The 288,358-nt window shown below is 43.8% G+C and overlaps 1 protein-coding gene across 4 annotated transcripts; it reads right to left on the bottom strand.

Annotated features, from left to right (window-relative positions):
• Positions 1–87,008: 87,008 nt before the first annotated feature.
• On the bottom strand, positions 87,009–280,127 carry adam15 (ADAM metallopeptidase domain 15). 4 transcript variants are annotated; one of them, XM_080427255.1, is made up of 26 exons: positions 279,163–280,127; positions 254,243–254,319; positions 229,827–229,903; positions 228,214–228,292; positions 227,201–227,277; positions 210,141–210,372; positions 208,625–208,690; positions 206,666–206,737; positions 206,285–206,454; positions 205,355–205,439; positions 205,047–205,195; positions 187,800–187,977; positions 186,094–186,186; positions 177,666–177,732; positions 177,455–177,583; positions 161,652–161,760; positions 142,686–142,881; positions 139,304–139,381; positions 138,948–139,059; positions 136,554–136,710; positions 124,379–124,487; positions 120,426–120,491; positions 102,830–102,901; positions 102,045–102,098; positions 92,585–92,757; positions 87,009–88,538 (listed from the first exon to the last, which is right to left on the bottom strand). In XM_080427255.1, the coding sequence occupies exons 1-26, from the start codon at positions 279,380–279,382 to the stop codon at positions 88,472–88,474; spliced, it is 2,964 nt and encodes a 987-aa protein (XP_080283381.1). In that variant the 5' UTR covers positions 279,383–280,127; the 3' UTR covers positions 87,009–88,471. The 4 variants fall into 4 exon arrangements, with proteins under 4 accessions (XP_080283381.1, XP_080283382.1, XP_080283383.1 ...); XM_080427256.1 differs by lacking the exons at positions 102,045–102,098; positions 102,830–102,901; XM_080427257.1 differs by lacking the exons at positions 102,045–102,098; positions 102,830–102,901; positions 120,426–120,491.
• Between the last annotated feature and the right edge of the window lie 8,231 nt (positions 280,128–288,358).

The following is a 288,358-nucleotide window of genomic DNA, read 5'->3' as shown; positions in this document are numbered from 1 at the left end:
ACCTCCCCTACAGGCTGGTATTATAATATGTGACTCTCTACCTCCCCCTACAGGCTGGTATTATAATATGTTACTCTCTACCTCCCCCTACAGGCTGGTATTATAATATGTGACTCTCTACCTCCCCCTACAGGCTGGTATTATAATATGTGACTCTCTACCTCCCCCTACAGGCTGGTATTATAATATGTTACTCTCTACCTCCCCCTACAGGTTGGTATTATAATATGTGACTCTCTACCTCCCCCTACAGGCTGGTATTATAATATGTTACTCTCTACCTCCCCCTACAGGCTGGTATTATAATATGTTACTCTCTACCTCCCTCTACAGGCTGGTATTATAATATCTTACTCTCTACCTCCCCCTACAGACTGGTATTATTCTATGTTACTCTCTACCTCCCCCTACAGGCTGGTATTATAATATGTTACTCTCTACCTCCCTCTACAGGCTGGTATTATAATATCTTACTCTCTACCTCCCCCTACAGACTGGTATTATACTATGTTACTCTCTACCTCCCCCTACAGGCTGGTATAATAATATGTTACTCTCTACCTCCCCCTAGAGGCTGGTATTATAATATGTTACTCTCTACCTCCCCCTAGAGACTGGTATTATACTATGTTACTCTCTACCTCCCCCTACAGGCTGGTATTATAATATGTTACTCTCTACCTCCCCCTACAGGTTGGTATTATAATATGTTACTCTCTACCTCCCCCTACAGGCTGGTATTATAATATGTTACTCTCTACCTCCCCCTATAGGCTGGTATTATAATATGTTACTCTCTACCTCCCCTACAGGCTGGTATTATAATATGTGACTCTCTACCTCCCCCTACAGGCTGGTATTATAATATGTTACTCTCTACCTCCCCCTACAGGCTGGTATTATAATATGTGACTCTCTACCTCCCCCTACAGGCTGGTATTATAATATGTGACTCTCTACCTCCCCCTACAGGCTGGTATTATAATATGTGACTCTCTACCTCCCCCTACAGGCTGGTATTATAATATGTTACTCTCTACCTCCCCCTACAGGCTGGTATTATAATATGTTACTCTCTACCTCCCCCTATAGGCTGGTATTATAATATGTTACTCTCTACCTCCCTCTACAGGCTGGTATTATAATATGTTACTCTCTACCTCCCTCTACAGGCTGGTATTATAATATCTTACTCTCTACCTCCCCCTACAGACTGGTATTATACTATGTTACTCTCTACCTCCCCCTACAGGCTGGTATAATAATATGTTACTCTCTACCTCCCCCTAGAGGCTGGTATTATAATATGTTACTCTCTACCTCCCCCTAGAGACTGGTATTATACTATGTTACTCTCTACCTCCCCCTACAGGCTGGTATTATAATATGTTACTCTCTACCTCCCCCTACAGGTTGGTATTATAATATGTGACTCTCTACCTCCCCCTACAGGCTGGTATTATAATATGTTACTCTCTACCTCCCTCTACAGGTTGGTATTATAATATCTTACTCTCTACCTCCCCCTAGAGACTGGTATTATACTATGTTACTCTCTACCTCCCCCTACAGGCTGGTATTATAATATGTTACTCTCTACCTCCCCCTACAGGCTGGTATTATAATATGTGACTCTCTACCTCCCCCTACAGGCTGGTATTATAATATTTTACTCTCTACCTCCCCCTACAGGCTGGTATTATAATATGTTACTCTATACCTCCCCCTACAGGCTGGTATTATAATATGTTACTCTCTACCTCCCCCTACAGGCTGGTATTATACTATGTTACTCTCTACCTCCCCCTAAAGGCTGGTATTATAATATGTTACTCTCTACCTCCCCCTACAGGATGGTATAATAATATGTTAATCTCTACCAATCGATTGATCAATCGGTCGAACAATTAACCCCGGCCCCTCCCCCAGCCACTATGTGGGCGTGGCATATCACCTTGGGGGTGTGGTTTCGAGCCGGGGGTGTGGCCTATTGGTGAGGGGGGAGTGGTTTGGAGCTGTGGGCTTGGCCTATCACCAAGGGGGTGTGGTTTGGAGCTATGGGCGTGGCCTATCGCCAAGGGGGGTGTGGTTTAAGGCTAGGGGTGTGGCCTATCGCCATGGGGGCGTGGTTTGGTGCTGGGGACGTGGCCTGTCGGCTTGGGGCGAGGGGCTGTGGTTTGAAGCTGGGGGCGTGGCCTATCGCCATCGGGGCGTGGTTTGGAGCGGGGGGCGTGGCCTGTCGGCTTGGGGGCGTGGTTTACAGCAGTGGGACTCAAAAATAGCAGATCTACAAGCTCGTAGATCATAGCTCTACGAGCTTGTAGATCTGATATCGGCTGGGGGTGGGCGTGGCCTATCACCCCGGGGGGTGGGGTCTGAAGCTGTGGGCGGGGCCTATTGGCTTGGGGGCGAAAAAAATAGCAGATCTACAAGCTCGTAGAGCATAGCTCTACGAGCTTGTAGATCTGCTATTTTTGAGTCCCACTGCTGTATACCACGCCCCCAAGCCAACAAGCCACGCCCCCAGCTCCAAACCACATCCCCATGGCGATAGGCCACGCCCCCAGCTTCAAACCACACACCCCTCGCCGATAGAGGACAAGCACACGGCTTAAGACCCCAATCCAAGGGGAAAGGCCACGCCCCCAAGCCGACAGGCCCCGCCCCCCGCTCCAAACCACGCCCCCATGGCGATAGGCCACGCCCCCAGCTTCAAACCACAGCCCCCTCGCCGATAGAGGACAAGCACACAGCTTAAAACCCCAATCCAAGGGGAAAGGCCACGCCCCCGGCTTGAAACCACGCCCCCAAGCCAATAAGCCCCGCCCACAGCTTCAGACCCCACCCCCCAGGGCGATAGGCCACGCCCAACCCCAGCCGATATCAGATCTACAAGCTCGTAGAGCTATGCTCTACGAGCTTGTAGATCTGCTATTTTTGAGTCCCACTGCTGTAAACCACGCCCCCAAGCCGACAGGCCACGCCCCCCGCTCCAAACCATGCCCCCATGGCGATAGGCCACGCCCCCAGCTTCAAACCACACACCCCTCGCCGATAGAGGACAAGCACACGGCTTAAGACCCCAATCCAACGGGAAAGGCCACGCCCCCAGCTTGAAACCACGCCCCCAAGCCAATAGGCCCCGCCCAGAGCTTCAGACCCCATCCCCCGGGGTGATAGGCCACGCCCACCCCCAGCCGATATCAGATCTACAAGCTCGTAGAGCTATGATCTACGAGCTTGTAGATCCGCTATTTTTGAGTCCCACTGCTGTAAACCACGCCCCCAAGCCGATAAGCCACGCCCCCAGCTTCAAACCACGCCTCCAAGCCGACAGGCCCCGCCCACAGCTTCAGACCCCACCCCCCGGGGTGATAGGCCACGCCCAACCCCAGCCGATATCAGATCTACAAGCTCGTAGAGCTATGATCTACGAGCTTGTAGATCTGCTATTTTTGAGTCCCACTGCTGTAAACCACGCCCCCAAGCCGACAGGCCACGCCCCCCGCTCCAAACCACGCCCCGATGGCGATAGGCCACGCCCCCAGCTTCAAACCACAGCCCCTCGCCCCAAGCCGACAGGCCACGCCCCCAGCTCCAAACCACGCCCCCATGTCGATAGGCTACGCCCCTAGCCTTAAACCACACCCCCTTGGCGATAGGCCACGCCCATAGCTCCAAACCACACCCCCTTGGTGATAGGCCAAGCCCATAGCTCCAAACCACTTCCCCCTCACCAATAGGCCACACCCCCGGCTCGAAACCACACCCCCAAGGTGATAGGCCACGCCCACATAGTGGCTGGGGGAGGGGCCGGGGTTAATTGTTCGACCGATTGATCAATCGATTGGTAGAGAGTAACATATTATTATACCAGCCTGTAGGGGGAGGTAGAGAGTAACATATTATAATACCAGCCTGTAGGGGGAGGTAGAGAGTCACATATTATAATACCAACCTGTAGGGGGAGGTAGAGAGTAACATATTATAATACCAGCCTGTAGGGGGAGGTAGAGAGTAACATAGTATAATACCAGTCTCTAGGGGGAGGTAGAGAGTAACATATTATAATACCAGCCTTTAGGGGGAGGTAGAGAGTAACATATTATTATACCAGCCTGTAGGGGGAGGTAGAGAGTAACATATTATAATACCAGCCTGTAGAGGGAGGTAGAGAGTAACATATTATAATACTAGCCTGTAGGGGGAGGTAGAGAGTAACATATTATAATACCAGCCTGTAGGGGGAGGTAGAGAGTCACATATTATAATACCAACCTGTAGGGGGAGGTAGAGAGTAACATATTATAATACCAGCCTGTAGGGGGAGGTAGAGAGTCACATATTATAATACCAGCCTGTAGGGGGAGGTAGAGAGTAACATATTATAATACCAGCCTGTAGGGGGAGGTAGAGAGTAACATATTATAATACCAGCCTGTAGAGGGAGGTAGAGGGTAACATATTATAATACCAGCCTGTAGGGGGAGGTAGAGAGTAACATATTATAATACCAGCCTGTAGGGGGAGGTAGAGAGTAACATATTATAATACCAGCCTGTAGGGGGAGGTAGAGAGTAACATATTATAGTACCAGCCTGTAGGGGGAGGTAGAGAGTCACATATTATAATACCAGCCTGTAGGGGAGGTAGAGAGTAACCTATTATAATACCAGCCTGTAGGGGGAGGTAGAGAGTCACATATTATAATACCAGCCTGTAGGGGAAAATGTCACCAAAGTGCTTATCTCAGCCCAAAAATGCTATTTTGAGCCACGATTTTTTAAAGAAAGTGGGTGTCAGTTTTGTCTGAAGGAAGGCATTAGGGCTCATGTATTTTGTGTTGGGCTCCTAAAACCCACTTTTAGAGACCTCACAAAGTCAGCAGCCACTTAGAATGTACTGGGAACAAGTTACAGGAAAATGTCACCAAAGTGCTTATCTCAGTCTAAAAATGCTATTTTGACCCAAGATTTTTTTAAGAAAGTGGGTGTCAGTTTTGTCTGAAAGAAGGCATTAGGGCTCATGTATTTTGTGTTGGGCTCCTAAAACCCACTTTTAGAGACCTCACAAAGTCAGCAGCCACTTAGAATGTACTGGGAACAAGTTACAGGAAAATGTCACCAAAGTGATTATCTCACTCTGAAAATGCTATTTTGACCCAAGATTTTTTAAAGAAAGTGGGTGTCAGTTTTGTCTGAAGGAAGGCATTAGGGCTCATGTATTTTGTGTTGGGCTCCTAAAACCCACTTTTACAGACCTCACAAAGTCAGCAGCCACTTAAAATGTACTGGGAACAAGTTACAGGAAAATGTCACCAAAGTGCTTATCTCAGCCCAAAAATGCTATTTTGAGCCACGATTTTTTAAGGAAAGTGGTTGTCAGTTTTGTCTGAAGGAAGGCATTAGGGCTCATGTATTTTGTGTTGGGCTCCTAAAACCCACTTTTAGAGACCTCACAAAGTCAGCAGCCACTTAGAATGTACTGGGAACAAGTTACAGGAAAATGTCACCAAAGTGATTATCTCAGTCTGAAAATGCTATTTTGACCCAAGATTTTTTAAAGAAAGTGGGTGTCAGTTTTGTCTGAAGGAAGGCATTAGGGCTCATGTATTTTGTGTTGGGCTCCTAAAACCCACTTTTAGAGACCTCACAAAGTCAGCAGCCACTTAGAATGTACTGGGAACAAGTTACAGGAAAATGTCACCAAAGTGCTTATCTCAGTCTAAAAATGCTATTTTGACCCAAGATTTTTTTAAGAAAGTGGGTGTCAGTTTTGTCTGAAAGAAGGCATTAGGGCTCATGTATTTTGTGTTGGGCTCCTAAAACCCACTTTTAGAGACCTCACAAAGTCAGCAGCCACTTAGAATGTACTGGGAACAAGTTACAGGAAAATGTCACCAAAGTGCTTATCTCAGTCTAAAAATGCTATTTTGACCCAAGATTTTTTTAAGAAAGTGGGCGTCAGTTTTGTCTGAAAGAAGGCATTAGGGCTCATGTATTTTGTGTTGGGCTCCTAAAACCCAATTTTACAGACCTCACAAAGTCAGCAGCCACTTAAAATGTACTGGGAACAAGTTACAGGAAAATGTCACCAAAGTGCTTATCTCAGCCCAAAAATGCTATTTTGAACCACGATTTTTTAAAGAAAGTGGGTGTCAGTTTTGTCTGAAGGAAGGCATTAGGGCTCATGTATTTTGTGTTGGGCTCCTAAAACCCACTTTTAGAGACCTCACAAAGTCAGCAGCCACTTAGAATGTACTGGGAACAAGTTACAGGAAAATGTCACCAAAGTGCTTATCTCAGTCTAAAAATGCTATTTTGACCCAAGATTTTTTTAAGAAAGTGGGTGTCAGTTTTGTCTGAAGGAAGGCATTAGGGCTCATGTATTTTGTGTTGGGCTCCTAAAACCCACTTTTACAGACCTCACAAAGTCAGCAGCCACTTAAAATGTACTGGGAACAAGTTACAGGAAAATGTGACCAAAGTGCTTATCTCAGCCCAAAAATGCCATTTTGAGCCACGATTTTTTAAAGAAAGTGGGTGTCAGTTTTGTATGAAGGAAGGCATTGGGGCTCATGTATTTTGTGTTGGGCTCCTAAAACCCACTTTTAGAGACCTCACAAAGTCAGCAGCCGCAGTTAGAATGTACTGGGAACAAGTTACAGGAAAATGTCAAAATAGCATTTTTAGGCTGAGATAAGCACTTTGGTGACACTTTCCTGTAACTTGTTCCCAGTACATTCTAAGTGGCTGCTGACTTTGTGAGGTCTCTAAAAGTGGGTTTTAGGAGCCCAACACAAAATACATGAGCCCTAATGCCTTCCTTCAGACAAAACTGACACCCACTTTCTTAAAAATACGTATTATAATATGTGACTCTCTACCTCCCCCTACAGGCTGGTATTATAATATGTTACTCTCTACCTCCCCCTACAGGCTGGTATTATAATATGTTACTCTCTACCTCCCCCTACAGGCTGGTATTATAATATGTTACTCTCTACCTCCCCCTACAGGCTGGTATTATAATATGTTACTCTCTACCTCCCCTACAGGCTGGTATTATAATATGTGACTCTCTACCTCCCCCTACAGGCTGGTATTATAATATGTTACTGTTTACCTCCCCCTACAGGCTGGTATTATAATATGTGACTCTCTACCTCCCCCTACAGGCTGGTATTATAATATGTGACTCTCTACCTCCCCCTACAGGCTGGTATTATAATATGTTACTCTCTACCTCCCCCTACAGGTTGGTATTATAATATGTGACTCTCTACCTCCCCCTACAGGCTGGTATTATAATATGTTACTCTCTACCTCCCCCTACAGGCTGGTATTATAATATGTTACTCTCTACCTCCCTCTACAGGCTGGTATTATAATATCTTACTCTCTACCTCCCCCTACAGACTGGTATTATACTATGTTACTCTCTACCTCCCCCTACAGGCTGGTATTATAATATGTTACTCTCTACCTCCCTCTACAGGCTGGTATTATAATATCTTACTCTCTACCTCCCCCTACAGACTGGTATTATACTATGTTACTCTCTACCTCCCCCTACAGGCTGGTATAATAATATGTTACTCTCTACCTCCCCCTAGAGGCTGGTATTATAATATGTTACTCTCTACCTCCCCCTAGAGACTGGTATTATACTATGTTACTCTCTACCTCCCCCTACAGGCTGGTATTATAATATGTTACTCTCTACCTCCCCCTACAGGTTGGTATTATAATATGTTACTCTCTACCTCCCCCTACAGGCTGGTATTATAATATGTTACTCTCTACCTCTCCCTATAGGCTGGTATTATAATATGTTACTCTCTACCTCCCCTACAGGCTGGTATTATAATATGTGACTCTCTACCTCCCCCTACAGGCTGGTATTATAATATGTTACTCTCTACCTCCCCCTACAGGCTGGTATTATAATATGTGACTCTCTACCTCCCCCTACAGGCTGGTATTATAATATGTGACTCTCTACCTCCCCCTACAGGCTGGTATTATAATATGTGACTCTCTACCTCCCCCTACAGGCTGGTATTATAATATGTTACTCTCTACCTCCCCCTACAGGCTGGTATTATAATATGTTACTCTCTACCTCCCCCTATAGGCTGGTATTATAATATGTTACTCTCTACCTCCCTCTACAGGCTGGTATTATAATATGTTACTCTCTACCTCCCTCTACAGGCTGGTATTATAATATCTTACTCTCTACCTCCCCCTACAGACTGGTATTATACTATGTTACTCTCTACCTCCCCCTACAGGCTGGTATAATAATATGTTACTCTCTACCTCCCCCTAGAGGCTGGTATTATAATATGTTACTCTCTACCTCCCCCTAGAGACTGGTATTATACTATGTTACTCTCTACCTCCCCCTACAGGCTGGTATTATAATATGTTACTCTCTACCTCCCCCTACAGGTTGGTATTATAATATGTGACTCTCTACCTCCCCCTACAGGCTGGTATTATAATATGTTACTCTCTACCTCCCTCTACAGGTTGGTATTATAATATCTTACTCTCTACCTCCCCCTAGAGACTGGTATTATACTATGTTACTCTCTACCTCCCCCTACAGGCTGGTATTATAATATGTTACTCTCTACCTCCCCCTACAGGCTGGTATTATAATATGTGACTCTCTACCTCCCCCTACAGGCTGGTATTATAATATTTTACTCTCTACCTCCCCCTACAGGCTGGTATTATAATATGTTACTCTATACCTCCCCCTACAGGCTGGTATTATAATATGTTACTCTCTACCTCCCCCTACAGGCTGGTATTATACTATGTTACTCTCTACCTCCCCCTAAAGGCTGGTATTATAATATGTTACTCTCTACCTCCCCCTACAGGATGGTATAATAATATGTTAATCTCTACCAATCGATTGATCAATCGGTCGAACAATTAACCCCGGCCCCTCCCCCAGCCACTATGTGGGCGTGGCATATCACCTTGGGGGTGTGGTTTCGAGCCGGGGGTGTGGCCTATTGGTGAGGGGGGAGTGGTTTGGAGCTGTGGGCTTGGCCTATCACCAAGGGGGTGTGGTTTGGAGCTATGGGCGTGGCCTATCGCCAAGGGGGGTGTGGTTTAAGGCTAGGGGTGTGGCCTATCGCCATGGGGGCGTGGTTTGGTGCTGGGGACGTGGCCTGTCGGCTTGGGGCGAGGGGCTGTGGTTTGAAGCTGGGGGCGTGGCCTATCGCCATCGGGGCGTGGTTTGGAGCGGGGGGCGTGGCCTGTCGGCTTGGGGGCGTGGTTTACAGCAGTGGGACTCAAAAATAGCAGATCTACAAGCTCGTAGATCATAGCTCTACGAGCTTGTAGATCTGATATCGGCTGGGGGTGGGCGTGGCCTATCACCCCGGGGGGTGGGGTCTGAAGCTGTGGGCGGGGCCTATTGGCTTGGGGGCGAAAAAAATAGCAGATCTACAAGCTCGTAGAGCATAGCTCTACGAGCTTGTAGATCTGCTATTTTTGAGTCCCACTGCTGTATACCACGCCCCCAAGCCAACAAGCCACGCCCCCAGCTCCAAACCACATCCCCATGGCGATAGGCCACGCCCCCAGCTTCAAACCACACACCCCTCGCCGATAGAGGACAAGCACACGGCTTAAGACCCCAATCCAAGGGGAAAGGCCACGCCCCCAAGCCGACAGGCCCCGCCCCCCGCTCCAAACCACGCCCCCATGGCGATAGGCCACGCCCCCAGCTTCAAACCACAGCCCCCTCGCCGATAGAGGACAAGCACACAGCTTAAAACCCCAATCCAAGGGGAAAGGCCACGCCCCCGGCTTGAAACCACGCCCCCAAGCCAATAAGCCCCGCCCACAGCTTCAGACCCCACCCCCCAGGGCGATAGGCCACGCCCAACCCCAGCCGATATCAGATCTACAAGCTCGTAGAGCTATGCTCTACGAGCTTGTAGATCTGCTATTTTTGAGTCCCACTGCTGTAAACCACGCCCCCAAGCCGACAGGCCACGCCCCCCGCTCCAAACCATGCCCCCATGGCGATAGGCCACGCCCCCAGCTTCAAACCACACACCCCTCGCCGATAGAGGACAAGCACACGGCTTAAGACCCCAATCCAACGGGAAAGGCCACGCCCCCAGCTTGAAACCACGCCCCCAAGCCAATAGGCCCCGCCCAGAGCTTCAGACCCCATCCCCCGGGGTGATAGGCCACGCCCACCCCCAGCCGATATCAGATCTACAAGCTCGTAGAGCTATGATCTACGAGCTTGTAGATCCGCTATTTTTGAGTCCCACTGCTGTAAACCACGCCCCCAAGCCGATAAGCCACGCCCCCAGCTTCAAACCACGCCTCCAAGCCGACAGGCCCCGCCCACAGCTTCAGACCCCACCCCCCGGGGTGATAGGCCACGCCCAACCCCAGCCGATATCAGATCTACAAGCTCGTAGAGCTATGATCTACGAGCTTGTAGATCTGCTATTTTTGAGTCCCACTGCTGTAAACCACGCCCCCAAGCCGACAGGCCACGCCCCCCGCTCCAAACCACGCCCCGATGGCGATAGGCCACGCCCCCAGCTTCAAACCACAGCCCCTCGCCCCAAGCCGACAGGCCACGCCCCCAGCTCCAAACCACGCCCCCATGTCGATAGGCTACGCCCCTAGCCTTAAACCACACCCCCTTGGCGATAGGCCACGCCCATAGCTCCAAACCACACCCCCTTGGTGATAGGCCAAGCCCATAGCTCCAAACCACTTCCCCCTCACCAATAGGCCACACCCCCGGCTCGAAACCACACCCCCAAGGTGATAGGCCACGCCCACATAGTGGCTGGGGGAGGGGCCGGGGTTAATTGTTCGACCGATTGATCAATCGATTGGTAGAGAGTAACATATTATTATACCAGCCTGTAGGGGGAGGTAGAGAGTAACATATTATAATACCAGCCTGTAGGGGGAGGTAGAGAGTCACATATTATAATACCAACCTGTAGGGGGAGGTAGAGAGTAACATATTATAATACCAGCCTGTAGGGGGAGGTAGAGAGTAACATAGTATAATACCAGTCTCTAGGGGGAGGTAGAGAGTAACATATTATAATACCAGCCTTTAGGGGGAGGTAGAGAGTAACATATTATTATACCAGCCTGTAGGGGGAGGTAGAGAGTAACATATTATAATACCAGCCTGTAGAGGGAGGTAGAGAGTAACATATTATAATACTAGCCTGTAGGGGGAGGTAGAGAGTAACATATTATAATACCAGCCTGTAGGGGGAGGTAGAGAGTCACATATTATAATACCAACCTGTAGGGGGAGGTAGAGAGTAACATATTATAATACCAGCCTGTAGGGGGAGGTAGAGAGTCACATATTATAATACCAGCCTGTAGGGGGAGGTAGAGAGTAACATATTATAATACCAGCCTGTAGGGGGAGGTAGAGAGTAACATATTATAATACCAGCCTGTAGAGGGAGGTAGAGGGTAACATATTATAATACCAGCCTGTAGGGGGAGGTAGAGAGTAACATATTATAATACCAGCCTGTAGGGGGAGGTAGAGAGTAACATATTATAATACCAGCCTGTAGGGGGAGGTAGAGAGTAACATATTATAGTACCAGCCTGTAGGGGGAGGTAGAGAGTCACATATTATAATACCAGCCTGTAGGGGAGGTAGAGAGTAACCTATTATAATACCAGCCTGTAGGGGGAGGTAGAGAGTCACATATTATAATACCAGCCTGTAGGGGAAAATGTCACCAAAGTGCTTATCTCAGCCCAAAAATGCTATTTTGAGCCACGATTTTTTAAAGAAAGTGGGTGTCAGTTTTGTCTGAAGGAAGGCATTAGGGCTCATGTATTTTGTGTTGGGCTCCTAAAACCCACTTTTAGAGACCTCACAAAGTCAGCAGCCACTTAGAATGTACTGGGAACAAGTTACAGGAAAATGTCACCAAAGTGCTTATCTCAGTCTAAAAATGCTATTTTGACCCAAGATTTTTTTAAGAAAGTGGGTGTCAGTTTTGTCTGAAAGAAGGCATTAGGGCTCATGTATTTTGTGTTGGGCTCCTAAAACCCACTTTTAGAGACCTCACAAAGTCAGCAGCCACTTAGAATGTACTGGGAACAAGTTACAGGAAAATGTCACCAAAGTGATTATCTCACTCTGAAAATGCTATTTTGACCCAAGATTTTTTAAAGAAAGTGGGTGTCAGTTTTGTCTGAAGGAAGGCATTAGGGCTCATGTATTTTGTGTTGGGCTCCTAAAACCCACTTTTACAGACCTCACAAAGTCAGCAGCCACTTAAAATGTACTGGGAACAAGTTACAGGAAAATGTCACCAAAGTGCTTATCTCAGCCCAAAAATGCTATTTTGAGCCACGATTTTTTAAGGAAAGTGGTTGTCAGTTTTGTCTGAAGGAAGGCATTAGGGCTCATGTATTTTGTGTTGGGCTCCTAAAACCCACTTTTAGAGACCTCACAAAGTCAGCAGCCACTTAGAATGTACTGGGAACAAGTTACAGGAAAATGTCACCAAAGTGATTATCTCAGTCTGAAAATGCTATTTTGACCCAAGATTTTTTAAAGAAAGTGGGTGTCAGTTTTGTCTGAAGGAAGGCATTAGGGCTCATGTATTTTGTGTTGGGCTCCTAAAACCCACTTTTAGAGACCTCACAAAGTCAGCAGCCACTTAGAATGTACTGGGAACAAGTTACAGGAAAATGTCACCAAAGTGCTTATCTCAGTCAAAAAATGCTATTTTGACCCAAGATTTTTTAAAGAAAGTGGGTGTCAGTTTTGTCTGAAGGAAGGCATTAGGGCTCATGTATTTTGTGTTGGGCTCCTAAAACCCACTTTTACAGACCTCATAAAGTCAGCAGCCACTTAAAATGTACTGGGAACAAGTTACAGGAAAATGTCACCAAAGTGCTTATCTCAGCCCAAAAATGCTATTTTGAGCCACGATTTTTTAAGGAAAGTGGGTGTCAGTTTTGTCTGAAGGAAGGCATTAGGGCTCATGTATTTTGTGTTGGGCTCCTAAAACCCACTTTTAGAGACCTCACAAAGTCAGCAGCCACTTAGAATGTACTGGGAACAAGTTACAGGAAAATGTCACCAAAGTGATTATCTCAGTCTGAAAATGCTATTTTGACCCAAGATTTTTTAAAGAAAGTGGGTGTCAGTTTTGTCTGAAGGAAGGCATTAGGGCTCATGTATTTTGTGTTGGGCTCCTAAACCCCACTTTTACAGACCTCACAAAGTCAGCAGCCACTTAAAATGTACCGGGAACAAGTTACAGGAAAATGTCACCAAAGTGCTTATCTCAGCCCAAAAATGCTATTTTGAGCCACGATTTTTTAAAGAAAGTGGGTGTCAGTTTTGTCTGAAGGAAGGCATTAGGGCTCATGTATTTTGTGTTGGGCTCCTAAAACCCACTTTTAGAGACCTCACAAAGTCAGCAGCCACTTAGAATGTACTGGGAACAAGTTACAGGAAAATGTCACCAAAGTGCTTATCTCAGTCTAAAAATGCTATTTTGACCCAAGATTTTTTTAAGAAAGTGGGCGTCAGTTTTGTCTGAAAGAAGGCATTAGGGCTCATGTATTTTGTGTTGGGCTCCTAAAACCCAATTTTACAGACCTCACAAAGTCAGCAGCCACTTAAAATGTACTGGGAACAAGTTACAGGAAAATGTCACCAAAGTGCTTATCTCAGCCCAAAAATGCTATTTTGAACCACGATTTTTTAAAGAAAGTGGGTGTCAGTTTTGTCTGAAGGAAGGCATTAGGGCTCATGTATTTTGTGTTGGGCTCCTAAAACCCACTTTTAGAGACCTCACAAAGTCAGCAGCCACTTAGAATGTACTGGGAACAAGTTACAGGAAAATGTCACCAAAGTGCTTATCTCAGTCTAAAAATGCTATTTTGACCCAAGATTTTTTTAAGAAAGTGGGTGTCAGTTTTGTCTGAAGGAAGGCATTAGGGCTCATGTATTTTGTGTTGGGCTCCTAAAACCCACTTTTACAGACCTCACAAAGTCAGCAGCCACTTAAAATGTACTGGGAACAAGTTACAGGAAAATGTGACCAAAGTGCTTATCTCAGCCCAAAAATGCCATTTTGAGCCACGATTTTTTAAAGAAAGTGGGTGTCAGTTTTGTATGAAGGAAGGCATTGGGGCTCATGTATTTTGTGTTGGGCTCCTAAAACCCACTTTTAGAGACCTCACAAAGTCAGCAGCCGCAGTTAGAATGTACTGGGAACAAGTTACAGGAAAATGTCAAAATAGCATTTTTAGGCTGAGATAAGCACTTTGGTGACACTTTCCTGTAACTTGTTCCCAGTACATTCTAAGTGGCTGCTGACTTTGTGAGGTCTCTAAAAGTGGGTTTTAGGAGCCCAACACAAAATACATGAGCCCTAATGCCTTCCTTCAGACAAAACTGACACCCACTTTCTTAAAAATACGTATTATAATATGTGACTCTCTACCTCCCCCTACAGGCTGGTATTATAATATGTTACTCTCTACCTCCCCCTACAGGCTGGTATTATAATATGTTACTCTCTACCTCCCCCTACAGGCTGGTATTATAATATGTTACTCTCTACCTCCCCCTACAGGCTGGTATTATAATATGTTACTCTCTACCTCCCCTACAGGCTGGTATTATAATATGTGACTCTCTACCTCCCCCTACAGGCTGGTATTATAATATGTTACTCTCTACCTCCCCTTACAGGCTGGTATTATAATATGTGACTCTCTACCTCCCCCTACAGGCTGGTATTATAATATGTGACTCTCTACCTCCCCCTACAGGCTGGTATTATAATATGTTACTCTCTACCTCCCCCTACAGGTTGGTATTATAATATGTGACTCTCTACCTCCCCCTACAGGCTGGTATTATAATATGTTACTCTCTACCTCCCCCTACAGGCTGGTATTATAATATGTTACTCTCTACCTCCCTCTACAGGCTGGTATTATAATATCTTACTCTCTACCTTCCCCTACAGACTGGTATTATACTATGTTACTCTCTACCTCCCCCTACAGGCTGGTATTATAATATGTTACTCTCTACCTCCCTCTACAGGCTGGTATTATAATATCTTACTCTCTACCTCCCCCTACAGACTGGTATTATACTATGTTACTCTCTACCTCCCCCTACAGGCTGGTATAATAATATGTTACTCTCTACCTCCCCCTAGAGGCTGGTATTATAATATGTTACTCTCTACCTCCCCCTAGAGACTGGTATTATACTATGTTACTCTCTACCTCCCCCTACAGGCTGGTATTATAATATGTTACTCTCTACCTCCCCCTACAGGTTGGTATTATAATATGTTACTCTCTACCTCCCCCTACAGGCTGGTATTATAATATGTTACTCTCTACCTCCCCCTATAGGCTGGTATTATAATATGTTACTCTCTACCTCCCCTACAGGCTGGTATTATAATATGTGACTCTCTACCTCCCCCTACAGGCTGGTATTATAATATGTTACTCTCTACCTCCCCCTACAGGCTGGTATTATAATATGTGACTCTCTACCTCCCCCTACAGGCTGGTATTATAATATGTGACTCTCTACCTCCCCCTACAGGCTGGTATTATAATATGTGACTCTCTACCTCCCCCTACAGGCTGGTATTATAATATGTTACTCTCTACCTCCCCCTACAGGCTGGTATTATAATATGTTACTCTCTACCTCCCCCTATAGGCTGGTATTATAATATGTTACTCTCTACCTCCCTCTACAGGCTGGTATTATAATATGTTACTCTCTACCTCCCTCTACAGGCTGGTATTATAATATCTTACTCTCTACCTCCCCCTACAGACTGGTATTATACTATGTTACTCTCTACCTCCCCCTACAGGCTGGTATAATAATATGTTACTCTCTACCTCCCCCTAGAGGCTGGTATTATAATATGTTACTCTCTACCTCCCCCTAGAGACTGGTATTATACTATGTTACTCTCTACCTCCCCCTACAGGCTGGTATTATAATATGTTACTCTCTACCTCCCCCTACAGGTTGGTATTATAATATGTGACTCTCTACCTCCCCCTACAGGCTGGTATTATAATATGTTACTCTCTACCTCCCTCTACAGGTTGGTATTATAATATCTTACTCTCTACCTCCCCCTAGAGACTGGTATTATACTATGTTACTCTCTACCTCCCCCTACAGGCTGGTATTATAATATGTTACTCTCTACCTCCCCCTACAGGCTGGTATTATAATATGTGACTCTCTACCTCCCCCTACAGGCTGGTATTATAATATTTTACTCTCTACCTCCCCCTACAGGCTGGTATTATAATATGTTACTCTATACCTCCCCCTACAGGCTGGTATTATAATATGTTACTCTCTACCTCCCCCTACAGGCTGGTATTATAATATGTTACTCTCTACCTCCCCCTAAAGGCTGGTATTATAATATGTTACTCTCTACCTCCCCCTACAGGATGGTATAATAATATGTTAATCTCTACCAATCGATTGATCAATCGGTCGAACAATTAACCCCGGCCCCTCCCCCAGCCACTATGTGGGCGTGGCATATCACCTTGGGGGTGTGGTTTCGAGCCGGGGGTGTGGCCTATTGGTGAGGGGGGAGTGGTTTGGAGCTGTGGGCTTGGCCTATCACCAAGGGGGTGTGGTTTGGAGCTATGGGCGTGGCCTATCGCCAAGGGGGGGTGTGGTTTAAGGCTAGGGGTGTGGCCTATCGCCATGGGGGCGTGGTTTGGTGCTGGGGACGTGGCCTGTCGGCTTGGGGCGAGGGGCTGTGGTTTGAAGCTGGGGGCGTGGCCTATCGCCATCGGGGCGTGGTTTGGAGCGGGGGGCGTGGCCTGTCGGCTTGGGGGCGTGGTTTACAGCAGTGGGACTCAAAAATAGCAGATCTACAAGCTCGTAGATCATAGCTCTACGAGCTTGTAGATCTGATATCGGCTGGGGGTGGGCGTGGCCTATCACCCCGGGGGGTGGGGTCTGAAGCTGTGGGCGGGGCCTATTGGCTTGGGGGCGAAAAAAATAGCAGATCTACAAGCTCGTAGAGCATAGCTCTACGAGCTTGTAGATCTGCTATTTTTGAGTCCCACTGCTGTATACCACGCCCCCAAGCCAACAAGCCACGCCCCCAGCTCCAAACCACATCCCCATGGCGATAGGCCACGCCCCCAGCTTCAAACCACACACCCCTCGCCGATAGAGGACAAGCACACGGCTTAAGACCCCAATCCAAGGGGAAAGGCCACGCCCCCAAGCCGACAGGCCCCGCCCCCCGCTCCAAACCACGCCCCCATGGCGATAGGCCACGCCCCCAGCTTCAAACCACAGCCCCCTCGCCGATAGAGGACAAGCACACAGCTTAAAACCCCAATCCAAGGGGAAAGGCCACGCCCCCGGCTTGAAACCACGCCCCCAAGCCAATAGGCCCCGCCCACAGCTTCAGACCCCACCCCCCGGGGTGATAGGCCACGCCCACCCCCAGCCGATATCAGATCTACAAGCTCGTAGAGCTATGATCTACGAGCTTGTAGATCTGCTATTTTTGAGTCCCACTGCTGTAAACCACGCCCCCAAGCCGATAAGCCACGCCCCCAGCTTCAAACCACGCCTCCAAGCCGACAGGCCCCCGCCCACAGCTTCATACCCCACCCCCCGGGGTGATAGGCCACGCCCAACCCCAGCCGATATCAGATCTACAAGCTCGTAGAGCTATGCTCTACGAGCTTGTAGATCTGCTATTTTTGAGTCCCACTGCTGTATACCACGCCCCCAAGCCAACAAGCCACGCCCCCAGCTCCAAACCACGCCCCCATGGCGATAGGCCACGCCCCCAGCTTCAAACCACACACCCCTCGCCGATAGAGGACAAGCACACGGCTTAAGACCCCAATCCAAGGGGAAAGGCCACGCCCCCGGCTTGAAACCACGCCCCCAAGCCAATAGGCCCCGCCCACAGCTTCAGACCCCACCCCCCGGGGTGATAGGCCACGCCCACCCCCAGCCGATATCAGATCTACAAGCTCGTAGAGCTATGATCTACGAGCTTGTAGATCCGCTATTTTTGAGTCCCACTGCTGTAAACCACGCCCCCAAGCCGATAAGCCACGCCCCCAGCTTCAAACCACGCCTCCAAGCCGACAGGCCCCCGCCCACAGCTTCATACCCCACCCCCCGGGGTGATAGGCCACGCCCACCCCCAGCCGATATCAGATCTACAAGCTCGTAGAGCTATGATCTACGAGCTTGTAGATCCGCTATTTTTGAGTCCCACTGCTGTAAACCACGCCCCCAAGCCGATAAGCCACGCCCCCAGCTTCAAACCACGCCTCCAAGCCGACAGGCCCCGCCCACAGCTTCAGACCCCACCCCCCGGGGTGATAGGCCACGCCCAACCCCAGCCGATATCAGATCTACAAGCTCGTAGAGCTATGATCTACGAGCTTGTAGATCTGCTATTTTTGAGTCCCACTGCTGTAAACCACGCCCCCAAGCCGACAGGCCACGCCCCCCGCTCCAAACCACGCCCCGATGGCGATAGGCCACGCCCCCAGCTTCAAACCACAGCCCCTCGCCCCAAGCCGACAGGCCACGCCCCCAGCTCCAAACCACGCCCCCATGTCGTTAGGCTACGCCCCTAGCCTTAAACCACACCCCCTTGGCGATAGGCCACGCCCATAGCTCCAAACCACACCCCCTTGGTGATAGGCCAAGCCCACAGCTCCAAACCACTTCCCCCTCACCAATAGGCCACACCCCCGGCTCGAAACCACACCCCCAAGGTGATAGGCCACGCCCACATAGTGGCTGGGGGAGGGGCCGGGGTTAATTGTTCGACCGATTGATCAATCGATTGGTAGAGAGTAACATATTATTATACCAGCCTGTAGGGGGAGGTAGAGAGTAACATATTATAATACCAGCCTGTAGGGGGAGGTAGAGAGTCACATATTATAATACCAACCTGTAGGGGGAGGTAGAGAGTAACATATTATAATACCAGCCTGTAGGGGGAGGTAGAGAGTAACATAGTATAATACCAGTCTCTAGGGGGAGGTAGAGAGTAACATATTATAATACCAGCCTCTAGGGGGAGGTAGAGAGTAACATATTATTATACCAGCCTGTAGGGGGAGGTAGAGAGTAACATAGTATAATACCAGTCTGTAGGGGGAGGTAGAGAGTAAGATATTATAATACCAGCCTGTAGAGGGAGGTAGAGAGTAACATATTATAATACCAGCCTGTAGGGGGAGGTAGAGAGTAACATAGTATAATACCAGTCTGTAGGGGGAGGTAGAGAGTAACATATTATAATACCAGCCTGTAGAGGGAGGTAGAGAGTAACATATTATAATACCAGCCTGTAGGGGGAGGTAGAGAGTAACATATTATAATACCAGCCTGTAGGGGGAGGTAGAGAGTCACATATTATAATACCAACCTGTAGGGGGAGGTAGAGAGTAACATATTATAATACCAGCCTGTAGGGGGAGGTAGAGAGTCACATATTATAATACCAGCCTGTAGGGGGAGGTAGAAAGTCACATATTATAATACCAGCCTGTAGGGGGAGGTAGAGAGTCACATATTATAATACCAGCCTGTAGGGGGAGGTAGAGAGTAACATATTATAATACCAGCCTGTAGGGGGAGGTAGAGAGTCACATATTATAATACCAGCCTGTAGGGGAGGTAGAGAGTAACAAATTATAATACCAGCCTGTAGGGGGAGGTAGAGAGTAACATATTATAATACCAGCCTGTAGGGGGAGGTAGAGAGTAACATATTATAATACCAGCCTGTAGGGGGAGGTAGAGAGTAACATATTATAATACCAGCCTGTAGAGGGAGGTAGAGAGTAACATATTATAATACCAGCCTGTAGGGGGAGGTAGAGAGTAACATATTATAATACCAGCCTGTAGGGGGAGGTAGAGAGTAACATATTATAATACCAGCCTGTAGGGGGAGGTAGAGAGTCACATATTATAATACCAGCCTGTAGGGGAGGTAGAGAGTAACCTATTATAATACCAGCCTGTAGGGGGAGGTAGAGAGTCACATATTATAATACCAGCCTGTAGGGGAAAATGTCACCAAAGTGCTTATCTCAGCCCAAAAATGCTATTTTGAGCCACGATTTTTTAAGGAAAGTGGGTGTCAGTTTTGTCTGAAGGAAGGCATTAGGGCTCAGGTATTTTGTGTTGGGCTCCTAAAACCCACTTTTAGAGACCTCACAAAGTCAGCAGCCACTTAGAATGTACTGGGAACAAGTTACAGGAAAATGTGACCAAAGTGCTTATCTCAGTCTAAAAATGCTATTTTGACCCAAGATTTTTTAAAGAAAGTGGGTGTCAGTTTTGTCTGAAAGAAGGCATTAGGGCTCATGTATTTTGTGTTGGACTCCTAAAACCCACTTTTACAGACATCACAAAGTCAGCAGCCACTTAAAATGTACTGGGAACAAGTTACAGGAAAATGTCACCAAAGTGCTTATCTCAGCCCAAAAATGCTATTTTGAGCCACGATTTTTTAAAGAAAGTGGGTGTCAGTTTTGTCTGAAGGAAGGCATTAGGGCTCATGTATTTTGTGTTGGGCTCCTAAAACCCACTTTTAGAGACCTCACAAAGTCAGCTGCCACTTAGAATGTACTGGGAACAAGTTACAGGAAAATGTCACCAAAGTGCTTATCTCAGTCTAAAAATGCTATTTTGACCCAAGATTTTTTTAAGAAAGTGGGTGTCAGTTTTGTCTGAAAGAAGGCATTAGGGCTCATGTATTTTGTGTTGGGCTCCTAAAACCCACTTTTAGAGACCTCACAAAGTCAGCAGCCACTTAGAATGTACTGGGAACAAGTTACAGGAAAATGTCACCAAAGTGATTATCTCAGTCTAAAAATGCTATTTTGACCCAAGATTTTTTAAAGAAAGTGGGTGTCAGTTTTGTCTGAAGGAAGGCATTAGGGCTCATGTATTTTGTGTTGGGCTCCTAAAACCCTCTTTTACAGACCTCACAAAGTCAGCAGCCACTTAAAATGTACTGGGAACAAGTTACAGGAAAATGTCACCAAAGTGCTTATCTCAGTCTAAAAATGCTATTTTGACCCAAGATTTTTTTAAGAAAGTGGGCGTCAGTTTTGTCTGAAAGAAGGCATTAGGGCTCATGTATTTTGTGTTGGGCTCCTAAAACCCAATTTTACAGACCTCACAAAGTCAGCAGCCACTTAAAATGTACTGGGAACAAGTTACAGGAAAATGTCACCAAAGTGCTTATCTCAGCCCAAAAATGCTATTTTGAACCACGATTTTTTAAAGAAAGTGGGTGTCAGTTTTGTCTGAAGGAAGGCATTAGGGCTCATGTATTTTGTGTTGGGCTCCTAAAACCCACTTTTAGAGACCTCACAAAGTCAGCAGCCACTTAGAATGTACTGGGAACAAGTTACAGGAAAATGTCACCAAAGTGCTTATCTCAGTCTAAAAATGCTATTTTGACCCAAGATTTTTTAAAGAAAGTGGGTGTCAGTTTTGTCTGAAAGAAGGCATTAGGGCTCATGTATTTTGTGTTGGACTCCTAAAACCCACTTTTACAGACATCACAAAGTCAGCAGCCACTTAAAATGTACTGGGAACAAGTTACAGGAAAATGTCACCAAAGTGCTTATCTCAGCCCAAAAATGCTATTTTGAGCCACGATTTTTTAAAGAAAGTGGGTGTCAGTTTTGTCTGAAGGAAGGCATTAGGGCTCATGTATTTTGTGTTGGGCTCCTAAAACCCACTTTTAGAGACCTCACAAAGTCAGCTGCCACTTAGAATGTACTGGGAACAAGTTACAGGAAAATGTCACCAAAGTGCTTATCTCAGTCTAAAAATGCTATTTTGACCCAAGATTTTTTTAAGAAAGTGGGTGTCAGTTTTGTCTGAAAGAAGGCATTAGGGCTCATGTATTTTGTGTTGGGCTCCTAAAACCCACTTTTAGAGACCTCACAAAGTCAGCAGCCACTTAGAATGTACTGGGAACAAGTTACAGGAAAATGTCACCAAAGTGCTTATCTCAGTCTAAAAATGCTATTTTGACCCAAGATTTTTTAAAGAAAGTGGGTGTCAGTTTTGTCTGAAAGAAGGCATTAGGGCTCATGTATTTTGTGTTGGACTCCTAAAACCCACTTTTACAGACATCACAAAGTCAGCAGCCACTTAAAATGTACTGGGAACAAGTTACAGGAAAATGTCACCAAAGTGCTTATCTCAGCCCAAAAATGCTATTTTGAGCCACGATTTTTTAAAGAAAGTGGGTGTCAGTTTTGTCTGAAGGAAGGCATTAGGGCTCATGTATTTTGTGTTGGGCTCCTAAAACCCACTTTTAGAGACCTCACAAAGTCAGCTGCCACTTAGAATGTACTGGGAACAAGTTACAGGAAAATGTCACCAAAGTGCTTATCTCAGTCTAAAAATGCTATTTTGACCCAAGATTTTTTTAAGAAAGTGGGTGTCAGTTTTGTCTGAAAGAAGGCATTAGGGCTCATGTATTTTGTGTTGGGCTCCTAAAACCCACTTTTAGAGACCTCACAAAGTCAGCAGCCACTTAGAATGTACTGGGAACAAGTTACAGGAAAATGTCACCAAAGTGATTATCTCAGTCTAAAAATGCTATTTTGACCCAAGATTTTTTAAAGAAAGTGGGTGTCAGTTTTGTCTGAAGGAAGGCATTAGGGCTCATGTATTTTGTGTTGGGCTCCTAAAACCCTCTTTTACAGACCTCACAAAGTCAGCAGCCACTTAAAATGTACTGGGAACAAGTTACAGGAAAATGTCACCAAAGTGCTTATCTCAGTCTAAAAATGGCATATCACCTTGGGGGTGTGGTTTCGAGCCGGGGGTGTGGCCTATTGGTGAGGGGGGAGTGGTTTGGAGCTGTGGGCTTGGCCTATCACCAAGGGGGTGTGGTTTGGAGCTATGGGCGTGGCCTATCGCCAAGGGGGGGTGTGGTTTAAGGCTAGGGGTGTGGCCTATCGCCATGGGGGCGTGGTTTGGTGCTGGGGACGTGGCCTGTCGGCTTGGGGCGAGGGGCTGTGGTTTGAAGCTGGGGGCGTGGCCTATCGCCATCGGGGCGTGGTTTGGAGCGGGGGGCGTGGCCTGTCGGCTTGGGGGCGTGGTTTACAGCAGTGGGACTCAAAAATAGCAGATCTACAAGCTCGTAGATCATAGCTCTACGAGCTTGTAGATCTGATATCGGCTGGGGGTGGGCGTGGCCTATCACCCCGGGGGGTGGGGTCTGAAGCTGTGGGCGGGGCCTATTGGCTTGGGGGCGAAAAAAATAGCAGATCTACAAGCTCGTAGAGCATAGCTCTACGAGCTTGTAGATCTGCTATTTTTGAGTCCCACTGCTGTATACCACGCCCCCAAGCCAACAAGCCACGCCCCCAGCTCCAAACCACATCCCCATGGCGATAGGCCACGCCCCCAGCTTCAAACCACACACCCCTCGCCGATAGAGGACAAGCACACGGCTTAAGACCCCAATCCAAGGGGAAAGGCCACGCCCCCAAGCCGACAGGCCCCGCCCCCCGCTCCAAACCATGCCCCCATGGCGATAGGCCACGCCCCCAGCTTCAAACCACACACCCCTCGCCGATAGAGGACAAGCACACGGCTTAAGACCCCAATCCAACGGGAAAGGCCACGCCCCCAGCTTGAAACCACGCCCCCAAGCCAATAGGCCCCGCCCAGAGCTTCAGACCCCATCCCCCGGGGTGATAGGCCACGCCCACCCCCAGCCGATATCAGATCTACAAGCTCGTAGAGCTATGATCTACGAGCTTGTAGATCCGCTATTTTTGAGTCCCACTGCTGTAAACCACGCCCCCAAGCCGATAAGCCACGCCCCCAGCTTCAAACCACGCCTCCAAGCCGACAGGCCCCGCCCACAGCTTCAGACCCCACCCCCCGGGGTGATAGGCCACGCCCAACCCCAGCCGATATCAGATCTACAAGCTCGTAGAGCTATGATCTACGAGCTTGTAGATCTGCTATTTTTGAGTCCCACTGCTGTAAACCACGCCCCCAAGCCGACAGGCCACGCCCCCCGCTCCAAACCACGCCCCGATGGCGATAGGCCACGCCCCCAGCTTCAAACCACAGCCCCTCGCCCCAAGCCGACAGGCCACGCCCCCAGCTCCAAACCACGCCCCCATGTCGATAGGCTACGCCCCTAGCCTTAAACCACACCCCCTTGGCGATAGGCAACGCCCATAGCTCCAAACCACACCCCCTTGGTGATAGGCCAAGCCCACAGCTCCAAACCACTTCCCCCTCACCAATAGGCCACACCCCCGGCTCGAAACCACACCCCCAAGGTGATAGGCCACGCCCACATAGTGGCTGGGGGAGGGGCCGGGGTTAATTGTTCGACCGATTGATCAATCGATTGGTAGAGAGTAACATATTATTATACCAGCCTGTAGGGGGAGGTAGAGAGTAACATATTATAATACCAGCCTGTAGGGGGAGGTAGAGAGTAACATAGTATAATACCAGTCTCTAGGGGGAGGTAGAGAGTAACATATTATAATACCAGCCTCTAGGGGGAGGTAGAGAGTAACATATTATTATACCAGCCTGTAGGGGGAGGTAGAGAGTAACATAGTATAATACCAGTCTGTAGGGGGAGGTAGAGAGTAAGATATTATAATACCAGCCTGTAGAGGGAGGTAGAGAGTAACATATTATAATACCAGCCTGTAGGGGGAGGTAGAGAGTAACATAGTATAATACCAGTCTGTAGGGGGAGGTAGAGAGTAACATATTATAATACCAGCCTGTAGAGGGAGGTAGAGAGTAACATATTATAATACCAGCCTGTAGGGGGAGGTAGAGAGTAACATATTATAATACCAGCCTGTAGGGGGAGGTAGAGAGTCACATATTATAATACCAGCCTGTAGGGGGAGGTAGAGAGTCACATATTATAATACCAGCCTGTAGGGGGAGGTAGAGAGTCACATATTATAATACCAGCCTGTAGGGGGAGGTAGAGAGTAACATATTATAATACCAGCCTGTAGGGGGAGGTAGAGAGTCACATATTATAATACCAGCCTGTAGGGGAGGTAGAGAGTAACATATTATAATACCAGCCTGTAGGGGGAGGTAGAGAGTAACATATTATAATACCAGCCTGTAGGGGGAGGTAGAGAGTAACATATTATAATACCAGCCTGTAGGGGGAGGTAGAGAGTAACATATTATAATACCAGCCTGTAGAGGGAGGTAGAGAGTAACATATTATAATACCAGCCTGTAGGGGGAGGTAGAGAGTAACATATTATAATACCAGCCTGTAGGGGGAGGTAGAGAGTAACATATTATAGTACCAGCCTGTAGGGGGAGGTAGAGAGTCACATATTATAATACCAGCCTGTAGGGGAGGTAGAGAGTAACCTATTATAATACCAGCCTGTAGGGGGAGGTAGAGAGTCACATATTATAATACCAGCCTGTAGGGGAAAATGTCACCAAAGTGCTTATCTCAGCCCAAAAATGCTATTTTGAGCCACGATTTTTTAAAGAAAGTGGGTGTCAGTTTTGTCTGAAGGAAGGCATTAGGGCTCATGTATTTTGTGTTGGGCTCCTAAAACCCACTTTTAGAGACCTCACAAAGTCAGCAGCCACTTAAAATGTACTGGGAACAAGTTACAGGAAAATGTCACCAAAGTGCTTATCTCAGCCCAAAAATGCTATTTTGAACCACGATTTTTTAAAGAAAGTGGGTGTCAGTTTTGTCTGAAGGAAGGCATTAGGGCTCATGTATTTTGTGTTGGGCTCCTAAAACCCACTTTTAGAGACCTCACAAAGTCAGCAGCTACTTAGAATGTACTGGGAACAAGTTACAGGAAAATGTCACCAAAGTGCTTATCTCAGTCTAAAAATGCTATTTTGACCCAAGATTTTTTTAAGAAAGTGGGTGTCAGTTTTGTCTGAAGGAAGGCATTAGGGCTCATGTATTTTGTGTTGGGCTCCTAAAACCCACTTTTACAGACCTCACAAAGTCAGCAGCCACTTAAAATGTACTGGGAACAAGTTACAGGAAAATGTGACCAAAGTGCTTATCTCAGCCCAAAAATGCCATTTTGAGCCACGATTTTTTAAAGAAAGTGGGTGTCAGTTTTGTATGAAGGAAGGCATTGGGGCTCATGTATTTTGTGTTGGGCTCCTAAAACCCACTTTTAGAGACCTCACAAAGTCAGCAGCCACTTAGAATGTACTGGGAACAAGTTACAGGAAAATGTCAAAATAGCATTTTTAGGCTGAGATAAGCACTTTGGTGACACTTTCCTGTAACTTGTTCCCAGTACATTCTAAGTGGCTGCTGACTTTGTGAGGTCTCTAAAAGTGGGTTTTAGGAGCCCAACACAAAATACATGAGCCCTAATGCCTTCCTTCAGACAAAACTGACACCCACTATCTTAAAAATACGTATTATAATATGTGACTCTCTACCTCCCCCTACAGGCTGGTATTATAATATGTTACTCTCTACCTCCCCCTACAGGCTGGTATTATAATATGTGACTCTCTACCTCCCCCTACAGGCTGGTATTATAATATGTTACTCTCTACCTCCCCCTACAGGCTGGTATTATAATATGTTACTCTCTACCTCCCCCTACAGGCTGGTATTATAATATGTTACTCTCTACCTCCCCTACAGGCTGGTATTATAATATGTGACTCTCTACCTCCCCCTACAGGCTGGTATTATACTATGTTACTCTCTACCTCCCCCTAAAGGCTGGTATTATAATATGTTACTCTCTACCTCCCCCTACAGGATGGTATAATAATATGTTAATCTCTACCAATCGATTGATCAATCGGTCGAACAATTAACCCCGGCCCCTCCCCCAGCCACTATGTGGGCGTGGCATATCACCTTGGGGGTGTGGTTTCGAGCCGGGGGTGTGGCCTATTGGTGAGGGGGGAGTGGTTTGGAGCTGTGGGCTTGGCCTATCACCAAGGGGGTGTGGTTTGGAGCTATGGGCGTGGCCTATCGCCAAGGGGGGGTGTGGTTTAAGGCTAGGGGTGTGGCCTATCGCCATGGGGGCGTGGTTTGGTGCTGGGGACGTGGCCTGTCGGCTTGGGGCGAGGGGCTGTGGTTTGAAGCTGGGGGCGTGGCCTATCGCCATCGGGGCGTGGTTTGGAGCGGGGGGCGTGGCCTGTCGGCTTGGGGGCGTGGTTTACAGCAGTGGGACTCAAAAATAGCAGATCTACAAGCTCGTAGATCATAGCTCTACGAGCTTGTAGATCTGATATCGGCTGGGGGTGGGCGTGGCCTATCACCCCGGGGGGTGGGGTCTGAAGCTGTGGGCGGGGCCTATTGGCTTGGGGGCGAAAAAAATAGCAGATCTACAAGCTCGTAGAGCATAGCTCTACGAGCTTGTAGATCTGCTATTTTTGAGTCCCACTGCTGTATACCACGCCCCCAAGCCAACAAGCCACGCCCCCAGCTCCAAACCACATCCCCATGGCGATAGGCCACGCCCCCAGCTTCAAACCACACACCCCTCGCCGATAGAGGACAAGCACACGGCTTAAGACCCCAATCCAAGGGGAAAGGCCACGCCCCCAAGCCGACAGGCCCCGCCCCCCGCTCCAAACCACGCCCCCATGGCGATAGGCCACGCCCCCAGCTTCAAACCACAGCCCCCTCGCCGATAGAGGACAAGCACACAGCTTAAAACCCCAATCCAAGGGGAAAGGCCACGCCCCCGGCTTGAAACCACGCCCCCAAGCCAATAAGCCCCGCCCACAGCTTCAGACCCCACCCCCCAGGGCGATAGGCCACGCCCAACCCCAGCCGATATCAGATCTACAAGCTCGTAGAGCTATGCTCTACGAGCTTGTAGATCTGCTATTTTTGAGTCCCACTGCTGTAAACCACGCCCCCAAGCCGACAGGCCACGCCCCCCGCTCCAAACCATGCCCCCATGGCGATAGGCCACGCCCCCAGCTTCAAACCACACACCCCTCGCCGATAGAGGACAAGCACACGGCTTAAGACCCCAATCCAACGGGAAAGGCCACGCCCCCAGCTTGAAACCACGCCCCCAAGCCAATAGGCCCCGCCCAGAGCTTCAGACCCCATCCCCCGGGGTGATAGGCCACGCCCACCCCCAGCCGATATCAGATCTACAAGCTCGTAGAGCTATGATCTACGAGCTTGTAGATCCGCTATTTTTGAGTCCCACTGCTGTAAACCACGCCCCCAAGCCGATAAGCCACGCCCCCAGCTTCAAACCACGCCTCCAAGCCGACAGGCCCCGCCCACAGCTTCAGACCCCACCCCCCGGGGTGATAGGCCACGCCCAACCCCAGCCGATATCAGATCTACAAGCTCGTAGAGCTATGATCTACGAGCTTGTAGATCTGCTATTTTTGAGTCCCACTGCTGTAAACCACGCCCCCAAGCCGACAGGCCACGCCCCCCGCTCCAAACCACGCCCCGATGGCGATAGGCCACGCCCCCAGCTTCAAACCACAGCCCCTCGCCCCAAGCCGACAGGCCACGCCCCCAGCTCCAAACCACGCCCCCATGTCGATAGGCTACGCCCCTAGCCTTAAACCACACCCCCTTGGCGATAGGCCACGCCCATAGCTCCAAACCACACCCCCTTGGTGATAGGCCAAGCCCATAGCTCCAAACCACTTCCCCCTCACCAATAGGCCACACCCCCGGCTCGAAACCACACCCCCAAGGTGATAGGCCACGCCCACATAGTGGCTGGGGGAGGGGCCGGGGTTAATTGTTCGACCGATTGATCAATCGATTGGTAGAGAGTAACATATTATTATACCAGCCTGTAGGGGGAGGTAGAGAGTAACATATTATAATACCAGCCTGTAGGGGGAGGTAGAGAGTCACATATTATAATACCAACCTGTAGGGGGAGGTAGAGAGTAACATATTATAATACCAGCCTGTAGGGGGAGGTAGAGAGTAACATAGTATAATACCAGTCTCTAGGGGGAGGTAGAGAGTAACATATTATAATACCAGCCTTTAGGGGGAGGTAGAGAGTAACATATTATTATACCAGCCTGTAGGGGGAGGTAGAGAGTAACATATTATAATACCAGCCTGTAGAGGGAGGTACAGAGTAACATATTATAATACTAGCCTGTAGGGGGAGGTAGAGAGTAACGTATTATAATACCAGCCTGTAGGGGGAGGTAGAGAGTCACATATTATAATACCAACCTGTAGGGGGAGGTAGAGAGTAACATATTATAATACCAGCCTGTAGGGGGAGGTAGAGAGTCACATATTATAATACCAGCCTGTAGGGGGAGGTAGAGAGTCACATATTATAATACCAGCCTATAGGGGGAGGTAGAGAGTCACATATTATAATACCAGCCTGTAGGGGGAGGTAGAGAGTAACATATTATAATACCAGCCTGTAGGGGGAGGTAGAGAGTCACATATTATAATACCAGCCTGTAGGGGAGGTAGAGAGTAACATATTATAATACCAGCCTGTAGGGGGAGGTAGAGAGTAACATATTATAATACCAGCCTGTAGGGGGAGGTAGAGAGTAACATATTATAATACCAGCCTGTAGGGGGAGGTAGAGAGTAACATATTATAATACCAGCCTGTAGAGGGAGGTAGAGGGTAACATATTATAATACCAGCCTGTAGGGGGAGGTAGAGAGTAACATATTATAATACCAGCCTGTAGGGGGAGGTAGAGAGTAACATATTATAATACCAGCCTGTAGGGGGAGGTAGAGAGTAACATATTATAGTACCAGCCTGTAGGGGGAGGTAGAGAGTCACATATTATAATACCAGCCTGTAGGGGAGGTAGAGAGTAACCTATTATAATACCAGCCTGTAGGGGGAGGTAGAGAGTCACATATTATAATACCAGCCTGTAGGGGAAAATGTCACCAAAGTGCTTATCTCAGCCCAAAAATGCTATTTTGAGCCACGATTTTTTAAAGAAAGTGGGTGTCAGTTTTGTCTGAAGGAAGGCATTAGGGCTCATGTATTTTGTGTTGGGCTCCTAAAACCCACTTTTAGAGACCTCACAAAGTCAGCAGCCACTTAGAATGTACTGGGAACAAGTTACAGGAAAATGTCACCAAAGTGCTTATCTCAGTCTAAAAATGCTATTTTGACCCAAGATTTTTTTAAGAAAGTGGGTGTCAGTTTTGTCTGAAAGAAGGCATTAGGGCTCATGTATTTTGTGTTGGGCTCCTAAAACCCACTTTTAGAAACCTCACAAAGTCAGCAGCCACTTAGAATGTACTGGGAACAAGTTACAGGAAAATGTCACCAAAGTGATTATCTCACTCTGAAAATGCTATTTTGACCCAAGATTTTTTAAAGAAAGTGGGTGTCAGTTTTGTCTGAAGGAAGGCATTAGGGCTCATGTATTTTGTGTTGGGCTCCTAAAACCCACTTTTACAGACCTCACAAAGTCAGCAGCCACTTAAAATGTACTGGGAACAAGTTACAGGAAAATGTCACCAAAGTGATTATCTCAGTCTAAAAATGCTATTTTGACCCAAGATTTTTTAAAGAAAGTGGGTGTCAGTTTTGTCTGAAGGAAGGCATTAGGGCTCATGTATTTTGTGTTGGGCTCCTAAAACCCTCTTTTACAGACCTCACAAAGTCAGCAGCCACTTAAAATGTACTGGGAACAAGTTACAGGAAAATGTCACCAAAGTGCTTATCTCAGTCTAAAAATGGCATATCACCTTGGGGGTGTGGTTTCGAGCCGGGGGTGTGGCCTATTGGTGAGGGGGGAGTGGTTTGGAGCTGTGGGCTTGGCCTATCACCAAGGGGGTGTGGTTTGGAGCTATGGGCGTGGCCTATCGCCAAGGGGGGGTGTGGTTTAAGGCTAGGGGTGTGGCCTATCGCCATGGGGGCGTGGTTTGGTGCTGGGGACGTGGCCTGTCGGCTTGGGGCGAGGGGCTGTGGTTTGAAGCTGGGGGCGTGGCCTATCGCCATCGGGGCGTGGTTTGGAGCGGGGGGCGTGGCCTGTCGGCTTGGGGGCGTGGTTTACAGCAGTGGGACTCAAAAATAGCAGATCTACAAGCTCGTAGATCATAGCTCTACGAGCTTGTAGATCTGATATCGGCTGGGGGTGGGCGTGGCCTATCACCCCGGGGGGTGGGGTCTGAAGCTGTGGGCGGGGCCTATTGGCTTGGGGGCGAAAAAAATAGCAGATCTACAAGCTCGTAGAGCATAGCTCTACGAGCTTGTAGATCTGCTATTTTTGAGTCCCACTGCTGTATACCACGCCCCCAAGCCAACAAGCCACGCCCCCAGCTCCAAACCACATCCCCATGGCGATAGGCCACGCCCCCAGCTTCAAACCACACACCCCTCGCCGATAGAGGACAAGCACACGGCTTAAGACCCCAATCCAAGGGGAAAGGCCACGCCCCCAAGCCGACAGGCCCCGCCCCCCGCTCCAAACCATGCCCCCATGGCGATAGGCCACGCCCCCAGCTTCAAACCACACACCCCTCGCCGATAGAGGACAAGCACACGGCTTAAGACCCCAATCCAACGGGAAAGGCCACGCCCCCAGCTTGAAACCACGCCCCCAAGCCAATAGGCCCCGCCCAGAGCTTCAGACCCCATCCCCCGGGGTGATAGGCCACGCCCACCCCCAGCCGATATCAGATCTACAAGCTCGTAGAGCTATGATCTACGAGCTTGTAGATCCGCTATTTTTGAGTCCCACTGCTGTAAACCACGCCCCCAAGCCGATAAGCCACGCCCCCAGCTTCAAACCACGCCTCCAAGCCGACAGGCCCCGCCCACAGCTTCAGACCCCACCCCCCGGGGTGATAGGCCACGCCCAACCCCAGCCGATATCAGATCTACAAGCTCGTAGAGCTATGATCTACGAGCTTGTAGATCTGCTATTTTTGAGTCCCACTGCTGTAAACCACGCCCCCAAGCCGACAGGCCACGCCCCCCGCTCCAAACCACGCCCCGATGGCGATAGGCCACGCCCCCAGCTTCAAACCACAGCCCCTCGCCCCAAGCCGACAGGCCACGCCCCCAGCTCCAAACCACGCCCCCATGTCGATAGGCTACGCCCCTAGCCTTAAACCACACCCCCTTGGCGATAGGCAACGCCCATAGCTCCAAACCACACCCCCTTGGTGATAGGCCAAGCCCACAGCTCCAAACCACTTCCCCCTCACCAATAGGCCACACCCCCGGCTCGAAACCACACCCCCAAGGTGATAGGCCACGCCCACATAGTGGCTGGGGGAGGGGCCGGGGTTAATTGTTCGACCGATTGATCAATCGATTGGTAGAGAGTAACATATTATTATACCAGCCTGTAGGGGGAGGTAGAGAGTAACATATTATAATACCAGCCTGTAGGGGGAGGTAGAGAGTAACATAGTATAATACCAGTCTCTAGGGGGAGGTAGAGAGTAACATATTATAATACCAGCCTCTAGGGGGAGGTAGAGAGTAACATATTATTATACCAGCCTGTAGGGGGAGGTAGAGAGTAACATAGTATAATACCAGTCTGTAGGGGGAGGTAGAGAGTAAGATATTATAATACCAGCCTGTAGAGGGAGGTAGAGAGTAACATATTATAATACCAGCCTGTAGGGGGAGGTAGAGAGTAACATAGTATAATACCAGTCTGTAGGGGGAGGTAGAGAGTAACATATTATAATACCAGCCTGTAGAGGGAGGTAGAGAGTAACATATTATAATACCAGCCTGTAGGGGGAGGTAGAGAGTAACATATTATAATACCAGCCTGTAGGGGGAGGTAGAGAGTCACATATTATAATACCAGCCTGTAGGGGGAGGTAGAGAGTCACATATTATAATACCAGCCTGTAGGGGGAGGTAGAGAGTCACATATTATAATACCAGCCTGTAGGGGGAGGTAGAGAGTAACATATTATAATACCAGCCTGTAGGGGGAGGTAGAGAGTCACATATTATAATACCAGCCTGTAGGGGAGGTAGAGAGTAACATATTATAATACCAGCCTGTAGGGGGAGGTAGAGAGTAACATATTATAATACCAGCCTGTAGGGGGAGGTAGAGAGTAACATATTATAATACCAGCCTGTAGGGGGAGGTAGAGAGTAACATATTATAATACCAGCCTGTAGAGGGAGGTAGAGAGTAACATATTATAATACCAGCCTGTAGGGGGAGGTAGAGAGTAACATATTATAATACCAGCCTGTAGGGGGAGGTAGAGAGTAACATATTATAGTACCAGCCTGTAGGGGGAGGTAGAGAGTCACATATTATAATACCAGCCTGTAGGGGAGGTAGAGAGTAACCTATTATAATACCAGCCTGTAGGGGGAGGTAGAGAGTCACATATTATAATACCAGCCTGTAGGGGAAAATGTCACCAAAGTGCTTATCTCAGCCCAAAAATGCTATTTTGAGCCACGATTTTTTAAAGAAAGTGGGTGTCAGTTTTGTCTGAAGGAAGGCATTAGGGCTCATGTATTTTGTGTTGGGCTCCTAAAACCCACTTTTAGAGACCTCACAAAGTCAGCAGCCACTTAAAATGTACTGGGAACAAGTTACAGGAAAATGTCACCAAAGTGCTTATCTCAGCCCAAAAATGCTATTTTGAACCACGATTTTTTAAAGAAAGTGGGTGTCAGTTTTGTCTGAAGGAAGGCATTAGGGCTCATGTATTTTGTGTTGGGCTCCTAAAACCCACTTTTAGAGACCTCACAAAGTCAGCAGCTACTTAGAATGTACTGGGAACAAGTTACAGGAAAATGTCACCAAAGTGCTTATCTCAGTCTAAAAATGCTATTTTGACCCAAGATTTTTTTAAGAAAGTGGGTGTCAGTTTTGTCTGAAGGAAGGCATTAGGGCTCATGTATTTTGTGTTGGGCTCCTAAAACCCACTTTTACAGACCTCACAAAGTCAGCAGCCACTTAAAATGTACTGGGAACAAGTTACAGGAAAATGTGACCAAAGTGCTTATCTCAGCCCAAAAATGCCATTTTGAGCCACGATTTTTTAAAGAAAGTGGGTGTCAGTTTTGTATGAAGGAAGGCATTGGGGCTCATGTATTTTGTGTTGGGCTCCTAAAACCCACTTTTAGAGACCTCACAAAGTCAGCAGCCACTTAGAATGTACTGGGAACAAGTTACAGGAAAATGTCAAAATAGCATTTTTAGGCTGAGATAAGCACTTTGGTGACACTTTCCTGTAACTTGTTCCCAGTACATTCTAAGTGGCTGCTGACTTTGTGAGGTCTCTAAAAGTGGGTTTTAGGAGCCCAACACAAAATACATGAGCCCTAATGCCTTCCTTCAGACAAAACTGACACCCACTATCTTAAAAATACGTATTATAATATGTGACTCTCTACCTCCCCCTACAGGCTGGTATTATAATATGTTACTCTCTACCTCCCCCTACAGGCTGGTATTATAATATGTGACTCTCTACCTCCCCCTACAGGCTGGTATTATAATATGTTACTCTCTACCTCCCCCTACAGGCTGGTATTATAATATGTTACTCTCTACCTCCCCCTACAGGCTGGTATTATAATATGTTACTCTCTACCTCCCCTACAGGCTGGTATTATAATATGTGACTCTCTACCTCCCCCTACAGGCTGGTATTATACTATGTTACTCTCTACCTCCCCCTAAAGGCTGGTATTATAATATGTTACTCTCTACCTCCCCCTACAGGATGGTATAATAATATGTTAATCTCTACCAATCGATTGATCAATCGGTCGAACAATTAACCCCGGCCCCTCCCCCAGCCACTATGTGGGCGTGGCATATCACCTTGGGGGTGTGGTTTCGAGCCGGGGGTGTGGCCTATTGGTGAGGGGGGAGTGGTTTGGAGCTGTGGGCTTGGCCTATCACCAAGGGGGTGTGGTTTGGAGCTATGGGCGTGGCCTATCGCCAAGGGGGGGTGTGGTTTAAGGCTAGGGGTGTGGCCTATCGCCATGGGGGCGTGGTTTGGTGCTGGGGACGTGGCCTGTCGGCTTGGGGCGAGGGGCTGTGGTTTGAAGCTGGGGGCGTGGCCTATCGCCATCGGGGCGTGGTTTGGAGCGGGGGGCGTGGCCTGTCGGCTTGGGGGCGTGGTTTACAGCAGTGGGACTCAAAAATAGCAGATCTACAAGCTCGTAGATCATAGCTCTACGAGCTTGTAGATCTGATATCGGCTGGGGGTGGGCGTGGCCTATCACCCCGGGGGGTGGGGTCTGAAGCTGTGGGCGGGGCCTATTGGCTTGGGGGCGAAAAAAATAGCAGATCTACAAGCTCGTAGAGCATAGCTCTACGAGCTTGTAGATCTGCTATTTTTGAGTCCCACTGCTGTATACCACGCCCCCAAGCCAACAAGCCACGCCCCCAGCTCCAAACCACATCCCCATGGCGATAGGCCACGCCCCCAGCTTCAAACCACACACCCCTCGCCGATAGAGGACAAGCACACGGCTTAAGACCCCAATCCAAGGGGAAAGGCCACGCCCCCAAGCCGACAGGCCCCGCCCCCCGCTCCAAACCACGCCCCCATGGCGATAGGCCACGCCCCCAGCTTCAAACCACAGCCCCCTCGCCGATAGAGGACAAGCACACAGCTTAAAACCCCAATCCAAGGGGAAAGGCCACGCCCCCGGCTTGAAACCACGCCCCCAAGCCAATAAGCCCCGCCCACAGCTTCAGACCCCACCCCCCAGGGCGATAGGCCACGCCCAACCCCAGCCGATATCAGATCTACAAGCTCGTAGAGCTATGCTCTACGAGCTTGTAGATCTGCTATTTTTGAGTCCCACTGCTGTAAACCACGCCCCCAAGCCGACAGGCCACGCCCCCCGCTCCAAACCATGCCCCCATGGCGATAGGCCACGCCCCCAGCTTCAAACCACACACCCCTCGCCGATAGAGGACAAGCACACGGCTTAAGACCCCAATCCAACGGGAAAGGCCACGCCCCCAGCTTGAAACCACGCCCCCAAGCCAATAGGCCCCGCCCAGAGCTTCAGACCCCATCCCCCGGGGTGATAGGCCACGCCCACCCCCAGCCGATATCAGATCTACAAGCTCGTAGAGCTATGATCTACGAGCTTGTAGATCCGCTATTTTTGAGTCCCACTGCTGTAAACCACGCCCCCAAGCCGATAAGCCACGCCCCCAGCTTCAAACCACGCCTCCAAGCCGACAGGCCCCGCCCACAGCTTCAGACCCCACCCCCCGGGGTGATAGGCCACGCCCAACCCCAGCCGATATCAGATCTACAAGCTCGTAGAGCTATGATCTACGAGCTTGTAGATCTGCTATTTTTGAGTCCCACTGCTGTAAACCACGCCCCCAAGCCGACAGGCCACGCCCCCCGCTCCAAACCACGCCCCGATGGCGATAGGCCACGCCCCCAGCTTCAAACCACAGCCCCTCGCCCCAAGCCGACAGGCCACGCCCCCAGCTCCAAACCACGCCCCCATGTCGATAGGCTACGCCCCTAGCCTTAAACCACACCCCCTTGGCGATAGGCCACGCCCATAGCTCCAAACCACACCCCCTTGGTGATAGGCCAAGCCCATAGCTCCAAACCACTTCCCCCTCACCAATAGGCCACACCCCCGGCTCGAAACCACACCCCCAAGGTGATAGGCCACGCCCACATAGTGGCTGGGGGAGGGGCCGGGGTTAATTGTTCGACCGATTGATCAATCGATTGGTAGAGAGTAACATATTATTATACCAGCCTGTAGGGGGAGGTAGAGAGTAACATATTATAATACCAGCCTGTAGGGGGAGGTAGAGAGTCACATATTATAATACCAACCTGTAGGGGGAGGTAGAGAGTAACATATTATAATACCAGCCTGTAGGGGGAGGTAGAGAGTAACATAGTATAATACCAGTCTCTAGGGGGAGGTAGAGAGTAACATATTATAATACCAGCCTTTAGGGGGAGGTAGAGAGTAACATATTATTATACCAGCCTGTAGGGGGAGGTAGAGAGTAACATATTATAATACCAGCCTGTAGAGGGAGGTAGAGAGTAACATATTATAATACTAGCCTGTAGGGGGAGGTAGAGAGTAACGTATTATAATACCAGCCTGTAGGGGGAGGTAGAGAGTCACATATTATAATACCAACCTGTAGGGGGAGGTAGAGAGTAACATATTATAATACCAGCCTGTAGGGGGAGGTAGAGAGTCACATATTATAATACCAGCCTGTAGGGGGAGGTAGAGAGTCACATATTATAATACCAGCCTATAGGGGGAGGTAGAGAGTCACATATTATAATACCAGCCTGTAGGGGGAGGTAGAGAGTAACATATTATAATACCAGCCTGTAGGGGGAGGTAGAGAGTCACATATTATAATACCAGCCTGTAGGGGAGGTAGAGAGTAACATATTATAATACCAGCCTGTAGGGGGAGGTAGAGAGTAACATATTATAATACCAGCCTGTAGGGGGAGGTAGAGAGTAACATATTATAATACCAGCCTGTAGGGGGAGGTAGAGAGTAACATATTATAATACCAGCCTGTAGAGGGAGGTAGAGGGTAACATATTATAATACCAGCCTGTAGGGGGAGGTAGAGAGTAACATATTATAATACCAGCCTGTAGGGGGAGGTAGAGAGTAACATATTATAATACCAGCCTGTAGGGGGAGGTAGAGAGTAACATATTATAGTACCAGCCTGTAGGGGGAGGTAGAGAGTCACATATTATAATACCAGCCTGTAGGGGAGGTAGAGAGTAACCTATTATAATACCAGCCTGTAGGGGGAGGTAGAGAGTCACATATTATAATACCAGCCTGTAGGGGAAAATGTCACCAAAGTGCTTATCTCAGCCCAAAAATGCTATTTTGAGCCACGATTTTTTAAAGAAAGTGGGTGTCAGTTTTGTCTGAAGGAAGGCATTAGGGCTCATGTATTTTGTGTTGGGCTCCTAAAACCCACTTTTAGAGACCTCACAAAGTCAGCAGCCACTTAGAATGTACTGGGAACAAGTTACAGGAAAATGTCACCAAAGTGCTTATCTCAGTCTAAAAATGCTATTTTGACCCAAGATTTTTTTAAGAAAGTGGGTGTCAGTTTTGTCTGAAAGAAGGCATTAGGGCTCATGTATTTTGTGTTGGGCTCCTAAAACCCACTTTTAGAAACCTCACAAAGTCAGCAGCCACTTAGAATGTACTGGGAACAAGTTACAGGAAAATGTCACCAAAGTGATTATCTCACTCTGAAAATGCTATTTTGACCCAAGATTTTTTAAAGAAAGTGGGTGTCAGTTTTGTCTGAAGGAAGGCATTAGGGCTCATGTATTTTGTGTTGGGCTCCTAAAACCCACTTTTACAGACCTCACAAAGTCAGCAGCCACTTAAAATGTACTGGGAACAAGTTACAGGAAAATGTCACCAAAGTGCTTATCTCAGCCCAAAAATGCTATTTTGAGCCACGATTTTTTAAGGAAAGTGGGTGTCAGTTTTGTCTGAAGGAAGGCATTATGGCTCATGTATTTTGTGTTGGGCTCCTAAAACCCACTTTTAGAGACCTCACAAAGTCAGCAGCCACTTAGAATGTACTGGGAACAAGTTACAGGAAAATGTCACCAAAGTGATTATCTCAGTCTGAAAATGCTATTTTGACCCAAGATTTTTTAAAGAAAGTGGGTGTCAGTTTTGTCTGAAGGAAGGCATTAGGGCTCATGTATTTTGTGTTGGGCTCCTAAAACCCACTTTTACAGACCTCATAAAGTCAGCAGCCACTTAAAATGTACTGGGAACAAGTTACAGGAAAATGTCACCAAAGTGCTTATCTCAGCCCAAAAATGCTATTTTGAGCCACGATTTTTTAAGGAAAGTGGGTGTCAGTTTTGTCTGAAGGAAGGCATTAGGGCTCATGTATTTTGTGTTGGGCTCCTAAAACCCACTTTTAGAGACCTCACAAAGTCAGCAGCCACTTAGAATGTACTGGGAACAAGTTACAGGAAAATGTCACCAAAGTGATTATCTCAGTCTGAAAATGCTATTTTGACCCAAGATTTTTTAAAGAAAGTGGGTGTCAGTTTTGTCTGAAGGAAGGCATTAGGGCTCATGTATTTTGTGTTGGGCTCCTAAAACCCACTTTTACAGACCTCACAAAGTCAGCAGCCACTTAAAATGTACTGGGAACAAGTTACAGGAAAATGTCACCAAAGTGCTTATCTCAGCCCAAAAATGCTATTTTGAGCCACGATTTTTTAAAGAAAGTGGGTGTCAGTTTTGTCTGAAGGAAGGCATTAGGGCTCATGTATTTTGTGTTGGGCTCCTAAAACCCACTTTTAGAGACCTCACAAAGTCAGCAGCCACTTAGAATGTACTGGGAACAAGTTACAGGAAAATGTCACCAAAGTGCTTATCTCAGTCTAAAAATGCTATTTTGACCCAAGATTTTTTTAAGAAAGTGGGCGTCAGTTTTGTCTGAAAGAAGGCATTAGGGCTCATGTATTTTGTGTTGGGCTCCTAAAACCCAATTTTACAGACCTCACAAAGTCAGCAGCCACTTAAAATGTACTGGGAACAAGTTACAGGAAAATGTCACCAAAGTGCTTATCTCAGCCCAAAAATGCTATTTTGAACCACGATTTTTTAAAGAAAGTGGGTGTCAGTTTTGTCTGAAGGAAGGCATTAGGGCTCATGTATTTTGTGTTGGGCTCCTAAAACCCACTTTTAGAGACCTCACAAAGTCAGCAGCCACTTAGAATGTACTGGGAACAAGTTACAGGAAAATGTCACCAAAGTGCTTATCTCAGTCTAAAAATGCTATTTTGACCCAAGATTTTTTTAAGAAAGTGGGTGTCAGTTTTGTCTGAAGGAAGGCATTAGGGCTCATGTATTTTGTGTTGGGCTCCTAAAACCCACTTTTAGAGACCTCACAAAGTCAGCAGCCACTTAGAATGTACTGGGAACAAGTTACAGGAAAATGTCACCAAAGTGATTATCTCAGTCTGAAAATGCTATTTTGACCCAAGATTTTTTAAAGAAAGTGGGTGTCAGTTTTGTCTGAAGGAAGGCATTAGGGCTCATGTATTTTGTGTTGGGCTCCTAAAACCCACTTTTACAGACCTCACAAAGTCAGCAGCCACTTAAAATGTACTGGGAACAAGTTACAGGAAAATGTCACCAAAGTGCTTATTTCAGCCCAAAAATGCTATTTTGAGCCACGATTTTTTAAAGAAAGTGGGTGTCAGTTTTGTCTGAAGGAAGGCATTAGGGCTCATGTATTTTGTGTTGGGCTCCTAAAACCCACTTTTAGAGACCTCACAAAGTCAGCAGCCACTTAGAATGTACTGGGAACAAGTTACAGGAAAATGTCACCAAAGTGCTTATCTCAGTCTAAAAATGATATTTTGACCCAAGATTTTTTTTAAGAAAGTGGGCGTCAGTTTTGTCTGAAAGAAGGCATTAGGGCTCATGTATTTTGTGTTGGGCTCCTAAAACCCAATTTTACAGACCTCACAAAGTCAGCAGCCACTTAAAATGTACTGGGAACAAGTTACAGGAAAATGTCACCAAAGTGCTTATCTCAGCCCAAAAATGCTATTTTGAGCCACGATTTTTTAAAGAAAGTGGGTGTCAGTTTTGTCTGAAGGAAGGCATTAGGGCTCATGTATTTTGTGTTGGGCTCCTAAAACCCACTTTTAGAGACCTCACAAAGTCAGCAGCCACTTAGAATGTACTGGGAACAAGTTACAGGAAAATGTCACCAAAGTGCTTATCTCAGTCTAAAAATGCTATTTTGACCCAAGATTTTTTTAAGAAAGTGGGTGTCAGTTTTGTCTGAAGGAAGGCATTAGGGCTCATGTATTTTGTGTTGGGCTCCTAAAACCCACTTTTACAGACCTCACAAAGTCAGCAGCCACTTAAAATGTACTGGGAACAAGTTACAGGAAAATGTGACCAAAGTGCTTATCTCAGCCCAAAAATGCCATTTTGAGCCACGATTTTTTAAAGAAAGTGGGTGTCAGTTTTGTATGAAGGAAGGCATTGGGGCTCATGTATTTTGTGTTGGGCTCCTAAAACCCACTTTTAGAGACCTCACAAAGTCAGCAGCCACTTAGAATGTACTGGGAACAAGTTACAGGAAAATGTCAAAATAGCATTTTTAGGCTGAGATAAGCACTTTGGTGACACTTTCCTGTAACTTGTTCCCAGTACATTCTAAGTGGCTGCTGACTTTGTGAGGTCTCTAAAAGTGGGTTTTAGGAGCCCAACACAAAATACATGAGCCCTAATGCCTTCCTTCAGACAAAACTGACACCCACTTTCTTAAAAATACGTATTATAATATGTGACTCTCTACCTCCCCCTACAGGCTGGTATTATAATATGTTACTCTCTACCTCCCCCTACAGGCTGGTATTATAATATGTTACTCTCTACCTCCCCCTACAGGCTGGTATTATAATATGTTACTCTCTACCTCCCCCTACAGGCTGGTATTATAATATGTTACTCTCTACCTCCCCTACAGGCTGGTATTATAATATGTGACTCTCTACCTCCCCCTACAGGCTGGTATTATAATATGTTACTCTCTACCTCCCCCTACAGGCTGGTATTATAATATGTGACTCTCTACCTCCCCCTACAGGCTGGTATTATAATATGTGACTCTCTACCTCCCCCTACAGGCTGGTATTATAATATGTTACTCTCTACCTCCCCCTACAGGTTGGTATTATAATATGTGACTCTCTACCTCCCCCTACAGGCTGGTATTATAATATGTTACTCTCTACCTCCCCCTACAGGCTGGTATTATAATATGTTACTCTCTACCTCCCTCTACAGGCTGGTATTATAATATCTTACTCTCTACCTCCCCCTACAGACTGGTATTATACTATGTTACTCTCTACCTCCCCCTACAGGCTGGTATTATAATATGTTACTCTCTACCTCCCTCTACAGGCTGGTATTATAATATCTTACTCTCTACCTCCCCCTACAGACTGGTATTATACTATGTTACTCTCTACCTCCCCCTACAGGCTGGTATAATAATATGTTACTCTCTACCTCCCCCTAGAGGCTGGTATTATAATATGTTACTCTCTACCTCCCCCTAGAGACTGGTATTATACTATGTTACTCTCTACCTCCCCCTACAGGCTGGTATTATAATATGTTACTCTCTACCTCCCCCTACAGGTTGGTATTATAATATGTTACTCTCTACCTCCCCCTACAGGCTGGTATTATAATATGTTACTCTCTACCTCCCCCTATAGGCTGGTATTATAATATGTTACTCTCTACCTCCCCTACAGGCTGGTATTATAATATGTGACTCTCTACCTCCCCCTACAGGCTGGTATTATAATATGTTACTCTCTACCTCCCCCTACAGGCTGGTATTATAATATGTGACTCTCTACCTCCCCCTACAGGCTGGTATTATAATATGTGACTCTCTACCTCCCCCTACAGGCTGGTATTATAATATGTGACTCTCTACCTCCCCCTACAGGCTGGTATTATAATATGTTACTCTCTACCTCCCCCTACAGGCTGGTATTATAATATGTTACTCTCTACCTCCCCCTATAGGCTGGTATTATAATATGTTACTCTCTACCTCCCTCTACAGGCTGGTATTATAATATGTTACTCTCTACCTCCCTCTACAGGCTGGTATTATAATATCTTACTCTCTACCTCCCCCTACAGACTGGTATTATACTATGTTACTCTCTACCTCCCCCTACAGGCTGGTATAATAATATGTTACTCTCTACCTCCCCCTAGAGGCTGGTATTATAATATGTTACTCTCTACCTCCCCCTAGAGACTGGTATTATACTATGTTACTCTCTACCTCCCCCTACAGGCTGGTATTATAATATGTTACTCTCTACCTCCCCCTACAGGTTGGTATTATAATATGTGACTCTCTACCTCCCCCTACAGGCTGGTATTATAATATGTTACTCTCTACCTCCCTCTACAGGTTGGTATTATAATATCTTACTCTCTACCTCCCCCTAGAGACTGGTATTATACTATGTTACTCTCTACCTCCCCCTACAGGCTGGTATTATAATATGTTACTCTCTACCTCCCCCTACAGGCTGGTATTATAATATGTGACTCTCTACCTCCCCCTACAGGCTGGTATTATAATATTTTACTCTCTACCTCCCCCTACAGGCTGGTATTATAATATGTTACTCTATACCTCCCCCTACAGGCTGGTATTATAATATGTTACTCTCTACCTCCCCCTACAGGCTGGTATTATACTATGTTACTCTCTACCTCCCCCTAAAGGCTGGTATTATAATATGTTACTCTCTACCTCCCCCTACAGGATGGTATAATAATATGTTAATCTCTACCAATCGATTGATCAATCGGTCGAACAATTAACCCCGGCCCCTCCCCCAGCCACTATGTGGGCGTGGCATATCACCTTGGGGGTGTGGTTTCGAGCCGGGGGTGTGGCCTATTGGTGAGGGGGGAGTGGTTTGGAGCTGTGGGCTTGGCCTATCACCAAGGGGGTGTGGTTTGGAGCTATGGGCGTGGCCTATCGCCAAGGGGGGGTGTGGTTTAAGGCTAGGGGTGTGGCCTATCGCCATGGGGGCGTGGTTTGGTGCTGGGGACGTGGCCTGTCGGCTTGGGGCGAGGGGCTGTGGTTTGAAGCTGGGGGCGTGGCCTATCGCCATCGGGGCGTGGTTTGGAGCGGGGGGCGTGGCCTGTCGGCTTGGGGGCGTGGTTTACAGCAGTGGGACTCAAAAATAGCAGATCTACAAGCTCGTAGATCATAGCTCTACGAGCTTGTAGATCTGATATCGGCTGGGGGTGGGCGTGGCCTATCACCCCGGGGGGTGGGGTCTGAAGCTGTGGGCGGGGCCTATTGGCTTGGGGGCGAAAAAAATAGCAGATCTACAAGCTCGTAGAGCATAACTCTACGAGCTTGTAGATCTGCTATTTTTGAGTCCCACTGCTGTATACCACGCCCCCAAGCCAACAAGCCACGCCCCCAGCTCCAAACCACATCCCCATGGCGATAGGCCACGCCCCCAGCTTCAAACCACACACCCCTCGCCGATAGAGGACAAGCACACGGCTTAAGACCCCAATCCAAGGGGAAAGGCCACGCCCCCAAGCCGACAGGCCCCGCCCCCCGCTCCAAACCACGCCCCCATGGCGATAGGCCACGCCCCCAGCTTCAAACCACAGCCCCCTCGCCGATAGAGGACAAGCACACAGCTTAAAACCCCAATCCAAGGGGAAAGGCCACGCCCCCGGCTTGAAACCACGCCCCCAAGCCAATAGGCCCCGCCCACAGCTTCAGACCCCACCCCCCGGGGTGATAGGCCACGCCCACCCCCAGCCGATATCAGATCTACAAGCTCGTAGAGCTATGATCTACGAGCTTGTAGATCTGCTATTTTTGAGTCCCACTGCTGTAAACCACGCCCCCAAGCCGACAGGCCACGCCCCCCGCTCCAAACCACGCCCCGATGGCGATAGGCCACGCCCCCAGCTTCAAACCACAGCCCCTCGCCCCAAGCCGACAGGCCACGTCCCCAGCACCAAACCACGCCCCCATGGCGATAGGCCACGCCCCCAGCTTCAAACCACAGCCCCCTCGCCGATAGAGGACAAGCACACAGCTTAAAACCCCAATCCAAGGGGAAAGGCCACGCCCCCGGCTTGAAACCACGCCCCCAAGCCAATAAGCCCCGCCCACAGCTTCAGACCCCACCCCCCAGGGCGATAGGCCACGCCCACCCCCAGCTGATATCAGATCTACAAGCTCGTAGAGCTATGCTCTACGAGCTTGTAGATCTGCTATTTTTGAGTCCCACTGCTGTAAACCACGCCCCCAAGCCGACAGGCCACGCCCCCCGCTCCAAACCATGCCCCCATGGCGATAGGCCACGCCCCCAGCTTCAAACCACACACCCCTCGCCGATAGAGGACAAGCACACGGCTTAAGACCCCAATCCAACGGGAAAGGCCACGCCTCCAGCTTGAAACCACGCCCCCAAGCCAATAGGCCCCGCCCAGAGCTTCAGACCCCATCCCCCGGGGTGATAGGCCACGCCCACCCCCAGCCGATATCAGATCTACAAGGTCGTAGAGCTATGATCTACGAGCTTGTAGATCCGCTATTTTTGAGTCCCACTGCTGTAAACCACGCCCCAAGCCGATAAGCCACGCCCCCAGCTTCAAACCACGCCTCCAAGCCGACAGGCCCCGCCCACAGCTTCAGACCCCACCCCCCGGGGTGATAGGCCACGCCCAACCCCAGCCGATATCAGATCTACAAGCTCGTAGAGCTATGATCTACGAGCTTGTAGATCTGCTATTTTTGAGTCCCACTGCTGTAAACCACGCCCCCAAGCCGACAGGCCACGCCCCCCGCTCCAAACCACGCCCCGATGGCGATAGGCCACGCCCCCAGCTTCAAACCACAGCCCCTCGCCCCAAGCTGACAGGCCACGCCCCCAGCTCCAAACCACGCCCCCATGGCGATAGGCTACGCCCCTAGCCTTAAACCACACCCCCTTGGCGATAGGCCACGCCCATAGCTCCAAACCACACCCCCTTGGTGATAGGCCAAGCCCACAGCTCCAAACCACTTCCCCCTCACCAATAGGCCACACCCCCGGCTCGAAACCACACCCCCAAGGTGATAGGCCACGCCCACATAGTGGCTGGGGGAGGGGCCGGGGTTAATTGTTCGACCGATTGATCAATCGATTGGTAGAGAGTAACATATTATTATACCAGCCTGTAGGGGGAGGTAGAGAGTAACATATTATAATACCAGCCTGTAGGGGGAGGTAGAGAGTCACATATTATAATACCAACCTGTAGGGGGAGGTAGAGAGTAACATATTATAATACCAGCCTGTAGGGGGAGGTAGAGAGTAACATAGTATAATACCAGTCTCTAGGGGGAGGTAGAGAGTAACATATTATAATACCAGCCTTTAGGGGGAGGTAGAGAGTAACATATTATTATACCAGCCTGTAGGGGGAGGTAGAGAGTAACATAGTATAATACCAGTCTGTAGGGGGAGGTAGAGAGTAAGATATTATAATACCAGCCTGTAGAGGGAGGTAGAGAGTAACATATTATAATACCAGCCTGTAGGGGGAGGTAGAGAGTAACATAGTATAATACCAGTCTGTAGGGGGAGGTAGAGAGTAACATATTATAATACCAGCCTGTAGAGGGAGGTAGAGAGTAACATATTATAATACTAGCCTGTAGGGGGAGGTAGAGAGTAACATATTATAATACCAGCCTGTAGGGGGAGGTAGAGAGTCACATATTATAATACCAACCTGTAGGGGGAGGTAGAGAGTAACATATTATAATACCAGCCTGTAGGGGGAGGTAGAGAGTCACATATTATAATACCAGCCTGTAGGGGGAGGTAGAAAGTCACATATTATAATACCAGCCTATAGGGGGAGGTAGAGAGTCACATATTATAATACCAGCCTGTAGGGGGAGGTAGAGAGTAACATATTATAATACCAGCCTGTAGGGGGAGGTAGAGAGTCACATATTATAATACCAGCCTGTAGGGGAGGTAGAGAGTAACATATTATAATACCAGCCTGTAGGGGGAGGTAGAGAGTAACATATTATAATACCAGCCTGTAGGGGGAGGTAGAGAGTAACATATTATAATACCAGCCTGTAGGAGGAGGTAGAGAGTAACATATTATAATACCAGCCTGTAGAGGGAGGTAGAGAGTAACATATTATAATACCAGCCTGTAGGGGGAGGTAGAGAGTAACATATTATAATACCAGCCTGTAGGGGGAGGTAGAGAGTAACATATTATAGTACCAGCCTTTAGGGGGAGGTAGAGAGTCACATATTATAATACCAGCCTGTAGGGGAGGTAGAGAGTAACCTATTATAATACCAGCCTGTAGGGGGAGGTAGAGAGTCACATATTATAATACCAGCCTGTAGGGGAAAATGTCACCAAAGTGCTTATCTCAGCCCAAAAATGCTATTTTGAGCCACGATTTTTTAAAGAAAGTGGGTGTCAGTTTTGTCTGAAGGAAGGCATTAGGGCTCATGTATTTTGTGTTGGGCTCCTAAAACCCACTTTTAGAGACCTCACAAAGTCAGCAGCCACTTAGAATGTACTGGGAACAAGTTACAGGAAAATGTCACCAAAGTGCTTATCTCAGTCTAAAAATGCTATTTTGACCCAAGATTTTTTTAAGAAAGTGGGTGTCAGTTTTGTCTGAAAGAAGGCATTAGTGCTCATGTATTTTGTGTTGGGCTCCTAAAACCCACTTTTAGAGACCTCACAAAGTCAGCAGCCACTTAGAATGTACTGGGAACAAGTTACAGGAAAATGTCACCAAAGTGATTATCTCAGTCTGAAAATGCTATTTTGACCCAAGATTTTTTAAAGAAAGTGGGTGTCAGTTTTGTCTGAAGGAAGGCATTAGGGCTCATGTATTTTGTGTTGGGCTCCTAAAACCCACTTTTACAGACCTCACAAAGTCAGCAGCCACTTAAAATGTACTGGGAACAAGTTACAGGAAAATGTCACCAAAGTGCTTATCTCAGCCCAAAAATGCTATTTTGAGCCACGATATTTTAAGGAAAGTGGGTGTCAGTTTTGTCTGAAGGAAGGCATTAGGGCTCATGTATTTTGTGTTGGGCTCCTAAAACCCACTTTTAGAGACCTCACAAAGTCAGCAGCCACTTAGAATGTACTGGGAACAAGTTACAGGAAAATGTCACCAAAGTGCTTATCTCAGTCTAAAAATGCTATTTTGACCCAAGATTTTTTAAAGGAAGTGGGTGTCAGTTTTGTCTGAAAGAAGGCATTAGGGCTCATGTATTTTGTGTTGGGCTCATAAAACCCACTTTTACAGACATCACAAAGTCAACAGCCACTTAAAATGTACTGGGAACAAGTTACAGGAAAATGTCACCAAAGTGCTTATCTCAGCCCAAAAATGCTATTTTGAGCCACGATTTTTTAAAGAAAGTGGGTGTCAGTTTTGTCTGAAGGAAGGCATTAGGGCTCATGTATTTTGTGTTGGGCTCCTAAAACCCACTTTTAGAGACCTCACAAAGTCAGCAGCCACTTAGAATGTACTGGGAACAAGTTACAGGAAAATGTCACCAAAGTGCTTATCTCAGTCTAAAAATGCTATTTTGACCCAAGATTTTTTTAAGAAAGTGGGTGTCAGTTTTGTCTGAAAGAAGGCATTAGGGCTCATGTATTTTGTGTTGGGCTCCTAAAACCCACTTTTAGAGACCTCACAAAGTCAGCAGCCACTTAGAATGTACTGGGAACAAGTTACAGGAAAATGTCACCAAAGTGATTATCTCAGTCTAAAAATGCTATTTTGACCCAAGATTTTTTAAAGAAAGTGGGTGTCAGTTTTGTCTGAAGGAAGGCATTAGGGCTCATGTATTTTGTGTTGGGCTCCTAAAACCCACTTTTACAGACCTCACAAAGTCAGCAGCCACTTAAAATGTACTGGGAACAAGTTACAGGAAAATGTCACCAAAGTGCTTATCTCAGCCCAAAAATGCTATTTTGAGCCACGATTTTTTAAAGAAAGTGGGTGTCAGTTTTGTCTGAAGGAAGGCATTAGGGCTCATGTATTTTGTGTTGGGCTCCTAAAACCCACTTTTAGAGACCTCACAAAGTCAGCAGCCACTTAGAATGTACTGGGAACAAGTTACAGGAAAATGTCACCAAAGTGCTTATCTCAGTCTAAAAATGCTATTTTGACCCAAGATTTTTTTAAGAAAGTGGGCGTCAGTTTTGTCTGAAAGAAGGCATTAGGGCTCATGTATTTTGTGTTGGGCTCCTAAAACCCAATTTTACAGACCTCACAAAGTCAGCAGCCACTTAAAATGTACTGGGAACAAGTTACAGGAAAATGTCACCAAAGTGCTTATCTCAGCCCAAAAATGCTATTTTGAACCACGATTTTTTAAAGAAAGTGGGTGTCAGTTTTGTCTGAAGGAAGGCATTAGGGCTCATGTATTTTGTGTTGGGCTCCTAAAACCCACTTTTAGAGACCTCACAAAGTCAGCAGCTACTTAGAATGTACTGGGAACAAGTTACAGGAAAATGTCACCAAAGTGCTTATCTCAGTCTAAAAATGCTATTTTGACCCAAGATTTTTTTAAGAAAGTGGGTGTCAGTTTTGTCTGAAGGAAGGCATTAGGGCTCATGTATTTTGTGTTGGGCTCCTAAAACCCACTTTTACAGACCTCACAAAGTCAGCAGCCACTTAAAATGTACTGGGAACAAGTTACAGGAAAATGTGACCAAAGTGCTTATCTCAGCCCAAAAATGCCATTTTGAGCCACGGTTTTTTAAAGAAAGTGGGTGTCAGTTTTGTATGAAGGAAGGCATTGGGGCTCATGTATTTTGTGTTGGACTCCTAAAACCCACTTTTAGAGACCTCACAAAGTCAGCAGCCACTTAGAATGTACTGGGAACAAGTTACAGGAAAATGTCAAAATAGCATTTTTAGGCTGAGATAAGCACTTTGGTGACACTTTCCTGTAACTTGTTCCCAGTACATTCTAAGTGGCTGCTGACTTTGTGAGGTCTCTAAAAGTGGGTTTTAGGAGCCCAACACAAAATACATGAGCCCTAATGCCTTCCTTCAGACAAAACTGACACCCACTTTCTTAAAAATACGTATTATAATATGTGACTCTCTACCTCCCCCTACAGGCTGGTATTATAATATGTTACTCTCTACCTCCCCCTACAGGCTGGTATTATAATATGTGACTCTCTACCTCCCCCTACAGGCTGGTATTATAATATGTTACTCTCTACCTCCCCCTACAGGCTGGTATTATAATATGTTACTCTCTACCTCCCCCTACAGGTTGGTATTTTAATATGTGACTCTCTACCTCCCCCTACAGGCTGGTATTATAATATGTTACTCTCTACCTCCCCCTACAGGCTGGTATTATAATATGTTACTCTCTACCTCCCCCTACAGGCTGGTATTATAATATTTTACTCTCTACCTCCCCCTACAGGCTGGTATTATAATATGTGACTCTCTACCTTCCCCTACAGGCTGGTATTATAATATGTGACTCTCTACCTCCCCCTACAGGCTGGTATTATAATATGTGACTCTCTACCTCCCCCTACAGGCTGGTATTATAATATGTTACTCTCTACCTCCCCCTACAGGCTGGTATTATAATATGTTACTCTCTACCTCCCCCTATAGGCTGGTATTATAATATGTTACTCTCTACCTCCCTCTACAGGCTGGTATTATAATATATTACTCTCTACCTCCCCCTACAGACTGGTATTATACTATGTTACTCTCTACCTCCCCCTACAGGCTGGTATTATAATATGTTACTCTCTACCTCCCTCTACAGGCTGGTATTATAATATCTTACTCTCTACCTCCCCCTACAGACTGGTATTATACTATGTTACTCTCTACCTCCCCCTACAGGCTGGTATAATAATATGTTACTCTCTACCTCCCCCTATAGGCTGGTATTATAATATGTTACTCTCTACCTCCCTCTACAGGCTGGTATTATAATATGTTACTCTCTACCTCCCCCTACAGACTGGTATTATACTATGTTACTCTCTACCTCCCCCTACAGGCTGGTATTATAATATGTTACTCTCTACCTCCCTCTACAGGCTGGTATTATAATATCTTACTCTCTACCTCCCCAAACAGACTGGTATTATACTATGTTACTCTCGACCTCCCCCTACAGGCTGGTATAATAATATGTTACTCTCTACCTCCCCCTAGAGGCTGGTATTATAATATGTTACTCTCTACCTCCCCCTAGAGACTGGTATTATACTATGTTACTCTCTACCTCCCCCTACAGGCTGGTATTATAATATGTTACTCTCTACCTCCCCCTACAGGTTGGTATTATAATATGTGACTCTCTACCTCCCCCTACAGGCTGGTATTATAATATGTTACTCTCTACCTCCCCCTACAGGCTGGTATTATAATATGTTACTCTCTACCTCCCTCTACAGGCTGGTATTATAATATGTTACTCTCTACCTCCCCCTACAGACTGGTATTATACTATGTTACTCTCTACCTCCCCCTACAGGCTGGTATTATAATATGTTACTCTCTACCTCCCTCTACAGGCTGGTATTATAATATCTTACTCTCTACCTCCCCCTACAGACTGGTATTATACTATGTTACTCTCTACCTCCCCCTACAGGCTGGTATAATAATATGTTACTCTCTACCTCCCCCTAGAGGCTGGTATTATAATTTGTTACACTCTACCTCCCCCTAGAGACTGGTATTATACTATGTTACTCTCTACCTCCCCCTACAGGCTGGTATTATAATATGTTACTCTCTACCTCCCCCTACAGGCTGGTATTATAATATGTGACTCTCTACCTCCCCCTACAGGCTGGTATTATAATATGTTACTCTCTACCTCCCCCTACAGGCTGGTATTATAATATGTTACTCTATACCTCCCCCTACAGGCTGGTATTATAATATGTTACTCTCTACCTCCCCCTACAGGCTGGTATTATACTATGTTACTCTCTACCTCCCCCTAAAGGCTGGTATTATAATATGTTACTCTCTACCTCCCCCTACAGGATGGTATAATAATATGTTAATCTCTACCAATCGATTGATCAATCGGTCGAACAATTAACCCCGGCCCCTCCCCCAGCCACTATGTGGGCATGGAATATCACCTTGGGGGTGTGGTTTCGAGCCGGGGGTGTGGCCTATTGGTGAGGGGGGAGTGGTTTGGAGCTGTGGGCTTGGCCTATCACCAAGGGTGTGTGGTTTGGAGCTATGGGCGTGGCCTATCGCCAAGGGGGGGTGTGGTTTAAGGCTAGGGGTGTGGCCTATCGCCATGGGGGCGTGGTTTGGTGCTGGGGACGTGGCCTGTCGGCTTGGGGCGAGGGGCTGTGGTTTGAAGCTGGGGGCGTGGCCTATCGCCATCGGGGCGTGGTTTGGAGCGGGGGGCGTGGCCTGTCGGCTTGGGGGCGTGGTTTACAGCAGTGGGACTCAAAAATAGCAGATCTACAAGCTCGTAGATCATAGCTCTAAGAGCTTGTAGATCTGATATCGGCTGGGGGTGGGCGTGGCCTATCACCCCGGGGGGTGGGGTCTGAAGCTGTGGGCGGGGCCTATTGGCTTGGGGTCGAAAAAAATAGCAGATCTACAAGCTCGTAGAGCATAGCTCTACGAGCTTGTAGATCTGCTATTTTTGAGTCCCACTGCTGTATACCACGCCCCCAAGCCAACAAGCCACGCCCCCAGCTCCAAACCACATCCCCATGGCGATAGGCCACGCCCCCAGCTTCAAACCACACACCCCTCGCCGATAGAGGACAAGCACACGGCTTAAGACCCCAATCCAAGGGGAAAGGCCACGCCCCCAAGCCGATAGGCCCCGCCCCCCGCTCCAAACCACACCCCCAAGGTGATAGGCCACGCCCCCAGCTTCAAACCACAGCCCCCTCGCCGATAGAGGACAAGCACACAGCTTAAAACCCCAATCCAAGGGGAAAGGCCACGCCCCCGGCTTGAAACCACGCCCCCAAGCCAATAGGCCCCGCCCACAGCTTCAGACCCCACCCCCCGGGGTGATAGGCCACGCCCACCCCCAGCCGATATCAGATCTACAAGCTCGTAGAGCTATGATCTACGAGCTTGTAGATCTGCTATTTTTGAGTCCCACTGCTGTAAACCACGCCCCCAAGCCGATAAGCCACGCCCCCAGCTTCAAACCACGCCTCCAAGCCGACAGGCCCCCGCCCACAGCTTCATACCCCACCCCCCGGGGTGATAGGCCACGCCCAACCCCAGCCGATATCAGATCTACAAGCTCGTAGAGCTAAACTCTACGAGCTTGTAGATCTGCTATTCTTGAGTCCCACTGCTGTATACCACGCCCCCAAGCCAACAAGCCACGCCCCCAGCTCCAAACCACGCCCCCATGGCGATAGGCCACGCCCCCAGCTTCAAACCACACACCCCTCGCCGATAGAGGACAAGCACACGGCTTAAGACCCCAATCCAAGGGGAAAGGCCACGCCCCCAAGCCGACAGGCCCCACCCCCCGCTCCAAACCACGCCCCCATGGCGATAGGCCACGCCCCCAGCTTCAAACCACAGCCCCCTCGCCGATAGAGGACAAGCACACATCTTAAAACCCCAATCCAAGGGGAAAGGCCACGCCCCCGGCTTGAAACCACGCCCCCAAGCCAATAAGCCCCGCCCACAGCTTCAGACCCCACCCCCCAGGGCGATAGGCCACGCCCAACCCCAGCCGATATCAGATCTACAAGCTCGTAGAGCTATGCTCTACGAGCTTGTAGATCTGCTATTTTTGAGTCCCACTGCTGTAAACCACGCCCCCAAGCCGACAGGCCACGCCCCCCGCTCCAAACCATGCCCCCATGGCGATAGGCCACGCCCCCAGCTTCAAACCACACACCCAAGCACACGGCTTTAAACCACAATCCAAGGTGATAGGCCACGCCCCCAAGCCGACAGGCCACGCCCACAGCTCCAAACCACCCCCCCCCCCCCCCCCCCCCGGGTGATAGGACACGCCCACAGCTCCAAACCACTCCCTCCTCACCGATAGGCCACGCCCCCGGCTTCAAACCACACCCCCCGAAGCGATAGGCCACGCCCACAGAGCGGGTAGGGGAGGGCCCGGGGGGCGGGGTTAAGTGTTCGACCGATCAAACCGATCAATTGATCGATCGATCGATCAGTGCAGCCTCTATGGCTTGGATTGTGGAAAAATCTCTCCAAATGACTATGTCCAGAAGTCAAAATCTGTGAAAATGACTATGTCCAGAAGTCAAAACGGCGAAAGATGGGGTTTTGCCCGGCTCTCCACGCGGCCCCGGGGAGCCTCCGGCCCCCACCGGGGTGCCCAGCCAGAGCCCAGCTAAGTCCTCTACCTGGCTCTCCATCCGAACCCGGGGACCCACTCTTAAGCACCCCCCCCGGAGTCTGGACCCACAGCCGCGGGCGCTAGTTGCCCGGGGACAGGGGAGTATAAGCCAATTTCGGCCCGGGGACAGGGGGGTACAAATCCATTTATATCCCTGAATTCTTCTAAGTCGAAACTGCAGAAGATGCAGTTTTGCGGGGCCCCCCACGCCAAACCGAGGCCCCTTAAGAGGACAGCACTCTGCCAGGTGTAACCAAAGTCATGCCTGGTTCCGTGTTCCGCAGCCCACCTGAGCTTTCTACGCTGTGGCGCCCCCTGGTGCTTCTCCAAAGTGTCCGATATTTCACTTTTTTTTTTTTTAAGGATGCTTTCCTTAGGGAAAAAAAAAAGTTATCATTGTCCTTTTGGCATCAGTGTCCTTTTGGCATCAGTGTCCTTTTGGCACTTATAGGTTCCAAACATAACCCCAGTTATCATTGGCCTTTTGGCATTAGTGTCCTTTTGGCATCAGTGTCCTTTTGGCATCAATGTCCTTTTGGCATCAGTGTCCTTTTAGCATCAGTGTCCTTTTGGCACTTATCATTGTCCTTTTGGCATTAGTGTCCTTTTAGCATCAGTGTCCTTTTGGCACTTATCATTGTCCTTTTGGCATTAGTGTCCTTTTGGCATCAGTGTCCTTTTGGCATCAATGTCCTTTTGGCATCAGTGTCCTTTTAGCATCAGTGTCCTTTTGGCACTTATCATTGTCCTTTTGGCATTAGTGTCCTTTTAGCATCAGTGTCCTTTTGGCACTTATCATTGTCCTTTTGGCATTAGTGTCCTTTTGGCATCAGTGTCCTTTTGGCATCAATGTCCTTTTGGCATCAGTGTCCTTTTAGCAGTGTCCTTTTGGCACTTATCATTGTCCTTTTGGCATTAGTGTCCTTTTAGCATCAGTGTCCTTTTGGCACTTATCATTGTCCTTTTGGCATTAGTGTCCTTTTAGCATCAGTGTCCTTTTGGCACTTATCATTGTCCTTTTGGCATTAGTGTCCTTTTAGCATGAGTGTCCTTTTGGCACTTATCATTGTCCTTTTGGCATTAGTGTCCTTTTGGCATCAGTGTCCTTTTGGCATCAATGTCCTTTTGGCATCAGTGTCCTTTTAGCATCAGTGTCCTTTTGGCACTTATCATTGTCCTTTTGGCATTAGTGTCCTTTTAGCATCAGTGTCCTTTTGGCACTTATCATTGTCCTTTTGGCATTAGTGTCCTTTTGGCATCAGTGTCCTTTTGGCATCAATGTCCTTTTGGCATCAGTGTCCTTTTAGCAGTGTCCTTTTGGCACTTATCATTGTCCTTTTGGCATTAGTGTCCTTTTAGCATCAGTGTCCTTTTGGCACTTATCATTGTCCTTTTGGCATTAGTGTCCTTTTAGCATCAGTGTCCTTTTGGCACTTATCATTGTCCTTTTGGCATTAGTGTCCTTTTAGCATCAGTGTCCTTTTGGCACTTATCATTGTCCTTTTGGCATTAGTGTCCTTTTGGCATCAGTGTCCTTTTGGCACTTATCATTGTCCTTTTGGCATTAGTGTCCTTTTAGCATCAGTGTCCTTTTGGCACTTATCATTGTCCTTTTTGCATTAGTGTCCTTTTGGCATCAGTGTCCTTTTGGCATCAATGTCCTTTTGGCATCAGTGTCCTTTTAGCATCAGTGTCCTTTTGGCACTTATCATTGTCCTTTTGGCATTAGTGTCCTTTTAGCATCAGTGTCCTTTTGGCACTTATCATTGTCCTTTTGGCATTAGTGTCCTTTTAGCATCAGTGTCCTTTTGGCACTTATCATTGTCCTTTTGGCATTAGTGTCCTTTTAGCATCAGTGTCCTTTTGGCACTTATCATTGTCCTTTTGGCATTAGTGTCCTTTTAGCATCAGTGTCCTTTTGGCACTTATCATTGTCCTTTTGGCATTAGTGTCCTTTTAGCATCAGTGTCCTTTTGGCACTTATCATTGTCCTTTTGGCATTAGTGTCCTTTTGGCATCAGTGTCCTTTTGGCATCAATGTCCTTTTGGCATCAGTGTCCTTTTAGCATCAGTGTCCTTTTGGCACTTATCATTGTCCTTTTGGCATTAGTGTCCTTTTAGCATCAGTGTCCTTTTGGCACTTATCATTGTCCTTTTGGCATTAGTGTCCTTTTGGCATCAGTGTCCTTTTGGCATCAATGTCCTTTTGGCATCAGTGTCCTTTTAGCATCAGTGTCCTTTTGGCACTTATCATTGTCCTTTTGGCATCAGTGTCCTTTTAGCATCAGTGTCCTTTTGGCACTTATCATTGTCCTTTTGGCATTAGTGTCCTTTTGGCATCAGTGTCCTTTTGGCACTTATAGGTTACAAACATAACCCCAGTTATCATTGGCCTTTTGGCATTAGTGTCCTTTTGGCATCAGTGTCCTTTTGGCATCAATGTCCTTTTGGCATCAGTGTCCTTTTGGCATCAGTGTCCTTTTGGCATCAGTGTCCTTTTGGCATCATTGTCCTTTTGGCACCAGTGTCCTTTTGGCACTGGCCTTTTGGCACTACAAAACTCGCTGCTGCCCCCCAAAGGGATGTGACTGCAGGTACCTTTTGCCAAATGGACACAACTTACTAGCCAAAAAGACTGTCTTTTTGGCAAAAAATGCCAAAAAGACAGTCTTTTTGGCACTTGCCTAATACCCAAAAGGACAAAAAGTCAGAATTATCTCCAACGCGGCGGTCTGCGTTGACTTTTTGTCTTTTTGGCATTGGGCTTATTAGCCAAAAGGACACAAAATTCCTGCCAAACGGACACCTTTCCCTTACGTGTTGTTTTAGCTACTTTACAGAAGCCGACATAGCATGATTTGGCGTGGCCTATTTGCCTGATCTTCTCTGTATCGCTCCAATTTCCGCTCATTCCTATGGTGGGTCCCAATCTTCTCTGTATCGTTCCAATTTGTGTCCTATTTGTCCTATTTGCCTGATCTTCTCTGTATCGCTCCAATTTCCGCTCATTCCTATGGTGGGTCCCAATCTTCTCTGTATCGTTCCAATTTGTGTCCTATTTGTCCTATTTGCCTGATCTTCTCTGTATCGCTCCAATTTCCGCTCGCGCAAGGATGACACGCAAATTCGTGAAGCGTTCCTCATTTTTAACTATTTTGAGGAAATAGAGAAAAAAAAAATATTTTAGATTCTTTAAAATTATTTTTCGACATTTTTTAATGCTTCAAAGTCCCCCCAAGTGGCCCCCGAGGTGATAGGCCACGCCCACAGCTCCAAACCACGCCCCCATGGTGATAGGCCACGCCCCCAGCTTCAAACCACACCCCCCTCGCCGATAGAGGACAAGCACACGGCTTTAAACCACAATCCAAGGTGATAGGCCACGCCCCCAGGCCGATAAGCCCCGCCCACAACTCCACAACACGCCCCCATGGTGATAGGCCACGCCCCCAGCTTCAAACCACACCCCGCTCGCCGAGAGAGGACAAGCACACGGCTTTAAACCACAATCCAAGGTGATAGGCCACGCCCCCAGGCCGATAAGCCACGCCCACAGCTCCAAAACACGCCCCATGGTGATAGGCCACGCCCCCAGCTTCAAACCACACCCCCCTCGCCGAGAGAGGACAAGCACACGGCTTAAAACCACAATCCAAGGTGATAGGCCACGCCCCCAGGCTGATAAGCCACGCCCACGGCTCCAAAACACGCCCCCATGGTGATAGGCCACGCCCCCAGCTTCAAACCACACCCCCCTCGCCGAGAGAGGACAAGCACACGGCTTAAAACCCCAATCCAAGGTGATAGGCCACGCCCCCAGGCCGATAAGCCACGCCCACGGCTCCACAACACGCCCCCATGGTGATAGGCCACGCCCCCAGCTTCAAACCACACCCCCCTCGCCGAGAGAGGACAAGCACACGGCTTAAAACCCCAGTCCAAGGTGATAGGCCACGCCCCCAGGCCGATAAGCCACGCCCACAGCTGCAAAACACGCCCCCATGGCGATAGGCCACGCCCCCAGCTTCAAACCACACCCCCCTCGCCGATAGAGGACAAGCACACGGCTTTAAACCACAATCCAAGGTGATAGGCCACGCCCCCAAGCCGACAGGCCACGCCCACAGCTCCAAACCACCCCCCCCCCCCCGGGTGATAGGACACGCCCACAGCTCCAAACCACTCCCTCCTCACCGATAGGCCACGCCCCCGGCTTCAAACCACAACCCCCGAAGCGATAGGCCACGCCCACAGAGCGGGTAGGGGAGGGCCCGGGGGGCGGGGTTAAGTGTTCGACCGATCAAACCGATCAATCGATCGATCGATCGATCAGTGCAGCCTCTATGGCTTGGATTGTGGAAAAATCTCTCCAAATGACTATGTCCAGAAGTCAAAATCTGTGAAAATGACTATGTCCAGAAGTCAAAACGGCGAAAGATGGGGTTTTGCCCGGCTCTCCACGCGGCCCCGGGGAGCCTCCGGCCCCCACCGGGGTGCCCAGCCAGAGCCCAGCTAAGTCCTCTACCTGGCTCTCCATCCGAACCCGGGGACCCACTCTTAAGCACCCCCCCCGGAGTCTGGACCCACAGCCGCGGGCGCTAGTTGCCCGGGGACAGGGGAGTATAAGCCAATTTCGGCCCGGGGACAGGGGGGTACAAATCCATTTATATCCCTGAATTCTTCTAAGTCGAAACTGCAGAAGATGCAGTTTTGCGGGGCCCCCCACGCCAAACCGAGGCCCCTTAAGAGGACAGCACTCTGCCAGGTGTAACCAAAGTCATGCCTGGTTCCGTGTTCCGCAGCCCACCTGAGCTTTCTACGCTGTAGCGCCCCCTGGTGCTTCTCCAAAGTGTCCGATATTTCACTTTTTTTTTTTTTTTTTTTTTTAAGGATGCTTTCCTTAGGGAAAAAAAAAAAGTTATCATTGTCCTTTTGGCATCAGTGTCCTTTTGGCATCAGTGTCCTTTTGGCACTTATAGGTTAAAAACATAACCCCAGTTATCATTGGCCTTTTGGCATTAGTGTCCTTTTGGCATCAGTGTCCTTTTGGCATCAATGTCCTTTTGGCATCAGTGTCCTTTTAGCATCAGTGTCCTTTTGGCACTTATCATTGTCCTTTTGGCATTAGTGTCCTTTTAGCATCAGTGTCCTTTTGGCACTTATCATTGTCCTTTTGGCATTAGTGTCCTTTTGGCATCAGTGTCCTTTTGGCATCAATGTCCTTTTGGCATCAGTGTCCTTTTAGCATCAGTGTCCTTTTGGCACTTATCATTGTCCTTTTGGCATTAGTGTCCTTTTAGCATCAGTGTCCTTTTGGCACTTATCATTGTCCTTTTGGCATTAGTGTCCTTTTGGCATCAGTGTCCTTTTGGCATCAATGTCCTTTTGGCATCAGTGTCCTTTTAGCATCAGTGTCCTTTTGGCACTTATCATTGTCCTTTTGGCATTAGTGTCCTTTTAGCATCAGTGTCCTTTTGGCACTTATCATTGTCCTTTTGGCATTAGTGTCCTTTTAGCATCAGTGTCCTTTTGGCACTTATCATTGTCCTTTTGGCATTAGTGTCCTTTTAGCATCAGTGTCCTTTTGGCACTTATCATTGTCCTTTTGGCATTAGTGTCCTTTTAGCATCAGTGTCCTTTTGGCACTTATCATTGTCCTTTTGGCATTAGTGTCCTTTTAGCATCAGTGTCCTTTTGGCACTTATCATTGTCCTTTTGGCATTAGTGTCCTTTTAGCATCAGTGTCCTTTTGGCACTTATCATTGTCCTTTTGGCATTAGTGTCCTTTTAGCATCAGTGTCCTTTTGGCACTTATCATTGTCCTTTTGGCATTAGTGTCCTTTTAGCATCAGTGTCCTTTTGGCACTTATCATTGTCCTTTTGGCATTAGTGTCCTTTTAGCATCAGTGTCCTTTTGGCACTTATCATTGTCCTTTTGGCATTAGTGTCCTTTTAGCATCAGTGTCCTTTTGGCACTTATCATTGTCCTTTTGGCATTAGTGTCCTTTTGGCATCAGTGTCCTTTTGGCACTTATCATTGTCCTTTTGGCATTAGTGTCCTTTTGGCATCAGTGTCCTTTTGGCACTTATCATTGTCCTTTTGGCATTAGTGTCCTTTTGGCATCAGTGTCCTTTTGGCATCAATGTCCTTTTGGCATCAGTGTCCTTTTAGCATCAGTGTCCTTTTGGCACTTATCATTGTCCTTTTGGCATTAGTGTCCTTTTGGCATCAGTGTCCTTTTGGCATCAATGTCCTTTTGGCATCAGTGTCCTTTTAGCATCAGTGTCCTTTTGGCACTTATCATTGTCCTTTTGGCATTAGTGTCCTTTTAGCATCAGTGTCCTTTTGGCACTTATCATTGTCCTTTTGGCATTAGTGTCCTTTTAGCATCAGTGTCCTTTTGGCACTTATCATTGTCCTTTTGGCATTAGTGTCCTTTTAGCATCAGTGTCCTTTTGGCACTTATCATTGTCCTTTTGGCATTAGTGTCCTTTTGGCATCAGTGTCCTTTTGGCATCAATGTCCTTTTGGCATCAGTGTCCTTTTAGCATCAGTGTCCTTTTGGCACTTATCATTGTCCTTTTGGCATTAGTATCCTTTTAGCATCAGTGTCCTTTTGGCATCAATGTCCTTTTGGCATCAGTGTCCTTTTAGCATCAGTGTCCTTTTGGCACTTATCATTGTCCTTTTGGCATTAGTGTCCTTTTAGCATCAGTGTCCTTTTGGCACTTATCATTGTCCTTTTGGCATTAGTTTCCTTTTAGCATCAGTGTCCTTTTGGCACTTATCATTGTCCTTTTGGCATTAGTGTCCTTTTAGCATCAGTGTCCTTTTGGCACTTATCATTGTCCTTTTGGCATTAGTGTCCTTTTAGCATCAGTGTCCTTTTGGCACTTATCATTGTCCTTTTGGCATTAGTGTCCTTTTAGCATCAGTGTCCTTTTGGCACTTATCATTGTCCTTTTGGCATTAGTGTCCTTTTAGCATCAGTGTCCTTTTGGCACTTATCATTGTCCTTTTGGCATTAGTGTCCTTTTAGCATCAGTGTGCTTTTGGCACTTATCATTGTCCTTTTGGCATTAGTGTCCTTTTAGCATCAGTGTCCTTTTGGCACTTATCATTGTCCTTTTGGCATTAGTGTCCTTTTAGCATCAGTGTCCTTTTGGCACTTATCATTGTCCTTTTGGCATTAGTGTCCTTTTAGCATCAGTGTCCTTTTGGCACTTATCATTGTCCTTTTGGCATTAGTGTCCTTTTGGCATCAGTGTCCTTTTGGCACTTATCATTGTCCTTTTGGCATTAGTGTCCTTTTGGCATCAGTGTCCTTTTGGCATCAATGTCCTTTTGGCATCAGTGTCCTTTTAGCATCAGTGTCCTTTTGGCACTTATCATTGTCCTTTTGGCATCAGTGTCCTTTTAGCATCAGTGTCCTTTTGGCACTTATCATTGTCATTTTGGCATTAGTGTCCTTTTGGCATCAGTGTCCTTTTGGCACTTATAGGTTACAAACATAACCCCAGTTATCATTGGCCTTTTGGCATTAGTGTCCTTTTGGCATCAGTGTCCTTTTGGCATCAATGTCCTTTTGGCATCAGTGTCCTTTTGGCATCAGTGTCCTTTTGGCATCAGTGTCCTTTTGGCATCATTGTCCTTTTGGCACCAGTGTCCTTTTGGCACTGGCCTTTTGGCACTACAAAACTCGCTGCTGTCCCCCAAAGGGATGTGACTGCAGGTACCTTTTGCCAAATGGACACAACTTACTAGCCAAAAAGACTGTCTTTTTGGCAAAAAATGCCAAAAAGACAGTCTTTTTGGCACTTGCCTAATACCCAAAAGGACAAAAAGTCAGAATTATCTCCAACGCGGCGGTCTGCGTTGACTTTTTGTCTTTTTGGCATTGGGCTTATTAGCCAAAAGGACACAAAATTCCTGCCAAACGGACACCTTTCCCTTACGTGTTGTTTTAGCTACTTTACAGAAGCCGACATAGCATGATTTGGCGTGGCCTATTTGCCTGATCTTCTCTGTATCGCTCCAATTTCCGCTCATTCCTATGGTGGGTCCCAATCTTCTCTGTATCGTTCCAATTTGTGTCCTATTTGTCCTATTTGCCTGATCTTCTCTGTATCGCTCCAATTTCCGCTCATTCCTATGGTGGGTCCCAATCTTCTCTGTATCGTTCCAATTTGTGTCCTATTTGTCCTATTTGCCTGATCTTCTCTGTATCGCTCCAATTTCCGCTCGCGCAAGGATGACACGCAAATTCGTGAAGCGTTCCTCATTTTTAACTATTTTGAGGAAATAGAGAAAAAAAAAATATTTTAGATTTTTTAAAATTATTTTTCGACATTTTTTAATGCTTCAAAGTCCCCCCAAGTGGCCCCCGAGGTGATAGGCCACGCCCACAGCTCCAAACCACGTCCCCATGGTGATAGGCCACGCCCCCAGCTTCAAACCACACCCCCCTCGCCGATAGAGGACAAGCACACGGCTTTAAACCACAATCCAAGGTGATAGGCCACGCCCCCAGGCCGATAAGCCCCGCCCACAACTCCACAACACGCCCCCATGGTGATAGGCCACGCCCCCAGCTTCAAACCACACCCCGCTCGCCGAGAGAGGACAAGCACACGGCTTTAAACCACAATCCAAGGTGATATTCCACGCCCCCAAGCCGATAAGCCACGCCCACAGCTCCAAAACACGCCCCATGGTGATAGGCCACGCCCCCAGCTTCAAACCACACCCCCCTCGCCGAGAGAGGACAAGCACACGGCTTAAAACCACAATCCAAGGTGATAGGCCACGCCCCCAGGCTGATAAGCCACGCCCACGGCTCCAAAACACGCCCCCATGGTGATAGGCCACGCCCCCAGCTTCAAACCACACCCCCCTCGCCGAGAGAGGACAAGCACACGGCTTAAAACCCCAATCCAAGGTGATAGGCCACGCCCCCAGGCCGATAAGCCACGCCCACGGCTCCACAACACGCCCCCATGGTGATAGGCCACGCCCCCAGCTTCAAACCACACCCCCCTCGCCGAGAGAGGACAAGCACACGGCTTAAAACCCCAGTCCAAGGTGATAGGCCACGCCCCCAGGCCGATAAGCCACGCCCACAGCTGCAAAACACGCCCCCATGGCGATAGGCCACGCCCCCAGCTTCAAACCACACCCCCCTCGCCGATAGAGGACAAGCACACGGCTTTAAACCACAATCCAAGGTGATAGGCCACGCCCCCAAGCCGACAGGCCACGCCCACAGCTCCAAACCACTCCCTCCTCACCGATAGGCCACGCCCCCGGCTTCAAACCACACCCCCCGAAGCGATAGGCCACGCCCACAGAGCGGGTAGGGGAGGGCCCGGGGGGCGGGGTTAAGTGTTCGACCGATCAAACCGATCGATCGATCAGTGCAGCCTCTATGGCTTGGATTGTGGAAAAATCTCTCCAAATGACTATGTCCAGAAGTCAAAATCTGTGAAAAAGACTATGTCCAGAAGTCAAAACGGCGAAAGATGGGGTTTTGCCCGGCTCTCCACGCGGCCCCGGGGAGCCTCCGGCCCCCACCGGGGTGCCCAGCCAGAGCCCAGCTAAGTCCTCTACCTGGCTCTCCATCCGAACCCGGGGACCCACTCTTAAGCACCCCCCCCGGAGTCTGGACCCACAGCCGCGGGCGCTAGTTGCCCGGGGACAGGGGAGTATAAGCCAATTTCGGCCCGGGGACAGGGGGGTACAAATCCATTTATATCCCTGAATTCTTCTAAGTCGAAACTGCAGAAGATGCAGTTTTGCGGGGCCCCCCACGCCAAACCGAGGCCCCTTAAGAGGACAGCACTCTGCCAGGTGTAACCAAAGTCATGCCTGGTTCCGTGTTCCGCAGCCCACCTGAGCTTTCTACGCTGTAGCGCCCCCTGGTGCTTCTCCAATATTTAACTTTTTTTTTTTTTTTTTTTCAGGGATGCTTTCCTTAGGAAAAAAAAAACAAAAAAAAAACAGGTGAGATCACCAGATGCACTTAAGAGCACTCACTTTGTGAACATTTGAACGAGGCCTACTCCCCCTATTTCTAATGAAATGAATAACTTGACTCACAGAGGGGGGGGATATTGCCATGTTGCCAGAAAGCTAAGAGCGTGCGCCGCTAAATGGTTGATCGGCGTGGCTGGTGCCTTTGCCAGCCACGGCGGTGGGAGGTCAGAATTACTCGGGTCTCTCTTCATGACGAATAAGCCTTTCGCCTTTTACTAAAGACTTCCGTGGAGAGGGACACTCATGAGTTATGCATATTTTTGGCCTTGTCCAAAGGGCAAGCCCTTTGGACAAGGCCAACTCAGCTGTTGAAGGAAATGAGAAGGCGAGCGGTGGTACGTGGGCACGTTTGAGGTCAAGTCAGGCGCGAGCGCATTTGTGTCACTATGTGCTACAACAACACGAGCCTTATCGTCTCGTTGTAGCTACTTTACAGTAGCTGACAAAGTATGATTTGCCGCAGGAAGGCAAGCAGGGAAGATATCAGACCTACGAGCCACGCCCACAGCTTCAAACCACACTTATGTCTATGAAATCGATTCAAGGACCACCCCCCCCGCCCCCAGCCGATAAGCCACGCCCACAGCTTCATGAGTCCAAAAGGAGGGGACTAGTGGGTGTCAGGCCGGGTGAGGATGGAATCAGCGGAGATTGCGATCGTTCAGGCAGTCAGCTAAGGGGTTATCGCTTCTCGGCCTTTTGGCTAAGATCAAGTGTAGTATCTGTTCTTATCAGTTTAATATCTGATATGTCCCCTATATGGGGACTACATATTAAACGGATTTTTGAACTCGGGAGTTGAAACAGGGGCTTGCTCCGTTCACTCCGCGCATTGACCCGGCACTGCAGTGCCGCCGGGAACGGTGCACCTCCTATCGCCTTGTCGAAAGAACACGTGAGTAAATAACCACACTTTGCTCCTGGTATAGAGGTGGGTGACACATTGTTTTTCAAAGTGTTTCCAAAGTACAGGGTTCCACTTGCAAAAAACAATGCATGTACAAGTCAAAACGTAGCCCATTTCCTCCAACCCAACAATCAACAGCTATCATCAACGAGGTTCATAAAATGTGTGTACGTTAACATAGTAGTTTGTGGTTGAGCGTGTGTTGTATGAACCGTCGAGGCGACGTGTACTTGTGTGGGTCCTTGCCTCCACGCCACGCGATGGCGAGGCATACTTACCTGGCAGGGGAGACACCATGATCACGAAGGTGGTTCACCCACGGCGAGGCTCAGCCATTGCACTCCGTGCTTTGCTGACCCGTGCGAATTCCCCAAATGTGGGAATCTCGACTGCATAATTTCTGGTAGTGGGGGACTGCGTTCGCGCTCTCCCCCGATGAAGTGTTGAAAATCAAATACCTGTGAGTGAGTTTTGCACAAGCTGTGGCCTTAACGTGTTGTTGTAGCTACTTTACAGAAGCCGACAAAGCATGATTTGGCGTGGCCTATTTGCCTGATCTTCTCTGTATCGCTCCAATTTCCGCTCACTCCTATGGTGGGTCCCAATCTTCTCTGTATCGTTCCAATTTGTGTCCTATTTGTCCCACTTGCCTGATCTTCTCTGTATCGCTCCAATTTCCGCTCACTCCTATGGTGGGTCCCAATCTTCTCTGTATCGTTCCAATTTGTGTCCTATTTGTCCTACTTGCCTGATCTTCTCTGTATCGCTCCAATTTCCGCTCACTCCAAAGGAAGGTGGCCAATCTTCTCCACGCCGCGTGTGGAATAAACCCCGCGCGCCCGACCGCAGGCCGGGCGGCGCTTTTGGCGCCGCCGGCCCCCGGGGCCCGCACCCGGCGCCGCGGGGCCGGGGGATCACGGGGAGTATTTTTCCCCATTATCCCCGCGGGATAAGCGAACGATACGGCAGGTTGAGGTATTGGAACATTACAGCGGAGGGAGCCCTCCCCTCGCCCGTTCACGGAGGATATGCAAATCCTATGCAAATTAGCCATGCGGTCGGTCTCTCCCCTCACCTCCCCTCCCTTCCCTCCCTCCCTCCACCGACAGCAAGCGCGCACGCACGCACAACGACAAGTGAACGGTGCGGCCGCGGTGCTCGCTCTCCTTTTACGCACGGCGCAGCTGGCACATGCGGCCACTTTGCGTTCTATGTCATCCGATCTGCCACTCTGCCACTTCAAGAATTCATTCCATAAACACTCTTCTCTCCTCTGTTATTTCTCCCCTGCTCCAAAGTCCAATAATGGCTTTGTCAGTCTGTTACTTGTCATGTTCAGAGAGTCCCGTTTTTGACTCTGTGCTTTTCCCTGCTGTGAAAGCCAAATTTGAATGCATGAGACCCTGACGGGTCCATTTGGTTCCACCATTACATTGCCACCTTTCAATTGTCATCGATTTTACATTGCAGTCTATATTTGCCTCTCAGAGATATATTACTGAATATTCTCCAGTATGTAGTGGCATCTCTTCTGCTTATTCTTGGCATTTTCCTTTATTTATTTTATCCATTAACCACATGCTTATCTCTCTCTTCAACCTGTCAATACTCTGCGTCTATGAAACAGAATCGCCGTTATAATTGTAACAATATAAGCCCCTGTTTTAGCTGTACACAAGAAGTTGTGGTTGGGTGCAAACATCGGTCATGTTGTTGGTAAAAGCCAAGTACTTTGACCGGTGCAAACATCGGTCATGTTGTTGGTAAAAGCCAAGGCAAAGTGTCCTTATTGTATCCACACAGCAGGAGGGCTCCTCTGCAGCACGGTGTTATCTCTCCAGCAAGCCTTAAAATCTGTGGCACTCTGAGTGACCTCTAGACCTGTTGCACATATACACAGAGCTAAACACATTTAAAACTTATTTTGTGTAGCGTTTAAAAGCATGTTTTTGTCCAAAACCAAATGTAATGACTACTTTATAGGCTGTATGCTTAATATGTACACAAGGACAAAATGTGAGGTAGCTCTGCTTACACAATGCTGTACCCCCTCAAGCTGTATATGTTTGATCCCTTTTTTCTACTGTTTATTATTGTATTTTGATACTTGCAAACTGGTCAATTTTCTCCATTTGAGTTGGTCTAGGGAGTGTTTTGGGGGGAAAGAGCGTTTGTTTGGTGTTTTGATGGAAGAAAACGGAAGAAATGAAGATTTTATGAGGTAATGGAGGACGATTTGTAGTAAGCATGCACTGTACAGGTAGGGGCAAATGCAAAACACTCCACTCTTGTGGTCACAGATCAGACTGCACTCTGCTCTCTGAATGCTCTCTGAATGTGAATGAATGATTGTTTGTGTACTGGAGGGTGTTAGAGTGAGGCTGTTGTTGTCATTGGATTGTTTCTAATTAGTAGTAGTTAGTACATTAGTGTCCCTTGTTCTCCTCAATGTCTGTCAAGTTGAATGACTTGCTATTTGACTTTTTTTGGCTTACTGCTGTGACCTCCTCCCCTGCTGTGACCCCGCCTTTTCTATTGTGATGGCATGTTAGGCCTTGAGGTCACTTAACTGCTACTGTATTTAATTTTGGCTTCTGGGGGTTATATAAGTTTTGATCTAGGGTAAATGTGACTGTATTTTGGCTTCTGGGGGTTATAAAAGTTTTGATCTAGGGTAAATGTGACTTGCTATTGAATTAACTCTGCCCTGCCTGACATGGTGCATTTTGTGCTTGGTGGCTGTCTGTCAAACTGAATGCCATGCTGCTCTGTGACGTGATCTGCCTTGCCCTGCCTGATGGTTGCAATGTGGTTCTGACAGATGTGATGTCCTGCTGTTGTTGTGATGATGATGCTGCTGCTGCTGCTGCTGCTGCTGACGGATGCTGAGCGGCGGACAATAAGGAAGCTGTCAGGACAACAGTGAGTGTAATACCTCTCTAGAACCCTCCCTTAATACATTTCTTTCACATTGCAAAGCAGACAGGTGACAGTGGCCATATTTTAGAGCTTTCCGCGGAGTTGCACCGCGTGACCAGAGGTCAGATCTGAACGAAAGCTTTGGTTTTGGCCTCCTGAACACCATGTCTAGCAGTTGCATGCATGCACAAACTGAGCCAGCCAGTTCAATGGAATTAAATAGAAAATATAAAATAAAACAACACTTTCACAGACCCCCCCCCCCCCCCTTTAATGGCACTTGTATCTTATCTTGTAAAATCAATGTGAATTTACCTCTGAGATGAATGACACTGGAACCCCTTCATTTAATCAAAGGAGCCAATTAAACACAACATTGTTACCCTCACTGTTACATAAACAACAGGGGTCCATTTGGTTCTAATTAATGAATAAATTATTTAATTAATCAGCCAAAGAGGTCAAATATAGGCTCTCTCCTGTCAGATTGTCAGGTAAGGCAAATGCAAAACACTCCACTGTTGTGTTCACAGATCAGACTGCACTCTGCTCTCTTGAATGAATGTGAATGTGTACTGTACATTGTTGATTGTCGCTTTGATGGCAGTTTATGCATTTAATAGGTTCTCTCTCTGCTCTCTTGAATGTGAACTGTACTGTAGATTGTCGCTTTGATGGCAGTTTATGCATTTCATAGGTTTGTTTACAAAAACGGAGCTAACATGCTAATTGCTATGCCTTGCCTGCAGATCAAAAGCACACAAATCGGTCAAAACTTCACCTAAAGCTCCCAAATAAAAAGCACAAACCTTGTGAAAGCCTTACCTCATGCCAGATGTAAACTTTAATTCATTTGAGGCGCCCTGTGATTTAGTAGGATTAAATTAATTTGTCCTTCTCCTCCTCCTCCTCCTCCTCCTCCTCCTCCTCCACTACTGCAGTGAACTGTCATGGCCGCCGGTGAGCTACTGTTTGGGGTTGAGGGCCAATCAGAGCATGGGGGGGGGGGGGGGGGGGGAGAGAGAGAACTGAAACCGGCCAATGAAATAGGTAGAATTTTTCCCTTTCCCAGTTTCACTCCTTTTAACAGGAGGGGAGGGGGGAGAAAGAGTGGAACACATAGTGGAACAGAGGAGGAAAAGATTGGCCTGCACTGGGCGCAAAGGAGCGCAAAGCCCCCTGCGCGTTCTTTGAGGTTTTGGGCCCCCGCGCCGCATGCCCCCGCAGGGGACCTGCGGCGAAAAATGTTCGACCCGGTCCCCGGCCCAGGATCACCCGGGCTCGGGAAACGCGGCCGGCTCGCCCCGGCGCGGCCCGGTCCGCCCGTGGCGGGCGTCCTCGCGGAACATCGGAACGCCCCGGCGTTGCGTTCCCATTCCGCCGGTGCGTTCCGTTTTCTCGAACACGCCCTCAGCGCCGGGGAGGCGGGCACGGCCCGGACTCATGCAAATTAGCCATGCTGTCGACAACCACGCCTTAGAACCTTTAGGTTCTGCTCTTCTCTCTGATCCATTTTGAAATCACAGATAAATGTCTAAAAAGTACTGGAGCTGACGTTGTCCTGTGTGCTTATCAGAACGAGTGACTGTCTGTCTGTCTGACTGACTGACTGACTGCTTGTGTTCATTTTAAAGACAAGCAGGACCCCCCCCACCCCCAGACAAAGGCCTTGCTCCTCTGTCTGAACCACATTTGCATTTACAATGAAAACATGGTGTTTCGTCAGTGCACTGCGGGACAGTTTCATTTAGTACTTCAAAGTGTAAAGCAGAAATGTGCATTTGTATTGTAACTCAAAGTGACATTAATATAACCTCAGTGACTTTTGAATAGGGTTTGTTTGTGCAGGCTTACTGTCTTGGTGTCATTTTTGTTCTCTGTGCAGGCGAGTAATAGAACTGAATGACCACTGGATGGATTTGCACTGTCACTGTTTAAGTGACTATTTAAAATAAGGTTGTAATCTGAACACAGCGTCTTGACACTCTAGTTTAGTGAAATTGTGAATTGTGAACATACAACAGGACACAGGTGATACAGTCAGCAGGGCATTGCAGGGAATTGCACCCTGTATCCAGCAGAAGCTAGAAGTACTTTACTACCAATGCCGTTTAGCTTTGTAACACCAATATTTCCAGTAATACAGTGGTTCTCAAAGTAGGGACCAGGGACCCACAAGGGTCCTTGAGGAGGTTCCCTGCATAATTTGTTAGTGTAGCATGAAAGTCAGGTGTATAACCATACATTAGCTGTTTGAAAAATAGCAGATCTACAAGCACACAAGATACAAGATAGATAGATAGATGCACGGATAGATGATACATTTAGCAATGACTTGCTAAAAACTGTACTTTTTGCTCACATGACCAAATTGCTATGGCAACAGCTGAAATGTTTTAACTGGTAGAAGGAAAGCACCATATTAGGTTTGGCTAATGAAGTAATCTAACCAGCACCATATGAGGTTTATCTGCTGAAATGATCTAACCCGGAGGGAGGCAATCCCATATTTGGTGTGTTGAATGGAGCCAAAATTGTATAAATACTTCTGTATATCTCTGTTCTGGGGGGGTTTGGTAGAGAAGCTTGTGTGAGGTGTCACTTGTTTGTCCCTTTTACCGGGCGACGGACATAGCCTTGTGCGGAGCTTCTCCCGTATTAGTACCTTTTGATGGCCAGACTGCAACGAGGTTGCGGGGCGCGATAGTGGATTCTGCTGTATTCGACTGGGACCTTGGCATTGCCCATAATCTGGTTGAATAAACAGAGAAGTTTGTCAACTCCTAGCATTACCGATTGCTGGGTCACTTTATCTTAGGTAGCCTTATTGCATGGGAAATGATAGATAATTTCCAGATCTGATTCTGGGGATGTGTTTGTCAATGTAGGTGGCAGGAATTGAGGAATATTATCCAGATTTAACATTCAAACAAGAATTCTTGGCAAGCCCGTATCTTGGCTGAATTAAGTTGAATTTGGGGATATTTTGTGCCAGGCACTTTAGATTGAGGACGCGGAGATGGAGCTTGGGGGTCTGTTGTCTGTCTTATCAGAAAATCTGCCTTTTCATATGATATATTGTTGTATTATTGCTAAGAGCCTGTATTAGCTTGAGTGTTAAATAAAAACCCTTTTCTACGAGAGAAGTCTTAAGAGGATTTTTTCATACGAGCTTTTTGATCTTATCAGCGGACACTTTGGTGAGTGAGAGAATATGCAACAGAGGTTACTATAAATAGAAATAGGCATTTTAGAGTGTGTTTCCTGTGCAGAGTAGTTTATAGTTTCATAGCTACATTTGGTCTGAAAACTTCTCGGCGTGGGGCATGCATCATTCGGGGTGCAACAGCACAACCACACTTATTGGGTTTAAATTCATAGGGTTTATAGGTCTTTGCTGAAACTATCGAGGGTAGTAGAAATTAGGAGTGTTTTGATTTTGTCTATTTTCGTCAGGCCATTACATGGCACCCGAACAGGGACATGAGATAGACTGCTCATGTTAAACTGAACGCTGGACATATATCAATAGACATCAGAGAGACCGCTGATGTTAAAAGTAAATTTTGTCCAAAATATTAGTGTATACTAATACTTGGAGTTAGACATTTGGAGAGACCGCCAAATGCCATAACTATTAAGACTCTAAAGAGTCTAGTTGAACCAGTGATTCCAGTTCAAAATTATTTTCTGTGAGGGGGGGGGGCGGCGCTAGCCATAAAAAATGCGGCTGGACCAAATTACCAGAAACAATGCAGGGACTTGGTTCAAAACTATACACATGAAGCCCTTGGCGGGTTGTTGAATAATGAGGTGTACTGGACAGGAGCCTATCTGCTCACTGACCGATATGGGGCTATTGCCAACCTGGTTGTTCCATTCCGTGAAGGACAATACACTCCAAGCCAGTGTGAGTGGGTGTTGTACGGCACGTACACATCATTGTTCCGGGCTTGTCGAGTGAAAAATACTTCGGAAGGGCGAACGATACCAGTGGTGATGACTCTAGTCGGGTGCGGAACATATGGCTATGACCTCAGCGCCTCTTGTCGTGCTTTGTGTCGTGCTTATGTGGACGCCGGGAGCACATTTGCCGTGACGGTATTAACACCGGACGAGGCAACTTGGATAGGTCTGACTGTTATCCTAAACCATGCCAGGGCTGGCCTCTTAGATATAGTCCCCAGGCCACGATCTGAGGATCCTTGTCAGGTCCGCCCCAATGAGGAACCCACTCGTGCGCATGACCGGCGGGCAAATGACGGCAGTGGCTCTTATGAACAGCTCTTTCGACCTGTCCAGCCTGCCCCATGCTCTGCCCCGGTGGAACGCCGTGACCGCATAGCTAGGATTGAGCAGGAACGGCAGGTCCACCGGATGCACGCTGAGGCACAACGGGTTCACGATGAAAATAGGTCCCACTGTTATGAGCATCTTTTGATTTGGAACTGACACTGAAAAAAGCTCTTAAAACGGCTTTTGCCATTTTTTCATTCCCAGAACTAAAATCTAAGAATGGCTTCAATTTTTCAAATTTCTAGCCTACCCAAAAATCAGGAAAATGCTCAATTTTTCTGATATTGTGCTTAGTATTTTGGCGTCTTTTGATTTGGGACTGACACTGGAAAAAAACTCATATAAACGGCTTTTGCCATTTTTTTATCCCAGAACAAAAATCAAAGAATGGCTTCCATTTTTCCAAATTTCTAGCCTACCCAAAAATCAGGAAAAGGCAAAAATGTTCTGATATTCTGATTAGTATTTTGGCATCTTTTGATTTGGGACTGACAAAGGAAAACATCTTTATTTGTCTTTGTTTTTCAAAATGTCAGTCATCTTTTAATCTACATTTTTCATCAAAACAAAGATGTCACGTGACCACGTGTTACATCACATGGTCTTTGTCCTTCAAAGTAAAAGTTGTAGTCTAACATGTAAGCAATAGGATCTACAGACAGTCATTAACACCACATCTAATGACTGTATGATGTTGTTTTTAATGCCTTTTCTGTCTTTTTTTTTTAGATCAAAGCTACGGCTCACAAAAGTATGTTGCAAGACTACCAAACCTTTCTGGGACATAAAACCGTAAATCCCTTACAACTATATACTTGTGGTGTGGAAGCTCCACCAGCAGGGGTCATTCACTTTCCCCTTGTGCCTCCCAACTACACAGCACCTTAGTAGTTTTACTGAGGTGCTGTCAACCTAACAACCTTTTTGTTCTTCTATACAAATATTTTCTTTCACATCAGGATTTAAAGGACGAGTTCACCCATTTTCAACCTGTCTTCATATAATTGTTCCTCAATAATGCTCATGATAATATGGCACAATTTTTGTCTACTCAATCTGTGTCTCAGATGAGGGCTGTGGACAGTTCAGAAACCTGTCTACCAGTGACATCATCGATGGGGAATCCAAGATAATAGAAACTACAGGCTTTCTATTCCTGTTAGCACGCTATAATGGAAACCATTGTTCTCGCGTTAATAAAAACAAATATACACAATTTTAAATATTGAAGGGGAAAAAATCCTTTCTGTTGAACTGATAATCGGCTGATTCTTTGACCAGATCCGAGAGCCGCTATGAGAAGTAAGTAAAATCGATATGTAAGGCTTAGGCTGTGAAAACCAACTAGGCTGATGAGTTGTCTGATGCTTATCTAAGAGTTAATGTCGCTCGGGCTCACTGATGAACTCCCTCAGCCATGGCAAGTCTGTAATCATCCAGGGGGAGTGGAGGGAACGGTGGAGCATCTTTGTGATGCAGTACTGTATGTGCAGTGCTTTCACTGGGGGCTGTTGGTAGGACAGAACACTTCCAGCCTGGACAAGTCCAAAGCGGGAGTCAACCAACAGTTTATGCAGATATTCCCATGGTGCAGACTAATGGCCTGGACAGGGGGGTCAAAGTTCTTGTATGCCTCTTCAACCTTGAGCACCGAAAGGTCATGGAGAGGTCCAGCAAGAGCCTTGTACAGTAGAGTGTGCTTCTGTAACACAGATGAGTGACACTAGTTGGTATACTCCACATGTTCTATACTTAAGAACTCAACATGTAATAACATTGGGAAATTATAATTTCAATATCACAATAATAATAATTGTTAGTGTTTATCCTATTAGAGTACAGTAGTACTAAAACAGCAGTACATATTTACATACCTAATTCATCCTTCTAAAGTTCTTGTCTTCGATGACTTGGTGATGGTCATTTGCCCGACTGGACCAGGTTTCAGCCCCTATGACTCTCAGGTCATGGACCTGGTGAGACGAAGTAGGAGCCCGGCCAGGAGGCCACCCACAGAGCCTAGTCCCTCCATGTGCCAGAGCCTCCCCGTGTTCAGGCAGAGTAGTTCCGGAGAAGCGGACTGAGTGGCCCTGTCTTTCCCTATAGGACTGACCGTGGGTAGCTACCTGGGATGTAAGTTGGGGCTTGATCAACCCCGGCTGGGTCACCTGGGCGAGGGTGCATGTTGCGAGACCCGAAACACCCTATGACCCCAGGCTACAACACTGATGATACATCCCAGGTGCATCCATGTGATGTATTCTTTATTGTATGCACTTAATTTAGGAGAGAATATCTCAACTGTTCTTGGCTAATATGACCCCAGGGAACAACTTAGGAACTGTGACTAATTCTCTATCCGGAATGAAATACCCGAAAATGACCACGCTCTTTTTTTAAATGACCATAACCGGTGCACTACTTCCAACATGGCTCTATCTGCTAAACCTTTGGAGCTAAAGATTTACTGAGGTGCTCAAAATGTTCAGAATACTTATGATTATGGAAACATAGTAAAGTGCAAACATTTCTAATTTGATATTTGACAGAACAGCTAAAAGAAACATATTACTGTCCAGGGCCATAGGGATATTTTTGCGCAAATCAATCTAAGAGCACCACATTTGTCCCAGATGTAACCCAGGGCATGCTCTAATGATTTAGCAAGGGCGCCCGAGCCAGCAACCTTCAGGGTCATCATAGTGGCCAAATCCAATATGACCGCCACCTGACGAAGTTTTTGGCTATAACGTTTGAACCACATTTTCAGCTATGAATGCAAACTTGGTGTCTAAATCATGTTTTTTGACAATTAGAAACATGTTTGAATGCTTATCTTTATGATTTAATCTATCTAGAGGACACTAATTTGATTATCACAAATATGGCTACTATGTTCTGAAACAACCAATGTATCTTACGATGTAATTTCATTGAAACAAGAATGATTTAACAGTAGAACTAATTCCTATGATGATAGGCCTACAGCTACAGCTAATACAGTATGTTCAACAATGCTCAGCATAAAGTGTAATACTATATAGTATTACTATTCTATACACCATTGACTAGTATGATATCATACAGTACTAGTCACTAGCCACTGTCAGGATTAATCTACTCTGCTGTGGCCACCACGGCTCTTGCCGGCGTACAGTATATCAGTGTTTATCAACCCTGGCAAACGACCCAATTTTGGTCCGCGAGTACTGCTGAGGTGTGCCGCGCCGTTTGAAGAAAGTGTGAACGCAGCCCCTCGAGAACAATAGCGGCGATCGTCCGTCAATCGATACGGCCATCATCCGTTTCACACACAGCCACGCCCGAGTCCATTCAGTGTAGCGACCATCACCCATAGGAATGCAAATATGTTGTCCTACCTGGTACTGTATAGGGGGCACAGGGTACATGCTTTGGCACTCAGTATTATTACTACAAGATGATGAGAGCTCCAGCTATATATATATATATTTATATACACACACACACACACACACACACACACACACACACACACACACACACACACACACACACACACCGTATATCTAGGTGTGCCCTGGGATTTTTTGGCTATGCCAGGTGTGCCTTGGCACCAAAAAGGTTGATAAACACTGCAGTATATAATGATGACCATATACTCCAATCTTTGGACATGGAAAGTTGATCTTTTCAGGCTCCAAAGTAAGGGTGACCAGAGTTTCTTTGAGATACCTGCACTCCTTTTCCCATAGTCAGGGAAGGCTGATGTTGGTCAAATGGTACCCAGGTCCCTTGAGAACTTCCTCCCACCCAAGCTGCACTGATTCAGCATGTCCGAACCTGGGAACCTTACTGGACCTATCTTGCAGATGCCAGTAAAGCTTGCGCCATCCTCCTCCACTGTGGCTGCAAAAGTCATGTAGTGGACACAGCAAATGCTGCAAAACTGGAGTCTGCTGCATCTCGATATATAGCTGTTGTGTGATTAGGACATTAAAAACAATCATCACCCGATGAATCAAAAGGACTGAGCACATGCAACTGTGTGTGTGTGTGTGTGTGTGTGTGTGTGTGTGTGTGTGTGTGTGTGTGTGTGTGTGTGTGTGTGTGTGTGTGTGTGTGTGTGTGTGTGTGTGTGTGTGTGTGTGTGTGTGTGTGTGTGTGTGTGTGTGTGTGCGTGCGTGCGTGCGTGTGTGTGGTGCAGTATGTATCAGTTATCGCAGAGCTGTTCTGTTGTAGTAACACCAAGACACATTCCTAGCAACGATTTGTTGTTTAGCAATTCACTTTTCAGATTCTAATTTGAACATATTGTTCAAATTACACCTTTGACTATTATGATAGTATTCACTTTATGCTGAGCATTGATGTAGATACTGTACTGGTTGTTGCTGTATCCTTTGGATTTTATAGTCATATTATGTTGTTTTGATAAAAATTACATTGTTTTCTCCGGTTTGATCTTAACTCATTCCTACAACTACTGTATACACTCAATCTGGATGAAACTTTATGTTACATAACATGTTTGGTATAGTGGCCATATTTGTAATAAGCAAGTCAGAGTGCTCTAGATGGATTCAATCATAAATATGAGCATTCCGATGTGTTTCTAATGCTCAAAAAGCATATAGTAGACACCAAGTTTGCCAAAAATGTCACTAAGGTAAGTGAAACACATTTGCAAAACTAATATTTATTTGAAATATGCAAAATAGAGGTCCAGCCACACCCAGTCATAAAGATAAGCATTCCAACATGTTTCTAATTGTCAAAAAACATGATTTAGACACCAAGTTTTCTCATTTATAGCTCATCTGGTTCCAAAGCTTCAGCCAAAACCTTTTTCAGGTGGTGGCCATTTTCAATTTGACAACAATGATGACCCAGAACATTGCTGGCTCAGGTACCCTTGCTCAATCATTGGAGCATGCCCTGGGTTACATCAATTTACACTGCATGAAAAGAGGCATTAATGGGCAAATTCTGGCAATTGCAGTTGCTCAGTAAACCCGCAGTTTGCTGGTGTTTTTGTATGTCATTGGAAATTTACAGTTGAAAATGTTTACTGTGAAATTTGTCTATATACATTTGGAAATCAGTGATTTACCGTTCCTCTGCCAGACAAAGACCCAGCAGGAGACTGGCCATTTCCTTTGACATCCAAATTCACTCTTTGTTTAAAGAGGGGGTCTCTCTCTCCCTCTCCCTCTCCCTCTCCCCATTGCCAAAGCAAAAATTGAACAAAACTAAAATATAATTTTCAATATTTTTGTTAAGGGCTTAATTTGTTAATCTTTTTTTTTGTATAATCTAAGTGAATAAGAACATTTCCCATATCTGTTCCCAAGAATACAATAGTAATGTAGATGTCGGGATGAGGGGTGATGAGGACAGGTTAACAGGAAGAGGGTGTTTTATCAAGCAAGAGATTTTCAGGTTTAAAACATTGGTGCAGAGTGTTGACTTTGGGTTCCTTCGCTGTGCTGGGTCCTCTTTTGTTTGGGTTCACTTAGTTTTGTCTTTAATGAACATGAAGATGTGTATTGCTGTTGGAATGTTGCCATATAAAGAGTCTCTCTCTCTCTCTCTCTCTCTCTCTCTCTCTCCCCAAATGAGCTTAATCAGCAATAAAACACAGGTTTGGCAGGTTTACGTTGCAAAAATGGAACAAAACTATATAATTTTTTTTCAATATCTTTGTTAATCTATGTTTTTTAAATAATCTAAATCTAAAAAGTAATTTAACTTGTCTAAATCTTAACTATGGTCTTTTGAAAAAAATCACATTGCAATGCTTTGTATAATGTAGGGCTTAATTTGTTAATCTATGTTTTTTTATGTATACTCTTAATCTAAATCTAAGTATCTTAACTAAAGTTTTTAATTAATTACATTGTAGTAAAAAGTGCAATAGTTGCCTCTGAGATGTTATAAAGTATAACAACATTTCCCATTCCAGACAGCTTTGACCAAAGTTGCTAATTATCATGTGAATGCTGCAGTGTCTCTCTACAGCACAGCCATTCACAACCAATGACTTTCCTTCTCAGTTTGGCCAATCAGGTTATCACATTTTTGAAATCTTAACTGCCATCCACTGCAGCCAGATGAAAATCAGTTGACTTGACTAGCTGACTGACTCAACATACTTGAATTAAAGGTAAGCTTCAAGCCTACATGACGTATTTATAAATTGTTAGTAGGATACATTATATTATATTGCACTAGTATCACAAGAGCATAATATTATATGCCATGGATTACTGTAGCAGGAAACCTGGAACACTTTATGTCGTAATTGTGAAATTTGTTTGTTTTTGCAAACTAACTGAATTTGCATTTATCAATTACATGTCTGCAGAGTTGTCAGATTATTTGTTTTTTGAAAGAAAAAATCCTCTGTTACATGTATTAAGTTTACAGTTTCCCCTTTGTTATCTTTGAGTTAATACATACATTTCCTTTGGGTTTTACTTAGTTTTTAGGCTACTTCAGAACTAAGGACTGAGAATTCCACTGATTCATGCATGCTGTGTGTGTCCACCCAAGGAGAGAAGGCCTTTATGCTTTTATAGTCCCAACTAACTTTGTGAATCATTCTGTTTGCAGGAGACTGTGAGCCGTTTACACAACTCTGAAAACAATGCCCTGAGACTTGATTCACAAGAAAGGTAATGAATTGTTTGTTTGTATCACTGTGTAATTTACCCCAGCTAAATAATAACAATGCATAACATTTATATAGCGCTTTTCTTAGTACCCAAAGTCGCTTTACAACAAAACAAAACAAAACAAACAACTTTATCAGGAGAGAAATTCTTAAAAAGGCTAAAAAGAAAACATTAAGCTAAGACTAAGGGAGATTTGAATTAGGGGGAGGGGGAAGGTGGAGTTTGATATAGGCTTTGAACAGGACGGGGGTGGAGGTGTGAGTTCCAAATGGGGGTGGCTGCAGTCTGCACTCTGCAACTGGCCAGTTAAAATTGCAGTCACATGTAAGTTCTCTTTTAGAGCAGTGTAGATGTGGAATTGTGTTGTTTGTGTAGATAAACAACTAAATAGATCCTAATTGTATTTTCCTTGTATTTTAGCTGCTTGCAGGACTCACTTGAGTCTCTGAAAAGAAGCCATCGCCTGGACCAGCCAGAGAATAATGACCAGAAGAAAAAGATGAATGCCTCAATGAAGAGCCGACAGAGAAGATTGAGGGTAAGTTATATGGAACTGTTTGTAAGATGTTTTTTGTTTTACATTCTGTGTTCCTGTAATAATGGTAATTTAATACATAATTTAATTGCTATTCTATGTTTTACAGTTGATGACCACCAGGACTGCATGTCTGGAGACTGATGGAGAAAGGCCATGCTAAGAAGTTCAGAGGAGGGAGACAAGCCGGAGGTGCCAGAGGACAGAGTGGGCTCATCAGCTGACCAGGGGCCATGGCAGCAGCGAAGCCAGAGGGAAGGCTGGAGGAGCGTGCCGAGATGTGGAGGTCTGTGGTCCACTCCAGACATGGGCAGCCAGAGACCAGCCCATGGAGAAAGAATCCTCTCGTCGGGCAGCCAAAGACCAGCACATGGGGAGAGAGTCCGTGTGTCGAGAGCAGTGTCGAGAAGGAGCTGAGGAGACCAGGGTGGGGAGCCACCACTCCACAGAGCCCAGGCTGCTTTTATCGCCACACAATATGACATTGAACAATGGGTGAGCACATCTGAGCAAATTGCACATAGGCCTACTGGATGTCAGCAGGACAGATGAGTGGGCAGTTTGCCTGGTTCCCCCGCTCACCAGCAGCACGTGCCTAATATTATTTTAATGGACATTGACTCTATGAACTAAAGTGAACGAGAACTACAACCAAGTGTGAAGATGTTTCCCAGAGCCTCTACCAAGCCCATGTTGATTGAGGAGCTTGGAGAGAGGGGGGGGGGGGTGCGAGTGTCCCCATGGTCTTGAGGAGAGGGGTAATATATGTGTATTTATATGCATTCCTCCTCCCATAGCCTGAGAGGGGGAAAGTGTGAGAGTGTCCTGTTCAAGTCCAGAAGATTGAAGAACTTGGAGAGGAGAGGACTGTTGTGACTGAGATTCTCCCATAGCCTGGCCAGCACCATGAGGATTGAAGAGCTTGGAGAGAGGAGAGAGGAAATGTAACAGCTCTCTGTTCTGAGGTCCTCTGTTACTGAGGTTTTGCACAGTTGAATTTTGCACAATGATTTTAAGTATTTATTGAATTATAATCATGAAGGGCAAGTGCAATGTGTAATGGGTATGAGTGTGATAAGAGAGCAATATGTTTGAGTAGTGCAATATAGGGAATGCTGGGTGATTATTGAAAGCTTAACATGTCCCTGTAAGTTGTGCCTGTGGCCAGAGTAATTGGGCTGGACCAAGTTAGAAGGGCAGAGGGTGGTAGGATGAGAGCTGGACACCACCATGTCACCTGTGTGGCGAGCTTCCTGTGTTCATGTATTGTTTGTATTGTCGGTGAACAATCAAAATAAATACACCTTTTTGGTTGTACCCTATCAAGGCCTCTGTACTAACTCCAACCGCAAGTCGGGCATTCTCACAGCGCTGCACTCAGTACCACACTATGAGCTTGTAGATCTGCTATTTTTGAATAGCCAAAGTATACTGTATACTGTTTTTTTATTTATCAATAAACACAATTTACCTGACTGAGATTGTTGCCTATTTGTTTTCAGAATCATGTATGTATATTATGTGTGTGTGTGTGTGTGTGTGTGTGTGTGTGTATATAACTAAATAAATAAATAAATATATATATATATATATATATATATATATATATATATATATATATATATATATATATATATATATATATATAAATAAAATAAGGGGGGGCACCACCCCCCTAGATCCCTAGGATGGGGGTCACCTTGTGAGCCCCCATCCCCCCCCCCCCCCCTCACAATGTGACCCCCAAAATAAGGGAGGGATGATTGCCCACCTAGTATAGGTCACAGCCAATCATAGGTGGCTTATTGCACATGCTCAGTAGCATTACTCTAGATAGGGAGGAGGGGGGAGATCTCCCCCCTCCCAAATTGTGGAAATCCAGGTTAGGGCTGAAGGTGTGATTTTCTGGCAGCAGCCCCAGCAGGGGGTCACGCATACTTAATTTGGTACGATACCAGTCTTTACTGACTCAGGAAACTTTGAGTTTTCCGAGTGGTTTAGCTCATGTAAATACAGGAATTTTCACTGAATTTACATCTAATTTTCATCTGTTTTCATAGCCGGAAACCTTGTTTTTTGCGCAGTGTTAGGTGCTTATAGACTGATTCACACAAAATTATTCCTATAGCCCTGGACTGTAATATGTTGGCAGTTTCTTTTGCATTCTTTAGCTGTTCTGTCATAAAATATCAAATTAGAAATATTACACTTTACTATGTTTCCTAAACATAAGTATTCTGAGCATTTTGAGCGGATAGAGCCATGTTGGAAGTAGTGCACCGGTTATAGTTATGGTTGGCTGACCAGCTGCTGCTGGAAGTGCCAACTGCACCCACTAAAGTTACCAGGGGTGACCGGGCCTTTGCCGTGGCTGCCCCCTCTGGAATGACTTAACTTTACGCATCAAAGCAGCCCAGTCATTAGCTATTTTTAAATCTTTACTAAAGACTATTTTTTTTCTCCTTGGCATTCAGTAACAACTAAAGCAGCCTTACCTTCCTCTATTGGTGCTAATGTTTGTTTGTCTGTGCCTACTCATTGTTTACTATTGTCGGCTTACATTGCATTGTTTGCTTCCTGTTTTTGGGCGGTGAAACCGCCCCTATATGTGAGGTTTGGATATTTGCACCCCCCCAATCCTGCGCTGTGATTGGCCACCAGTGTACCCCCCTAACCCTGCACCGTGATTGGCCAATCACATTCTATTCAGGACTGTGATTGACTAGTGAAACATGACACATGTGCATAGCCCTATAAATAGGACTATGCACTTAAAAAAAGTGAATCACACATTGTGAATCACACAGTGGAAAGAGTGTTTCAATAAATGTATTTATTTTTTTGTACATGATTGGTTGACTCCATTCAGTATTGTGATTAGCTAGCAAGACACCGCCCACTTCACACTGGGTGTGATTTTTTTTATTTTTTTGTTCCCTGGGGTCATATTAGCCAAGAACAGTTGAGATATTCTCTCCTAAATGAAGTGCATACATATCTTAGCCAGGTCCTAGAAAGTGAATGACCCCTGCTGGTGGAGCTTCCACACCACAAGTATATAGTTGTAAGGGATTTACGGTTTTATGTCCCAGAAAGGTTTGGTAGTCTTGCAACATACTTTTGTGAGCCGTAGCTTTGATCTAAAAAAAAAAGACAGAAAAGGCATTAAAAACAACATCATACAGTCATTAGATGTGGTGTTAATGGCCGCGTTTCCCAACGAGATTCGTAGAGATGCTGCGTTGAGATCCTGCGCAGGTTGTACGACGGGTCTAACGTGCGTCCACACAATCTGCGCAGTACCATAGCAGCCACGTAGATTTCAGCTCATGCGCTGCCTACACAGCTTGCGTAAGAGCCTGGGACCCGGCGAAACCAACGCTCTACCCTCATTAGTAGCAGCTGGTTCTGCCCAACGTGCAATCGCTTCACACGTCCACGGCGTTACGTTTCTGCTAAAACTACATTTGGGAGACAGAATGGCGTATCCTACTCTCCTCCTACTTCTGCGAGAGGCGTAGCCCTGCAGTGCTGTCCTACGAAGCAGTTTGTTACTAGCGCCCTGGGGCGGTAGTAACACCGATCGTAGCGAAATAGATCCATGAAAAGACCGACCGACCACACACACACACACACACACACACACACACACACACACACACACACACACATTTAATTTATATATATATATATATATATATATATATATATATATATATATATATGTATATGTATATATATATATATATATATATATATATATATATATATATATATATATATATATATGTATATGTATATACACACACTCACACACACACACACACACACACACAACGCGGGCAGCTGCGCTGCTTCTAGCCCTGATTCAGAGCGTTAGTGGGTACAGCCACACATCCGTAAAGCGTCCGTCAAGTTTCCGTACGGTCGCCGGAAGTCCCATCCACTCCCATGTTAAGTTTAAAACCGGAAGTACCGTTCCGTTTTTTTTTTTAACATGGGAGTGGATGGGACCTCCGGCGTCCGTACGGCAACTTGACGGACGCTTTACGGACATGTGTGGCTGTAGTTCACTAACGCTCTGAACCAGGGCTTCGTCCTCTATATGCATGAACCCGAAGTTTACAAATTGTACTCTCACGGATGATCCGATCGTCTGATAAAAATATTAAGCATATGCCAAGTTAACTAAAGGTATATAAATGATGCTGAGCTAAACATGTTTACTTAATTTCGAAGTTTTATAGTTAAACGTTATGATGAAAGTCCCCAGTTCCTCTCACAAAGTGACAGCTGTTGCGCTCGCCATGTTTATGAATGGTTAAAACATCTTTTGAAACTAGCAGATCTACAAGCTCACAACGCTTCACAAGCTTGTAGATTTGCTATTTTCAAAAGATTTTAATACATATTAATTTTGGGAAATGGGACATTCTGCATTCCTTTTGGTATTTTAAGTATATTTAATTTACTTGCATAATGGGGACACTTTAGTGTTTTATTTAACTTGCAGATGTCAACTCACCACTGTAATTTCATTCATAAATATATTATTCAAAAGTTGTATTTGGAGTGGACTGCTTCAGGACATCTGACAGTTGGCTCTGGTATTTTTATGATCCATTTCACTTTCGCAAAGGGTGTTTAAACTGCAGTGTAGCGTATGACAGCCCTACGTAGTTTACGTCGGCCTTACGTAGACTTCGTCCAGGAGGTCTTTACGTCTATGCTGTCTCGCGAATGTAGTTTTAGCACACACGTAATGAGAACCTGCGACGATGGTGCCTCCTGAAGCCAGTTTAGATACCACGTAGAGCACACACAGCTGCTACTAATGAAGATAGATCGTGGCGGGGTTGCTACTGCGCAGGTGCGTGGAGGCTCTCACGCAGCTTCTAGGCTGCGTCTGAGCTCAAAGTCGTTTGGGAAACCTGGCCATTGACTGTCTGTAGATCCTATTGCTTACATGTTAGACTACAACATTTACTTTGAAGGACAAAGACCATGTGATGTAACACGTGGTCACGTGACATCTTTGTTTTGATGAAAATGTATATTAAAAGATGACTGATATTTTGAAAAAGAAAGACAAATAAAGATGTTTTCCTTTGTCAGTCCCAAATCAAAAGATGCCAAAATACTAATCAGAATATCAGAAAACTTGAGCCTTTTCCTGATTTTTGGGTAGGCTAGAAATTTGGAAAAAATTAAGCCATTCTTTGATTTTTGCTCTGGGATAAAAAAAATGGCAAAAGCCGTTTTTAAGAGCTTTTTTTAGTGTCAGTCCCAAATCAAAAGATGCCAAAATACTAAGCACAATATCAGAAAAATTTAGCATTTTCCTGATTTTTGGGTAGGCTAGAAATTTGGAAAATTTAAGCCATTCTTTGATTTTTGTTCTGGGAATGAAAAAATGGCAAAAGCCGTTTTTAAGAGCTTTTTTCAGTGTCAGTCCAAAATCAAAATATGCCAAAATACTAAGCACAATATCAGAAAAATGGAGCATTTTCCTGATTTTTGGGTGGGCTAGAAAATGGGAAAAATGAAGACATTCTTTGATTTTTATTCTGGGATGAAAAAATTGAAAAAAAAAAAACTATTTTGAACTTTTCTCTGTGTCAGTCCCAAATCAAAAGAAGCCAAAATACTAAGCACAATATCAGAAAAATTGAGCATTTTCCTGATTTTTTTGTGGGCTAGAAAATTGGAAAAACGAAGCAATGTTTTATTTAGGTTCTGAAACGAAAATCAGTAAAATAGACTTTTCAGATGTGAATTTGAATTGAATCTCATATTATACTAAGATACCCCCACACCCCAAAGTGACTATGGGATCTTAGTATAATCTGAGCTTCAATTTGGAAATGACTATTTGAAAAATGGAGCAATGTTTAATTTGGGTTCTGAAAGGAAAATCAGTAAAATAATTGTTTAAAAAGTGAATTGGAATTGAATTTGAAATTATACTAAGATCCCCCGACCTTCATGTATGTACACCAGAGAGGATATAATTCATACTCTAATTTAAGAGAATTAAATAAATAACATTTGTTTTAAAATGTATTGGATACATAATAAAAGTATCGTAACACTAATAAATAATACATTTTGGATGCATCCTGCTCTGTTTACGTGATTAATCACATTTCTGTAGTTAATCGTGCGATTAATCGCATAATAATCACATTTCTTTTATTGGCTCAAACTTGAATGAGGAACTGAAAAGCCGTGCATTGTATTGTAAACAGAGCAGGATGCATCCAAAAATGAATTATTTATTAGTATTACTATACTTTTATTATGTATCCAATACATTATAAAACCAACATTATTTATTTAATTCTCTTAAATTAGAGTATAAATCATATCCTCTCTGGTGAACATACATTATTATTTCCAGTGGTGTAAAGTAACTAAGTACATTTACTCAAGCACTGTACTTAGGTACAATTTTTAGGTATTCTTTTTACTGTCCTGGAGTATTTACAAATTTCACTACTTTTACTTCTACTCCACTACATCTCAGAGGCAAATATTGTACTTTTACTCCACTACAATTATTTGAAAACTTAATTATTGTCTCCGCCAGGCCGAAAGGCATGGCGAGAGAGTATGTTTTGCACCCTGTCCGTCCGTCCGTGAGTCCGTCATTCAGTCTGTGTACAGCTAATCTCCGGCACCGCAGCGAAACTGTGCACACACACTCCCTGGATGCCAATTCAGAACCTCTGCCCCACATTTTTCACATGGGGCTGTTATAGCATCACCAGGAGGCCGCTTTTTGCAAAACAAATTTTTTTACAGTACTCCTACATATTTTATCCGAACATCACGCAAATCGGTACACAGTATCTCTATAGTCATTAAACCAAAAGTCTTTCAGATTTTTCATTTTCCATCCTGATTGGCTAAAAATGGCTTCCAAAGTTTGCAGGATTGGTCCGTTTAGAACACAATGCCTCAAATCATGCACACAGTCTGCAATTTCTGTGAAATGTTGCTCTCACATTCCCATTAGGCCGAGGAAGAAATGGCACTTGAAATGTTCAAATCAGCCTCATGGTGGCACCGCTTCATGTTTTCACCTATAATTGCACCGCTCTGTGTAAAACTTTGTACTATATGTGCACTCCCTAGAGGCCAAGGACAAACCTTTAACCTGCATTTTTCATATCTGCCTTTTATAGCGCCACCAGGAGGCGGACAGGCTCACCTGCTGTGAGTAGCCCCCACCGGGAGGATGTAGTGCCCCCGTCCTACTCCTCCCGTTCAACATTCCCTGCTGACAGGCTGTGAGACACTAAGGCAGTGACTGTACTTCTCTTTCCCAGAAGGTGGCAGCATGCATGTTTTCCTGTTCCGGGTCAGTTTTTTCATTGCTTCATTTGATTGCAACTAAAACACTTGAAGATGTCGTGTGTTTAAACACTTTGAGCTTGCCGATCTGCTTTTTTCAGCGAAAACTTTCCCGACAATAACATAAAGAGACCCAAGAGACTCCAGTCAACCATACAATCACATTAATAAGTTGTTCAGTGAACGTGTTCTCCAACAGTTTCAAGACATTGGTAAGAGGGAAAGTGTAAAAATATGGTCACTTTATTCAGAGTAATAAGACATGCTTTTATTCAGGGTAATAAGGCATGCTTTTACATTCAAGGCAATAAGGCATGTTTTTACATCCAGGGTAATAAGGCATGTTTTTATTTAGGGTAATAAGGCATGTGCTGTGAGCCACCATGTGACACATGTGACATTGGGCTGGAAATGGCTAAAATGAAAGTTGTTCCAATGCAGGTCATCAGTCCTTATGCAATGTCTCTGTCACACAGTAAATGATGTATAAGGTCCTTATGCAATGTCTGTCACAGGGTCAATTATGTATATGGTCAATTATGCAATGTCTGTCAAACAGTAAATTATGTATACAGCCCTTATGCAATATCTGTCACACAATAAATTATGTATATGTTACAGGGAAACTCGCTTCCCCCTTTGTTATCGATTCACTTTGATTGCGACTGGTGACGTTAATCTAACACACACGCACGCATGCACACTAATTAGAGAGTGTCGTGGATAGTAACCCATGAAAAGATCTATTCTCCCCCTATCGGTTTACAACTCGGACGGCGCTGAGTCGACTAGCTGAGTGGGCGCGCCTCCATCATGGACAACAACTATTATCACCGTCTTGCGAGTTAAAAATACAGCGTTACTCTGCTCAGTTTGGCTAACCGCTTCACTATCCAACCTGTCATAGAATATTTCTCTCATATTATCCATCTTATTTTCAGCGCTCCTCCACCTCGCATCAAAGCCCTCCTCGCGCCGAAGCCCCACGCCTAAAAACTAGCATACCTTTCCAATTTCCCAACGAATGCCAAATTCCCTGTAACATATATGTTCCTTATGCAATGTCTGTCACACAGCAAATTATGGATACAGTCCTTATGCAATGTCTGTAACAAAATGCATGATGTATAAGGTCCTTATGCAATGTCTGTCACACAGTAAATTATGTATCAGATCCTTATGCAATGTCTGACTGTCACACAGTAAATTATGTAAAAGGTCCTTATGCAATGTCTGTCACACAGTAGCCAGTGGCCTGGATGACAGTGTCAGAGGTTAAATTTCTACACCGGTCAACGTGTCCATCAAACCGTGTCCGTCCAAACCTGCCATGACCATTAATGTTTGTTTTGCTGCAATGTGATGTTTGACCACAAGAGGTCAGTGCAGTGTAACAGTCAACCTGCAGTGTAGCTGTGTGACCACAAGAGGTCAGCGCAGCAGAACAGTCAACCTGCAGTGTAGCTGTGTGACCACAGGAGTTCAGTGCAATGCAACATTCAACCTACAGTGTAGCTGTGTGACCACAAGAGGTCACTGCAGTGCAACTCTCAACTGTTCCTTTCTTCAATTTCTCTTTAAAAGTTGACCATTTCCTGAAGAGCAGATTAGTCGCTTTTGGTACTTCCTGTACCCAGAATGCCACAGGGTGAAATGTTTAAGTTTAACCTTGAGGGTGAAAGGTCAAAGATGAGGCGAGGTGTTGGGTTTCTTGAGATGGGGGGGTCGTGAGGGAGGAAGAGGAGGACGCCTGGAGGAAACACAATGAAGAAGAGTTTTTAAATGTAATAATTCATTTATTTTTTGGGTTAGGGTTAGTAAAAATAATCAACAATAATGTTTTCTTATATGCAGACCAAGGGGAGTCGTTCCAAACAGTAACGTGTAACTGACCACTAACCTGCTAGGAATCAGGGTTAAGGTTAGGATTATTACATGGGGTTATTAGTCCATGGGCCCAGGTCAGAATTTTCACTAATCAGGGACACTCAAGGTGGCAAATTCTAGTTTGGTATTTTGAAAATGTCTATATCCCTAGATAATATTTCAACATGATAGCCCTTCCCAAGTAGTAGCTTAGTCCTAGTTATCAGCCTTCAAAGACACCAACCATAAATCCAAAGAATGAAAAAATCGCCTAACCTTTTTTGAATAGAACATGTCATACAGAGGGAAAAAAACATTATTCAATCTCTTTCATTAACTTATTTAACCACATGAACCCTAGCATGCCTATTCTGGGGCAAACATTCAGCAAATGGCATGTCTACAAGCTCACAACACTTCACGTTGTGATACGATGTGAACAGCATTTTCACTAATCGGGGTCACTCAAGTGCAACATTTGCAAATTCTAGTTTTGTATTTTGAATAGGTCTATATCCCTAGATGATATTTGATCATGATAGCCTTTCCCAAGTGGTAGCTTAGTCACAGTTATCAGTCTTCAAAGACACCAACCATATATTCAAATAATGAAGAAAGCGTGCCCCTTTTTTTGAACAGAACATGTGATACAGAGAGGGGGAAAAAATAATGTTCTCTCTTTCATTCACTTTAATAATAATACAAAAAATAATAATAATAGTAGCTTGAATTTATATAGCGCCTTTCAAAAACAATGAACAACCAACAGACAAACTAACAAACAAAACAACAAACAACTATATGCCATAAGCCTGAGAGAATAGGTGTCTTTTCAAGACACACAGCCTTAAGAGTCCAGTGTTGCATGAGCATGGAGCAGGAGCTTGACCAATCCCTATTGGAAGAGAGTTCCACAGGGTGGGGGCTGCCAAACTGAAGGCTCTGTCCCCGACAGAGCCTTCAGAACAAGGTTCAGAACATGGGCCTCATGCAGCAACCGTTCTTAAGAGGAAAATTCTTCTTAAACCCACTTAAGAAGTTTTTAAGAAGATTTTGGTATACTCCAATGTTTTCTTAGTTGTGATCTGTTCTTAGGTAAGAACAGAATCTACGCACACTTTCTTAAGAGGACATTTTTTCTTAGACCCACATAAGAAGTTTTTAAGAAGATTTTGGTATACTCCAATGTTTTCTCTGTGATCTGTTCTCAGGTAAGAACATAATCTACACACACTGAATAGCACTCTTAGGGTGGCCTTTGAGTTCTTAAGTGTGACATGTTTGTGCAAAAATAATTAATTCTCGAAGTTTCTTCAATTCTACAGTTGTATAATATAGGATTTATATTACAATAATATTTTTATCATATCTTTAGAGCAAAAAAGGTTCTCAAAAGTGTGGTCTGGGGACCCCCAGGGGTCCTTGAGGGAGTTCCAAGGGGTCCACAGCAAACGAGGCACAGTTTAATCACTTTAACCCTATTTTATACTTTGTTTGAAAATAGCCGATCTACAAGCTCACAACACGTCCCATTACTGGCCATTTTGAGCTTGTAGATCGGTTATTTTCGAAACATTTTGATAAATCTTGAAAACATTCCCTAGCAGAAAATATTTTCAGGTGGGGGTCTGCAGCCAAATGCATGTTAATGTGGGGGTCCTTGACATGAAAATGTTTGAGAACAACTGATTTAGAGTTTTCAACGGGTCTGAAATTACAATCTAACCCAAACGGACCCGGTTGAGTTGAAGCCCAAGCCCATACCCACCCCATAACCCCCCACCCAACCCATCCTCATCGCCCCCCCCCCCCCATATCCCCGACATTCGCCACACTCCCATTTTCCCGTCCCCTTCCTACCTGAAAGCCCCCCTATACCCTCCCGTCACACCCATCCCCATACCCCCCACACAGCCCCCTACACCCCTCCTTGCACCACCATATCACCCACCACACCCCTATTTCCACTCCATTACATACCAAGCAGCTGCTACCTTAAAGACCCTCCATATCCACCCACCAGCTTTCAGTAATAAAATGTTTTATATCCACTACTAACGCTACTCCTGAACATCGAATATGGATAACATGCTAATTTCAGCAAATTTATATTTATGTCTAGTGGTGATATGTTGATTAATGTGAGAGAAATAATAAAATACATTCATTAATTAAATAAAATAATTTGCTGTTCACTTCAGAAGTACCTCCACAGAACTATTGATTTATTCATTTTTATGTTTGGAGTCTGGTGTTCAACTATCCTTTAGTTTAGTTTCTTTACATCATTCTCTCAACTTTATTTCTGTGTGATTTCCTGTGATTTCTGTGAGCAGCAATCACACACAGGTGTGACTGCAGGCAGGGCCATGCAGTTAATATATGGGGATTGGTGGGTATGGTAATTTGGATTAACTATTACAAATATAATTGGAGTATTGTGCGTTGTCACCGACCGATGTTTCCTTTTCGCTTGATATCGTTTGATGGAGAGACAATACAACATGACTGATACACCTAGCTTGACAATTGGGAAGGCTGGGGATCGGGCGCCGAAATCCGTGCACGCGCGCAAAAAAAAACGGTTTCTGGGCGGATTGTGTTAGTTTCTTTTTGTTTTTTGGTTACTTTATTTCGGTTATAGGGTTAGGTAGTGTTTTGGAGGACAGTACTGTTTTCAGCAAAGGCGTCTTTACATAAGAAAGCAGATTAAGGAATTTTTGCATTCGCCATCTTGATTTGAAAGTCTGTTTTAAGGAAGTGGCTTTTTATTTTTAAGGATTTTGTGTTGGGTTTGGAGTGAGAATCAGTACTTTGCTCTCAGTCAGGGCGTCCTGACATAAGAAAGCATGAATAAGGATCCCCATCCCTCACCCACCCTGGACTAGGTTTAAGTCTATAAATGTGTTAGGTTTTGACATTTTTGGGTTTAGGTTTTTGTTCTGTTTAAATTGATATAAAATGAGAATAAAGTTAACCCATTGACTGCCAGAGTTTATTCATAATGGACTCACCCCCTTGCCAGCGATTTGCGTGTTTTTTTGTTTTGTTATTTTGTTATTTAAATGCATTTAAGTTTCTCTGGCCATGGTTTTAAACACATACGAGGATCAACCACCAGAGAGCAGCAAAATGACACCTCGATGACTCGCTGACTCACCCCCCCCCCCCCCCCCCCCCCACAGGCCAAACAGTGTATACGTCATAAACCTGATGTGACGTTTTCGACAATCTCTGATCGGGCTAAAATACAATGTGATACACGACGCCGATGACTGATCGTCACCCAGACTAAAGAAAATAGAAGTGGAGCTGTCCGTTGAAAAAAACTTGTTTTAGCCGCATTAGCGCATTTTTCAAGCTAAAACCGGAAACCGGAAATCGCTGAAATTGCTTCCGGGTGAAGCGGAGGTGACTGGGAAGCGAAACTGATCTCGGAATGTAAATAAAACAGCGTGATAGTCTATTAACCAAATTAAACATCTGCGTCCTAATGTTTAGGTCTTTTAGGTCTTTTATCAATGCTTTAAAACTAAAAACTAAACAACTATGTATAAACTTTAACCACTTAAACCCCAGCATCCATATTGTGGGGAAAGCTTTAACTGAACATAGCAGATCGATAAGCTCAAATCGCGGCGTTGTGTTGTGAGCTTGCCGATCGGCTATTTTCGTCGAACGCTTTCCCCACAATAACAGAAAACAGAAAAGACACTAGTATAGCGACTTGAAGGACTCTGCTCAACCATATGGGGTTTAAGTGGTTATAACTAAAGATAATAAAACTATGTATAAACTTTAACACTATCACTGCTTTCACTGATGGCAGAATGAAGCCTGGACTCAAAGAAAAGAAATGGCTCACACTCATCCCCAACTTCTAACCAATCACACCGTCCAAACTTTTTTCGGACAGTCAGAACATCTAACCTGTTAGGAAGCAGGGCTGGTCCGTTGTCTCCATGCTGCAGGGGAGTACAGGCTGTGGAACAGCCTGGGTACTCGGGGAGAGGAGGGTTAGGGTTAGAAGGGTACTGAGGGAGAGGAGGAGGCTCCATGGGGAACGGCTTCCTTGGTACCAACGGTTTGAGTGGAACTGAATCCTGGATGGAGAGAGAGAGAGAGAGAGAGAGAGAGAGAGAGAGAGAGAGAGAGAGAGAGAGAGAGAGAGAGAGAGAGAGAGAGAGAGAGAGAGAGAGAGAGAGAGAGAGACACAGACAGACAGACAGACAGACAGACAGACAGACAGACAGACAGACAGACAGACAGACAGACAGACAGACAGACAGGGGAATATAATGATTAGGGCTTGAATTGAAATTGAATCAGTATCACTGATTGAGTACAATGGACACAAATTGGAAACAATCCTTTTAGCATGACCTTTGACTGTACTACCTGTGCGGTTCATAATTGTGCTAATACAGTATTCAATCAATCAATCAATATTATATCATATTATTTCATTCTATCCTTTCCTAACTGCTTTTGAGTCACAACCTACCTGTTAGCTAGCACATGATCTTAAAATGAATCATGGTCCCAACTCACCATGAACACCATTAGAAGCATAACAGCAACACTAAACATCCATTAATTGTCTCCGCCAGGCCGAAAGGCATGGCGAGAGTATGTTTTACCCCCTGTCCGTCCGTCCGTGTGTGTGTGTGTGTGTGTGTGTGTGTGTGTGTGTGTCCATTCTATCATTCTGTGTACAGCTAATCTCCGGCAGTGTTGGCTTGATCGCAGCAAAACTGTGCACACACACTCCCTGGATGCCAGAGCAGAACCTCTGCCCCAAATGTTTCACATGGGCCCGTTATAGTGCCACCAGGAGGCCACTTTTTGCAAACACTTTTTTTGACAGTACTACAACAGATCTTATCCAAACATCACGCAAATCAGTACACAGTATCTCTATAGTCATGTGATCAACACGGATCAGTCCGATTTTCCATATTCCATCCTAATTGGCTAAGGTTGGCTTCCAAAGTTTGCAGGATTGGTCAGTTTTGAAAAAGCTTGCGATTTCCTTGAGGTTTCACACGCACATTCCCACTAGGCCGAGAAAGAAATGCCACTTGAACATTTTCAACTATAACTGCACCGATCTGCGTAAAACTTTGCACGCACACTCCCTAGAGGTCAAGGAAAAACATCTGCCCTGCATTTTACACATTTTCCTTTCATAGCGCCACCAGGAGGCCGACTTATGTAAAACAAAAGTTTTGATATTAAGCCTTCAGAATTTATCAAAATTTCACGCAAATCGGTACACATAATTTCTATAGTCATGTGATCAAGATGGATCTATTTAATTTTTTATATTCCATCCTGTTTGGCTAACATTGACATCTAAAGTTCACAGGAGTTGTCCGTTTTCAATAAAATGCCACAAATCATGCAAGCACATTCGCACTACGTTGAAGAACAAATTCCACCCTTTTAACATTGCCCTATTATAGCTTCACCAGGAGGCCGATTTTTTGCAACATTTTTCTTTTTTATATTAGGCTACTCCTACACATTTTGTCCAAACATCATGCAAATCGGTACCCATTATCTCTAAAGTCAAGTGATCAAGATGGTTCCGTCCAACTTTTTCATATTCCATCCTGATTGGCGAATTCCAAACATTGCTGGCCCACAATAACTTACCTGACCTGGCGGAGACCTGTGCTCCGAGGAGCACTTTTTCTAGTTCTTTAATCAGATCGCATAATTTCAGCTGATTTCCATGATGAAGAAATCAAATATCTATTTTTTGTGTGGTGATGGAGGATTTTAATTCACAAACACAAATTAACTGATGCAGATTAAATAAAAACACCAAATGATGAACCTTCAATTTGATTGATCTCCCAAAAATGTATGGATGATCCTTCTTGATCAAGCCATTGATCAGTCTGTGATTCACCAACACGATCCATCAATCACAACTAGAGATGCACGATATAATCGGTAACTTATCGGAATCGGCCGATATCGGCCCAAAAATGCCATATCGGTATCGAACCGATCTCAAAATAAACCCGATTAAATTCACCGATATTGAGAAGCATTAATAAAATGCCCGAGAGCAGTCTGTCTGCCTGTCTCTGTCTCTTTAAGAGAGTCAGCTGTTGCCCCTCCACACGCTCTGCATGCCTCTCAGACAGAGCACTGAGCAGCAGGCTAGGCTAGGCTGCTGCGTGAACAGACAAGTAGTCAAACTAACAGCAAACAAACTCTTCACGTCCATAGTTCATACCCAGAACAGTCAGAGGGTTTCTTGTACATCTTAAATTAGATTAGAGTAGTGATACTGCGGAGGATATATTTTCAACACGAATGTGTACATTGCCTCGTTATTTAACATCGACGTAACAAACACTCGTTACTCGACTCGAGTGCAACCAGCGGCCGCTTTTGAACAAGCAAGCTGCTTGTTTATTTAACCACAGAGAATGAGCACAAATTAGCTCTCAGCTGGTAATGTTTCTGTCTTTGACATCCTGTTGTCCTACAATCTGTAGTGTAGTGTACGAAGCAAGCTGTCCCACTCCTAATCTCACTGCTGATGTTATAGAATGTTAGATAGTGATAAACTAAACAATGATTGTATTTATGGTAAGATTAGTTTGTATATCACACACACACACACACACACACACACACACACACACACACACACACACACACACACACACAGTGGTGGCTCCAGGGAGTTGTGATTGGGAGAGCTAAGGGGGGCTTTATTGTTTAGAGCAGAGGCTAATTAATTTAGGCAACAGACAATATGAACAAGTAAGACGCGCGAACGCTGGAAGCGAACGCAGCTCGAAAATATTGTGTATTTACGGACTTGTAATCCGTGTTATTTCACCGTGATGGGGAGAGAACATTGACATCGTGTGTGTGTGTGTGTGTGTGTGTGTGTGTGTGTGTGTGTGTGTGTGTGTGCGTGCGTTTTGCAGGCTGTTGTGCATTTTAATCAGAGCATTGTCTACATTCCTGCACTCTGGCGCACTCTGGCGGCTGCACACAGGCAGTGCATGCACACAGAGAGACACACACACAGACAGACAGAGACACACACACCCCGAGCACGGTTTCATAGTAAGCTCCACTTGCGCGGAGGCGCGCCTTCCTTCCGCTGCGTTCGCAATAACACTAATAACAAACTAGATTCAATGATCTTAGTTCCATAGGCCACATAACATATGGTTTTGTGTTATACAAAGATTCAAATAATTCTGTGATGGCTTATAGCATACAAAAATGATGTCATAGTTAAGTTTGTTACTTAGAAGAATATACAGTATATAATTAATGTATTTATTCCATAAATATTTTTCATCACAGTAGGGCTAGTGGAGAGGGGGGTTTACCATCAACTTTCACCAGTAAAACAAATTTAAAAAAAAAAACAGCAATGAGCTCAATATAAATATAATATATAATATATCGGTATCGGATCGGTATCGGCCGATATGACCCAGCAAATAATCGGTATCGGTATCGGTTTCAAAAAAACAATATCGTGCATCCCTAATCACAACACAATATTCCAACTGTTCCACCAATCACAACACAATAATACAACTGTTCCACCAATCAAACATACCGTAAACCTGTCACCATTCTATGGTTATTATTCACATGTACACCATTCCCAATGCAAGCCACTTCTTTTGGGGAGTGCTTGTTTCGGTTCACTGAATATGGTATGTGCAAGGTTGTACAGCAATTTGAGATTAGAGAACACTGAGTCAATGAACACTGAGTCAATGGACACTGAGTCAATGAACACACTGGGCCCTATTTTGTGCGTCTTAATTACCAGGTTTTATGCAGTGGTGCCATGGGGGCCACACGGAATAGGACGGCGTGTGGCTGGTAAATATTTTAAGGTACAGCACGGCAAGGAGCGCGCGCTTGCACACTAGGGCTGCAACTAACAATTAATTTCATAATCGATAATCGGTCGATTATCTTAACGATTAATCGATTAATCGGATTATCGCACTTATTTAGCAATTACCTAATAATTTTGATTTTAGGTTGTTTTAGGCATGTTCTATCTAACAATAAAGAGAATACAGATGAATAATTAATTAAAAAGTACATGTTATACAATACATAAAATGCATAAATACTAATCAAAATAAATAAAAACTTTCTCTTTTTCTGACTGCTTGATTTGATTAAAAAAACACATTTTAGGCTAAAGGGTAACAATACTCTTTTAAATTGATACAGGATAGCTGGGAACTAGGGACATCTGGGCACCTTGATGTAACATAGCCTATTTTATTCAAAATATTAAAATAAAGATATTAGAAAAACGGTCTTAAGTAATGTAAAGTATACATGATGTGAACATGCACGGTACATCATTATCAGACTTAATTTTATCCATCAACTTCTTGTTTATTCCCCAAAACTACTGGATATACAGGTTTTGCAGCAATTTGTAGCAATTGTAGAAATATTAGACCTTGATTGTCAAATGTTTAAGGATGTTCTAATCCAGGGGTCTGGGACCCTTAGGGGGTCCTCAGAATAACTAAAGGGGGGCAGTCAAATGTTCGTGATAGGATTTATTTATTTTCTGCATTAACCACTTGAACCCTAGCATTCCTATTCTGAGGAGAACTTTAACCAAATATAGCCAATCTGCAGTGAGCTTGTAGATCAGCTATTTTCGGGAAAGAGGTTTGGTGTGAAAACAGAAAAGACCAAGTACAGAGTGAAAGGTCAGGTTTACTAAGTATTGACAGTTTAAAATACATATTAACATTAATTCAACATCAAAGTGCAACATCTATGAAATCTATGAAAAAGTTTAACCTGCAACACAATTTTATGCAATATGTAGTGGGGGTCCCTGCTTCATCTCTCTCTCAACTAGGGGGTCCTTGGCCTCGAAAACGTTGAAGAGCCCTGTTCTAATCATGTATACTTTAAAAACATTTTCCAAATATTAAACTTTTTTACATTTTGGAACAAAATAGCCAATTTTACATCGAGGTGCCCAGATGTCCCTAGTGCCCACCTTTCCTGTTACCTTGCAGACCCAGACCCTAGAGTAGTTTAATGGGTGTCTATTTACCGACGTCGGCGCGGTGGGGACTGGGGACGGGAGCTTTATGATCCTCAGTGCTCGGATCCGGTGTACAGCCCGCCTACTGTATCCTTTCATCACGTTTCCACTTCCGGCCTGGCGGCTAGCGAGCTAACAAGCTAACGAGGCCACAACGAGGTGATCTATGCATAATGCAACGTGCCTGCTCTTGAAATGCTCCCGCATTACATTGTGGACTTAATCCCATGCCAAGCAAGTGCACAGTAATACTTTTCTATAAGACATTGTGGGTGAAACAATCTCTGTAAATTGCACGGGGCCGCCGCTTATTTTTTAACTCTATGGGCCACCGTCGTTGTTTTCATTTTGCTTCGCGGTCGTTATTGCGCATGCGTCAGAGTGTAAGGGAGTCGAGAAGGTTCATTCCATAGCTTTAGCTACGGCTAGCGCTTTACAAAACAGTATATTAAACTGGAAAAATTTACGGCGATTCGTTGTCGATTAATAATCGATGATCAAATTCGTTGGCAACAAATTTATTAATCGATTTTTAATCGATTAATCGATTCGTTGTTGCAGCCTTATTACACACATAAACCCCCCCCTAGATTCACGAGCCAAGTACCCAAATGGCTACTTTGCATAACAGGTTTACAAGTGAGTGTAAATGGTAAATGGTGCATTTATATAGCGCTTTTATCCAAAGCGCTTTACATAGATTGTGCATTACATTCACCCATTCACACACACATTCATACACCGATGGCGGAGGAAACCATGCAAGGCACCAACCTGCTCATCGGGAGCAATTAGGGGTTCAATGTCGTGCTCAAGGACACTTCGACATTAACTCAAGGGGAGCCCGGGATCGAACTGGGAACCTTTCGGTTTCCAGTTCACTCTACCCGGCCACTCTACCCCTGAGCCACTGCCGCAGGGTGAAATGTCCTCACTCCTGGCATCTATAGGCTACACAGTAAGCAACATAGCATCTTGGCTTCACTAGCCGCTGCTGCCAGTATCCTGTATCTGCACGCAGCAATGCCTCAGCCACCATCGAAGAAGAGAAAGATACTTGTTCAAAGCAAACTTTTAGTTTCTCTCTACGTCGTCCTCAGACGAGCCCTCCATCTGTGTCTCCAGTCATCTCAGTTCTCCATACATCTGGCCAGCTCCTTTGTGCTTTCTGCACCAACATCTTTCCTTAGTACATTCACGTAGGTAGGTGTGGGACGTCCTCTTGATCGATGCCCATGTGTTGGTTCCCACAGTACGAGCTTTTTGACCGGGAATTCTCGGTGTCGGTGGCAGTGGCCGGCTAGTCTCATCCTCCTGACTGCAATCTTTTCTGATAGTGCCCCGTACAGACTCTTGTTGGTAATGTGCTCGTCCTGGTTGATGTTCAGTACCACACATAACATCCTGGTGTAGCACCCGTCCAGGGACTGTAGGGCTTGCTTTAGTGTCCAGCATTCACAGCCGTAGAGGAGAACGGACTCCACGGTCGCGGAGAAGAAATTGTTCGGGGAAAATGTGTCGGGGGAGATTGGATTTCCACACAATGGTCATGCCATTAAGAGCTCTCTAGGCAAGTGCTTTCCTCACCTTAAGGTCCTTTTCTGTGGAGCCGACCCATGCGCCCAGGTATTTAAAGTCACTGACCTCCTTTAGAACAGTGCCTTCTGTTGTTGTTAAGGGCGAATGTTCTTGGGGGATGTTATAGGTCATGACCTCGGTTTTCTTTGCATTTAGCATGAGGCCAACCCTAGCACACTCCAACTCCACTCTGGTCAAGAGCTCCTGTGCCTGCTTTATATGGTCAGATAGCAGGTAGATGTCGCCAGCGTAATCCAGGTCTGTCAGGGTTTCTGCAGGGTGTCTCGTAGACTTTCTGGGCGCGATAGTGAAGCCGAGCTCATGCTCCCTTCCTTTCATAGCTTGTCTCAGAGCATAGTCCAGTACTGTTATAAAAAGGAAGGGGGCTAGGGTGTCACCCTGCAGCACTCTCACTCGATTTGGATGTTGAACTCCTTGCTGTTACCGTCGGGTGTTGTCACTTGGGCTCTCGTTCCCGTGTACATGGTCCCAATGGCTCGGAGTAGGTTGGGAGGAACATCGTAGGCCTTAAATATTTTCAACATCATTCCTCTGTGGATAGTGTCGAAGGCCTTCCTGAAGTCGATGAAGCACAGCACCGCCGCCAGGTTGTTCCTCTTTACCTCCTCAATGATCCTCCGTAACGCAAGGATCTGGGCTAGGGTGGTTCTCCCCTCTCGGAATCCGTTTTGGTTTTCCCTGAGGTGGGGGTCGATAACACTCCGTATCCTGTTCAGTATCATGCAGTTGAACATTTTTGCAATGATACAGGTCAGGCTGATTCCACGGTAATTGTCAGGCTTTGAGAGATCTCCAGATTTTGGTACCGGGACGATGTGTGAGAGAGACCATATTTCTGGCATGATGTTTTCCATCAGAGCTTGGTTGCAGATCTCCAAGATGACATCATCAAGATTGCAGTTCTTGATTACCTCTGGGGGAATGCCGTCAGGTCCAGCACTCTTCCCCTGCCTCAAGGAGGCTTTGACCTTGGCAAATTCCCCTGATGTGAAAGGGCCGTCATCAATGTTGAGATCCCAGGACTGCTGGTATTTCCTTCCCGGCACCTTCCACTATCTGGTGTGTGCCAAGAAGGTTCCTGGAGTGAGTTAACCAGGTGGTCACTCTCTCTTCTGGGCTGTTTCCTGCCACCTGTCCCTCTTTTGGTCTTTTCCTTCCACACGTCTCGTTGATCACCTTCCATGATTCGCTGTACTGGTGTTCTCCCTGAGCAGCTTCCACTCTGCGGACCTTTTGTCGTACTCAGCAAAGAGAAGTCGCTTGGCCTCCTTCAGTGTCTCGCGTTGTTCTGCGGACAGGTCTTGACCAGCTGCATGGCGTGCGTCCTCCACTTTTTGACGTGTTGCTATGACATCCGGGTGTTTTGATCTCGCAGGGCTTCTGGACTTCTGCATCACCGGTACACACCTCGCTCTTGCTGCCTCATTTGCTTCCATGAACTTCTTGTTCTTCAAGCTCTATAATTCATGGCATTCCTTGAATTTGCATTATATTTAGTTTAAAAAGACCAAAAATAAGCAAAAAAACATTTCCTATACAAACATGTTAACTACTTTAAGGTAAAATAAAATGCGTGCGGTGTGCGCGTGCAGTGCGCACGTGTGCGCTTGACGTCATCAAAGTACTATTCGGCCGGAATAAAAATCACCAATACACCCCTGGTGTGGCCAATGCTGTTTGGCCACTCACAATAGCGAAACAGCATTGGCCACACCTCCGGGTCTTAAGTTAAGTCATAAGACCCGTCAATTCATACACACAAAATAGGACCCACTGTCTGAGTCAATGAACACTAAAGCCTAATTCTAATACTCAAATTTCTGCCTCCTCGCTTCCTCCGTCTTCTGTCCTCCAGCATGGCGGTGTCTGAGTCAATGAACACACAGTCTGAGTCAATGAACACTAAGTCAATGAACACTGAGTCAATGAACATTGAGTCAATGAACACACTGTGTGAGTCAATGAACACACTGTGTGAGTCAATGAACACACTGTGTGAGTCAATAAACACTGAGTCAATGAACACTGAGTCAATGAACACAGAGTTAATGAACACTGAGTCAATGAACACACTGTCTGAGTCACTGAACACCGAGTCAATGGACAGTAACTACATACTAGTGATTAATAGGGGGGTTTGTGTAAGCACAGTAACCATCTAGTAACTACATAATGATAAATGCTACAGAATGCTATGTGGTACCTAGGTTTGTAATAGAACATTTACTACCTAGTAACTAGCTACTAGTGATTACTAGGTGCAAACAAAAATTTGTGTTAGCAGGGTAACTGGCGTAGTAACTACATACTAGTAATTGCTAGGTGGGTTTGTGTTAGCACGGTAACTACGTAGGAACTACATACTAGTGATTGCAAGGTGGGTTTGTGCTAGCACGGTAACTACGTAGGAACTACATACTAGTGATTGCTAAGTGGGTTTGTGTTAGCACAGTAACTACAGTACGTAGCAACTACATATTAGTGATTGCTAGGTGGGTTTGTGTTTAGTAACTACGTAGTAACTACATACTAGTGATTGCTAGGTGGGTTTGTGTTAGCACAGTAACTACATAGGAACTACATACTAGTCATTGCTAGGTGGGTTTGTGTTAGCAGAGTAACTATGTAGTTACTACATACTAATGATTGCTAGGTGGGTTTGTGTTAGCACAGTAACTACGCAGTAACTACATTGCTAGGTGGTACCTGGGGGTCGGGGGGGAGAGGCTTGCTAGGTGGAGCTGGTCGGCTCCCTGCTGACTGCAGCCATTAATGAGGGAAAGAGAAAAAAGACAGTAAAGAATCCATCTACAATACTACTGAACTATTATTATTATTATTATTATTATTATTATTATTATTATTATTATTATTATTATTATTAGGACAGTAAGGACAGTAAGTACCACTCTAGTACCCTTGAGTCGTTTTAGAACTCTGGTGACCAAACAGGTCACCACAATGTGTAATTGTTTTTAGAAATTTGTAAAAAAAAATCTATTTGCAACTTTTATATCTCACATGTATGCCTTTTATTTTCCAAATTCCCAGATGTAATGTATTTTTCAACTGTGATGTTGAATTGCACCGTATTGTATTATTCGACGACACTGCAAATGAGTTTAATTACTCAGTGTAATTTCAAGGATAAATACATCTTGAATGAATGAATGAATGACTCATATGGCCAGAATCCATCCGACATTATTTGACGTATATTTGTTGCGTTACGTTATGCTACGTTACGTTACATTGCGTTGGATTGTGTTGCGTAGCATAGCGTTACTTTACATTGCGTTGGGTTGCGTAGCGTTACGTTACATTACATAGCGTAAGGCTATGTTAAATTATATTATATTGTGTTGCATTGCGTTACGCTACGTTACATTACACAGAGTTAAGTTACGATACACTCAAACTTCAAGACACTACAAAACTACCACACACAAGACAGACAACGTCTACGTCTCTATGACAACCAGTGGCTGTACCTGATTGGTGGGGGCATAAGGGTCGGGGGGCAGAGGCTTGGCAGGGGGGGCAGGCCGTTGTTTAATCCTTAACTGGACAGAAGAAGAGACGTTGTTATACTACAATATACTACAATACTATTATACTAGAATACAATAATAGTATTTAACCTTTAAGTGGACAGAAGAACAGTGTCCTGTTCTTCTGTCCACTGCGTCACTTCCAGGTTTATTAAAACTAACAAAATAATAAAAATACTGCAATACTACATTATACTACAATACAATAATAGTAGTATTCACAATAGTATAGAATAATGCAGGGATTCTGCCAGACCATATTAGTCTCTGTGCTGCGCCCACACTTAAATGTCCAGTAGCGAGATTAGACTTCAGAGAGATATAGGCTACGGCTACGCAATGACATAATATAGCGAGTTGTGCGTTCCATCATGACACCACCTCATCACACATCTAGTGCATCCTTACAGGAGAGCTTGCGGTTTGCAATCTTCATCATATCATTATGAAAATGATTTTAACCACGTGGCAAAATGGAATGATATGCTGTAGATAGACGCTACCCTCGCATGCCCTGCATGTGCTAAAGCAGTGGTTCTCAAACTTTTTTGGCCCAGGTACCCCTTGGAGAGAAGAATTTTTCCCAGGTACCCCCTCATCCTCAACGCCGATAAGCATATACTTACAACCACATGTGTACATTTAGATGCCATTGGAACTATTTGTATTAAAAACTTTTCAATCAAAATCATTCAGAGCCATTTCATGGTCATAAACAGAAACCACTACTACAATATGAATCATTTTATATTCAAATTGCTTTTGTGCAAAACCTGACAGCACACTTTTTCCGTATTAAACTGATCTTAATGATTTTCATAAAATGAACAGCTGCAAGACTTCAGAAAACACCCCTATAGTCCTAATAAAAACAAACGTATTGGTCCTTAAATCCTTGGCACAAAATTCTCAACAAAATTAATCTCGACAAATCAGAAGTTATCATAACACTGCTACAGAACAAAGTAAGACCTAATACCTCTGAAAATTGTCAAACAGCATTTCAGTTTGATTCATGTAAATAGCCACTACCTGGCAACACAGTGGTATGTTACTAACTTAAGTTAATATTCAATTTGTACAAAACCGGACAGCACGCTTTTCAACTAACTGATCTTGATGGTTTTCATAAAATTAACAGCAGCAAGACTTCAGAAAATGAACATTCCTATAGTCCTAATAAAAAGGTGCTTACATTTTAAAATAATAAACTTATTGGCCCATTTCTTTCTCTGGTGGAGAGATCAGACCCTCCCCCATCCACCAGACATGCTTTGTTCACATGCACGCGCACATCACGGCTCCCGTGGCTCTGGAGAGATCGTCAATATAAAGGTAAAAAACCCTGGCAGAAGCTACATAAGGAATTAATTAATACCTGGCAGGGAATGTGTTAATAGCCACTAGCAACACAGCGTGGTACGCTATTAACACATTGAGTGCCAAACACGAGATTCTTCGTGATTGCAAATACACCCGTCGAGTGCCATAAACGAGAATATATATATATATATATATATATATATATATATATATATATATATATATATATATATATATATATATATATATATGTATATATTTAAAAAATCACACCCAGTGTGAAGTGGGCGGTGTGGTCATCACAGTGGTCATCATAGTGATGGAAGCTCACTTCAAAAAAGAAATACATTTATTGAAAAGAATCTTTATTGGTCATCATAGTGATGGAAGCTCACTTCCAAAATAAATTGATTTTTGGAAGTCCATAATCTTATTTATAGGTTATTAATGTCATCATGTGTCTTGCTAGCCAATCACAGTGCTGAATAGAGTCAGCCAATAGAGTCAGCCAATCACAGTACAGCTAACTGGGCCAGCTGGGCCAATCACAGTGCAGGAAACTAATACTAACGAGGTGTCTCAACCCCACTTATAGGGCCGGCTACACCGCCCAAAAATTCAGAAGGGGCGCTCTAACGCAACTTAGGAATGATCCTAGGACCCTTTAGAAGGGAATGGACGGATGTGACGTCAGCCCAAAATACGTCACTTCCGTCCGCTCCAATGATAGGATTTGGAGAAAAAGGTCTTTGAATATTTATTGAATATTTTATTAGGAAAAATTTTAAAATAGCACAGTAACATTTAAAATACTTTGTCTAAAAGGTCAGTTCAAAAAAGTCCTTGCGGTCTTGTTTCCAATGATGTCCTTGGTATTCAATTCCTAGTCATACAGTATATAGTGGCACCACAGTTCAAATATCAATACAAAAGATAACACTATGTACAAAAAAAATTAAATAAATGCTATACAAAACAGGAAAATAGTACTACCTCCTTTTTTCAGTGCTGTTTTAAATGAGCCCAGCGAACTGCACTTTTTGAGGGAAGGGGTTAGACTATTCCACCTGGGTGGCAGTGCTGTAGAAGAATAATTTGCCCATGTTTGCTTTATAGGTGGGTGGTACCAGATCGTTGTTAACGTTTTGTGACTGTGGGTGTTCCTAACTTTTTGGAGGTATTTACTCAGATATGAGGGAATAGGGGGCATTTCGGGCAAATTTGCATTTACAATTCCGAAGACCAATCACATTTTTAGTTGTTTAACCCTGTCTTCTACCCTGAGCCAGCCTAGGCTGGCAAAATGGGTGGGAGAAAGGTGGGTCATGGGCCTCAGTCCGAGGAGTAGCCGAATCAGTTTGTTTTGAGAGGTTTGAAGCATAGTCTTCAGAGACACTGAGGTGTTGGAGTACCAAGAGGTGCAAGCATAGTCAAAAAGGGGCTGAATCATGGGTCCCTGAGAGGGTCCTGAGGGCCTGAGGGTTGACAAAAGAGGAAACTCTACCCATAAATCTGGTTCTCTGGTTTACTCTTTTGACCACCTTTGTAGCCATGCTTTCACCTGTCAGGTATTTGTCAAGAATACAGCCCATACAGGTCCATATCTCCATACGTTTTTTTACAGTGGTCAAAACAAGCCATTTTTGACGGGTGATCACTCTGGAATGGCGGATCGCGGTAGAAATATTATTGTTCCAGTCGCCCAGACACCCTTTGTTTACATCTGGGTCCTCGTGGTGGTTTCTGAAGATCGGCGTAAACGGTAAGAAACGATGGTACTGGATGTACCCTGTTTTATAAAACCTCTGGCACTCGATGTGTTAACAGATTTGTACAAAACCCGTCAGCACACTTAACACAGAATTAACAGTAGCAATACTGGCGTAGTCATAATAAACACATTTAAATGCTACATTTAAATCTGACTTTTAAGTAAGTAGTAAGTGCTTCAACTTTTAAATAAACATGTGTGTGTGTGTGTGTGTGTGTGTGAGAGAGAGAGAGAGAGAGAGAGAGAGAGAGAGAGAGAGAGAGAGAGAGAGAGAGAGAGAGAGAGAGAGAGAGAGAGAGAGAGAGAGAGAGAGAGAGAGAATCATTGGCAGCTCTATAGTTATCATAACAGTGTTGTTGGCTTGATCAACTCACCAATAACTTAATGAGGTAAGTGGTGGGAAAAGGTTATTCGCATGGCCTCGGCAGTGAGTTCAGGATACTCATCTGAGAGGGAGGGCCAAAAGTCTCCATGAGACATTTGCTTGAATCATGCCTTCAATGTCCTATGCACTCTCCCTGTTTGCATCCTATCTGACGGGTCGCTCCTACCAGGTGATGCTGAGAGGATCTGTGTCAGAACCACACAGGCTCACTACTGGGGTTCCCCAAGGCTCGGTTCTGGGTCCTCTTCTTTTCTCTCTCTACACTACATCTCTTGGTGCTGTTATCCACTCCCATGACTTTTCCTACCACTGCTATGCCGATGACACCCAGCTGATCCTGTCATTTGGCTACACACTCCGGGTCGGAAATAAAATCTACAATGTCGGGTTTGTCCTCTCTCATGACCTCATGATGTAGCTCAAGCACCAGCTGCAAAACTTTACCACGAGAGAGCCATCTCACTTCAGAGTGAAACAGCAGAGAGTCATGACCAGCACCCATCTCCCTACAAAGCTGTCCAAACAAACAAGTCTGCAGTGCCTGTTGTATGACTAGCGTGTTACTTATAGTTAGTGCAACCTGAATTGAATCATACATTATACAAAGAAAGCTTCGTGTCTTATAGTTTGTTTATTAATGACCACTCCTCTCTCAACCTATCAATCATAACAGCATGTTACATCACATTGTGTTTCCCTACACAATAATAAACTTTATTTGTATAGCACCTTTCATGACATGACATGCAGCTCAAAGTGCTTTACAGAGCAAGAATACAATTACAATTACAAATAATTTAAGAAAAATAATAAAAGCAGAAGCATAAAACACATTAAAATAATAGCAAAGGGCAGTGAATCAGGCAATACAGTGAGGTCATGTACAACAACACAGAGATTTAAAAATCAACCAAAAAATCAGCTAAAAGCAAGAGTGAAGAAGTAGGTCTTGAGCTGTGCTTTAAAGATATCCACAGAGGGTGCCTGTCTTAGGTGTAATGGGAGTTTATTCCACGCTGTCGGTCCGTAGAAGCAGAATGCTGCTTCACCGTGTTTTTTATGTCATTGTAGGCACCTCTAACAGGTCAGCACTTGTGCCAGACCATTTAGAGCTTTATAAACTAGTAAAATAATTTTAAAATCAATCCTAAAAACAACCGGGAGCCAGTGTAGTAAAGCTAGAACTGGAGTAATATGGTCTCTCATCTTAGTTTTAGTTAAAACTCTGGCTGCCGCATTTTGAACGAGTTGTAATCTGTCAGTTGTTTTCTTTGGCAGGCCAGAGTAAAGTGCATTGCAGTAATCAAGCCGAGAGAAAACAAAAGCGTAGATCAACGTTTTTGCATCGTCCAACGACAGATAGGCTCTGATTCGCGCAATATTTCTAAGATGAAAGAAAGCAATCTTGGTAACATGATTAATGTGTGTATTAAAATTCAATTCAGAATCAATAATAACCCCCAGGTTCTTTACTGTAGTATTACTTTCTACAGTCAGGTTACCACGTCTACTTATTATTGATTCTCTCTGCTCAGTAGAACCAATTATGAGAACTTCTGTTTTATCCTCATTTAGCTTAAGAAAGTTCTCGCTCATCCAGCATTATACTGGACAGACAGGTCAACAACGGGTCTAGAGCGCAGGGGTCGTCTGGAGCTACAGAAATATATAGCTGGGTATCATCAGCATAGAAATGGAAATTCACTCCGTGATCGGTGATGAGTTCTCCCAGCGGCAGAACAATAAAGGACCAAGAATTGAGCCCTGTGGAATACCAGAACAGATGTTGTGTTTGTCTGAATCAAAGTCAGCTAGACTGACAAAAAAGCTTCTGCCTGTTAGGTAGGAGTAAAACCAAGACAAGGCCGTGCCTGACAAACCAATCCAGTGCTCCAGGCGTTTTATTAGAATTGTGTGATCGATTGTGTCAAAAGCAGCCGTTAAATCAAGGAGTAGGAGAACGGATACATTTTTGTCGTCAGCGGACACCCTAAGATCATTAATTACTTTTACAAGAGCTGTTTCTGTGCTGTGACCTTTCCTGAAGACAGATTGGAATTTGTTATGAACCTTATTGTTCTGTAAAAACACATCCAATTGATGGAAGATAGTTTTTTCTAAAACCTTGCCCAGAAAAGGAAGATTAGAGATTGGTCTATAATTACCCAGCACAGAGGGATCAAGGTTGTGTTTCTTGAGTAAGGGCCTGACTACAGCCGTTTTCAGTGAGTCTGGAAAGACGCCTGAGAGTAAAGAGCTGTTTACAATTTTTAGGATATCTCCAATCACACTGTCTAAAACCTCTTTGAGAAAAGGGGTGGGGATAGCGTCTAGTGAGCAGGAGGATGATGTCATTTGTGATATGGTTTTGCGGAGTTCCTCTTCATTAATTGCACAGAATGATATTAGGCTTCCCCTGGAGTGGTCTCCATTTTTACACCATTTGCTGCTAGCAGTGCTCTGCCCACCACCCAGACAATGTCAACATGCAGATTAGCATCTCCAGTAATCAGAGTTCTGTCATAGTTAGTGGAACAGATAGATAAGAGTTCTGATATTTCTGTTAGAAATAAGGCTTTGCTGCATTTTGGAGGACGATACATACTAATCATAAGCACAGAGAATTGACTCTCTAATATGGTGGCCTGGTATTCAAAGGATAGAAAACTGCCAAGGGTCAGAAGTTTGAATTTTTAAGTGTCAGAGAAGATATTCACCAGACCACCTCCTCTTTTTCCCTCGCGTCCTGAGTGAATGAAACTGTACTTTGGTGGGCAGGCCGCAGCTAGGAGCACCGCTCCATCAGAACCAAGCCAAGTTTCTGTTAGAAAAATAATATCTAGTTTCTCTTTACAGATGAGATCATTTACAGAGGAAGACTTGTCAGTAAGTGACCTGATGTTAAATAGGGCCAGGTTTAGCTTAAGGCATTCTACTATTGGGCTGTTGCCTCTACAGGGAATGCATGTTACATTTCCAATGTTAGCAGAGTGTTTCAAAACACTCCCTGTCCTGGAAACTCTATTTGAGATAACTCTATTTGAAATAACAGTGGGAATATTGTAAACCTTGCTTGTTACAAGGCTATCTGAAAGAACATTGGGCCAATACATGTTATGGCATATTGGAACCTGCGTACATCACTTTTCTCTAGACATGTCAGCTGGGAGGCCATCAGGGGTTTCTTTCGGTGACGTCGTGGAGGGGGGATGGGTGGTGGGCAGAGCAAGGTTGGTGGTTGTGGGGCCTGGCGTTTGATTTGGGGGGTGAATCTAATCCCTGGCCTTGGCAGAGGTTTGTGGAGGCACACGAAGAGTGTAGAAAACGTTTGACATGAACAATTTCGTGCCCAGTTTGTTCAGCTGAAACCCATCTGAAAAAAGGTGTCTTCTATCCCCCCAAAAAATTAAATTGTCAATAAAGTGTTCAGATTCGTTGGTGCACGTAGTTGAAAGCCACTTGCTCAGTGCAGACAGTCTACTGAAACGTTCATCGCCGCCTTTTGTTGGTGGTAGTGGGCCACTGATGCCAACATCAACATGATCTAGGCAGCTGATTGTGCTGAATAGAGCCCTGAAATGCTGTTTTAGGATTTCTGACTTTTTTCCCTCTATGTCACATTTACCAATGTGCAAAATCAGGGTTTTCACCGTTGGGTGTGCAGCGACAAGATTCAAAATTCTGTCATTCATGTCAGAATGACAGAATTTTTGGGGAAACATAGCACTTTTACCCCTCTCTTTAACATGCTTTTAAAAACGTTCACTGCGGAGTCGCCCACAATCAGAATTTCAGCCCCAGTTGGTCCAGTTTGCTCTCCATGTAGCGTTTTTCCTTCAGAGTTACTCTTGGTTCTTACCCTGCTGGGTGAAGATGAGATGTAGTCACGGTCATCAGATGGACATCTAGGGTTCTGGCGCAGTGGTGTGAATCTGTTTCCCAGCTGCACACTAGATTTTTTGGGAGGTTTGTTCGTAATTCTCCCTTTGGCAGTTGACCACTGTTGAAGGGGGGTAGAATACGCGGCATGTGGGGGTGGTAGCGCAGGCCATCCGGTCAAATCTGTAATCTCAGGGCTCCGAGTTCTGCCAGTTATTCGACCCTTCAAGTCCTTTGGCTTTGCCCCAAGAGTGCTCCAGGAAAAAGCCTTGTCCTGGGGTTTCTCGGAAGCCATGCTAGTGCTAGTCTGGGAGACTTCGACTCAGATCCTGGACAGCAGGGGCGAGAGCTGGCCAGTATGCGAGAGCTGGTGAGCTGGCGAAAACTTCTGGGAACTCAGATTATGCTAGTGCTAGGTGGCTTGGTCACCTTGGCTTGTGTTGGCACGGTCTTGTCCGTTTCTCTGAGTCTGTGGAATTCCATATTGTTGATTCACTTCCACATTCACTCTTAAGCGGTGTAATTCCGTTTCCAGCACTGCAATCTTTTTAAGCAGTTTTTGGTAGTCCGCTGCTGTAATAGTCGGATGCAGTTACCCTCATATCTGTTCCTGGTCATGTGACCTGGATAACCAATACATGACAGTGCCCTTGACTTTATAAAATTAACTGCAGTCACAACTGTGTTCAAAACAGAGTGAAGGTCTGGTTCCATATGTTTGGGTGCGAGCACCTGCCTGTGAAGCATACAGTGTGTAGCAATAACCTTCGGGTTAACAGCCTTTATCCGTGCAATAACACCACTCTTTCACCCCGTCATCGCTGCAGCACCATCCATACAAACGGCAACACAGTTTTCCCAGCTCAGTCCTGCTTCAGTCATGAAAGCATCCAAGAGTTTAAATATTTCTCCAGCCATTGTCCTCCCGGGCACTTACTTACAAAACAGAAAATCTTCCCTTTCCATGGATAACGAACCAAAACAACCAACTCAGCAGCATTGGCAATGTCTTTGATTCATGCAATTGAATTGAAAATTGCTGACAGGAACACAATCTATCCAGTAGCTGTGACTGAATGTCATCCGAGAGCTCTTCAATCCTCCTCTTGACAGTGTCATTTGAGAGAGGTACAGCTTTCACTTTATTAGCAAACTATTTCCCAAACATAACTTCATTAATCATTACTGCTGATGAAAGTATGAGTTCTTCTTCAATAGTATGTGCCTTTTTAGTTTTAGCTATTTGTTGAGCGACCAAATAAGACACCCTTTGTGCTTTCTCAGAAACAGTGGAACTGTTCACCATCCGTGTTTTCTGGCGTGTGTATGACTCGCTCTCTCGACGGAAGAATAATTTTGTTTTGCCAACATGTTCTTTGTGCATGGTTTGCAGATGTCGCTTCAGATTGGCTGGCTGGTTGGCCTCCTTTGCTAGACACAGGAGACACAGGACGCATTTTGGTCTCCCGTCGCTGTTCTCAATAAAACCATATAACTCGATATAACTATCATAATATTTTCTCTTTTTAGCGTGTTTGTCATTGTGCATCACTTGATGATGTGGACGGACACAAATATTTATCCATGCACATCGATTGTTAGTTGGCTAAAAATAGCCTAACCAAGGCAGCAGCAGAAACGGTTCAGGTGTTCTGAATGTTTTTGTTGTTATTTTTTGCTGCGGCGCCTGTGAGTGGTCACGACAGATTGACTGATGTGCCGTCTAGTAATCACATCAGCTATTGGCCCAAAGCAAACATGGGAGAAACATAATGAACACCACAAAAATATGTTTATTGCACAACTTGGCAAAAATTACCCCGTAGATAGACATGATTCTTATGATAAATCATAAAAAAATGTATATATAAAAAAATAATAAAAAAAATAAAAATCTATGAATTATTTTGCAGACCCCCTGGCTATACGTCGCGGACCCCACTTTGAGAACCGTGGTGCTAAAGGCACCCAGTCACTATTGATCGTTCGTGTTTCAAGTGTTTAATAGCTCGTTTCAAGTTCAGCTCATTCAATGAGCTAGTCATCAAATGAGACGAAGGCTAGCCTCGATCTCCAGGCTTTTATTTTTTATTTTTGCTAAAAAATAAAAGCCTGGACCAACCAGTTGATGTTCCGGGCATAGGAAGTGTTTCATTTCCCCAACCAACCAGAGTGCAGTGGGCGTCGCTCCAAATGTTGTGACGTCAGGGCTCTCAATGCTACACATTGGGGAGGAGGAGGGGCGCGGAGCGGGGCGGGGGCTGACGGACAGATCGGTGAGCAACATTCAGGAGCCACCCGCGGACCTGATTCGGCCGAATCCTGTGGAATTACTGACACCCTGCGACCCTTCCGGAGCCCGTTGGACGGGAAAACGGGTCAGAAAGCGTGGGAGAAGAGGAGGCACTCGCCTGAGGAAGATACAGCCCCTTTCCCGCATTCTGCTACCTTCCATCATCCTCCTCTCCGCAGTCCCTCCGGAATAAATCAGATGAATTGCAGGCTCAAGTCCGCTGCAACCACGACTTCAGGAATTCTTGCATTCTAGCCTTCACGGAATCTTGGCTATCCGAACGTGACTTGGCCACCGATCTGAAGATCGATGGCTTTGGGACACCCTTTCGTCTGGACCGAGACGCCTCAGTTACGGGCAAGTCAACTGGTGGGGGGGTATGTTTGTATGTTAATGAGCGTTGGTGCAGTGTTAAATCTGTCATTGTTAGGGAGAGTTTGTGTACCCCTGACGTTGAGTTGCTCTCTGTCTCTCTGCGGCCAGCGTATCTGCCGAGGGAGTTCCCACAGATATTTATTACAGTCATTTATATACATCCAAAAGCTAATGAGGCTAGTGCCTGTGAGCCAATTCTCAGGGTTGTACAGAAACTACAACTAATCTCCCCTGACGCACCAAATCTCATTCTTGGCGACATGAACCATGTGTCCTTGAAAAAGACTCTCAGAGACTTCCATCAATACGTAACATGTCCGACTAGGTCCAATAAAACCTTAGACATGTGTTTTGGTAATGTCAAAGACGAATACAAATCTGTACCCCTCCCGCCCCTGGGGGCCTCCGATCATAACTGTGTGCACCTTTTCCCTGTTTACCGCACTGCTCTAAAACGTGGTAAAGTGCAAAGCATCCGCATTAAGAACTGGAATGATAACAACGCCTGTGAGACCCTGTGGGGCCTCCTTGAGGACACAGACTGGGACATGTTCTCTGAGTCCTCTGCCGACATCAATGAACTGACGGATGTAGTTACTAGCTGGTCTTTGTATTGTGAGAATATTGTTATCCCTCAGAAAACTATCAAAGTGTACCCATCGGTCGTCGCTTATTAAATACCTGCGCTGAACAATTAGGTCCCATTTTTTATTCTATTTTCAAACTATCTCTTAGCCAGCAGAGAGTACCCTCCCTTTGGAAACGGTCCACTGTTGTACCCGTAGCCAAGAGCAGCAATCCTAAAATGCTCAACGATTTCATGAAACAGTTTGAGAGGCTCGTCAAAGTCAGAGCTTGTGGCTAAAACTGAGACCCTTCTTGACCCTTTTCAGTTTACATATAGGGAAGGCGGAGGCGTCCAGGACGCAACTGCCACTCTTCTCAACCTAGTTCTCAAGCATCTTGAGGGCAGTAAAAAGCATGCCAGGTTGCTTTTTATTGATTTCTCCTCTGCATTCAATACGATCCAGCCCCTTGCACTTGAAAATGTCTATAATTTAATATAGTTCAAACATATATTAGATCTCTCTCAAATGCTAGGAAACAGAACTTTTTTGGTGACTCATATTGTTTGTGTAGCCTACTGAGGGCGTGAATTGCCCACTCATCCAACCCAGTCATCTTTTGTTAAGCAATGAGCGATTAATCACTGTGGCTCTAAACAGAAATCTGCATGCAGTTTGTGATCTCCAACAGTGGACATGTTGAGTGGAGGTGTTGTTGGGGGAAGGTGACTTACTTGCTGCCCGAGTGTCCATCCATCTATTGTTAAGCAGAGACGTCGGGTTATTATTAGGGATGTTTGATAGTGTTTTTTTTTGCCGAAATCCGATTTTCCGATATTGTCCAACTCTTAATTTACAATTCCGATATCAACCGATACTGATATATGCAGGCTTTTTTCACCAAAAGTAAACTAATTGTCAGGTAACAACATCACATATCTAATAAAATAAATTAGCCATAATATCAATATAAACTCTAATATAAATATCTAATAAATCTAATATAATACAGTGATGATGTTCCCAGAGAAATTCTATGATCAAACATGACACATTTTAATGTGTCGTGTTTGATAAATTGCAATGTTAAACCAGTGTTGATATCATATGGTTAAATGTATGGTTATATTAATGTACAGTATGTTGATAATGTTTGCATTCGCAAAATAAAACTATATACTAGTTAAGTAGACTCAATAGATATAAATTATCTATTGAGTCTACAACTAATTGTCAGGTAACAACATCACATATCTAATAAAATCAAAACCCTTGAATAAGGCTTTAAGGTAAAATGGTGCACTTTTATCCAAAGCGCTTTACATCAATTGTGCATTACATTCACCCATGGTGGAGGAAACCATGCAAGGCACCAACCTGCTCATCGGGAGCAATTAGGGGTTCAGTGTCTTGCTCAAGGACATTTCGACACTAACTTCGGGGGAGACCGGGATCGAACTGGGAACCTCAAGATTGCCATCCGGCCGCTCTACCGGCCACTCTACCCCTGAGCCACTACCGCCCCTGATGGAAAATGATTAAGGATTACTGTAATTATGGTAAGCTCACATTTCATATCACACACACCATACAGTAAGAACTCCTGTAACTTATATATTAAAAAAAAGGAAAAAAGTTATCAATTATTTTCCAAAAAACGATACCGATATTTTTCGATATTACATTTTTATGCTAATATCGGCCGATAATATAGGGAGGGCGATAATATCGGACAACCCTAATTTAAATATTGAAATAAAGACTAAGAAGTAAAAGAGTGCCCTGTGGACAAGTTGGTTACAGTATGATGATACAGACAGTATGGCAATATTATTGTCTGCTTTTCAAATATTTCCAAGGCAAAAAAGAACCTTAAGTCACTGCTAACTGATATCCCAAATCTCTGATGGTTTTTGTGGATTCAATCTCTCTAAGGGAATTCAAAATGTTATGCTCTCATGTTTACACGTGTTGTCCCTATCTGCTTACATGATTACTCTGAGCTGTAAATTTTACGATATTCCATTTTTATGCTAATATCTGCCGCTAATATCAGGAGGCCGATACTATCTGATATCCCTATATATTATTATTATTACTTTTCGGTCTGTCTTTCAGCAGCAGGGCTCATAGTCAGGTTCACTATGTAAAAAAATATACTTTCGTTCAAAATTTGTGGAGATTAGCAAAACTATAAAAAAAATTAATCTTCAGAACATGGGGAATCCAAAAATCTATGTTTGCATTTGCACAGACACCTGCATGTCCGCCATATTGGACGTTCAAAATGGCCCATAAAATATATAATTTGTGCTACCTTGGCTTCTAGACGACATAGAAAGTTAATTAAATATGCTAATCCTATGTTTTCTGGGTCAAGGAATCCAATAGAGACCTAAAGGATTGTGCACAGGGACTTGCAGCAGCGCCTCCTAGGGGATGGCCATGGAAATGCAGGTTGACTATGTTAGAAAATATACTTTTGTTACAAATTTTTGATTAGCAAAACTATACACTTTTGGAATCTTCAGAGCATGGGGAATCCAAAAATCCTTGTTTGCATTTGCACAGATACTTGCATGGCCGCCATATTGTATGTTCAATAGGGACCACATAAAATATATAGTCTAATTTGTGCTACCTTGGATTCTAGACAACCAACCTTAATTAAATATGTTTTCCAGGTCAAGGAGTCCAATACAGACCTCAATTTAGTTCTCAGGATTATAGAAAAGCAAGAAAACAAATGTAAATGTAAAACATAGTGTTTATAGTTGTGTAGTATCAACACATCATTGACTTTACAGGTTTACAGGTGTAAAGAAATGGGTGAAAAACTCTATGTTTCTGTTGTTTTCAAAGAGAAGAAAAGAAAAGAAGAGGGGGGGTCAGGGAGAGCAAGGAGAACAATCTAACAGTAATAGAAAACATGTCAAGGATATACAAATTTCATAAACCAACAGATACAGTATGTACACAAGGTTAGACATAAGGTGCAAGGTGGTGACACTTTGGTAGGTCTACATTAGCAGCAGGCAACATGAGATTAGACATTAAGGTGCAAAAAGGTGCGTATGAACGATTGAACTATATACATACAATATCTACTAGATCTATCATTCAGGAATATTATTTTATAGCTCGTCATCACTGTCTGGGGTGTCATGTTCAGCATTACAGACAGTCTGCGTCGTTTTCGCAGTCACTTCCACACAAATGAAGTTCTGTGCAAGCCAAGTTGTGTCCCCTGCATGAACTTCTCTGGGTTGTGCAATGGGTTTTGCACTGACATCTGACCACTAACAGAAACTAACAGAGGAAGGCGACCTACAGTAACACAGGAGGTGAATGATGCATTGGCCAACTTTTTATGATGTATTGCCCAAAGGGCATCCATATAACAAGCATTCCTGACCTAAGGTGGCATCTACTTTGCAAACATCTGGCATAAAGCAGCAATTTGCCTCCTACAGTTGGTGCCCTTGAGGTGCACATTGAACGTGTGCATGATCAAAGTAGGGTGTGGTGCCAAGCCACTGTGATGTGGCAGAGTCTTTTTGACCCACTCAAACATGGAGCCATGGTGAGATACTAGCTACCACCATAAAGGTTCCACCTGCACCACAGGCCATTGTAGAGTTGGTTAGATGTCAGTGCGAAACCCATTGTACAACCCAGAGATGTTCATGCAGGAGACACAACTTGGCTTGCACAGAACTTTGTGTGGAAGTGACTGCGAAAATTACGCAGACAGTAATGCTGAAAATGACACTCCGGACAGTGATGAAGAGCCGTAAAAAAATAGTACTCAATGATAGATGATATTGTATATAGTTCAATCTTATAACTCGTCGATACTGTTTTTGCACCTTAATGTCTAATCTCATGTACATACCTGCTGCTAATGTAGACCTACCAAAGTGTCACCACCTTGCACCTTATGTCTAACCTCATGTACATACTGTATCTGTTGGTTTATGCCATTTGTATATCCTTGACATGTTTTCTATTATTTCTGTTAAATTGTTCTCCTCGCTCTCCCCGCCCTCTTCTTTTCTTTTCTTCTCTTTGAAAACAACAGAAACAATGGAGTTTTTCACCCATTTCTTTACACCTGTAAACCTGTGGTGTAATAAAGTCAATGATGTGTTGATACTACACAAATATAAAGACTATTTTCCATTTACATTTGTTTTCTTGCGTTTATTTAATAACTACATTGCGGTCTTTATTGGACTCCTTGACCTGGAAACATATTTAATTAAGGTTGGTTGTCTAGAATCCAAGATAGCACAAATTAGGCTATATATTTTATGTCGTCCATACAGAACAATATGGTGGGCCATGCAGGGATCTGTGCAAATGCAAACAAGGATTTTTGGATTCCTCATGCTCTGAAGATTCCAAAAGTGTATATTTTTGCTAATCTAAACTTTTTAACGAAAATATATTTTTTAACATAGTAAACCTGAATTTCCCTAGCCATCCCCTAGGTGGCGCTACTGCAAGTCCCTGTGCACAATCCTTTAGGTCTCTATTGGATTCCTTGACCCAGAAAATATTGGATTAGCATATTTAATTAACTTTCTATGTTGTTTAGAAGCCAAGATATCACAAATTATATATTTTATGGTGGCCATTTTGAACGTCCAATATGGCGGACATGCAGGTGTCTGTGCAAATGCAAACATAGATTTTTGGATTCCCCATGTTCTGAAAATGAAAATAAAGTATTGTTTTGCTAATCTCCACACATTTTGAACAAGAACACATAGTGAACCTGACTATCAACTGAGCGGGCAGCTGCCCGCATTGCCCAGTGCTGGCTACACTTCTGAGTCTATATTTGTACTTTAGATCGCTTTCGGCTGACCATGCTAGTTTGTTTTCTTTCCCCATCAGTGAAGTGTGATGGTGCGTTCAGGTTGCCTGGTTTAATCATTTCCGCTCGCTAGCTTTCTTTCAAGTTGCGTTCAAGAGTACTGACATCTGACCGTTTATATTCATTTTTTTAATTTAATTTAAACATTTTACCCCACGATTTTTGTAACCCTATTCTTTCTCACAGTGCCAATGCCAATGCAGCCACATTCACTTCCATTCTAATGGGGTTGGAAATATGCCTTTTTCTCTGCTCTCTGTTGCTTTTTGGCGAAAACAACCTACATTCAACCGCCAATAACTATGGAATGGATTATCGTGACGACACGCCACCCTATATATACTGTACATAGCAACAGCCACATATTTAAATTAACCAGACACATTTAGGGCACGTACACGCTATAGGATATTTGGTCCGATTATGCTGTCGGGGACCTTTTTTGGAGCTCACCGACAAAACCGGCGATCTGACGCAGATCGGGCTGTGATCGGCAAGGTTTTGGTCGCTTTGTGTGAAAGGCTTTGCGAGACGATCCAGCCACGATAATTACGCTCGGCGATGGCCTTCCCGACCGTTTCAAATATCTAGCAGGTTTGATATTCAGCTCTGTCGCCGAATGGACATCAGACAGTATCATGCAGTATGAAAGGGTCTGAGATGACTCTGCGAGGAGATGCACGCTACAGCCAATGAGAGCACATTACAGCCACCTGTAGGGGAGGGTCGCTGGATCTGACCACAACAAATAGTCCCTACCGCAATATTACCGTCCAGTCCTGTTTTAAGTTAAACATTATAAAACAAAATGAGAGAGTGAGTGAGCGTGCTTGAGGGGGGGCTGTTTATTTGAGAGGAGTCGCACAGAGAGAGAGAAAGAGAGAGAGACTGAGAGAGCGAGAGCGAGCTCGATGCAAGTGTCTGTGTAGACAGGGTTGCCAGATTTTGCGAGAGAAATAAGCAACCAGGTTTGTGAAAATAAGCCCAACAAAAGCGACGATTGGATACTTGAAAATAGACGATCTACAAGCTCACGTTATAGCTATTTTCAAAGAAGAAATCCACACAGATCTTGAATGGGGGTCTATGGCACAACATATTTTCAGAAGGGGGAGGTCTGCAGACAAATATTAATTTGGGGGTCCTTGCCATGAAAATGTTTGAGAACAACTGGTTCAAACAATATTAGGAAACAAGGCCAAATAAGCAACTACACTTTCAAGCAACTTTACAGAAAAAACAAGCCCAAAGATAAGCGGACATTGCAACACTGCTTCTGTGCACCTGACGAGAGAGAGAGAGAGAGAGAGAGAGAGAGAGAGAGAGAGAGAGAGAGAGAGAGAGAGAGAGAGAGAGCGCATATATCACGGGAGACGTCTCTTAAAATGAATTGGAATAAGAACAAATGTATGTATTGGGTCTGACTCTGGATAGCATCCTAGTGAACTATCCTACAGTGTGTAATCCCTGGTCGGGGATCAATCTACAGTATACGTGAAAACCACAATGATATATGACAGCCGATTTCAAGAAATAAACTCTTGAAATGTGTAATGCTTAACGATCAGATGACTCCCGACCACTTTAAAAGTCCTACAGTGTGTACCTGCCCTTAATCTCATCAACATCATGCATGACTTCAGTGGTACTCAAAATGTGGTCCGGGGACCCCCATGGGGTTCCAGGGGGGTCCCCACCAAAACTTAATATAACCTCAAAATAAGTTTAACCCTTTTGGTTACTTTAAAACAGCAGATCTATATGCTTTGCAACGTGTTGTGAGCTTGTAGCACTGCTGTTTAAAAAACTACGAGAAATGTGGCAAAATGGAAATTGTATCGCTAAATGCTATGACATGACACGCACGCACACAATGTAAACTTATATTGTTGCAGGTACAGTTGTTAGTAAGCTGTAATAAAAATACGGTCACACAATAAAACACACACACACACACACACACACACACACACACACACACACACACACACACACACACACACACACACACACACACACACACACACAGCATGCTCCATGACCTCTTAGTTGTCATGGTTACCTGAGGTTTTTTAAAGTCAGGGTCAGGGGGTAGTGGCTTAGTAGGAGGAGCAGGCCTGCCATGAACCTAATTGGAGGAAAAACAGGAAGCAGAAGCAAGTTGACAGCCAATGAAGACACATGCACAGGATACATGTGATAAACAAGGTGAGTTCAACGCATAGAGTTACATAATAGAGAGGTAACTGCAAAATCCCTTCCCATCCACTTGTATGGATTTGCTCACCCATCGCATACTCCCGTTTTGCCCCTTCTTCCGGGTTTTGGAAAGTTGGACGGGCGGGACCTATCTGGGGCCTCTGTGCGTCGTCTTACGTGCAAAGTAGTGTCACCTCCGTGCTCAACCCTGTGCGCAAGCTCGCGAGTCGAGGCTATTCGTCAAAACTGTTTTCGCTCGTTCGATGTGTCTGGCCCCAGCTATAGTAAGCTGTAGTACCAGAATCGGCCACCATGTCCAAAGCGCTTCACTTCTCCCTCTCGGTTCTGGGGGCTTGGTTCAACGTGTCAATCAAGTGAACTTAAAGGCATAGTATGCAACTTGTTACACACTATGCCTTTGACCAATTGAACCCTCTAGACTTAGTGAACTGGACCTGAGTTGCCTCTGTACTTGGACTGTCCTTTTCCGTCTACACCAAACCGCTTAGCCAAAAACAGCCGATCTACAAGCTCGCAACGTGAAAGTGTTTGCTAATGTTCCACCTAGAATATGGATGCTGGGGTTCAAGTGGTTAATGTTAGTTATTGTTATTGGAATATGAAATAATAACTTAATACTAGTTACTGTTAGAAAAAATAAATAACTTCATTTTTGTTATTAGGAGAAAATATTTATCGTTAGGAATATGTGTGACTTGAGTTGTTTAGCTTGGCACATTTATCTACCATCTAATGTTCAAAGTTTGTCAGTAAAAGAAAGGTAGGCTATATGAACAATATGCATTCATCCTATTATGCCAAGAGGCATAGCTCTGGTGAAGAGGCAGTGACCACATTTGAATGATAAAGCTATGACAGTGGATGAGTCCACTGACTGACACCACTAATAATGCATAATGATCAGTTCAAGGAGGTATTTCAATCTTGAGTACAGGTACATAAGAATAGTAGTAGCCTACTTATTCATGTTGTATTGAATTGTTTACGACGTACAAGATGTGCCTGTACTACTAAGGCAGCAGGCGGTTCCACGCGCCGCACAAGGTGCCCTTTGTTTTCACTTGAGCACCATCAAAATGTCTGTGCACACCCCTGGAGGGCGATGTTGTCGATATATCGGTGGGACCAATACATCAGTTGCGAACATAATGTCACTCTCCTTACATAATGTACATAGAATACAGGTACAGTCTAATTCCAGTCTGTTTCTATAAACTAAGCTGGTAAGTTGTAACATTAAAACAGCATCTCTCTCTCTCTCTCTCTCTCTCTCTCTCTCTCTCTATACACAAAAAAGGTCATGGGGAATTGTTTCCATTGTATTCAATTCATCAACATAGTATAAACATGTACACGATAATACATCAACAAATACAAACACTATATAGGTCTATGTACAAAGGAGCTGGGACATTACATTTACCTCTCCTTGTGGTCTCCCGTTTTGAAAGGATGGTGGATGGTGTCAGGGGCAGGGCATTCCACATTGTGGTGGCAGAGTAGTAGAATGAGTATTGTCCCATGTTTGTTCTAAATTTGGGTGGTACCAGATCATGGTCGCTCCTTCTAGTGTAGTGGCTGTGGATGCCACTCACTTTGGAGAAGTAGTTAGACAGCTATGATGGTATTGAGGGCACTGTCCCTCTGAGTATTGTATGTTAAATACCAATCCCATTGATATTTGCTTAACCCTGTCTTCTACCTGAGCCATCCCAAACTAGCAAAGTGTGTTGGAATTAGGTGAGTCATGGGTTTAAGGCTGAGAAGTAATCGTATCAGTTTGTTTTGGGAGGTCTGAAGCTTAGTTTTTAATGACATATGCTGGAGAACCAAGAGGTGCAAGCATAATCAAAATGGCACTGAATGAGGGCTTCAGCTAGAGTCTTGAGAGCACGTTTATTGACAAAAGAGGAAATCCTGCCCAAAAATGAGGGCAGATGCATTCAGCCTTTCCCTGAATCTCCACGACAAGACTCAAGACTATCAACCAGCTAGACAGAGAGTTTAGCACCCTCTATCTATACTAACCAAATGTTGGCCTTACAACCCAAATACCACTTCATTGTTTCATCTTTAGATCCACACTCCTTAATCACACGGGTTGACATCTCGGTTAAAGAGGTAGTTCACAGAAAAAAGAAAAAACAATCCTATTGATCAGTCACCCCATGGAGATATTTTTTTGTTCAATCAGAAACACTCACGTCAAAGTAGATTTAACCATTTATTGCAGCAAATGGAATACAGTTAAGCTTGGCGTTAAAGCTCCGCTCTTGGGAGATATTCCCTGAATTTTGTGGAAGCAGCTTGCTAAGCATATATTCAGGGAATGCTAAGCAAATCCCCCATAGGGATACAATGTCAACAATAAGCAGTACATTGACATATTAGTTTGAATTAGCAGATATACATGATAATCACAAGTATTTGAGCCTATGCCAGACTCTAATCAAAAGGTGGAGGCTGGGGTGGAGGAGGAGCTAGCAGAATGCATTGGTCAGCAACCAAGAAAGACCTAGTGAATACAAAGCCGTATTTAAAGGAAGCCCTTGCTAATGCGTGAGTTGTGATTGGAGTATGAATGCGTGATGTAATGACCAGCAGCGCTGTGAATGGGGAATAGAAAACTGTTCAACATCAGCTGACTGACAGCTGATTACAGCTTTGGCGTGCAAGACTTCCGTGTCCTGCATGAACTAACGCTATGCTTCATTTTTTGTCGCATTCCTAGGCCAATAATTTGGTGACCAGCGGACCGGTAGGCAGTGGTTCCGGTAGGAGACACAAAGGAGACTCTTAGTGTCTCCTACCGGAACCGCTGTCGGCATCAAATTATTGGCTTAGGAATGCGACAAAAACTAAAAAATATCCATTAATTCAAGTCTCCATGGGGTGACTAATCGATAGAAAAAAAGTCATTTTGGGGGTGAACTATTGAACACCACTGTGGCGGGTCCCAGACTTTCCTTTGAGTAGTATTTTATGATGCCCCTGCCCCTGTTTGAAAGGTGTAGCTGGAATCAAATTCTGAATAAGCATATGTTTCAAAGATGAATTATGTTGATATAATAAGGTATGTCTTAGTACTGTTTTCAATTTAAAATGTAAAAAAAAAAGGATTAGAAAATTATAGCATTTTGTTTTATTTACATTTTCCACAACGTCCCAACATTTTGGGTACAGGACCAAGGGGCCAGCTTGAGAGTTTTACATTGAGTCTAATACGGAAGAGACAGTTCATGTGAATGGCCTGTAGTTTCGCTGTTCGCTGAAACAATATTCTCTCAATGCAAGTGGATGGGTTTTTGATTAACTTTAGACTTGATTTTCTTACCTTAATATTGCATATTGTAAATACTATATGCTTCCAGTCGCTAGTTTAAAGTCTCCTTTCAATCATCATGATATGACGATGATTGACGATAAAGTTGGCTATGCTCTAGGAGGGGCGGGATGATTTGATTGACAAGCTACACAACCAATAGCATGCATTCCCCGCCCCCGCTCTTGATTGACAAGCTACCCAACCAATTGCATTCTTTAGGGATTGATTTCCGGTTCCTATTCCCGGTTGCTTTTTGGCACATATTAAAGATGGCAGATTTCAAATTCCTGAACAACCGGCTTCATTTTCGGTCTGTAGAAACCAGAGGTTTGGCTTAGTCCATTCTTTTTATACAGTCTATGTACAGGACCCACAATCTTGTGTGTGTGTGTGTGTGTGTGTGTGTGTGTGTGTGTGTGTGTGTGTGTGTGTGTGTGTGTGTGTGTGTGTGTGTGTGTGTGTGTGTGTACCTTGTTTACAGTAGTTGTCATGGGGATATCACCCTGTCCATTCCACTGGTAGCGCAGCGGTCGAACCTGATCTCCGTTTCGACTGTCGACTCGCTCCAGCACCGGAGTCCTGGAGAAATATTACAAATACGTATTACAAATACTTGACTACACATGATACTCAATACAAATATTCAGGCGTGGCAATCCCGGGGAGACGAAGGGGACCTGTCACCTGCAAACGTCAGATTGGTCCACCCCATGAGTTATTTGAGTTATTTAGGAGTTATTTTGAATAATAAATGAATAAATAAGAATGAAACAAAACTTATTTAATATGATTTAGAAATAATTCCCACATAAACACGATGCTTTTTGAAGGATTTATTCCCCCCGCGGTTTGGTCCGTTCCCATAACATGATTTGGCAGTGTTGCCAAAGCAGTCTGCTTATATTTGCACATTTGGGCTTGTTTTCATATACCTGGTTGCTCGTTTCTCTCGCAAAATCTGGCAACGCTGCTGGCGATGACATCATGTAGGCTATAACTAGGAACGTGAATGTGTAACTTGAAATGGTAACTGAGATCCTAAAATCTTTATGACAAAAACGTATAAAACAGCACAATCGCTGTAGCGCTGAGCTTGAATTAGGCACACAAACAGGGTTTAGGAAATGTATGCCTGCTGTCTGTGCCAAGGCGCGTATCAAACGGCTGGTCTCTGAAGCAATTCATACACGGTTCATACATTTATAGGTTAAGTCCATGACGCTCACCGCCACAAACAGACCTTCTACACAGGTCAAAACGGCAGATCCGCATACGTCACAGACGATTACTTGGATTAATGAACACTGAGCATTTTTACTCTACTGCCTGTCATCAGCGTTGACAGATTGCGAGAGAAATAAGCAGCCAGGTCTATGAACATTTTACTGCATGCGTTGTGTGTGTGTGAGAGAGAGAGAGATGCCCTGATGTTGAAAGCAAACGAGTTGTTTGTCCGAACAAGTTTATACAATGGACGGAGAGCAATGTTTTTATCTTTTGACTGACACAACATTTAGAGGTTAGGTTTATGGGTTTGGATTGGAGTTATTTCAAACACTCATTTTTATTTGGAACGGCAACGCATTCTCACTCCAAGAAAATGTCGGGCTGGGCCATTGCGCATGATATAAAAGATGGATAGGCTATAACTGGGAACGTGAATGTGTAACTTGGAATGGTAACTGATATCCTATATGTAAAATCGTTATGACAAAAACGTATACACATACATACAATGTGTAACACACATGATTTGCACCAGCAACTAAAGAGTTAATTTAGGATGACTAACAGTGATGTTCATGCGGGGGGGCACTATAGAGTCTTAGATCACTATTCCAGAACAGAGGGGGAGCAGAGCAGAGCAGAGCAGAGCAGAGCACTGCGTTCTGCACAGACAGACACCACATTGATACTGTACTGTAGATGCTGGGATGCTGGGTTACCTTGCAGAGCATTATGCCAATGTGCTGGTAATTGCAAAATGGCACACATGAATATGTAGTTACTAAACACTAATCACAAAAAAACAGTAATGATCAAGAAGAAAATACATGAGAAGATAGAATGTAAAACAAGCAAGATGTAGAATGCAAAATAAATAAGATGCAGAGAGTAAAATAAGAATATGCAGAGTAAGATAAGATGCAGAGTAAAAGAGTTAGATACATAAAGAAGATTAAAAGAGTAAAATAAAAAAAATTATGCAGAAAGTAAAATAAGTAAGTGATGTAGAAATGAAAACAGAAGGTAGACTACAAAATACGGCAGGTTATGCACTGCATAACCAAATTATACACTTTTATGACGTCCCTTTATGTTTTATTTTGTGTCAACTGCTTTAGGCGATCACTTCCTGTTTAAAACCTTTTTGGGCACCCCTTGTAGGATGCGTTCAGATCACCCAAGGGACATTTGTACCACATTTCATGCTTTTATGAGATTCTTTAGGTATCTTGCATCATCTTTCAACACTGTAGGCAGCCATTTTAAATTTAGTCAATAACTCACTTCCTGTTTCCGATTATTTTGGACACCCCTTCTAGGATGTGTTAGGATGACCCATGGGACATATGTGCCAAATTGTATGCTTTTCGGAGATTCTATCCACCTGTTTCCGCGGGTAGTTTCCTGATGTGTGGGAAACATCCTGCGGAGGGACCGGAAGTAGGAAATAACGGCTCAGTGTGTTTACATTTGCCAGCAGAACGTAGCTGTAGCTTCACAGGTCACATAGCAATTCTCCAAGACGTTTGTTATTAAGACTCGGCTTTTCTTAACGTCACAATGAGCTCATGGACAACGTGTGCTGTGCGTGGCTGTCATTACAACTGAACCAAACTAAATGAATGGCTTAAACTAGAGTGCTTCGTGTGGGGCACTCTAGTACACATGCATTAACACATCATGCATGTGTTAATGCATGATGACGTTAAGAAGTGGCCTCGTATCGCTTTGTGGAGTCCATAGTTCTAAGTAGGCTAATGTAAATGTACGCATCCATTATTACGACCTGTCCTAAATGTTTTAGATACCTCCCGACACAGCTGATTCACGTAATCAATACGTCATTTATGAACCTGTTATTATCATTTAAGATAACCATCAGTCCCCGTGTCATATCATCAACAGCAGTAAAAATGCAACACAGATAGGTAGATGAATATAATTAAACGTGCAGGCCCAAGCCAAGTGCTCCAGTATTTTATTTGGGTCGGCGAGGAAACACGCGCTGTTTGTTGACATTCTAAGACCACCTCATGGCTAATTTGCATATGACGTTCATATTATCCCACTGTCAACAAAGGAAAGGACATGTATTGTGTGGTGGCTATTCTCACTTTCATAATATAACTATGACTGTACAAATGAAAGCATGGTTCTATTTGCACACTCACAATTACAACTGGTCTGGATAATGAACACTGAGGATTTTACTGTGAGAGACGCTATGCGCACAAACACGGCTTACACTTACCATAACTAAGTAACTAAGTAATAGTACTCATTATACAAAATGTCCCATTTCACAAGTCTTCAAAATGTTAAAAAGTATTTTGAAAATAGCCGATCTACAAGCTCACAACGAAAGCTTGTAGGTCTGCTATTTTCAAATAGCCGAAGTATGGGGTAAAGTGTTTAATGCATGTTTTGTAATAATGAAAATCTACAAAGTAACTAGTAACTCAAGTTTTCAAATAATTATAGTGGAGTAAAAAGTACAATATTTGCCTCTGAGATGTAGTGGCCTAGACGTACAAGTACTGCAAATTGAAAATAGGAAGCTGCGTCTAACAGCCAGCACAGCAAAACGAGTCCCCAAAAGACAGACCACAGACCCAAAGAAAATTTTAAATGAGTATGTGTACCCAACATTCACTGGCAATGCAGCAACAAAACACGGCAAAGATAATGAGGCCAATGTAATTGCACTTCTGGAGAGCAGAGGGCAAGTTGTGGAGAGGAGAGGCCTGGCTGTGCACCCTGAACATCCTTGGTTGGGAGCTAGCCCAGATGGAATCCTTGATGGAACACAGCTCCTTGAGATCAAGTGCCCCTACAAGAGTTGCACATCTATGTCAGACTTTCTGAGTCGGACAAATAGTGACATTCAATCCTTGGATGATGGACAGTATCTAATGCGCACCAATGGAAAAGATGGGTACTACCTCCAGGTTGGTTAAACAAAATTTTATAATTATATCTCTGCCAAAAGTATATGGCTCTCTTTAAGTAAATGGATCATACACACACACACACACACACACACACACACACACACACACACACACACACACACACACACACACGTAAACCTACAGTACACAAACGCAGTGCGAAATCTTTCATCAATGTATTTGTCCTAGGACACAAATCATCTTTCACGTTAGAATTTGTGCAGCCCTTGTAAATCTGAGAGGAGAGTTAATGTAAAGCAAATAAACACAATGTAGATCACAATCACATCACTGTTAATTGTATTTTATGTATTTCTGTTTTGAGAGACCTGAATAAATGCTTATGTAATTTCTAATGAGATAATCCAGAAACAGTATTGTCTAATTTCCAATGAGATAATCAAGTTGAATTCATTTTTCGAAGTATTTTGTCCATTTTAGGGACAATATTAATGGGCACGGAGTTTTCGGTTATGAATCTGTTTCTACATTTCCCACCATAAGCATCTGAAATGTACATAATGACTCCAGATGGCACAATTACAACTAGATATTTCACAGCATTACAAGCATAGTAGTGACTTTAAGATTAGGTTCTTGAGTCCAGATTTTTTGCTTTCTGCAAAACACTTTCTGTACAGTCAATTACACAAGTATGTCGTATATTATGAGGCATAAACCGCGTTTAGCAGGCTTGTAGTTGTAATGAAATGGAGGAGAAGAAGAGAGAAGAGACGTCAAAGTTTCCCAGTTCCATGTTCATTTATTCAGCATTCATTCAAGTACAGCATCATAGAATCCAGGGCAGAGAGCCCTCTCCTGCAGCCCCTCTGGGCACAAGCATCCCAAACACCCATCTCACACAGTTCTTATAGTAGACCATTTACCAAAGATGCCATTCTAAATAGCCATATAAGGTATGTACTAAAGATAAGAGCAACACAAGCATAGGTACTAGAGATGCGCGGATCGCGGTTTTAGCCGCGGTTGCCGCAGTTAACCGCAGTTTGGGTGGATTTGGGTCAATCAAATATAATTATTAATTCATATTGGATAAACCGCGGGTGAAATAATGCGGGAATTAAATTAATGATATCAATCTATAGGCCTATAATAGCTTTTAAAAAGCACTAAATTTCACCGTGTGTGCGTTTGTAGTATTTTAATATTACGTCATTTTACACCAGGCACAAAATAGCCGCTCACGACATGTTGCTTTGCAGGGCAGCCAGTGTTGCCAGGTTGCGAGAGAAATAAGTAGCCAGGTCTATGAAAACAAGCCCAAAACAAGTGCCAAACAAGCCCAAAAGTCGCAACACAGAGCATTGTTTTTGCTCTGTGTTTTGTTTTCACTTTTTCTTTCTTTTTCTGTAAAGCACTTTGAGCTGCATTTATGTCATGAAAGGTGCTATATAAATAAAGTTTATTATATTAAAAGTCGCTTATAAAAAGCCGACATGGCAACAAAGTGGTTGAAAGCGAAAGTAACTTAATGAAGACGTGCGCTTGTTGTTACCATGGTTGTGGATTGTATACAGTCACTGCATCGCGACAGTGGTGAGTAACACTGTTTATAAGAAAACTAACAATTATTTGGTGCGGTTGGTGCGGATCTATAAATAGGATGATATAAGTACCGCGGGTGGATGGCGGATGGATAATGAACTTGTTAACGCGGATTTGGGTGACAAAAAAACCCATCCGCGCATCTCTAATAGGTACACAATGACCATTCGGCTCAGCTGTTAGATTGACAGCTGTTGCTGCGTTAGAATTAGCACATTCACTGTGTCTGTTCTACAACACATTATTATTACTAGGTTACTTTAGTATCATTTCTTAATATGTTTTGACTTGCACACTGTTCAGATACCACATTATTCCCCCCACGGAAGAATGTAACTTCTTTCGCAACCAGGTATATTGAATAAACAGTTTGCAAGAGAAAACACCAAAAAATAACATTCTCCCACCCCCCAAGACCAATGACTGGAAGTTTAAACAAAAGGACATTTCAGGAAGAATTAACATCAGACATCACATCAGACAGAACAACTTAGATACAGGCATCAAAATTACATAATAGTCATACAGTGATTTACCTTAAATTTCAGAACAAAAATAGACAAACTGTTCCACAAAATCAAGCAAGAATATCAATATTTAGTAACGGATCGACTAATAACTGACGCGTGTGTCATGGATCACATGACTTTCGACTGACACCGAAGGCAAAGACTGGAACTATTTAAAAATAAAACAAGCTTAAAAAATAAAACAACTCAGAAAACCTTATTCAGAGAAAATACATCTCACGTCGCAAAATGCATTTCCCTTCCAATTAGTGCACAGGTCTTGTAGTTGTAATGAAATGGAGGAGAAGAAGAGAGAAGAGACGTCAAAGTTTCCCAGTTCCATGTTCATTTATTCAGCATTCATTCAAGTACAGCATCATAGAATCCAGGGCAGAGAGCCCTCTCCTGCAGCCCCTCTGGGCACAAGCATAAGCATCCCAAACACCCATCTCACACAGTTCTTATAGTAGACCATTTACCAAAGATGCCATTCTAAATAGCCATATAAGGTATGTACTAAAGATAAGAGCAACACAAGCATAGGTACTAGAGATGCGCGGATCGCGGTTTTAGCCGCGGTTGCCGCAGTTAACCGCAGTTTGGGTGGATTTGGGTCAATCAAATATAATTATTAATTCATATTGGATAAACCGCGGGTGAAATAATGCGGGAATTAAATTAATGATATCAATCTATAGGCCTATAATAGCTTTTAAAAAGCACTAAATTTCACCGTGTGTGCGTTTGTAGTATTTTAATATTACGTCATTTTACACCAGGCACAAAATAGCCGCTCACGACATGTTGCTTTGCAGGGCAGCCAGTGTTGCCAGGTTGCGAGAGAAATAAGTAGCCAGGTCTATGAAAACAAGCCCAAAACAAGTGCCAAACAAGCCCAAAAGTCGCAACACAGAGCATTGTTTTTGCTCTGTGTTTTGTTTTCACTTTTTCTTTCTTTTTCTGTAAAGCACTTTGAGCTGCATTTATGTCATGAAAGGTGCTATATAAATAAAGTTTATTATATTAAAAGTCGCTTATAAAAAGCCGACATGGCAACAAAGTGGTTGAAAGCGAAAGTAACTTAATGAAGACGTGCGCTTGTTGTTACCATGGTTGTGGATTGTATACAGTCACTGCATCGCGACAGTGGTGAGTAACACTGTTTATAAGAAAACTAACAATTATTTGGTGCGGTTGGTGCGGATCTATAAATAGGATGATATAAGTACCGCGGGTGGATGGCGGATGGATAATGAACTTGTTAACGCGGATTTGGGTGACAAAAAAACCCATCCGCGCATCTCTAATAGGTACACAATGACCATTCGGCTCAGCTGTTAGATTGACAGCTGTTGCTGCGTTAGAATTAGCACATTCACTGTGTCTGTTCTATAACACATTATTATTACTAGGTTACTTTAGTATCATTTCTTAACACATTGATTGCCAAGATATTAAACATAGTTTTCTATCCCCGTGCCGGCGTATAATTACCTCAATCCGATGATATTTGAAACGCCGTGGAACCGACATTGTGTAAAAAAAACACACGGAAAAAGTTTCCTGTGAGTAGACGGAAGGATCTATGTATCCATGGGAACGACAAGTTTCCAACCGCGATCCGCCATTTTGGAGCTTTGGTCCGCTGAAAACGGGTGGTTTTCAATGGAAAAAAAAGAAACTGAGTTACAGCCGTGAAAATCCCATCATTGGGGCGGATGGAAGTGACGTTTTTTGGAATGATGTCACATCCACATTTTTCTTCTCTGAGAGACGATCGATCATTCCAAAGCTGTGTTAGGTCGCCCCTTGTGGAATTTTCCCCCAAAAATTTAAAAACGATCTAGGCAATCAAGCGATGGATTCTAAAAACGAGTTAACTCGATCTAGGCAATCAATGTGTTAATATGTTTTGACTTGCACACTGTTCAGATACCACAAGTAATGTTTGGAAAATTCTCCAGGAAAACCTGTGGCATAGTATACTTTTATGGTTTCACGAGGCAGCCATGGAATTAGATCCTTAGTGTGCTCAGCAATTACATCTATCCAGAATGACAATGTTTTACTAGCCTGACTATGTGAACTTTTGAAGCGTTTTGCTGAATCAGGTAATTAATTTAATTCATTAATGTCATTAAAATGTTATCTTTGATTGATTGAAATTTGTATTAGGCAAAAGAATGTAAAACAACACAGTTACATTTATAATACTTTTGTCTAAAAGGTCCGACCAAAAAAGTCCTTGCGGACTTGTTTCCGTTGAGGTCCTTGGTCCATCTACAACAAGCATTGTTGATGTGCGGGCAAAGCTTTGTAAGCATGAATTCAAGTAGAGGAATCCCTGTGTAGAGAAGACAGTCTTCATCATCTTTTAGGAGATCCTCTGCAACAGACTGTGAACTCTCAGGGGATGGTTCAGTCAGCTCGCTAGATGTCCTGGTAGGTGGAGCTTTGGCATAGATGTGGTCCTACATTCCTGGGTCTGACCACTGTGTCTGGACATCATGTGAGCTCTTTGCCACGGAATGTGGCTCCTCTGAAGCCTCCAGTGCAACTGGCTGGTCGTCTGCGGGTACAGACATATATAGTGTACAATGAGATGTATTGCAGTAGTTGTTATCGATTGAGACAGATGTAATTGTACATGTTTAACACACCACCATGCTTAAGGCACTGAATTAAACATACGATTATGACACATAGTTTTTTGTTTATTGAAAAAAGAAAAACTTTGTTTATTGCATCTTTTTTGTCTTTAAGGTTGTACCGTCACCTTCCTAAAATAATGGCCTACATCATTCTTTTTGGGAAATGATATTTTTGCCTAAAGAGTTGCTTGGGGCTATTATTTTGGCAAGGTGCGTGGAGAAGAAAAAAGAAACTAGCGCTGTGCGTGGGTGTGAGACGCACACACACACACACACACACACACACACACACACACACACAGCGCGTGTGTGCGACGTTACAAATGACAGATTAGTATATGTGTTTGTGATCATAAATGCGTTGCAACTTTTTGTTTGCGATAGGTTGAATCGCTTGCAACACAATCACAATGAGCCCTGCCGTGGACCAGGCCAGGTCAGATTTGTTTTAATGCCTTGTAGAAATGAATCTTACCCGTTAAATGTCTCTGAACGATACTCTCCTCTGGAGGTCTCTCACCCAACAACAGCGTTGGATATGGGTTGTCCCGTGTAGGTCTCTTGTCCACGAAGTGAAATGAACATACATACACAGCTTTGGGAGTTTTTTTAAAGTTCAAGTTTCTTAGCCAACTTCTTTTCGCATCGGATGCGATGGAATTGAGACGTTAAGCAAGTGAAAAGCAGAGATAAAAGACTTAGGCTACTAACAAACGTTCTTGGAGTCAGAATCGCTATGCGACCTGTGAAGCTACAGCCTACAGCTACGTTCTGCTGGCAAATGTAAACACACTGAGCCGCTTTTTCCTACTTCCGGTCCCTCCGCAGGATGTTTCCCACACCAGATTCTTGCCCCAGTAAATTCCCGCGGAAACAGGTGGATAGGCTTTTTGAGTCAATTGCCAACAATTTTTCAATAACTCACTTCCGGTTGAAGACTTTTTTGGGCACCCCTTCTAGGATGTCTTAGGATAACCCAAGGGACATGTGTGCCAAATGTTATGCTTTTTGGAGATTCTTTAGTTGTCTTTTGAGTCAATCGACAACACTAGGCGCCCATTTTCAATTTGGTCAATAACTCACTTCCTGTTTCAGATTTTTTTGGGCACCCCTTCTAGGATGTCTTAGGATGACCCAAGGGACATGTGTGCCACATTTTATGCTTTTTGGAGATTCTTTTGGTGTCTTTTGAGTCAACGGTCAACAGTTTAGGTGGCCATTTTGGATTTTGTCCATAATTCACTTCCTGTTTAAGATTTGTATGTGCACCCCTTCTAGGATGTTTTAGAATGACCCAAGGGACATCTGTATCAAATTTCATGCTTTTTTTCGCCGCGTAACGATTTTTCACTTAACACTCTCACCGCCAGGCCCGTAGCCTACGGGCCGATAAATCCAACGGTAAAGCGCCGATCCCGTAGCCTACGGGCTGTGGTGCTTTTTCAAAAAACTTTTTTCAATTTTCTAGTACGGCATATTTCATTGTAACACCACCGGAAACGGAATTATTCAGGATCACGTTTTGCCGATCCCGTAGGGCTCCATTCTAAAGCGCACACTGAAACGCCATTTTCTTCGATTGTAGTTTTTCTCCTCGCTGATCACTGTTTAACATAAACCGTTCTAACTACAACATGGCGGCTCCGTTTGACACGTGGTTTGGACTGGTAGACGCAGGGAGATCTCCGCGATGTTTACAAACAGTGCACTGCTCAATCTTAAGGATTTTACCGAGGTCTATGGCGACGTGAAAAAAACAAAGAACAACAATAAAACGTTGGCACTGGTGAGTACATTATGAGATTAACCTCTGGCGGTCAATGTGTTAATGCCCCCTATTATAAGAGGGAGAGAGTGGCCAATGGAATAGCAGGAAAATTATTTCCACACAACAGCTCCACACAACAGCTCTAAGGTGTGGAACAAGCTTCCACCCAATGTTAGAGCGTCTCAAACCCTGCCTGTGTTTAAATCACGTTTGAAAACGCACTTGTTCTCCTTGGCGTTTGAAAATTCAGATTGAGAAGCTGCTGTTTTCCTCCAGGCATTGTGTCAAATGTTGTCCTGTTTTATTGTGTTGTTTTTTGCTCTTATTTATTTTAGTATTTTGTTACTGAGTGTACAGCACTTTAATTTCAACACTGTTGTTAAATGTGCTCTATAAATAAAGTGGATTGGATTGGATTGGAGTGTGTTAAAGACATAGTTCAATGTTGAAAATGAGTGGTATTCCCTTTAAGTGATAAACTGGCAACCAGTGTTGCCAGGTTATGGGCGTTGTGCAACACGCAACCTGGCAGACTTGACAATACTGCAAACTCCGCAGACAGTGACAAGGGGTGGAGGAGCCTGGCAACCCCTAGCGGTAGCGTGGTGGTGCAAAGGCTTCCTTGTAATACCATAGCCAGGCGATAGTGGTATGTAGGCCTACATAATGCATGCATTCAGCTATGGCGGTGGTCAACACCGGTCCGTGACATCGAGCAAAACAACCGACTTAATATTTTGAGGGCAATTAATTGATAAAACAGAAAAAAATATGATTTCCAGGGGTAGAATCGGATTAGCGCCCCTGCAAATATTACAAATACTCTATTTCACATGATACTCAATACTTCATATTATAAATACAGGGGAGAACCTGTGAAGCATCTCCAAGCAGAAGTTATTACCACTGAGTAACAGTAAATTAAAGCTGGTTAATTAATTCACACAGCGGCCATTTTGTTTTTGCGTCATACGTCATGGGGTTCCCCTCTCCTGCCACGGCCTGATAAAGACAATAATAACTACCATACACTACAAGACTTTGAAACCATTTGGAAAATACTTTAAAAGACTAAAGTCTCAGAAGGGGATCTCTGATAATGACATCAAAGAAACGGACCCGCTTCTTTGATGAATTGCAAACAATGTTCCAGACAGTGTGCAGGTCCTTTTCTTTGTCATTATCAGAGATCCCCTTCTGAACGTATGCACGTTTTGTCCTACGCACCTGTCACCAACCTTTGAAGTGTGCATCGGCCTTCTTCTAAAAAGACTAAAGTCTGACATCTTATAACACTAGAAGACTTTGAAAAGGCATCTACAATTTGTCACAGACTACAAGGTTTAACCCTACATACTTTTGCAAGAAATCACATACTGCATGCTAATTAGCACACTATTTTACTATATGTTCCATGCTAATTAGCACGCTATCTTAGAGTACTTGGTTCTACTTCACAGTACTACAGTATTCCACAGTGACCAGTACCTGACAACTCGCTGGAGGGAAACAAACACCAGCCCTCTGTTCTCAAAATGTGACACACTGCATTGTGGGTAAGAAAAAATTTATGTGAATGATCTTTAAGGGGCTGTGTCCACAGAAAACAGTGATTTAGATCATTGGTTCTCAAAGTGGGGTCCAGGGACCCCCAGGGGTCCTTGGGGGAGTTCCAGGGGGTCCCTGGTATATCTGCTATTTTTGAATAGCCAACATATAAATGGATAAAGTTTTTAAGATCGGCTGAAGGGTACTTCGCAACGTTCAGCACAGCGGCTCGCTCGGTGGTGGCTCAAGTCTGCTTCAGACGGCCTTTACCATAGAAATACATGACAGACAGAGAGACAGACACACACACACACAGAAACACACCCACACCCCCACCCACCCACCCCCACCCCCACACACACACACGCACACGCACACGACACGACACGCACACAACACGCACACGCACACACACGCACAGTTACCGGTTGTGTTGGCGTCCTGTCTTATCAAAAGGGGCGGGGTCTCTCAGACACAGCAGACGGTGACGACATCGAGGGAAACGCAGGATGATGAAGAGGAGGATGACTGGCACAATGAAGAGGAAGATCACCAGCAACGCAATGTGTACCGCACCTGATTCTACACACACACACACACACACACACACACACACACACACACACACACACACACACACACACACACAGTCAGTACAAGCCAGTAAAATTTTTTTTTTAATGTTGCTATAAAGGCTGAATGAGATCCAAAGTGTTGTCCGTCTGTCTGTCTGTCTGTCTGTCTGTCTGGACTGAATGTGGAAGTGTCGTGAATATCGGGTCCTGTGCTTATGGAATATGAAGTTAATATGCTATTGATACATTATAAACACAAATTGTTAGAGTGTTCCATGTCAGAATGAGACCAAAACGAGGAGACCAAAAGGCTGTTAGTGGGGGAGAACAGATGTGGTTGTCTGCTACAGTGGAGGTAATTAAGGTAACACTTCTAGCTATCCTGTCTATTGTCTTAGGTGCGAACCTAAAACACCACACCCGGCCGAGTTCTTTGTTCCCACACGGGCGCATTCTAATTATGCGAGAGTGCCTGTTGCCTGTTGTCTCTCTCTCCCCACAGACCTCTGGTAAAGACAGATTGAATTCATATTGTGTTATTACTATTTCACAGTAAAAGCTTATTTTGTAGCAAGTATAAACATTGGTGAAATGTGGTTGGTGGAAGAAACCAGTTCGTTTCATGAAACTTTTCTTCTTGAATCTAAGGAAAATGTCAAGTCCTCTTAAATCATCTCTTTTTGTCTAAATCATTCATACAAGGTTGAATACATATATGTGTGGTCTTATTTCGAAGGTAATAAGATGTTAAACAAAGATTGCATAATATGAGCTCGTGTAAAAGTATAGTTTTATAAATGGGATTAAAGTAAATTGTCATGTGTCAGTGTAAAGGAGGCAGATCCATTGTGAAAGGCTGGCCTAAGAAGTCTATTGTTCTTTAAAAACCTGTTTTGTGAGTGGTCAGAAGAAGGACTGAGAGGAGGTCCTAGGTCAAATGTCTGTTTGCATATAATGGCTTGCATTGGAAGTGAACGGGGCTCTGTGATTCTGAACCCATGCAGATGCCACGTTCAGTAGGATAAAGCAGAATCTATGAACAAAATGCGCTATATGTTGAATTGACTCGAACGTATGGATTGTTAAAAGAACTCTGACAATAAAATGGAATTGTTAAGAAAGGAAAAACTCCGGTTTCTGAGCGCTGACTGTTTATTCCCCGCCTCCGGAAATGGACTTCATTTCCTGCCGGTCCCGTAGGGCCAGATACCGCAGAAGCAAAACTACATATCTCACACCCACACACCTTCTGACCAATCACACTGCCCTAACTTCTGAGCAATCACACTGTCGTAACTTCTGACCAGGGGTGTAATTTCAGAGAAATGTAGGGGGTGGCAGGCTAGGGGGATTTAGAGCACACATGCGCGTGTGTGCACGTCGATTTGGGGGTAGAGTTTGGGGGGAAGATATTCCACAATAACCCATATCATTACTGAAGTAACTGAGTAGAAATGCTCAATACACTCTTCAGATTAATACTCATTATGTGTGCGCCAGTCCATGCTTCAAAGCAGCCATAGTAAATTAATTTAATATCGAGGAAATGGTTATGTTGATTCTACTGTATGCACTGACCGCAAACAAACAATAATGCACAAAGTTAACTTAATGAAATAATTAATTGAAAGACTAAACAACAACACATCAGGCTACTGTTTTCAATATCAACTCATTTATTTATTAATAAAAATGGGGAGGAGAGGGGGCAGGATTAATGGACTGTAACATCAAAGTCCAGGTGCCAATCCCAGCACTTTGTTTAGCCTAATTATTCAGAAAACCCCAGACCACAGAAAATCCACTGAATGTTCAAAGTTCAGTTCTTTTGGATGCAATTGAGGTCATAAAACAAAACAAAAAAATGAAAATGAATGTCATGAAACTTTAAGACAGACCACTCGTTGTGTCTGTGCGATTGGGCTTGGTGAGTGGACATGTGCGCGCACGGCCAGGTTTGGAATCGGCTTGCCCTGATAAGTTGCGCACATTGTCACGCACCTACAAGCTTGCACTCAATTTAGTATAATGAAGCTTTACTGGAGATGCAGCGTAGGCTACGACATGGATTTATACACAGAGGGCAATTAATCTATGTACTTTTAGTATTCTGTGGTGGAGAAAATATGCATACAATTTTGGATACAAACAGTAGGGTGTGGCAACTGCCATTGTATGGCCAACATACACACAGTTTGGATGGTTAGGTGTTAGGGGTCATAGTTTAAAGTTGAAAGGTCATACCTCTGGTTGCTCTAGCAGGTCCACTGTCCACACTGCCTCCATGGCCAGCATACACACAGTCTGGAGGAGCCCAGCCCACATCACAATGACACTGTGTATTACTGTTGCACACCTGTAATATATAGTTATTATTATTATTATTATTATTATTATTATTATTATTATTATTATTATTATTATTAATATTATTATTACACACCTGTAATATATAGTTGTTATTATTATTATTACTGTTTCACACGTAATATAGTTATTATTATTATTATTATTGTTATTATTATTATTATTATTATTATTATTATTATTATTATTATTATTATTATTATTATCATACAGGAGTAGACAGTAGAACTCACTCCATGTCCGTTACACTTGTTGCGACATTCTTCAACACCAAACACAGAAACATCCTGACACATCTGGTTCACACAGGCCTGAAAACGATCATGTATTTATGATTACAAATACATGCTGGTTATGCATATTGATCCAATACAACGTATTAACAAGAGCTTGTGACTAAATAATAACTGCATTGGATCCATTGGAACACCTGTTATTTATTTTGTTCATTTCCTGAAAGTGTAACAGTTTTGGACATACAAGGTTTCCACCTGACAGCAACCATATGTATTATGTATTGAACTAGATGGTTGGAGGCAGGGATGCAATGTGATGCAATGCAACTGTGTCGATTTTATGACTATAATTTGGGAATGTTTTTTCTTTTGCATTTGTTTAGATCAGAGCTTCTTGCTTGTGCTCATTGTAATTGGAGTATTTCTTTTTTCTTTTTTTTACAGATATTTTCATAGAAAGGCCTAACCAGGAACAGGGGTCGCAAATTAGCCTTGGCTAGAAACCCTAAATAAATCCAATCAAATCAAACTGTATTTATAGAGCACGTTTACAACAGCCCAAGCTAACCACGGTGCTGTACATGGTTAAAACAAAAACAATTGGCCTGGGCCGTAGCGTAACCAGGCACCCTAGGCTTCAGTGCCAGCATGACAGCGTGTCGCGGGATCGACTCCCGTTCCCGACGACCTTTGTTGTGTGTCACCCCCCCATCTCTCTCCCCATTTCCAGTCAGCCTACTTTCCCTAATCCTCTCTAAATAAAGGCATAAAAAGCCCCCCCCCAAAATAAAAAACATCAACAGATGATATGCAACACGTAGCAAAATGTACAAACCAATAGTATGTTAAATCAGACACTAAGCACCCCTACAGCCCAAATGGAATGTTCCTCTATTGCATAACATATTTTTTGCATGATTTGACTGAGAGATTGGCAGTCGAATCAGACTGATTCGACTGCCAATCTCAGTCAAATCATGCATTAGTCGACTGCCAGTCGACTACTGGCAATTAGTCGCCAATCAGATTCGACTATACAAATCCCGGGGACAGGCCTAGTTCTAATAAAGTGTCCCATTTGTTTGGTTTGTCCTTTTTAATGTGACTTACCTGCCATCTCAATATACAACCCACAATATACTATAATATACTCCATCAGTGTGTCAAAAGTTCTGAAATCTAAGGTTTAAAGGGGAAATCCACCCATTTTCAATATTTAACTATGTCATTAATATAGCATAAAGGAGTTGTGTGGAAATAAGAATTTTTTTTAAAAAAAAATAACATTGCAAAAAAATTTTACATTGCAAAAAAATTAACATTGCAAATTACACCATGATGAGTCATCACAGTGTAATTTGCAATGTTAATTTTTTTTGCAATGTTAAATTTTTTTGCAATGTTAATTTTTTTTTAATTTTTTTCTTATTTCCACACAACTCCTTTATGCTATATTAATGACATAGTTAAATATTGAAAATGGGTGGATTTCCCCTTTAAGTGGTCGCATGGTATATAAGTCACGGACGCATCTCTTGAGGTTTTCAATACGAAGATATGTTTGTGTCTCTCATGTATCATTTTTATAGGCTATTTATTTTGGACAATGATCCAAACAGCATCTTGCAAGGCTATTTGTACATACTAACCTGGAGTATTCACTAAGTAGTTGAAAATGTCGGGATATGTCACTCCTCCATTTAGTTGAGTTATTTAATATTTCCAGGGGTGCACATAACTGGTGCGCAGGTGTGCATGCGCACGTACGCATGCATGCTGCGCGGCACATCAGACGAAGGGAAGCGCTTTTGCGCACCAACAGCTGGGACCACTGGGACAGGAATTTACTTCCTGAAGCCACACTCACACAATCACGCTAAAGCAGTAGTCGGCCCCATACACAGCGGAATATAGAAGCAGAACACCCCCCAACCAAAAGTTATGTGCACCCCTGGTTATTTCCCCAACTTACATTCAGGCAAGTTAATACAACAACGGTAAACCCACACGTTTTAATTTGTCATGTACCGTCGGAGCTCCGTGGTGGGTAGAACATTTATATAAGCCTATGAGATGTTCAAAATATAGAAATATGAACAAAGTCGGTCGGGATTGGGATGAGAATTCCCCACTTCAGAGTGGACGCTCGGCGCTCGTAAAGACAGTGATGTCACTGAAATGCGACTACTTGTCTGTCTTCCGCCTCTGCTGTTTTAACATTATGGGTAATCCATTCAAGTGGCAAATTAAATGTGAAACACATCAACTACTTACTTTTTACACACTTACACTAAGTACTTAAAGTACTTTTACTCAACTTGTATATCGGTCTTTTTAGTAGTGTGTGTGTGTGTGTGTGTGTGTGTGTGTGTGTGTGTGTGTTTGTCTTTAAGTGCCGCATGTGTTGCACTGTCTCCTGTTTGTGTGGGATGGGGGGAGGGTCTCGTCTATCCACCGGAAAACAAAAATATTTTTACCGCAATCGTCCATTCTGTTGTAATCGGCAGTTGAATATGGCTGTTGAATATGGCTCACCAAAAGAAGAAGAAATCCAAGCTAGATGTGTTTTTCTACATCTCATAACATGGGAGTCGATGGACTAACTGTTTTTGGGATGACGTCGTCTCTGCTTCTATGTTTCTCTCAGAGTCAAGGGATCATTTCTAAAAAAGGATGTATTTAAAGGACGTATATATACGTCCTTGGCAGGCAAGTGTTGGATTTGAAAAGACGTATATATATGTCCTTGGCAGGCAATGTGTTAATTAGTGTAACTGGTTGCATCTTTGTGTTGCAATCAGCTGCAGCTGTTGTTGCCGTGCTCGGACATACGGACAAACACACTCGGTCACTTGATGGAGTGGCTGGCACCACACAAAAACAAATTAGGTCAGCTCAAATGCAATTGAAAGCCAGGGAAAACAGATGTTTTTTTTTTAGTAGGGATTTGAAAACCCCAATCGACTGGGCAGATCTGATGGGGAGGGGTAGACTATTCCAGAGTCTATAGGGGCCGCAGCCGCAAAAGCACGGTCACCCCTGCTCTTCTTATTAGTCTTAGGAACGTCCAGCAACAGCTTGTCAGCAGACCTCAGAGCGCTGGCTGGGATGTAAAGTTGGAAGAGCGCAGAGAGGTATGGCGGAATAAAAAATATATATAACTAGAACCCCTACTATGTATTATAACTAGAAACTCAACAATGTTTTCGGCCCGAACTCGGCCCAAACCCGTCGTTCCGGGTCGGGTATGGTCGGGTTCGGGCAGAATTTGAGAACTCTAGCACCGGTTATATATTTCTATAACTAGATTTTTTTTTATTGTCCCTGTCAAATTAACTTAAATTAGCACTCCACATTTCAGTGTGTGTTTAACTCTGACCTTTCCCGGACCGCAGGCGGTTCCCTGGGCAACGGTTGCTGGGTCGGACACATCGTCCCCCAGGTGGAAATAGATCCCTCTGCAGACCAGATCACTGTGATTGATCCCAAAATGAGCCCTGGTCACCTCTGCATGGGTCCCCAGGAGGGGGCGCTCTGCACCCCCCTGACACTGGATCCTACCGCACATCACATCTCTGTAAAAAATATAAAATAAACATATTTATATTTATAAATGAGCCTTAGAAACAAAGGAAATGCAAATCCCACTATGCATGATGGGATAGATCAGGGCGGGGGGGCAATGCCCCCCCAAAATAACCTGACTACCACCCCCCCTCTCCCCCCCCCCCAAAAAAGTGAAAGTTACATTTATGGTGTGTGTTATGAAATGTGAGCTTACCATAATCAAAGTAATCCTTAATCATATTCCATCATACATCATTGCACAATTCAAATAATTCTCTGCCCTGATTTGCCATGGGCAGTGTTGCCAGATATTGCAAGAGAAAGAAGCCTAGGAAAACTAGCACAAAAGAAGCAAAGTAGGCTGGGAAAAAAACAGGGAAAAAAACTGGATTTTTTCTGAGTTCACGCCCCATCAGTATTTCTTATTGCCCCCCCAATTATAAATGTCTGTATCCGGGCCTAGGATAGATAGCCCAGTATACTATCTCTGAATGAGAGCCAAGTCAAGTGGTGTTTTCTCTACATAGATTTAACCAATATATCATTATTTTGTTATGATTCCCTGCTTTCTTATGAAAAAATGAAAATGAAAAAATGCTATATGACAAATTTGGTCACCTATGATGCTAGGCGCTCATAGTCGGGTGATGTCAGTTTGCTTTCTGCTGCGCTCTGTTCCGCGTCTCCCCTCTATTTCACAACACTGTTCACAATGTGCCTGTGAAACCAGGGGGACTGCCCACCCAACTTCTAGACCAGTGTAGTGAATTCGGCTTATAATAAAGCCTGGTGATCAATAAATGTTTAATGACTGACATTAACATCTGGTCAGAAGATAGACTCAACAAGAGACAGTCACTGGTGGTGCTCACTTGTACAGTGAAATAAGATCTCACCCTTTGTGACCCCAGGGAGCCCTTCACAGCTCTGTGTGCCTAAAACAGCACACACTCCCACGTGCACTAACATGCACATACACACACACACCAGCACATCCGATGGATCCAAGAATGCTCCAGATGCGTCCTTTGTCGGTAAGCGACATCTCAGCTTGATGGATGTCACAAAGAGAGACTCAAGTCTGACTGTTAGTCACAAGATAACCCAAAAACATCATGACTCGAACCACGCAATAACATGAACCTTTGCAAAACTGTCGACCTCGCAATAAAGCGAATTCCCCCATTCCCTGGACAATGAATCAAGGAGTGAAACATCACTCCCCTCTCCCTCTCTGTCTTATCTACCAGGTGGTTTAAACCTGTTATAATTGTGTGGTTGTGTTTTTAGCAAATTGTGTTATAATCAAATAACTATATTTCTATTTGATTGAAGTTTCACTTATTCTACAGTGGTTTATTATGCTGAATGTTTTGACATAAGACTTGGTAAATAAATAATTGTAGAATAATCAAAATGTGGTTATTAAGTGCATTTATAGATATTGAAAGTGTGTGGGCATCTTTAATAATTGATCTAATATAACTCAGGAAAGCTCAGCTTGTTCTTTCTCTCCCACTCTCTTTCTCTCTCATTCTCTGTATCCTTTAAAGGATCCCTTTTGAAACATTTAACACATGACGTAAAGTGTGCAGTGAGGTTAAAAACAGACCTACTGGGAATATGCAAATGAGGTCAGATATACACTCATTGCCCATCCAACTGCTAGTTCAGTTGTCGTTCTTCTACCCCCTGTCTATACTATCCTCCTGTCACACGTTTGAGTGTTTTAAATGTTTTAAGTGTTTTTAATTCATACAAGTATTGAAGTTTAACTTGAATCAAATGATTAGTAACTTTCTCTAACTAATCAACTTTTAACAGGCCAAATAATACCATAATGCTAAAGATCTAATAAGCTGGACTTTTAGTTTCATAAGCATTAATGCCTTATCACAGTAAACTGTGAGCCTCCCTGCAGCCGTTTCAAGTCAAGGCTGTAGGAACCGTTCATCAAAAAGTGACAATCTTCACTCCCGTAAAGATTAGCACACTCCTGGGAAAAAGTCATTCTGAACCAGGAAAACAGTGCATCGAGGATCAAAGTCGGGAGAGAGAGAGAGAGAAAAACAGAAATCTACCATTGGACATCCAGTCCCCACCACTGTCTCTCTTTCTCTCGCAAAGAAGACTGTGGCCTCTATTTCTGTGCCCTGGAAAAGGAGTCAACAGACTTAGCTGAGCCTAGCCCTGGAAGAGGTTCGAAGACCATCAACACCACTACTACTGGCTGATCAGATTGCCCAAACAAAGAGGTCTGTTTCATTGATTATGATGTCATGGCAACAGATGCAATTGCAATAACTTTTGTTTGATCAACTGATGCAAAGAACTTCTGTTTGAATCTATTTTCTTCTATTTCTATCTATTTTCATTCTTTTCACTCTCTCTTTCTCTACCACAAAGAGCTCAGAAAGTTATAAAGTGCCCAATATATTTACTCTCTTTTAAATGATTTAATCAACAATTCCAACAGAATTTACATCTTGTAACACGGCTGTGTTTCAACTGTTGTTTTATTAATTGCCACTATGCTGTGGACTGTGTCATACTGTCTCCACTGTGCAATTGAGTAATAAACTTGTTTGATTAGAAAAAGACTTTCTAATGTCATATTTATACGTTGGTGAATGATATATTGACCCTGCTTCAAAAAGAATTCAAATCCTTCAGAGTATATGAGACTGATCTGTATAATTATTAATTAATGAGGTAAACTGGTGATAAATCGTCATTAAATTCATTTAATGGATATTTATCATAATAACTAAATTTATCATAGTACGTAGTCATTCACACTACACCAGCGGTTCTCAAACTACATATTACATATGTATTTTGTTACAGAGGCTAGAGCATTTGGTTGGCATTAAGGGTGCTGCATTGAACTGGTTTGAGTCCTATCTGTCTGACAGATTTCAATTTGTAAACGTTAACGATACACCCTCATTACGCGAAAAGGTTAAATACGGAGTCCCACAAGGCTCTGTACTTGGACCAATACTATTTACTCTATATATGCTTCCTTTAGGTGAGATAATTAGGAAACACTCTATAAATTTCCACTGTTATGCAGATGATACACAATTATATCTATCGATGAAGCCAGATGAAACAGATCAACTGGCTAAACTTCAAGCATGTCTTATAGACATCAAGAGTTGGATGACCCGTAATTACCTACTCCTCAACTCGGACAAAACTGAAGTTATTGTACTTGGCCCTAAGCACCTCAGAGATAAACTAGCCGATAAGAATTTTAACCTAGATGGTATTACCTTGACCTCCAGGGCCACTGTAAAGAATGTGGGAGTCACGTTTGACCAAGATATGTCCTTTCAGTCCCACATAAAACAAATTTCAAGAAATGCCTTTTTTCACCTGCGTAATATTGCAAAAGTTAGGCACATTCTGTCCCAAAATGATGCAGAAAAACTTGTCCACGCATTTGTTACCTCTAGGCTGGACTATTGCAACGCTTTATTAGCAGGCTGCCCAAGTAAGTCCCTAAAAAGCCTGCAGCTAGTCCAAAATGCCGCTGCGCGCATACTGACAGGAACCAGAAGAAGAGATCATATCACTCCTTCATTGGCCTCGTTGCACTGGCTCCCGGTTAAATACAGAATAGAGTTTAAAGTTCTCCTCCTCACATACAAGGCTCTCAATGGACAGGCACCAGTATATCTCAAAGAACTCATCGAGCCCTATAAACCAGCCAGAACACCATTGCGTCCACAGTATGGAAAAATGCTTACAGCTCCAAGAAACCCCAAAAAGATTAGAACAGGAGGTAGAGCATTTAAGTTTCAGGCACCTCAGCTGTGGAACCTTCTCCCAGTCTCAGTCCGTGAAGCAGACACACTCTGTAAATTTAAGACTAGACTAAAAACCTTTCTCTATGATAAAGCCTATAGCCAAAGTGTATAGACTCAGTCACCCTATAGTCATCCTCTCCCCCCCCCTTTTTCCTCTCTCCTCTCGTCCTCCCTTTGGTTGTGTGGGTTTGTGTCCCATTGGTACAATCGTAATTAACCCTGTACAGATTCACGCTCTAGTAAGGCCTGCCACTAATTCTACAACCGGGGACCCGCTCCCCGGAGTTTCTTTTATTTCCCACGTCGCAGGTCCATGGACCCCCAGCTGCGGCTCAATACTGTGACTGCGGACCGGGCCTCTCCATGGAGCACGACCGTGGATTTCTACTACACTACACTATACCACTACACTATACTGTATATTATCTTAACATTCTTTTATTATACCATTATATACTGCATACACACTATTGCTGTACTATATTATTTTATTATATTATATTATCATATACTATCTTACACTATTATATTTGCTGCTAGTGTTATTGTTACTACTTGCACTGTATCTCTTTCTGTCTCTCCTATGTCTGTCTCTCCCTCTCTCTCTCTCTTCTTTCCCCCGACACGGTCGAGGCAGAAGGCCGCCACCCTAGAGCCTAGGGTCTGCCTGACGTTTCTTCCAGTTAAGAGGGAGTTTTTCGTTGCCACTGTCGCAAAATTGCTTGCTCAGGGTGGGATGTCGGGTCTCTTCTCTACATGTAAAGTGTCTTGAGACAACTTGTTGTGATTTGACACTTTAATAAAATTGAATTGAATTGAATTGAAACTATGGGTCGCGACCCAAAGTGGGGTCGCAGGAAGGTGCTGTTGGGGTCGCGCATTGGCAACCAAAAAAATAAGTTTATTTTTGTATCAAGAAACGGTTAAAAAAAAGAAGAGAAGAAAGTGAGGTCGTCACGACCAACGTGAAGAGGACGGCCACTAGACTCCTCATACACACATACAGCCGCGCCTCCAAAACCGACGAGAACAACCAGCAGGCCAGCAGCACAAGACAACTGTTCATAAACTATTTATTTAGGAATTATGTTCAACATGAGCGGGTGGTACAAATACATGGACCACAGGTCCATTTGGTTCCATCTGTACCCTCACGGAATTAAATTTAGATCGCAACATAATGTTACATTACCGAGAAAGCGGGGACATCATTCTCACAGACAGACAGACAATAAGAGCTTAAAACTCTCAAAAGAGTCAGCTGTGGACAAACCATACCCAGAACAGTCAGAGAGGGTTTCTTGTACATCTTCAATTAGATTAGAGCAGGGATACTGCGGATGATATATTTTCAACACAAATGTGTATATTACCTCGTTATTTAACATCAAAGTAACAACCACTCGTAACTCGAGTGCAAAGGCCGCTTTGAACAAGCAAGCCTGTGTATTTATCCACAGAATGAGCACAAATGAACTCTCAACTGGTAATGTTTCTGTCTTTATTGTCCTGTTGTCCTGGAATGTGTTGAAAAGCAATTGCTGCTGCCTGGGGGGGGGGGAATCTTGAGTATCTTGGGCATGTAGGCCTACTTGCATCAGGGGTGTCTTTGCCAGTGTTATAAAAAAAGGCAAATCTACAAGCTAGTACCTAAATGTTTTACCACTGCGCCAGCCATCCAGCCCCCAGGCTGGTACAGTTATTAGAACGTTTACACTAAAGTTCATATTCATTTAAAAAAAGGAAATGATAAAAATGCTGCTATTAATTCACATTTCGCCATTATAAAAGTGAAGCTGACAAATTATCTTCTATTTTCACTTTGAAACAGGGCTTAAGTTAATGATTGTTAATTCATAAATGCACGTTTTCCCTTTTCACTGCCTTATACTGTACATAACATGAAAAAAATATCCCAAATTGGTCCATTTGGTTCCATTTGTACACTCTCATGGGTCTAATCAAGTACTTAGTTACTACTGGCATAATACTACAGTAACCTTTGGTTATTTTTGTGTTTATTCATATATTTTTAAACAGGACAGTAATGTTACACTGTGCAGAAATCCAAAATAGCCGATCTAGAAGCACACACTAGACACTAGTCTAGACGCCGAGATGGACAGTCGCACGCAAACTAGCTCCCGCACTCACGGCAACATTTTTGCCAGAGTTTCACTGGATTTGCTTCTCATCTTCATCTTTCTGTGGACGACGGATTCATTCCTAGAATCTCCACAGAATCTACACCTGATGGAGACTGAAAAGGGGAATCCACGGGAAATGAAAAATGATAAACACTCTGATTTCTACCTGATCGGCTCTACAGAATCAACAAAACATCTGGGATTCGCGGCTGGAGCTCTCCATACGCTCCTGACCATGAATTCGGCTAGAAAGAACGCGCCCCCGACAGGACGCATGGACCGAAGATATTTAATCATCCTTTTTCTTCTCCTGTCGGGTGATATCCACGTTAATCCAGGCCCAGTTACCACCAGGCAAACTTCTGCCTGTCTGGCGAGGGAGGACAACTTTGCCAACGTTGCTAGCGTTGCTAACGTTGCTACAACAACAAACAACAACAACGCCACGCAAACACCACTAGCTTTCCGTCCCAGCAAGCCAACGCACCCTCGGACTACATCGACACTGCAGCTGTCCTCGACGCACCACGACGTCCGACGGAGAGACGCTGCGCAACCGAAGAAGCCTATCCACGGACACATCTGGCGGTTTCAGGCGGCGCAGGGACCAGGATGTACCTCCGAGAACACAGACGAAGGCCCCCCCCAACCCCCCATCCCCCAAGCTCCACAGCTGGTTGCTTACCTCCAAGAACCAGACTATGCCCCCCCCCCAACCCCCACAGCTGGTTGCTTACGACGGAACTGAGTCTTTGATGGACGCTAACACCTCAACACCCCCCTCCCCCCCGATACTGCTCCCCAACGTGGTCTCTCAGTGGACAAACAGCTCTCCATTGAGCAAATGAACAAATCGTTTGGTGTAGGCTTGCACATGATTCACCTCAATGTGAATTCCCTTGTAGGAGAAAACAAGCTTACACAAATCAAGCAGATGTTTTATGATGGTAAGGTTGACATTTCAACTTTCTCTGAAACTAAACTTGATCATACGATAATGTACTCTGAGATTGAGATTGAAAACTACAAACTTTTCAGAAAAGAAAGAACAGAAACGGGGCTGGTGTATGCATGTATGTACATAATGACAATGTCTGCATCCTTCGCGAAGACCTGAAAGATGCAGATATTGAAGCTGTGTGGGTCGAGATCATTTTTAAACATAATAAACCTGTGCTAGTACCATATACAGACCTCCTAACCAGACTGATTTCTATGATAGACTTGACGAGTGTTTAGCTAAAGTGGACCATTCGGAGACGATACTTCTTGGTGACTTTAACACGGACATGCTCCGTAAGGAAGCGTCAATGTTTAAGTCATTCAGGGGGTTTTGTGATCGGCACTCACTCCACCAGCTGATCACTCAGCCCACAAGGCTGTGTGTTTCCACTCAAACTACCATAGATCTCATTCTAACAACGGACAAGGACAAAATCCTCAATAGTGGTGTTTCTACCTGTGGCATATCTGATCATAACATGATCTTCTGCACCAGAAAGAAATGTAAACCTAAGACCGGTTACCACAAATCAGTCACAATCAGAGACCTCAAAAACTATAAGAGTGAGGACTTAGATCACAGACTAGAGGAACAGGATTGGTCCGACGTTCTAAACAGCACACAGGTAGACGAATCTTGGCTTGGTTTCAAAACCAAATTCATTCAAATTTTGGTCAGTGTGGCTCCCATGAAAATCATCAGGGACAAAACCCGCTCGGTACCATGGATGAATTCGGACATCCTTACTGCCATGAAAGTCAGAAACAAAAAGTGTTCTGAGTTTCATAAAGGCAGGATCAAACTCGCCAAATGCTTTAACAAAGGTCTCGAATCCCACGTAGCTAAACTCAATAAAGAAAAAAACATGCTGTTGTGTCCTACTGTTACTCAGTATTTAATGCATGTAGTTACTTCTTTACACCACTTGGTGTCACTGTAGTTAACCTACCTGTGGATGTTACATGAAGAAGGGTGTGGACAGGAAGTGACATACAATGTGTACCATGCTGTGAAGCTATGCAGAGAACTAACAAAGAATAGTCAATGTGAAATGAATCCATGCTCTCCAGTGTCTTATTCATTGCCATCCACCTCTACAAATTGGCGACGAGGTAACCCACCTGCTATACTTCGACTACAGAGGACCATTTTTTGGAAAAGATGGCTGTAAATGTGCCTTGTCCTGCTCCGTTTTTGCCATGCCCTGGGAAGCCTACAATTCCTTTTAAGTCATGGATGCTAATGTTTGACAACTACCTACTGGTCATAAATGCAACAGGGAATGCATGGCCTGCTGCAAGAAAAAGGGCTGTACTGCTTCACTGCCTTGGAACAGAAGGACAGAGGACATTTCACTCACTACCAAATACAGGTGATACTTATGAAACTGCTGTTACTGCATTAAGAGCACATTTCACCCCAATGACTAATGTGGTAGTGGAACGTCATACATTCAGAAAAAGAGCACAAGGCCCACATGAGACTGTTACCCAATATGTGGCTGCTCTCAGAGAGCTTGCATCATCATGTGACTTTGGTGATAAAACTGATGAGATGCTGCGTGATCAGCTTATCCAATATGTCACAAATGCCCATATTAGGGAGAAACTCCTGCTGGAGCCTAACCTCACTCTGGATAATGCTATCACTCTTGCTACACAGATTGAGTCTGCAGCTGAACAAGCTAAATGCATGGTTGGAGATAAACCTAGCTTTCAAGTACAAGCAGTGCAAAAGAAATCTCATCGACCATGGTCTCAGAATAAACAATCCACACAGAAACCTGCACCTACTGCTGCCACTGGGAATTCCTCCCGTACATGTTTCAGATGTGGATCTGACAGTCACCTAGCGAATGCTCCCTCATGTCCTGCTGCTAAGGCTACTTGCAAATCCTGCCACAAGAAGGGACATTTTGCCAGAGTGTGTCGCTCTGCTCCTACTCATCAAGTGCGAGAAGTGGAGGTCCCTGAAGTGACTGTCCTGTGCATTCAAGAGACTGCCTGTAAATCTGATAAAATAAAATGCAATGTCAAGATCCAGCCTTCAGACTCACCAGCCCATGCCATGGACCTGGTTGTTGACTCTGCGTCTCCAGTGTCCATACTGCCCAGCAGTGTGTTTGAAGAACATTTTGGTGAGTCACACTTAACACCACCTGCTATTCGTTTAACTACATACACCAAGTCACCCATACCTGTGCTGGGATGCCTTTCAGCACTGGTGACTAGAGATGATGTCACTGCTGCAGCAACCTTCTTCGTTGTGGAGAAGGGGACCCCATTGCTGGGCCTGGATTTGATGATTGCACTGAACATTCACATTGTAGGGGGTGCTGTAGTTCCTCCTCCTCTTGCCCCTGCTCCTCATGCCCCTGTGATGCACCTATCTACCTCTCTCCCACTAATTGGCTGTGCTAAGAAATTTGTGCACCAGGTCAAAGTCACTGCTTCTGTTGCCCCGGTTCGACAAAAACTGCGCAGTTTGCCCCTGTCTGTGAGAGATGCAGTCACAGAAGAGGTGAATAGGCTCCTGGCCGCTGATGTGATCGAGAGAATTGATGCTTCCCCCTGAGTGTCTCCTATCGTTGTCACACGAAAGAAGAAAGGAGGCATTCGGATGTGTGTGGATCTCCGAGAGCCAAACAAGGCTGTCATTACAGACTGCTATCCAATCCCACACATAGATGAGCTGCTGTCCACTCTGCGTGGAGCCGCAGTGTTTTCGACCATTGATCTGGCAAGTGCCTACCACCAGGTGCCTCTACATGAGGAAAGTAGGGACCTGACTGCTTTCATTACCCATGAAGGACTCTTCCGCCACTGCCGTGTGCCCTATGGCCTCTCCTCTGCACCATCTGCCTTCCAAAAGATGATGGCTACCATCCTCAAAGGACTGCCAGGTGTGCAGAACTATCTAGATGATATTATTATCTATGGAGCCAACAGCACACTACATGATGCTCGCCTGAAGCAAGTTCTTCATCGCCTGCAAGAAGCAGGTCTACTCCTGAATGAGGAAAAGTGCTGCTTTAATCAGTCAAGTCTACGCTTCCTGGGTCACGTGGTGTCAGCCGAAGGCATCGCGCCTGACAAGGAGCACATTGAAGCTGTTCTGAATGCCCCAGCTCCAACATATGCTGTTGCCCTTCGCTCTTTTCTAGGCCTAGTGTCATGGTATTCAAAGTTCATCCCTAACTATGCAACAGAATCTGAGCCGATGCGGGCATGCATTAGAAAAGATACTGACTTTCACTGGACGAGTGAGGCACAGAAAAGTTTTCAGAAAATTAAACTGCTGCTGGTGAACAGTGCTGCCCTTACACTTTTTGATCCTTCCCTGCATACAGTGGTGTCTACTGACGCCTCAGACTACGGCTTGGGAGCTGTGTTCACCCAGCTTCATCCTGACGGCGTGGAACGTACAGTGGCTTTTGCCTCCCGGACTCTCAACACAGTGGAACGCAAATACTCCACTGTAGAAAAGGAAGCACTGGGATGCGTTTGGGCAGTTGAAAAGTGGCGCACATACTTGTGGGGCCGAAAATTCACATTACGTACTGACCATCAGGCCCTCACTACACTGCTTACTACTAAGGGCATAGGTCGTGCTGGAATGCGTATTGCACGCTGGTCTGCCAGGCTCTTGACCCATGATTATGATGTGATCTTCCGCCCAGGATCGGACAATTACACTGCTGACTGCCTTTCCCGTCTTCCCCTTCCTGGAGCTGCTGACCCTGCCCTGGATGCTGAACCAGAAATGGTTGCATACATCACTGACGCTCTGGCTGCTTTGCCCATTACTGACTTTGAGGCTGCTGCTGCCTCTTGCCCGGAGGTTTCTGCACTCCGTGAACAGATTGATCGTGGCTGGCCACAAAAGGTGAAACTGCTGAGTCCAGATGTTGCCCCATACTTTCCCATACGTCATGAAATGTCAGTGGAAAACTCCCTGGTGCTTCGGGGGACACGTCTGGTGGTGCCAATCGCACTGCGTGCTGCTCTTGTGGCTCTTGCACATGAGACACATCAAGGAGTGGTGCGAACAAAGCAACGCCTGAGAGAGTACTACTGGTGGCCAAAGATGGATGACCTTGTCCACTCTACAATTCAGTCATGTCAGCCATGCCAGTCCAATGACAAGACTGCAATGCCACGTCCTGCTCCTCTACAACCAGTTGCATTCCCAGACAGGCCATGGCAAAAGCTTGCCATGGACATTGTCGGTCCTTTTGAAACCGCTACATGGGACTGTCGATATGCCATCACTCTGATCGACTACTACAGCAAGTGGCCAGAGGTTGCTTTCACTGCTAATATCACTACTAAGGACGTTATATCCTTCCTCTCCTCCATCTTCAGCATACAAGGAAACCCTGAATCCATTGTCACAGATAATGGCAAACAGTTTACTTCAGCTGATTTTGCTGCTTTCCTAGCTGAACGGGACATTGTACATCACAGAGTGTCTGTGTACTACCCTGCTGCAAATGGCGCCATAGAGCGTTTCAATCGTGTCCTGAAACAGAGTGTGCAGATGGCTATCACACAGTCTGTACCATGGAAACCTGCCATTACTGCTTTCCTGATGGCTTACCGTGCCACACCGCATGCAGCTACTGGTGTGTCTCCCTTTCAACTACTGCATGGCCGGAGGATGCGCACAAAGTTGACTGTCCTGCCGCCCTCTCATGCTGACCCTGTCTCAGACAGACAGGTACGAGATAAAGTTACACGCCATCAACACAAGATGAAGTCCTACACTGATGGAAAACGAGGCGCATGCACTCCGTCTTTTCAAGAAGGGGATAGTGTGCGGGTGAAAACACCTCTACATGTGCCCAAAGGTCACCCAAAGTTTGGAGCTCCACTGAGAGTCACAAAGAAGGTAGCCCAAAGCACATACTTGCTGGAGGATGGGCGAAAATGGAACGCCTCTCACCTAGCTCCTGATCGCTGTGCAGCTGCAAAGCCACAGAACATTCCTGTTTCACCTGCCTCTCCATCATCTCCAAAACAATCACGAGTTAGAAAGAAGCCTAACTGGATGCAAGAATATGTGACTGATTAGCTATTTGTCTACCTATAGTAGCTTGTCAACAGATCTATTGGTTTTGTATTTTTGAAGGTGCAATATATGTAGAGTGTTTGAAAAAGAAGAAAAATAATCCTACAGTTGTATCTTATTTCAGATCTGTGAAACACTGTTTATTTTGTGTTCATGTCTCATGTTCTCCATGTTTAAATTAAACCTTATTCACAGTACTGAGTAGAGACAAGGAAAATGTTTGTTATGCCTGAGTACAGGTTTTGATATTCTTTATTTTGCCTCAAAGGAAATATCGTTTTTTTACAAAGAAGGGAAATGTTGTGTCCTACTGTTACTCAGTATTTAATGCATGTAGTTACTTCTTAACACCACTTGGTGTCACTGTAGTTAACCTACCTGTGGATGTTACATGAAGAAGGGTGTGGACAGGAAGTGACATACAATGTGTACCATGCTGTGAAGCTATGCAGAGAACTAACAAAGAATAGTCAATGTGAAATGAATCCATGCTCTCCAGTGTCTTATTCATTGCCATCCACCTCTACACATGCTAAGAAACAAGGTTAATGGCATGCTCCTGTTAGCTGAAAAAAGCTACCTCGATGACAAAATTGAGGAAAATCAAAGCAAACCACGAGAGCTTTGGAAGCTACTCAACAACATACTAGGCTGCAGCAAAAAATTGAAAACCAGGTTTACAAACATAAACCTCAAGGTGAATGACACTCTCACTACAACCAAACGTGAAGTGAGTAAAATCCTCAACATATTCTTCACGACCGTAGCCTCAGATTTGGTTGAAAAACTACCCCCTCACTCTGGGAGCTATGGTGAAGAGTATGTTGACTCATTTTACGAAAAACAGGGTGTACGCAAAGATGATTTTAAACTCTCCCCTGTGTCAACAGAAGAGGTGTTTAAAAAATGTAGTGCACTTCATCAACACAGAGCCACAGGCCTCGACAATATCCCCTCCAAATTTCTAAAAGACTCAGCCGCCTCCATTGCTCCAATCATTACCCACATAATAAACCTCTCCATCATACAGGGACGGGTCCCTAACGATTTCAAAAAAGCAAGGGTGACCCCTCTGTACAAAAAAGGAAACCAATTAGACCCTGGCAACTACCGCCCTATTTCTATTCTTAGCTCCATCTCGAAAGTCATGGAAAAAGTAGTCTATGAACAGGTCGATAAGTATCTTGCCGAGAAAAATCTAATCTACAAATTCCAATCTGGTTTCAGAACAAACCACTACACTGACACATGCCTTCTCTATTTGAACGACTCTATCAAACAAGATGTCGACAAGGGCAAATATTGCGGCATGGACCTCCAGAAGGCCTTTGACACCGTTAATCACCCAATTATGATCAATAAGCTCAAAGCAATAGGTTTTGATGATACATCGGTGAACTGGATGAGATCCTACCTGGAAGGGAGGGAGCAAGTGGTGGAAGTAAACGGCACCCAGTCCCCTCCCCTCCCAGTGATTTGTGGTGTTCCTCAAGGAAATATACTAGGACCTTTACTGTTCCTGATATATGTGAATGATATGTCTTCAGCCTGTGACTGCAAACTGTTCCTGTTCGCAGATGACTCGGCCCCTGCTAGTCTCGGACAGGGACAGGCTGCAGGTTGAGAAAACTCTCAGCTCTGAACTCAACAAGAGCTTGTGGTGTATTCAAGACTGAAGGCTACAACAAATATGAAATATGATATAAGTACATTGTTTTACTAAATATGTGAAGACCGGAAAATTACTGGAGTTGCAATCAGCCTGCTACATCAAGGAGACAGGTTGGGGCACACCGTTATACACCTTTTAGGGTGGGGTAATAAGACAGTCAGAGTATGAACAGATGCCCCCCTGAGGGACCCCTTGAAGCAGGGACCACAGATTGTAGATAGCTGCTTTGGAATTTAAGATAGATAAGGAGTTTTTTATCTGATCCTCATGGTCAGGAGACAGCTGGCTTTGGGGGTGGTGAACCGTCTGACATAAAGCTCACCTGTACCAATAATTAAACCTAATGTGAAAATACAATGATATTCGGATATAAAACCCAAAACCTGTTGAATACACATGAGATACATAGTAGGCTACCAAGGATTTTTACTCTTACTGCTTTAATAAAACCGGACTAAAGATTCGCAGAGCAAAGAATCAATGAGGTTTACATACTAAGATAGTAACCACTGAACTTTCTTTAAGTTTCTTTTCATAGAACTACATGCTAGTATAAATAAGTCACGGTGGATTAATGTTTATTTACGCCGTAGTTCCAAAATGAACCTGTATTTTAAATAAGACTGTATGAGTGTAACTTTGGTTTGCAATGATTTAATGAAATAACTTTTGGTCTTATTTTAATGTGTGTGAAATATTGAATGTGGATAATTGAACAAAGATATGTTTAACTAATGAAATCAAGTAACAAATGTACTGATATGATACCAGCTTAAGGACTAAATACTGTTGCGGTTGCATACTAATTTGTCACACAGCAGCTGCTACAGAAAGACAGAGCTTCTGTGATTGGCCGAGCGTTCTGTCACTGGGAGGCGGGTGTTAAGGCCCGCCCCGGAGACAGTAACATGTGGAGAGTATAAATACATCAACCGTAGATAGAGACAGTGCGCAGTACAACATTGACACCTGTATTTGTTCGCCTCTATGACAATAAATACATTGTTATAAACCCACACTTAAACCGAAGCTTTGTTCATCATTTTAACACTCAGGAGATGATACTTGTTTTTTGTTGGAAAGACTTAGACCATTTACCACAATCTGCATCTGGCTCTACGACAACAAACTTTCATTACACCTGGGTAAAACTGAATCCATCCTCTTTGGGTCCAGTCCTAACCTTAGCATGGCTGAGAGTTTCACGATCAAAGTGGGTGATGATGTTATCACAAGAAAGGAGGAAATTACCTATCTGGGTTCCATCTTGGAGGCAAACCTCTCCGGTAACAACAACGCAGAAAAAGCGATCAAAAATGTCAACAAAAGAACACGCTATTTGTGGAGGATTGATCGTCTAGTCAGTAAGAATACTCTGAAGATTATTGCAGGGGCCCTCATACAAGGTTATTATGATTATGCATGCACTTCATGGTATCACAACACCTCCAAGGCCTTAAAAACAAGGCTCCAAACATCCCAAAACAAACTTGTAAGGCTACTTCTTGGCCTCAATCACAAAACCCATCTAACCCCTGCTCATTTTGCTAGGATTGGATGGCTTAGGGTTGAGGACAGAGGACAGAGTACAGAAACTTGCTATGGGCCTGGTCTTCAATATACACCACAACATTGGGATCCCCCTGTATTTGTCAAAATACTTCCAAAATGTTAACGAAGTCCATGATCATAACACCAGAGGCAGCTCCACTAATCATGTTCAACCCAGATTTGGCTCAACAAAGGGAAGGAACTCGTTCTCATGATATTCATCAAAAATGTGGAATGCCCTACCAAAAGGAGTAAAGGAGTGTAAAACCCTACTCACTTTCAAAACTGCCTTAAAGATACACCTTCAGGAGGCTGCAATTCTAAAATGGCCCCTGTCCAAGTCTTAACCTACCCCAAGTCCTAATCTACCCCCCTACCCCCCCCCCCCCCCCTTTCTCCTTCTTCTCTTGTACATATTTTTCACTCTTCATACCAGTAACCTGTAAACTGATTGTATGACATTCTGTATAGTAGTGTGTATATCTGTCTGTCTCTTATATGTATCATGATTTGTGTGCATGGGGATCTCATCTTAAACAAGCTTAGTGCTTAATGAGACTCCCAGTTTAGTAGACCTTGTATTGTGAATTTGTACTGCCATTCTCATGTCTTACTAAATAAAGTACATCAATCAATCAATCAACAACACGCCGCAGTGCGACACGTTGTGATCTGCTATTTTCCTGAAACATGTTTTGTGTTTGTGTATGTCGGACTTTGGCGTTGATTTTAGTGTCAGTTTTGATGTTATCTTGGAATAGTTTACATCATTTTAATCACAAGGCCCGTACCTTTAAAATGGTATATAGCTTGACTAGGTAAGTGACACACACACTTGTGTACACATGTTTGTTTTTCTGAAAAAATGCAAGAAATGCTAATTGCGCTAAATATTGCTAACATAGGGACGATGGTCTGTACATTTCGGGCCCTATTCCAAGGGAAATTTGAACAAACCACTAATTAGGGATTTCGGACTAGGCAAGAGGCGTTTCCCCGCAAAATTCGGTATTCTGTGGCACCCCTCTCACCCGCCAAACACCTGAGCTACCCCTTACATTATGCATAGGTGTGGTTTGGGCGTTACAATGATAAAACCAATCACCGTGCCAGAAGCCATTGCCTTTAAGAGAAGACTGCGCTAGCCGTCATCCCCGATCCAATATATGCTCTAGCCTATCTACCTGTCTGCACTGTTGCCTGGTCTGATTATTATAAGCCACATTGGGCTTGTTTTCCTTCTTTTTTTTTATTTTATCCAAATAAATTTTTATATTAATTTGTAGCCTATTGTGTTCACAATAAGCTTGTCATATTAGTCAGATCCGGAATAGTATGAAAGCCATTTAAAATATGTATACTATTGGTACACACCGGCTGCTCCCAAATAATTAATTACATCATGTTGCGACAACGCTCCTACGTGGTACACAGACAAACAGTAGCACATGGGTATACTAAATTGGACAGTTTTAGGAAAGGTCTATAGCCTATGTACTCACGTTGGCTGTATTGTTCTATTTCCATCATTCTAATGGATTCCAGGGGTGTGTAAACATCTCTGTAGTAGCTCCATAGTTTCCTCTGAAGTGACGCAGTTAAAGTTAACTTACATCCATATTGTCCCCGTTATCTTTCATCATCCACCTTTGTTCAGTAATCCCGAACAGAGCTAAACTTTAAGTTTACATCAATCAAAGCCTCTCAAACCCAGACACATTGCTGCGATGCGTATGTGCGTCGCCTATCCAAAATAACAGACATCCAAGCTATCAACGGCGCTGCGTCATGTCTGTCGACAGCTTACAGATCTGTTATTTTGGACAGCATGCAATGAGGCGCGCGCGCCACGGAGAAGCCTAACACTAAACCAAAACTATTACATTACGTGGTCAACAACATACTAGACATGTAACTTGCTTGGAGCTTTTAATGCAGTGGTTCTCAACCTGTGGGTCGAGACCACAATGGAGCACCCAACGCCTGGCGAGCTTGTAGATCTGCTATTTTCACAATATTTATCTGTGGAACCGAGTCAAACAAAATGGGGGGGTCCCCAGTTCAAATATGGTTATTTTGGGGGGTCATGAACGTAGCGTTTACACGGGGAATATAATAATAATATAGGCTAATATATATAATATAGGCTATAATATAATATTCACCCGTCCCGCAGCATGGGTTTAATGAGACAGCAGCCAAAATGAAAATCACACTATGATCCGATCAACTTATAAAAAATGTAAGTGCTTAAGATTTTAGCCCAAACCCAACGGGACCCGACCCGGCCCGTCGGCACCGGCGGCACCGGGTCTACGTTTGTTTTACATCCAAATAAATTCACATATTAATTAATTTGTAGCGTAGGCTATTGTGTTCACAATAAGCAACTTGTCATATTAGTCAGATCCCCAAGAGTATATGAAAGCCATTTAAAATAGTTATATATTCTTTCACAGCTGATGCCAAATAATTAATCAACAGGGCAGCGCAACGCAATATAGGTCAAATCACTCAGCTGTCTTGTCATGACGGCAGCAGCAGATCGAGCCCCCTTTAAAGTTTAAACCATAACATGACATCTTCAGACTATATTGAGCTTTCTTCATGTCTTTTTCACCTCAAAGTAAATGTTGGATTATTTCTTCAGATGAGACCACAGGCAGCGGGCCAGGCAGTAGCCTAGAAGGTAACATTGGATGTGATTTCTCCATTGCAAAAATGATTACGGTTATTCTATGAAACATATACCATAATCATTTTTAAAATGGTTATGGGGCAGTGTATATATTTATATAGCCCTATTTGCTCCAAGCTGTTTTTTAAATAAAATATAGACTGTTGGAAGAGTTAACGAATTACCAAGATTTAATGAGAAATAAGGCTTCTTTAGAAAAATTACTGACGGGCTGGGCTGGGTCTAATTTGTCAATTATTAGTCGAGCCGGGCTGAAATATTTAGGGGATATGAGAGCTCTAGTTAGTAGTTTGAAGTGCTCATGTGGCCTTATAGTTGCTTCTTTTTGTTTTCATAGACCTGCGGACTGCGGTTGCTTATTTCTCGCCAAGGCTGGCAACACGGCTCATGGTCCAACGCACAAAGCCATTGTAGTGTCTGTGTGCACTTGACGGGTGATTTTATGAACCAGCGGGTGCTTTTAGAATCCACTATCCCCCCTCCCCAAGCCGTACCCATGTGTGGGTTGAGAATTTCAATGTGGGGGATATAGCAACAACACGCCCACGGGCACACCTCCATGCGCAAATAACGGCGTCGGCATAATGGTGACGGGTAGAGCAGGTGCTAGAATAACCTATTGGGGCGGCGCAGGTCCATTATCCCGATTTAACGGGATTTTTTTGCCACAGAATGGGGCCCTTCATGCCTTATCAAACTAGCAACTTGTAAGTGCATCATTAAGACATCCTAATATACATTTTAGCCCTGTTTTCACAGTGTGTGTGTGTGTGTGTGTGTGTGTGTGTGTGTGTGTGTGTGTGTGTGTGTGTGTGTACATACTGGGTGGAACAGGGGATGTAGCTGCCGTTGGCCAGCTGACCACAGTTCCCGTATTTGTTTCCTTGTTTGTTTACAGAGGAGTAACACAGAGCAGGAGCCTTGGTGGAGTCTGGACGAGAGATATAGATACAGAGAGAGAGAGAGAGAGAGAGAGAGAGAGAGAGAGAGAGAGAGAGAGAGAGAGAGAGAGAGAAAAAAAAAAACAGATAGAACAGAACAATAAACACCCAGCCGGGGCCTTGATGGCGACTAGAGAGAGAACTAGAATTTTCGCAATTCTGGGAAATTGCAAAGTGTGGTGTTTTTAAGAAATAGGCCCCATCTCACTAAATAAATAGGCCCCTCCCACAAATGTAATGGGCCAATCATATTGTCACCTCACTCCTGAGATTACTTGTTTTTCATTTGGAGTGATCCCCCCAAAAATCATGTTTTTGGATCAACAATTACATTTTGCGCATTTGTGGCGCGTCCTATGGATCAAAGTGGAAATGCTTTTGGGAATTTCTTGAGTGAACCACCCTTGACCTGTGATTCAAATTTGAGATTGACCGGACGTTTTGTTCGTGATTTTTGGCATTTTTTGTAAAACAGGCCTCTCCCGCTAACTTTGGAAGCCAATTACGGACAAACGGTAGGTAACCGATTTTTGTGAAATTTGGACAAAATACGTGGGAGGAGAAGCTAAAAGTGTGTTTTGAAGAAAATTCAAAATGGCGGAAAATCTATCCAGATGGAAATGGGCGTAACCTATGTGGGGAGTTGCGTCATGACCCAAGGAATCCAGGGGAAAATACATTTTTATTCTACGACCTACGGTCAAGAGTTATAGGCCAAAAGGTAAAGTGGGCTTTTATAGCTTCAACATGAGGCCGACTGATGTAATTCTTTTTTTTAATAAATTTGCAATAAACTATGAACCTCCCCTCCAAGTCTTGTAACTCTAGCCCTTACGGTTTCTGAGAAAAAAAGAAATACTTGAATGGGAGTGTTTTCATTTTCCCATTGTAGTCGATGGGGACATTTAATGCACTAATAAATCAATATCAATTAAGCTATTGATTGATTGATTGAACATTTTATTAGGCAAAAGAATGTAAAACAACACAGTTACATTTATAATGCTAGTTATAATGCTTTAGTCTAAAAGGTCTGGCCAAAAAAGTCCTTGCGGACTTGTTTCCGTTGGGGTCCTTGAATTAATTTCATAGACATATATAGTAGCAACCAAACTGTTCAAAAATCAACATGAAAATACAGATAATACAGAAAAAATACCACTATGTACAAAACAAAGCATGAAAAAATAAAAAAAAATATATGTACAAAAAAAGAGGGGGGGAAGCATGGAAAAATAAAAATTATATTAAAAAAAAGCATGAGGAAATACAAAATGTGTACAACAAAGTGGAGGGGGGGGGGTCGTCTGTCTACAGGGAAACTGGTACTAGCTCCTCTTTCGGCCTCCAGAAAGATGAGTTTTTAGGGCTGTTTTGAATGAGCCCAGCGAACTGCATTTTTTGAGGGATGGGGTTAGACTATTCCATTCCTTGGTGGCTGTGCTATAGAAGGAGAATTTGCCCATGTTTGTTTTATGGGTGGGTGGTACCAGATTGTTGTTTACGCTCCCTCTAGTTTCATGGCTGTGGGTGTCACTAACTTTTTCGAGGTATTTATACAGATATGCGGGTATAGGGGGCATTTCGGGCAAATCTGCATTTACAATTTTGAAGACCAGACCCATTTTTAGTTGTTTAACCCTGTCTTCCACCCTGAGCCAGCCTAGGCTGGCAAAGTGAGTGGGAGAGAGGTGGGTCATGGGCCCCAGTCCGAGAAGTAGTCGGATCAGTTTGTTTTGGGAGGTTTGAAGCTTAGTCTTCAGTGACACTGAAGTGTTGGAGTACCAAGAGGAGCTAGCATAGTCAAAAAGGGGCTGAATCAGGGCCCCTGAGAGGGTCCTGAGGGCCTGAGGGGTTGACAAAAGAGGAAACTCTGCCCATAAATCTGGTTCTCTGGTTTACTCCTTTGACCACCTTTGTTGCCATGCTTTCACCTGTCAGGTATTTGTCAAGAATACATCCCAAATAGGTAATCTCTTCTTTGCTAGTGATGATTGTGTCATCGACTTTGACCTTGAAGTCATTTACCTTCATTTTACTGAGGGAATGTTTGGTCCCAAATAGGATGGATTCAGTTTTCCCAAGGTGTAGAGACAGTTTGTTATCGATAAGCCAGGTACGGATTTTTGAGAGTTCAGAGCTGAGAGCTTCATCAACTTGCAACTTGTCCTCACCCGAGATCAGGAGTGCCGAGTCATCAGCGAACAGGAACAGTTTGCAGTTACAGGCAGCATTCATGTCGTTAATGTATAGAAGGAACAGTAACGGCCCTAGAATGCTGCCTTGAGGAACCCCGCAGCTCACCGGGAGGGATGAGGACATGGTTCCGTTGATGTCAACCACTTGTTCTCTACCCTCCAAGTAAGATCTCATCCAATTTAGTGATGTGCAATCAAAACCAATCGCCCTCAGCTTATCAAGTAGAATTGCGTGGTTTACAGTGTCAAACGCCTTTTGGAGGTCCAGCATGACCATGCCACAGTATTTGCCCGAGTCTACCTCACGTTTGATGTAGTCGGTCAAATATAGTAGGCATGTGTCAGTGGGATGTTCTGAAGCCCGATTGGAATTCAAACAACAGTTTACGCTCGCTGAGGTAGCTGTTGATTTGTTCTTGGATTGATCGCTCTATAACCTTTGAGATGGAACAAAGGATGGAAACAGGCCTATAGTTGCCAGGATCTAGTTTGCTTCCTTTTTTAAATAGAGGGATTACTCTTGCCAACTTGAATTCTTGTGGGACGTGACACTGACTGATGGATAAGTTTGGAATGTGGGCTACTATGGGAGCAATGGAGACCGCTGCGTCTCTGAGGAATCTGGTGGGGATGTTGTCAAGGCCGGTGGCCTTGTTTGGCTGTAGGGCGAGGAGTTTGTTTTGCACATCATCAGTCAATACAGGTTTGAAAAAGAAGGAATATTTTTTAGCCCCTAGTTTCTCATAGTGAGCTTGAATGTGGTCGGGTCCATACAGACCTGAATGCTGAGGGAGTTTGCTTACCAACTGGGTTGCAACTGTGGTGAAGAAACTGTTAAAACAGTCCGCTACCAATTGCTTGTCGGTAGTGAGCGAGCCACTTGAAATAATGCAAATGTTTGTAGATTTTGTCTGAATTTTTCCGTTGCAGCCTAATTGCTTTAGTGCCTCCCACAGTTTTTGTGGGTGGCTTTTGTTTGCCTCTATGTTCTCATTTAAGAAATTCTTTTTGGCATTTCTGATCAATTCAGTAACTACATTTCGTAGATTTCTGCACTTTTCAAGTAGCTGCTCACTTTTGTTTTTCCTGAACTCGGAGTAGCTTTTGTTCCTGAGTTTGATGGCATTCAAAATGTCACCCTTCATCCAAGGTTCTGTGCTAGCTTTGACCCTCACCACCTTTGTGGGTGCGATGTTATCAAGTACACACAAAAAAGCTTTTTTGAAACAGGACCAGGACTCCTCCACAGAGGTGCAATTTAGGACATGGGACCAGTCCATTTTTTCAAGAGCTGTTGTTAGAAGATCACTTGAGTAGTGTTTCATAGACCTGCAGCTGATTGTCCTGTGACAATAAGCTCCAGGTCCGTGAATCTTCCGAGTGCAGAAAATGATATTGTGATCACTTAAGCTACACTCAATCACCCCACTCTTGGAAATTCTGGATTGGTCCGTTGTCAACACTAGGTCTATGATTGATTGAGAAGCAGTGCCTACCCTTGTAAATGCTTTATCAGCTGGGTAAAGCTGTGCAGGTCACAGAACTTTCTGAGGGACTTAAAGGTAGCTGAGTCTTTCTTCAGAACACAGGTGTTAAAGTCACCAATTAGTACAGAGTTTCCTAAACCCGCCACATGATCCTCAATCAAGTCATAAAAAGCATTTTGATCTGGGGGTCTGTAGATGGCGCCAATTATCAGTGGTTTTGCATGTGGGTATAAAATTTTGACCCAGACCGATTCAGTGGGGTTGTTATCCATATCTGGGATTTACATTACAGTCATTTAGCAGACGCTTTTATCCAAAGCGACTTACAATAAGTGTATTCAACATAGGTAGGGAACGAAAACTACTAATCACCAGAAGTCTTTAGTGCATTTTCTGCAAAAACAAGCAACCAAGAGTATACCTAGCGCTAAGGTAAAAGTGCAATATATCAGCTACCTATTTCCTTAAACAGATGAGACAAAATAGCTAAATCAAATGAGCATGAGCTAAAACAAATAAGTGTATCGACTAAACAAGATCCAATAAACAATCCAATAATCCAATAAACAATACAGCAATAGAAAACAAGCGTTCGTACAACTAGTTAACAACAAGTAGGTCAGGCAGAGAGGAAGGGTAGTGTTTCCTGAAGAGGTGAGTTTTCAGCCTGCGGCGAAATATGGGCAGTGACTCTGCTGTCCTAACATCAGTGGGAAGTTCATTCCACCACTGTGGGGCCAGAACAGAAAAGAGTCGTGACCGTGTGGATCGGCCAGAAGGACCCTTGAGTGACGAGGCAATCAGTCGCCCCGAGGTGGCAGACCGAAGTGGTCGGGCAGGGGTGTAGGCATCGACCATAGCCCGGAGGTAGGAAGGAGCTGTTCCTTTCACTGCCCTATAGGCTAGCACCAGGGTTTTGAACTGGATGCGAGCCGCTACGGGGAGCCAGTGTAGAGAGCGGAGAAGGATGGTTGTGTGGGAGAACTTGGGGCGGTTGAACACCAGGCGAGCCGCAGCTTTCTGAACAAGCTCCAGAGGTTTGATGGCAGATGCCGGAGCACCAGCAAGGAGGGAGTTGCAGTAGTTCAGGCGGGAGATGACGAGAGCCTGGATGAGCACCTGGGCTGCATTCTCCGTGAGGAAGGGGCGAATCCTCCTGATGTTGTAGAGCAGGAATCTGCAGGACCTCGTCACTGATGCGATGTTTGCCGAGAACGTCAGTTGATCGTCCAGGGTCACACCCAGATTCTTCGCAGTCCGAGTTGAGGTCACCACAGCATTATCAATGGTGATGGCCATGTCTCGGTGCGGACAGCCCTTCCCCGGGAGGAACATCAGCTCGGTCTTGTCCAGGTTGAGCTTCAACGGGATCACATCGTAAATAATGTCTGATCTCACATAGATGCAAACCCCACCCCCAGAGAGATTTCTGTCTTTTCTGATGACATTGTAGCCCTTTATTTCAATCTCAAAGTCTTTGATGGAATTATCCAACTTAGTTTCTGAGAATGAAATAATGTCTACCTTGCCACTTCCAAACATGAATCTCAGCTCAGACATTTTTTCAGAGTTTTTAAGACTGTTAACATTCAAGTGAACAATGTGAGTACCTCTAGTTGAAAAGAGGGCATCCATGTCTTCAGTTGAGTAGTAACCATTGTCCCTTACAGGCTCTGGGGGGTCGGTGGGGGGGGTCGGTGGGGGGGGTCGGAGGTGTGGGTGGGGGAGGGGGTAGCTTTGTGATGTCCGCGGGGGGGGGGGGGTGTGGAGGTGATTTGAGGCCGCATATCCTTCCTTAGACCTGCCGTAGGGGAGGGGGGGTGGGGGTGGTGGATGTGGGGGAGGGGTGATGTGGGGAAACCCTTGTGTCGACCTCGGCCAAATTCCCCCAGGCAAAGGACTGTTTGGGAAAATGGGAAACTCTCTGTTTCCACGCCGATCCCACAGGGGAAAACCATTTAGATGTCCAGTGACCGCTTGGAACACAGGGAAAGGAATTCCGTTTCCCAGCATTCCTCTCGGTGGGATACTATGCGGTTGTCCTGGTATCGACTGGTGGTGGTGGTGGAGGAGGAGGAGGGGGGGTGGGGGAGGGGTGAAGCTGTTGTCCCGCGTCGACGCCAAGCGGTGGTGCCAGGAGATGGTAGAAACAGGGGAAAAAACACTGTTTTCTTGTGCTTCTCTCTGAGAGATACCCTGTGGTTGTCTTGGGCCCGTGTGGCGCATGAGGAAATCCTCTTGATGACGTTGCTGTTGGGGAAGCCCTTGTCTCGTCACCGGCCACATTCCATCAGGTGGTGGTCTGCTTGAGAATGCAGGTCTTGGAGCCAGCACGGACATTAACCGGGACAAATAATCCATCCTTGTTTCTCCAGCTCTTTGCTGGGGTTCGTTCTTATCAGGTGAGGTGGGCCGTTGCCAAACAAAGTTATTTGTCTGCATGTTGTTGGCCGGACCTTGTCGGGCGCTTCCGTCGCGTTTGAAATCAGCTGTGATGTTGCTTAGGCCATTGTAGTTGTGATCCTAGCGAGTCTCTGTGCTCTTCACGGTCGGTGGGCCGGGATTAGGATGTACATTTCCCGACAACAATAGACTCAACCAAATAATCTTTCTTACTGTAAGGCCGTCTAGCTGGTTTGGTGTCCTTCCCCGTGTTTGTACCGATTTACTCGCGCCGAACACTTTAAAAAGTAACGTCGCCGCGTCTTGCGGTAAATCTCCGTTTGCACTCGCTCTCCGTTGAAGCTGCACATTGTGGGATTCAATGAAGATTAATCCTTGCAATATAGCAGCGTAGAACAGCACCAGATTGTTGCTGGCAGTGATGATCCTTTTGAGGCGAAGGTGTTGCTTTCGCCGTTGAAGAATAGAGCGCGGGGTAGAATCCAGGAGCGGATAAAAGGTGCGACCGTCCTCGGTGAAAGCCATCTCCCTATACAACGTATCTCTTAGCAAATATGATAGCCATCGATTCCCGATGAAGCCGGTCAATTTGACATAAGGCACGAGTGTGGGGAAAAAAAACTGTGGGAGGAGTAGCGCGCCAAAATAAAGTTTATCTTTAAAGATTAATAAAGTCGGAAGAGCACTATAGTCTCGTTGCCCTGTTAGGGCACAAGTAGCGTTTTCTGTTGTGCAGCTTTTTTTAGACCCAAGTAGTGACGTAGCGTCCGCTATACACTACTCTCTGTAGAAAAGTTGACCGCTAAGGATAGGGCGGGTCACGCCAAACCATGAAGGAAATCAAAACAGACCACATGAAGAGCAGTCCGCGATGCGTTATTATGTCGGCGATACTTTTCAGTTGTGTAGTACTTTTTAGATGGATCATACGGAATCATCATATCAGATCATAACAGAAAGATAACAGAAACAGAAAGATCTATCCACCGTCCCAGCCATGGCTGTTGATAGCAGCCACAGAGAATGGATCACAGACGATTTATTATAACTCTATGATCACAGACGGAGCCAGCTAGTTTTGATAGCCATTAGAAACAGTGTTGCCAAATTGTGCGAAAGAAACAAGCAATCAGGTCTATAAAAAGAAGCCCCAAATAAGCTGATGAAAAGCTTTACATTGTCAACTGTTCCCAAACAGCACACAAGTCAATGCCCTTTTTTGTCAACAGATAACTAATAGATAGCTGCTATTTCACTGTAGGCAGAAAATGAATAACATTATGGGGTGGGGAAAAGAAAAGGCAAACTAAAATAAATACATACAGTAGGCTAAGAGGGAAAAGATCATCTAGAGCAGTGAAAAAGTTGAGAACAACTGATCTAGAGTTAGCCTGGTAAAGCCCCTCCCTCCGGAAAATCTCATTTCCATTTGATTTCAGGAAGGAGTCTGGCATGAAGGCTGTATGGGCGTTTCTAGCGCATTACCAAAAAAACGACCCTATCAGCGTCGTCGCTCATCGTTCTGTGATTGACAGCGAAAGTTGGCCAATCAGTCGAGTGAGCCCGAATGGAGCCGAGTGCAGCCTGAGTGCAGCCGACAAAAGACCATTGTTGCAGCCATTGTTGTTGTGCGTTGTCTTCACTTCTTACTTTCGGTTTTAAAACGCTCTCAAACTTCTTTTATGAGGCACGGAATTTACTTTTAAGATATCGTTTGGATAGAATTTAGTTGTTTAACTTCATATATGTGGTCAATTAATCATGACAGAGCCTATTTAAAAATTTAAAAATCACACCCAGTGTGAAGTGGGCGGTGTGGTCATCACAGTGGTCATCACAGTGATGGAAGCTCACTTTAAAAAAAAGTTTTTTTTTTTAAGTGCATAGTCCTATTTGTAGGTTATCAATTTCATCATTTCATCTCTAGCCAATCAAAGTGCCGAATAGAGTCAGCCAATCACAGTACAGCTAGGGGTGTACTAATGCTAGGGGTGTACTAATTATGAGCCAATCACAGTACAGCGAAGGGTGTTCTAATGAGGTGTCCCAACCCCACTTATAGGGGCGGGTACACCGCCCAAAAATCAGAGAACCGGCAGGAGCGGGCAGTGACACGCATGTATCCGAATAAGGCAACCTATTTTGGGCATGGCCGTCTCAAAAGTCCCGTTGCGTCACATTAGTCTGGAGGTGGTAAAAATGCACTGCTGATTGGCTGAAGGGGAACACTGCTGATTGGCTGCAGGGGTTGTCAGTCAACGGTATTACTCCCGCCCAACTCCAGCCCACAGCCAAAATTGCAGAATGGGCGTTCATGCCAGACTCACTCCTGAAATAAATGACAAATGAGATTTCCGGAGGGAGGGTTTACCAGGCTAATCTAGAGTAGAGTATCTTTTATATATATGTATTTGGATTTAAATACAGTCTAAATTGATCAATTGATTGTATTTACAACATGAGGAATATATAGGAATATTATTTGAAAATGTCAGTTTTGTTTGACATCACACATTATACATTATAATACAAAATCAAACTGAGCATTTTTTGCCTGCCTATTTGTTTGGTGGAAAGTTGTTCTTGATCATGAAGTTGATCAAAAAAAAGTAGTGTCGATGTAGCTAGCTACTTTTGCCATGTAGCTTGTAGTGTAGCTTGCTACATTTCTCTGGAGATAGCATCCTTTGTAAATGAGCAACATTTAATCGAGAGTAACTGGTAGTGTAGCTTGCTACATTTTCCAAGTAGCTTGCCCATCATTGAGTCATAGCCAATTGGAATGGTATTATGAGAATTCTGACTTCAAAGATAATGTGTACCGATTTGTGTGAGTTTTGGATAAAAGTTGTAGGAGTTGTAGCAAAAAGTGTGCTCAGAAGAAAAAACAAAATTATGGCAAATCTTGTATGATTTGGATTGTGTAACGTACAGTTCAACAGTTATAGGCCAACAAGTGAAGTGGGCTGTTATAGCACCACCATGAGGTTGATTTGAAAACAAGTTACCTAACCTTTTCAACTAGTCACAGAATATTTATCTCCAGTATGATCGATCCCCCGATCGTTGCTAATCACAGAGGATTTCGGTCTTCCTGCAAAGAGCTTGTTATAGGTCGTTGGAAATTGCATGTCTCGCCAAAAATGCATAGTAAAACACAGGAGGTGAGATACAGTCGTTTCCCCAAATACGATAACAGGAAGTGAATTGAGGAGTAAATCTTCCAATCACGTGATCTCCTAGATCTCTCTGTGACTGAGCCTGAAATGGTGGCTCATAGGTTGGGGAAGAGCACCATCTAGTGGAAAAAACAAAACAAAAAACACAGCAGGCGTCCAAAGACGACTTTGGCGGTCTGGGCTTATGATATACAAAGGTCCAAAGACGTCGTTGGCAGGGAATGAGTTGAGAGTTTTAAGCATATTGTGATTATCGGGATATTATTTTGGCCACAATAATTGTGACATTTTCATATGGCCCCATCCCCACTGCCATCAAACTTTTAGTCTTGCTGTGTAGTGCAATGGTTCTCAAACTGGGGGTGGGGGGGTTCCCAGATGATTTGCTTAACTCTGTGCCTGCCATGGACGTGTCGAATTCTGCTAAGTTCTGCTCAGTTCAGTGGTTTTCCACTAGATGGCGGTGTTACCTATCCTATGGATGATCATGATGCTTTCACTGCCTGATGACGACATAAACGGAATCATAAAAACACGGGACGTGATGTTGATACTGTCCATTGTGCCAATAGATGGTGTGCACTCACATGAGATTTGCCTTGATGTTACGAGAGTGGCATGGGAGGTGTCTTTCTTAGACTGGGGTAAGATGTCAATTTTGGGACACATCCTCAGTAGTGTGCCTTTGAATCAGGGGGTGTTTCGGCCTTCAAACACTATACACCCTCATCAAAGGTGGCCAGCTACAGGGTGATCAAGCCTTAGCTTGTGTCCCATGCCCAATCATTAAGATTTGCCTAGTTGTTAAGTGGCAGACATCCCAAGGGACTGTGCAAGGCAGGGGCGTCCTCTTCCCTGAGCCAACCCTACAGCTGACCGCATACCTCATATGCCCTCCTGAAGTTGGAGGGGTTTGAATTGGGTTCTCAGGTGGGGGGGGGGGGGGGGTCATGTTCTTAGAGCCCAGCAAGGGTCCTTCCGTTTGATCCATAGCCACTGGCTGCCTCTTTCAGCTGCTTCAGAAACTGCTCTGATGGTCTGCCGCAGAGCCTGTCCATGGATTCCAAGTTCCTTCAGCAATCTGATGGTGGAAGAAGCCACAAATCCTCTGCATCCCACTTCAACTGGACAGACTTTTGCGTTCCAGCCACGCTGAATTGCGTCTGCTGCCAGCTCTGTGTAGCGCAGTTTCTTGCGCTCATAGGCCTCCTCAACAGAGGACTCCCACGGGACTGTGAGTTCTATGATATACACAGACTTTCGTGAAGGGGACCAGAGTACCATGTCTGGCCTAAGATTGGTGGAAGCGATCTCAGGTGGAAAGATTAGTTGCTGGCCAATATCGACCAGCATCTTCCAGTCCCGGGCCATGGCTAGGTGTCCAGTTTCTGGCTTCGTAGGAAGATGCTTGGGCTTTTTCTGTCCCTCCCGGATGAATGTTGTCGTTTTGATGGGATTGCTTGTTCTTGGGGATAAGGAGTTGGTTGCACTCCTCTTGATTTCTAGTGCTGCAGCCAGGCTCTTGAGGACCTGATTGTGCCTCCAGGTGTAGCGGCCTTGTGTGAGACTGGTCTTGCAACCCGACATGATATGTCTGAGAGTCGCTGGAGCTGGGCAGAGGGGGCAGGTTGGGTCCTCGCCATACCACTGATGTAGGTTTTTTGGTGACGGAAGCACATCATATATAGCTCTTATGATGAAGCTGATGTTGCTGGCTTCCATTTGCCATAACTCACTCCAGTTGATCTTTCTCCTTTCCAGGCCTTCCCACCGCGTCCATTGCCCCTGTTTAGCAAGAGAGACAGCCTTTGTACTTCTTGCAGTCTCCTCCTGTCTGTGCACCTCCTCGACCACCAGTTTCCTCCGCTCAGATGTTGATGCCTTACGCCAAGTTGGTCTGCTTGCTGCCAGGCCAAGGCCTCCTCTTCCATGCTGGATATGTCCCACGATGTCTTGGTGTCTCAGGGCTGATGTAGCTTGCTGCACAGCATTGGATGGTGTCCATTTCCGTCCAGTTAGTAGAGGAGGTGGAGCATTGCTGATGGTCTGGTCTTTGGAGTCCTTCAGTGTCATCTGAAGTCTTACCTTAGAGCACTTGTACTCCTCCGTTAGACTTGTGAGAGGTAATTCAAGAACCCCTTTGCCGTAGAGGCCGATGTTGCTTAGACATTGTGGGACACCGAGCCATTTCTTCACATTTGAAGTAATGGTTCGCTCCATCTTCTCCACAGTTGTTATTGGAACCTCATAGATGGTGAGTGGCCACATTATCCGGGGGAGAAGTCCAAACTGTAGGCACCAAAGCTTGAGCTTCCCAGGCAGTAGGGTCTTGTTGATGTTCTCAAGGTCGTTGGCGATGTCCTGCCTCAGTTGCTGCACTTGTTCTTTATCCTTGAGGCTTGCGTTGTACCATCTACCCAGGCTTTTGACAGGTTGCTCAGACACCGTTGGTATCGGGTCATCTCCAATGCAGAACTTCACATCTTTAAGCTGTCCCTTGACTATGGAGATGCTTCGAGATTTGCTTGGCTTGATTTTCATCCGGGCCCACTTGATGTTCTCCTGCAGTTTTGCAAGTAGCCGCTTGGTGCATGCTGCAGTATTGGTCAGTGTAGTCATGTCATCCATGTATGCTCGGATAGGTGGGAGACGGAGCCCGTCCTTAGTTCGCTCGCCGCCCACCACCCATCTCGAGGCCCTGATGATGACTTCCATGGCCATAGTGAAGGCCAGAGGTGAGATTGTACAGCCTGCCATTATGCCCACTTCCAAGCGCTGCCATGATGTAGTGAAGTCAGGTGTTGTGAAACACAGTTGCAGGTCTTGGAAGTAGGCCTTTACCAGCGTAGTGATGGGTTCTGGTACGTGGAAAAAATTGAAAGATTCCCAGAGGAGTTCATGGGGAACTGAGCCAAAGGCATTGGCCAGGTCGAGGAAGATGACATAGAGGTCTCTCTTGTCCTTCTTAGCTGCTTGGATCTGGTGCCAAATCATACTAGTATGCTCCAGGCAACCAGAGAACCCAGGAATGCCTGCTTTCTGTACAGATGTATCAATGTACTTGTTCCTTTCCAGGTAAGTGGACAGCCTCTGTGCTATTATACTGAAAAAGATCTTCCCCTCGACGTTGAGAAGGCTGATTGGCCGGAATTGACTGATGTCTGTTGCATCCTTCTCTTTTGGAATTAGCACACCACCAGCCCTTCGCCAAGCCTTAGGTATGATTTCCTTCTGCCACACTATCCTCATGAGCCTCCAAAGAAAGCGTAGCACATCCGGGGTGTTCTTGTAGAGCTTGTATGGTACTCCATTAGGCCCAGGAGCCGATGCCGCTCTTGCTCGCCGGACTACATTCTCTACTTCCTTCCATTTTGGAGGGTCAGTGTCCAGGTTGAATTCCGGAGGTTGAATAGGTGGGATGTCATGTGGGATGATCATCTGCTCATGCCTTTTCGTGTCCTGGTGGACCTTTTCCAGATGTTCTTCCAGTTCCTGCTTTGGTGTTTTAAGGATTCCGCTCTTGTCCTTAGCGAAGAGGTCTTTGACAAACTTAAAGGGGTTTTTATAGAACCGTGTTCTTGAGTGTTCCTTCTTCTTACGAAGTTTCCTTAAGTTCTCTGCTCTTCGCAAGGTTGCCAGCCGACATTTGATGTCTGCTTGGAGTAGCATGAGACCTTCTCTCTCTGCATCAGAGGCCTTCTTCCACTGCTTTCTCAGCTGCCTTCTCTCTCTGACAAGTCTCTCGATCTCTTGCTGCCTCCTAGATTTGGCTGGCGCTGGTGGTGCCTTTCCACTTCTCCTTTTGTTTACTCCAAAGCGCTCTTCTCCGTAGTGGTAGATAATGTCTCCCATCCTTTCAAGCTTTTTCTCTGCTGTGCCTACCTGTTGTTCCAGGATTTTTGTCAGGTCGTTGTTGATTGTTTCCCACTCTTTCTTTTGAACAGCTTTGGGCCATTTCACACTTGGTCTGTGACCTTTGATCTTTTCCTCCTTTGGAGGTCTCTGTGGTTGGATGAGTTCATCCACCGGCATTTCTGTGCTTTGTGTTAGCCTCCTCAATGACAGGGGTGCTGATGCTCTGCGAACTTTGGTTTGCGTCCCGTCGCTGTGCTTCATTCGACTGATTTGACTGGTTGCTTCGTAAGAAGTACTGGTCAATGCGAGGTCCCTGTCTCTTCTCTCCCAAGCACCTTTTCCTCCCTTGGTGGATCTTTAACCCCCTTGCCGATGTAACTTTCTCCCAACCACAGATGCAAACCTGAAGTGTGTGTCCTGCTGCTGCTGTGGTTGTCTCATGTGATGTGTTCTTCTTAGTCGTAGTCGTTTCCGTTCCTGGGTCTGTAACCGTGTGATCAATCGTTGAGCCATCTTCCGCCCCAGCTCTCGCAGGCTCTAGGGGTATTTTCCTTTGTTGACTTTCTGTAGCACTTAGCGGGTGTCTCCAACATACTGAAGCAGCGTTGGAGACTGCCAACATGGGTAGCTAGCCCATGACAGCCCCAGTGGGGTCTATTTCCTCCAGTCAGCTGTCTCTCCAAGCTGTCACACAGACTTTCCTATGTTGTCAGGAAATTACGTGGTTTTAAAAAATAAAAGCTTGTTTATTTCCTGTTTATTGTTTATTTCCTGTTTATTTCCTGCAGTGAAACGGCTATATCTCTGCTAGATCTCCGTTCCTCCAGCTTTACGGCAAAACAAGCCTCATTGAAACGGACATAGCTCTTGAATGGAGGATCGCGACCGGACTATTTTTTCCGCCTCTACTACGACAACCCTGTGCGTGCAATGAGCCGATGTCCGTGAGGACGGCGGTCACAGAGAATATTCCATGATTTTTCAAAGGTACAGTAAAATTGCTGTTTTTGCTGGCAGCAGTGGCACACTATTACACTATTGATCTGGCAGTCAAAGAGTTAATGTGCTTAGACGATCAATGGGAACAAGTACTGGATTTGGTGCACACGTCATCCATATGTGCTAGGCACAGATTGTTGCAGTGCAAGATTTTACATCAAGTCCATTTTACGAACGCAAAATTAGCCAGGATATATCCTGAGAGATCTGATGCATGTAACAGGTGTAAACAATCTCCTGCTGACTACATACACATGTTCTGGTCTTGTCCCAAGCTGTCAGGGTTTTGGGCTGCAGTGTTTGATACCTTGGGGAGCGCTTTGGGTGAGCCAATTGACCCTGATCCTCTTACCGCCCTTTTTGGTCTCTCCTCTACTCCTAACAAACCAGTGTGGCGAATTATTGCATTTACAACCTTGCTAGCCAGAAGGCTGATTCTCCTTAAATGGATACATCCGTCCCCTCCCACTAATAATAGGTGGATCCATGAAATCCTATATTGTATTAAACTTGAGAGAATCAGGTTCTCCCTTGGCGGTTCCTTGAAATCTTTTCACAAAACGTGGCAACCACTACTGGACCATATTGGCACCCTTATTGTTGAAGTAGAAGAACTCAATAATTAACTCTGGGTAGAGTTACACCCCCCCCCTTCCTTGTCCTGGGTTGAATGTGGGAATGCGTGAGTTGTTTTCCTTGATTTCTCGTTGTCTTGGTTGAAACTGTATATTATCACTTGTTTTGTTGTCTGTATGTATTTGTCTTTTTTTTATTTATTTTTTTATTGTGTTTACCATCCATGTTGTTTGTACCAAAAAATTACAGACCTCTTCTGTTAATTATTATCATTCACACGTTGTCTTTGTTTCTGCTCAAAATCAATAAAATAGATTTGTCAACAAAACAATAATGAGTTAATGTGCAACATTGTTTTCTCACTCAACAGTAAACAAACAAACACACAGTGGAAGTGTATACCGGCTATCTGCACATTTCTAAAGTGTCATTTTAATACCTCTAAAATAAATAAATACATAAAAACATGAGACCATTACTGTGTCAAAATGAATCAACAAACTATACTATAACAAAATGACCAACATTAACCATATCCTAATATACAATAGAGAGTCACGCGCATGCGTGGCTGTGTGTCTGCGTCTCCAAGCTGTTTGCATGTGTGGGTCTCCAACAACTTGGGTAGGCAACAAGTTAGGTTTCGCTTTGCTTTCGGTTTGCATGTTGCAGTCAGCTTTCGCTTTCGGTTTGCATGTCGAAACAAACACCGCTGTTGCAATGAACATCTCAAGCTTTCGCTTTCGGTTTGCGTGTCGAAACAAACACCGCTGTTAAATGAACGTCTCCACGCTGTACTGTCTCGGTCTCCGATGTGCGGGCCAGGCTACTAGAGCCCCGCGCAGTGGCTAGACGGTCTACATAATACATAAGAAAGATGCAAAAGAATAATAAAATAGCCGATCTACAAGAGCTTGTACATCAAGTATTTTCACAACGTTTGTGTCGTGTCGTGTCGCGTTGTTGTTTGTTAGGTGTGTAACTCACTGGCTCCCCACAGAGTTTGACACTGTGCATTCAGACTTGCACAAACTCCTCCCCAGCAGTAGGAGGCGCCGTCCTCACACTGCTCTCCGTTCTGCAGGTAGACGTTGGGGGGGCAGTATGGAGACGTTCCTGTACAGTGTTCAGCAAAGGTCAAAGGTCACACTTGTATCCATTAATACATTAATGTATTCACTAGTAATGAATTAATTACCTGTACAGTGTTCAGGAAGATCACACTCTCCCAGAGGCTCCCTGCACACCCACCCTGCTGTACGAAGCTGAAAGGATAATACATATTTATTATTATTATTAATAATATTTTTGTTATTATTATTAGCGATCACACTAATGTTATCTTCACTAGTTATTATTATTCCGCCTGTTTTTGGATTGGTCAAGCTTCACGTGACATCACAATATGTAATATAAATAGGTAAGACAGAATTAATCAGGAACAGTACTTTCTAGTGTGATACTATCAACATTCATCCTTAGCGATCCCACACGTTTCTTCAGGAACAGTACTTTCTAGTTATTATTATTATCATCATCCTACATATAAACAAGGAAACCTCTGTCCGTCACTCTGTCACTCGCTCAGTCACTCTGTTCTGCATGGTTCTCCTCAGTGGGTTGAGCAATTCATCTCAACTTGCACACAGGCATTGACCATTAGCATAAAATGCAGACCGCGAGGAGGCCCATGTTTCACTTTCCTCAAATTCACACACAAACACACACACACACACACGCGTGTAGATTGTTAATGTATTGATACAACAGAGCAGAGCGTTGCTGCTCTGACATTCCAGCGATTTATGTGCAATCTCAGCACGTGTCAGAAAGTACATTATTTCAAGTATTTTCCCGTTGAGAAATGAGGCAAAGAGAAAAAACTCTCTCTGTGAATGAGAATGAAGGTGGAGCTTCACTGTGTGTGTGTGTGTGTGTGGGTGGGTGGGTGGGTGTGTGTGTGTGTGTGTGTGTGTGTGTGTGTGTCACGATTAGCACACGGACGGAGGGGCTGGGCCCAAATGCAGAGCACGACATGAGAGGATGGAATGAAAACAGGTACTTTACTGAATATTAAGGCAATACAAAGGCAACCTCACGCAGGAGGGAATAAACACAGGATGATCACGACAGGGAAAAAATAAGGCACGGACAGGCCAGGTCTAGTCGTGACACAGAACTATCTAAACACAATGTAATATTTGGTTATTTTATTTTTCAATGATGGTTCTGTCATTGGACCACCAGAGGCCATACCTCTGGTGGGCTTCTTCTCATCACCTTATTTTATTTATTTATTTTCTCATCACCATATGTTTCACTCTTCATAAGCTGATTGTATGACTTTCTGTATAGTAGTGTGTATATCTGTCTGTCTCTTATGTCATCATGATTTGTGTGCATGGGGATCTCATCTTTAACAAGCTCAGTGCTTAATGAGTCTTCCAGTTTAGTAGACCTTGTAGTGTGAATTTGTACTTCCATCTACTGTTGTTCTCATGTCTTACTAAATAAAGTACATCAATCAATCAATCAAACCAACCTGTGTGCTGTCCACACGGAACACACCCACCAACAAATTAGTAAACATCCGATCTGGTGATCCAGCCCGTGCGTGTATGCAAGCAGTGCGTGGCATGATGACTTGCTGTATGCATGTTGCATCTGATGCAAAAACCCCAATCATCACATTTTCAGATATGTTGGTTAAGATTTGTGCAATGTGCTCAGCAATGGGTGAACCTCAACACTGCAGAAAGTGTTATTGCAGAAAAATCAGTAACAACTTTTAATATAAATGAAGACCAAGATGTCCCTAGCAATGTGGGATACCACAGAAAATACTACATGCTCTTCACCAATAAGGATCACATTGAAAGGGTACGTAGGAGGAAAGAGAAAAAAGCCAAAGAAAATGAAGGTTTGTATAAATGCATTAAATGTACCTCACACAATACCATTCAAGCTGAATTAAACATTGTAAATTGGATGCATATATTTAAACACTTCTATCAAAGATTTGTTCTGAAAAGCTGGACATTAAACAGGGGCAAAATACACAGAATTCAACAGTGCAGAGTATATTGGCCAGTATTTATGACAAAATAAATTTAGAGTGCTTTATTCAAAGTTACTAGTATCACATAGTATCACACTGCAAACTGTGTAAATAAGATGACGTGCCCTCACTCATTAATATCTGAGCAACCTCAAAGACCTGATATACGTTTTCTCCACCTGAGTGGATGTCAGATCAGTCCATAACTGCAGCTGGTCGATGTGTCAGTGAATAGGCTCTGTGCATAACCGTAGTTCAAGGTTTGCAGAAGGTGGCATACCCGTTTACTATTGTGGTTAATTTCCCAATAGCTTTGGTTGATACTTAGGCTCGGCTGCAGATTTGAACCGGGAACACATGAAGCAATGGGTGAACCTTAACAGTCCAATCGCAGAAAAAGCAATTGCAACATTTGATATAAATACAACTAAAGACCAAAAGCTTGGCCCAGGGGTCAATGTGTCCGTACACGGACAAATGTGTCCGTGGCTAGACTTGGCCTGGTCTGTGACAAATTTTTGATTTGTATTCCATTTTTTAAATACATTATTTTGATCATAAGACTGAACGTCTCAGTCCCCGGGTTTTCCTCAGAATATGCATGTCACTTATTTACTATGACACATTAAGAGTCCACTGGTACAGTGGTTCTCTAATGCTTTTATTTTCCAAGGACCCCCATGACTCAGAGTGTGCACAAATGAAACCATAGGGTTTATTTGGTTCCATTTGTGCACTCTGAGTTTTTAGTTCGATTTGTGTGTTTCTGGTAATATAATTTTCCAAAAGATGTTATGTCCATGTCCACCACAAGTCAGCATGGCGATGACCCCTGACTTGGCCATATAGCAATCAAATGAATCCATGTAAAATGGGAAATGAACCAGGACAGGGGAATGCCACCCTCTGGGAAACACAGCCTATGCAGTGCTCTCCAGGCCGCTGCTGCTGTTGTCAGCTTCTCTTCATCCACCATCAGAATAGTTTCACAGATCCATGTGTCGCCGCTTGCTCCTCTGCGACTTCAACTCCAGAGCCTGAAACACACAGACATCCATAGTCACTAAAGAATAAACATCATAACTAATTAGGTTTAAAGAATGTTAATCTCAGATGTTCTGTTCAAATACTTGTGGGCTCAGATTTGTTTAAGTCAATACTGTGTTACTATCACCTTTCATACTGTATCAATGCATTCTTTGTTAATTACCCATGCCATTATTACCATGTGTAGAAGAACCACAGCCAGATGATGTCTGTGATGTCACGGCATCCAAAGTTTGTGTTCTGCGCTCTTCATCAGATGACCCTGGACTCCCAAAGAGTGCTTCCCACCTCCTGCCTGTTGCATGCCTGATCTGCAAAAAGATCAAATATCATGGACAGTCACAGAAATGAAACATACAGATGGCAATCAATAAAACAATGTGTATTAGAGCCAATCATAGCAAGCTATCTCTAAAGGGGTGCATATTTATTGGTCACTGCTTATAGTATCTTAAGCATTCGCAGCCATTTTTAACAACTACAATATTTGCATCTGGTGTGGTGTAGATTCGGTTATACCGTTTTCACTAACGTGTAGTTTTTGTATGATGTTTAGAAGCTCTTAGTATGAAAAGCAAAAGGTAGCCGACAATATACAGTAAGGTCATAGCCATCATGGCATGGAGGCAGCAGGAACAGCCTTTTCATATTAACTAAATGCACAAGCAAATTAACTTGGGGCGTGGTGAATGCGCAGTTGTGCACAAACAGAAAATGTCGAGATTACACCATTTAAAGTAACCATATAAAACACCTCACAAATATGAGTATTGTGCACATACGCACATATAAACAGTTAAACAAGAAATAAAGAGGAACATGCTAACATCCACACAATAAGAAATGCAGCCTAACGCAGACAGAAAAAACACTGAAGACCAAACCAACCTAACTTTGCAAACCCAACTGGCCCAACTTACTACATTAACTCGTAACTTAAGCATCAAACATTTAAGAGAGAATTACAACAAATAACCAACTGTAACCCAACCCAAAACACCAAATTAAACTTACAGTACTTGAGGTAACAGCACAGCGACTGGAATATACAGTATAGAGTAGCCGTGACCGTTTGGGATCAATAAACAAATTAAACAATATCTAGCAGAGCCAATTATAGCAACCCAGCTCTCTAAAGGGGTGCATACGGATTGGCCACTGATGAATGATATTTTAAGAATTTGCAGCTGTTGATAATTCTCTAAATTATAGCTAATGGTAAACTTTTCAGCTGGTGTCTGCACGTCGACCGTTCTAACATTTCTTTAACGTTATAATGATAAACTATGAACGCTTAGTATTATAATGGGCTATCATCGACGCGGCTCATTCTATAGTCTGCATCCATTGTATACATTTTCATAAGAATATGTCCAACAGTCATCAAAAAACAAATATTACCTCCGTTGTTTTTCGTGTTGTTTTCTTGTTGACATTCTGAGCTGTACTTCCTGGTTCCGGTTTTGGAAGTGGTACGAAGAACGTGATTGGCCAACTGAATTGCACGATACAGTAGGCGAGCTTTGATTGGTTTATACTTCACAGTGGGCTGCCAGTTTTATGAAAATAAATAAGTAACATTACTTAGTGATATTATATCTAAGTTTTATTATTCTGGCGCAACTTTTCAGGTTGGAAACATTTGATAATGTGTTCATAAACAACTAATCTACACAATACAACAAAATTAGCCAGTTCCTTGATGGGGATCAACCAACTCAAAAACTAAAGCAGATAGAGGCACTTGGCCCACGGCCTATAAGTGCATTCTCTTCTAAAACAAGCTACTAAAAGTATACCTAGCTCTAAGGTAAAAGTGCAATATATCAGCTGCCTACAAGGGTGAACTATGAGGGTGGCTATGAGGGTGAACAAGAAACACAGTTGAAGATGTGAATCAGTGTAGATGTCCTCCTCTGAAGATGCCTTTTTTTTCTCAAAGGAACTAGGAGATAACGCTATCCAAAAAGTTGCTGCTCCATTCACTTCAATGTTAAAAAATAAACTGAGAAAAAAATCAAAACTTTCCTGTGTTTTACCATGTATTTTTGAGTGAAACATGCTATTTTCAAAGATCAAACAACAAATGTCAACGAGGTCGCGATGACCTTGTTGACATTTGTGTATAATGCACATGTAATGCTTAATAACAGTCATTATGAATGTTTATAATTATGCATAACAACTTATAACAAAGACACTTTATAACTTACTAAGTAAGTTAAGGTAGTTATAATATGCTGTTCCACTCAGCTCATAATGCATTATGACCAGCACTTATAATGCGTTATAACAGTTATAAACATTTATAACGAGTGTTAGACTTCCATATAAGCACATTATAATGAATTATAAGTGTGATTATAATGCATCATAGAAATTTGTAAATGTGTGTGTGTGTGTGTGTGTGTGTGTGGGGGGGGGGGGTGGGGTAGTCTACCTTTGGGGGGATACCTTGGGGAGCACGGGGCAACCCAACAGGTGACCCCAACGGCACATTATGGAGATAAGCCATATGTAATGCTTTGTCATCTCCCGCCTGGACTACTGCAACTCCCTCCTTGCTGGTGTTCCGGCATCTGCCATCAGACCTCTGGAGCTTGTTCAGAAAGCTGCGGCTCGTCTGGTGTTCAACCGCCCCAAGTTCTCCCACACAACTATCCTTCTCCGTTCTCTACACTGGCTCCCCGTAGCGGCTCGCATTCAGTTTAAAACCCTGGTGCTAGCCTATAGGGCAGTGAAAGGAACAGCTCCTTCTTACCTCCGGGCTATGGTCGATGCTTACACCCCTGCCCGACCACTTCGGTCTGCCACCTCGGGCGACTGATTGCCTCGTCACTCAAGGGTCCTTCTGGTCGATCGACACGGTCACGACTTTTTTTCTGTTCTGGCCCCACAGTGGTGGAATGAACTTCCCACTGATGTCAGGACAGCAGAGTCACTGCCCATCTTTCGCCGCAGGCTGAAAACCCACCTCTTCAGGAAACACTACCCTTCCTCTTTGCCTGGCCTACTTGTTGTTAACTAGTTGTACGAACTCTTGTTTTATTGTTGTATTGTTTTATTGGATCTTGTTTAGTCGATACACTTATTTGTTTTAGCTCGTGCTCATTTGATTTTGCTATTTTGTCTCATCTGTTAACACATCGAGTGCCATAAACGGTCCGGACCGTTTTTGAGGATCCAAACGAGAAGTGCCGAAAACGGTCCGGACCGTTTTTGACCCAATTCTATTTTTATACGAGTGGCCCACGTGGGGCGCTAAAACGAAACTTTGACATCACCCAAGAAGTTTCTGAGAAGAAGAGGCTGGATGTGGCTCCATGTCAAAAATCCTTCCGGTCGGCATTTTCAATGTTATCTCCTTGACTAAAAGCTTAATATCTCCATTTCTTTTTAACGTGGTGGAAACGAGCCGTTTTCGATCGGCGATCACGCTGCAATGGAGGATCGCGTTGGAAATATTATTTTCCGTCTCGCACGCACGCTTTGTTTACATGCACTTCCGCGTCGGGCTTCTACAGCACGAAACGTATAACGCAAGTGGATGGAAGAAATGCAGGCACTCAACGTATAATATTTTAATAAACCTCTGGCACCCAATGTGTTAATGAAAGTAGGTAGCTGATATATTGCACTTTTACCTTAGCGCTAGGTATACTCTTGGTTGCTTGTTTTTGCAGGAAATGCACTTAAGACTTCTGGTGATTAGTAGTTTCGTTCCCTACCTATGTTGAATGCACTTATTGTAAAAAAAAAATGTTAGGGATTGAGGAAACATAGGGCTGAGTGAAAATAGGGCTGAGGGAACATAGGCATGACCACATTTTGACAACTTTTAAGCTGTTTTCTTTTTACTGATTTTAACAACTTTTTTGTATGTACTTGCAAGTATGTTTTACTAATGTTATGTACTTTACTACTCTACTACTGTACTGTATTTGAGTAAAAGTACTTACAAGTAATCAAAGGGAGTTAAAACACTTAGCAAGCGGCAGGCACACTTAAAATGTCTTATACATTTTGTTTCTAGTTACTATTATTATTATTATTACCCTGCTTTACGAAGCTGAGAGGATAATACATATTATTATTATTACAATCCACACTACATTGATCACACATCCATACATTGCAACTACCCATACTACATTGATCACAGTACATACACTAATAGATATTTTAGAATGCCAAATATGTGCATTATTGCGTACTTGTTGGCCTTCCATTAAATATCATGGAATGTCTAGTCAGCAAGCTTTCTCACCAATGTGACTAATTCTAACTTGACGGAAGCTGTTAATCTTAACAGCTGACTGATGCTTACTCCTACCCTCTGTCAGCATAATCTGTCTATAGTACATTATGCCATATAGAGGCTATGCGCGTGAGATCATCGTACTCGGAAATTATGCGGGAACGCCTACTGAGTGGCAAAAAAATACTTTCTGGCCTTGACAGCCCATACATCCAAACAGAAAAGACCTATCTGATTGTATTAAACAACGTTAAACTCACCATTTTGGCAGCTGTACGGAAAGCTTGAATTATCCACTTTCTATTTGTTAAGTTTGTGTTTCTTAAAAATCCACCGTAGACATGTTATGGGCTACTTTCTGTCAATAAATTCTGTGCAACTCTGGCATTTTTCTAAGTGCCAGAGTTTGGAAGCGCTCGTTTTGAAAAACGCAACATCCTGCTGCCTCCTGCATTATGTGCAATTTAAAAACAGGTGGTATGCAGGATTGTTGAGAGATTTCCAACGAGCACTTCCAAACTCCAATAATCAATGCTGCTCAATGTTTTGCCACTCAGTCTAGATGAGGGGGGGGTGTCCCGGTGGAAAAGTGACACATGTGCATACTCTCTATATGGAAGACTTCTGTAACTAGTTGTGTGTCCTTTATCTTTAGCACATATCCTGGTAAGACCATTTAGAATAGCATCTGTGGTAGAGTAGACTATAGGAGCAGGCCAGGAGTCCTGCTCCTTATGATCTGTCATGCTGTTGCTCTGCTGAATCTTCCTAATAAATGTTCAACACTTCACCCTGACTAGTCTGGGAGGCTTCGGCTCAAAGCCTGGACAGCAGGGGCGCGGCCACTGATTTCTGATTCAAATGAAGCCAACAGCCAATGAAGAAAAGGGGGCGGGATCCACATGCAGTGGGTCTTACATGTAAATAGGAGCGACGGGAAGCAATTTCCCCTTGAGAAATTGCGGCCGCCATTGTTGTGTACTGCTGTTTGCCTCTCGTCGGACTTTTTAGACGAGTAGACCGGTAAGAGGCGTGTCCGCTCAGATTCTGAGCGTAAGTTACATCCCGCCCACAAATACCAGGGCTTTGGCCCAGAAGTTCCTCGCCGCTCCCGTTTGTATGCGAGGCGAAAAACTTCTGGGAACTCAGATTACACCCTGACTGGATATTAATATTTTCCATTAACTTAAATTTCTGTTTTCTGTTTTTGTGCATGCGTGCGTGCATGCGTGCGTGCGTGTGTGCGTGTGTGCACGTGCATACCTTACAGTTGTGACAACAGATTCCATCAGAGGAGCACTGAGCTCCTGGAAACAGCTTACATGTGGACGCATTGCAGCACGGGTCATCACACTCCTAGCCAATCAGAGAACAGCATTACAGAGGCATCAAACAGATCAAAACACGCCTACCCAATCAGAGAACAGCATCACATATATGCATTTGATGTTTTTTTGGTGTTGTATGTATACGGCTGATACGTCATCATGTATTTTTTTAAATGTTTTAAACTTTAGTTATTGTCTCCGCCAGGCCGAAAGGCATGGCGAGAGAGTATGTTTTCGCCCCTGTCCGTCCGTCCGTCCGTCCGTCCTGTCTGTGTGTTAGCAGCTAATCTCTGGCACCGTTGGCCCGGTCGCTCCGAAACTGTGCACACACACTCCCTGGATGCCAATTCAGAACCTCTGCCCCAATTTTTTCACATGGGCCTGTTATAACACCATAGCGCCATATAGCGCCACCAGGAGGCCGATTTGTGCAAAACCCTTTTTTTTTACATTACTCCTACAGATTTTATCCAAACGTCATGCAAATCGGTACACAGTATCTCTATAGTCATGTGATCAACACAAATCTGTCCGATTTCCCATATTCCATCCTCATTGCCTATGGTTGGCTTCCAAAGTTTGCAGGATTGGTCCGTTTTGAACAAAAAGCCTCAAACTATGCACGCAGCTTGCGATTTCCGTGAATTTTCACATGCACATTCCCACTATGCCGAGGAAGAAATGCCACCCTTTTCACATTGGCCTGTTATAGCGCCACCAGCAGGTCTAATTTAGCAAAACACATTTTTGGAACAAAATGCCTCAAATCATGAATGCAGTGTCTGATTGCCGTGAAAGACCTAAGAATAAATGGCACCCTTTTCACATTGGCCTATTATAGCGCCACCAGGAGGCCACAATAACGTAACTGACCTGGCGGAGACTAGTTTTTCATATTTTTGACATGCTTCGCCGAAAATGGGGATGCCAGGTTGAACGTGATTAAGGGTTTAAGTTTGGGTGAGATAATGATGAAAATATGACGTCTATAATATGTATGTGTGTGTGTGTGTGTGTATGTGTGTGTGTGTGTGTGTGTGTGTGTAAAATATTTTTTATTGGGTCTCAAACTTGGCACGTGTGTCTCATACGAACCCGAGGTACAACGTGGACTGATTCTCTAATGTAGTCATTTATAAACCTTCTAACCTGGGCTGATCATCAAATGTAGTAATTTCTGTTCCTGTGCTCCTAAAGAGAATCGTAGCATCCTTAATAGGGTCCACCTCCAAGCCGTACAGCATGGCTGGTCTCACTACCATCTTATACATCTTCCCTCTCACTCTGGCTAGTACCCTTCTGTCACAAATGACTCCTGACACCTTCCTCCATCCGTTACACCCTGCCTGCACCCTACCTGTCTGTGTGACACTCTTGAAATGCCTTATGAAATATGAAAGAAAATAAAAAGAACATCAACAAGAAAGTTGAAACATAGAGGTTCTGCCCGACAGCGATGATATATAATTACTTCTAATAATCTAATAATAATCTACGATATATGTACCTCTAACAGTCCACAGTCACACTGCTCTCCTCTCTCCACATTGAGGTTGCCACAAGGCGACCCACCCTTCGGTCTGTCAGGTTAGTTATAATGGGGGGGTTATAGCTAAAGTTATAACGGGGGGTTATGGTTACCTCTACAAGTCCACAGTCACACTCCTCTCCTCTCTCCACATAGAGGTTGCCACACCGTGGCCCGCCCATCAGTCGGTCTGGTTGGGGGACGTTGAACAGACACATGCCCCCCCCATGCAACAGGCTGAGTGACAGGTCACTGGCGCTGCAGCTGCTGAACTGCTGGCCTGGCATCAACCTACACACACACACACACACACACACACACACACACACACACACACACACACACACAGTAAATTTCATGAACCTGGACACAGAGGGCAAAGTTCAAAGGTCATGAACCTGGATGCACAGAGGTCTAGGGGTATAGTGCTCGCTTCACGGGCCACCACGGCGTTCCGCCAGTCTTTTAAATAAATAATTGCCAGTAGTGCCAGCAATTTTTTGTTTTTCTTACCTTTTCAAGGAGTCACAAAATATTTATCTCCAGTACGATCGTTGCTTAACACGGAGGGTTTCTCTCTGCTTCCGTGAAGAAAAAAAAAGCACGACCCTATTCGCTTGTTATGGGCCGTTGAATATAGCATGTCTCGCCAAAAATGCAGAGGAAAACAAGGGAGGCTTGATACAGACGTTTTCCAAATCAAATAACAAGGAAGTGAATGGTGCCTGAGATTTTGCGATCACGTGATCTCCTGTTTCTCCGTTTGCCTGAGAGTGAAATAGTGGCTCATAGGTTGGGGAACAGCGCCATCTAGCGTAAACACTGAAAACACTGTTTGGACGTGTTACACGTCAATGGCACTGAATGAGTTAGGAAAACAATAGCCAGCAGTTAAAGGCACGTCACACCCCATCATATGTGCAACCCAACCACCATCTGGTCTCTCCTTTCTGTAGAATGCGTTGGTCTAGCCAGAGCATTGGAGTGAAAGATAAAACGCGCCTCACAAGCCAGGCATTCCTTGGGACTAAAACTACAAAAAATAAAGAATATATAAAAACAATGTCTTACTAAATTAATCAATCAAACACATTTTTTTTCATAATGCTGGTCGGAGTGTGACTGTGTGCATGCACGTGCATACAGGTGGCATAATATAAAAAGACTACAGACCGGTCCTCACATCACACATTATGAAGACCCTGGTGAGGCTGCTTCTCTGTAAACTGAGACCACAGGCCAATGACATGCTTGACCCCTTGCAGTTTGCATACCAGGAACACATTGGCGTGGAGGATGCCGTCCTCTACATGCTCCATCGAGTCCACTCTCACCTGGACAAGTCGAGTGGTTATGTGAGAATTATGTTCTTTGATTTCTCAAGTGCATTCAGCTATTGAACAGGTACAGACCTACAAGTACTTGGGAGTACATCTGGATGAAAACCTGGACTGGGCTCTGAACACTGATGCTCTCTACAAAAAGGTTCTTCTTCCTGAGGAGGCTTTTTTTTTTTACATGTGCAGCAAAATGCTGTACATGTTTTACCAGTCAGCAGTGAAAGTGCCCTGTTCTGTGTCAGTCTGCTGGGGAGTCAGCGTGATGGACAAGGATACTAAGCGACTGAACAAGCTGATGAAGAAGGGTGAGAGGCCGGACTCATTGGATTCTGTTGTGGAGAGATGCACGCATAATAAGATGCGGGCCATATGGACAATGTGAGTCATCCTCTCCACAACATCTTGGCAGGCCAGAAAAGCAGTCGCAAGGATCTGTTCCGTTCGATGCCCTGCAATAATGAGCGGTTTAAGAACACTTTTGTCCCAACAGCAATTACGCTTTTTAACTCCATGACCAGCCGCTAGGCCTATGAACTGGACCAATAGTTTTAGTTTTACATATTCATGGGTCTATGTGCAATAACAAATGATGATTATCTTATCTTACTACTATATAATTGACAAAAGCTCCGAAAGTTCGTCCGGGATTGCAAGCACACTCCACATGCCTCCAAGAAACAGTCACAGACTGTTGATCAGAGCTATGGCTATGTTTTAGGCATCTTAACTCAGTGATCGGACTCTCGGTCTGATTGATTCTCTGATTCGCCTATCAGACCCTCAGCCTGATCTGGCAGGTTGCCATCACATGACCGAGGTTGGGAGGTTGGGAGGATGTGACTAGAGGTTAGGGCCGCAAAGCAAAGCGGGGAGGGAGGAGAGGGGAGGAGAGGAGCCGAGAGGAGAGGAGAGGCCAGAGGGGCCGGACTTCGCATGACGTGTGTGCAGAGCTATAATTAGGCCAGGTCGCCGTCATGGTTTTCGGATCGGGCCTAGATGTGGGCCTAGATGTGAGGACCGCGAAGCGGCCCTGACATCTAGTTATTATTATTCCCAGTGACACCTTTTTAATGCTTTTAATGCTTATTCGTAATATTATTTTTTATATTTGTCTTCTCTCAGTTTTAACCTGTGCTTTTTTGTGATGTGATTTTTAACACATTGTGTGCCAGAGGTTTATTAAAAATAGGGTACGTTCAGTGCCAGCATATCTTCCATCCACTTATGTTGATATGTTTCGTGCTGTAGAAGCCCCGACGCGGAAGTGCATGTAAACAAAGCGTGCGTGCGAGACGGCGGAGGGTCCCGACTAACGCCTGGAACAATAATATTTTTAACGCGATCCTCCATTGCAGAGTGATCGCCGATCGAAAACGGCTCACTTCCACCACGTTAAAAAGAAATGGAGATATTAAGCTTTTAGTCAAGGAGTTAACATTGGAGCCGACGACTGGAAATATTTTTGACATGTATCCACATCCGGCCTCTTCTTCTTAGAGACTCCTTGGAACTCTTTGTAATTCTGCCTGTTTTTAGACTGGAGCTGCTCCAGCGGCTCAACATCATCTTGAACGCGCCTCCACGTTGAACATGCATGTGCGTTCCCGTTCATGAACGAGCGTCTACATTCAACATGGAGTCGCAGGCAGGCAGGCAAAACATTTTATTTAAAAGGTTGTGTAACCCATTGATTACTTTTTTCCAGACGGTCGGGACTACAGGCATAGTTGCATTACAGTAACGCATTATTTTGTAATGTGTTAGTTCCAACACCAGTACTAACCCAGTAGTAGTAGTACTATATTATTTAGTAGTACTAACCAGGCCTGGAATTTCGTCATTTTAGGGGCAAGGCCACTTGGCCTTTGGTGTTGTAATTTTTTGGAGGGCACAAAGGCCAAATGCCAGGGCAGGAAGGCCATCCAAAAAAAGTTTTTAAGTCGGAAATAATGAATTTAACTTGAAGGTTAAGGAAAATCGCGCGTTCAACTGTTTGTAAACACACAGGGTAGCTGTGTGAGACGCCCAGCGAAGACCGTTTCGATCTGCGATCCGCCATCTTGAAGCTACAGCGGTTTATGTTAAACAGCGATCAGCGATGAGAAAAACAACAACCGAGAAAATGGAGATTTAGTTTCCGCTTTAGAGTGGAGGCGGATGGGAACGAAAATCTCCGGATATGGATAATTCCGTTTCCGGTGGTGCTACAATGAAATGTGTCGTGGCAAACGAGGCCTACAATGAAATGTGAACCTGCGAGTACAAAAAAAAAAAAAAAGACCACTTTGCGTAGATCTACGCGACTGGCACGCTGCGCAATTATTTAGGTTCGCGTAGATCTACGCGATTGGCACTCAATGTGTATATTATAAGAATAGTATAACTATCTGTGAAATATAACCCATTTATTTCACAAAATAATGTGTTGGCAAATGACCAATATTTAGTTATATACAGTAGGTCTCAATATGTCACATTCAGCCCTGGACTTCACTGACTGAAGTAGGGGTCATATTAATCACATTAGATTCACAGAATAAAGATTTTATGTATTTTCCCCACAAGTTATTTTCATTCAAATGAAATGTGATTGAACTTGCACTAACAATGACTTCAGTAGATTTTGTTTCACTAATTACAGCTTGTAGATTGGCTATTTTCTCGATTTTAAATTGTTTTTATATTAATAATAAAAAAGGAACATACAAGATTTGCACCCGACAGCGATACTATATAGCCAATATATGGTTCTGTATCAGTATATGAGTCCGTTTTTGCAGATTTCCTTCTAATTGGCTACTATGCCTGCATATGAATTTCATGGGCCTGGGTAGGTCACCCAACCTCGCAAAGATTTTCCATTGGTCACTTGTATTTTTTTTAACCTCGCAAATATTCTGCATTTGTCACTCGTATTTTGTAGTGTGCTCACAAAAAAAAATCAGCATTGTAAATATAAAATCAAGATATGTAATTACGAGTTATTATTTACACATTTGTTGCCTGCTTTTTACAAGTGAAGCACGAATTTCACATTTGCGCAATAATGTCCAATTCCTCCCTCTCCAACTTTGTAATTTTCACCTGGCAAATAAACTTTATGGCTAATAACTCGCAAATGAATTCACAAATGTTTTGACTGCTTCACTCGTGTTTTCTGGTATCTGCAAGTAAAAAAATCGAGTTCTGTAACTACGTGTTGTTATTTAACATTTGTGGATCGCTTTTTACAAGTGACGCACAAATGACACTTGTGGATCTCATTTCTACACATGTGTGACTCCTCCTTTTCAGCTTGTGGATCGCTTTTTACAAGTGACGCAAAAATGACACTTGTTGATCTCATCTCTACACATGTGTGACTCCTCCTTTTCATTTTGTGGCCGTGTGTCATTTGTGACGTATTTTTGTCCAGTCTGTCCAGTCTTAGATCCTGAGAAAGAATAGATTTTATATTTCATTAAGAATAAGATTTATATGGTTACATTTGATGTAAAAATGATTTTACTGTTGTTGTTGTTGTTAGCCATATTTAGCAACTTAGCTCCCCTTTATGTAACCCATTACATTAGGGCAGGGGTCTTCATCAGGGGGTCCGGGACCCCTCCTCAGAGTTACTACAGGGGGGTTGTTTGTGTGATAGGATTTTTTTTTTTTTTTTTTTACATTAACCAGTCCAGAACCCTAGAATTCCTTTTTCTGAGGGGAACATTAGCCAAAAAATAGCAGCTCACATTGTGAGCTTGTAGATCGGCTATTTTTAGCAAAGAGGTTTGATGTAGAGGGAAAAGGAGCAGATCAAGTAGGCTACAATTATTTAGGGTTTAAGTGTCTGAAAATACACATCAACATAAATCCAACACTGATGATATTGCTGTCAAGTCTATGAAGCTATCTATGAAATCTATGAAAAAGTTTAATCTGCAACACAATGTTGCAGATTAGGGGGGTCCCTGCTTCATCTCAGCTAAGGGGTCCTTGGCCAGGAAAACGTTGAAGACCCCTGCATTAGGGCATTAAATGAGATATATAATTGTGCGCTTGTTATGAGCTTGTAGATCTGCCATTTTTTTATTATAATAATAATACCTGTGTGTGTGTGTGTGGGAGGGGGGGGGTCCTGTTGTATTGTATTGCATCATATATCACATCTTGTATTTAATTTCTAACGCTTACTGGTCTATTTGGTTCCAGAGCAAAATTTCCATTCAGGATCAATATATTTGTAAGTCAAGCTTTTCACACATGAATGCAATAAAAATCCATTCTCATGACATTGACATTTTATGAGCAAAACGTCACGTTTGTCTGCTTATTGCAGTACACCAACCTCACCAAGTCAAATGTACTTTTGTGTGCAAGATGGTGTACATAGAAGAATAAATAATTCAGATTTTATGTGTGATGTTCAAAATGGACTGATAAAAATCTAATATTTTATATGTTGTGGAGTATCGCTGGGAGATCGCCTGTTAGGTAAGCACCACACCTCGGAGAGGGAGTGGGACAGAGACAGAGAGAGGCTTCACAGACACAGCAGTAGCCTGGGCTGCGTCATAGAGGGGCGTTACCTACCAATTGCCCTCATGAATCAGCCCCATCTGAGCGCACCTGTGTGATCGCCTAGGTGTGGCACCAAACTACAAAATAGTCACTCTGTCTCAGTCTCACCCTGGCTCTCCTGGTGAACAGACAGGTGCTCAGGCGGTAAGCGATACTATCCACTGTTTTCCCTCCCAAACGTTGTGTGTTAGTGAAATGTAAAACTAAAAGGACATTCTCTGTTATCTTAACTCTTTCACTGCCAGACTTATTTCAGAATGTGTTGTCCCATTGCCAGGAAAAAGGTGCATTTTTCCTCTGTTTGTTTTTTAACATTGAAGTGAATGGAGCAGCAATTTTTTTGATAGCGTTATCTCCTAGTTCCTTTGAGATAAACCCCCCCAAAAAAATACCAAAAAATACCGAAAAATTCAAAAAAAATATATATTTTCGTCTTTCCGTCATTGGCCATGATAGCCATAGAGCCATCGGACGGGAATTCCCGTCCGGGGCAGTCAAAGAGTTAATAGGCAACCTGCAGGAGGAACGACAACGGATGTTATGATGAATGACAACAGATGTTATGATGAATGACAACAGATGTTAAGATGCAGGACAACAGACGTTATGATGAATGACGACAGATGTTATGATGTAAAGCCCCGGACTCGGGAAGGAATTTATGTTCAACGTTAATATTATTTACCAAATATAAACATTGCTCTATGAGCCTGGCTGTTTACTGCAATAAACGCCCTTGATTGGGTTTGTACCCTGACTTTTGCGTCTTGGCTTGAATCAGTTCCCCACATATGGTGGAGAATACGGGTAAAACTGATCCACGCCAATACGCACAACGATGGAGCAGGCCAACGCCTTAACGGCCTTGCTAAGAAGCCAAACTGACCTACAGACAGCGGTACAAAAGTTAATTGATAGAATCAGCCGAGATGTAGCCAGCACTCGCGCACCACGGGAGGTGCTCACCAAACTATCCCCAGAAGATGACATCGAGGCGTACCTGGAGGTGTTCGAGCGCACCGCGGCCCGAGAGAAGTGGCTGGTAGCAGACTGGGCCTCACTCTTGGCCCCGTTCCTCACCGGCGAGGCCCAGCGTGTCTGTCGAGTCCTGTCCCTCGCCGATGCCCGGGACTATCGCAAATTGAAGGAAGCTATCTTGGCCACCCAGGGCTACAGCCTCCCGGCTCGTGCGCAGCGCTATCACAGCTGGGCCTACAACTCGGCCCAACCACCCCGGCCCCATGTGGCGGCGCTCCTGCGCGCCGCGCACGGCTGGCTGACGACCGGAGGAGAGCCCCCCGTAATCGATCGACTGGTGATCGACCGATGTATCCGTTCCTTGCCGCCTGACGCCCGAAGATACGCCTCACAAGTGAGCCCGAACTCACTGGAGGCGCTCGTGGCCTTATTAGAGAACCACCAAGTGAGCGTGGACATGATGAGGACCACCCGTACCGAAGCAGCCAAAACCCCCGGTGAAGAGAAGCCCGGCCGTGACCGAAGGAGGTCGACGCCCCCGAACCCGTCCACCGCCCGGACCGAAGCCGCCGTCGCCGAAGGGCCCACTCGGGGCCCACACCAACGGCGCTGCTACGTCTGTGGCCAGGCGGACCACATATCCTGGACGTGCCCAGAGAGAGAGAGAGATGTCTCCATGGGGACCGCGGCCAGCTCGGACGGCACCCGGCCCTGCCTCCACACCGGTACCAGCCAGCGACGCCAGACGCGCCTGCCGGTGAAAATTGGCCCCACCGACACCCACGCCTTGCTCGATTCCGGCAGCGCCGTGACGCTCGTGCGGGCCGACCTGGCGGGGAAGCTCAGCACGACCACGGTCCCCGTGACCTGCGTTCATGGCGACGTGCGCCACTATCCCGTAACAAAGATCCACATCCAGACGCCGAGGGGAGACGCTGTCGTGCCAGCCGGCGTGGTGCCGAACCTGCCCGTACCGCTCCTGATAGGCGCGGACTGCGTCCTGTTCGCGCGCTACTGGGACCCCGGTTTGCTACGTGGGACCCCCCGCCGCCGCCGCCGCGCTCGGTGCCCTCGGGACCGCTGCACGCCTGCCCGGCGTTCCGTGCCACCTCGCCGGGAGGCGTGAGTGACAGTTCCCCGGGGGGAGACGAAAGGAGTGAGAGAGACGAACGAAGTGAAAGAGACGAGAGAGACAAGACAGCCGAAAGTGGAGACGGAGACCAGAGACGCGAGGCGGAGGAAAACCCGGCCACGTCGGACCGGGGGGTCGAGGACCCCACTGAAGCCGCGGACCCCTTCGCCGAGTTCCCTGGCGCCGAAGCACTCGAACCACCCCGGGTTGGGGAGTTCGCCACGGCGCAATGGAGCGATCCGAATCTGGACATGGCACGCAAGAATGTAGCCGCCATCAATGGAAAGAAATGTGAAGGGGTGAGTGCACTGAATCCCCCATTCTTTCTAGTAAAAAAAGACCTATTGTATCGAGGGGTGTTAGACAAGGGGGGGGACCTGATTGAACAATTACTGGTACCGAAGTCATATGTTTCACGGGTGTTGTACTTAGGCCACACGCACCAGTTGGGCGCACACCTTGGAGTGCAGAAGACATACGAGCGCATTTTGGCCCGCTTCTACTGGCCCGGTGTCAAACGGGCAGTAGAAGACTTTTGCAAGGGCTGCCCTGAGTGTCAGAAAACCACCCCACGGCCGACTTTCCATAATCCACTGGTACCACTGCCGATAATTAATGTACCGTTCTCACGTCTGGCCATGGACATTGTGGGCCCTCTGCCAAAGTCCAGCCGGGGCCACCGTTACATACTAGTTATCTTGGACTATGCAACTAGATATCCCGAGGCCATTCCACTGCGGGCGGCCTCGGCCAAGGCGGTGGCCCACGAGTTACTCATGCTGTTTAGCCGGGTGGGAATAGCAGAAGAAGTACTGACCGATCAAGGCACATGTTTCATGTCACGGGTTATGTCGCAATTGTACAAATGGTTGAAAGTGAAACGCATCCGGACCTCAGTCTATCACCCCCAGACAGATGGGTTAGTCGAGAGGTTTAACCAGACTTTAAAAAAAATGTTGAAAAAGCTAACTGATGTGGACGGGAAAGACTGGGACCAGTTGATTCCGTTTGTGCTGTTTGCCATCAGGGAAATGCCACAAGCGTCCACGGGGTTCTCGCCATTTGAATTGGTGTATGGCCGGAGACCCCGTGGGCTGCTAGACATCGCCAAGGAAGCCTGGGAGTGCCAGCCTTCCCCCCACCGCAGCGTCGTGGAGCATATCGAGCGCCTCCAGGCCCGGGCGAAGACGATATGGCCCCTAGTACGAGAGCATATGGAAAAAGCGCAACGAGACCAGGCCCGCACATACAACCGCGGCGCCACGCTTCGCGAGTTCCAGGTGGGGGAGAAGGTCCTGGTGCTGGTGCCCAGCAGCGAGTGCAAGTTCCTGGCAAAGTGGCAGGGGCCATACGAAGTCGTGGAGAAGATGGGCCCCGTGGACTATCGTGTGAGCCAGCCCGGCAGACGGAAAGGCCACCAGATATACCATGTGAATATACTGAAGAAATGGAACTCAGCCCCTCCACTACCGCTGCCGGCGCTGATGGCCACTAGCTCCCCACAGACGTTGCCCCCGGTGCCCATCGGAGACGACCTGGCCCCCGCCCAGACACAAGAGATCAAGGACCTGTTGGGGCGGAACCGGGACATCTTCTCCGAGCTTCCCGGGCGAACCACGCTCACCCGTCATGACATACGCACGGACCCGGGCAAAGTGGTGCGCCAGCGGCCGTACAGGATCCCCGAAGCCAGACGCGTCGCCATAAAGGAGGAGGTTGCGAAGATGTTGGAGTTGGGAGTCATAGAGGAGTCCTACAGCCCCTGGTCCAGCCCGATAGTGATCGTGCCCAAACCAGACGGGACGCTGCGCTTCTGCAACGACTTTCGGAAGCTCAACGACATCTCCGCCTTCGACGCGTACCCGATGCCGCGAGTAGACGAGCTCATCGAGCGCCTGGGCCCGGCTCGGTTCGTCAGCACCCTGGACCTTACCAAAGGCTACTGGCAGGTGCCGCTGACGGACCGAGCCAAGGCGAAGACGGCCTTCTCTACGCCTGACGGGCTGTTCCAGTATACGGTGCTGCCGTTTGGAGTGCATGGCGCGCCCGCCACCTTCCAGCGGCTGATGGATCGGGTGCTCCGGCCTCACCGTGAATACGCAGCAGCCTACCTCGATGATATAGTTATCCACAGCTCCAGTTGGAGTCTCCACCTGCAGCACCTCCACGTCATTTTGGACGCGCTCAGACGGGCCGGACTGACGGCGAACGCAAAAAAATGTCGTATCGGCCTGACGGAGACCGACTATCTCGGCTACACCATTGGACGAGGATGTGTGAGGCCCCAGACGCGCAAAGTGGAGAGGATCCGAGAGTGGCCTCGGCCCGTCACAAAAAAACAAGTAAAATCTTTTCTAGGACTCATGGCATATTACCAGAAATTTGTAAAACAATATTCTACTATTGCAGCCCCCCTCTATGATCTGACGTGCCAGAAGCGGCCTAACCACGTCCTCTGGACGGCCGAGGTGGAGGCCGCGTTCCAGAGGTTGAAGTGCGCGCTCTGCAAGGAGCCGGTGTTAAAAGCCCCCGACTTCAGCCTGCCCTTCGTCCTCCACACGGACGCGTCGGGCACCGGGTTGGGGGCCGTCCTCGCACAGGTATTTGAGGGTGAGGAACACCCAATTACCTACGTGAGCAGGAAATTGTTAGATTATGAGAAAAACTATGCGACTGTAGAAAAAGAATGTCTAGCGGTGAAGTGGGCCATACACCACCTCCGCTATTATCTGTGGGGCCGTACGTTTACTCTCATCACAGATCATGCGCCTTTGAAGTGGATGGCCACCAACAAGGACCGGAACGCCAGAGTGACGCGCTGGTTCCTAGAGCTGCAGGACTACCACTTTAAAGTAGAGCACCGACCCGGGAAGGACATCCCACACGCAGACGCCCTGTCCCGCATGAATGAGGTGGCAGAGATGGAAGCCCCCGGACCAAGCGGTGGGCTTAGGGGGGGGATATGTGGAGTATCGCTGGGAGATCGCCTGTTAGGTAAGCACCACACCTCGGAGAGGGAGTGGGACAGAGACAGAGAGAGGCTTCACAGACACAGCAGCAGCCTGGGCTGCGTCATAGAGGGGCGTTACCTACCAATTGCCCTCATGAATCAGCCCCATCTGAGCGCACCTGTGTGATCGCCTAGGTGTGGCACCAAACTACAAAATAGTCACTCTGTCTCAGTCTCACCCTGGCTCTCCTGGTGAACAGACGGGTGCTCAGGCGGTAAGCGATACTATCCACTGTTTTCCCTCCCAAACGTTGTGTGTTAGTGAAATGTAAAACTAAAAGGACATTCTCTGTTATCTTCATAGGCAACCTGCAGGAGGAACGACAACGGATGTTATGATGAATGACAACAGATGTTATGATGAATGACAACAGATGTTAAGATGCAGGACAACAGACGTTATGATGAATGACGACAGATGTTATGATGTAAAGCCCCGGACTCGGGAAGGAATTTATGTTCAACGTTAATATTATTTACCAAATATAAACATTGCTCTATGAGCCTGGCTGTTTACTGCAATAAACGCCCTTGATTGGGTTTGTACCCTGACTTTTGCGTCTTGGCTTGAATCAGTTCCCCACAATGTACATATACTTTTTGCATTCAGGGCCTGCTGCTTGTCCTCTGACGAACAGATGTACATCTCGTTTCTCCTCTCACACCAGAGAGCACCTACCAGGCGCCTACACTCATCCCAGCCACCTAGTAGATGTTCTGGAGCAGGACGTTGTGTGACGTTGTCCCTGCCTCTCCTCAAGCCTAAATGCACCCCCAACCCCACATAATTATGACTGACATGGTTCTATGGCTGAAGGAACAGTATGTGATTGCAGGAACAAACATTATTCTACCAATCACATAGTAAAATCCTCAGTGTTAAACTATAAGTGTGTGTTTAATTGTAACCCAATGTACCTGTAACGGGTGCATTTGGTTACATTTGTACACTCTTGGTTAAATTAACACTGAGGATTTTACCATGCAGGAGGTGTGAAGCTGATGAAAATAATACACATCACATGCCTTGCATTTGAGTTCAACTTTGGTGAAACATTATTTTTTTTTCTTGTATTTGATTTCAAATGCATTTAGTTATACTTATATTAACTTTATGAACTTAAATACAAATACATTGGACACAAAAAATAATACTAGTCATTAAGCTACTAATATAAACGGAAGTAATTAAAGCGGGTCATGTTTGCATGTTTGGAATTGTAACAGCTTAAATCAATAATATATCAGTATTCTGATATTAAGTGAACAGTATACATGACTGTTACCATAGCCTTGTATTGGTGCATTTGTCTCCAGGGGGATACACCACAAATGAGCACATGTGCTATGCTATCATGCCAGTGTATTTGAATAAATTAATAGGCTTGTATTTGCATTTGCAGTCAGATCACCTTACCACTATTTTTTGGGGAAAAGACAAGACGACTAATAACAGAACTAATGCAAAACATGGTTATCAATTCTGTAGTAATTGATAACCATGTAGGTTATTCATACTGACATGTTGCTGTATTATAATACTGTATATTGAATTTTCCCCTCTGGGAGTCAATAAAGGTGCCCCTTATGTTATCATATAATTGTGTCTTGAAATATAAATCTGTAATTCACTGCTATACATTTTACAAATATACAAGTTAATGAGCTGTGTTCTGACCTGAAAGGTTAACATGATGGGAACATAGATTGAAAAAGCAATTTCTACAATGCACATACAGTAAGTAAAGAGACAAAAAAATATTTTGTTTTGTACTCAGAATGTTGAAAACCAAATCAATTATCAGTACCAGATTAATAAGGCTAACATCCTCTAGGTCAGTGGTTCTCAAACTGGGGGTCGCCAAATTATTTCGGGGGGTCCCCAGATGATTAGCTTAATGTGCAACAGTACACTCAACAGTAAACAAACCAACATATAGTATAAGTGTATACAGGGTATCTGCACATTTCTAAAGTTACAATAATGACTTTTAATACCTTTTTAATCTACAAGCTCTCAACGCCTCGCAGTGCACGGCGTTGTGAGCGTGTAGATCAGCTATTTTCAAGTCAAACTAAATATAATGTCTACAATTCCAAGTGCTTGTCAGGGTGGGGGTCCCCATTTCAAATTATTATTTTGGGGGATCTCGGCCTGAGAAGAACCCTTGCTCTCTAGGCCAGAGTGCCATCAGCTGGTCCTCAGTGAGAATGCGGTCCAGACTTGTACCCTAGCATCCCTATTATGGGGTGAACATTTGGTGGAAATAGCCAGCGTGTTGTGATCTTGTAGATCGGCTATTTTAATATATTTAGTGTACAGCGAAATCAGGAGGGGCCTAGTATAGAGTCCTGGGCTAAGTATATACGGTTTTAGTGGTTAACGACTTAACTATGCCGAGGTCTTCAACAGGGGGTCCGGGACCCCTAGGGGTTCCTCAGAGTTACAGAGTACACAAATCTTTGTGTAAAAGGAACCCCCCCCCCCTATTCTGGGAGGAACATTTGCAGAAAATAGCAGATCTACAAGCCAACAACACGTTGTGCTGCAACCCCTTGTGGGCATGTAGATCTGCTTTGTTGAAAATAGCCAATCTTCAAGCCAACAACACAGTGCTGCGACATCGGGCTTGTAGATCAGCTATTTTCGGTTAATAGGTTTGGTGTAGAGGGGAAACAAGAGCAGACAAAGTATTGAGGGTTAATGTCTGAAAATACACATTAGCATGACTCCAACATATGAATAGAAAAGATATGTAAACAAATAAAGAATATTAATTTCCACAACACTGATGAGTGCTGTAAAACAAGTCTATGAAGCTATCTATGAAATCTATGAATGAGTTTAATCTGCAACTCAATAAATTTTTACTACAATATGTAGTGGGGGTCCCTGCTTTATCTCTCTCTCAGCTAAGGGGTCCTTGGTCTGAAAAACAAGTCTATACGTGGTCCATTTCTTTTTCCATCTATGAACTTATAGATCTTCTATTCTGCTGAATGTTTGCCTAGGTCACATGGGGTCACTGGGGGAGACACCAAGCTAGATGACTCATCTAATACCCAAGACCAATCAGCAGTGGTCAGGGAGGGGCTACACAGGGGATTTGGTAATTGGCATAACAACAAGACTCCAACCTAGACGTTCAACCAATAGTGTCCAGGAGAATTACCCTCCCATACGCCCCATCCCCGCTCGCGGCAGCGAACACTGCAGGAGGGTTATTTTTTGTATTTATTTGTATCTCTCCTCACCTTAATGTTGGTGTATTCCACAATATTCCGCAAAACAAACAGACAGACAGACAGACAGACAGACAGACAGACAGACAGACAGACAGGCAGACATAGATATACAGCAGGCAGGCAGACAGACAGACAGACAGACAGACAGACAGACAGACAGACAGACAGACAGACAGACAGACATAGATATACAGCAGCCAATCTATGTCTGTCTGTCGTTCTGTCTGTCTATTCTTTTAACAAAATAATTTAGTGTATACAGTAGGGCATTCACGAATAGTGATTTTTAGCAAAAAAAAAAAAAGTTTTTTTTTTATTTTTATTTTTTTATAGAATAATCGAATAGTGGTTTGATAGTCGAATAGTCGGTTTGATATTCGAATATTCGAATATTCGAATATTCGACTATTCGGTGAATGCCCTAGTATACAGTAGCTATAGCTAGGTTGCCTGAGTTCACTCTACCGTTCAATTAATTGCTATTCATTTGAAGTTAGGAAAATAATAATCTCTCAAGTGTTACTTCCTATTATAGATTATGCTGATGTTGTGTATGCAGAACACCACAGACACTCTAAGCCTCTTAATGTTTTATATGACTCCTTGTGCCGGTTTGTCTTGAGGTCTATATGGAACTCATCACTGCCTCATGTTCACCTCACTCAATTGGTTGCAGCCTAAATCAAGAAGGCAATTACTGTAGATTGGTTTCTCTTTTTAAAAACGTTAATGCATTTACTTTAGTTGCCCTTCCTTCTTTGAAACAGTATTAGCTCAATATACATCATCATATTAACTTAGACACTAGCAATATCCTTACTTTGATGTCCCACACATCTTTAAAGAGGTTGGACGAAGGTCATTCTACTACATAGCTCCATTTCCTCCTTCTGACCCCTCAGGACTTCCCTTGATACAACTTGTTTATGCTTCTAAATTGACTGTACCTGTAGGGATATATACACTGATAGTAGTTGCACTGTGCCCTTCCTTCTCTTCTGTTGTTTAACAGCTGATGATGTGGTGGTTGGTGGGGTGGGTGGAAGAGGGATCTGTGTTTGAATGTATCTGTATACTTGTATTGTATTGTGTGTATCTGTCTGTTGTTAATGTTTTTATGTGACCCCCTCGAAAATGAGATGCTGCACCTCAAAGGGCTATCCCTACAATAAAAATCTGAACAAATCTGAATATCTACAGACATGATACACACGACGCACTGTTTACACGCGACGCACTGTTTTTGCAAGTGACGCTAGCCTCAGACTGGACAAAAATACATCACAAATGACACGCGGCCACAAGCTGAAAAGGAGGAGTCACACAAGTGTAGAAATTAGATCCACAAGTGTCATTTGTGCGTCACTTGTAAAAAGCGATCCACAAGCTGAAAAGGAGGAGTCACACATGTGTAGAAATGAGATCCACAAGTGTCATTTGTGCGTCACTTGTAAAAAGCGATCCACAATTGTTAAATAAAAACTTGTAGTTTCAGAGATCGATTTTTTTACTTGCAGATACCAGAAAACACGAGTGCAGCAGTCAAAACATGTGTGAATTCATTTGCGAGTTATTAGCCATTTGCCAGGTGAAAATTACAAAGTTGGAGAGGGAGGAATTGGACATTATTGCGCAAATGTGAAATTCGTGCTTCACTTGTAAAAAGCAGGCGACAAATGTGTAAATAATAACTTGTAATTACAGACCTTGATTTTATATTTACAATGCTGATTCTTTTTTTTTTAGCACACTACAAAATACGAGTGACGAATGCAGAATATTTGCGACGTTCAAAAAAATACGAGTGACGAATGCAGAATATTTGCGACGTTCAAAAAAATACAAGTGACCAATGGAAAATATTTGCGAGGTTCGAAAAAATCATTGCAGATAATAAAGTCCAATAAAATCTTCCATAGATATGCCCTGTTGCGCACACTCCGCACAGCAGTAGTACAACAGCAGGTGAAAGCAATTCACTTAAACGAGGGCTGTGTTGCGCACCAAAAGACGGACTAGAACTGTCACATTCTAGCTGCTGAAATAAACTTCCCATTTAGATCATTGTTGACAAACGAACAGAACATGGATGTGGTTTGCAAAAGGATTATTTATTTCTTGTCCATCAGAGCGGTGAGGTCACTCTTTTGTATGATATTGATAGCCTAAACTTTTAATTTGTTTGCAGTTATTCTGTTGCTTGCTTTATATTAAGACTCATAATTTGCGTCATCAGCACCCATACCCTAGGTGGGGTTGGTGAAAGGGCCTACTCTGTGTGGAGTTTGCATGTTCTCCCCGTGTCTCCTAGGGTAGTTAATACCCTCACAAAAACATGTAGTAATCCTGGTCGCTATACCGCCTCCCCCATGACAGCCGGGGCGCCTGATGGAGGGGAAGGAAGGTCAGTAGGCTCTCATGCATTGAAGGAAGCATGAGCTCGGCCCTGGCCTCCCTAGGCTGAAGGGGACTGGTGTAGTGCTGGTGTAGGGCAGGTGTAGCGCCCAGGATCACTTAGGAAATTGGCACCGGGTGAAAAAAATGGGTTACAAAAATCGCGGGATAAAACATTTTTAAGAAAAAAAAAGACTCATTATTTGGGGATTTTGCTGTATTTTATCAGATGTATTCATCTATATTTTGCTGTTGAAAAAAACATCGGGGCACATCGGTCTGTAGGACTACGGAATCCTCTCTCTCTCTCAGGCTAGAAATCAAACCTACCAATGATTAGTTCAACAGGCTGCGTTAGATTTATCTCCTGTTTGGCCCGGTAATGCTTTTGTGTCTAATACACTGTGTTGCGGGATTCCGACGGTTCATAGGAGGCTCAAAATCAAACCTACCTACCACTGTGCATGTTGTAGCTGCGCAGCTCAACCAAAGGGACTGGTGTCTAAAAAAAAAAACGTATTGACAGGAAAATCGCGCAGAGGAAAAACTGTGAAATCAGTTGCTGGGCGCAGCTGGGGCACCACGGCCACTGTGGCCGTGAAGGCATGTCATTATTCGAGGCGCACACGGCCAATGAGAGGGGCAACGACGGCCATGGCCGTCGTGGCCGCCGTGAAATTCCTGCCCTGGTACTAACCCAGTAGAAGGCTCCATGATACATCCACCCATGCGCGGTTCGTTGTCACAGTGACATCGTCGGTCTGCCGTATCGTGACTCATTCCCAGGTTGTGACCCAGCTCATGAGCCACTGTGGAGGCCACACCCAAAACACTCACCAGGTGGTCCTAGAGAGAGAGAGAGAGAGAGAGAGAGAGAGAGAGAGAGAGAGGGGGGCAGTGAAACAGGTGAGACAGAGACAGAGATGAGAGTAGTTTGATGCATGTTCGTATGGTTTATTCGTCATGAAAAAGGATGAGTGTATGCTATTAACACAGTGGTCTCACCACATTGACTCCTCCTGAACGGTCTCTGGAGCACATGGATGACTGAGACGCCATGCCCACTGTGGTCCCGCCAAAAGACTCTCCCCTGGAAACAACAAAACGTCACATTGTTTCCCAATGAATACACAAACAGATCAATAGTTACCTCACAGAACAAGAACTGCTATTTTAATTCCAATCTGGCTTCAGAACATCCCACTCCACTGACACCTGCCTGCCGACTACATCAAACGCCTCGGGCAAATACTGCGGCATGGCCATGCGGGACCTCCAAAAGGCGTTTGACGCTGGTATTACCTGGTATCCAATAGTTTCAAATGTACATAATGTTATTTAGATAGCATGTTGTTTAGATAGATGCTAGGTTCATTGTTTACCTGGTATCCTATAGTTACATTGTTCTCTCTGAACTCTCTTTTGACTATTTGTTGTTTATTGACTAGAGATCATGTTTACGCTGCTTATTCTGATCTCACACTATGCTTACAATGTAAATTGTATTCTCATATCACGATGGATATACAGTAATATATATAAAACAAAAATGGTATATTTTTTGCATACATGATGAGCTGTGCGTTATCGTGTCGTAAACAAGGCAGTACATAACGAGCTGAGCGTTATTGTGCCATAAACGAGGCAGTAGTTCTACGGATATAATGTAGTGTTTTGTGTACATGACAAGCTGCACGTTGTCATGTCGTAAACAAGGCAATAGGTACATAACGAGGTGTGCGTTATCGTGACGTAAACGAGGCAGTAGTTCTATACGTACATAATGAGCTGTGCATTATTGTGTCGTAAAGGAGGCAGTGTGTACATAACGAGCTGTACGTTATCATTTCGTAAACTAGGCAGTACGTACATAACAAGCTATACGTAGTTTGGATATAAAATAGTTCTGTATATAGTTAATAGTTGTATACGTACATAACGAGCTGTGCATTATCGTGACGTAAACGAGGCAGCAGTTCTCTGGTCCTCCAGTCCAGGAAGCGGTTCAGAGTCTCTGCAGGACTTCTATCCACATGGATCTTATCTTTGTCGCTCCAGATCTCCAAACCTGTCAGAGCCACACGCACGTTCAGCGCACGGTAGAACTGACACACACACACACACACACACACACACACACACACACACACACACACACACACACACACACACACACACACACACACACACACACACACACACACACACACACACAGGGGGTGCAACAGTTAGTCAAAATAACCGATTCAATCAATTATAAATAAATGGTATTGTTTCGCATTCATTCATTGAATTTGTATAGTTTCAGGGCCTCACCCAGTCAACTTGGTTGGCAACATCCAACATCCGATATATGATGGTTTTATTGTTCCTCTGGTAGTTTAAATACTGAAATATGAAGTTATAAAACATGTTATTATTGTTATTATGCCTGCTAGTTTAGATGTGGGGGGGATGTACATTCTTAGAAATATTTGAACCAAATCACACAGATACTAGACTGTACTCAAAGACCAGTTACTGTAACTAGACCATACCCGTTGGGGGATATGAGCACCCAAAATATGTGCAGTGTGGGTTATGCGTTGTGCACAGACAGTAGATCAGGATGGAAAGTGACTCGGTACGCGCACTCACTCAGGATGGAAAGTGACTTGGTACGCGCACTCACTCACTCACTCACTCACTCACTCACTCACTCACTCACTCACTCACTCACTCACTCACTCTCACACACACACACACACACACACACACTGTGTGTTTTTGTGGCAGACAGCAACAGAGTGGGTCTATGGATTCGACACATGCGCAGTTTGATCATTCATCCCATAGCTTGGGGGGCTGTAACCAGGGCGACGGCTGTAAGCATGGCGACGCTAAATCCCATAGCCCGAATTATTTAAAAAACGCTAATTGACAGCTTACATTTTAGGCAAGTAAAAAACGGCCATAGGTGTTCCGTGCACATGCTAATGGTCAGTGCCAGAGACAAAAAATGGGACTGGCCTTCAAAATTGTAAATGCAAATTTGCCCGATATGCCCCCTATTCCCGCATATCTGAGTAAATACCTCCAAAAGGTTAGCGACACCCACAGTCACAATACCAGAGGGAGCGTTAACAACTATTTGGCACCACCCACCCATAAAACAAACATGGGCAAATTCTCCTTCAACAGCACTGCCGCCCAGGATTGGAATAGTCTAACCCCATCCCTCAAAAAATGCAGTTCGCTGGGCTCATTTAAAAGAGCCTTTAAAAATCACCTTTCAGGAGGCCAAAAGAGGAGGTAGTACCATTTTCCTGATAGACAGCCGACCCCCCCCCCCCTGTTCTTGTACATATCTCCCCCCCCCCCCCCCCTTTTTTTTTTTTTTGTTGTACATAGTGTTATTTTATTTGTATTTTTTTTGCTGTTTTTTTTTGTAATGATATTCGAACTGTGGTGCCACTATATATGTCTATGAATTGGATACCAAGGCCCTCATTGGAAACAAGTCCGCAAGGACTTTTATGAACGGACCTGTTAGACAAAGTATTTTAAATGTAACTGTGCTGTTTTACATTTTTTTGCCTAATAAAATATTCAATCAATCAATCAAAAAAGACCCTCCACCCCCCAAAAGAGAAGATTTGTGTTAAAAAATGGAAACAAATGATCCCTGGGGGTGGACCCCAATTTGAGAACAAATGAAATAGAGTATTTACTGTGATATGACTTAGTGTATGTGGAACATATTAATAAAGTTAAATACATGTTTACTGTCATATGAAACCAATAAAATGTATTCTAACCATATCGGTATGTACTGAGTATCACTGCTGGAAGCCTTCATGCAACCAGAGATGTGGCAAAGCAGCATATCCTTATCCTTATCCTTATCCTTATCCTTAAAGCATTATGTTCCATTCAGTTGCAATGATCATAAATGATTGTACAATAATAATACAGTTATTAATAATGACCAGAGATAATTCAGTTATAAGACAATAATACAGTTGAAATGACCAAAAATAATTCAGCTATAATGATACAGTTGTAATGAAGCAATTCAGTTGTAATATAATAATGTGGTTATAATATAATGATACAGTTGTAATATAATAATTCAATTTTAATATAATAATTCAGTTATAATATAATGATACAGTTGCAATGGCCAGAGATCATTCCATAATTTACTGTTATGGATACATCTCATAAAATAAATATAAAAAATAAAATACATTTTTTTTTCAAATGCAGAAATGGCGGACGCACGCACAGTTTTACCTCTTGGTGATCTGCGACTAACACCAGCTCTATGTACTTGGTTTCTGACAGGATGTCTCTCTTCCTCTGTAATTAACATAAATTAATTAACATCATTAACATTAAACGTGGTTTCTGATAGGATGGCTCTCTTCCTCTAAATAGAAACAAGACATTGTTAAACATTATAAACATAACTTAATTAACATCATTAACATAACATGAAGCTAATTAAACAAATTCATATATTAAAACATTAAACTACTGGGATCGTGGCGCAATGGTAAAATATTTAGGTACACTTTAGTGTTCACTAAAAGACCCTGGGAGCTGAGCTCCAAGCTATCAAGTTTCAGAAATATATTATAAATAAAATTAACTAGAAAAAGTGCTCCTCGGAGCACAGGTCTCCGCCAGGTCAGGTAGGTTATTGTGTCCTCCTGGTGGCGCTATAATAGGCCAATGTGAAAAGGGTGCGATTTGTTCTTAGGCTTTTCACTGCAATCGGACACTGCATTCATGATATGAGGCATTTTGTTCCAAAAATGTGTTTTGCTAAATTAGACCTGCTGGTGGCGCTATAACAGGCCAATGGTAAAAGGGTGGCATTTCTTCCTCGGCCTAATAGAAATGTGCGTGTGAAATTTCACGGAAATCACAAGCTGCGTTCATGATTTGAGGCATTTTGTTGAAAACAGACCAATCCTGCAAACTTTGGAAGCCAATCTTAGGCAATCAGGATGTAGTATGGGAAATCGGATAGATCCGTGTTGATCACATGAGTGTAGAGATACTGTGTACCGATTTGTGTGATGTTTGGACAACATCTGTAGGAGTAGTATCAACAAGTAAGACGCGTGAACGCTGGAAGCGAACGCAGCGCGAAAATATTGTGTGTGTGTGTGTGTGTGTGTGTGTGTGTGTGTGTGTGTGTGTGTGTGTGTGTGTGTGTGTGTGTGTGTGTGGCAGGCTGGTGTGCATTGTCTAAATTCCTGCACTCTGGCGCACTCTGGAGGCTGCTTACAGGCAGTGCACGCATGTGAGTCACATGGGGGCCTGAGCCAATGAGAGCATGAACACAGACAGAATTACAGACAGACACACACACACACACACACACACACACACACACACACACACACACACACACACACACACACACACACAACCTGAGCAGGGTGACATAGTAAGCTCCACTTGGTCGGAGGCGCGGCTTCGCCGCGCCTCCTTCCTCCTAAATGTGTTTTTCACAAACCGGCCTCCTGGTGGCGCTATAACAGGCCAATCTGAAACATTTGGGCCAGAGGTTCTGACTTGGCATCCAGGGAGTGTGTGTGCACAGTTTCGCAGCGGCCGGGCCAACGGTGCCAGAGATTAGGTGGTAACAGACGGACAGGACACACGGACACACGGACACACAGACACACGGACGGACGGACAGACAGGGGGTAAAACATACTCTCTCGCCATGCCTTCCGGCCTGGCGGAGACAACCAGATACACACACCTTGTTCTGTGTGTGGGTGCGTGTTCTCACCCTGTGTGTGTGTGCAGTGACATGGAGAGGAGGTACAGGGGTGTGTGACACCCCGCAGCTTGCAGAGCGGGGGCCCTCTAGTGGTGTGGTTGGGTACAGCAGATGGACCATGATGTCTTGCTCCTCTCCTCCTCCGCTCTCCTCTCCTTCCCCCCTATCCCCCTCCCCCTCCCTCTCCCCCTCCTCAGGCTGCAGTTCAAAGGTCAGGGTGGAGTTGAGAGCCACGATGCCCCTGAAAAACAGTTAACAGTTAAAATTATTAACATTTAACTTTTTTTTTAAATCAGTTGTATGTACACTAGAAGTTCACGTCTAGAGTTCGACTAGAGTACTTATCCCTTTTATGGCCATATATGGAGATCTCTGTATGTGTCAGTCCTTGTCCCTTTTATTCCCATATATAGAGATCCCTGATGTCATCAGTATATGCCCAATAACCAATTTTTGGCATGCTGATATAACTATTCTTAACACATTCCATGCCAGACGTTAATCTCATAATGTGAGTACATTATGAGATTACCAGTGCCAACGTGTTATTGTTGTTTTTTTGTTTTTTTCACGTCGCCATAGACCTTGTTAAAATCCATAAGATTGAGCTGTGCACTGTCTGTATACATCGGCGACATCTCACTGAATCTACCAGTGAAAACCACATGTCAAACGGAGCTCCATGGTTGTAGTTAGAGCGGTTCACGTTAAACAGTGATATGCGAGGAGAAAAAACTACAGGAAGAGAATTGAGTTTCAGTTTCGTCATTAGAACGAGGGCCGACGCGATCGGCAAAACCGGATCCCAAATAATTCTGTTTCTGGTCTTCAAACCGGAACCGGAAATGGATCAAAAAAATCCGAAAGTGCACCTGGGGGGGGATCTACACGAACCGGCGGTTCGCGTAGATCTACGCGATTGGCACGCTGCGGCTTTAAATAGGTTCGCGTAGATCTACGCGATTGGCATTCAATGTGTTAAGGGTAGGCGATATGGCAAAATATATATATTGTTTTTTAGGCAAAATCACGATCCACGATCGTATCACAATCTATTATTCATGTTGGTTTTTAGGATTATTAATATTGTATTATGATTATTAATACAATATTTGATGATTCATTTTATGTATATGATTATTAATGTTTTGTTTTATAATGTGTGTGTATACATATAAGTTTCCTGAGTCAGCAAAGACCAGTATCGTACCAACTTAAGTATGCGTGACCCCCTGCTGGGGCTGCTGCCAGAGAATCACACCTTCAGCCCTCCTCCAATTTGGGAGGGATCTCGAGTAGTGTTTCTGAGCATGTGCAATAAGCCACCTATGATTGGCTGTGATCTAAGGGGGGTGCCCCCTAGATGGCCCCTCCCTCCCTCCCTCCCTTATTTTGAGGGTCACATTGTGCAGGAGGGGGAGCCCTCACAACCCCCCCCCCCCCCCTTCCTTATTTTGGGATCATGTATATTATTGCCAGACCCAAGGGGTCGGGCTTACATGAGGCTTTGTATCTGTTTTCTCCATACATGGGCATGGTCACTTTGTCCCCCGGCCCCAGCCAAAAAAGTCTGTCCCCCTTTCGTCCCCTTTCGTCACGAACTATTCATGACATCATTATTATGTCACAAAAATGATAAAATGATTTATGCTTTTCAGTTATAAAGTGGTTTGTAGGTGTGTTACATACTAGGACTTCATTCTGGGTCTGGCAGAACCAGGTCTCCTGGTCTTGTTTTATTATATACACACACACACACACACACACACACACACACACACACACACACACACACACACACACACACACACACACACACACACACACACACACACACACACAATTCTAAAAACAAATAGGCAACAATCTCAGTCAGGTAAATTGTGTTTATTGATTAAAAAAAAACGTTATACAGTATATATGAACATTTTAACACATTAAGACCGGGAACGCATCAGTGTAACCACTTTAACCATTATTTTATACTTTGGCTATTGAAAAACAGCAGATCTACAAGCTCATAGCGTGGCACTCAGTGCCACGTTATGATCTTGTAGATCTGCTATTTATTTGGGAACATCTTTTTGAAAAAAATATGTTATAATATCAGTGGTTCCCAAACCTTTTCATGTCAAGGACCTCCCAAAATGATATGTATTTGGCCGTGGACCCCCATCTCAAAATATTGTTCCAGGGACCACCAAAAATTTTAACAAGTTAAAAATGTTCGCTTTAAAAAAGATAACAAATTCAAAGATTTGCACAAATGTTCACAATTTAAAAAAATGTGCAGATCTACAAGCTCGTAGCACGGCGCCACGCTATGAGCTTGAGTGAGTGAACAAAAATATTTACTAAGAACTAAACTCCCACAAAGGGGACAATGATGACAAAAAATGTGCAAAGGAGACAATGATGACAAAAAATTGCAGTTCTGTCTCATGCAGTGTCTCGCTGAACGGCCTCTCTGCTTCTCTTTGGAGTCCCTCCACCAAACTGGACAACTTAACAGTTGTGTAAGAGAGCTAAAATGAGCTGTTCTGTCCCAGTGTGCCTCGCTGCACGCGGTGATGATGAAGGGAACGTGGGTCTTTGGTTTTCTTTCCTCCTGAAGTATCTGGCATAAAGCAGAAAGCTCCCTTTCTCTCTCGGGTGGAGATGAAACGATCCACACTGCCTGTCCATCTACGATGCCATCCACTTCATCTGACATTAGTTCAGGGCCTGCATGCTCCCACACGGCCCTTTCTCCATCAGTCTCCAGACTTGCAGTCCCCGTGGTCATCAACTGTAAAATATAGAATAGAATAGCAATTAAATTATGTATTAAATTAAGCTTATCACCGGCAGTGGTGGAAGAAGTACTCAGATATTTTACTTAAGTAAAAGTAGCAATACCACAATATAAATATACTCTGTTACAAGTCAAAGGCCTGTGTTCAAAATGTTACTTGAGTAAAAGTACAAAAGTATTGGCATCAAAATATACTTAAAGTACCAAAGGTAAAAGTACTAAAATGTTTGAAAATAGCAGATCTACAAGCTCACACGTTGTGAGCTTGTAGATCTGCTATTTTCAAATAGCCTATGTATAAAATAGGGCTGAAGTAGTTAATGGATGTTTTATAATGTAATAATTTAAAGTAGAGTTTATAGTAAGTTTTCAAATAATTGTAGTAGAGTAAAAGTACTCTGAGATGTAGTGTGTTAGAAGTAAAAGTATTGAAAATTTGAACTACTCCGGTAAAGTAAAAATACCTCAAAATTACAGTAAAAAGTACAGTACTTGAGTAAAGGTACTTAGTTACTTTACACCACTGATCACCGGTATATTATTTTTAATATATTTTTATATGTATATTTTTTTACCCGTTATAACGACGCTGTCTACGTCAGGGAAAGCAATGCCGACCTGATCCAACATATGGGTCATCACAAGATTATGTGGAGAATTGATACTGAAAATAGAAAAGCAGCCACCAGTTGCAGAGTGCAGACTGCAGCCCCCTCCATTTGGAACTCACACCTCCACCCCCGTCCTGTTCAAAGCCTATATCAAACCCCTTAGTCTTAGCTTAAAGGAGGAGTTCACCCAAAAAATTACTTATTTTCTATCAATTGCACACCCCATGAAGCCTTGAATTCATGGATTTATTTTAGTTTTTGTGGCATTCCTAAGACAATAATTTGATGACCGGGTGTGTATCCGGTAGGGGACACAAATAATCTACTTTGTGTCTCCTACCGGATACATTAGCCGGTAGGAGACGGGAATAAAATTATTGGCTTAGGAATGCCAGAAAAACAAAAATAAATCCATGGATTCAACGTTTCATGGGGTGTGCAATTGATAGAAAATAAGTAATTTTTTGGGTGAACTACTCCTTTAATGTTTCCTTTTTAAGAATCTCTCTCCTGATAAAGTTGTTTATTGTCTCCGCCAGGCCGAAAGGCATGGCGAGAGAATATGTTTTTCCCCCTGTCCGTCCGTCCGTGTGTCCGTCTGTCCGTCCGTCCGTCCGTCCGTGTGTCCGTCCGTCCGTCCGTCTGTGACCAGCTAATCTCCGGCACCGTTGTCTTGATCGCAGCGAAATTGTGCACACACACTCCCTGGATGCCAATTCAGAACCTCTGCCCCAAATTTTTCTCATAGGCCTTTTATAGCACCAGCAGGAGGCCGATTTGTGCAAAACATATTTTTTGACAGTACTCCTACAGATTTTGTCCCAAAATCCCGCGAATCGGTACACAGTAACAGTCATTAAACGAAACAGGTCTTTCAGATTTCTCATATTCCAACCTGATTCGCTAAAAATGTCTTCCAAAAAGTTGCAGGAGTGCTCCGTTTTGAACAAAATGCCTCAAATCATGAACACAGCATGCAATTTCCGTGAAATTTTGCACGCACATTCCCATTAGGCCTAGGAAGAACTACCATTTAAAATTGTTCAAATCAGCCTCATGGTGGCGCTATAAGAGGCCGATTCGTGTTTTTACCTATAACTGCACCGATCTGTGTAAAACTTTGTATGCACACTCCCTAGAGGTCAAGGAAAAACCTTTGCCCTGCATTTTTCACATCTGCCTTTTATAGCCGACTTAAATTATTATTTTATACTACTCCTTCCAATTGTATCCAAATTTCACGCAAATCGGTACACATGATCTCTATAGTCATGTGATCACGGCGGATTTGTTTGCTTTTTCATATTCCATACTGATTGGCTAAGATTGACATCTAAAGTTTGCATTATTGGCTTGTTCTTTCCGCAAATCATGAACGCACCGTCCGATTGCGGTCAAACTTCGCACGCACATTCACACTATGTTGAGGAACAAATGCCACCCTTTTAACATTGGCCTGTTATAGCGCCACCAGCAGGTCTAATTTAGCGAAACAATGTTTTTAACAAAATGCCTCAAATCATGAATGCAGTCAGTGTCCGATTGTCGTGCAAGGCCTAAGAAGAAATGGCACCCTTTTCACGTTGGTCTATTATAGCGCCACTAGGAGGCCACAATAGCCTACCTGACCTGGCGGAGACCTATGCTCCGAGGAGCACTTTTTCTAGTTTTGTTTTGTTTTGTTGTAAAGCGACTTTGGGTACTAAGAAAAGCGCTATATAAATGTTATGCATTATTATTATTTAGCTGGGGTAAATTACACAGTGATACAAACAAACAATTCATTACCTTTCTTGTGAATCAAGTCTCAGGGCATTGTTTTCAGAGTTGTGTAAACGGTTCACAGCCTCCTGCAAACAGAATGATTCACAAAGTTAGTTGGGACTATAAAAGCATAAACGCCTTCTCTCATTGGGTGGACACACACAGCCCGCGGGCAATGTGGAATCAGTGGAATTCTCAGTCCTTAGTTCTGAAGTAAAAATAAGTAAAACACAAAGGAAATGTATGTATTAACTCAAAGATAACAAAATTACAAGCAACCACCAATTACAAGCTTGTTTCACAATTACGACAAAGTGTTCCAGTTTTCCTGCTACAGTAAATCCATGGCATATCATGTTATGCTCTTGTGATACTAATGCAATACAGTATAATGTATCCTACTAACAATTTATAAATATGTCATGTAGGCTAGAAGCTTACCTTAATTCAAGTATGTTGAGTCAGTCAGCCAGTCAAGTCAACTGATTTTCATCTGGCTGCAGTGGATGGCAGTTAAGATTTCAAAAATGTGATAACCTGATTGGCCAAACTGAGAAGGAAAGTCATTGGTTGTGAATGGCTGTGCTGTAGAGAGACACTGCAGCATTCACATGATAATTAGCAACTTTGGTCAAAGCTGTCTGGAATGGGAAATTTTGAAATGGGAAATGTAATTAACTAGAGGTCCGGGCGCGCCCGGCCCGCTAGCCGCGCACAGGGCTCTAGCGAGGCCTTGCTTATTTTGGGGTACCAAAATCGTGGGATAAAATTTTCCCAAAAATAAAGTTACAAAAAAAAATGTAATTAAAACAAATATATATATGGGGGACCCCCTGGGAGTCTTGGGACCCCCTGGGAGTCTTGGGACCCCCGCAAAACATCGCGGACCCCCGCAAAACAACGCGGACCCCTTCGGCTGGTATTATTTTTTTCATGAAGGTGGTTGCTTGTTTCTGGCGCACATCTGACAACACTGACCTGTCTGCTTGTCTTTTCCCAACGTGGCAACCCAGACTGCCGAGCGGCTGCGTTGAGACACTGGCGTGTTTTAATGTTTTGTGTGGGATGTGCATGACATATTAGCGTGAGTGTGGTGTGATAGAGAGACATGAGCAAAGTGAAAGCAACGGCGGGGGTTGAAGCGAAGTGGTCGCGTCGCGTGTGTTGTTGTTGTGGGGAGATTTCAATAGCGACTGCGTGGTGTTGCTTTCGGTTTCGCTCGGCGGTGGTCGGTGGCGGTGCTCACGCTAAAGGGAACACAATGGTGTACCCGTAATGTTGTCCGGCTCGCGGTGTTTTGGTTGCGCTCGGCGGTGGTGACGCTAGGGAACAACATGGTCAACCCGTAATGTTGTGAGTTTGTGCTGGCCGCAATTAATTATGCTCCGAGGAGGCAAATGTGTGGTGAGCAATGAAAAGTAGCCTACGCCACCCGTAAATTAATTGCGCGCGTTGTGGCTTGTGTTGTTAGTGACATGTGATATGTTGTTGTTGTGTTTACTGCGAAACAATGACATTGGGAAATTATGGCTTTTCATCTTTCCAATGTATTATATGATTGAAAACTTTAGTTAAAGGGGGAAACCACTCATTTTCAACATTGAACTATGTCTTTATTACACCTTAGAGCTGTTGTGTGGAAATAAGAAAAAAGTCCCCCCCCCCCACCCCCCCTCTATGTTGCCCAGAACTGGAGAATTGATTGAGGTCATGTGATCAGTGACATACGCAGGGTGTACTTTTGGCTGAGGGGGCGGAGCCAAAAGTACACCCTGCGTATGTCACTGATCACATGACCTTAATCAATTATCTTTTTCTAGGCAACACAGAAGGGGGGGGGGACGTTTTTCTTGTTTCCACGCAACAGCTCTAAGGTGTATTAAAGACAGTTCAATGTTGAAAATGAGTGGTCTTCTCCTTTAAGGTACTTAGATTTAGATTAAGAGTGTAAATAAAAAACATAGATTAACAAATTAAGCCCTACTTTATACAAAGCATTGCAATGTGATGTTTTCAAAAGACCATAGTTAAGATTTAGATGAGTTAAATGACTTTGTAGATTTAGATTATTTAAAAAACATAGAATAACAAAGATATAGAATTTAGTTTTATTGTTTTGTTCCATTTTTGCAACGTAAACCTGCAAACCTGTGTTTTATTGTGCCGATTAACCTCATTTGGTGAGAGAGATCAATCCTCCCACATTCTAGAAACAATAAACATTCAATTGATACAGAGGGTTCAGCCATTAGAATGATGCTGTTTGACACCGCTTTATACCCATTAGGCCTCCCGAGTAGCCCTTTGAGTTTCAAACCATTGCCTCGGAAAACAATCCATATAGTAAACTGATATCAGCCCCAGCAGATCAGCTACTGCTTGTCCACCCAGCTTTGACCAGCTACATCCAACGGTTTCATCCACACCAATGACCACTGTCACACAGTCTGTGAGTGAGTCCTGATGTTGAACTGTGTTATAGGTCCATCTTGGCCCCACCAACCAGAGGTCCTTCCAAGTACCAGAGTATACATGTGGCAGGCTCCACCATTGTCCAGTCAAACAGAACCAGTATAGAGACATAGCAGGCTCCATCATTGTCCAGTTCATCAGAGTCCATGCTTTAGAAAAAGCCTCTTTATATGGCAACATTCCAACAGCAATACACATCTTCATGTTCATTAAAGACAAAACTAAGTGAAAAAGAGGACCCAGCACAGCGAAGGAACCCAAAGTCAACTCTCTGCACCAATTTTTTAAACCTGAAAATCTCTTGCTTGGTAAAACACCCTCTTCCTGTTAACATTTCATATTTAATCTGGCAGCCTTCACAACAACCTCTTTCTCTCGGAAGTATTTTTCAACTTTGACCATCCTCATGTTTTTTGTTTTCCACAAGAACACCCCATAGACATTTATTTTTATTTTTTCATATGCTTCTTCGTCACTCTCCCAAGCATCATTATTATTCTCTGAATTGAGATTTCCGTTTTCCTCTGTCACTTTTTTTGCTTTTGCCACATTTGAAACTTTTGCCTTTCGTTTTTGCCCCGCCACCTTTAACCTGTCCTCCTCACCCCTCATCCCGACATCTACATAACTATTGTCTTCTTGGGACCTCATAATGTCAGCCTCAGATTCAATATTACTGACAGTAGGACTATTTTCCACTTGGGTACTATTAATGTCAACCTCATTTTCAACATCAACCGCACCTCCATCACCTCCACCTTCACAGTTTTCCTGCTGGTCATTCTCATTTTCCCCTTCAGGTTCATCTGCCTGCCCAGTACCCTCCCCATCTTCCTTAACTTTCCTTGTCTCCTGTTCAACATTTTGCCCCAACATCCCTCTCTGGACAGGACCTGACCAAATGCCCTTCCTCCCCACAGCCAAAACACTTCATATTCTCTGTTGTAGCAAAGAGAGTATTCAAAATGGTCCACTTTAACTTTAAAAGCTAAACTCAGTTCCTGACTGTCCATTACCATGAAGAGAGAGAGAGGGAGGGAGGGAGAGAGAGAAGGAGGGAGGGAGGGAGAGAGGAGAGAGAGAGAGAGAGAGAGAGAGAGAGAGAGAGAGAGATGAGAGGAGAGAGAGAGAGAGAGAGAGAGAGAGAGAGAGAGAGAGAGAGAGAGAGGGGGAGGGAGAGAGAGAGGGAGGGAGGGAGAGAGGGAGGGAGGGAGCAGGGCCGCTTCTCCCTACACGCACACTACGCAGGCCTGCGTAGGGCCCCGCCTTGCGTGGGGCCCCCGCCTACCCGGGTCTTTTTTTTACCCAATCTGCCCAGAACTGCAAAGAAAACGGACCCAATCCGCCCAGAACCGCGAAAAAAACGGGCCCAATCCGCCCAGAACCGCCAAAAAAAAACGCGGGGGAAACATGCACGCGCGCGCAGTCCCGTATCATGCTTAGGGCCCCCGTGGAGTCTAAAGCGGCACTGGGAGGGAGAGAGGGAGAGCCCCCTCTTTAAACAAAGAGTGAATTTGGATGTCAAAGGAAATGGCCAGTCTCCTGCTGGGTCTTTATCTGGCAGAGGAACAGTAAATCACTGGTTCCCAAATGTATATAGGCACATTTCACATCAGCTATTATAGGAAGCCGCTCAATTTGGAGGAGGCATTGTTTTCTTTACCCATGATTGTTGTCTGCTGTGTAACAATGTTCTGCCTTATATGCACTTTGTAACTGGCTGTTTTCCCATTATCTGACTGCACTGGCAGTGTTTATGTCCTTTGTACAAGGCACTCTTGTACTTCTGTTTATGTGGACATAAATGCATAACGCAACTTTGGAATGATCCACGGACCCGTTAAAATGGAAAGGACGGATGTAGATCCGTGGCAAAAAAGGTTCCGATTTTTTTTGGACTTTTTATCTTGTGAAATAATTGCAGATTTTTACTCTGGACCTATAAAAATGGGTCTGTGACCCAAAATGGGTCTCAACCCATTGTTTGGGAAACACTGCCCTAAGGAAGTTGAAGTGTTTTCTTTCTTCCTTTTTTTTTTTTTTTTTTTAAGTCTTGCCAGACACTTTTACAAACACATTGGATGGTGAAGACATTTCTTGTTAAGGAATTTGTCAGAAGTTTTTTGTAATAACCCGTATAAATGACAATTGTCACAATAAATATGAGTTTTAAGACATTTCCTCACATTTGATCTCAAATCAGAATATGGCAGTGGATTCCCCATACATGAATACCTTAAAAAGCTAAATTCTATCAAGTTTCTACCTTGTTTAGTCAGAAATATATGTTTCTATATTCAATACTACGCTCTAGGTCTCGCTATGGGAGAGCGCCCTCTAGCGCGAACACAGAAGCATTATCTTGATAAACTTCCGGGCAAAGCCATTTTCGCTGGATCCTGATTCTCTCCCCTGACCTGGAGGTCCCGCCCTCCGCCTATATAGTTAAGGGACCGCCATCCCTTCGTTCTCTTCTCGTCAGAGCAACATCTCTTCAGTTTCGCCGAAGATTTGTTAGCTTATCTACGTTTCACTAGGCCAGGATCAACTTCTGTGACCACGAGACGCTAACAAATCAAGGTGATTTCTGACCTTATTTTATTTTCACCGTGAAAATACGGTATTTGTTTTCGTAAATACTTGCTATTACAAGGCTAGCTTCGATCGCTAACTGTTAGCTTGCTAACTGCAGCTTAGCCTAGTAGCTCTTGTTAGCACGGAAAGCTAGCAAGTGAATAACATGCGGTAGCTGTTTAGGCTAGCTCACCACTGTTGCTCGGCTAACCCGCGGGTTAGCCCTGACTCCACGTGTAGCGGCCCACTAGCTTCAAAAGCTAGCTCGATGGGGAATTCGTGGTCGGCCAGGCCCTCACCGAATTATCCTAGTCAGGAGTGAGTAGACCCAGAGCCACAGTCTCACTCCCCACGCAGGCCTTAGTCGAAGCCCCAGAGGCTGACGCTAAGAGCATGGCGTCCGGGACCAGGCAAAAGACCAGGTCCTCCGCTGCCCTTCTACAGAGGCCCTGCGACTGCTGCGGCTTCTTAATGCCGCGCCTCGACGGGCACACCAAGTGTGTGACCTGCCTGGGGCCCACTCATGCGAAGCGGGAACTCTTGGAAGGGGCAGCCTTCTGCCAGATCTGCGGAGTAATGGAAACAACACTTCTCTGCAACCGACTCATCGAGTTCCCCGTCACGACCTCGCCGCCGTCCCTGGACCCGCCATTGGGGATCGATTCGTGGGAAGGCCCGAACGATCGGACAGGGACCGCGGGGAGGCCGCCCCGCACACTGTCCCCGGCCCTAAGCTGGGGCAGCGAGATGGAGGCGGTCGACCCACTCTACAACGTAAAAGAACGGGAGGAGGGACTACATCCCGCTGTTGGAGAGGACCATGGCGGCCCACCTCTTGCCTCCGGGCTCGGAGGGCCTAGCCAGGGAGCCAACTTCCTCGTCAAAACATGACAGAGATTTTGTCGGCCCTCAACCGGCGGACTTACGCGGTCCTGGGCACGGGAGCGCGCGCCCTGAACTCCTCCCTGCTCCTAGGAGCCTCGACGACGCACCTCTTCAAGGCGGCCAGGAATGTCCCCACAAGATTTTGACGGCTGAGTGATGAGGCCCTACATCTCAACGCGTCAGCCCTGTCCTCCATCGGTCGCGCCATGGCTTATATGGTGTCCATGGAGAGGGCGAGGTGGTTGGACCTCTCCTGCCTCTCTGAGGCGGAGCGAGTGGGTGTCATGAACCAGAATGGTCTGTTGGTGCTGCCGTCGACGCCCTGACTGCCACCCCGAGGCTGAGGCAGAGGCGTGATGGGGTCCCAAGGGGGGCCCTTGGGACCCCATCACGCCAGCACGGCACAACCAGCTGCCGCCGCATCTAGACGTGCCAGGACACCAGCATTTGGGTCTGGTGTGTCGGGAACCGATCCGGGATTGTGTCAGATCGGTTGGTGGGAAAGGCCTATCACGTGAAATGATGGTCCTGTTCTTTGGTGACGGTATTGTTCCCCACTGGGTTATGGGCCATCACATGGTCCGCTCAGGTGGTGATGCGTGCCATTTTTTATTTTTTTTTGCCTTCAGCACTTTACATTTTCTGAACTGACTCAAAGGGCTAAAAGGGTTTTTGGTAGGGTCACACTTAGGCCATTTTCAAAACTCTTAAAACTGTTTTTCTGTCATTCAGGACATATTAAGGTGACTCTCCACCAAGCAGACTACTTCAGACACAACAGACAACAACAGACTGGTAGTCTCTTGGCAAAAGTTGGCATTTAGTTCAGCAAAAGCAGTCGGCCGATGCACACATTGTTGTGCTAATGCCTTAACTCACTGAGTGCCATTGACGCGTTTCACGTGTTTTACCGCAATGGCGCTGGGTGCCAATGACGTGTTTGACGTGTTTTTGAAAAAATATATAAAAGATACAAATAAAAAGAGTGGGGCCCATAGCTTCAGGAAAGATGTCTCATTGATGACTCATTGGGCCTCGTTCACTAAGCTGTTTGTAAATAGTGTGTAAATAAAGTGACTAAAGGGGAGTTTATTTTCTCTAAGCACAATCGGACGTGCGATTCACAAAAGGGAGTGTACAGCCTTGATATGTGCGAATCACAGGAGTATCTCATTTTTGTCTGAAAGTCACGAGCGCGCTCCCGCGTAGATCATCCACACCCCATTTAACACCATAAAAGGCAACCGGAAACATCTAAAGTCAGACGAAAAATGTCATCACGCTTCAAAATGGACAGATCTACAAGCTTACAACGTACCGGTACACACTCACTTGACAACTTGTAGCTCAGCGCAAGCTACTGAACGTTAATAAAGTAATGCTGTAATGAGAATAAGAGTTTACAAAGTTTAAGCCCACGACCAAATAGGCTAATGCAACTTGGAAAGGATTTTATATAAGCCTTTTCTACTGAACATTGCTCACCTTTACCGAGATAAAAAGATGATGCTTGAATCCAGGGCATACTGGAACGCTGCTATCCGAGATTATGGACCAGAGCTTTATTGATTACTGAGGGGAAATTCGTCTTTTGGATTAACATCACTGTCCTATGTCGGAATGGGGAATGGATCTGCCGGGCCGGGCGGGGAGGGTGATATCGGTCATTGCACATACTCCTACGGGCTGGGGCGGCACCTGTCAGCGGGGAGTGTTGGACGGGAGGAGTAGGACGAAGGCTCTACGTCCTCCTGGTGGGGGCTCCTCACTGGCAAGTGAGTCAGTAGGATAGGACAGCAGTGACAACACAGAAATGTGTGTGGGGAGGAATGAATTGGCATAACGACTAAATTGGGGTGAAAGGGGGGTAAAAAATTATTGGCTACTCTAAATAAATAAAGAAAAAAAGTGGCAGAGTCGGCTGACACTGTCCGCCATTTGATTTGATGTTTGGCACTATTGTAATTGATTTTGCATAAAGAAAGGCATTCTCATGACTATGATACGCAAGTTTTTGTCCCATGTAAGTCTGCCTCCGAGCAGACGTGAGAAAGAGCGGACATCCGTCACAATCCACGGTCAAATTGTTTTTGAGGAATCAACGTTGACTCTTAACGTTGAAAAGTGCCTAAAGGCCGATAAGTACAAAATATGGGCGTAAACGAGCTAAGTGAATGAGGCCCATTGCCTTTATATCTTTGGTTAAAAATTATTTTAACCACTTTAACCATATTTTATACTTATTATTTTATACAAGCTCATATAGCGTGTCACTGTGTGTGCTGCAGTGTGAACTTGTAGATCTGCTATTTTTGACCCCCTGGGGGTCCCCGGACTCCACTTTGAGAACCACTGATTTGCAGTACTAATGCACATCATGTGACCTTATGGTGACCTGGCTTCACTCACATGATCCAACAAACATCTGATAAATCCTTCTTTATGTCCAAACAAACACCCTGAGGTACCCCTGTACCAACGCACACCCACCCACCCACACACACACACACACACACACACACACACACACACACACACACACACACACACACACACACACACACACACACACACACACACACACACACACACACACAAATTACAACACAGCAGAGCTTAGCTTCTGTTCAGGTTAAGGTCAAAGGTGAAAGAGATTAGCTGAGGTTGTGTTAATGAGACTGAACTCATGTGTTTTGGTGCAAAGCAGAAACATTGTGAAATCCTCAGTGCTCATTTAACTCTGACCCTAACCCTTAAAGGAGAATTTCGCCCCAGGCTTTTTCTTACCTTTATTTGAGGTTGTTAACTCCCCATAAGAGTGGCCCAGGAGCCCAAATTCATAACGAGCGATGTTGTCCATTATGGCGGACCCCCACCGCAGTTCCGAAACGGGAGTATACTGAAATCACGTTTGAAATCATGTCTCAGGAGACTTCCTGAAGACTGTCTACCCCAATAGCCAATAGCACCCGGAAGTCTTGCGAGATTTCAAACGTGATTTCAGCAAAAGCTACTTTGACAACACTACTGTGGCTCTTGTGTGACACTAATACTGCAGTGACTTCCCTGAGGTCCTACAAAACACATATATACAAAAAAAAGAGCATTTTCGAGCGATATAAATAAGTGGATTACACAACGGCCCGTATACTCCTGTTTCGGAACTGCGGTGGGGGTCCGCCAAAATGGACAACTACTCCTTTAATTATATTATTATTATTATTATTATTATTATTATTATTGCATCATTTATCAAGGAAATCCTCAGTGTTCATTTAACTCTGACCCTAACCCTTAATAATTATCATTATCATTATTATTATTATTATTATTATTATTATTACCCTTATTATTATTACCCTTATTATTATTATTATTATTATTATTGAATAATTTAACAAATACATCCTCATTGTTCATTTAACTCTGACCCTGACCCTTAATTATTACTTAATAATTAAACAGTTGAGTTCATTTAAGTCTGACAGTGAGCAAATGTTTTAATTATCACTTAATCATTAAACAGTTGAGTTCATTTAACTCTGACAGTGTGCAGATGTAACCAAATGGAAGTTAGTTATAGTTACAGTTACAAAGTGTACAGTGTACACTTTTTAATTATTGCTTGATAATTAAACAGTTGAGTTCATTTAACTCTGACAGTGTACACATCTTTTAATTATAACTTAATAATTAAACAGTTGAGTTCAGTATATGGGCCACATGGTTCGGCAAGGCTTACTTAACTCATTGACTGCCACTGACAAGTACTCTCGTCAATTGGCCTGAGGTCCACAGTTGACGAGTGTGTCGTGTTTTCAATGGTTTACGCTAGAGGGCGCCGTTTGCCAACCTATGAGTGATCCTATGACTTCTGGAGAACAGTAGACCCGGAAATAATGTGATCACAACAAACCCATAAGATTTGTCTGATCTAATGTTAGAGGATGCTTTTTTTTGCGAAAACAAGCCACATTCAACTGCCCACAACTATGGATTGGATTATTATGGCGGCCAATTTTTTACTCCAATTCTACGAGACTCGGCTACGTCTTTTAAAGCAATCGGTGGGTGGATCTTTGTGAAGACAACACTCGCAATCGCTGGCAATGGCAGCTATAGACGATATTTTAACTCTGGAAGTCAATGAGTTAAAGCAAAGAGATGTCAGAGGATTGAGGTGAAATTTTATGCTGGCTACCCTATGTAAATTTGACATTTTGGATATTTTTGAAAAAATTATAATAAAAAAGCATTAATCAGATTAGTATGATTCATTGATATTAATATAATATCTGAATATTCCATTACTGTTCATCACTTTAATAAAAAAAGATGATTGTTGTTTGATCGTTGGAAACACTCAGGCTTGTAAAGGTTGTGTACCCATTTACAAATTTGTAGTTATAGCAGAGACAGTATTTGAAATTGAATTATTCTATTTTCAAATGCTTTATAGAGAACCAAAGTCTGACATGAACTAAGCAGCTTAAAGGACAACATTCAGGTTAAACCCTACTCTTCAATTATATGTAGTAAACATCGTTGGTATTTAATTTCTTCTTTATTTTCTCCATATGACGCCGGAAATTCCGCTCAGGAAGGGTTTAAAATGTCCACGCACGAGTTACATGCATGGAGCTTATCAAAATGCTTATCAGACGCTATCAGAGCAGTGACGTCACATGGGGCAAATTTGAGTTTGACTAGCGAGGTAAGCCATTTCCTTGATTTAAAATGGACGCTACACAAGGATATGAAGCAATTAACTTGGACAGGCATTACCAACAACCACGGCCATTATGAATCTCAGCCAGTCAAACAAGGATTTATTTGTCTAAAACTGCCAGGACTGCTGGTCGCCAGAAGATGGGACCGTGGGGCACGACATCTTGTAGCTCTGTCCAAACCATGGTAGGTAGGTAGGTAGCTAAGCTATCGATCATAAATCACTTTTGTAACTCCATACTGCCAGTAACTAGATAACTTTACAACTCCCTGTAGCCTACATCACATATATGTGCTATATAAATCACCTGTTGTTGTGGGCTTCCTTTGTAGACCTGTAAAGTTCATGTAAACATTATGTTGTAGTATCAATAACAATACCTTTATATAGAGTAACTATATCACTATATCATATAGTCACTCGTTCATCCCCTGGGTCACGGAAGTAATTTATCTATGGAGAATAACATTGGGTCATCTTAGACATTAGCAATTTCTCACCGTAAGGTGCTGCTTCATATCTATATGAGTCAAGCCGCCGGGATCATTTGTTTATTTTTGGAACACGGTTCTTATTTGACGTAATATCAAACAAGTCTATGGGAATTCTGAAAAAAAACGTGACACAGGTAGGATGCGTAAATTACGTCAGACTTCGGTGCTCTATAGAAAAGTAACTTAAACATGAAATGAAGGTGCACAAGAAATGCTGTGAATGTTTGCTGCTTAATTCATGTTTGCTAGTTAATTAATGTATTTAAAAGCATTGTTAAAAAGTTAAAATATTTAAAGTGTAAAACGTTATTCAGTACAAATTGTAACAAATGAATTCCATGTGTATTTCATGTCATTGCAGTTCTACAAAGAAAAAAGATACATTAAAAGAAGGAAAGGAAAAGAGAATCAAAATCCAAGACAATGACTTTGCTTTCAAATGGAAATCAGCCTCCTCCTGGTCTGATGCTAACTGTCTGCCTAGCTCTGCAAGGGTGGCTATACGCATATGAGGGCAGAACAGTAGAAAGACGTATATTCGACCACACTTTTCATCTAGAAATGAGAGCTGCACATAGCTTTGTTGTAAGCTCAAAGTGAATAAGAAGAAAAACTACTGGGGTAAGTATAATATGAAAGACACCCATAGGGGCGCTTTTTATCAGAGCTCAAAGAGCTGAAAACTGCCGCTAGGGGGTACTATCCCCCTGGATCACAGCCCTGGTATGTAGGTATATATGGGTTACCTGAGGCCGGAGCAGGTACTGAGAGCCACTCTGGACTGTGGGAATCCTCTGACAGATCCATGGTAGTAGCAGAGAGTCTGGAATGAAATACAACCAATATTTCCATGTGTTAGTTTGGCCCCATGCCAACACCAATAGTTTTTAGACAAACATTCACATTACACTGTTTTATGGTTAATATAATTTGCTCTCTGTACTTCTATTAATGTGAGCTATGTTTGATTGATTGATTATTGATTGAGTACTTTATTAGTCAGTAATGAAAACAGCACGTGGTACAGTCAGACATTAACCCCTTGACTGCCAGAAAAAAACATAATTTGCCACGCCACTGCCAGCGATTTTCCTTTTTTTACAGAGTCTTGTAAAGGAAAAAAAAGCGAGCCGCCCAATCATCCGTTCCATAGTTGTGGCCAGTTGAATGTATGTTCTTTTCACCAAAAAGCAACACAAACAGAGAAAAAGCCACTCCTCCAACTCGAATAACACGGAAGGGAACAGGCTGTTTTTACCATGATCGTCCATTCTGTTATTATCGGCAGTTGAATATGGCTAGTTTTCATAAAAATAAATAAAAAATCGAGCTAGATGAGTTTTTTCTACATCTCATAACATGGGAGTGGATGGAGTGACTTTTTGGGGGATGACATCATTCTCTCGCAGTCAAGGGATCATTCATAGGTTGGGGAAGGGCGCCCTCTTACGTAATCACTGAAAACATGTTTTTTTTTGTTTAAAGGACGCTGATAGACAAGTGTTGGATTTGAAAGGACACATAAAAAAAAGAAAAACTGTTACAGGATTCAAATTCAAATGTAGCAGAACTACAAGCTCAAAACAAGCTTAAGATCTACTACTTTTGATACTTGTGTGCAACACTGTAGTATGATCAAGTAAGGCATTCGTTTATGAAAAAACACAACAAGTTAAAATGTGGAGATAAGAGGTTTCTGTCCGACAGCAACGATATAAAGGTTGCAGCACCCATGGGAGAAGTGTGTTTGTGGACTCACCAAGGTGTCCGCCTCCATGGAGACCCCTGTGCCGTTGGGCAAGTAGTAGAAGACGTTGGGGGGCTTGGGGAGCAGACCACTGCAAAGCAAACATCACACAACATTTGTAAAGACCTCACTCTCTCACTCACACACACACGCACGCACGCACGCATGCACCCACACACGCACACACACACACAAACGGCACTCTAAGACACTCTAAGACAGACCAACATCATGAGATGAATAGCACTTTTGAACAGTATTGTACCTATAATGCACTTTGAATGCATTAGCACTTCTTCTTTTTGCCAATGTTGTTTTTCTTTATTTTACTGCTGCTTTCTCTCTCCTTTTTAAATGTTTTTAATGTCCTTGACACTTTTTTGTATGCGTCTGTTGTTGTTGTCTGTAAACAAGCACCATGAGTTGCAGAGAACAGTGTTTTGCTCCCATGTATGCAGAGGGTGTGTTATGGAAGTGACAATACAACTGATTCTGTGGTGAGCTGCCATACATTATTACACCAGCAGGGGGAAGACATGCTTCAATCTACACTGGATGTGAGACATGCTCAGTGCCCATGCTCTCTACAGCAGACACCATGATGTATAAGCAGATTAAACATTTTCATAGATTTCATAGATAGCTTCATAGACTTGTTTGACCGCACTATCATCAGTGTTTGTTTGTGTGTTTACACATTATCTTTTCTATGAACTCTTTCACTGACAGACTTATTTCTGGCTGCGTGCACCCACTGCCAGCGATTTTCTTACCTTTTGAAGTTGTCACAGAATATTTATCTCCAGTATGATCGATCCCCTGATGGTTGCTAATCACGGAGGGTTTCACTGTGCTTCCGTGAAAAAAAATGTCATGGCGACCTCCCATTCGCCTGTTATACCCAGTTGAAAATAGCATGTCTCGCCAAAAATACAAATACAAAACACAGGAGCCGAGATACAGGTTCTTTAAGTAATAAGTTAACCAGGAAGTGAATGGAGCAGTACATTTTCGGATCACGTTATCTCCTGGTTCATAAGTCGTCCTTGGCAGTGAGGGCGTTATGACGATGTCTCAACACGACGCATTTGTGACATGCTGTGAGCTCTGGTACATAGCGTTAGAAGGAGTTCTCCAACTCTTTCTAACGCTATGGACCCCAAAGATGGATCGGCTATTTTCAAATAGCCGATCCATACAGGTTTAAAGTGCTCATGGGGCTATAGCTATAGCTAGTTGTAGTAGTTAAAAAAAAAGGACACATGAAATGGAATAGGCAGCAGAAGTGAGTTTTTTTGCGTGTTTATTTTAGGGGAACATAAGGGATTTTTATTTTAGGGAAAAAATCGTTCATTTTCCTTATTATTATACTTGATGAATGTCCTGGGCCAGTGGTTACAATGGTGGGGCCAGTGATCTTGAAAAGCCACTGGCAAATTTCCCTTAATGTCTATTGTCTACCCATGTCCGTCCGTCCGTCCGTCCGTGCGTGCGTGCGTGCGAACAGCTAATCTCTGGCACCGTTGGGATGAAAATGTGCAACACACTCCCAATATTATTACAATAATTATAATGGTTATAAAAACAAAAATCACTATTATTATGATGATGATGCTGCTGCTTACTGGTTTTTGTCCAGGTCCAGGGAGTAGAAGGTTCCTCCAAACTGTACAACACATTCTAGTCTGTCTGGGTGTCCGTTCTGTTGGAGAGGACAGAGTTAACATTACATATACATATATATATATATATATATATATATATATATATATATATATCAATGACACACTGAGACAGTAGAGGAGACATTTGCATATTGTATTGTCATTGGTCAGTGTAATATTGCATTGTATTGTCATTGGTCAGTGTAATATTGTATTGTCATTGGTCAGTGTAATATTGTCATTGGCCAGTGTAATACTGTCATGTCATCGGTTCAGTGTACTGTTGTATTGTCAATGGTTCACTTCGGTCTGCCGCCTCGGGGCGACTGGTTTCCCCGTCACTCAGTGACTGGTCCTTCTGGCCGATCTACACGGTCACAGCTTTTTTCTGTTCTGGCCCCACAGTGGTGGAATGAACTCCCCACTGATGTCAGGACAGCAGAGTCACTGCCAATCTTTCACCGCAGGCTGAAAACCCATCTCTTCAGGAAACACTACCCTGACCCTTCCACTTAGCCTTGCCTACTTGTTGTCAATTATTTGTATGAGCTCTTGTTTTATTGGATCTTGTTTATTTTGATACACTTATTGGTTTTAGCTCTTGCTCATTTTCTATTTGTCTCATCTGTTTAAGAAAGTAGGTAGCTGAAATATTGCACTTTTACCTTAGCGCTAGGTATACTCTTAGTTGCTTGTTTTAGAAGAGAATGCACTTAAGACTTCCGGTGATTAGTAGTTTTCTTGCCTACCTATGTTGAATGCACTTATTGTAAGTCGCTTTGGATAGAAGCGTCTGCTAAATGACCGTAATGTAATGTAATGTAATGTAATGTTCAGTGCTGAGTCATGGTGACAGAACTAACACAGAGACAATGAAAGTCACTTCCTGTCTGACAACCCCTCCCCCCTTTCACTAAACTGCTGAGTCATCAGGTAGAAGATTCCAATTCTAAATGATATGAATGATTAATTAAATGACATGAATTATTAATTAAATGCATTAGATTAATTAATGACATGGTTCAAGCATCAACATACAGACGTCATGTACAGGCTTTCAGTGATGGACAGTAACACAGTACATTTGCTTGAGTACTGCACTTAAGTGCATTTCTTTGAGTATCTGAACTGTACTTGATGACTTTCACTCCACTACATTTCAAAAGACAGATATTGTACTTTTGACTCCACCACATATCTACGGAGGGAAAAAAGTACATTATGAATTAACCACTTAAGCCCTATTTCAAATATAGTGAAAATAGCAGATGTACACTGGTGATGACCTACACCCAGTACAACACACTGATGACCTACAAGGCAGGCAAGGTCATGGTACCTCCAGGATGATCCAACCCCACACCCTTCCTGCTCAGTTAAAAGGTAAAGGGTGCATTTATAAAATGCCTTTATCCAAAGCACTTAGATCAGCAAACTGTCTGTCCCTCCCTTCCCTACATTTTAGGCCAGGGGTGTGTTATGGCCTAAATGCTCTGGTAAAATAAATACTAACCCTAACCCTAAAATACACTGGCCAACGCTCCACGTGTCCTAGACTCTTTTCCCTCCTGGCTGAAAGCTTTGGAATGACCCTCCCCCTAGCACTCACCTCTTCAGACTCCACCTCACCCCCTAGCACTCACCTCTTCAGACTCCACCTCACCCCCTAGCACTCACCTCTTCAGACTCCACCTCACCCCCTTGCACTCACCTCTTCAGACTCCACCTCACCCCCTAGCAGAGTCCTGCAACGGGCGGGGTACCCGCGGATACCCGACGGGTACCCGCGTTTGACGGGTGAAAACGGGTGAAAAATATACTTTTATAAGTTCACGGGTACGGGGACGGTACTGAACTAAACGCGGGTGGGTAACGTTGTATTGTGAAAATCAGAGAGCACCGTTTCCGCCCAAACAACGTCACTTGTGTAACTTAATACAGCACAACCATCTACTTATATAAAGGAGAAAGCTACTTCCGCGGCTGACGCCATACCCACAGCATTGATTTCGACTAAACACAACAACGACATAAGACATCTCACCACAACACCAGCCACAACGTGCGCGCTGAATTTACGGGTGGCGTAGGGTACTTCTCAGTTTGATTGATTGATTGATTGACATTTTTATTAGGCAAAAGAATGTAAAACAACACAGTTACATTTATAATACTTTTGTCTAAAAGGTCCGGCCAAAAAAGTCCTTGCGGACTTGTTTCCGTTGGGGTCCTTGAGTTAATTTCATAGACATATATAGAATGTGCTCACTACACATTTACCTCCACGGAACATAATTAATTCTACTCACGGACGGGGAAACACTTTCGCACCGTTTACCGTGCGCACCACCGAACGCCGACGGCCACAGCCGAAGCAACACGACGCGGTGGCCATTGAAATCTCTGCATCGCCACGACAACAACAACATAAGCGCCCCGCTATTGCTTACCTTTTTGTTCGAACCACGCTGTTGCTTTCACTTTAGTCATGTCTCTATCACACCACACTCAAGGTAATATGTCCGTCATTCACGTGCCATGTACATCCCAAAGACAACCAACACCACGCAGCTGCTTTTGTAATCTCCCCACAACAAGAGACGACTCTGCAACTGGGTTGCCACGTCGGCAAAAGACAAGCAGCAGGTCAGTGTTGCCAGATGTGTGCCAGAAACAAGCAACCACCTTCATGAAAAAAAAAAAAAACAGCCGAAGGGGTCCGCCATGTTTCACGGGGGTCCGCGGGGGTCCCAACACACCTAGGGGGTCCGGGTTTTTTTTTTTACTTTCTTTTGGAAAATGTTATCCCACGATTTTGGTACCCCAAAATAAGCGCGCCCTCACTAGAGCCCTGTGCGCGGCTAGCGGGCCGGGCGCCCGTAGGGCGGACGGACCTCTAGTAGACATATAAAGGTAGACGCCTCCTTCGGCTCTGAGGCGTTCGTATCTCGGCCGTGCTTCCGCTTCAGCAGGGCAAGCTGGAAACTTCCACGTGCGTCACAGAAGGGGACGTTCGGTAGGCCAATCAGAGGCAGGTGGGGGCGGGTCTTTTCTTAAGAGGCAGCCGTGCAGCAACTAGTCAGTTAGACGCGCTGTGATTGGCCAGTAGTCAACGCGCTGTGATTGGCCAGTAGTCAAGTAGCCCTGCGGAAGAGCCTTATATTGCGATACCGGTCGCTCCAATGAACTGCAGAGGCCAATGAGGTAGCAGAGAGAAAGCGAGAGAGAGAGAACTGCTGCGCAGCGCTCTGTCTATGTTGCCATGTCTGCTTATTATAAGCGACTTTGGGCTTGTTTTTCACGTCTTTCTATTATTACTATTATTATTATAATTATATATATAATAATGGTAATACTTTTCTACTCCACTACACCTCAGAGGCAAATCTTGTACTTTTACTCCACTACAATTATTTGAAAACTTTAGTTACTATTTACTCTTTTTCGAATTCAGTCATTGTACCCAGTAAAAGGGATACACTTGTTGAATGCCCTACCAACTGAAATACAAAAACAAACTGATCTCAAAATATTTAATGAAAAGGTTAAATACTGGTTGAAATCAAACCAAAGCTGCGAACACTAATGTTAGGCACGTTTTAATATTGATTGATTAATGTACTTGATTTAGTAAGACAAAAAAACAGAAAAACAGTACATGGAAGTAAAAATGAGATCCCCACATACACAAATCACAAATCATGATGATATATAGGAGACAGACAGAATTACACACTACTGCTTCATGCCTCACTGTTTTCTCAGGGCACAACGCGTGCAGTAACATTTTCATAGACCTGACTGCTTATTTCTCTCTCAAATTTTGGCAACCCATTTTCCACTCTCACTTTCATTGCAAAGCGGCGGAAAAAGATCAGATCTACAAGCATACAGCTTGTCACGCAGCAACTGTTTTGTGCTTGTAGATCAGATATTTAGCGCAGGAGTAGAGCAGGAATGAGCACATTTGTGGAACATATCGATGTGTTCACTTGTTGCGCTGACAGGGAGGAGGAGAGGAGACGCTTTTGTCAGCGTGGACAGCTGATAGAAGGAGACGCTTTACGCTCAGGGAATGATGTGAATATTATTATGAATAATAATAATATTGGTTTGTCAAGAGATATCCATGTGTTTTGGACAATGGAGACAGTCACGTAATTAGACAGTGGCTAATCCATGTTTCCCTCAAGAGTTTAATGTAATGCTACAGATCGCGCTGTTTTATACAATGTGAAAAGATGGTTGCTTGAAAACCAAAGCTGCAACCATTTGTGATCATATTTTAGGTTTTTTAGGCTATGTGATGTAATGTAATTGTATTTCACCGTTTGTCTGTTTTCTGATGTTATTGTTTTTCTGTCTTTATGTTTTGTGTGAGGACTGCGGATGAAAATTAGCATCTTTGCTAAATCCGGTGTATTTACGTTCATGTGACGTTCATTAATATGCTCTGTCCTGTCTAAATAAACAAATAAAGTAAATAAAGTAAAGTATACGCTTTTTTTAATAAAAATTTTACATACAGAATCTGCAGTTACCATTACAAGTTAGCCTATTTTATAATGTTTCTGCCTGCCTACAACAACATATGTGAGCTCACTGACTGAGCAGAGTGCAATTGAAATGTTAATAGCTATTTAAAAGAAAATGGAACCCCCACTGTGTGGGGGAGAAGGTGTCAGCTCGTCTGGAGCACAGAGGGGAGACAGTGACCAATAGAATAGCTGGAAAAACGGTCTTTTTGATCCCCAAATCAGGCAGTGTATGGGATGGTGAAACCCCAGTCATGTAAGTGTTAACTCACAAAACACATTGAACATTCTGTTAAACCTTCAAATTAAAACCATCTGACAATGTAAACAACGACACATACTTACTGCGTATGTGCGCATTCGAGAGTGTGGCTAAAGCTCGCTCCTCCGTCTTCACTTGATTTCTGAACGAACCTGACCACTGAATGTAGCGCTGTTGTTGAAGGCTGCTATCTTTTTCAACACACTTCAACAGACTTTTAAATTGAGTGACTGTCTGTAGGCTATTTACATTTTACTCTGCATGTAATCACAGCTAAACGGGCGGACAACGGGTCTATTATTTGACGGGCGGGGCGGTTCTGGTTCGTATTTTGAAATAATCACGGGTGACGGGTCGGTCTACGGATCTGATTATTGACGGGCGAGGCGGGCGCGGGTTCTCAAAATTGGACCTGTGCAGGACTCTGCCCCCTAGCACTCACCTCTTCAGACTCCACCTAACCCCCTAGCACATGAAGGTACAAAATGAAGGTAAATGACTTCAAGGTCAAAGTCGATGACATAATCATCACTAGCAAAGAAGAGATTACCTATTTGGGATGTATTCTTGACAAATACCTGACAGGTGAAAGAATGGCAACAAAGGTGGTCAAAGGAGTAAACCAGAGAACCAGATTTATGGGCAGAGTTTCCTCTTTTGTCAACCCTCAGGCCCTCAGGACCTTCTCAGGGGCCCTGATTCAGCCCCTTTTTGACTATGCTAGCTCCTCTTGGTACTCCCAAAACAAACTGATCCGACTACTTCTCGGACTGGGGCCCATGACCCACCTCTCTCCTACTCACTTTGCCAGCCTAGGCTGGCTCAGGGTGGAAGACAGGGTTAAACAACTAAAAATGGGTCTGGTCTTCAAAATTGTAAATGCAGATTTGCCCGAAATGCCCCCTATACCCGCATATCTGTATAAATACCTCGAAAAAGTTAGTGACACCCACAGCCACGAAACTAGAGGGAGCGTAAACAACAATCTGGTACCACCCACCCCATCCCTCAAAAAATGCAGTTCGCTGGGCTCATTCAAAACAGCCCTAAAAACCCATCTTTCTGGAGGCCGAAAGAGGAGCTAGTACCAGTTTCCCTGTAGACAGACGACCCCCCCCCCCCCTCCTCTTTTTTGTACATATTTTGTATTTCCTCATGCTTTTTTTGTATATAATTCTTATTTTTCCATGCTCCCCCCCCCTTTTTTTGTACATATATTTTTTAAATGCTTTTTTTTGTACATAGTGGTATTTTTTCTGTATTATCTGTATTTTCATGTTGATTTTTTAACTGTTTGGTTGCTACTATATATGTCTATGAAATTAACTCAAGGACCCCAACGGAAACAAGTCCGCAAGGACTTTTTTGGCCGGACCTTTTAGACAAAAGCATTATAAATGTAACTGTGTTGTTTTACATTCTTTTGCCTAATAAAAATTTCAATCAATCAATCAATCAATTCAATCAATCAATCAAAGCACTCACCTCTTCAGACTCCACCTCACCCCCTAGCACTCACCTCTTCAGACTAGACCTCACCCCCTAGCACTCACCTCTTCAGACTCCACCTCACCCCCTAGCACTCACCTCTTCAGACTTCACCTCACCCCCTAGCACTCACCTCTTCAGACTCCACCTCACCCCCTAGCATTCACCTCTTCAGACTCACCTCACCCCCTCGCATTCACCCCTAGCACTCTTCCCCCATATTGTGTCTGCTCCTTCCTAACCAGTTTTCAAATCTTCACTTAAAACGAATTTCTTCTCCCTGGCTGATTGTAAAACCCTGGCCCCTAATTGTTTAATTGTGTAATGGTGTCTTTATAAATGATCTTATTTTGCTGTATAATTGTGTTATTTGTTTTGCCTATTTAATCTGTCTTCCTGTTGTATGTATGCTTGTCTGTAATCTGACAGCACTGCAGATGTGCTTTATAAATAAAGTTTGAGAGCACTCCTCATGTCTATTTCAATACATGCTAGTCATTCTATGCAGATATACAGAATGTTGGTCATTCTATGCAGATATACAGAATGTTGGTCATTCTATACAGATATACAGAATGTTGGTCACTTAGTCATTCATTCATTTGAGTCAGGCAGAAACGTTGTATCCTCATAATTCAACTGCTTTATGTTTTTCATAAAATAATACCCTACCTTGTCAAACAGAAAAAAAAAGAAAATAGTCAATGTACAAGCTCACATGTTTCGTTCTGACGTGTTGCTTATTTTTTTAAAGTGGAAAGGTAGTAGTCTACTTGCCAGCCCATAGGGCCCCATTGTGAACCCGGACATGTTGAGTACACCAAAGTTTTATGTTAGAAATGTTGAGTATGGGTCCCCAGCATGTAGAAACTGCCGGATGCGATATGTTGAGCAATTTTCAGAATTAGCGTAATTAGATCACCTATATGGATAATATTTCAGCAATTGTCCCGGGCCTTAGGGATATTTTCGCGCTAATCAGTCTTAAATGCACCAAATTTGGCCCAGATGTAGCCCAGGGCATGCTCTAATGATTTAGCTAGGGCGCCCGAGCGGGCAACCTTTGGGGTCGCCATAGCGGCCAAATCCAAAATGGCCGCCATGTAAAATGGTTTTGTCTGTAACTTTTGAACCAGATGAGCTACAAATACAAACTTGGTGCCTATTTCATGTTTTTTGACCATTGCAAACACATTGGAATGCTTATCATTACGATTGGGTGTGTCTGGAACCCTAATTTGCATATTTCCAAGATGGCGGCTATGTGAAAACGTGAACTTTTGACAGTTTTGGCAAACTTAGTGTCTATTTTATGTTTTTTAAGCATTAGAAACATATGAAATGCTCCGATTTTCTGATTGCATCCATCTAGAGCACTCTAATTTACTTATTAACAATATCAACACTATCCCCAAAAAGGTATTCAACATTTTCACCCAGAACACTTTTAGGAACAACCTTAATAAGCAACCTTTGTATGTTACACATATAATGTATTTGAAAGATAGAACAATGGAGTGCAGCACATTCCTATTGATATAGATAGGAGTATTTGAAACAATCTTACAATTAATGCACAAAAACTCTGTACGTTTCCAGAACCGCTGATCCAAACGATATGCCTCTCTCTGAAGACGGGGAGGGTGCCGCAACTGTGGCAATCTTCCTGCATTGTCCCGGTGCCTAAGAAAAGTCGCACCTTGTGACTACAGGCCAGTGGCTCTGACATCAAAGAGCATGAAGACCTTTGAGCGTCTGGTACTGAATCAACTGAGACCGATGGTGAGTGAATACCTCAAACCTTCAGTTTGCATACCAGGCGGACAATTGATGATGATCATCTACATGCTAAACAGGGCATTCACACACCATGACACCCTGGGCAACACAGTCAGAATCATGTGTTTTTACTTACAACACTATCCAGCCACAACTGCTTGCTGAGAAGCTTGCGTTGATGATGTGGACCACGTCTTGGTGGCATGGATCACAGACTACCTCTCGGGCAGACCGCAGTATGCGAGACTGCAGGGTTGTCAGTCGGAGGTGCTGGTGAACAACACGGCTGTCCCCAGGGCACAGTGCTGTCACCTTTCCTGTTCACCCTATACACAAATGTCACACTTTGTCCCAGTGTGGGTAGGATATGGCACAATTAATGGAAACGAACACAGTCCGTAGGTGCAAAACAAGCGTTTTATTTGCCCTTTTTAGAAAGTCCCAGGGAAAAAACAATACATCACAAACTCTATATACACACTGGACAGATTGGCCCTGGGTCTACTCCTCAACAGTCCTTCACTGACTGCCAAGCAGTGGCAGGTCCCCCTACTTATATAGGCTAGGCCCCGCCCATTGGACCGTACCAAACCTGAATTGAATCCTCAATTTAACCAGTTAATTGTAATGTCCAGAGACATTACAATTCATATCCACACTTTAAAGTGTCACATATTACTCAAAGAATTACCCACATCATCATAATTAATATTAGAGTACCCATCTTCCCACTTTACCAATTTTAAACCAACCCACAGTTGGTATGGTTCAGCATGGGTGGAATGAGCATGCTTGATTGCATGCTCCCTACACTGGAGTCAATGCAATCAAACAATCAACCATCAAACAATACATCAATACAATCAAACAAATATCATTCCCTGCAACTTAAACAATACAGAATAATTCAATAACACAGGAATTTACTAAAGTCTGTTATATGTATCATCAGTGGCAGGGTGAACTGCCACATTACTTCCCCCCTCTCCTGGCGCAGCCGTGGTGGTAAACACCTCCTTGTAGGGGACATAACAGTAACCAGACATTTTTTTTTTTTAGAGGGCATTCTGAGGCCTTATGGCCAGGCTGGCTAAACCCCACATTCCCCTGAGTCCGACAGGTACCCTTCGGCCCTTCTTGCCCGTTGCCACCTTGGCCTCGGTTGGGCTGGCGTTGTTGTGACCTGGCCGCCGTGGGTGGCTGCTGCTGGTGGTGGTTCCTGCTGTAGTACTGGTGGTGCTGCTGGTGGCTGCTGCTGCGGTGCTGGTGATGCTGCTGGTGGCTGCTGCTGCGGTGCTGGTGATGAGGTATGAACAGTGGCTCCAGATAGGACACGTTGACGAGGTTGCGGTGTGGGGAGTGCTCTTAGGGAGGCTGCGCTCCCCATGCCAGGATTGAAGCTGGCCCCTGGTGTAGATGGCTGACTGGCAGCTTGGATGGCTGCCCGTATGCCTCGCATTTCCCCCACCAGTAGTTCTCCTCGGTCCCTCTGTGAACCCATAAACTGCCGCAGCAGATGCACCACCTCCTGCTGGGCCGGTACTGCTCGGCGACGGTGAGATGACGGGCCTTCATCCTCATCATCCTCCCATTCGAGATCCTCTGCCTCAGGCTCTGGTTCCGGTTTTGCCGTTTTGCTCCTTCTTTGGATTTTCGTTCCCCCCATGGGGACTTTCTTTCGGGTGGCCATATCCCACCACTGCCACCAAATGTCACACTTTGTCCCAGTGTGGGTAGGATATGGCACAATTAATGGAAACGAACACAGTCCGTAGGTGCAAAACAAGCGTTTTATTTGCCCTTTTTAGAAAGTCCCAGGGAAAAAACAATACATCACAAACTCTATATACACACTGGACAGATTGGCCCTGGGTCTACTCCTCAACAGTCCTTCACTGACTGCCAAGCAGTGGCAGGTCTCCCTACTTATATAGGCTAGGCCCCGCCCATTGGACCGTACCAAACCTGAATTGAATCCTCAATTTAACCAGTTAATTGTAATGTCCAGAGACATTACAATTCATATCCACACTTTAAAGTGTCACATATTACTCAAAGAATTACCCACATCATCATAATTAATATTAGAGTACCCATCTTCCCACTTTACCAATTTTAAACCAACCCACAGTTGGTATGGTTCAGCATGGGTGGAATGAGCATGCTTGATTGCATGCTCCCTACACTGGAGTCAATGCAATCAAACAATCAACCATCAAACAATACATCAATACAATCAAACAAATATCATTCCCTGCAACTTAAACAATACAGAATAATTCAATAACACAGGAATTTACTAAAGTCTGTTATATGTATCATCAGTGGCAGGGTGAACTGCCACAACATCTGACTTCCGATCAACTCCAAGACATGGCCCCTACAGAAGTTCTCAGATGACACTGCGGTGGTCAGCTGCATCTCAGGTGACAACACTGTTGAGCACGATAGCATGGCGAAGGACTTTGTGGACTGGAGCGAGGCAAACCGCCTCCGGCCCAATGCTAGCAAGACCAAGGATGATGGTGGTGGACTATGGCACGACCAAGAGGGTACCTCCGGTCCCCAGCACCATAATTGCTGAGGTGGTGGAGATTGTAGCCAACTACAAGTTTCTAGGAGTGCACCTGAACAGGTTGTTGGACTGGTCTGACATACTCTAATGTAGGAGCAGGCTGTTCTTCCTGAGAAGACTCCGATGTTTTGGCGTGTGCAACAGGATGCTGTAAATGGCTGGTGAGGAAGGTGGGCTCCGTCGTGGGGACCTCACTGGAGGGGGTGGCTAAGGTGCGTACAGTGAGGAGGCTGGACGCCATCATGGCAAACACGTCCCTCTCCCTTCACAAGGATATAGTGGGGCATCCCGGGGTAGATTCACCTACCCCGGGTGGAACTGTTTGAGACTTGGCATGTCTTTTGTGCAGGTAGCTATGAGGATTTACAACGAGACACACGTTGGTCGCTCTGCCAGGTCAACTGTCTATAAAGAATACATCATGCACCTGGGACGTATCATCAGTGTTGTAGCCTGGGGTCATAGGGTGTTTCGGGTCTCGCAACATACACCCTCGCCCAGGTGACCCAGCCGGGGTTGATCAAGCCCCAACTTACGTCCCAGGACCCACGGTCAGTCCTATAGGGAAAGACAGGGCCACTCAGTCCGCTTCTCCGGAACTACTCTGCCGGAACTCGGGGAGGCTCTGGCACGTGGAGGGACTAGGCTCTGTGGGTGGCCTCCTGGCCGGGCTCCTCCTTCGTCTCACCAGGTCCAGGACCTGAGCACTGTACCAGATCCGCTGCACCAGATCCGCTGCAACACCCCGATCCAAACATTTCCTTCTGGCGTGATGGTTCCTTGGGCCGGTTTGCTTGAATGGCCCTCCTAAAGGCCTCACCGTGGGTTTGTTGGGCTTCTTCCTCACGGAAGACACAGGCTGGGGGCGCTAACCCATACTGCTCCCGGTCATATAAATTGGAATAAAAGATGTACCAAGGACTCTGACCTCCAATTACACTTAGATAGTTATTGTACTGATTGCACTGTGGACACTTTGTCACTTTTCTTTGCATTGCAGTGATTGTACTGGTTCCACGGTTTGACAGGACACTGTAACCTGGTGTTATTGTTATTTTTCTGCATAGTGCAGGATAGTTTGTACAGGTGTATACTTTTGTTCTTTAGTGATGGTGCATCTTATTGTTATGTCTTACCTTTGTATTGCTGTTTACATTCCTTACTCTGTATCTGTAACTTTGTAACTCTGACTGCTGTGCTGCCTCTGGGTGACTGAAATTCCCCTGTGCGATCAATAAAGGTATCTATCTATCCATTGTGCTTATATGTTGTCATCTGGACCCCTCATTGTTGGTGAGGCATCCTCACATCCACATAATCAGGTGCTACTGTGAGATCCAGTGTTGCCTCCCAAGCTGCCCATGCACTCTTTTCCCATGGCCAAGGAAGGCTGATGTAGTATCACATCCTGCTAGGGCATGAAAGAGAGGAAAAGCCGGAGTTTGTTACACCTCATCATGTGGATGTGAGGAACATTGAGGTTCTACACAACAAACCTTGTTGTGTGGTGTGTGGTGCGTGGTGCGTGGAGCCCCCCCCCCCCCCCCTCCACGCACCGCATTTCCATTTGTATTTGTATTGTTTAATATACTCTAGCCAACTGGCTTATTATCTGTATCAATAGGGATGTGCTCCACTACATTTTTCTATTGTTTCAATAAAATTGTATGTGTAACATACATAGGTTGCTTTTTCTAGGTTGTTGATAGTGGTCATATTGGTAATAAGCTAATTAGAGTGCTCTAGATAGATTTAATCATTAATCGGAGCATTCCAATGTGTTTCTAATGCTTAAAAAAAAACATAAAATCGGCACATCGTTTGCCATAAGTGTCAAAGGTTATAAAGTTATAACTCGTTTTCACATAGCCACCATGTTGGAAATATGCATATTAGGGTTTCAGACACACCCAATCGTAATGATATGCATTCCAATGTGTTTGCAATGGTCAAAAAACATGAAATAGACACCAAGTTTGTATTTGTAGTTCATCTGATTCGTATCGAAATCGAACCGAAAATGACGTTCGATACAGTGTATCGAAATCAAAAGCCGTATCGCGATTCAAGGGTTAATTTAAAAAAAAATACTCCCGTGCATGCGCACAGCCGATTGCACGTCCGGGTGAAGCCATGCTCGAGCCGTTGTTGTGTTTTTCCGTGCATCGTGCGGTCCTGTCGTCTTTTTTTTCTCCCCCGTCGTAAGCACGGTGCTTACTACGGGGGAGAAAAAAAAGACGACAGGACGAACCCACACACAGGAGGAGACAGAGAGAGAGACCGCTGTAGCGTTGCGTCTGTACTGTACTACTACTTTACATTTCACCATGGCCACTGCTGAAGCCAGCGAGATGGTAATGATGATAATACACAAACGGAAGAATTGGAAAACCCTCCCGCTTCCTTTGAGTCAAAAGTCTGGCAATATTTTGGCTTCCCAGTGAATTATGAGGGCACCCTCTGTATTTAGATTTTATTTATAACGCTTCACAAGAATGTTGTTAACTCATCTTAAAGAAGAATCTGAAAATGACAGTTGTTGTAAGGGCATTTTTTGTTATTGTCATTCTCATTTGATATTATTCAAATAAAAGGGACTTATTGAGAAACATGTGTTTTTCTATACAAATCAAGACAATAGCCTAAATTAATAATCATATAGCCCTCAAAGCTGAAAAAGAATACGTTTAAAAAATATATATCGTATCAAAAATCGAATCGTGACCTTAAAATCGAAAGTCGAATTGAATCGTGGATTAGGCGTATCGTGACACCCCTAATACCAACTTTGATAAGGCAGTATTGTGTTAAAAACATGTTTTGTTTTCTTCATTTCCTGAAAAGTTAATATTTGGTTTCTGCCCGACAGCAAAAATATGTTCAGGACAAGGATATAGACCTACTACAGTGAGGAAATGCATAAATGTATGTACAGTTAAAGGAATAGTTCACCCGAAAAAAAATACTTATTTTCTATCAAATACACAACCCAGGAAGCATTTGTAATAATCCAAATGTCCACACATGTCATTGAGGTTACAATAGACTCGGATGCTTTACTGGTGTTCACTCATACATTACAGAGCATACATTCTGCCATCTATCACCACTCTCTATGGCTGCCTAGTGACGTCATCATGGTTACTCTTAAAGGGGAACACATCCCTTCCTTTCTTTTAAGAAAGAAACAAAACAAAACAACTTGTCATCAACTGTCTGTGTAGATGACATTTTGAACATTCAAATAATAGCTGTAACTATTTCAAATATAAATGTGTTACTCAATACAGAAACACTGAACATACAGATACTGTTTCCCACTTCCTTTTTTTTTTTTTTTTTTTACAGTGTGGTTCAGTCTGTTTTACACTTGAAACAATAGTCTCTGTGGCGCTTGTCTGTCAGGCCTCTGAGGGTATCTCCTCATAGCTTGGGGCATATGTCCTGGTTCAGCAGGACGTTGCGGATCAACCTGCGAGTCGTCATCATCGTCCTCATCACTTTCACTGCCTCCGGTAGGTGTCAGAGGGATTTCAGGTTGGTGTTTCAGGAGTTTAAAGAATGACTGGTTTCGCGTGACAACATGGCCATGTCTCCGGACTGTGACCATAGTGCCTTTCACGGCTATGACTTTGTAGGGCTTGGGGTTAAATGGGGTCACAAGTTTGCCTGTCTTCTGCTGACGTACGAGCACCACATCCCCTGCTCTCAGTGTGTGTTGTGATGCGTTCCTCCTCTTGTCAGCATAGGCCTTCATCTTGTCCTTCCTGTAGCTGTCTGTGTAGCGAAGCACATTATCCTCCCGAGGCAACGGGACAGTGGGGAGTCTGATTGACATGGGACGACCATAGAGCAGGTCAGCTGGGGACTGATTGGTCGTGAGGTGAGGAGTAGCTCTGTAGTTCCTTAAGAACTTATGCAATTCTTGCTTCCATGGTTTACCTTCTGCCGTTGCTGTGTTGATTGCCTTGGTCAGGGTGCGCATGAATCTTTCGACTTCAGCATTTCCTTGTGGCCAGTAGGGAGTAATCTTCCTGTGATGGAAGCCAAGATATTGTGCAAAGTCTGCAAACTCCTTACTTGAAAACGGGGGGCCATTGTCAGATTTCACCTCCAGTGGGATCCCTGCTATAGAGAACACTTTGTCTAGGAGGGGAATTGTTTTGCCTGCAGAGGTGGAAGTTGTAATTTCCACGAAGGGAAATCGGGAGTATTCATCCAGAATGACCAGGAGATAGTCACCTGATGGAAAAGGTCCACAGAAATCCACAGAGACTTTCTGCCACGGTCCTTGTGGGAGCTCTGACATCTGTAGTGGCTGGTGTACCGTCTTAGGAGTGGCTGACTGACAGGGAATGCACTGGGAAATCAGTTCTTTAGCCTGTTTGTCTATCCCAGGGAACCAGACCTTTTCTCTAAGCAGCTGCTTTGTTTTAACAATGCCTTGATGGCCTTCATGTGCAAGAGCGAGGGCTTTGGCCTGTAATGTCTTTGGTATTACCAGTCTGTTACCCCTAAGAAGAAGACAGCCTTCATCAAAAGCAGTAAGCTCATCTCTGACGTTGTGGAATGCTTTGAGAGCTGCTCGATCAGATTCCAATGGGAAGTCCACATCCAGACTTTCCCAGCTGCCTGAATGAAGGACTTTGATCAGGTGCTGCAGTAGTGGATCGGTCGCAGTTTCTTTTCTAACTTCCTGAAGAGTCATCGCTTTGGGTACTGCATGTGTTGCAAAGAAACGGACATGCATTTCTGTATCCACCTCATCTGTGAGCACTGAAAAACGAAGACATTGTGGATGGCGGGACATGTAGTCGGCTGGATTAGTTTTTCCTGCTTTGTGAATAACCTTGAACTTGTAAGGCTGGAGTCTGAGAGCCCACCTCTCAATCCTGGCTGGCGGCCTAGATTTTGGGTTGTTGAAGATAAGCTCTAGAGGTTTGTGATCTGTGACCATGTTGAAAGGAGCCCCGTACAGATATAGGTTAAAATGCTCACAGCTCCAGACTATTGCGAGGGCTTCTCTTTCAGTCTGAGAGTATCGTTGCTCAACTGGCGTGAGTGCCCTGCTGGCGTATGCCACAATGTGTGTCGTCTGTGACTTTTTATCAGTTTGTGCAAGGATTGCACCTAGGCCAACTGGGCTGGCATCCACAATGACATTTGTTTCCCTGTCTTGATGGAAGTAGCTCATCACTGGGTTGCTAACAAGTCTGTCCTTGAGTGTGTTCAGTGCCTCAGTGTGCTTCGCTTCCCAGGACCATTCTGTGTCCTTCTTTGTGAGGTCACGCAGCGGCTGGGTGATTGAAGAGAAATCAGGAATGAAACGCGCACTGTAGTTTGCCATTCCTATTAGGCTGCGTACTTCACTTGGGTTCTGAGGGAGCGACATGTGTGTGATAGCCTCAATTTTCTTCGGGTCGGGTGAGATGCCATCTTTTGAGAAAATGTAGCCATAGAACTCCAAAGATGTTTTGTGGAACTCACACTTGTCTTTGTTGATAGTCAGGTTGTTCTTGTGTAGGCTCTCAAAGACTGCTTCCAAGGAGCGATCATGTTCTTCGGCTGTGGTACCATAGACCAGGATATCATCACTGAAATTTCTGACTCCTGGGATTCCATGGAGTACATTCTGGATTGTGTGTTGGAACACTTCAGCTGCCGATGAGATTCCAAAGATGAGTCTTGTGTATCTTCTCAGTCCGACGTGTGTTGAGAATGTTGTGATGTATCTTGACTCAGGAGCAAGTTCTAGCTGGTGGTAGCCTGCATTGAGGTCCAGTTTTGAAAATATTGTTGCACCATTGAGGTCATGCACAATGTCATCCACCGTTGGTGAGATGTGCCGTTCTCTGAGCACAGCAGTGTTGGGCAGACGCATGTCTATACATATGCGTATCTTTTCTGGGTTCTTGGGCTTTGGCATTGCTACAATGGGGGACACCCATGGAGTAGGGCCGTCTACTTTCTCAATAATGCCTTGGTCCTCCAAGAGCTGCAGTTCCTGTTCCACCTTCTTCCTGATGTGAAAAGGGATGCGGCGGTGTGGTTGCATGACTGGAGCGACACTCTGGTCAATATGAAGCTTGACTTGGAAATCCTTTAACTTTCCAATTCCTTTTGCAATGTCAGGATATTTAAGCATGAGTTGGTCTGCTTTGGACATGGTGGGTTTGATTGAACACACTATCTTTATCAGTCCTAGCTCAGATGCAGTCTTGTACCCGAGCAGGGAGCCGTGGTCGCCTTGCACTATATAGAATACAGCAGGTGTGGATTTGCCATTGGCAGAGACTTCCGCATGTGCTTTCCCCAGGAGGGGAATTGGTGTCTGTATGCCATATGGGAAAATCTTCTTGGTGCATTGTTCAAGAGTGATATTTGGCATGGCTTGTTCATAAGCTGTTCTATCCAGCAGATTAACTTGGGCACCAGTGTCAATCAGGACATCCAAAGGTCTCCCAGCAATCCATATTTGCGTTGTTGGTGGTGGTTCAGATGTATCTTTAGCTTGTGTGACATAGACATATTCATCATCCGTGCTTGAATCAGCTGCAGTCATGCGATCAACAGATTCACCTTCATGTGTTTGCATTGTTTTCACTCTCGGTCGTTGATAGTCTCTTCGTCCACGTGTCTCTTTCTGTGCTGGTTGGCTACGTTGTTCTGTGTGTTGCTTTGACAGACAACAACGAGCAAAGTGATTGAGCTTACCACATGCCCTGCATTCGAGTCCTCTCGCTGGGCATGCTGACTGGCCACCTTGATGTGGGAATGTGCCTCCACAGTTCCTGCATGGTGTTTTATCATTTCTCTCTGGTCTGCGGTCTGTCTGTTGTTGATGTGCTGTAGCCCACGTCTTGTTATCTCTAATTGACATTGCTGCGACTTGTGCACAGTCAATTTTGTTTTCAATGCTTGCAGCTTGCATTTCAGATGTTTCAAATGACCTGGCGAGGTCAAGGAGGCCTTTAAAGGGGAAATCCACCCATTTTCAATATTTAACTATGTCATTAATATAGCATAAAGGAGTTGTGTGGAAATAAGAAAAAATTAAAAAAAAAATTAACATTGCAAAAAAATTTAACATTGCAAAAAAATTAACATTGCAAATTACACCATGATGAGTCATCACAGTGTAATTTGCAATGTTAATTTTTTTGCAATGTTAAATTTTTTTGCAATGTTAATTTTTTTTTTAATTTTTTCTTATTTCCACACAACTCCTTTATGCTATATTAATGACATAGTTAAATATTGAAAATGGGTGGATTTCCCCTTTAAGGGTTAGAGCGGCCTCTCTAAGTGCCCTCCTTCTTAAGCGTGATGATGTGCAACTGAGTATGATTTGGGACTTTATTTCCCTGTCCACATCAGCAAATTCACATGTCTGGGCAAGCTGTCTTAATCTTGTGGTATAAGCATCAATTGTTTCACCTGAGTCTTGCTTTGATTGGCGAAAAACATAGACTTCATATTCCACGTTGTGACTTGGGCGAAAGTAGTCTGTGAGTAGTTTGACAGCTTTGTCATAGTCATCATCCGCACCTTTGTCAGTGAATGTCTCAAATATATCCTGTACTTGGTCTCCTGCATAGTACAATAGCATTGCTCTCTTCCTTCGTTTGTTATCAACATTAGCTGCAATCAAGAAAGTGGTAAATCTCCTCATCCATTTTTTCCATGTAATTGCCAGAGCAGCAGGGTCTGCATTTATGTCAAAAGGTGGGAAGGAGGGTAGTTCCGCAGCCATGTTTTGTGCCTTTATGGTAGCTGCGAGTAGTGTGTTTGTTTGTTTTTTTTCACAAAAAAAAAAAATCTTTTTTTTTCAAAGTTTTTTTTTCTTCACACAGTTAGCATTTTCCAGTCATTTCCATTAGCGCCGATCTGGCCTCTTATCAGTGTCATTTCCATTCGGTTTGCAAGTGTAGACTACTTCACAGTTTAGTTCATCCAATGTGCTGACTCACGTATCCCTTTGTGCTGCTGTTAGCTTCTTAGCTGCCTTGTTGTTGTTGTTAGCTGTTAGCTTCAAGAGCATCTCTCAGGGGAGAGGGGAGAAAAAAAAGGAAAAATCACCGTGGATCCTTGGAGCATTGAAAAGCTGCATCACTCGTCGCCAATGTAATAATCCAAATGTCCACACATGTCATTGAGGTTACAATAGACTCGGATGCTTTACTGGTGTTCACTCATACATTACAGAGCATACATTCTGCCATCTATCACCACTCTCTATGGCTGCCTAGTGACGTCATCATGGTTACTCTTAAAGGGGAACACTACAGCATTGAATTCAGATTTTTTTGTTTTTGTCGCATTCCTAAGCCAATTATTTGATGACCGGTTGTATTTCCGGTAGGAGACTCAAAGAGTCTCTTTCCGCCGGTAATCAAATTATTGGCTTAGGAATGCGACAAAAACAAAAAAATCTCCATGAATTCAATGCTTCATGGGATGTGTAATTGATAGAAAAAAAGTATTTTTTTGGGTGAACTACTCCTTTAAGGATATAGGCCTACTACAAACAGAACAGTGTAATATGTCGGTACAGCAGCAGCTACAAGAGTAAAATAATAAAATAAACTAATGGATGATTACATATGATTGTCTGTCTGTCTGTCTGTCTGTTTCTCACACACATCATATTTTCCTGTTAATCTATTCTTTGCTTTCCGTTGAAGTTCAGCGCAGAGTGAAACTTCCCCCTCGCTTTCTCCTCTCACTGCAACAGGAAGGGAAGGGCTCTGTGTGTGTGTGTGTGTGTGTGTGTGTGTGTGTGTGTGTGTGTGTGTGTGTGTGTGTGTGTGTGTGCGTTCTCATAAAACATAAGTGACACTTAAGAGTACTTCAATCAGTGTAACACAATGCAGTGTACTTGGAACATGTGTCAACCGAGTAAATGAACAGGATTTTACAGTCAGGGCTGCAAACTGCATGTATGTGTTAAATTATATGTAATTACATGTATGAGTTAAATTACATGTTCATTGCATGTCTAATGTACTAACATGTACGGTACATTGTGCAGTGAACTTATAGGCTCATTGAGCTGATGATTTTATTGAACGTATGATGTCATGGAGGGTGGGTCTGTGTTTGTGTGTTTCCGGGGCAACGGGCCAACAGGCCCGCTGACAAACAGTTAGTGGAGGAGGGAGAGGCTGAATGAGAAACTCACAAAAAAACCTGCAAATGATTCACTTTACACCACTAAAAGTACAAATGATTCACTTTACACCACTAAAACTACAAATGATTCACTTTACACCACTACAAATTACAAATGATTCACTTTACACCACTAAAAGTACAAATGATTCACTTTACACCACTATAAACTACAAATGATTTACATACAGTGCACTGTCCAATGCCTCTGTAAGTCCATGAGCATTACATTACAGTCCAATGCTTTAAATACTGTTTGTGTGACAACATTGTCCCTTTGGTTCTGTGGCTTCAATTACATGCATTCTGCTATGAATGACCTACCCAAGACTATAAAACAATTCCTATTCTCAAAATACAAGTGAACATAGTTTAACTTCTCAAAATACAAGTGAACATAGTTTAACTCCTTGAACACCTTGACAGTAAAATCCTCTGACCCCCGCCCCCACCCCCTCCTTTCTCTGTAAAGATACCTGTTGATGCTACTGAGCTTTATTCCAATATGTTTTCTATTGTATTTGTATTGTATTGTATTATTATTTGTCTTACTTATAAATTGAGTACAATGGACCACAATGGTAACTAGCCCCTGGGGCTTTTTGTGTTATCCTTTTAGCATAACATTTGACTGTACTACCTGCAATGTTAATAATCGTGTTAAAAAAATATTCAATCAATCAAGCAATACAAATTCAATTATGTTAATTTAATTACAACACATGTTCATTTGGTTCTGTGCGTTAAATAAACAATCTAATACATTGATAATAATTAATCAATAAAAAGGACAAGTACTGATAGATACAGAGATCTCCATATATGGGCACAAAAGGGACACAGACGGATGGGTACAATGTGTACTCTGGCAAAGCCCCCGACCCTATGACTCAGACATATTGGACAAACCTCTACAAGTTCAGGCCACTATGCGTAGCGGCCTGAACTTCTAGTTCAGTGGTTCTTCCAAGGGGTCCTTGGGGGGGTTCCAGGGGGTCCACAGCAAAATGAGTTAACATAGCATCATAATAACCTCATCCGAACCTATAGTGGGTTAAGTTAACAGTGCATGCTGACACACATGGATGTCATCAGCAGAGGTGTGGTGAGTGGGCGGGGCTGCACCCAGATGAATTGTACTAAAAATGGTTAGTCACAAAAAGGAAGGAAGGGAGGGAGGGAGGGAGGAAGGGTGTCGGAGGTTCATTCAGTGGTAAGACTATTGAAACTTAAATGTAAACTCCCTTCCTCTCCTCTCCTCCTCTCCCCAACCTTCCTCTCCTCTCCTCCTCTCCGCTCTTCTCCCCAACCTTCCCCTCCTCTCCTCTCCTCTCCTCTCCTCTCCTCTCCTCTCCTTTCCTCTCTCCCCAAACTTCCTCTCCTCTCCTCTCTCCTCTCTTTTCCCCCTCCTCCCCTCTTCTCCCCAACCTTCCTCTCCTCTCTCCTCTCCTCCTCTCTTCTCCCCAACCTCTCCTCTCCTCTCTTCTCCCCAACCCTCCTCTCCTCTCTTCTCCCCAACCTTCCCCTCTTCTCCTCTCCTCCTCTCTTCTCCCCAGCCTTCCTCTCCTCTCCTCTCTTCTCCCCAATCTTCCTCTCCACTCTCTTCTCTTCTCCCCAACCTCTCCTCTCCTCTCTCCTCCCAAACCTCCTCCTCTCTTCTCCCCAACCTCTCCTCTCCTCTCTTCTCCCCACCCTTCTTCTCCTCTCCTCTCTTCTCCCCAACCTTCCTCTCCTCTCCACTCTCCTCCTCTCTTCTTCCCAACCTCTCCTCTCCTCTCTCCTCCCAAACCTTCCTCTCCTCTCCTCAACCTTCCTATCCCCTCTCCTTTCCTCTCCTATCCTCAGGCCGACAGGAAATGTGTTCATGGACTGAGAGATGAAAGACGAGAGATGAGAGGTGAGAGGGGGGTCCCAGTATGGTGTATGGGGTACATGGGGGTGTACGGGGGTTCCTGGCAGATGGGGGTCTGCCACAAAATACATATTAATCTGGGGGTCCTTGACATGCGATTTTTTTTAGATTTCTACATAAAAACATAATAAATGAATAAGAACTATGTAGTGTATTTAGTGTGTGTTGTGAGGCGTTAATTTGAGTTTTAACAGCTGTAAAATCACTTCTGTTTAAGGAAATCCCTTTGGCTGTTTGGCAGGACATGTCTTGTGTATGTGTGTGTGTGTGTGTGTGTGTGTGTGTGTGTGTGTGTGTGTGTGAGAGAGAGAGAGAGAGGGAGAGGGGTGTGCGTTTGAGGTGTGTATTCTCAGATAAGGGGTGTAATTGTAGGAAGGAAACAGGAGCGTTGACATTATTTCACCAGGAACTTCCTGCGTCGTACTGATCTAACGAGCTGAGGGGCGGGGTCACCTCTAAAAGGGGGCGAGTACTTCCTGCGCAGCTGACAGGAAGTGTGAGATCATTTCCCTAAAAGAAGCATGGCTATGCTAGAAGAAGGTACCCAGAAGTTAGGTGAAATACATTGGAGTCAATGAGAGCCGGCTGGACCAGCTTGTGAACAAACACTATTTCTGAACGACTGGGACTAAAATTGGTTCAGGAATATAAAAGAACACATTTCACAGGTTGTTTTCTAATTACTTGTGCACACTATGTAATTTTATTGAGGCATCTAAACAGCACCATGTATCGTTCCTGGCAATGATGGACTTGCAATACTTTGGCATGTTCAGAAATGTACTTTGTAGTCTTTAAATACATAAAAAAAATTATACAGTGTACAAATCAAAATGCAAACACAGCAGAATACTGGACCGAGTATTTTACAAAGGTCTTTTAGAAATAGTGTTTGTTCATAAGCTGGTCCACCTGCCTCTCATTGACTGCAGTGCATTCCACCAAAGTTTCAGCTGCAGTTTGCCACCCAGTGTGACAAATATGCCAGCTGGAATTGCTGGATAGAGTAAATTACATTATTTGGTGTCCTTTCCTTAATTTACCTTAATTGCCAGCAACCAGGAAGTGACCTTAAAGACTCCACCCATTATTATTTAAGAAGGAAGGGCCATCTACGTAATTTTCTCTGTCTGTCCGGCCATTCCAGCCAGCAGACTAATCGCACTGGGAGGCAAACTGCAGCCGGGAGTACGGGCTGCAGGGACATTTTACTTGCCAATTAATTGTCACTCAAATATTTCGTTGAAAATGATTGGAACATTATGAATAAAAATGACTGTTTGGTGCTTCGTAAACAAAATATATGACAAATAACATTTAATTACTTTATACATAAAATAAACATAAATAGTGGAAATAGCCGATCTACAAGCTCAAAATGCGTCACATCGCTACACGTTTGTACATATCGAAAAGCAACAGAACACAACACTGTAATAATTTTATTGAGGTATCTAAAAAGCACAGAGTACATTTCTGAACGTGCCAAAGTATCGCGAGACTGTCCATCATTGCCAGCCTGAGCCAGCCTTACCGAGTCAGAAACGATGCATGGCGCTGTTTAGAGCTTGTAGTGCACCTCCTAACCTCCCCAGTGTGACACTATACCTCCTAACCTCCTCAGAGTGAGACTAGTACCTTCTAACCTCCCCAGAGTGACACTAGTAGCTTCTAACCTCCTCAGAGTGAGACTATTACCTCCTAACCTCCTCAGAGTGAGATTAGTACCTCCTAACCTCCTCAGAGTGAGACTAGTACCTCTTAACCTCCTCAAAGTGAGACTATTACCTCCTAACCTCCTCAGAGTAAGACTAGTACCTCCTAACCTCCTCAGAGTGAGACTAGTACCTCCTATAACCTCCTCAGAGTGAGACTAGTTCCTCCTAACCTCAGAGTGAGACTAGTAGCTCCTATAACCTCCTCAGAGTGAGACTAGTACCTCCTAACCTCTTCAGAGTGAGACTGACTCCTAACCACCTCACAATGAGACTAGTAGCTCCCAACCTCCTCAGAGTGAGACAAGTAGCTCGTAAGCTCCTCAGAGTGAGACTAGAAGCTTCTAGCCTCCTCAGAGTGAGACTAGTAGCTCCTAACCTCCTCAGAGTGAGACTAGTAGCTCATAACCTCCTCAGAGTGAGAATAGTACCTCCTAACCTCCTCAGAGTGAGACTATTACCTCCTAACCTCCCCAGAGTGACACTATACCTCCTAACCTCCTCAGAGTGAGACTAGTACCTCCTAACCTCCCCAGAGTGACACTATACCTCCTAACCTCCTCAGAGTGAGACTAGTAGCTCCTAACCTCCTCAGAGTGAGACTAGTAGCTTCTAACCTCCTCAGAGTGAGACTAGTAGCTCATAACCTTCTCAGAGTGAGACTAGTAGCTCATAACCTCCACAGAGTGAGACTAGTAGCTCCTAACCTCCTCAGAGTGAGACTAGTAGCTCCTAACCTTCTCAGAGTGAGACTAGTAGCTCATAACCTCCTCAGAGTGAGACTAGTAGCTCATAACCTCCACAGAGTGAGACTAGTAGCTCCCAACCTCCTCAGAGTGAGACTAGAAGCTTCTAACCTCCTCAGAGTGAGACTAGACGGACCGACCGTCCGGCCGGTCGGTCGCAGGCCTGCGTGAGTGCGTGCGTGCGTGCATGAGACCTGTAGAGCTTGGCTCAGGCTCCTCTTGTGTCCGTCCACCATGCAGAAGGGTGTGGTTCTCTCTCCATGCTGTGAACCTGGAACACACACACACGCACGCACGCACGCACACACACACACACACACACACACACACACACACACACACACACACACACACACACACACACACACACACACACACACTCACACACACACACACACAAACAAACATTTTTATTTTATTTGGATCTGCACAAAAAGTGCATAACGTAATAGATCCAAACAGTGATCAGAAGAAGGTTACATTTAGTGGGGTACCTTAGCAAAATGAACGATACGAAGCTGATAAAAGTGCCAAATTTAGCATGAGGCTTCTTTAGGACCTACTGATGGATTCTAGCCTTGGGTACCAAACTTTATTTTGAATATTTTCCATACAATTGGCCATATCAATATCCATAAAGAAAAACAGGCCGATTCACTTTTTGGCCTATAACTCTTGAACCGTAGGTCATACCACCAAAAATCTTCTTTCCCAGGAGTCCTTGGCTCATGATGCAACTTCCCATATAGGTTCCGCCCCTTTTCCGATTTCAAGATTTTCCGCCATTTTGCGTCATCTTCAAAACACATATTTTCTACTACTCCTACAAATGTTGTCCAAAACTCACACAAATCGGCACACACTCTGTCTTTAGTCATGTGATCAACATGTATCAGTCAGATTTTTCATATTCCCTTCGGATTGGCTACGATTGGCTTCTGAAATTTGTGGGAGGGTCCGTTTGGAAAAAGATGGCACAAATCATAAACACAGCGTCCTATCTGTCCCAAATTTGTATCATTGAGGGGCCACTAATGAACGCAGAGCCAATGCGATTTCACTTCCACCCATAGGGGGTGCAACAAATTCTACAAATGTCACTATTTTTCCACCAAATTAAGTACAAATGGTCTTATGAGTCAAACATTTGCTATTGCGAAGTGGTGAACAGTCCAAATTGTTAAGGTCCTTACACACCGGGGCAAATTATTTATGCCAATAAATACTTTTTTTTTAAAAACCTTATAAAGTCAATGCAAGCTTCCACATCAGTTTCGAATTTTGCGTATATTCGCATAATCGCCGGTGTGTAATGACCTTCACCCTTTACAAGAGCATTTGATCAGTTCTCTGCATGCTCTGGAGACTTGTCATCCAAACTGGCACCCATGCCTCCGATTCCTTGGTCCATCCATACTCATGTGGGGAAGAAATAACTTGTTCTGTTTGTAGGCTGGTCGCCCAGATGCCTGCTTGATAACATGCTGAAGTAGTGCATCTTGGGTGGGTGGTAGTGGCATTTTCTCCATCGACCTATTCCAATGACAGAAGAGTTATTTTCCAGTCTGGTTGATGGAGCTCAAAGGACTGGATTTGTCATACAGGACAACCGTCAGTCTCTCAAGCTTCTGGAACTGCTGACTGTCAACATTCATCAGCTGGAAGGGATGTTTGGCCAGACTGACACATATCTCTTTGACATCATCATAGGCTTGCCGGGCATGCCAAGCTGACTTCTTAACCTTACTGTGGAAAGCAGATGTTGTGTTACAACCTGACAATGCATGGAACATAGGCAGAGCATGAGATTTTGGCTCCCCAGGGATTTACACATGTTGTTGGTAAAATCTGTATTTTTTGCCCATGCCAAAAGCCACCAAGATGTCAGGTTGAATCGTAACTAAATCATGGAACAAGCTTTGCAAGGATCACGATGACATCAGTGTCCACAGTACGCACTAGGATAGTTTTTGCTCCTTGCTCCAGTGCATGCCGTATATGAACCAGAATCCTGGTGTCTACCTCCTCATGATTGCAACAGGTCATAGTACTAATGGAACCAAAAGACGACACAGCTTATCCTGATGTGACATAAACAGCTTTGGATGGTGGCCAGTTGAACTTTTCAGTCCTGGAAGTCAAAAATTCAAACAGCTCCTTCTTATTTGTTGGGTCACGAAGAAAATCCATCCAATTGCCTGGTAGCTTTGTCTGACCTGACACTTTCCTGCGAACACCTTGTCCTCTCTTTTCGCGGGTGGACTCCTTCAAACTGTCTTGGATATATGTGTCCCATACAACATCCAACCACTTGGTTTCCTACAGCTGCTTCAGCAGATATAAGGGATGAAAACGTCATCTGCATAATCATCAAATGTTTTTTCTTTGAAGCCAATTACAGGCAAACAGTATGGAATATCAAAAGCCTGTTGGACAGTCATTGTCACATGACTCACAAGACCATTTGTACTTAATTTGGTGCAACAACAGCGACATTTGTAGAATGAGTTGCTCTCCCTATGGGTGGAAGTGAAATCGCATTGGCTCTGTGTTTATTAGTGGCCCCTCAATGATAAAATAAAATTGGGACAGATAGGACGCTGTGTTCATGATTTGTGGCATTTTTTTCCAAACGGACCCTCCCACAAATTACAGAAGCCAATCGTAGCCAATCCGAAGGGAATATGAAAAATCTGACTGATACATCTTGATCACATGACCAAAGACAGAGTGTGTGCCGATTTGGACAACATTTGTAGGAGTAGTAGAAAATATGTGTTTTGAACAGGACGCAAAATGGCGGAAAATCTTGAAATCGGAAAAGGGGCGGGACCTATATGGGAAGTTGCATCATGAGCCAAGGACTCCTGGGAAAGAAGATTTTTGGTGGTATGACCTACGGTTCAAGAGTTATAGGCCAAAAAGTGAATCGGCCTGTTTTTCTTTATGGATATTGATATGGCCAATTGTATGGAAAATATTCAAAATAAAGTTTGGTACCCAAGGCTAGAATCCATCAGTAGGTCCTAAAGAAGCCTCATGCAAAATGTGGCGCTTTTATCAGCTTCGTATCGTTAATGTTAAAAAATAGGGTTAAGGTACTGGACTAATTATGGTCAAACCAGATACAACTGGATGCACATGCTTATTAACAGGGGAAAAGATAGCACATTGATGACTCACTATCAAATACTATATACAGAAAGTAACATTTTTTCTTATATACTCTGTTACAAGTAAAAGCACAAAAGTATTGGCATACTAGTCAGTATGCACAAGGTCCGAAGTTAGTATAAACACTTTGAAAATATAGCCAAAGTATAAGTAGGTCTGAACTGAAGTGGTTAAATGTATGTTTTAATTTTTTTTTTTAAAGTTTAAAAAAAGTTTAAAATAATTGCAGTGGAGTAAAAAAGTACAATATTTGCCTCTGAGATGTAATGCCGTAGAAGTACGTACGTATTGAAAACTGGAAATACTACAGTAATGTAAAAATACTTAAACATTTTACTTAAGTACAGTACTTGAGTACACTGTACTTAGTTACTTTCCACCACTGCATGAAACATGGTCTTCTCCATATAGACAAGCTGTCTATGACAGCTGAGATCGAAAAGTATTTTTAACCAACATTTTTGCATTTGTCTTTTGCAATCCTCCCAATTGCAGTCCACGGAGCACAAGTTTGTGAATGTAGCCCAGACTCCAAAACAAAATGGAGAGGACAATACGTTGACACTTATATCCTAAGGCCATAATACGTTCCAACAAAGGCTGATATTTCATAAGTATGGATGTAGGGCTGTCACGATTGCAATTTAACAGACTCCCTGCCATCTACGTCATTTCAAATCCAACCGTTGACCGCCATTGACGTAGATCTACTTCAATTAAAAATATATATATATATTTAGAAATTACGCTAGAGGGCGCTCTTCCCGAACCTATGAATTAGTCCAGGGGCCAAGCCAGATTTTGGTACCACCTAAGGTGGCCGTACATTTTTGGTATTTTTGTATTCCTACATGTCTCTAGTTTATATTTTGGTATGATACATCTTCCAATTCAGTAGCTTAATGACAGTAATCACTCTAAACAAGCCATATGAAACCGTGATGTGTTTGAATCATTTATATGGCTTCTAGACAATACTTTTTGGAAACCAATGGTCTTATAAACAGTTGACCCTGAGGTAATTATACCAGTAGAATCCATTTCTGCTGAGGAAATTCTGGTATTGTGCATATTTAATTCGATAATTTGCATATTTGAACACATTTGTGGAAATTACATGATGTATACAATTACAGTTAGATATTTCAAAAAGTGTAAAACATACAGTATGTATTCATCCATGCTGTGACTGGTTGTGACACGACTTCTCCGATTTTTGGTGTTTGCAAAAAAACTGCTTTGCTTAACATAAGCTTGTAAAAGTTGACCTTCCTTCGGTCTAGTAGGTGGTCATAGCTGAATAGGTAGAGAGGCTGCATGGATAAATTAAAGTCCCAGGTTTGATTCCTGGCCCCAGGTATGTGTCGAGGTGTCCATGAGCAAGACACTTCACACCTAACTGCTCCCCAGAGCTATGCAGTCCAGGCAGCCATTGGCTGGGTGAAGCTGAAATCCGAATTTCTTCCCCTTTCCCTTTCCCCTTGGCCAATGCATTCACTGGTCCAAATCAGATCAGAGTTGATTGATGACATTAGGTGTCAAGTAATGGCTGTCCTGTTTGGTGGAAAGTGCACAGATTCCCTCACAACAACGCAATCTAACACCTTCAGCAAGGAGGTTGTCTCAGCTTCATCACTTGTAACGCCTGAACGTCTACCTAACTGAATCTGCCACCAAACTTCACTGTCGTAGAAGACACTGGTCTATCATATACATGGTTTTGATGGGGAAAAAGAGGGTGTGGGTGCCATGAACTAGGGGTGCAAGCTGCAGGATGATCTGTCTTACTGTATGTCAATAATGCATGCTGCTCCAGAAGCATTCGTTTTTGGAGTTCATTCATTGTAACTTCTCCACTGCCTACAAGACACTCCACTGATATGGTAGAAGATATGGACAACCATGTACTACTGTCTGTGGACTGTGTCAACTTGAGGAATGTCTCAATTCCACACAAAAAAATCTTCCAGAGGAGTCCGAGTATGAGTATGACGATGAATAGTGACTGTATAACAGCACCTGTTAATAACACAAGTGCCTATAATGGGCTATGGCTTACCTGGCTTACTGGATTACTGGACAACCCCATTGGGGTTATTCAAGTAATTTCGTAAGTAAGCAATAGCTTGCTTGCTTATCATGCTTCCCCCTTTATAGATTGAATAGTAATTGAAACATAGCCATTTTAAGCTCCTGGCAGCCATCATGGACGCCATCTTCAAAATGAGACTTTCTGCCTTTCTGGAAGTTACATTTTCCTAGATTATTTTTGTATGCTTATTTAGCATGCCCAATAGTAACATAATTCATAATTTGTATGAATTGATGGGGTGTTCAACCATATACTGAGCCATCTAATATTGGAGTTTCTGCATACCAGCCACTAGTGGGCCAGCCCAAGTTGTATGCAGGGCTTTTGAAAACCTTACACCCACACCTAACACCATGTCAAAAATCTAAAACCTGTCACTAAGTGCACAATCTTTATGAGTGTTGACATATTCCCTCACAGCTATTACAACTACAGCTTGTAGCAGTTTGTCCGAGCTAATCTCGCAAACCGTTCCACTGATCAGCACCAAATTGCTTGTGCACATTGCCAGTAGGTCACAGACATATCTCCACTATTTTTTCTCACATATGTTTTACACTTTTTGAAATATCTAACTGTAATTGTATTTATCATGTGATTATTTTCACAAATGTGTTCAATTATGCAATTATCTTATTAAATATGCACAATACCAAGGGGGGCACGGTGGCGCAGTCGGTAGCGCTGTCGCCTCACAGCTAGAAGGTTCTGGGTTCGATTCCCACAGGGGACGCTGTGGGCGCTGGGGGCGTGTTCTCTCCTCCGCGTCATCAGTGCCCATACCCTAGGTGGGGTCGGCGAAAGGGCCTTTCTGTGTGGAGTTTGCATGTTCTCCCCGTGTCTCCTAGGGTAGGTACCCTCACAAAAACATGCAGTAATCCTGGTCACTATACTGCCTCCCCCTGGCCAGCCGGGGCGCCTGATGGACGGGAAAGGAACTGGTTGGAATAACGTGTTCCTTCCACGCGCTACGTCCAACCAGGGAAACTCTCCCCTGTCAGGTGACAAGAAGGTCAGTTGGCTCTCATGCATTGAAGGAGGCATGAGCTCGGCCCTGGCCTCCTTAAGTTGGCAGAAGGAAGGTAGTGCCCAGGATTACATAGACAATTGGCACTGGGTGTAAAAAAAATAGGGTTACAAAAAATAAAATATGCACAATACCAAACTTTCCTCAGCAGAAATGGATTCTACTGGTATAATTACCTTAGGGTCAGGGTTGGGAAGTAACAGATTACATGTAACGCCGTTACGTAATCAGAGTAAAAAAAACAACATAACGGTAACGTCTTAGAGTACATTTTAAAATGTGTAATCTGGATTACAGTAACGGGGGTGTTGTAACGGGCGTTACAGGAGGATTACATTCTCCCCTTCCCCTCATTAATTTTACAAACAAGTTATAAATTATTATAACACCAAACAACCACCTGCAAGAGCGCACACTCCGCACAGACGGCAATGGATTGGAGTTGAGCGCAGCTGCGCAGCGCGCACCTCTCTATGTAAAATCCTCACTGTGGAGGCTGCTGCTGCGTCAGGAGCTGTGTTGCCAGACTTTGCGAGAGAATTAAGCAACCAGGTCTATGAAAACAAGCCCAGAAGAATCAGAATCAGAATCAGTTTTATTGTCACATCACAGGTTTACAAGGTAAAAAAGTGGGTGAAATTCGTTTTTGTACATCGTTCCCATCGCAACGTTAATTTCCATAGAAAGAAGAGGGGGGGGGGAGAAGAAGAGGGGGTGGGGGGCAAGTGGGAAGGAGATCAAAACAAGAGAGCAACAGAAGGCCAGACAAGTTATCTACATATTTACAAAGTACCTGAGATAATAAAAAACTAAGGTGCCTGAGCATAGCAGCAATGTATGTATACTGTGCATGTTATACTTATACTGTGCATGATATACATATGGACGTTAAGGTGCTTAGCGAAAAAAAGAGCACAATAAAAAAGACAAAAAAAGTCAGTGCGTTATACATGGGATTAAGGTGCAAAAGGTCAGTGCGTGTCCACCTAGGGTGGACTGACCCTAGTATAATCCGCAAGTAGCTCCATGAGGGAGTGCAACAAAAAGTCATTTGTACCTGGTGTAGTCCACAGGTGTGTCCGAGGGGGAGCTAAGTCCAAGTCATTGTCCCTGGTATAATCCACAGGTGTGTTCAGGAAGAGCCAGAAAAGTTTGCACCGCCTGCTGTCAGGCTGCTGAACAAGGTTTATGCCTCATTCAGCATTCTGACAGCAGCCGGATTAAAACTGCACCAGTAACTGGTGGTGGAACTCTTGATACTGCGGTAGAGCCCCTTGCCCGGTCGCGGTCGTTGTAGGGGTTTGAACAGTCTGTGACTTGGGTGGTGCTTGTCCTTGATGATGCGCTTGGCTTTGACCACGCACCGCTTTTTGTACAGTTCCTGGAGCGCTGGGAGCTCGTCTCCCATTATTCGCTCTGCCGATCGCACTACTCGCTGTAGGCTGATCTTTTCTCGGGCAGTGCAGTTCCCGTACCAGGCCGTGACACAGCCTGTTAGGATGCCTTCAACAGAACTGTTGTAATACAGCCTGAGGATGCGATGTCCTACTCCGAGCTTCTTCAGGCGGCGGAGCCAGTACAGTCGCTGCTGAGCCTTTTTCCTCACGTGTGTGGTGTGCGTCTCCCATTTGAGGTCCTCCTCGATGTGTACTCGCTGACCCTTTCCACTGCAGCACCGTCGATGAGGATGGGCGCATGGTCTCTCCGCGGCCTCCTGAAGTCCACGATCAGTTCTTTGGTCTTGTCGACGTTAAGAGAGAGGTTGTTCTCCCGGCACCAGAGTGCCAGTGAGTTGATCTCCTCTCTATATATAGAAGCGACTATAAAAGGCCACATGAGCACTTCAAAGCTATACATGTCGTCCATTAAACAATGTGCATATTTATATATGTTGGTTATTTGAAAATAGACGATCTACAAGCTCACAACCGTTCTACCATTATTTACAAGCAACTTCAGAAAAATTAGCCCAATGTGGCTTATAATAATCAGACCAGGCAACACTGCAGACAGGGAGATACTAGGGGTACGTTCGGAAGCACTGCCCACGGCTTACTTTTGATTGACTCTCTTTCAGATGTTATTCGTGGCTCTCTTTTTCGTCCTCTTTGCAGTGATGTTCCTGCATAAAAGCCTTTACTCTTAACCTTAAACTGATCAGATGGTTTGGTTAAAGGAACTATAATCTATGAAAGTGTCTTTCTTTGGTTCTGATTGTTACTAGGTTCTGATAGTAACTTGGTATATTCTGTTTATTTTATCTAGTCTATGTATAGCCTTAGGGAATATAGGCTGTGCCTGTAATTGTATTTTTTTTATCTAGCCTATGTATAGCCTTAGGGAATATAGTCTGTGCCTGTCATTTTATTAATTTTATCTAGCCTATATGTATAGCCTTAGGGAATATAGGCTGTGCCTGTAATTTTATTTATTTTATCTAGCCTATGTATAGCCTTAGGGAATATAGGCTGTGCCTGTAATTGTATTTATTTTATCTAGTAGGAATGTCAAAATGTCAAAAAGAGATTTTATTTGCCACTTTGACCACACATGGATGGAGTTTAGATCCCATGGGGACGGTTGTGTTATTTAAAATGAGCTAGTGTTGGTTGTCAAACAATCAAAATGGTACTGTAGGTCAAGATGCATTTTCTTATGATCTGATATTAGTTGACACACTGGCCCTCATTTATCAACGCAGCGTATAAACCAGCTTATATTTTTCCATATATTCGGCCGTACACCAACGTCGAAGTCACATTTATCAACGAATCCTATACAGCCAATCCTGGCGTACATCAGGTCGGAGCTTTGATAAATCTCACGTCTGAAAACGAGCGTCATTTAAATAACACGCCCTTAAATATTCTCAAAACGCCCAGATTTTACGACATGAAGAAGAACCAGAATACGACCAAAGACATCAAAAGCCAATAAGAAAGAGTTTTCCCCGATCGCCTCGCCTCGCTGCCTGTCAAGTCACACACACACACACACACACACACACACACGCACACGCACACGCCTCTCTCTCTCTCTCTCTCTCTCTCTCTCTCACTCACACACACACACACACACACACACACACACACACACACACGCCCAACTGTGTCTTTCATGTTATCCATAGCGGTACAATCTTTGTCACGTAGGCTTGTAGCCTACATGAATGACATGTTATGATACCAATCACATCGCCATGAATGGAATACGTTTGTATATTAATTTATTTAACTTATACCGAGCAGTGCACAAGCAGTCATGTAGGATATTCCCCGTGAGACTCGGAAAAGGTGCGGTGATCTCGCCGTACGCCCATTATTTGGGCTGCACCGCGTTGATAAATGAGGGCCAATGACTCTACAGTAACGTAACTGTTCAGAGAGGTCAAATTCTTAACAATTAAATGACCTTAACCATATTTCTGTTGTCCTTATCTTAATTTCATAGGCTCAACATTCTTGTCTATCAATGGTAAAACTTGTATTATCTAATTAAATAGAGCTTTGCTTAAAAGTAATCCAAAAGTAACTGAAAGTAACTAGTAGTTACTTTTTAAATGGAGTAATCGGGATTACGTTACTGACTAAATTTTTTAGCAAGTAACTTGTAACTGTAGGGGATTCCTTTTTAAAAGTAACCCTCCCAACCCTGCTTAGGGTCAACTGTTTATAAGACCATTGGATTCCAAAAAGTATTGTCTAGAAGTCATATAAATGATTCACACACATCACGGTTTCATATGGCTTGTTTAGAGTGATTACTGTCATTAACCTACTGAATTGGAAGATAAATTCAAACTACAGACAAAAAAAATATAAACTACAGACATGTAGGAATACAAAAATACAAAAACTTTATGGCCACCTCAGGTGGTACCAATTTGTGAAAATATCAGTGTTGGCCCCTGCACTAAATGATCCCTTGACTGCGAGAGAATGATATAAGCAGAAATGACGTCATCCCAAAAACAAAAAAAACAGTCACTCCATCCGCTCCCATCTAGAAAAACATCTAGCTCGGATTCATATTTTTTTTTATGAAAATGAACCATATTCAACTGTCGATAACAACAGAATGGACGATTGTGGTAAAAAAAAATTGGTTCCGGTGGATAGACGAGACCCTCCCCCAGGAAAGCCTTTGTTTACATCCGTGTCTACAACTGGCTTCCGTGGCTCTCCGTGGTCCCCCAAAGGGCTCGCTTCCCCGAACCACCAGCGAATGTGAAAACATGCGAAACATGCCAATTGTAATATAGGATAATTGTGACAGGCCTATTTGGATGTAAAACAAGTGTCCATATACACATCGAATGGGCAGCCCATTTCATTATTGAACACAATATCTGGGGTGTTTGGAATATCTTGCAATGAATTGACATGCGTGTCATTGTGATCAAACCAGTCCAGTTTTACACTACCGCGTTTATACATCTTTGTATAAGTGAGTGGCACTTACTGAATCAGAATCAGCTTTATTGTCACATCACAGGTTTACAGAAGTAAAAAAGTGGGTGAAATTCGTTTTCGTGCATAGTTCCCATTGTATCGTTATTTCCATAGAAAAAAAGAAGGGGAAGAAGAAGAGGGGGGTGGGGAGCAAGTGGGAAAGGAGATAGAACAAGAGTGACCCGAATGAGAACCTAAAGCCACTATAGGCAGGTGTCATCTCAAATTCTGGTAAATATATGTAACACTTGCTCTCTCGAACACACACACATACACACACACACACACACACACACACACACACACACACACACACACACACACACACACACACACACACACACACACACACACACACACACACACACACACACACACACACACACACACACAATTATTACATCATTGCCTAATGGCAATTATTTGAGATAATTGCAATTATTTTGCATAATCATCATAATCGTTTCCATGTTGAGAAAGGTTCATACATTTTGAAACAACATTGTGGAAATAGCAGATCTTCAAGCCATGCGACGCGTTGTGAGCTTGTAGATCGGCTATTTCCACTAATTTGTAACAACATTTTGAGTATAAAATATTAAATAAGGCATCATTTGGCATAAACCTTTCATTTGGATTATTGGTGTCAGTCATTGTCATTTACTTGTGTTTTTAAGTTTTTTTGTCATATTTGCCCGCATGCAAAAGCCACACAATTAAAATGTTGATCGCAATTATTTGTATGGCAATTAATCATTAAGTACAATTCCAATATTTCCAATGTTCAGTACTTTTACTTCTACTCCCCTACATCTCTGAGGCAAATATTGTACTTTTACTCCACTACAATTATTTGAAAACGTAGTTACTTTGTAGATTTTGATTATTATTACAAAACCACTTCAGCCCTATAAGATTTCAGCCATTTGAAAATAGCGGATCTACCAGCTCACAATAAATGGTAAATGGTAAATGTTGCAATTATATAGCGCTTTTATCCAAAGCGCTTTACATAGATGGTGCATTACATTCACACACACATTCACACACGGATGGCGGAGGAAAGTTTAAACCATGCAAGGCACCAACCTGCTCATCGGGAGCAATTAGGGGTTCAGTGTCTCGCTCAAGGACACTTCGACACTAACTCAGGGGGAGCCCAGGATCGAACTAGGAACCTTGCAAGTTTCCAGATCACTCTACCCGGCCACTCTACCCCTGAGCCACTGCCAGCCCACAACGCCTTGTAACGCTTGTAGATCTGCTATTTTTAAAAGATTTTTATGCATTTTATACATTTGAAAACTTTGTGAAATGACATTCAGGCAGACATTACATTCTGCCTGTGGACATTCTGTCCTAAATTTTTTTACTTAAGTAAAAGTATCAATACTGCAATGTAGAAATACTCTGTTACAAGTAAAAGGCCAGAATTCAAAATGTACTTAAGTAAAAGTACAAAAGTATTGGTATCAAAATGTACCAAAAGTAGAAAGAACTCATTATGCAGAATGTCCCATTTCACAAAGTTTTCAAATGTATTAAATGCATAAAGATATTTTGAAAACAAAAGATTTTTACAATGCGTCGCAATGCGACACATTGTGAGCTTGTATATCGTCTATTTTCAAATGGCTGAAATGTATATAGGGCTGAGGTGGTTTTGTAATAATAATCAAAATCTACAAAGTAACTAGTAACTAGAGTTTTCAAATAATTGCAGTGGAGTAAAAGTACAATATTTGCCTCTGAGATGTAGTGGAGTAGAAGTAAAAGTACTGAAAATTGGAGATACTCCAGTACAGTAAAAAAAAAAAACTCAAAATTGTACTAAAGTACAGTAATTGAGTGAATGTACTTAGTTACTTTACACCACTGGACATGAAAAGGTTTGAGAGCCACTGCATTAAATATCCAGTCACAAACACAGTAGGATATCCCATCGGACAAATGCCGGGATTTCTCTTTTTCTTTTTGCCGTGACCAGTAGACTAGAGGTCAGTCTGCTGACTCATTTGGCAGGTGACCAGGTCAACCATTGTTCTGACATTGTTTTAATTGTCACATCAAACAGTAGTGGTGCATTCTGTTCCCTCTGGGCTTCCGTTCTCTCAAGAACATTCATAATTATTTAAGCACAAAGGAACTGGAACCTCCGTTCCTGCTAACATTATAGCAGTGGTGGAAAAAGTACTCAAATTTTTTACTTGAGTAAAAGTATCAATACTGAAATGTAGAAATGCTCTGTTACAAGAAAAAGGCCTGTGTTCAAAATGTTACTTGAGTAAAAGTACCACAATATTGGCATTTAAATATACATAAAGTACCAAAAGTAAAAGAACACATTTCTTTGAAAAAAGCAGATCTACAAGCTCACAACGCGTTGCGTAGCCTATGTATAGAATAGGGCTAAAGTGGTTAATGTATGTTTTATAATATAATCATTTATATCTGAAAAGTAACTAGTAACTAAAGTTTTCAAATAATTGTCGTGGAGTAAAAGTACAATATTTTCCTCAGAGATTTAGTGGAGTAGAAGTAAAAGTATTAAAAATTGGCAATACTACACTAAAGTAAAACATACCTCAAAATTGTACTTAAAGCAGTTTAAAAAAATAAAGGCCTTCACTTTCAAATAAAATAAACATTAAAAAAAAATATTTTAAAAAAATGAAAGAAGTTATGGCAAAATAAAGGCCCCCTCACGCATTAGAGTGTCCTACTAATGTGTGAGGGGGCCTTTATTTTGCCATAACTTCTTTCATTTTTTTTAAATATATTTTTTTAATGTTTATTTTATTTGAAAGTGAAGTATCCCTTTAAGTATAGTACTTGAGTAAATGTACTTAGTTACTTTACACCACTGCCTTATAGCACACCCCAACCATCTATGGTCTCTGTCGGCTGGTAACCTCATACGTCCAAAACTGTTACTTTTCAGGATTGAAATTCAAAAGTAGCAAACGTAGCAGATCTACAAGCTCAAAACGGGTTGCTTTGTGCCGCGTTCTGAGCTTGTAGATCTACTACTTTTGATGCTTTTGTGTGACGCTGTAGATAGGCTATGATCAAGTAGGGCATTCATGTATGAAAAAAACACAAAATGTTAAAATATGGAGATAAGAGGTTTTTGCCAGACAGCAACAATATGGTATTTACTGTATGTGAGAAATTATATCTTAAAGCAAATATAATGCTTTCCACTGTGTTCTATTATCAAGGAATATAATGTACAGTGTTGGGACTAACGCGTTACAAGCAACGCATTACTGTAACGCCGTTATTTTTGGCAGTAACTAGTACTCTAACGCATTTTTAAATTCAGTAACTCCGTTATCGTTACTACATGGTGCGTTACTCCGTTATTTTTTATATAGTATTTATATATACAGCTAGGCGTTGAGTAAATGTACTTTACTTTACACCAGTCTGTGTCATATGCGGAGATGCGCTGTGGGCGGGTGACATCCTGACCGGTTGACAATGACACGGCAGTTCATTCATTATCACTGCAAATCAGGCACATTTCAATATATATATTCTATGCCTCAACCCGCCCGCGACCTGCGGTGGGAAAAAAAAGATAATCATCATCATAATAGCTCAGATTTATATACAGTTGCGCTCTTTTAAGTACCCAAAGTCGCTTTAAATGTCTACAGTAGCACAACATTGTCATGGGCTAAATAAACTCCTGTGAGTGAGTAGTGGTCTATAATTTATTACCCTAACAGGTCAGCTGAGCCACGTTATGAAGGATTAATCTGAAATGCCTTTTTTTTTTTGCAGTGCCCTTTGATTCGAAAATGCGTTCAAACGCAATTGATCATTGAGAAACCATTACGCACGCAGCATGCGCAAATGGTAATGTAGGTAATTAATGTATTTGTGCAAGATGACCCCGCTAATATATATAAAATGTGTACATTACTCGTTCATCATGGTTCATGTTCAAATAGCTCAATCCAAAATATAATGCTGTAGGCCTAAGTGTTAGGCTGTATTTACGCACCTGCTTGTAATTAATGCTTAAACATAATTATGACCGGTATTTTTTTCAGATGTCCGATAACTTTGAATCATTCCGGACATTGGGACCAGCAGATTACAATCCTATTGCGCGACCCCTGGTATAGACCACATTGCTTAGCAGAGTTCAGTGATGCAAATGCATGTCAAGTTGATCAACAGATTGTATTATTCTCCAATGCAATAACAGTACTGAAATGAAGGCTATTAAGGGCATTAATGGGAGCCCTTTTTTTTTTAAGTAACTAAAAAGTTACTTTTCACAGTAACGCATGTTACGACCCGGCCTAGGGGAGCCTATGGTCGCAACACACAAGTGGACTCCCTCCTTCCCAGTCCCCAAACAGCCAGACAACAAAGGTTCAAAATCCCAAACACTGAGGATTTATTTACTAATTTAAGATAAAAGTCATGACAATATATACATATTACCTCAGGGTGGGCTCTACAAAACAACTACTAATACACAAGAGATTCCTCACCCCTACACAAATCTTACATAAACATTAACACATTACAGCACACTGGTGTTTGGAGGCTGGCTAGGAGAAAGGCATCTGAACTTCTGGAAGCAGGAAGCTTTATAGTGAAGCCCAAGTAGACAGGAGCCAATCACCTGCGAGAATCCACATACTAGTTAGCCAATCACACTCAGCCACCACTCAGTTACCATTCACACCAGCTGGTACTCAAATCACTCACCACTCATTCACAAACACACACCAATGAGGGGGGAAACACAGGAAAATACATAATATGACCCTAGGGTCATAACACCTCCCCCCTAAGATCAAACATTTATCATTTAAAACAAAACAAAAACACAAAAACATGCTCAATTCACTCCCTCCTATCTCTCCACCAAGACCTTCTCTCCTAATGTCTCACCGAGACCCCTTTCCCATATCTCCAGAGACTCCCTCTTCCCTACTGCTGTCTCTACTGAGACCTCCGTTTCCTGTCTCCACTGAGACTCCCTCTTCCCTACTACTATCTCTACTGAGACCTCCGTTTCATATCTCTAGAGACTCCTTCCCTCCTAATGTCTGCAAGCGACCTCATTCAAATTGCCCTCACTCCTAATGTCTTCCACTAACACTTCTTCCTAATAGCTGAATTAATGCATCACAACCAAATTCACAAAAACACTGAATCTACACAAAATCACAACTTCACAGAACTACAAAAAAACATTAATTCATCAAATGTCTAAAAAAAAAACGCACAAAAAACTATGAACGTTCTTAACTTACACACCAAAAATCTAAAATCGCCATATTGCTGGTTGGCACACTCATACAAACAGCAGTGATGTTGCTAGGTTTTCAATGTAATGGGTCCTGGGACCCAAGGGTGGTCTTTTAGATGGGTCCCAGGGACATTTTATGAGTCCCACAAAAATTCACACCTTACGTGGTGCCCCCCGGGACGGTTTTGTCAACGGGGGGGGTTCAGTGTGGACCCGTTCCTGCTTCTCAAGACCGATACCGATAACCGATAATACAAATATATACACATATATTAAAAAATCATAAATATATTTTTTCAAATGTATATGAATCTGTAGTATTAGCACACCTTATGGTAAGAAATACTAGTAGTGGGCAAAGGTGGATTTAACATAGCTTTGACCAATAGAATACATTTAATCATAGAACCTTTTAATCATTATTATTATTTTATTTTGTATTATTTATGAATGTAGAATTTATTTTAACTATTTATTGTGTAGCAATAAAAGACTGAAAACACTGGCTTACAGTGGAATTATTGGCAACTAAAGAAATAGGAATTCAAGAAATAATGAAGACAAATACTGACAATGCCTATGAACATTGGCTTGCAGTTATTGCACACCAAAATTCAATAATAATATTAGGCTTGTCATTGAGAAAGGAAAATAAAGTTGTCTTTTTGAGGAGAAGTGGAACCTTATCTTATAAGTCACTTTAAGTTTAGCATGAGGGAGAGGGTCTACCCTCTTCAGGGAATTACTTGATATGATATCTCTAGGCTACAGAAAACATTCAGTTGGCTATTAAACATACACAAGACACAGACGATAGACAACCGGTTACTTACAGCTGCCATTAACACTCGCATGACTGAGGTTTCATTATCCTCCACCATGCCTGAAAAACGATCATTTTGATCCCCAAATCAGGCTATCCTATTGGCCACTGTCTCCCCTCTGTTCTCCAGACTAGTTCACACTTTCTCCCCCAAACAGTGGGGGGTTCCATTGTCTTCTAAAAAGTTGAGAGTTGAAAATGGGTTGCCAAATTTTGAGAGAGAAATAAGCAGGCAGGTCTATGAAAGTGTTACTGCATGCGTTGTGCCCTGAGAAAACAGTGAGACATGAAGCAGTAGGCTAGTGTGTATTTCTATGTGTCTCCTATATGTCATCATGATTTGTGATTTGTGTATGTGGGGATCTCATTTTTACTTCCATGCAGTGTTGATTTCGTTAACGAAAACGAAACGAAATATGTTCGTCAACGCACATTTTTCAAAGGACGAAGACGAGACGAGACCACCACCCATATGAATAAACAATAACTGGGACTAAATTATTATGCAATTTCGTTGACTAATAAAGACGAGACGAAAATGTAGTTCACTAAATAAAGACTGGACTAAAATCTATGGTCATTTTAGTTCACGAACAAAGACGAGACGAAATATTATATAATATATTTATTATATGATTTTGTCACTCCCTGTCTCCTTTGATGCGCAGCGCAGGGCATGCTGTTCCTCACTCACACACACCCCCTTTTAAAGTTGCAGCCGCGCACGCACACACACACAGAGTCACACTACCGTCAAATGAATGGCAGGAGGATTCAGATTTCAGAGCGAAACTTTACAAAATAAAACGGTAAAATGCTTTGCACGGGGCTCGGGAGAAAGAGAAGAGGTGAAATGGACACATTTTCGCTACATCGATGTGGAGAACAAAACACAATGCTTGATTTTATCCGAAGGCAAGCAATGTGGGAAAAACACAACAACTTGAAGAGACACAAGCGTTCACCACAAAGAGATCGAGTTATAAGTTAACAAAAGGTTTGTTGGTGGTTGTTTACAACGTAACATTAAACGTGGTGTTGCGTGTCGGCTTAATGTTCCAACAAAAACACTAATCCGACCCCAAAGTGCCCAAACTAATGCTGACAAACTCACGTTAGCTTCTTAGCATGTAGCGATAAACTTACACCTGGTGTTTGCACTTTCTCCATTTACAGCCCGTACATCTACACAAACGTTCAGATTTCAAATATAAAGTGCTTACTGGCCAGGGATGTTACAATTCTATTCGGGTAACCCATAAGTACCCATACTTTCCGTATTGTCCAATAAAAAACATTTTAATCCGATCGGTGGCCATTTTCTCCGTATTTTCTCCATGCTTTCAACTACGTGACCCTATCGGTTGGGAGGTGTAATTGCACTCTGATACACTATAACTCTATGAGAAAAGAACTTGTAAACAACCCAGTGACAAACCTATATTATTATTATTCATAATAATAATATTCACATTATTGTCTGAGCGTAAAGCTCTCATTCTATCAGCTGTCCACGTCGCTGACAAACGCGTCTCCTCTCCTCCTCCCTCAGTGCAACAAGTGAACACAATGCTATGTTCCACAAATGTGCTCAATCCTGCGCAAAATATCTGATCTTCAAGCATAAAACAGTTGCTACGTGACAAGCTGTATGCTTGTAGATCCTATCTTTTTCCACCGCTTTGCAGTGAAAGGGAAAGTGGAAAATGGGTCGCCAGATTTTGCGAGAGAAATAAGCAGTCAGGTCTATGAAAATGTTACTGCATGCGTTGTTGTGCCCTGAGAAAACAGTGAGGCATGAATGGGGTAATAGCCGAGGCTAATTTGCAACACCAGTCCCTGGTTAGACCTTTCTATATAAATATATACCTAATAAAAATGCATGAAGCTCTAATCTAAACAAGTATGAAAATATATTTATATCTGCAAAGTAACTAGTAACTAAAGTTTTCAAATAATTGTAGTGAAGTAAAAGTACAAGATTTGCCTCTGAGCTGTAGTGGAGTAGAAAAGTATTACCATTATAATGTAATTATATATATAATTATAATATTAATAATAATAGAAAGACGCGAAAAACAAGCCCAAAGTCGCTTATAATACGCAGACATGGCAACATAGACTCTCTGCTGTGCAGGGAGTCTGCTCGTCTACGGGCCGCTCTGCGGGGGGTCTGGAGGTGTCAACTGCTCTTCCATGGGGGAGAGAGGGTGAGAGCGGTCAATTTAGCCGAAATATAACGGCTGGGATGGTATATATGGTATATATTTCATATTTATAATACGTTTCAGAAAGAAAAAAAAAATGAGATGATTTGAAACAGATATTTAGGAAAAGTCATGAAAGGGGAACTTTCTCAGAGCTTCATGAGAGAAGATAATCCACTTTAAATTCTCAAAATCGGTCATATTGATGGCTTAGTCATGCAAGTGTTAATTAGTGCTTTTGATTGCCTTTGTGGTCAAATCAGGGTCAAATGCATAGGCTCAACGAGCCATCGTTAACCTGCTAATGTTACACAGCTGATTGGCAACATGCGTTAAACGCATCCATCACATCACTCTGATCTCCAAGCAAGTTGGAGAACACTCTAAAATCGGGGATTTTACTTTGGCTGGTCAATTTAAGATGACAATAGCAAAAAATGTTAGTAGACCTGTATGCATGATGATCAGTTATTATTCCAGACAGTGGTCTATCCAAGACGTTTTAACACGTTTGAGACCAGGTCTCAACCAGCTCCTCATGCCGTCTCACTCTCTCTCTCTCTGTGTTTGTAGCGTAGCCTAACAGTGTGTGTGTGTGTGTGGGGGGGGGGGGGGAGGGGAGGGGCTGTGCTGCTGCTGCTGCTACAACGTGTGCGAGAGAGTCTCCACACAACAGTGTCTAACCGAGAGTTATACTTCTCCACACAACGGTGTCTAACCGAGAGAGTCCATGCAGATCACAGCTGACAAATATTATATATTATCGGCTATTATTAATGTTATCGGTTTTATCGGGATGACGTCATAATTCCTGATATCGGACCGATAATTATCGGGCCGATACTTATCGTGCAGTACAAATTTTTATATTTTTCTCTGTTGTTGGTGACAACTCTAATGCGTCCCATGGACGCCACGACGGTGTCATGAATGCGTAACTTTCTCAATATTGTGCGTCAGCGACGCAGGACGCAGGCCTATTAGTCCAGTAATATTGGCACTTGACCTCCCACTAATTGCAACAAAAACAAACTCCACTGATTTTGTGTCCTAAATATGTCCTGAATGAGAGGAAAAAAGTCGCAAGGAATTGCATGTAGGGAAATTTCAAAATGGCCGCCATCCACACTGTTATTACACATACAATTATATATCTTGAAAACCGAACACTGTATGAAGTCGACATTTGGCAGGTGTGTTGCTGAGGACCCAGAGAAATGCAGTATCAAGTTTGAACTTGTTTGGATGAGCGGTTCTTAAGAAAGCTGCAATTAAGTGGCCCATTCTAAACAGGCATATTAAGTATAGGCATTCTATGGATAATAAGGGGTTAACCTAGGACAAATTGCAACAGAAACTCTTTCAACTTTTTTTGTTTCATAAATATGTTAGTTATAACATATCAAAAGTCCTAAGAAATCCCAGTGGTGGAACATATTGAAAAATGCTTAAATAGGTGATGTGCTGACAATTTCCCATTGACGCCCATGTTAAAAAAGATTTAAGCATGTTTCCTTGTCTAACTTCCACACAAAAGGTTCAACACTGTCCATTATCAACCAGAAACTGTGTTGGATGCATTACAGTGCTTGTAAAAAAAAAAGAAGAAGAAACTAATTTTAACCCTTCAAGTGCCATTTCTGTATGTTATGCATTATGCATTTGTATGCACTCGGTTTTCATGTTCATTTCACATACATTCTTATGTGAAGCACTGCGCATGTGATTTTGTTGATGCAAAGCACTGCATTTTGTTGTGAAGATACCATCTTCTCTGTTGCGAAGATGGTATGCCGCCGACACTGTCTTGCCAATGCTGAGCTACAAACGCCACCTGCGGAGGTAGGCTACCATGGTGCCCTTGTCTTGGTTGAGACCGTCTTCCATCACCTTCAATTAGACCTATTTGATCTCGTGGGAGAAATTAAGTTTCAGAAGTGTTCAGTGTATTGTCATCGGGACACATCAACAACTTGGCAGGGCCGGGATTCGAACTTGAGACCTTCTGCTTCTGAGGCTGGCTCTCTACCCATTCAGCTATGGCCACCCTGTTGGTCTTTGCTTCCATGTTAGTCATCTCAGCATGATGGCTAGGTCGTCCACATAACCATATTTTTTTAATGTTGTAAATGGTAAACGGTAAATGGTGCATTTGTATAGCGCTTTTATCCAAAGCGATTTACATAGATTGTGCATTACATTCACCCATTCACACACGCCATTCATACACCAATGGCGGAGGAAACCATGCAAGGCACCAACTTGCTCATCGGGAGCAATTAGGGGTTCAGTGTCTTGCTCAAGGACACTTCGACACTAACTCTGGGGGAGCCCCTGGGGGAGCCCCCCAGCCCGGGATCGAACTGGGAACCTTGCGGTTTCCAGTTCACTCTACCGTGGCCACTCTACCCCTGAGCCACTGCCGCCCCATGTTGTATCTGGTAGGTCATAGATGTAGATGTTACAGCATTGAGGAGAGAACACACCCTTGGAATACCATTCCTCAGTCATCTGAGCCAGCTGTGCTGGCCATTACTGGTCTGTAGAGTGAAGCTGCGGTTTGACAGCATCTCCATGATGAAGTTCACCATATTTCGATCAGGGATTGTCCTGCGAAACCTCAGGTGGAATTTACAGTGCCAGACAGTGCCAGGCTATTTTCGGATTTAGTAATACAAAAAAAAAATCAAAGTTCTGATTTCTAAAACATTTTTAATTCACTTCATAATAATAATATGAATAATATTAATAATAATAACAACAATAATAATAACTTAATTTCACTTTCATACAGAAAATGCAGCTTAAAGTGCTTCACATAAAAATGTATATGAAATAGAACATTAGTTCATAACAATGCATAAAATGCAGCAATAGCACTCGAAGGGTTAAGGCTTTTTTTCTTTTTCTTTTTACAAGCGCTGTACTACATCCAACAGTTTCTGGTTGATAGTGGGCAGTATTGAACCTTTTTTGTGGAAATTATGAAAACATGCTCAAATCCTTTTTTAAATCCTTTATTTCGACATTTTGTAGTGTGATATTGTGCGCGCATAATTTAATTGAGTTGTCTGATCAGTACTTGATCAGTTGTGTGATTATGTGATCATAATAAATTCTTGTCACTGATATTCTGTATCCTTGTTTTGCTACAAGGAACAAATACAGCATAGTCAAATCTAGCAGAAAGGGCCAAAAAGCGTTATACTTACAGGTAATTTTCAAAACTTTCCCTTCATACGATTCCTTGCGACTTTTTTTCAGTGATTCAGGACATATTGAGGATACAAAATCAGCTGAGTTTGGTTTTGTTGCAATTAGTGGGAGGTTGACCCCCATTTTGACCTAAAATGCCTGGACTAATCGGTGACCGGCCCGGTCACTGTCATAAATTCCGATTTTATGCCGGTCAAATTGCATGGGCACAGCGCAGCAACAGCATGATGGTCAAGTCGTGCGAGTCGATTCAGTAAACATTAGCAAGTAGCCTATAGTGACAGCTAGCCCTGGTCCAGAGCGTTAGTGAGTTCTCTCTAACGCCCTGCCAGGCGCTTGAATCTGCGCTTGTACAAGGAATTCCACTGCCCTGCGAGGGCTCCAACAGTAGTGAAAATAAACAAAACCATTTCGCTACACATCTAAACAAAGGCTGTTTTGTGTTGTTGAAAGTCTGTTCTCGGAGGTGGGAAGCCTCTCAGCACCCCACCTTCTCTGTATAATACACTTTTTGGCCAGAAAAGAAAATATTTCACCGGAAGGAAAAATCTGGTCAATAGAAAAATTCCATTGACCAGTTCTGTAGAGGGCACTGTGGAGCAACTAAAAAAATGTTTTCCTTCCGGTGAAATATTTTCTTTTCTGGCCAAAAGGTGTATTATACAGAGAAGGTGGGGTGCTGAGAGGCTTCCCACCTCCAAGAACAGACTTTCAACAACACAAAACAGCCTTTGTTTAGGTGTGTAGCGAAATGGTTTTGTTTATTTTTACTACTGTTGGAGCCCTCGCAGCCTCGCAGGGCAGTGGAATTCCTTGTACAAGCGCAGAGCCCAGCACCTGTCAGGGTGTTAGAGAGAACTCACTAAAGCTCTGGACCAGGGCTAAGTGACAACCTACAGATGGTGCTGATTACCTTATATATAAGGATACATATATCGAATATATATATTATGGAATATATTATAATCCATAATGCTGCGCGCAGTTATAGCCTAGTCAATGCTGTGACTGTCGGTCCGTCAATCACGGAGAATTTAAAGACAGTAAGTGCGTCACCAGGCTTCTCAGACGGTCCATGCAGTTGAAGTTACTTTTACTTTCAGTGACAGACAACAGCATTGCAAAAGCTGATGCAGGCTACAGAAAAAAACTGCCAATAAACATCCCTATTATTTTAGCCAGTTCCAAAGAAAAATCACCCCCCCTCTGTTCTTTGCATATGTTGCTGAAAAGACAGTACAACTTTGGCACGGACGGTGTGTGTGTTGTCTTCTCCCATAGGCCTACAGACAGTAGCTGCTCATTCCCTCTTGTTCCAAATAAATTACTAGGCGCCATCTGAAAAGTCCATATTGCAGTAAGCAGCTTCCAACGACAACTCAAAAAGACGTTGTGATCATAATATCATCCATCCACACCACTGGTTTAGTTCCTGTGCCTACAGACGTCTTGTAATCTATCCATCTGAAGCCTATTAAAGCTCACTAAGACTCATCCGAAAGTTTAATAAAGTCCACTGAGCAACAGAGAGTAGTTTAACATTTTACGTCCCAGAGGTTAAAACAAGCCAAAACAGTGACATAAGGTAATATTTTGCCTTTGATATCATTGAAAGGCAAGAGACTAGACTAGAGAGACATAAGGTAAATGTATCACCTTGAAAACAATTAAATGCAGACATATATTTTCTGCTATGTGTCTGAATGGGAAAACCTTATTTATCTATTTTTGCTTTTAGTCAAAATAAGAAAATAATTTTGTATTAAGATAATATTTTGTTTGTTAAAAAAGATTACATACAATTTTTTTAAATAATAATTTTAATAACTGATCTCAATATGGACCCATAATAAGTTTTGTCATAATCATGCAGCTCTAGTGACAGCCATGACATCAATGGTACAAATAAAAATAAATAAAAAAATGATAAGCTACAGCAGGGGACTTCAACGTTTTTCTGACCAAGGACCCCCTAGCTGAGAGAGAGATCAAGCAGGGACTCCCTCTATATTGTATAAAATTGTGTTTCAGATTAAACTTTTTTTTTAAACTTGGTCTCCCTACCTCTTTGCCAAGAATAGCCAATCTGCAAGCTCACAATGCCTCGCAGTGAGAGGCGGTGTGAGCTTGTAGATCTACTATTTTTGGCTTAAGTTCTCCTCAGAAAAGGGATGCTAGGTTCAAGTGGTTAATGTAAAAACATATTTATCATATCACACAAAGATTTGGCGGCCCCCCTTTAGTAACTTTGAGGACCCCCTAGGGGTCCCGAACCCCCTGTTGAAGACCCCTGGGCTACAGTATTTCATTTTCTTCTTTTTGTAATCACTTTAGGCCTTTTGTTGCATAGTTAGGGCATCAATATTATAGCCATATCATGATATTAGACTGGATATCGTCTGTGATTTTGGATATTGTACTATTGTGATATGGCATAAGTGTTTAATCTTATTGGTACTCTGTATTGGTGAATACACAAAATTAAGTACTTGTACTCGGCCTGAAAAAAAATCTAGTTAGTTGTTTAGTTCTTAGATAGAAAATCGGTAAAACCTGTATCGGCAGGTGAGACTTTAAAAAAAATATCCATCTATTGGCTGAGGAATATCAGTCACATTCATTCTATGCATCTTGGCTGAGGAATATCAGTCACATTCATTCTATGCATCTTGGCTGAGGAATATCAGTCACATTCATTCTATGCATCTATTGGCTGAGGAATATCAGTCACATTCAGCAACACCAGTAATCTACCTAGAGCGGCAGAAGTGTGTATGTGTGGGTGCGGGTGCGTGTGCGTGTGCGTGTGTGCGTGTGCGTGTGTGTGTGTGTGTGTGTGTTCTTACTAGGGTGTTCTCCTCCGGCAGAGTCCCGGTGAGTCTCCGTCAGGGTCAGGTGGGATTCCCCTGGCTGATGATGATGAAGATGGCGGGATTCCCCAGGCAGGGTTTTAGTGTCACTCAAGTGAACAAATACAAGCAGCAACAACAATGTTACCATTGAAGAAGAAGAAGAAGAAGAGGAAGCATGACACCCGCCACACGCTCGCTGTAGACGGCAGACCATGTCTGTCTGTCTGTTGTTATTGTTGTTACAACGGACCACAATGTGTGCTATCCTCCTCTTAGCAATAACTTTTGACTGTACTAGCTGTCAACAATCGTGTTAATAAAGTACTCAGTCAATCACATTGTTTACTTAACAATGCTATATGGTTTATAAAGTAATGAGTTAACAACAGCTGGTTGTATTGCTGCACGTGCTTCACTTTGCTGCTCTACGCCAAGTTCGACCCCACATCCATCATGATTCCTCCCCCCTTTTTATCCTACTCTGTACATATAGTGTTTTATATGTGTGATGATATTGTATTTTTTTGTTTTTTTTAATGCTATGTTGATGAATTGAATGTATAGGACCTCAATGTAAACAATTAAGTCCACTGGACTTTTTTTTTGTTATCCTTTTAGACTAAGTGTTTGACTGTACCCGTGCTGTTTGCATTTCTGTCAAATAAAATATGTAATCAATCAAAAATGAGCGAGAACAGTTCACACACACTCCCCGCTGGAAGCTGCACCTCAAGCGGGGTTCTCTCTTCAATACGCTGGGTCCTCCTGCTCTCCTCCTCGAGCTGACTGACTGACTGACTGACTGACTGATGGTTGAACTGCTGTAATAACAACAACAATAACAAGCAGCTTGTATCTTCTTCTTCACCTCGCTGCACGTGTATCATATGACGTAATAGTTGATCATTATGACGTTGTGTAAAATAATCCAGCTGGCGTAGAGTTGTTCCTCCGCCATGCATGTAGCGTCCACGCTATTTAAACACAGAGAAAAGCATCCTGTGCCCAGTGTCTCCCTCTAACAGCTCTGTCCGTCATGGAGCGGTCAGGTGGTCAGGTGCCCACACCACAGTCTGTGGAAACACAGAGAGTGTTGTTGCTGTCAATCCATCCAACCAGCTCTCTAGCGTTCAGCCTCCTCAGTTTATTCAAACAGAGACAAACGGTGTCCTACTCTCCTCCAAGTGTCCTTTAAACACATAGAGAAACACAGAGAGAGAGAGAGAGAGAGAGAGCTCCTCCGGTCTCTTCCAATGTTACTCTTTCTATTTCAAACGGAGGCTAGAGGAGAGGAGGAGGAGCTAGAGGCGGATCTGCTCCAGGGTTGCCAGATAGATTTTGCGAGAGAAACAAGCAAAAGTAAACGCTATACTTATGAAAACAAGCCCAAAAGAAGTGACATATCACGCGCACGCACGCACACGCATCTCACACACACACACACACACACACACACACACACACACACACACACACACACACACACACACACACACACACACACATACACACACACACACACACACACACACACAGGGTCCCCACTCCCAGCTAAAATCTAAACGAGTTAATGTAGCATACATCAAAATCAGTTCATCGGCTATTTGAAAATAGATCTACAAGCTCACAACACATGTGACGCGTCGTGAGCTTGTAGATCTGCTATATTTGCAATATTTGGAATATATTTGTATGGGGGTCCCTGGTACAAATGCTTTCAGATTTTCAGATGCGGCCACGTAAATATACATTTTGGGGGTCCTTGACATGAAAATGTTTGAGAACCACCTGTTTAAACAACAATATGTAACCAGGTAGACCTGTTACTATGGCAGCATCAGCCAGGTGCTCCTTGTTTCAAATTAAGGGTGGGGTTTATTGTCACAGGAGATAAAAGGGCTGAGGCTGCTTTCATTCAAGAGATCCCCTAGCTTGCTGTAAGGTTGGTGTACCTGAGGAGGACAAGAGCTGGAAGGCATGGCTTTTCTAAATGTATCGGCATATAGGCCGCCTGGTAAATTAGTAAGTATGGTACAAAGTATGCCCTTATTCCATGCTGCTTTGCTCCTTCTCCTCCTCTGTTACGCCAGCCCAATAGATGGTATTGTATGTGTTGGTTATTTATATGATTGTGGTGTTTTAGTCTATTTGTGTATTTTAAAAGCTTGAATACTTTATGTACATGAAGGAATGTTGGATATTCATGAAGGATGTTTATGAAGGAAAATAATAAACAGCCTCTTTTTATAAAGTCACTTTATGTCTTATTTCCATGCTCATCCTTGGTTACACAAACCTGTGCATTTCATTGTTAAAGAGGACCTTCCCTCTAGAAAAAGGTGGCATAGTCTAGTAGGCATTGTATATTTTATTATTATTATTCCCTTTTAAAGTCCCCCTTGCTACAATAGAAAGCAAGCCCAAATAAGCACACTTTAGAAACAACTCAAGCCCAAATAAGCACACTTTAGAAGCAAGCCCACATAAGTAACTTTAGAAACAACCCCCAAAAAACACAACCCACAACTACCAATATTTAAAAGCAATTTTACAGAAAAAAACAAGACCAAAGTCGCTTATAAGCAGACTTGGCAACACTGATCCTGATGACTTCTAGCAGTAGCCCATTTAACTATTTTCTCTCTCTATCTATCTATCTATCTCTATTCAGATGGGATTGCTGTCATGGGAACCACGTTTGTATTCATAAAAACAAAAACTAGAAGGATACAGATGATCATGTGAAAACAGAACTGAAATCATATGGTCTGTATGTCTGTACTGTTCTGTTTTTCATTTCAATTCAAAGTGTTTTGTTGGCATGGAAGTTTACAATTTGTTTAAATATTTGGACAGAAAACAATAACAATAATACTGAACGTTAACACAACATTATACACTGTGTGTGTGTGTGTGTGTGTGTGCGTGCGTGCGTGCGTGCGCGTAAGTGCGTGTGTGCACGCGTTTGTGCGTGTGTGCATGCGTTTGTGCGTGCGTGTGTTCCTCATTTCATTGGAGGAGGGGTGTGTCCAACAGTGAGCACACTGTTTTCTTTTGGTTTGCCATGATTTTTATTTATTTATATACAATGTACACATACACACACACACACACACACACACACACACACACACACACACACACACACACACACACACACACACACACACACACACATAAAACACTGTAAAGTTGTAGGATAAACACATGAAACTGAGCAGACAAATTTGGAACTGGAACACAAGCTGGTGAACGGGTACTCTGAACTTCTCTCCCTGGATTAGATGAAATTGGCGCCCCACCTGAAAATGCATTTTTTGTTTATTAAAGAGCTGGAGAGATGGGGAGACCCCTGTTACTGAACAAACACTCTATAACAATGATTTCAGTCACAATATAGAGCTATTTAACACTAGCCTGGTTCCATGCCATAGAGCCCGCCCACTCTCTGAGTGGACTGCCCCTCTTGGTCTGGTGTTGTAATGTGAACCTATAGGATTTATTCGGTACAAAAAGTACCGTCCAATGAGATATAGGGTTACACAGGGTAATCTAGGCATTAGTAAAATCTGTTCATTCTGAGACATATGGACCCGTATGGTCCAGTTTTACACAAATAATTGTAACACTCTGCTTTCTGTGTGTTTAGGGTTGATATTTTCTAACAGGGTTGATATTTCTAACAGGATTGATACTGCCTTGCCTTGCCTTGCCTTATTATACATAGGACCACAATGGAAACCCTAGGACTATTTTCAAACATATATATATATATAAATATGCACATTGTTTAATGGACGACATATATAGGTTTGAAGTGCTCATGTGGCCTATTATAGTCGCTTCTTTTGGGCTTGTATTCATAGACCTGGTTAAATATTCCTCTCGCAAACACTGGCAACCGCAACAGCGCACTGTTGGGATTTAACATGGACATCAAACACCCAATGTTTGCTTTAGCCTTTGATTGCCTTTCAATAAAACCACATTTGATAGACATACGTATCACCTACATGTTACTGATTAGAGAGAATGTTTTATTTGTGTTATCAGTTCATTATTTCCTGCGTAATCGATGAATAAAACTGACGTGTGTAATGTGGAGAGCATTGCATTGCGCGACGCACAAATTGTCTTCTTTGAATAGACTATCATAAACACAATTGACACAAGGAATTGACAATCTCCCTTCTGCTGATTATAGAAAAAAATAGAATCACAGACATTTGTTGAGAATTAATTGGATAGAGGGATCCTTTGAATGGTGTTCCGTGCTGAGCGGAGTGTGCGCCCTGGCCGTCTCCAGACCATCCATTGCAGGCGTGCGCTCTACCAAACCAAGTTGGCCTTGCGGGTGGTTTTAGATGGTACTATACACTTTCCCAAACGTGTGTGGACAAAATAGTAATTTTGGGGATAATGCAACACGCCCAAGGCCACACCTCTAGGCACAAATAGTGGAGTCAGCATAATGAATAGCGGGTATAGCGGGCGCAAAATACCGTTAGGGACAGTGGCAGCTCCCTTATCCTAATTCACAGGTAAAAGGCAGAAATTCACGGCTAATGGTCAGCGGGTGCGGGTTTAACAGTGCCAAAATTAGGGCCCTTAATGTCTTACTGTACCACGTGTTGTTTACATTTCCTTAGCGCTGTTTGCCTTGCCTTGCCTTGCCTTGCCTTGCCTTACCTTTGCCTTGCACTACAGTACAGTATACTGTGTACACAACAATGATTAGATTTATATTTGATAGGATTAGGGTCTTATATTTTATACCTATTGTGCTGCCTCGAAATGGCAGATTGGTTAAGATTCAAAGTTAAAATGTTTTTAAATAATTCTGTCATTTAAGTCAATAAGTTAAGCTAAAAAGTGATGTTCTTTGTAACAGATCATAGTGTTTGTACTGCCATCTCGTTGTGGAGGTAAGGATAGGATAATTCCTTTAACAGGTCCGTTCATGAAAGTCCTTGCGGTCTTGTTTCCAATGAGGGCCTGTGAGCAATTAGGGGTTAAGAGTCTTGCTCAGGGACATATTTCATTTCATCAACACATTTGCTGGCCTGGCCTGGAATTGTACCTAGGGCAACCAGGGCCTCTGGCTCCCTAACCACTCAGCTATGGCCGCCCCTGGTAAAAAAAGTAAACTGCACTCAGTAAAGCCAGCATTTCTCCAGTGAACAGTGAGCTGTGCATGTGGTCTGCTGAGAATTGATCTTAAAACGTTTTTGCCTTGGACATTATTTGTCTGTAAGTACATTAAGTTGTAGCTAGTCGGTGTAATGATTGCATTTCATGTAAGATTTAATGTTTGCAACTTTCCTGTGTAGACTAGGCTAATTGTTTGTGTGATAGTTGTGTAAGCACATGTGCTCTGCATTCCATGTTAGCTTAGGCTACTGCTGCAGTGGCTGTATTCTGTGTTTGTTGCATTGTGTAATTGGTTCAAATGCAAATACTTACAATTGATGTATACTTATATGCGTACTAATTCATATGTATGTGTATTTCTGTCTATTTCTGTACTGTTTCAGTTTTACAAAAACCCTGCAGAGACTTCAGTAAATTACCAAGAAAAGTCAAGCCTTGTTTGTTTATTGGAGGATCCCAGGATTGTTAACTAGCTTCACATAGGCACGTGTTGCAAGGGCAGTATACCTATAATACAGATCTAATTTGAACTGTTTAATAATTTTAGCCCCTATTTCCCCCCCTTTTTTATTATTTGCTTTAATACATGTATTTGTTATGTTAATAATAATAATAATTAATACTTATTATTATTTGTGTTCCCTTTAGCTCTCCTCTTTCTTTCTCATCCTGTTCCTCTCTCCATTCTTCTCTCATTCTCCCCTTCCTCTGCCCCCCTCTCTCTTTTTCTTTCACTCTCTCTTTTCTCTCAGTTCATTCATGTTGTTCTTTCCTGTTGTGAGAAAGAAAACACACACACACCGACACACACACACACACACACACACACACACACACACACACACACAATGTGACGGTGACCCCATTGACTCTTCCGCTTACATTCAGTTTCTCTTTCTCCCCCTGAGCAACAAGCACACAAGCATGTGCGCGCACACACAAACACACACACGCACGCACGCACGCACGCACGCACGCACGCACGCACACACACACACACACACACACACACACACACACACACACACACACACACACACACACACACACACACACACACACACACACACACACACACACACACACACACACTACCGGAGCCGCCGCCGGTCATCAAATTATTGGCTCAGGAATGCGACAAAAACAAAATAATCTCCATCAATTCAGGTCTCCATGGGAAAAAATCTATAGAAAAAAAGTCATTTTGGGGGTGAACTATCCCTTTAAGTGGAGAGGGCCAATCATTTAGTAGCACCGGCCCACAGACAGCGGCGTAGCTCAAAATCCCGACACCAGTATGCACCCCCCCATTTTCAAGGGCGTACACAAAAGACTGATGAAAAGTTGTCAAAAGCTTGAGTTTTCGTGAAACGGCGTGACCGTGGCCAAGCGTCAAACTTCAACGCCAAACAGGAAGTGAAAATAGCCGATGCTAAACTTACAAGGCTGTGATCATAGACATATAAAGGTAGACGCCTCCTTCGGCTCTGAGGCATTGGTATCTCGGGTGCCATTTTCGCGTAGGCAAGCTGTAGGCAAGCTTCCGCATGTGTCACAGAAGGGGGCGTTCGGTAGGCCAATCAGAGGCAGGTGGGGGCGGGACAACTAGATTCTGACAAGTCTTAGAAAAGACGCACTGTTATTGGCCAGTAGTCAACGCGCTGTGAGCGCTGTGATTGGCCAGTAGTCACTTTGAGTGTCCGTTTGCCTACGCGAAAATGGCGGGCGCGATACGAGTTGCTCCAACGAACTGCAGAGGCCAATGAGGTATCTAGGTTTCTATATTTACGGCTGTGATTGCTTAAGCCCCGCCCACTCTGTATTCCTATTGGCTGGGCTTTAAACAGCCATAACTCCAGTTCCCAGCATGCTTAACTTCCGAAACTTGGTGCTCTTAGACGGCGAAGAGGGACAGGCTGTAATCCCTTAAGCTATGTAGCCTAACTTTTCAGCTGATTGCCATACAGTATCGTGGACAGAGCTGCGAGGGCCCGGTCATCGCTGCTTGCAACTTTAATTCATTTTGAAATGCTGCTCTAGACTAGATGCTGGTGCTGCTACACTGAGGCAGCCGGTGCGTCCGCGTCTTCATGCCTGGGCGTCCACCTCCACCTCCCCGGCGTTCATTTCCATATTAACTGCATACCGCGGTCATTCACTCATTTTTAATCATCCGCTGCCATGTGCGTACACTGCTTCTGTAGTCAGGTGACAGCCTGGTGTTTATCATGGAAGATTTGTGATTTTGGCTACGACACTGCCCACAGAGCAGAGAGACATCACAAAACATAAATAAAGGCATGCGTCTGGCAGCACACTTGGCAGAGAGAGAGAGAAACAGCGCTATTCTGAGGGGACGGCTGGCTGACACTTGTAGGACAGTTTAGCATGTGAAGAAGGTGATGTGGCGAGCACAACAGAGGACTGTATGCCTTCCTTATCCATATCCAACATTTAACAGCAAACTCTGCATGGGGTGTTGCAAGTAACTACGTCTAGATATTCTTCAAACAATAATAATCCTATACTATCCTAATTGATTGATTAGATGCTTATATTAGCCACTTAAGCCCTATTTTATATTTTAGTCATACGATTATGTCACACAAGAATAACTATCTACAAGCTCACAAGTCAGTGTCATTGTGATGTGGTGTCCTTGTAGATCTGTTATTTTTGCAGTTAATGAACATTTCTGGCAATAATTACATGACACGTGTCATGCATTGTTTCTGTTGCACAGGCAGCCCATATGTGTTACGGTGTCGAACCCTTCACCTCCACCTTCCACGTCTGGAATTCCTGTGCACAATCCAGTGCGCCGTTCTCACTCTGCCACCTAGACACTCAGGCTCACCTCATCATTCTCCTCCCGGTGGCAAGCTGACTGGGTGCGGCACTGCACACCTGTAGATTTATTCATGTAGATTTATATAGATATATCTATACATGTTCAGCTTTGTGTATTATTTTGGACATTAAAACGCCTTGCAAGGCATTAACCCTTTCCTGTCTCCTGAGTGGTTGCATTTGGGTTATGAACACAACTCAGTTTTAACAATTAAAGGACATTGATCAAACATATTGTTTCAGTCACAGGTCAGTCACGCACGCACGCACGCACGCACACGCACACACACACACACACACCCACCCACCCACCCACCCACCCACACACACACACACACACACACACACACACACACACACACACACACACACACACACACACACACACTGAGCAGATTCAATGTAATCCTATTACAGTAATCTGTCCTCATGCAGCAGTTAATGTGCTTATATGGGCTTACAGTATATACTCTACTGTACTGCATGTACATATATACTGTATACATACTGGTGCTATTTGGGGGGGTGTATGATGGAATAAAGTGTAAAAGCAACTCAACACCAACAAAGGAGAGTGAGTGGTCAGTTCCAGCCATCTTAACCACTCAAAACCCACCATCTGTGTTGTGGGGAAAGCTTTCACGGAAAATAGCCGATCAGCAAGCTCACAACGTGTGAGCTTGTTGATCGGCTATATTATGCGACAGCTTTCCCCACAATAACAGAAAACAGAAAAGACCAGTGGTGGAAAAAGTACTCAAAAAAGTCAAAGTATCAATACTCTGTTACAAGTGAAAGTCCGGAATTCTAAATGTACTTGAGTAAAAGTACAAACATATTTGGCATCAAAATGTACAAAAATTATTTGAAAACAGCAGATCTACAAGCTCACAACACGATGCGACGCGTTGTGAGCTTGTAGATCGGCTATTTTAAAATAGCCTAGGTATGTTTTGTAATGTAATAATTTATATCTGCAAAGTAACAACTAGTAACTAAAGTTTTCAAATAATTGTAGTGGAGTACATAAAAGTACAATATTTGCCAATATGAGCTGTAGTGGAGTAGAAGTAAAAGTATAGACAATTGGAAATACTCCGGTAAAGTAAAAGTACCTAAAAATTGTACTTAAGTACAGTACTTGAGTAAATGTACTTAGTTACTTTACACCACTGCTTTAATGTGACTT

The sequence above is a fragment of the Gymnoscopelus braueri genome, assembly GCF_963280865.1.
Source record: "Gymnoscopelus braueri genome assembly, chromosome: 4".
Taxonomy (NCBI): Eukaryota; Metazoa; Chordata; class Actinopteri; order Myctophiformes; family Myctophidae; genus Gymnoscopelus; species Gymnoscopelus braueri.
Note: the sequence above shows the minus strand (reverse complement) of the source record. Positions and strands in the feature narration are given on the sequence as shown.

Coding starts and splice junctions, on each gene's coding strand:
- adam15 (XM_080427255.1), bottom strand. CDS start 279,382: ATGGTCTGCCGTCTACAGCGAGCGTGTGGCGGGTGTCATGCTTCCTCT. Junction 139,060..139,303: donor ACAAGTGTAACGGACATGGA/GTGAGTTCTACT, acceptor TATATATTACAG/GTGTGCAACAGTAATACACA. Junction 102,902..120,425: donor CTGACTTTAAAAAACCTCAG/GTAACCATGACA, acceptor TCTTCTGTCCAG/TTAAGGATTAAACAACGGCC.